The sequence below is a fragment of the Mirounga leonina genome, unplaced genomic scaffold (assembly GCF_011800145.1).
Source record: "Mirounga leonina isolate KUSES-001 unplaced genomic scaffold, KU_Mleo_1.0 Mir_53, whole genome shotgun sequence".
Taxonomy (NCBI): Eukaryota; Metazoa; Chordata; class Mammalia; order Carnivora; family Phocidae; genus Mirounga; species Mirounga leonina.
In genome coordinates, this window is record NW_023270807.1 from 41147785 (window position 1) to 41417972 (window position 270188).

Here is a 270188-nt window from a genome sequence, read left to right on the forward strand (position 1 = left end):
CTTCTTTAACTTCTCTTCCTGTTAGTTCATTATTACTGTATAGAAATGCAACAGATTTCTGTATATTAATTTAGTATCCTGCAACTTTTGAATTCATTTATTCTAATAGTTACTTGGTGGAGTCTTTAGGGTTTTCTATATAAAGTATCATGTTGTCTGCAAATAGTGACAGTTTTACATTAGCAATTTGGATGCCTTCTATTTCTTGTCTTAATGCTGTGGCTGGGAATTCTAGTACTATCTTGAATAAAAGTGGTGAGAGTGAACATTCTAGTCTTGTTCCTGATCCTAGAGGAAAAGCTTTTAGCTTTTCACTGTTGAATGTAATATTAGCTGTGGGTTTGTCATATATGGACTTTTTATGTTGAGGTATGTTCCCTCTAAACCCACTTTGTTGAAAATTTTTATCAGAAATGGATGTTGATTTTTGTCAAATGCTTATTCTGCATCCATTGTGATGATCGTATAATTTTTATCCTTCATTTTGTTAATGTGTGTCTCATGTTGATTTACAAATATTGAACCATCCTTGCATCCCTGGAATAAATCCCACTTGATCGTGGGGAATGATCTTTCTGATGTATTGTTGAATTTGGTTTGCTAATATTTTGTCAAAGATTTTTACATCAGTTATCATTAGGAACAAGATTTAGAATAAAAATATTCCCCCTCCTACCTAGACTCAGAAGGCAAAACAACTGATTAACAGATACAAATTATTAATATAAATAATTATCAGGACAAATTTTGATGAGGTATTGAGGACCAAAGAGAAACACAAGCTCTATAAAACTTGAAATAATGGACTGACTCAATTATATAGGGAGAGAAGAATAACTTTCATTATACTTACTTCCATGTTTTAATGTGAAGTGAATCTACCAAAATTGTTCCAATAAAACCTTAATTTGAGATCCATATACTCTGATGGAAATATGGAGTCACAAATTTCCTTCACTTATTTATTAAGCCCTGGGTGCCAGGGATGCTCTTGTAGGAGGGAAAACAGCAGTATGGAAGACTATATATAGCTGCTTACCTCAGAAAATTTTCCTCTGATGGTGAGGATGAATTATTCAACAAATAATTACTATAAGTAGAGGAAAACATTAGAAGAAATGTTATTTTGTGTGCTTTGAGGCATTGCTTACTTTTGATTTATTTTGCCTATTTAAAAAAATGATTATTTTTGCTATGTACTTACCACATTTTATTAAATTTTTTAAACAGTTTTGTTATTTTAATTAAAATTTATCTGAATTCAAGAGCTAAATTTGCTAATTTTCCCTGAAGGTCTGCTTCATTTCCCCTTTGCTTCCACCAAGGTTTTTACATCATTGCAAGAGGACAAATTTCCTTTACTGAAGAGCCATAAGTATGAATTCCTTCAGATCAGCCCTCTTTGTTATATTCCCATCCATGCAGATGCAATAATTCCTCATGCAAAAACTTATTTAATTGATCAGAAACTACTATAAGAATGCTAGATTTTAAATATGAAAGAATAAATAGAAACAAGCGCTATGGTACAAATTTTCTGAATAAAACTGATGTTGACATCAATGTCCCAGTAAGGGGATGCTCTAGACTTTAAAAAAGGTAAAAGAGGGGCACCTGGGTGGCTCAGTTGGTTAAGCATCTGCCTTCAGCTCAGGTCATGATCTCAGGGTCCTGGGATCAAGCCCCGCATCAGGCTCCCTGCTCCGTGGGAAGCCTGCTTCTCCTTCTCCCACTCCCCCTGCTTGTGTTCCCTCTCTCACTGTGTCTCTCTCTGTCAAATAAATAAATAAAATCTTTAAAAAAAAAAAGGTAAAAGAATGAAAAAAACCAATAATAATAATACCAATAACAAAAACAACAATAATGATGATAGCACAGATGTAGATGCTTTTGAAGAATGTTTGTGACCAAGATCTCTGATCCACTCATGGATCACTCTCTTCATTTAATGTCAGCTGAGTCACTCATCTTTCTGTGTATCAGATTCATTGTACTGGTTCAATATTTACTGACTGCTTATGGCATACAAAGCACAGTCCCTAAAGGTGAGCTAACACAGCTGCTCCACAGTTTCTCTTTCTACCTTTGCAAACTTACACCACAACCTCCAAGAGGGTAAAAGGTGTTGCCAGTCAGCCCAGTATTCGTGTGAGAATAACCTTGATCTTGACCACTCCTTGGATGAGATGAACTCTGAAGTGAGTTATGTGGAAAAGAAAATGTTGACTACAAATAAGAAAGGATCCCTGTCCTCCTGGAAGAGATTTAGGATAGAAGTCAGAAGATTAGTCAAGCAGGTTTAGTGTTAAAGAGGAGAAGGTAGTCAGCTTTAAGAGAGAGCTCAAGACTTTCCCCCTTCTTTGCTATTATGTTACATTATCCAGTAGGTTCCAGGGTCAGTCATCAACAGGGCCCCTTGGCAGAGGGTGGAATACTTGATGTGATCAGGGGGCCATATGTGGCCCTACACTGTGCCCTCTGAAGTTCTCTTCTCCTTTTGATGCTTCCACTCTTGAGATTGACAATTTCTTTTTATTCTTTTTCTCTTCAGAGGTCCCTACTCTGAGCAGGCCTGGGGTGAGTTGCTTAGATTCAATTCTAGCTCCCAGAGAGAGAAATGTCCTTCCCTTCTTTTTGCAGGTGCTTTCTTCTTTGGATCCTTCTCTCTGTACTGCCCCATGTCGTGAAACCAGGGACCTACAGAGCAGACATAGAAAAAAGGGGACCAGAAGTATGCTGGGCTTACTCTTAAGGAAAACCATAGACCAGTCTGGAACCTTCAGAAAAGAAGGACTTGTTGCCCTAGTTGCTGAGGATGTTAAGATGATCTTCAATCATCAACCCTCTTTGAAAAGGGATTGCCTTAACTAAGAAACCTGCCTGGCTCAAAGTCATACCTCCTTCCAGGGACAGCTTACATTCACAACCTATCCCTACTTAAGATAACTCTGAAAAGCCATCCCAACTCCAGAGCTACACTTGAGGTCAGCAAAGGCCTTCATGGGGACTGCATTATTGCTCAATTTCTCCCTCTGCCCAATCTTGCTTCCTGTTCATCCCTTTGACAGCCCAATAGCAACCTAATCAATGTCCTGCTTATTAAAAAAATAGTAGAAACCATTCATATCTTACAAGCTATACAAAAACAAGTGATATTTGGCCCATAGGCTATAGTTTGCCAATTCTTGCTCTATAACCACTTTCCTAAATTAAGTCAGCTTTGGGAGTCTTAGTATAAGCATATGTCAAATGATGCCCATTTCCAAAGTTAAAATGTTTAAGCTAGAAATGCTTACATTTAAGTCATTGGTGGGCAAATCAATAATGCCAACAACTCAGAAATATTAAGCAAAACCATTCACATGAACAAAAACATTCCCACTCTCCATGCTGTATTTTTTCATGAAATAAAAAGACTTTGTTTTTTGGGTTTGAGGGCCAAACATTCTTGAAGTGGAATATGAAAGTCACTTGGAAAAGAAAAACATTATCAACAATTAGATATAAAATTTTGGAGCTGTGATAAAGAGTGGTTTTCTATATTTTCTTACTTTGAATTTCATGGAATCTGGCAACAGTCTTCAGAAAGGCACAGTATCACCCTCACGTGTAATTTACATTGAAAAGAAGCTACACAGAAATGACTCACAGAACCTATTCATCAAAAGACCTAGTATCTGCTCAGCAGCTATTGTGACCTCAGGCCAGCTAAGCCACTGCCCTATTCTTCAGCCACTCTAGCAATGAAAATGCACATGACATCCCTGAAACCCTCAACCTTCCATCTCAGAGTTCTAGAAGAACCAGCAACAGGGATTGTCACCTTAAGGGCTGAGTACTCAAAAATATTCATGTGATAAATTATTGTGAGTAAATAATTAAATGAAGAGCTCAAAAAAATACTCAAGTGGGATTATCCTCACTTTGATTTTGTTGTTCACTTCTGCTCAGGCTTCTTTGCAAACTATGGACGGAAAAAAATTTCAATGGTCTATTTGACGTTAATACCTAGTCAAGGTCAACCTTGTAAGAAAATAGACTCCATTTTCAGTTTTGAAATTCCAATTAACTTCGTATCAGGTAACTGAATTTTTTTCATAAAATGCAAGAGTCAGAATATTGCATTCTAGATTAGAATTAAAATTTCCCAGAAGAGAGTGTCTAAAATAGAAATCTGATATGATTCATGCTTCCCTTTTTCCCTCTTCTCTGTTGTAGGTGTAATCTTTTTAGAGGAATTTACGGTTAATCCTATAATGATATCTGAAGGAAAATCAGTGAGGATAGAGTAGGCCTGATTTTTCTAACCATAAACACTATCAATTAGAGCTAGAAATAACTTTGGGAAACCATGGCCACAAAGACTATGGTTAAACTAAAAATAACATGATACAATTTGAAGGGGGTGGATGACGATGGTTCAGACAAGAATCTTGCCTTTATTGCAGGTTTTCAGGCAGAGGTCACTATGAAGTCCACCATTGTGGTTTCCAACATAGATCCTCAGTGTAATTCTCTTCCCTTATTGGACTTCCCATCCCCCTAAAGCTCCCTCAGACTTGCTTTTTTTTTTTTTTTTTTTTCTGGGAAACGTGATCAGGCACCTTCCTCATTTGACACTGAAAGATAGGACATCAGGGCAGAAAGAGGAACCAGGAAGGAGTAAGAGTTGAGTGTTAGATAGGACTTTTTCTTAATAATGCACCTAAACTTTTTTTTTTTTCCCCACCATGGCCCATGACCTCCCACATCTACCTAAGAATACCTGTTTCCCAGGATCCCCCTCTCTGTCCATGTCTTTGTCTTTGCTCTTTGCCTCTGATTCCTCCAGTGAGTCCTGGCACCATGGTATTTAGCTATGGCTCAAGTTCCTAAAAATGATTCCCTTCACAATGTTAAATAACAGACTTCTCTCCTGTCTGATCTTCTCATGCCAGAAATGAGTTCACAGGTTTTTTGCCATTGTTCTTTGGAAAACCAAAGGAAGTTCAGGGCAAGCTTTGTAAAGAAGAGGGCACTGGACCAGGGCCAGGTAGGATGTCAGGGATTTCACTGACTGAGGTCATGGAAGGAAAGTCATTTCAAGCAAAATGAGCCCTTTGAGCAAAAGCATGGAGAGGATCAACTTCAGTTTGGCAGGAGCAGAGAGTATGTGAAGGCTATATTTATTTTTTTTAATATTTTTTCTCTTTTTAATAAGGTAACATTTTATTTATTTTGAAAGATTTTTCCTGTCAAGGGGAAAATCTATTTTTGTATGATATCAAAAGCTCAGTGTCACTCAGAAGCAAAATTAAATACAAAAATAGGCAATATCAGCCACTACTAGCTTTGATGGAATTACATTTCCCTATTTTCTCTCTTTCTTGGTTGCGAAGGAATACCAAAAAGTCTCCCTGCACTGAGCTGTGATACATATGTGTAGATTTTACTCTATTGGTGCTAAGAATATTTACATATTAAGTTCATGAACAGTCTTGAACATGAGGTGAATACACATTTAACACCTAGTTGTTCTTTTTTATTTTGGCCAGTCATAATAAGTGGACATGATTAATTTGTTTTATGATTTTATATCAATTGAGCTCTGTACAGCTTGTATTTTTACCATTCTATGATTCAACATATCCCAGAAGTAGGTCTTTGATGTGAGATTTTTTTTTTTTAAGATTTTATTTATTTATGTGAGAGAGGGAACACAAGCAAGGGGGAGTGGGAGAGGGAGAAGCGGGCTTCCTGCTGAGCAGGGAACCCGATGCGGGGCTTGATCCCAGGACCCTGGGATCATGACCTGAGCCGAAGGCAGACGCTCAACGACTGAGCCACCCAGGCACCCCTGATGTGAGATTTTTAGAACGGTATAGTATCTTAAGAATAGCATAAAGTGCTTTTCAGGTGATCATACATTACTTCAACACCATTAGCTAATAAGAAATAGTGACAGTTGAAATTCAGCCTTTGATAATTATTTTAAAGATGCTAATTAGAAGTTCCCTTATCAGCTGTGCTACTGTGTTAAAAAAAAAAAAAATCTTAAGGCCTCTATCACATGCCATTACGTTTTTGCAAAGTTACGGCAAACAACCTCAGAGGCCCTACGAATACTGAATGTAGTTGCTTGGGGTTTGGCACAACTTTTTTTTTTTTTAAGATTTATTTATTTATTTGAGAGAGAGTGCACACGAGGGGTGGGAGAAGCAGAGAGAGAGAGACGAGCAGATTCCCCACTGAGCTCGGAGCCTGACGTGGGGCTCAGTTCCAGGACCCTCAGATCATGACCTGAGCCGAAAGCAAGAGTCAGACACACCACTGACTGAGCCACCCAGGTGTCCCTGGCCCAACTTTTTTAAAACATTTTTTTTAAAACTCTAGGTTAGTGCTTCTTTTCATCTATCATCCACTTCCTCTAATAATGACCTCTCTACATGTGCTGACAATCAATTGTCATCCCAGAATATGCCTTAACATGCTTCCACATGACTCTTTTTCAATATGATTTACTATTCAAAAGAAAAAGTGGAAATACACACTGAAAGATCAAGAAGGCATATCTTTATTTATGATGCCTGTTTCCAAGGAATGTATTGAGATTCCCAGCTAACTACCTAGGGACTAATCTTAAAACATCTGCACATCTTCAGGCCTATCACTCTGAAGTGAGTTGCAATCAGATGAGCTGCTGCATCGCTGCACGTTTTAAGATCCTTTATTATGACAAATATTTAGTGTGCTTGTTTTGCATTGTCACAGATAAAATTTTATGTTAGATAAATGTAGCTGTATTTACTTTTTTAAAATTATTTATGCCTTAAATATTTACCAAATTATTTTGGAGGTAGCATACAGTGAAAAATGGAGATGCAATAAAACCACAAACAACATTGAGTTTTAAAAAGTGCTGAATAGGGCGCCTGGGTGGCTCAGTTGGTTAAGCGACTGCCTTCGGCTCAGGTCATGATCCTGGAGTCCCAGGATCAAGTCCCGCATCGGGCTCCCTGCTCCGCGGGGAGTCTGCTCCTCCCTCTGACCCTCCCCCCTCTCCTCTCATGAGCTCTCTCTCTCTCAAATAAATAAATAAAATCTTAAAAAATAAAATAAAATAAAAAATAAATTTAAAAAGTGCTGAATAATGAATCTGTAGGAGATACTGATACCAGATAAGCAAACCAGCAGTTGAATGCATAACTGACCTCTGAACTTGAGGGCAGCAAGAGCATAAAACAAAAACAAAGATGTGACGTGTTACATTGTGCTCACTTAAATAAATGGAAGCAAATGGTTTGCCAGCAGTCGTTTGAAAGCATTTATTAAATATCAGTCGCATAGTAGATTATTCTTAAGCTGTGTGCAGAAGCCTGGGAGTTTTGTTCAGTGCAGATGGGCCCTGGGCTCTACTGGAGATACTAAATGGACACCAAAAGTTGAGAACCAAACTATGTGATGGGCACTTTTTGGTGAAAAAAGATATTTGTAATTGCAGTGTAGTTGACATACAACATTATATTAGCTTGTTGTGTCATGTTTGTTGATTTGACAATTATATACATTATGAAATGGTCACCACGATAAGTGTAGTCACCATCTGTCGCCATACAACGTTATTACATATTATTTGACTATGTTCCCTATGCTGTACTTTTCATCCCTGTGACTTATAATTTCTTAAGTGGAAGTTTGTTCCTCTTCATTTGTCTCATCTGTTTCACCCATCCCCTACCAACCTCCCCCTCCCCAAAAGCAACCACCAGCTTATGCTCTGTATCTATGAGTCTGTTTTGCTTTTTGTTTGTTGTTATTTTAGATTCCACCTATAAGTGAAATCATATGGTTATTGGTCTTTCTTTGACTTATTTCACTTAGCATAATGCCCTCTAGGTCCATCCATGTTGTTGTAAAAGGCAAGATTTCATCCTTTTTAAAGGCTGAGTAATATTTCCATTGTTTGTGTGTATATGTGTGTGGGTGCACACCACATCTTCTTCATCCATTCATCTATCGATGGACACTTAAGTTGCTTCCATATCTTGGCTACTGTGAATAATGCTGCATTAAACACAGGGGCGCATATATCTTTTCAAATTAGTGTTTTTGCTTTTGGGGGGGTAAATACCCAGACGTGGGATTACTAGATCATATGGTATTTCTATTTTTAATTTTTTGAGGAAACTCCAAACTGTTTTTTCCATACTGTTTTTGTTTTTTGTTTTTTTTTTTGTTTGTTTTTTGGGTTTTTTTTTAAAGATTTTATTTATTTGACAGAGAGAGAGATAGAGAGAGAGGGAACACAAGCAGGGGGAGTGGAAGAGGGAGAAGTAGGCCTCCCGTGGAGCAGGGAGCCCGATGCAGGGCTCGATCCCAGGACCCTGGGATCATGACCTGAGCTGAAGGCAGACGCTTAACGACTGAGCCACCCAGGTGCCCCTTCCATACTGTTTTAAATAGTGGCTGCACCAGTTTGCATTCCCACCCAGGATTCCCTTTTCTCTACATCCTTGCCAATATGTGTTCAGGGTCTTTTGTGTTTCCGTACGAATTTTAGGATTGCTTGTTCTAGTTCTGTGAAAAATGCCATTGGGATTTTGACAGGGATTACATTGAAGCTGTAGATTTCTTTGGGTAGTATGGACATTTTAATAATATGAATTCTCTTGATCCATGTGCATTATATATCTTTCCATTTATTTGTGTTGTCTTCAATTTCTTTCATCAGTGTCTTATAGTTTTCAGAGTATAGATCTTTTACCAAATTGTTTAAATTTATTCCTAGGTATTTTATTCTTTTTTATGCAATTGTAAATGTGAATTTTTTCTTAATTTCTCTTTCTAATAGTTCATTATTGCTATATAGAAATGCAACAGATTTTGTATATTTAGTATCCTGCAACCTTACTGAGTTCATTTATTCTAATAGTTATTTGGTGGAGTTTTTAGGATTTTCCATATATAGTAGCATGTTGTCCATAAACAGTGACAGCTTTACTTCCTTACCAATTCAGATGTCTTTTATTTCTTTTTCTTGTCTGATTGTTGCAGCTAGGACTTCTGGTACTGCGTTAAAAAAAAAAAAAAAAAGTGGTGAGAGTGGACATCCTTGTCTTGTTCCTGATCTTAGAGAAAAAGCTTTCAGCTCTTCCCCATTGAGTATGATGTTATCTGTGGGTTTGTCATATATGGGCTTTATTATGTTTAAGTATGTTCTTTCTAAACCCACTTTATTCAGAGTTTTTATCATGAACTGATGTTAAATTTTGTTAAATACTTTTTCTGCATCTACTGAAATGATCATATATTCTTATTCATTTGGTTAATGTGGTGTCTCATGTTAATTGATCTGTGGATATTAAAACATTCTTGCATCCCTGGAATAAATCCCTCTATATCCTTGTGAATGATCCATTTAATACATGTTAATATGTGTTAAATGCTGTTAAATTCAGTTTGCTAATATTTTGTTGAGGATTTTTGCATCTATGTTCATCAGGGATATTGATCTGCAATTTTTTTTTTTTTTTTTGGTTGGTTGTGTCTTTGTATGGTTTTGGTATCAGGGTAATGCTGGCCTCATAGAATGAATTTGGAAGCATCCTCCTTTCATTTTTTTGGAATATTTTGAGAAGGATAGATATTAACTCTTCTTTAAATGTCTGTTAGTATTCACTGAGTCCACCTGGTCCTGGACTTCTGTTTGTTGGTAATTTTTTGATTACTGATTTAATTTTGTCACTAGTAATTGGTCTGTTTAGATTATCTGTTATCAGTTCAGACTTGGAAGAGTGTATGTTTCTAGGAATTTACCCATATGTTCTATGTTGTCCAGTTTGTTGGCACATAATTTTTTGTAGTAGTCTCTTATAATCCTTTGTATTTCTATGGGGTCAGCTGTAATTTCTTTTTCATCTCTGATTTTATTGATTTAAGTCCTCTTTTTTTCTTGATAAATCTAGCTATAGGTTTTGTTTGTTTAAAGATTTTATTTATTTGAGAGAGAGTGAGAGAGAGGGCACGAGCGTGTGGGAGGGGCAGAGGCAGAGGGAGAAGCAGACTACCCGCTGAGCAGGGAACCTGACACAGGACTCGATCCCAGGACCCTGGGACCATGACCTGAGCCAAAGGTCGACACTTAATCAACTGAGCAACCTAGGCACCCATAGCTATAGGTAGAAGGAAAAGATAAATTTTTAAATTTCCTTTATCTTTTCAGAGAACCAGCTCTAAGTTGCATTGATCTTTTCTACTGGTTGTTTGTTCATTTGTTTTTATTATGTTCAGTTAACCAACATATAGTACATCATTAGTTTTTGATGCAGTGTTCAATGATTCTTTAGTTGCATATAACACCCAGTGCTCATCACAACACGTGCCCTCCTTAATACCCATCACCTGGTTACCCCATCCCCCTAGCCCCCTCCCTTCTGTAATCCTCAGTTTTTTTCCCAGAGTCCAGAGTCTCCCTTGGTTTGTCTCCCTCTCTGAGTTCTTCCCATTCAGTTTTCCCTCCCTTCCCCTGTGGTCCTCCGTGCTATTCCTTATGTTCCACATATGAGTGAAACCATATGATAATTGTCTTTCTCTGTCTGACTTATTTCACTAAGCACAATCCCCTCTAGTTCCATATATGTCGATGCAAATGGTAGGTATTCATCCTTTCTGATGGCTGAGTAATATGCATTGTATATATGAACCACATCTTTATCCGTTCATCTGTTGAAGTACATCTTGGCTTCTTCCACAGTTTGGCTATTGTGGATATTGTTGCTATGAACATTGGGGTGCATGTGCCCCTTCTTTTCACTACATCTTTGGGGTAAATACCTAGTAGTGCAATTGCCGGGTTGTAGGGTATGTTTTTTCAGCCTCTGTTTCATTTATTTCCATGATTTTTATTATTTCCTTCTTTCTACTAACTTTGGGCTTTATTTTTCCTCTAGATTGTTTATTTGGATTTTTCTTGTTTCTTGAAATAGCCTTGTACCACTATAAACTTCCCTCTTAAATCCGCTTTTGCTACATCCCATAGAGTTTAAACTATTGTGATTTCATTTTCATTTGTGTCCATGTATTTTTTTATTTCCTCTTTGATTTCTTCATTGACCCATTGATTGTTTAGTAGCATGCTGTTTAGACTCCACCTGTTTGTTTGTTTAATTTTTTTTTTCTTGTAGTTGATTTCTAGCTTCATACCATTGTGGTCAGAAAAGATGCTTGATATGATTTCAGTCTTCTTAAATTTATTGAGATTTGTTTTGTGGCCTAACATGTGATCTATCCTGGGGAATGTTCCATGTGCACTTGAAAAAAAGAAAAGAATGTATGTTCTGTTTTGGGATGGAATGTTTACATATACGTAATACACACACACACACACACATATATATGGTCCATCTGGTCTGGTGTTTTATTTAAAATCACTGTTCCTCTGTCAATTTTCTGTCTGGATGACCTATCTATTGATTTAAGTGGGCTGTTAAAGTTTCCCATTATTATTATACTACTGTCGATTTCTCCTCTTTTTTCTACCTCCATTTGCATAGAATAACTTTTTCCTATGTGATGGGCATTTTTATCTTACTAAATCTTATTAAGTCCTCTCTACAACCCCCCCCCCAGGAGCAGATATTATTAATATTCCCATTTTACAAACAGGGAAACTAAGATGTTGAGAAAGTCAATTGTGTGGCCAGTGACAGAAAAGCTAGTAAGTGATGGAGTTGAAAATTAATCTCAGAACTTTTTGATGCTATAACTCATGTTCTTTTGACCATGAGATTTCCAAAAGTAACAGTAACCCTTTTCTTAAACAAAATCATTGAAAGAGGCACAATCAACAGAATATAATGGAACAGAGCTGCTTTGACTGCACTGAAGGGGGGGTCTACACTCCTATTCAGCTAGTTTCTTCGCCAAAGCCCCTCTTCATGAGTGGCAGTTTTTCAGAGACTCCTGCTAGAAGGACCCAAGGGGGCTTGAAGCACATTTGGCAGCCGTGGTATTAAATGAAATCTCTCTCCAAACCCAGGCTCTCCTGCTTTGCATCATCTTGGCTCTTGGAGTCCGATCTTCACAGAAGAAAGGACTATGAATAATGTGATGGGTTACTCTTCAGAACTAGTTTAAGCAACAGTGCAGATTCCTTCTTCTTCACATGGCTGTTCTTCACTGAGACTCATAAAAGCCAAGGGCATAATACTAAATTATAGATGTCTGAAAGCATTTATTTGGAGAGCTAAAGTCGTATAATAATTTTCACGTAATCTGACTCAATATGGGATAAAGCTAAGTGCATAATTAGCATGTTTTAGAATCTATACCAATTTTCTCTGTTAAGTATGGATTTTTTCAAAATATACAGAGTAAAAATTCCAAATTAGAATCACTAGGAGGAGGATGCAGACAAGGGGATTCTGTAGTTGATTAGTTCTGAGCCACAGAACATCGAAAGGATGAACTGGACATGGACGTTTTGAGGCTAGGAGCTAACAGTTATGCTCCTCACCCATGAAAGTCTCTGGGAGTACATTTCATTTTTAACTGGATTTGTGCATTCCCAGATAAATGAGATTATAGTCAGTCTCTGGTTCATAGATGATTCCATGAACTAGCATTTATCCTCATAGAAGAGAGAAGTCAGGTTTCTTATTTCAAAATCTTTTTAGGGATTTACGTAGCCCAGGGCAGAGGTTAGTTTAAATGACCTACCCCAAGAAGGCATTCTTTTTAATCCCATTCTGATAGAAGAAGACTGCTATTAGTCAGATTGGTCCAGGAGTTCAGCTGCACAAACCAAAATAAAAAATCACAAGTACTTGAGTATTCTTAAATTCAAGTGTGTGGCACTGTCCAGAAGGGCAGCCTCTGGGAAAACCCCTGAGCTGTTTGGGTTCTTGGAAGAACAGCCAGTTACGTGGTGATTGTGTTTATCCAAAGACTATAGGCTTTAGTTTGGAAATCTCATGTTTTAGCTTATGGATTCTCTGAATTACCAAGACTGGTCATTTTTGATGTGGGGCCTCTCAGGTCTTTTTGGACATTAGGTATCTCTGTGAGACAAAACGGCCTGGTATAATGGTGTATATAGAGGACCATTTGCGTATGAGATCTAAGACAGACTACTAGGGAGCTATTATAGTAGTTCAAAGGAAAATAATAAGGAATTGAATTATGGACATAAAAAAAAGTGAGAGAGAAAATAGAGATATTAGTGGATTTGGCATTAGAAAGGATCTTAGAGAGGAATCAGAAGAATTCACAGGATTCCTGATATTTATGCCAGTTAAAGTAAATTAGTCATAATAATTAAACAGAATAAAAGGCTTTATGAACACATATATTTGCACTATTATCTATACACAGAAAACTTTAACCAAAATGTTTGGTCAAAGTGAAATACGTAAGAAAAATATGATGAAAATGAAGAGGATCATTGAATGATCTGACTACATACCTTGACTTAGGAAAACAAAAATTCTACACAGAACCTGAAGTCCACTCCCATCATGAGTTCACATGATTGTCTTTACCTTTTTATCCTGGAAACCAAGGTTGCTAGACCTGGCAGGGTTTACAGAAATCTGGGAAGGACAGAAGGGTGAGGGCATGATTTGCCTATGGCTAGAGAGTTCAGGCCAAGAGTGATCTGAAAAGCTTGTCTAGTAGAGCATCCAGCCCAATACATCACTCCAGGGCAGCCAGGCACAGAGAGAGAGAGAGAGAGAGAGAGGTGGGGCTTCGGGATGTCAGATCAACTGAGTTCAGAGGGAGAGTAGGAGGTAGACCTCGAAGAGAGTCCCTCAAGAGTTTTTGTAGAAGGTCTCCTCATTCATGCGTGAGGAGGACAGAGTTAAAGACTCGGAACTGGTATGAACAATCACAGTTTCTCAACCTAGATAATGAGATAGGGAACTCACTTACATGCTTTCCCCATATTTCTCCTGTATAGTCCATTCTAGTGGGCACAAATATACCAGCAGAGTTATGGGAGAGGCATTCTGCTGAAGACAGCATAGTTTTATCTCAACATTGTACCAACACCAAAGACTCTACTTTTCATGACATTGAAGGAAATACATTAGCAAGGACCCAGATAAACTGGAGTCCCTTACGTGATCAAACTTTTTTTATACTCCATCCCGGACAATAAGCATGTACAATGAATACATTTAGCAACAAAATGAGGACTTCTAGGATGGTGCTGTGCATGCCAAGAGTGCTGTGGTATAATTTCTATGTGGGTATTGTAACTTTGCTCTTTAAAACTCTTAAGGGACCCACATTTGCCTGCTACAGAAAGGAGGATGTGGTTAGTTATGCAGTCGTTCACTGTAATATAAGAGGCCCTTTGGTGTACAGGAAAGAGTTTTGGATTTGAAGACAGAAGATCAGTGCAACTTTACTAGCTATATGATCTGAAGCAAGTCATAACCTGAGCCTCAGTTTCCCCTTCTATAAAATGAGATGAATGGTTCCTTTCTCATCTTTCAAAATTGTGACAACTCTGAATATTAAAAATAAAAAACTTTATAAAAATACCTATATCTATAGAGCACCACATAAAATAATAATCCAATAATGTACTGAAATGCATTGCTACCTGTTATAGAGACTCCTGAGCACCACAGGTAGGTCCTAGAGTCAATATGGCATTTAAATAGTGATGATCCTCAAACCTATAAATCCAGCCAATCTCCTCTAGTCGCTTACCCATGCTATTGCAAACGACATCTTTCTGAAGGTTAAGTTCCATTATAACAGTCTTCTAGGATTTTTCATTGTCATGGTTCTCAGTATAGACCCAAGCCTTTAGCAAAGCTCACTAGGCCCTTCACGATTGGCCCCACCTCATCCCCAGAGTCCTGTTCACATCTCTCTCCTTCTGCTCCAGAATCCAGACCACTGACATGCAGTTCCCTGAATGTGTAGCCACCTTTCCATTTCTGTGTACTGTTAGTGCTATTTCTGGAATAATTTTCCTACTTAGCTTACCTTGTACAGTTTTTCAAGGCTCAATTTAAATACCATTTCTTGGGGCGCCTGGGTGGCTCAGTCAGTTAAGCGTCCAATTCTTGATTTCGGCTCATGTCATGATCTCAGGGTTGTGAGATCGAGCCCCACGTCAGGTTCCACACTCAGCAGGGAGTCTGCTCAAGATTCTCCCTCTCCCTCTGTCCCTCCTCCCACACATGTGCACATGCTCTCTCTCTCAAATCTTAAAACAAATAAATACCACTTCTTCCAGCAAACCTTTAGTAATCTCTGCCTTTCACCACTCTTAACACACACACACACACACACACACACACACGCCCCACCCCCCAGCCTTTCATCTCCATAGCCAACATTTTCCATAACACTTCTCATGCTATAATTGTTTTTTCTCTCTTTTCTCTACTGGATGAGCTCCTTGAGGGCAAGTCCTGAGACTTTCAGTGTTTTCTCTCCAAAAACTTGTTCCATGCCTGGCACACTCCTGATTCTGGCCAAGTGTGAAGAGTTGAGTAGATTTACCCAGAAGGAATCTTCTTTCAAATCCCTGCCCAGACAGGAGAAGCTTCTCTTTAATTAGACATGACCTTGAGGTCCAGCAGATGGGGGGAAAAAAAAAAGTCCAATTGTTTAATCATAGGTCATGTCTTCTACCAAAGACATTTTAAAGGAAGATTTACAACCATCTCGTTATTCTTCAGAGCAGCCACAGCAAACAGGAGAAGGCTCCTTTTGTTAGGCTAGAGGCCAGAGGAGTCAGTGGGGAGTGTAGAGCACAGCTGGCACATCAGATAGGAATGAAGAGCCCACGGGAGTCACAGGGCCAAAGAGCGTCGCTCCCATGTGCGCACACCCCTTAATCCCTCAGCTTATCGTAAAGAGAGAACTTCCCCCCAGCAGCATGAGCTTCTGGACCCACCCCTGGGGGAGAGACAGAGGAAGAGAAGAGAAGCTTTGAACGCTTACCTAGAAATCTCCTTACTTTACAAATTATAGAAACCTAGTTGACCACTGCTCCTTCCTCAAAAACAACTGCACTCCTCATTGTCATAGTGATTAGGTTAGCGCTGCTATCTTGACATGGTTAGGCACCACAGAGCAAGCCCAGAAAATGTGCTCCCTCCACATTAGATCTTGGACGTCTAAGGAGCCATCTTTGCCATGTAAGTGGCTCCCTGCCCCCACCCCTTCATTTGTGCTCTCACACAAGTACCCACACATCCACTCCCACATCTACACCCACAGTCAATCAGTCCACCACTCATAAGTATCCTGGTATCCGAAACAGCATAAAAATCCCTTGGAAAGTCAATGACCATCCTCCCATTTTCCCTTAGCAGAGTGGATAGATTATCTGCTTAGATCAACCAAAATATAGGAAGTGAGGGAAATTTGCTTAACAGTTTGATCTGCAGTGTGTGTTTCATTTTCTGTTCTCTATCATATTTCAGGCAGATAGAAGGATGGAGGTGCACACCAGCACGCACGTGCCCCTCCTCAAGCAAGTGCTTCTCTTGCCATTCTCCCGCCTGCCAAAGATGAGAGCAATGGCATCAATCACTGGGTCTCATTACCAATATTTTAGCAGATTCTTAGCCTGAAAATCTGTACTTTTGGTGATATTTCTGGCTTTCTTTACTCTGGGCTTCATCCATATTCATTTTCCTTAAAAAGAGGACTCCAGAAAAAGAAGGAAAAACCAAAGGAGGTTAAAGATGATGACGTTATTTATTGAAAATACATCAGTCTTAAACCATTTTAATTTACAATTAGATGGGTTAAATGGGAAACACCAAAATTAGTTCCAATGATATTAAGAGATTAGGGAAAGAATCAAGGGTGATGAGAATGTGCAAATCCTAGTAATTTATGTTTCATTCTTTTTGCATTTATGCAGTGAGCATGCATGTAGGGTTGCCAGATTTAGCAAATAAAAATAGAGGCTTTCTGGTTAAATTTGAATTTCAGATAAACAATGAGTGAATTTCTTTTCTAGTGTAAATATGTCCCAAAGAGTGCATAGGACGTACTTACACCAAAAAAACGTATCATTGTTTGTTTAACTGGACACCTTCTATTTTATCTAGCAACCCTACATGTATTACTGTGGTAATAAATAGTTAAAAATAGGGCGCCTGGGTGGCTCAGATGGTTAAGCATCTGCCTTCAGCTCAGGTCATGATCTCAGGGTCCTGGGATCGAGTCCCACATCGGGTTTCCTGCTCCTTGGGAGCCTGCTTCTCCCTCTGCCTCTCTCTCTCTGTCTCTGTCTCTCATGAATAAATAAATAAAATCTTTAAAAAAAAATAAAATAAAATAAAAAATAAATAGTTAAAAATAATATATGGGACACACCAAATGTTAGCAGCAATTCTCTCCAAATGATGGAATTTCTGCTCACTTTTGAAAATTTTCATTAAACTTCTCTGAAATTTCCATATTTTTAACATAATTTTTATAATCAGATGTAAAAAAATATAATAACAAAAACCTCTGGGTCAAATGAGGCTAATATTTAGATAGTTGGTATCCAAATAAAACAGTTATTCAGGAAACAGAATCTGTGTTCCTCTCCCAGATAGGGGGCAGAAGAACAAGCTAGGTATGAGGACCCAGGATCATCACCCATGGACTAGCTAAAGAGCTAATATTTGATTTAAACCAAGGAAGTCAAAGCGTGAAAGAATTTTTCTCTCAATAAGAAAAGAAAAAAGTATATATAGTCCATTATAAAGCATTCCTGCAGTTGAACGTCATGGAGTGGGGTGCAAAATAGGGGCCATCATTCAAAAGTGAAAAAGAGAATGGCAAGGGTTTTCTTCAATTATCAAAGCGTACACATTAGAAAAAGTGTGAATTCAAATTTCCTAATGTATGATCCAACAATTCTTGTGTTTGGGCTTGCGCTTACCCTACCTCTTATTAATTCGTCGCTGTCCTACTGTGTACGCGACGGCAACAAATAAATCAAAATTTGTGCCCACCAACAGTGCTCTTGTAACTTCAGTCTCACAGACCGTAGATCCCCTGAAGCTTTGCAATCCTTTCAGAATCATGAAAATTCGCTTTAAAAGCAAATAAAGTTACTTTGTTGTTAGTAATAAAAACCTGAAGTTGTTTTTTCCCATGACATAACAAATAGCATCAAAGAACTTGCATTAACATTTCACATAAGTCCCAATCAGACACCAAATTTGTTCTCATTTTCATTCATTTCTAAATTCTCTTCACTTCAAGGATGATTGTTGAGATTTGATAGTCTCTGTGGTTTTATAAATCACCCTAGGAAATGGTTCCTCACGAATTTGCTAGGATCTTTAATAAGTTTACATGATTAATGACTATTACAAGTTATTAAGAGCTTAACGTAATAAATATTAAATATCCATTGTGGTAATTACCGGTTCTTATTCAGAGCTGCTTTTGCAACGCGAGATGCTGTGAAAGGTCTCGAGGGAAACAGAGATGTCAAAGACAAACCTGCTGCTTAGTAGAAGCCTTGAGCTTCAACTTCTGAGTTTCACTGGACGATTTTCCCACCCTAGCCCCACCAGTAGGAGGGTATGCATGGGATAGAGCTTTCAGAGAATCCAGAAAGCCTCTCAGGGTTTCTTGACTTTTGGGGTTGGGTTTGGGTTTTATTTTCCCTATGTTGTAGGTTCATTATTCCTCTTCAGCCAGGTTTGCTAGGGTTGATGGAGTCAATTTAAGGAAACTGATGATCACATCTCTTTCATTCAGAAAAGAATGTATAACTGAGATCCAACCAGGAAGAATTAAAGACCAAAGTTTCAATAAGCAGATATTTTCAAAATCTTTGTCCCTAAGACCACAGTAGACATGTGTTCTAATAATATCCTGAAAAGAATGTAAAGAGCAAGGGCAGATGTCTGAGGAGGAAGTAATTTCCCCGGAACCTGGGATCTGGGTGCCCAGCCACCATAGGCGGTCACCCCCTGACTCGCTTGCTCCCTTCCTTCCCCTGGAATATTCAAAACAGGAATCAAATCCAAGGGCAGAATGTTCTGAGTTTTTTTCAGAATGAGGAGTCCAGCTCCTATGTCACTTTCTGGGAAGATGTTTTCAGGAAAACTTTTTCTCTTCTCAGCATACTCACTTCCAAGAGCCTGAGATTTGACTGTGATTTATACTAATCATGAAACCGAGCTACCTCAGAATCATGACACAGAAAAATCATAAGCTCCTTGGGATAAATTTGAGAAACAGGCAGTTCCAAACCGGTTAGGGAATCCGAGTTCATATCTGAGACATCCTTGGGAACTCAGATCACATTTTCCAGTAGAGCTATGTGAGAACACCCCACTACAGCTGGTGGTACTCATCACAGAGTGGAGACAGTGTGACCCCAACAACATTCTAGAACCTAATCATCACTGCTTCTGAGAAAACACAAGTTTCAAACAGCGTTACCAGAATCACGGCCCTCTCCCTCTCCTCAGTTCCTCATCTTTCAATTCCCATCCTGCTGAGCCACAGTGGGGCTCCTCCCAATGTGCAGCAAGCCAGGCCCAATAAAGCTGGGAGTGGGGGTGGGGAGAACTCAGCTCCTGCAAGGCACACGGTATCTACAGGGTGGGCCTCGGCTGAGGAGAAGCATCCAGGAGAGAAGCAGGAATTACGTGAGGATCTCCAGATGCGAGAATTATAGGGCTAAGTCCCCCAGTGAGAGCTTCCAGTGGAATTCTACAGGAACAGCCCCACTGGGTCTGGTGGAGGCAGGGGGAAGGCTCCGGCAGGGAGTGTGGAAAGAACCAGATGGGGCCAGAAAGCAGTGCCAACTAGTGGAACAGAGGTTTAAGGGCAGTCATTTTCTTGGGTAATGGTTTCAGCAGGGGCTCCTGTGGAAACCGAGAAGAATAGCAGCAATTGAGATTTTCTGTTGTCTGCCGGTGGAGGCCCCTTGAAATGAACCTACTTAACTGCAGTTCAGCCCCACAACCCCCCGGGCCCCAGGTATGGCCTCAGACCCTGCTCTGATAACCATAGCCTTGATCTTCTCCACCTTGACCAGGACTTCCTGTCCCTACACAATGTCAGCATTTATCCTTTTGGTTCAAGCACCAGAGGGATGGGTCAGAGATGCTCCTGATTTTGGAGCTGACTAGATCAGAGTAATCACAGTTCCCTTCCACTTTGGATGCTTTGCCAACTACTTTAAACAGATTCACCCAGATGCCCGTTCACACTGTCTCCGAGCCATGTGGTATTCCTTCTCGCCTTCATCCTACAGATGATCTTGTTTTAGAGACTCTCCCTCCATGTCATAGGCCACCTGGTTCGAAAGTGAAAGACAAGAGCCAAAGTCTGTTGGACTGAGCCCTGACGACTCCATCCCCCGAGTTGGGCAGTGGATTTTAACCTATTTGTGGCTTAACTTTCTCATCTTTAAAATGGGGGGGTTGCCAACCTCACAGATTCATCATAAGGGCTGAGCTAAACATGGAAAATGGGGCACACAGCCTGGCAAAAGGCGGCCACTGAAAAATGGAAATTGCTCGTTCTCTTTGCCCCTCCTCCCTAGAGGCTGCCCTGGGAAAAGAAAGAAGACGGCTGCTTCCCCTGTCATTCTTAGAAGCTCTGTACCTCACAGCCCTGCAGTTTCACCCTCTTTGGACCCCTGGGAAATGTGTGTTTGCACATTTGCAATGACAGATCAGGACTTGGTCCACATTGTCCAGCCCCTGATACCACCAGGAGGTATTACCAGATGGTTTCTCCCTTTGCCAAAGAGTCTCTAGGATTTCCACCATCTAGACACCCTTCACTGGCTCAGGTGACCACCCTCAGGGAGGTGCTTGCTGGTGGTGCCATGCCCACTGGCCAGGCCTGGGGAACAGTTTCCTTTCTGTTTCCCACAGGCTGAGCCGGTGCCCTGCTGCCCCACTTATGGAGTGCAGCCAGGGCCGGGCCGGGCAGGCTCGTTCGGGGACTCAGTGGGATGCTACCTCTGATGTCCCTGCCGGGAGCCTCTCCTCTGCCACGTCTAAATTCACGTGGCTGTGGGACGAAGCTGCGGGATGCGAAGATCCCGGTTGGTGGAGTGTCTCCCCCTGCCTGGATTATTCTCTTTCCTTTCCCCACTTTCAGCCGGGCAGTCGGCTCCAATCTTGTCGTCTAGGGGTGGCCAGTGGTGGCTCTTAGTGTCCGAAGGACAGAGGAGGGGGGTTGCCGCAGCCTGCACATCTCCGGATTTCACTTTCTCAACGTCTGAACTTTAAGAAAACATGCATAGGGTTTGAAAGAGATGAAAGAAAGAGGTTATAAAGACAGTGTCTTGAAGAAAGAAGGGCTGCACAGGCTTCCCTCTAGCTTTCTGACTTTCCTTCCAAACTGGAAACAGACACCCCCAGGGGAAGAAGAGGACCATGAGCAAGGCCTTGGGTGACTGCATGCACTTTCTATTTCTGCATAATAAATTACCACCAACCCAGCAGCTTCAAACACCATTCATTAGCTCACAGTTCCTCGGGGACCGCAGGGGCCGTGGTCCTACAGCTCGTGGATGTGTAGGTCCAGTGCAGCGTGTGCTCAGAATATCACAGGCTGAAATCGAGGTGTCAGCGAGGCAGAGTCTTGTCTGGAGACTCTGGGAGAAATCACTTCCAGGCTCAGTCAGGTTGGCAGAACTCCGTTTCTTGTGGTCTTAGGGCGCAGGCCCATGTTTCCCGCTGGCTGGCAGTCAGGGCTGCTCTCCATTTTACTCTCAGGCCCGAGATGGTATGTTGAATCCTTCTCATGCTTTGAGTCTTGGATTCCCTCTTCTGCAACCAGCAGGAAAAACACTGTGCTCTTATGGACATAGGTCATTATGTCAGGCCCACCTGAATAGTCTCCCTAATTTAAGGTCAACTGATTTGGGACTTGAGCTACATCTGCAAAATCTTTTCACACCAATACCTAGATTATGGTTTTCTGAATAACTAGGAAGAGGTATGTGTACCCCTGGGAGCAGGAATCCTGGAGGCCAGCATAGAATTCTGCCTCCTGTAGCCCCAGAGCAAAGAATTGAATCCTGCTTCTTGGCCATGAAGGGGATGGCTGGATGAGGTGGCCAAGAACACAGGATCATAGGAAGCCCTGCAAATGTTCTCACCTTCGCTCTGTCTAGGCTTGCCCATGAAACTAGTATGACAACGTCAACTCCCCAGTCCTGAAGCCACCATGTGGACCTGGGCAAGTGGACACCTGAGAAGTGACCAGTAGTAATCATACTCTCAAAACTAGGTACTGTGTCAAAGCTCAGACGTGTGGTCAGAAATTAAGTGGAGTTATGTAAGTCAAGGACAGTGATATTTCTTGCACACCCACAAGATAGAAGTTGGACACCTTGGTGTCTCCAACACTAACAGCATAGTACCTGATGTATTTTCCTCACTGTTTAATGAATGAATGAACAAAGGAATGGAGCTACTAATGAATAGTTTGCAAAAGTTCACAAGGGCCACCAGCTTCTTGAATCAATCTCTTTCAAATAACAGAAAAAATTCATCAGGGCAGCTCTTTTAAAAAGTGTGTTTGGAGAAAGGTTAAGTATTATATAAAAAAATAATTCTTTAATCAAGATAATTGGGAAAATGCTAGATCACAGTGGTAAACTGGCTTCTTTCCTGAAGGATTTTTTTTTTTTAACATCCTTTAAAATGCCAGTGTGTATTATTTTGAGTGGGATAGCATATGCAGCATTTTCAAAATCTCCTCGACACAAAAAAATCCCACTGGCAATGCATCAGGAAGCCTGGGCTCAGATGCTGCAGTAACAAAATCTCAGTGGTTTGCCCGGTGGTGCTTTGTTTCTCGTTCACTTTCCACGACAGCTGCTAGGTGGCTATAGCTCTTCTCAACATGCTCTGCACTCTTGGATCAAGGCTGAAAGGGCAGCTCCAATCTGGGCCATTGCCAGCCTCACGGCGGAGATCAAACGCAGCGGGTGGAACCTTGCGAAGGGCTTGAGGCTTTCGCTGTTGGCGGCACGTGGCACTCGGGGGCTGCTTCGTTGGCTGCAGCAGATCACGTGGCCAAGCCTGATGTGAACCGGGAGATCAACCCCCCAGAGGGAACATTTAGTGATACTGATTCTGTGTGTGGAACCCACTTTGAAAACCCCACCTTAGGAACCCAGCACTTGAAAATCACTCTGGGCTTGGGGCACCCTGGATTGCCTACGACCGAGGAAGAAAGCAGAACCACAGAGCAGTGCAAAATTCACGGGCAAATCTTGGATTTTATTCCAAATCAGTTGTTCTTGTAGTTTATGCTTTTCTTTCCATTTGAGAAAAAACTGGGAACAAAATAAAATGGAATAATGATCCAAAATTTCACTCCTTTAGTTTAATATGTCTAAATATTTTCAAAAGAAGAAAAACATTTAAGTCTTCCATTATCTTCTGCCTAACAGTTCTGATTTTTGGATATGACCAAGAAAAAATCTCTGGGAAGAGAAGAGCATTGGTTTGGTTTTCTTCTTTAAGTTCTTAGTGGGACAGTGCTCTGGGCATCGTGCGGTAACGCCGACCAGCCGTCCTGCTCGCTTCAGAGCCCTGGGCCCCTCTTTTCCCACAGGGCCGTGTTCGCCTCGCGGTCAGCCCTGCCCGCGTGGGTCAGTGCAGATCTGTCCCCATGAGGGGATGAAAAGCAAACAGTTTTGTACAAATAACGACCTGACTCTGGGCTAGATCTGCACCAATAACAAAGCTGGTGAAAGACTTCAGACTCCCAGTGATAGAGTGCGGCATTCTCTCACTGAGAAAAAGAAGGTTCAAGAGAAAAAGCACAAAACCAAAGTGAAGGATTGAGACTTTATTTTCTTCTTCTACTTCCCGCCTGTCTATCCTTTACTTCAGAGCTGGGCAGGGGACAGAGACAACTTGTCCCAATTAAGAAAAATTAAAAACAATAGCGATGCTACTTAAAGATTTGCCTGATTGGCTAACTGCTGATCCAAGACTTTATTCTGGCTGCCGTCGAACAGCACATCGAATTTTTTACTGATCACCCCAATAACAGTTCCATCCCAACAAATCTATAGCTGAAATTTCAGGAAGAAGGATGACTCTGTGAACTCCACTTGTTTGAGAAACACCTTTATACTCAGGCTGCTGATCCATTCAGTGCAATAGGAGAACTACCCAGAATTAGCTTTAAAAATGCAATCACAGCTATTGGACCTCACCTGTCACACCCACTACCATTCACTAAAGTCCCTTCATCAGAAGCACTCCTAATACATACACACACACACACCCAACATATGCACTTATATATCTAAGTTAAAACTCATATATTAACTCATTTCTATAGTTTGAAATTCAAATAGTTATACATTGATAGCTAGAGAGACCATGATCGAAATCTAACAAAATACCTGTATGGTAGTTTTAACTGATGCCCTTTCACCAAGCCTAGAACTGGCCTAATGACTGTGTTTTGTGAACTGTGTGGGTTTATTCTCTCCTGGGCCATATGTTTTGAACAGCTTAACTACTAAGGCTTATATTTTCAACTCTGCCCCCAAAGGTCTTTGATTCATAGGCAGTGAGACTGACCTGGATTTGACTCTGCCTGAATGAAACTCGTGCTTGTTCTCAGCCATGAGTCATCAGAATTTGAAATCTGCAGGTGGATGTGATGGGTGCACTGGCTCTTCAGAAATACAAAGAGAGTCTCTAGAGAGACTCCATACAAAAGATGTTGGATTTCAAGTCCCCTAAGTGGCTTTATGCAAATTAAGTCATTTACACTGCCTAAAATAGGACAAGCCTAACAGGGTGTTCACAAAACAATAACCCACACTCTTTCCTCCTCCACATGGTCTTTATAATAGTCTAATTAGCTTAAATTATTTTGTTAGCTAAAACTTATAATTAAGATGTAATAGGAACCTCTCACTTATAACTAGAAGTCATAGCTAATCATCTTGAAACATCAGTTTCTCAACTTGATCTTATTATAAAACTGTCCAGAGAAATGGAATATATTTTCTTCTTCATCTAGGCTCTTAAGAATATACATTTTACTTATATTTTTGGACAAGTGTTATAAATTACATTCCCAAATTTTCACAATACCAGAGAACTAGAGGAAATTTAAAGAAAAAAGAAAAGGCTAGGACTGTGTCAACAAAGACCACAGATGTGAGCTAACTTGACTTTGGCAAATAAGTACTCCATGTTGGAGAGGAAATAATATATATGTCATTGGCTTGTAAATATTTTAAGTGGAAAGTTTTAAATTTCCTTTTTATAAAAACCAGCTTTAAGAGTATCTGAATCTAGTTGCCCAAACCTTAAACTGATAGTAAAAGAAACGCCTCTCCATCATCCCCTCCAATCCCATTTATACACAGCAAGCTTTCAAGACAATTATAAAGCATCCCTTTAATTTGATAGATAAGAAATTCACTATGAAGAGTTTTGCAACTTCAGGAACGTAAAAGGTCATTTTCCAAGAGCCTAACAAAATTTTTGCCTGCTGAGAAGTAAAGACTACATATTAGGCGACACTGTTTCCCTATGTTCTGACAGATGATGTCATTCATACTCAACCCAGAAAATCCAACAGGGGCTTCTCCATCTTCTGAGCACAAATCCACACATCTGCTTTTATCCATACTCATGTCCTGTGCACCCCTCTTTGACAAGGAAAGAAGTGTTGCCGCTCCTATGAAGCATCTCCCCTTGCTCCTGGCACCCAGCGCCTTCCCCTTTATAAGGAATCGCTTCTGCCATTCTTTCTTCTTTCCTGCAGCCTCTTTTCTTCTTCTCCTCTGGGTCCTTCCATCGGCACATGGACAAGCTCGTGTTTCACATTCTCAAACAACAAATGACAATAGCAGCTAAGATGAACTGTCCTAATCCCACAGCACCTTCTGTTTCTGACTCCATGCTCTGCTCCTCTTCACAGCAAAACCCCGTGAAACATGAACCCATTCACTATCTTCACGCCCTCACCCCCTTTCCCTCTGGGGGTGTCGCTCTACCCTCCACTGACTCATCCTGCTGGGGCCACTGACAAGCTGCGTGATACCGTTTCCAAGGGTCACGTATCTGCCCTCATGTTACCCAGATTGCTAGGAGCTCTCAAAGAGGTGACCACTCCCTCATCCATCAAGCACTTTTCTTTTTCTTTTCTCAGTGACCCCACACTTTCCTCATTCTCTTTCAACCTTCTACCAGTTTCTTCTCTGTCTTTTATGTTCCTTTTCTTGGCCCAATCTCTAAGGTTAGAATGCCCCAAGATTCGATCTTTCCTCTGTACATTTTCTCCCTGGACTTACATACTAGTTATGTGCTAATGACTCAGGGGTCATCAGTTCGGATTCATACCACAAATAACCAAAAATCAAACTTTGTCCTAAAAGTAATAAAGGTGGGGGGGAGGGCCTCATTGGATCACATGAATGAAAAGTCCTGAGGCAAGGTAGTCTTCAGGGCTTAATGATATCATCAGGGAACCAGTTTCTTTCCAATTCTCTGTTCTGCCTTCCATGTTATTAGCATTATCCTCATGTTGACAAAATGGCTGCAGTGTTTCCAGACTTTACATCCATAAATCATGCCTTCCAAAATGAGAAACAGGATTTATAGTAGCTTTCTCAGTGGTCTCAGAAAGACAGGAAACATTTTTCTTAAAAGATCCCCCAAAATGAACCCTACATGTGCCGCTTGCCCAAATTTTTCACAGACCTACTTCTGATCTGATTCCTTTGGATATGGTAATGCCATATACAGGGTGCCTTAAATCTAAGTTTCCTGAATCAATAAATGTGGGAGAGGTATGCAAAAGAATTCTATAGGCTAATTAGTCCATTTCCTCCTCATCTATGTTGAACTTAGGCCAATTGCATTGAGATATATGTCCCTTATTCTTAATCCTTTACATAGCCCTGCAACTTTCCTGTACAAAATTTTTGTATTCTACATTTTAAACTATCCTGAAGGGACTGCTGATTCTCTATTATTGTGCCTTGATTTTTATAACAATATGTCAATGGAGAGGTTTGGAAAGAAATATGATTAATTCTATTGGTTATGTTTTGCTTGAGATACAAGGGTAAGATTGGCCCAGATGGCCTTTGGATATAGGTCTGATCTTAACTTTACCAGTTTTTGTTACTAGCTATAGTAAATGATGTGAATGACTGGGTTTAGGTGAGTTTGTACTTCTATCATATAGAACTTCCTGTTTCTTTGTGTCCTAAAAAGAATTTTAGGCTGAATAAGTTTTATAACTAAAAGCAGAATCTTTTTGTGTATAAACCTTAATAGTGACTCAAAGAGATAACTGCCTATAAAGTGATGAATAGATTTTTAATATAATTTTCTGTCAAAAAGTACACATCAAAGATTACAGTTAAGTTTAGCATTAAATAAATACAGAACAAGTGTCTTCAAATTATCTTGAACTCAGAAAAAATGGAAGTGTGAATTTATTAATTGAATGAATAAAGAGCAAGAGTTGAAGCCTGGGCATCTACACAGAAGCTAGGTTAATTTTGTAAAGCTGCCTTATTTTTTTTAACACTTCACATATTTGCCTTTTTAAAAATATATATATTTTTTAGGAATCCTTTGAAAGCTCGTGGATTGCTCAGAAATGGAGTAGTTTACAGTCATATTATTTAAAAATTCTTGATTGCTAATCTACTTGGTGAAAAGTTAATAGCACAACTGACTAGAAATCATTTTGGCTTCATTTACCTGAGGTAGGGTCATCTTAGAAAACAGTCTTCATGTTCATTAGAATTGAAATTACAATTAAATAGATGAAATGTGTTGAGTTCTTATCAAGAGAATTTTTAAAATTATAGATACGTCGAAATAAAAAAAAATCTTAACAAAATTTTACTATAGTCAAGAAGGGAAAAAGTATGGCTCTGACCCTTTGTGTGATATCCCCAAAGATGGGAGAGTTAGTCAATCTTGTCTTTCTGGCAGAACTATCCCCAGATAGATAACCATAGAAGTACCATAGGATTTGTGCATGGAGGGTCTCCTTATTCAAGGCTCAAAAGGGCTCAAGAAGGAAGAATTTGCGCCAAGTGGAGACAGGAGTGGAGAGAGGAAAAGAGGGAAAGAGAAACTCCTCTAGAAGCTCATAAAATACAGACATGAAAATTTAAACCCTATCATAATAGATTGGAAAAAAACTTACACCCAGCCCAAAGTTACACAATATCATTTTGTCTTCTTTCTCCCTGTCAAGGAGAGATCTCACATACATAAGACAGGACCCTGGTGACTGAACAAGGGTGTGGAATTGGAAAAGAAGAGGGTATAAGACATCGTGATGCACTGGGAGCCCCAAGGCCTCATAATCCCACACTTTGATGTTAGTTTCCTATTTTTGTTTTAAAAGAAGAGAAAAAATGTGATTATGCCATTAAAACACTCATGGAGTTAACCTTCTATTTTGTGTAGTCAAGTAGTACAAAGAAAGGAATGCCTTTGGGATACATTTTGGAAGTAGATTAACAGTTGGGGTAATAGCAAAAAACACAAGAATTTCCCTGAGGTTTTTCTTTTGCGTGGATGATGGATGCCATTGACTTCAACAGAAAAATGGTTAAGAAATAGGGTTGGGGATGAGGATTGTAAATTAAGAGTTCTAATTTGGCCATGTTAACTCTACAGTGTCTTCAGTGGTCCAAGAGAATTGAAAACCTCAAGAGGTTTTGTTGCTGCACTTTGACCAACATTCCTCATTCACCCTGTCTCCCATGGGCAAAGCCTGAATGTCATCCTAGACCAGGCCTTCCCCTTCCCCTCCAGCCATCAGCTCAAGCTGTCTACATTTCACCATCTTATTTAATCTGACTTTCATACCCAATGCCACCTCTATGATCCAATTCTTGCTACTCTGTGCCTCCTCCAGTCATTAGAACCAAAAGAGTATTGTGTGAAACTATTGCTGGATGGTACCCCTCACAAGACACAACCCCAAATGATGATAAAGATTTGATGATCTGGAGTATGGTACATTTTATAAGTTTCTTTTAAGTCTTTTCTTTTTGTATCCCTCCCACACACCCTAGTGCCAGCACTATTTTCTGGATAGCCCCACAGCAGTCTGGTTGACCAGAGCTCCAGTTAAGATACCCAGACTAGTTCCAAAGTCTGAAAAATCTCAGCCTCACCCTAGTCAGTCTTCCAGCCTACGTTTGTCCATCTTAAGAACTCCAGCTTTACCTAGCATTTCCTCGTCTCTTTCAAGCTATGAAGCAATAGATGGAGGAGAGGGAAAGAGGAAGAGAGGAGGAGAAGAAAGATCTATGTGTATGTCATCTCATATCCACCCTCTCAAACATTATCATCATTCTAATACAGTATGCTATTTGGGTCATTTTCCTGTTCCAAGGACCATCAGAATCTCCAGTGAATGCAGAGTCTGCTGTATATATAATCAGTGTTACTTATAGAATCAAAAGAGAAGAGGTGATCATAAGTGATTAAAAGCTGTTTAAATTTCTTCAGACAAAGTTCCTGGGATAAGAGGGTTTCCGTCGGTATTGACAGGGGAAACAGAGATTCCCCCACAGAAAGGAAGACAGAAATTATTCTAATTAGGGAAAGTCAGGGAAAACCAGTCCACTTAGAGGCAGTTCATGAGGAGGTATGCATCAAGAGACGGGGACACATACACGAGCCTGGTGTTGTCATGTGATGGATGTTAGCAGAGTCCACAGGCAGGAATTTGAATTTCTGAGGTAACTGAGAAATCCTCAGAGCAAATTTGACCAATTACCTGCAACCCCATTGGAACAGCCACGGTGAGAACCACACTTCCCTTCTGTTCTCCAGACCCACCTCCATAAGAAGTTAATTTGTATTGCACAACCCAGTCTTCTGGCTTAGACAGAAACATTTCGTTTTTTTAGAAATTACCAAAAATATTTATAGCTTGACTAAGCTAATTTAAAACACATAGCAAAAGCATGCCGTGCCTTGGGCTCTCTGGGCTGCAGCTGTGGGAGTGGCTGCACGCCCCTGGGGGGGGGCGGTGGGAGGATGGGGGGGCTGGGTGGGTGAGGACACCGTGTCAGCAGCAGCACTCTCCATTCATCACAACCTTGCTTAGATTACACAGGACCTCTTTGCTCACTAGGTAACTGTCTGGCATAGATGCAACCATTTCCTGGCACGTTTTCTTCAGAACCTAAACTTTCGAGGCATTTGAGCGTCAAGCAAGACCCTGAGCTCGTCTCAGGGTGAAGTATTTTGTGTCCTGACCCAGCAAAATATTTTACAGTCTGTTCCCTAATCCTGGAAAAGCTGAGTCTTACCCTTGTATAAACTGAAAATTTGCCCTAAAAAATGAAAGCAATTAAATAAAACAATAGGGAAAAGATTTCCTTTGTTCTGCAGAGAAAATTCAACATTTGCCCCCGGGCCACAGCCAGCTATCAGGAATCTCAGCTGAGTGAGGTTGGCCAAGCCTGCCCCAAGCACCTGAACCAGACACCAGACATTCTGCACCTTCTCCCTGGTGCTTCGGTGGAAGCAGTGATTTTTATTAGCTTCTGTAATATTAAGAGACACAACATGCCAGAAGATTCTTGAATCTCCATAGAACATAAAGTTCATCAATTATAGGTATACTGGACAGACTCTTATTTTTCTGATTAAACTAGTAATGCTTCCTCTGGAAAAACTGCTTTGTCATCAATTAGGGCATGGAAGGAGAAATTTTTTTTTTTTTTTTTTGCTCCAAAATGTACAAGGAGAAAAGGAAAATGGAAGAGGAGGAGGGAAGGAGGCCACTAGGAAGTGGAAATGACCACCAGCCACTTTTATTCTGAAAACACAGGGATGTTGATTGCAACAGTACGTTTGATACATATATGCCTCCTGATAAAAGCAAAGGCAACAAATTACAAAAGCCAATATGATCATCGCTGAAAAGCAATATGCAAATTATGGTCTTAAAATAAGACTGGGAGAAGCATGGGCTTCACCCACATGAAGGCAACTTCTTTGCTAGGCTGCTCTTATTGTTTACACTCATCTCCGCTAAAGCGAGCGTGGGGTTTCTATGAAGTGCAGTGTTGTGATTCATGACATTTAACAGATGAGGAAGGGCCCTCTCCAGAAATGAGCCTCTCGGCTGAAGCTGAGCAGAAAATAGCCTGAAATGAGTCACACAACGTAAGAGACGGTGCAAAAGATGATTCACAGGGTCCCAAGGAAAAGAAATAGGAGTGAATGGCTAGTGTACCCAGGGAAACGCAGTCTCAGTGGGCAGAATTTACTGGTCTGCCTCCCGCTGAGCCCGGTCACTGAAGCTGGTGGGACGAGGTGCTGGTGCTGAAAATGTGATGGGGGGGGGGAGCTCCTTGTGAGGTGGCAGCGCTGTGGTGGCTGCTCGCTTCGGTTAGGGATCTTCATGGCTGAGCGATACATCTGCACTAAGGGCTGTGAAGTATATGATGTGAAATGATTTATCCAGAAGGCTGCACGGCTGGCATCAGATAAAACATTTGGAATCATTTTAAATGTACATTACCTAGAGGCAGCCTTCCCTCCCCAATGCTAAATTTAAACCATTCCTGTCATTTCAGACTCTCTGATGAAATCTGTTTCTCATAGGATGTCTGCCTTGGAAATAACATGCAACCCCCACCCCTATAAAATGGAAGGGAATTTGAAACTTCTAAATCAGCCGTTCTTCCACCTTCCTCTCCCCGTGCGCAGGCCCACGTGCGCGGACACAGCCGCCCTCACGCACAGCCCTACTTCTCTCTCTCAAGAATTTCAGAACAGAAGAAGGAATGCATGGAAGTGATAAAGATGAGCTTCCCAGGATGGCAGAAGAAGAAGGAGAGGGTGCTGGTGCCTGCCAATAACTCACAAACAGTGGCACTGAATGACTCATGCAAAGGCTCCAGCAGGATCATCGGTTCCCTCAGTCGCTCTTTAGAAGAGAGACCAAAAACGTGGTATTATAAATGTTCCCACAGAATCGCAGCTTTACTGGATCCAAGGCAACCACAAGTTTACCCTGCTGCTCTCTATGCTGTAGTGTAAATAAGCTGATGGGCCCTACACACCTAGAAACCCAACAGAAAACATGCAGCACACACGCGTGATTCAATATCCAATGGGAAAGCTTACATTGTCTGATTGAGTCCATCCTATCCCATGCTTGAATATTGAAGCAAGTTTTTGAACCGTTCAATATTTCTTGATGCAATTTAAAGGCAAAATCAACATATGAATGTGACTATCCTGATCTCAACTGTAGATTCCAAAACTATTTCAAGAAATTAAAAACCCACTTTAAGCAGAACTCAGGAAGAGTTCCAGTTTGAAGCCCAAACACAAATGTTCTTTGCTGTTCGTGGAGACTTGCTCACATCACTGATGATCGTAACACACGGTCACAAGAACACCACATCTTTAACTTTTCCCATATGTCTTGGTTTTGCATGATGATGATGCTACTGCTTACCATACTTCTTCCCCTCATCTGGAATGAGTTAGCCGAGGAACTGGATGCTCTTGCAAGGGGGCCAGTAAAGATGCCTAGGATCCTGCCCAATGCGTAGCAGTGCTCACAAATGTCTGTAAGTGTAAAAAAAGGGTTGGTAAGCCTTGTTTTGTCTCAGTAACCTTCTCCCTCCCCTCAGGGTGGCTCAGAAAGAGCAGGTTTCTAAATGGCCCTCTCTCAAGCTGAGCAGACAGGCAGGATACCAGCAGCCCTAAACCAACAATGGTTCACGAAGAACTAGGAAAAGTCTTTGACTGTAGAATGCCCAAGGCGGTAAATCCTCTGAGTGCTTCCTTAGAGAGTCCAAACTACCTGGGTTGCTGTCTCTTGTTTCCAGGGTTTTCTATCAAGGCATTTGACCAAAAATCTTGCGGCCACCATGCGTTGTGACATTGCATTGCTCAAATAGTTAATGTGGCTGAAAGCTTCCACTTGACATTTCAAGGAATGTGCATAAAGGCACTGGGGAAAAAGTGGTTCTTCATAGGAAGTCCTTAACTTAAGCCTGATGTCATACATTACTTCAAGTGTGAGAATGTCCTTAAGCCATATCATCAGTGCTTCTAGCCTTAATTAACTCAAGGAAAACCACCTGCAGTACTCACTACCACAGCTAAGAGCTTTAGCCTTCCTGGGGTTCTACCATGTTTTTCATCCATATCAAGTATTGCTGAAACACCCGGTCCCCTAACACATTTCTTGATGTGGGGCTTGCCATCAGGAGTATAAGAAGTCAGTCCATTATTGACATCCTAGTGGATGTCAGTACTTGTTGAATGCAAGTTACTGTTTTGTATCACCATATTACTTTGTGATGAAAGATCTGTGAACTCACAAAATCAATTGCAGTCATCTTAGAATGTAACCACCTCTATGGTGGCAAGATGATATTGCTATATTATCAAGCCAAAACGTCCTAAACTGGCTCTGTCCTACAAACTGGACTGCTAATTATAAATGCCTTCTGGGTGGAGTCAGCCCAAAGGAAAAGTTACCTCAATGAAGGTATGTTAATGAAGGCCAGTTCACTCCTGCTTCTTACTTAAATCTTTACTCAGTGCTCAGAACAAAGTTTGATCAATCCCCTATTGACTTTCAGAATGTACACAGAATCCATACTTCCTCTTTGATTAAAACATGCAGTGATAAGCAGAGCTTGGCAATACATATTCAGTCACTTAAATCTTTTTTTGAAAGTATCACAAGATGCTTTACAGGCAAGAGTCATGAAACTAAGGCTCAGAGTCAAATATAAAACTAGGTACAACTTAGGCATATTCCTTTTCTACTAAAAAATATTTGCAGATCTCTCTATTGACATAGGAAATAGTTTTGGTTCTTACAGCAGTTTATAGTACTGGCTGTTCCTTCAGGGTTTCCAGTGTTCGTGGTCAAGGCTGGGCTGTGCTTACTACAGAGTAATCAGGGTAACCTCATGGCCACTGACAATGTGTAAGGGGGACTGTGAGCCATTCCCTAGTGCCTGGGCCCAGAATTCCATGTTCTGCTTCCCTAAGAATAGTCTATTTTAGAACAGAAAATGAAAGGTAATTCCCATTTGTGTTAGAGAAGCTCAAAGAGCTTCGTGTTTTTTAAAAAATTAACTTTGATGGCAACCCATTGAGATAAGGAACAGGTGTTAACCAGATTCTTACTAGGAGATTACAGTCGTAAGCAGGGAAGGCCATGGTATGCCAGCAAGCGGGCTGTAGTACCGTCAGGCACTGGGGTCAAACATCTTTGCACTTGGCTTCCTGCTGAAGTATCACTTCATGCTTTCATGCAGCACATTTATTCAATATGTGAAACGAAATTCAGAATCCTCTTCTCGTTAGTGTATGAAACTTCTGGTAACTGAAATCCCGGCCATTAGAGCCACTACTGTCTTCGTTAAAATATAGCAATGGGGATGTTTGGTACCACGTGGAATTATAGTCTGATAGAAAAATCTGCATGAAGTAAATGCCAAATTTAAGTCATAAGGGCAATTAAGTGATTTTATCACCAAAACTGTTATTCACAATTGCTTCAGGGTTTTTCTCCATATGTTCTGTTTAATGGAGAGCATGCATTTCAGTAGTCTCCTGCACTAATCCAAGATTTTGAGGCACTCTATTCAGTAACCAGTATAGAATAATTGACTATCAAATTGACTTTTTAAAATGTACTCTTTGTAAATCCCAGGCATTCTGAATATCTTTAGAAGTCAAATTAGGTCCTAAGAAAGCACTTGAAGTGTGTGCCCAGTACTCAACATTTCTAACATTCAGCTAGGGGATTGAGTTACAGCTGTCTATGGGCATAAAGAGATGGAGTTAGTTCTTCTTCTCAAGGAAGGGGTGGAAAGGCAGAGAGACTCCGATTAAGACAGTCACCATTTACTCACATGACCATTCACAATGGGAACAAGAACTCAACCTATTAATCTACTCCCGTTATACTGGGTGCAGGGATAGAAAAAAAGAGAAAGTAACTTGCCTTTTTTGTCTATCTTGCAAAGTGAACAAGAGAGCTATTTGGTCAGGGAAAATTTTAAGCCCAAATAATTAAATGTATTGATGGCTTTTGCGGGGGGGGGATTACACTGAGATTATTTTAAAAGGTCTTCCTTCTGTTCAAAGAAAAAAGCAAGGACAGTGTCCAGAAAGCACATTGCCATTCAGAACTACCACCACCACCCCCCGCAAAGAAATAGAATGACTTCCGTCACCATAGGTGGTTTGGTTCCGTCTAAGTATAACCTTAACAATCCTTGTTAATCAGTATTTTAGTTCTATAAAAAGAAGTATAGTACTTTGCAGTCATTTCCTAATTAAAAACATGTGCAAGAAATGCAATGGTAAAGGAAAGGAGGTAAAACTTAGAGGAGTCCTTAGAAAAGGAAAGTGCCTATTTTCTCTTTATGCTCTGACCTTTGCTTGATTTCCACTGTCCACATTCTCTAGCTCCTCGCTATGATGTCCCATGGGAGCTTGGGGCTGTCCCAGTTCCAGAAGTCTTTCAACGGTCTGTGCACTTTACCTGCCTCTGAACCCAGCACTGTAGGATTTGGTGAGAGTCACACCGCCAGCACAGGACCCACAGACTCAGATGCCCCCTGTTGCCAAAACTCTGCAAGTCTGCCTAATCCCCAGGTTGCCCAGTGCTTTCTCCAATTTGGCCTCATTTTCAGAATTGGGTCTCTGCCTAGGTTTCTCTTTAATTTTTGCCTGTTAGTTGCCCTGTCTGGTAGACTCTTTACCCTCAAAGTCAGGCGCTACATCCTGAACCTGAAGGAATGGAGATTGAGCCCTGATGGTTCTCACCAACCCACGGCTCCTGCCTCCTGTCCTTTCAACCAAATAGGGACAGATCATCCAAAATCATGATTTTTGTTTGCTGGCTCCTAGAGCCCAAGTTCTCAGTTTCTCACTATTTACTCACTCACCTGGAGGACTGTGTAACTTGTCTCCACAATGGTGGCAACAATCCCTCCCATCCCACAGGCACTTTTTTTTTTTTTTACTTGCATTTTGAAATAATGATAGACTTACAGGAAGTTGCAAAAATGGTACAAAGAGTCCCAGGTAGCCTTCAACCAACTTCACAAAATGCTGGTATCAAAAGTATAGCTATGGTATGATATCATGATTATTGGACAATATATTGTACACTATCAAAACCAGGAGATTGACATTAGTATATTATTGCTAACAAAAGATCTTTACATCATCTTCAATTGATTCATTTGTGTGCTTATATAGTTCTATGCAATTTTATGCCATGTATAGATTTGTGTGACAACCACCACAATCAAGATACAGAACTATTTCATCACCACAAGAGAACTCCTTCACGCTGTCTCCTTGTATCCTTGCCCACCCTCTCCCAACTACACCCTCCTCACCTCTAGTCTCTGTCCCTTGCCAACCACTAATTTGTTCTCCATCTATATATTTTTCTCATTTTGAGAATGTTCCATAAGTGAAATCTTATAGTATGTAATCTTTCAAGATTGATTTTTTTCACTAACCCTAAGACCCTTGAAGTCTATCCAGGCTGTTGCTTGTATCGACAGTTCATTCCTTTTTATGATAGTATTGCATTGTACAAGTTTGTTCAGGTGAATGCAGGGTAAGTAGGGATTGTTGCTGCCATCTTGGAGACAAGTTACACAGTTCTGCAGGTAACTGAGTAAAATGCTGGCACAAAGACTGAGAACTCTTCCCCCACAATGTAGGAGATTTGGGTTGAAGATTTAAGTTGATTCCAGTATTTTGCTGTTATAATTAAAGTTACTATGAATATTTGTATACAGGTTTTGTGTGAACATAAATTTTCACTTCTCTAGGATAAATGCCCAAGAGTGCAACTGCTGGGTCATATGCTAAGTGCAGGTTTAGTTTTACAAGAAATTGCCAAACTATCTTTCCAGAGTGGCTGTACTCTTTTACATGTCCACCAGCTAATGAGACCCAGTTTCTCCACATCCCCCTCACTAGCAATTGGCATTATCACTAGTTTTCATTTTAGCTATTGTAGTAGGTGTATGATGATTCCTCACTGTGGCTTTAATTGGCATTTTTCTAATGGCTGATATTGAATGTGGTTTCATGTGCTTATTTGCCATCTGTATCTTCTCTGTGGTGAAAAATCTGTTTATATCTTTTGCATATTTTATAATTCATTTTTCAGATGTCGTTTCTTATTCTAGATATAGTCTGTAGCTTGTCTTTCATCCTCTTAACAGGGTCTTTCACAGCACAAAAGTTTTAAAATATGTTGATTTATTTGATTAATCATGCTTTTGACATCCTATCTGAGAACTCTATTCTTGGATAAACTAAGAATATATATTTGTATGTGCTTGATTCTACATGAAGGAACTGGAAAAACACCAAATCTTATGAAAGTGTGGGGCATCTTAAAGTGGGAACTGGGGGATGTAGGCAGGGATAGGAGATGTGACTTTTCATCTTTTAATATTCAAGTTTTTAACTACATGAGGATGTTAATTTTAAAAATGGAGGATGGGCTTCGGAATCAGATTAGTTTCAAAACAGGTTCCACAGATTAGCTGTTAGAGCTTGGAAAGTTATTACTTTAGTTTTCTCATTTGTAAAATTAAATGTAAAAATAGACATAGTATCAGTCATTTTTATGAAAATTAAATAAAATTATGTGAAAATAGTTTAAGAGTAAACCAGTATGAGATTGAATTATGAATCACCAAAGTAAAATGTATATTTAATATAAAATAGTTCAATTTTTTCCTATTGTTTAATAGTTATCTTTGGTGACATACTGCTCAGTTTTTCTAGGCTTTGTATATTCTGCTGAGGAATTACAGTAGCTGCATTTGTGGACTCTGCTTCAATTAATGTTGTTTTGATAAGTAAGCATTTTTTATTTGTGCTTATAATTATGTTCTTTACATGAACTACCAATCTCTAATACTCTCATTAAGTAGAAATTTTTATTCTTAATGAATAGGTGAGAACTCAGGGCTCAGAGAGGTAAAGTGACTTGATAGTTTGTCTAATTCCAGAGCTTTATAACAAACTTTGGGGTGCCTGGGTTGGGCTCAGTCGGTTAAGCATCCCGACTCTTGATCTTAGCTCCAGTCTTGAATTTAAGCCCCACACTGGACTCCACACTGGGCATGGAGCCTACTTAAAAAGAAAAACAAAACAGCTTATATCTAACTTGGATGCCAGTATAATCCAGAATATTTTCCATGGAACTCCAAACCCTTAGGGATATTGCTAAAAAAAAAAAAAAAAAAGAGTCATTGGTTAAATGAATTTAGTGTAAATTTAAAAATAAAGCATGTTGAAAAAGTCCCTCCTTGAGAGTCTGCATTGCATAATCACAGATTAAAGGTTCCGAGGCATCCTATAGTCTTCAACCCAGCATTTCCCAAATTAACTTTACCATAGGTCTTTTAAGAAATATATAGCATTATTCAAACCACTCAGAATTAATATTCCATAGAAACATTTTAGGGAGCCCACACTGAACATACATTCTGCCCTATTTTAAAATGCTTGATATTTCTGTAAACTAATTCTAATATAACTTCACAAAAACTCCACAGATTGTTTATTGATATGGCATTATAGCATCTTACCAATGAAAATAATAATCCTGTGGCAAACTTAATGAAATATATATGCTTTGGATTTATGAAGAAAACCCCAGAGGAGTAGCAAGTTTGCACCAACAACTCTGAAGGCAAATGGTATTAGGAGATCATAAATCTCCTTCCTGATGAGCCTGTGACTTTTCGCCTTGAATGGTGTACTAGTCTGAAAACTTCAAGATAAGGTCATGTTGGGGGCTCTATCTAACCAATGCAAAATAATTGTTTAAAATACAGACAACCAAAGAATAAATTTATTTTCTTTAATCTCAGTCACTACCTTTAATTCTGGTACTTTTTAACCTATCTCTCCTTACAGGCTCTTAGAAACATACGATATTACATTATCAGCCCAAATGTCAGTCCCTAGATAGAAGGGATTATACTTGCTATTCCCTGTCCTTGAATTCTTCTACCTTCTGTACAGTAGGTAGCTATTTAAACAAATGCTTGGTAATGAGTACGACATTGATGGTGATGGGTTTAGATACATGGTTATAGACATGCGTCTAACATAAAATCATACTAAATGCCTCTTTTTCATAAAAGTTTTCCATGTCTATAGACAGCAAAGTGAGTCAAATACACTATTTTATTACTTATTAGACTGGTCACTGCTATGTTATTCTTGAGAGGTAATAGAAAATTCATCTTTTCATTTCAGCCTACTGTTATTTCCATTTCACTTTTTATTGATAAGTGCAATTAGTAATTTGTTTCAGAAACTTTACAATTTTTTTAGAAACTTTAGAAACCTTAAATAACTGAAACCAGTGACATAGGTAACAAATAGAACTTTGGAGATAAAATAGTTATAAATTCATTTTCTCTAAAAATTAATTTAAAATGACAATGTTTTATATCCTCTATTATGCAAGAAGTGAAGAATTGTTACAATAACACAATACTTTATTTTTAATAGAATCATCTGTAATTTCTACCAAGAGAATACTTCAAAAGTCTAAACTAAGACATTTAAGTGTCAGGTATAAGTTATTATGAACTGAACTTAATTATGATGCTTTTATTTTCTATCTTATTAAATAAGACATTACTACTTCCTCTTTGTCCTAAAATATACAAAATATACTTTTGTAATATTCCAGAACATGTTGTTCCACAGAATTTTAAGACTCTCTCATTAAAGTAAGCTATACACTATAGTGGAGCAAAATTTAGCTTGATTTGATGTTTATGACTTGATTTTTTTTAATTTTTATTTTACTTTCTGTCTTTTTTTTTTTAAAGATTTTATTTACTGAGAGAGAGACAGTGAGAGAGGGAACACAAGCAGAGGGAGTGGGAGAGGGAGAAGCAGGCTTCCCACAGAGCAGGGAGCCCGATGCAGGGCCCGATCCATGGACCCTGGGATCATGACCTGGGCCGAAGGCAGATGCTTAACAACTGAGCCACCCAGGCGCCCCTTACCTTCTGTCTTTTAAGCTTGCTTATTTGGCTCACAATAAAATGAAAACAGAAAAATAAATTGAGGAAGGTACTTTGTGTAATTCTATTTAAACATTTATCAATCTTTAAACATTATCCATGTAGCAACTGTAGGTATGTTCATACAAAATACAAAAAACTCTCACACTTCCAATTCTTAAGCTTATGATTTTGATGCAATTCACAACTAAAAATTCTTAACTAATATGCCATCTGTTTCTATGAATCTGAAAGACAGAGCCTCATTTGGAGACTTTTATTACACTAAACATAAAAATTGGGAATTTTGAACTTATGGTTACCTGTAAAACTCTAATTTCTAATTTAGGAACACTTTTAAGATTCACAAGTTTTTAAAACATAAACCTCAAAATGATGATTCCAAAGAAGAATCTAAGGCTGAAATGGAACACAAAATTAAAACCAATTTTATAAATGCTTAGCTTTAATAAAAAACCAGCCCCAAGTATTGATAAACTTTAACTGACTTTGCTAACTTTCAGCTTTAGAGTTACTTTCTTTACTGACTCATAGTCCATATAGGAAGACCCAGTAATTAATGTTTATTAGAAAAGGGTTTATTCAAATATGCTTATCTACTGCTCTATCTCTATGGTATATTTTGGTAATTTATCAGAATACACAATTTACTTGTCTCTTTGTATCATTTATACATCACAATAGGATTCAAAAGTCTTTTGCTTTAACAAGTCTAAAAAAATACTCTGAAACAAGATTTAATATATGTAAATAATCTAAATGCTTCCACTGTAAATTTTGCCTTAAAATATTTGATAGCTATAGCAAATGAAGATAGATGCTTTACAGTGTACATTTTCTGAGATTGGGGCTTATTTTATGAAGGAAACTTGGCTGAATAATCAGAGCTTTCATGTTAACCAAGTTCAGAGTACTTGCTTTACAGTCTCAAATTTTAAGATTAAACACAAGATAAATCAATATACTGAGCAAGAATTATGTCTGGTTTTTTTATATAAAGCCATCTATCTAATAGATTTTTCAGTTTATAGTTAATTTCACAATTTTTAAATTATTATATACTTGCAGAGCTAAGAAGTCAAGCCCTGCTAAAAAAGACTTGTGCCAAAATAGTTGCTCCCTGACCCAGCTCAAATGCAATCCCTGTCAGCTCTTTCACCTGTTTCTTCTTTATTTCAATCTACTTCTTAAACCACTTAACTGAGGTATGACTGACAGGTAAAAAGCTGTCCATATTTAATGTATACAACTTGATGAGTTTGGTAATAAGTGTATACCCGTGAAGCCATCACCACCTTCACCACCATCAAGGTCATAGACATATCCATCACCTCCCAAAGTTTCCTCCTTCCCCCTCTATTAGTAGTAGTAATGTGTGTGTGTGCGCACATGTGATAACAAGACAGGATCACTCTTGGCAGATTTTAAGTAAAAAATCAGCAGTGTTAGTTATAGGTGGTGTGCAGTGTGGTAGATCTCCAGAACTCATTTATACACAGTGTCCTGGCCCTTTTGGGCCAACTAGGCTTTGAAGGAGCACAACCACACAAAATCACCACAGGGAAAGTGAGGCCATGCTTTGTGGGCTGTGACATGGAGGTGACTAGTAGAACTGATGAGCTGATGAGATGCTGGTGTGAGGTCAGCCTGCTGATATTGAATTGGCTTGGGCTGTCAGAGCAAAGCACCATGCTGAAGTCTACTAAAAGCTGAAGTCCTCAGTTAATCCACAATTCCTGATACTCCCATCAAAGTGGATAATCAAATCTACTCTGAGAACTGAGAAAATTCTGAGCAACTCAGAATAGATGTATTGGACCCAAAAGAGGTCAAACCAGAACCAGCTAAAGGGGAAAATCTGCAAAGAACCAGAGCTTTTCTGTAGTCATAGTCAATTAATAAAATTGGAGGCCATTCTTCTGCTTGAAGTCTGATGGCATCTGTACACATTTTGTCATCTTTTTTTTTTTAAAGATTTTATTTATTTATTTGACAGAGAGAGACACAGCGAGAGAGGAGATACAAGCAGGGGGAGTGGGAGAGGGAGAAGCAGGCTTCCCGCGGAGCAGGGAGCCCGATGCGGGGCTCGATCCCAGGACCCTGGGACCATGACCTGAGCCGAAGGCAGACGCTTAACGACTAAGCCACCCAGGCGCCCCACATTTTGTCATCTTATACTGAGATTCAGTCTTCAGGATAACTCCTGATTTGGTCAAAGATGCAGTTTGTGTTTGCTTTTTGTTTTTCTTGTTATTTAAAGGTGATTTTCAATAGGCTGAAGATGTCTTTTCTCTGTCATCTTAAAACTGGAAGTCCTGGGTGCCTGGGTGGCTCAGTCACTAAGCGTCTGCCTTCAGCTCAGGTCATGATCCCAGGATCCTGAGATCAAGCCCCACATTCCTCAGCAGGAAGCCTTCTCCCTCTCCCACTCCCCCTGCTTGTGTTCCCTCTCTCACTGTGTCTCTCTCTGTCAAATAAATAAATAAAATCTTAAAAAATAATAATAGTATAATAGTATAGTGTAATAATAGGAGTAATAGTATAGTATATAATAGTATATATAATACAGTATAGTATAATAGTATATATAATATATAATAGTATATAGTATAAGTGTAATATAATTAGCATAATAGTATGATACATATATAATATATAATTAATATATATTATACAAATTATATAAAATATATATTTTAAGATTTCACATATATCTTTTAAGATTTCATATATACGTGAGATCATATGGTATTTGCCTTTCCTTATTTCACTAGCATAATGTCCTCCAGATCCACCCATGCTGTAGTAAAGGCAAGATCTCACTTCTTTCCATGTGGGTGTATATATATGTGTGTATCACAATTTTTAGCCATTCATACATCAGTGGTTACTTAGGTTGTTCCCATAGCTTGGCTACTATAAAATAATGCTGCAACAAACAGGGGGTGCATATCTTCAGTGTGGTTTTTTTAGAAAAGTACCCTGATGTGTAACTGCTGGATCATATGGTAGTTCTAATTTTTTGAGGAACCTCCATACTGTTTTCCATAGTGGCTATACCAGTTTATGTTCCCACCAAGTGCACAGGGGTTCCCTTTACTCCACAGCCTTGCCAATACTTGTTATTTCTTTGTTGTTGTTGCTTTTAAATATTTATTTGTGTAAGAGAGCACAAGCAGGGGGAGCAACAGGCAGAGGGAGAAGCAGGAGCTCCCCCTGAGCAGGGAGCCCAATGCAGGACTCGGTCCCAGGACCCAGGGACCATGACCTGAGCCAAAGGCAAACACTTAACCAACTGAGCCACCCAGGCGTCTCTCTTTTTTGTTGTTGTTAACAGCCATTTTAACGGGTGTGAGTGATATCTCCTTGTAGCTTTGATTGCCTTTCCCTGATGACCAGTGATGTTAAGCACCTCTCATATGTCTGTTGGCCATCTGTGTATCTTTGGAAAAATGTCTATTCAGCTCTTCTGCTCATTTTTAAATTTGTTTTTTTGCTATTGTATAGGTTTTTTAAATTTTTATTTTTTTAATTCTAGTATAAGTAACCTACAGTGTTATATTGATTTTGGGTGTACAATATAATTCAATTCTATACATTACTTGGTGCTCATCACGGTAAGTGTACTCTTAATCCCCTTCACCTGTTTTACCTATCCTCCAACCCACCTCCCCCCCACCGGCAGCCACCAGTTCTCTATATTTAAGAGGGATTTTTTGTTCATCTTTTTTTGTTTTGTTTCTTAAATTCCACATGAGTGAAATCATATAGTATTTTTCTCTGTAATTTTTTTCACTTAGCATTATGCCCTCTAGATCCATCCATGTTGTTGCAAATGGCAAGATCTCATTCTTTTTTATGGCTGTGTAATATTCCATTTTATGTATATATGTGTGTGCGTGTGTGTATACTACCTCTTCTTTATCCATCTATTGATGGACACTTGGATTGCTTCCATATCTTGGCTATTGTAAATAATGTTGCAATAAACATAGGGGTGCATATGTCTTTTTGAATGAGTGTTTTCGTTTTTGGGTAAATACCCCATAGTGGAATTACTGGATATGGTAATATGGTAATTCTATTTTTCATTTTTTGAAGAATATCCTTACTATTTTCCACAGTAGCTGTGCCAGCTTGCATTCCCACCAACAGTGTGCAAGATTTCCTTTTTCTCCACATCCTCGCCAACCATATTTCTTGTATTTTTTATTTTAGCCATTCTGACAGGTATGATGTGATGTTTCATTGTGATTTTGATTTGCATTTCCCTGATGATTAGTGATGTTGGACATCTTTTCATATGTTTCTTGAGTTTTAGGAGTTCTTTATATATTTTGAATATTAGCCCCTCATTTGCAAATATTTTCTCCCATTTGGTAGGTTACCTTTTCATTTTATTGGTGACTTCCTTTGCTGTGCAGAAGTTTTTAGTTTGATGTAGTCCCATTTGTTTGTTTTGTTGCCTTTGCTTTTGTTGTCAAATTCGAAAAATCCTTGCCAAGACTGATGTCAAAGAATTTACCACCTATTTTTTTCTTTTAATAGTTTTATGGTTTCAGGTATTATTCAAGTCTTTAATCCATTTTGAATTAAATTTTATACACGGTGTATGATAGTTTTTCCAACACCATTTGTTGAAGAGACTCTCCTTTCCCCATTGTATATTCTTGATTACTGTAAGGTTATAAATTAACTGACCATATATGTATGGGTTTATTTCTGGGCTCTCTATTCTGTCCCATTGATCTATGTGTCTTTTTTTATGGCAATACCATGCTGTATTGATTATTATAAGCTTTGTAATAGCATTTGAAATCAAGAAATGTGATGCCTGCAGCTTTTTTGTTTTCCCCTCAAAACTGCTTTTGCTATTCAGAGTCATACACATTTGAGGACTGTTCTGTGAAAAATGCCATTGGAATTTTGATAGGGATTCCTTTGGGTAGTATGGTCATTTTAACAACTTTAATTCTTCCAGTCCATGAGTACAGAACATCTATTTATTTATGTCTTCTTCAGCTTCTTTCATCAATATTTTATAGTTCTCAGTGTACAGATCTTTCACCTCCTTGGTTGAATTTATTCCTAGGTATTTTATTCTTTTTGCTGCAACTGTATATGGGATCATTTTAATTTCTCGTGATAGTTCATTATTAGTGTATAAAAACAAAACAGATTTTTGTGTGTTTATTTTGTATCCTGAAACTTTACTGAACTCATTTAGTAGTTCTAACAGTTTTTGGGTGAAGTCTTCAGGGTTTTCTATGTATAGTGTGATGTTATCTGCAAGTAGTGACAGTTTTACTTCCTTCTTACCAGTCTGGATGCCTTTTATTTCTTTTCCTGCCAAAATGCTCTGGCTAGGACTTCCAATATTATGTTAAATAAAAGTGGCAAGATTGAGCACCCTTGTCTTGTTTCTTATCTTTCAGCTTTTCCCTGCTGAGTACAATGTTAGCTGTGGGCTTGTTGTATATGGCCTTTATTACATTGAAGTACATCTCCTCTATATCCACTTTGTTGAGTTTTTATCATAAATTGGTGCTGCATGTTGTCAAATGCTTTTTCTGCATCTATTAGAGATGGTCCTTCATTTTGTTAATGTGGCGTTTCACATTTACAGATATTGAACCATCGCTGAAATAAATGCCACTTGATCATAGTGTATGATCCTTTTAATGTATTTTGAATGTGATTTGCTAATATTTTGTTGAAGATTTTGCGTCAGTGTTCATTGGGGATATAGGCCTGTAATTTTAGTTTTTTGTGGTGTCCTTTTCTGGCTTTGGTATTAGGGTGATGCTGGTCTTGTAAAATGAGTTTGGAAGTGTTCCCTCTTCTATTTTTTGGAAGACTTGGTTAAGGATTGGTGTTAATTCTCCTTTAAATATTTGGTAGAATTCATCAGTAAAGCTGCCTGGTCCTGCACTCGTTTGCTCGGAGGTTTTTGATTGCCAGTTTAATCTCCTGAATAGGAATTAGTCTGTTCGGGTTTTCTCTTTATGATTCAGTCTTGGTAGGTTGTGTGTTTCTAGGAATTTATCCATTTCTTATAGGTTTTCAAATTTGTTGATATATAATTGTTCATAGTAACTTATGGATCCTTTTTATTTCTGTACTCTTAGTTGTAACATCTCTTTCATTCTAATTTTGTGCCCTCTTTTTTTTTTCCCCTTGGAGGGTCTTGCTAAAGGTTTGTCAATTTTATTTACCTTTTCAAAAATCAGCTCTTAGTTTCATTGATACACGTAAGTGTCTTTTTCATTTCTATTTCATTTATTTCCATTCTGATCTTTGTTATTTCCTGCCTACTACTAATTTTGGACTTCATTTGTTCTTCCTTCTCTAGTTTGTTGAGGTATAAAGTTAGGTTGAGATTTTTTTGTTTCTTGATGTACACGTTTATTGCTATGAATTGCCCTCTTAGAAACACCTTTGCTGCATCCTCTAAGTTTTACTATGTTGTATTTCTATTATCATTTTTCCCAAGGTATTTTTTTCTCTTTTGATTTGTCCTTTGACCCACTGGTTGTTCAGTAGCATGTCGTTTAATCACCAGATTATTTCTGAATTTTCCAGTTTTCTTCCTGTGATTGATTCTAGTTTATACCATTGTGGTCAGAAACAATGCTTGATATGATTTCAATCATCTTAAATTTATTAAGACTTGTTTAGTGCCTAACTTATGATCTATCCTGGAGAATGTTCCATGTGCACTTGAAAAGAATGTGTATTCTGTTGTTTTTGGATGGAATGTTCAGTATGTAACTATTAAGTCCACCTGGTTTAACATGTCATTTAAGTACATTATTTCCTTATTGATTTCCTCTCTGGATGATCTTTGGAAAAACTATTATTTTCTTTATATCAAGTTATAATTAGGACTAGTGGATTTTAGGGCACCCAAGGAAATTCAAAATCTTAAAACCGTACTAAATATTTGAGATTTAAAAGGGAATTGTAAGCAATTTATAAATATTCCCCTTTTGCTATCAATTAATAAAAAGCCCTTCCATTTGGTGATAAACAAAATTTAAGCTTTTAAATTTATATAGCAAGTATGTTTTCCACTCTCTTCCAGTTACTGGCCTTCTCTCTGCTATGAAAAGTAGATTATCAAGCCAAGCATATCTTCCCTTTTTTTTCACCTCAAAATGTCCTCTGTACTGTGGTTTTTTAAAAACTTTAGCATGCATCAGAATCCCCTGGAGAGCCTGTTAAAACAGAGATTGCAGGGTTCCACTCCAAGTTTCAGATTCAGTAGAACTGGAGTAGAGCTCAATAATTTGCATTTCTCGCATGTTCCCAGTAATTTTGATGTTCTTAATCTGGAGACCAAACTGAGAACCACTGAAATATGATTATACTCAATTACTCCCCTTCAGTTTAAGAGAAATAAATAGCACTTCTCTCCAACAAATTTTACTTTACTCTTGATTCCATTTTCATTATTATCTGCAATTATTCCCTCTATTCCCAGCTCTCCAATCTCTGTATGTACTGACTTCTTCCTTTCTGCCTTCTTGATGAGTAGACTTCCATTTTTAGAAAACACAAAAAACAGGTGTGCCATCTACCATTTTTGTCTCTCGTGTATTTACCTGTTCGCTGCCAAATTTCTAGATATAATATCCTTGAACCAAAACCTCTACATTCTCTTACTTTTCTTCATTACTTGGATCATCTCTGAATCAATTAAGAGTCCCAGCAGGCAACAGGTAGCACTCTCAACTTGGGTAAATTATTAATTAACTATAAAAATATGGGCAGGACATAGGGGAAACTACAACAGATACTGCAGTAACCTGAGTTAGAAACAATGAGAAGATCCTTTTTCATTCCTAGATCTGAATGAGTGAGAGGAAGCAACACTTAACAGAATCTGGAGAGAATGTTCCATGGGAGCTATGACCTTCTGGTGAGGAGTGTAACCCATAACAACACTATGGAGGTAGGAGACGGGGAAAAAAAAAGTTCAGTCTCTTTACTCCTGTCAATACTATTGTAGTTGCTCCAAACTGGCTAAAGCAACCAGAAGCCAGAAGGAAAATGAGCTAGTTGATAAAGTTCTAGAGTTCAGCCTCACAAGACAGGATAGTGGAGAGAAGAATACAGAATGGATCTGAGGTGCAAATAGATGATATCCAGCACAATCCATACCTTTTGATCTTCAGCCTCTATTCTTGTCCTTTATTTAGGTAACAGTTTCTGCTCTCAACACAGAAAACAAAATTCTATAAGCTGCCATTTCATAAGATGATGTCAATTCAGTCATATTCTTCTTATGAACACATGGAATAATCTCTAAGATTCTACATATGTAAGATGATAAAATACATCTTGATAAATTTAAAAGGATTGAAACAATACAAAATAGGTTCTCCGAATTTAACAAAATTAAAACAGAAACAACAAAAGGATACTTAGAGAAATTCCCAAATATTTTGAAATTAAACAATATACCTTTAAATAATCCACGGTTCAAAAAAGTAATCAAAAGGAAATTTAAAAATATTTTGAACTGAATGAAAATGAAAACATGACATATAAAAATTTATGGAATGCAGGTAAAGCAGTGCTAAATGGTAAATTTATAGCTTTAAATGCCTATATTTGGAAAAACTCTTAAATCAATAATCTAGGTTTAAACATCTAGAAAAAGAACAGTAAAAGCTAAAGCAAGCAGAAAAAAGGAAATAATGAAGATAAGGGTTAAAACCAATTGGAAAAAAATAGGGGGGAAAAATCAATGAACCCCAAAGTTGATTCTTTGAATAGATCAACAAAATTAACATGATCAGGGAAAAAAAAAAAAGAGAAAACACAGAACCAAAATCCAGAATGAAAGTGGAGACCTCACCACCAATCTTACAGAGATTAAAAGGATTAGAAATACTGTGAAGAACCTTATGCCAACAAACTAGACAATTTAGATAAAGTTCTAGAAACATACTGAAACTGACTCAAGAAGATATTAAAAAACATCTCAGTAAGCCTGCAACCTGAACAGAAATAGAAAGACACTGAATATTTTCACACAAAGAAAAGCCCACATCCAGTGGCTTCAGTTGTTAATGCTAGCAAACATTTAAATAAGAAATACCAATTATTTATAAACAGTTCCAGAAAAGAGGAGGAATACTCAACCCATTCTATGAGGCCATTATTACACTGATTCTAAAGCCAAAAAAAAGAGAACAAAGAAAACCACAGACCAATATCTCTCATGAATTACAGAAGCAAAAATCCTCAATTATAAGCAAATAAAATCCAGTATCTCTTTTGAGGTGCTGTTAATGGTCCATTTCTTGGCTTACTGGTAAATCACTGAGCTGAATATTTTTGTCTTTTGCACTTACCTGTGTTATGGTTCAAGATTTTAAATAAAACACAAAAAAGAAAGTAAGGAATGCTTAGTCTGTGCCTTCAAAGTATAAGTAATTTAGTGAAAGATAAAGATTAATAGGAAAACAGAAGTAATGGCAGAATATGACAAGTACCCTGTAAGGCATAAAGTGTTAAAAGGAAATGGGAACACAGTCGATCCGTGTATACTACTGTTTTTTTCTTTTGAGAAGCTATGAGGAGAAAAAAAAAAAAACAACAGGAAAAAGTTGATGAAGTAAATAGAATTGGGTTGCCTTAACCATGGATAAAGAGAATTTCAGTAGGTGAAGAGAAAGAAATATTTATGCAGAGAATCTGCATGAACAAAGCAAAATCTATTTGGGAGAAGTATCAGGCTAAGTTTGGCTCTACCACCACAGGTAGAGATGGGGGAAAAAATCACTTAAAGGCCAAACCGAGGAAATATGAACTTACTCAAAGTGTAGAGGGAGTTACTGAAGTTTTAAATTTTCAAAGCACAGACAAGACCTATGTATGCTTTTGGGCTATTAGTTTGGGAATTAACAAGTTTAATGGATTGGACCAGGCAGATGGAAAAAGGGATAGCAGCTAAGGGATTAAAGAAGTGGTTCTTTACCATGTTCTCAACCTTTCAGGAGTTAGTGAGATCAAAACCATTTTCATAACTTGTCATTTGCCATTTTCTATCTCAGTCTCTCAAGTTCCCAGATACTATATGACAAGGTGACACTGCAACAGATTGAATGCAGAAGCAGCTAGGATAGGGCGCCTGGGTGGCTCAGTTGGTTAAGCGACTGCCTTCGGCTTGGGTCATGATCCTGGAGTCCCTGGATCGAGTCCCTGGATCGAGTCCCGCATCGGGCTCCCAGCTCGGCGGGGAGCCTGCTTCTGCCTCTGACCCTCCCCCCTCTCATGTGCTCTCTCTCTCTCATTCTGTCTCAAATAAGTAAAAATTAAAAAAAAAAAAAAAAAAAGAAGCAGCTATAGGATAATCTAGGAGTCCTCTATTAACCCAGACAGCAAAGACCTAAACCTGCAATACCGAGTTATATGTTTTTATATATAAAAATATAAAATGATCCCAATCTTAATTTTGTTTTATAAAATAGTTACATTTTTATTAAAAATGTTATTTAACATATGATGGTTTATGAATTTTAAAGGAACTGAATTTTTTTTTTTTTAAAGATTTTATTTATTTGACAGAGACAGAGACAGCGAGAGCAGGAACACAAGCAGGGGGAGGGGGAGAGGGAGAAGCAGGCTTCCTGCTGAGCTGGGAGCCCGATGTGGGACTCGATCCCGGGACCCCGGGATCATGACCTGAGCCGAAGGCAGTCACATAACCAACCGAGCCACCCAGGCGCCCCTAAAGGAACTGAATTTTTACAGTTCTAATTTTGAATACATTAAATAAAAATAGATGTAACACATATAAACAAAAGCTCTTTGGAGTTCTCAATAATTTTTTATCAGTATAAACCTTTGGTCCTGAGACCAAAAGGTCTGAGAATTTTTAGAAAGAAAAAAGGACATAAAACACAGTAGTAGTAATGAGAATGAAATGGAAAAGGTTAAACGAAAGGCGCTGGACAACCAATAAATGTGGGGGCAAACGGGGAAAGAGATAAAGTAGAATCCAAAAGTTCAGCCCAAATGACTTAGAAGAATGACAACATAAGAGATAAGGAAATAAAAAAGATCAGGAAGTTTGGGGGTATCAAGAATTCAGTTTTGACACAAATGAAATGCCAGCCAAGCAGCCAAGTAGAGAGACATAAACAAAAAATACGTAAAGACTAAGATACAGTTTGATGGTTATGTGTGTAGGGAAGACCAGGTTGTTCTGGTATATCTTACATAATTGAGTATCACTTCAACCAAAAAAGATACACATAAGCAGTACCATAAGTCTTGGATCACTTGTCCCCAATTCTTTGGTGGAAGGTTGTTTAAGTTTCTTCTGAAAAGCTCTCTTAAATGGACAATTCTGGAAGCTTCTGGTTACATTTATCTTTTCTAAGTGCTTTTTTATATGTCCTCAGTCTTGGTTAAATTGCTATAGACAATTAGCAATTTCTAAAAGGCACGGCTCTAGGGGAATCAGAAAAGACACTTCATTCTCCTTAGACACTTTCTCTGGAGTTCACTTTCTTTCTTTTTTTTTTTTTTTAATGAAGACAATATGCAAGGTTAATCTATTGGGCTTCTTCAGATCTAAAATTTTATGAAACAGCTATTAACACCCTTATCATGAGCAAACATGATATGATGTTTGTTCTATGATTGTTTTGGTCAATCTTAAAAACCTTTTCACTCCCCTGATCCTTTAAATTGACAATTTCTAGATTTTCTTCAATTCTATTAAGTCTTGAAGTCAAGGGATTAAAGATGAACTAATTATTACAGGCAGAATAATATTGTTAGGGGAAAAAAAAAAACCATCACTTTCCTGGGCTTTTTGGCGGTAAAGTATTTGGTTACTATCTTCATGGAATTGTTTATGAAAAGTTATAGTGTATAGCATGCTTATCTTTCCTTTTACTAGCAAAAGAATTTTTTTTCCCAATGAAATTTTATTGGGAACACCTAACTATATAAAATGGACCATAAAGGGCAACGCTCTAATGGAGGTTTGTAAAGGCCTAAAGCCCCACAGACTCAGTCAGCCCTTGTCCCTCCTTCACATCCCATCCAACAAAGGCTCTTTAGGGTGCTTCCCAGGCAACATGGAGTGCACTGTGAAAACCATCACTTTGTAGCATCTTTAAATGTTAAAGATTCCAATATGCATTAAGAATCAAAGCTTCATATGAAATAAAGCAATTCAGAAGGCCTCTTTACTGCAACTTCATTAGAACATTATAAAATCATTTCTTCTCAATTTAAACACAATATAAAACTTATCACAGACACATCTTAGGAAAACTGCCTTTTTTAAGTGGTGAAGGAATGAACACACAGCATCAACGCAAACAATACCGGCTATAATATAGTAGATCAGGAGGAATAATTAGTAATTCCTCCTATGCTGGTTGTCAATATAAGATATCAAATACACATTAACAGTAAAATGGATCAAGATTATTTATTATTGCACATTTGCTTACAAATTTAGGTAGAGCTAAGCCTCAAGTATTAAGTTAGTTTCAGCCATATTTCAATCACCTGAATTACAGCAGTGAATTGCCTATATGTTCCCCTAGGATTATGTTTCAGAAACTAGAACATTAACCTTCCCAATTTGTCTAGTTTACTGGAGCACAGATTTAACATTTGTTTTTAAAAAATTTAACCACTCAAAACCAAATAGCATACTGTAAAGAGAACAATGTTTATGCCTATTCATATAACTCAGGCTCACAGAACTTCTGATTACATAATATTGTAAAGGGTCTTCAAAACTATTCAATTCTTGTATGTATAATTAAGCATTTATTTTGGAAAATTTTAATATTTTGATAAATTGATTCTCTCATAATCAGGCTTTTATAAGATCTTCCCTCCCCACCAAAAAACCAACACACAATGACTCCAAATTTAATAAAGGAACCATTATCTTGGACAAAAGCTTCAGAATAGTATTCACATTCTCTTTTCACTGTACTCTGTAGTTTAAAGCAAAATATGCGTACAAATTGAAATAATACAGCATTTGAGCGGTCCATGCTTTAAATAGATCTGGAACATTGATGGCCTGATCAAAAAAGACGCAAGAATGAAAACAACTATATTGCAAACATAAAATTTTGGCCATTAATGGATCAGAAGTAATGGCTGATGCTCCTACTTTAAGCTCATCAATATCATTAAAAAAAAAAAAGTGACAACAGATATTTGGCAATATCTTCTAAATTATTTATCCCAAATTCTCAAATGGAAAGTTATTTTCAATGCCTCACACTTAAACTTTATACTTCAGTCACTCATGTTTTCCTTTTCAGACTGTTCAGGAGAAATAATTCTACTTAAATTTTTAACCTAGTAAGTTTTTCCTCTCACAGTTTTACATAAAAAGTTACTGAAATCACAATTCTGTGGCATTTGTTTTTAATCATACAAACATTATATACCTAAACTGCACTAAAGAAATTAGATCCTTTCTTATTCTATCTAGAACGATGTTACCAAATTTGTAAGAACTCTTTTCCATAACTCTGCTTTTTAACAATCATGATTTATGAAAAATGCATTTCAACTCCACAGCAAATTAGCATCCATGCTTATTCCACATAGGTACTGCTAGTGGTCCCTGTGGTGTCCTTTCAACAATGACAAACTCATCAGGGTTGCCAAATGCCTCATAGAAAACCAATAAATCTTGTATCGCATGCTCTTCAATCTGAAAAAAGGGTGAAAAAAAAACTTGCTTTAATCTTTTAGCAGGATTATATTAGCTTTCCAGTTTCCTTTTGCAGAAGTCCCACTTTCTATGAATACAATGCAGCAGAATTAAATTAGGTATCCTGCTATCCCCATGGCAAGTAGAAGGCTTAAAGCCTGAAGAATAATCAGATACCCGCCCTCTCTTAAATTTTAATCTTGTGCAGAAAGAAAAAAACCCTGAAAATAGTTGTTGGAATCCATTCATTCCAATAACTTCAGTGAGATACTTTCTGCTCTACAAGTCTTCTAACTCTTCAGGGCAACTATGGGTCTCATCTGTTTCCAAGCCTGGGTCCCTGGTCCTTCAACTAAATCTGTGGAATTTTAATATCCCTCTAATAATTTCTCTTTTCCGTAAGTTAGCCAAAGTTGGTATCTGTGGCTTACAACCTAAGAACACTTACTGATACAGAAGCACTAGATAATGCCGAGTTCATTATTGATCACTTTTATTCTTTTTAATATTTATTTATTTATTTATTTATTTATTTATTTATTTATTTTAGAGAGCACGCACAAGTATGGTGGGAGGGGGAGAGGGAGAGAGAGAATCTTAAACAAGCTCCACTGCCCAGTGTGGAGCCAGAAAGGGGGCTCAATCTCATGACCCTGAGATCATGACCTGAGCCAAAATCAAGTCACATGCTTAACGGACTGAGCCACCCAGGTGCCCCACTGATCACTTTTAAAAACTAAAAGAGTCCAAAGCATCACCAGTGCTAAAAAAAAAAAAATTACCCTGGTGACAGTTTAGTCTAAATTAATTATCCTGAATTCCTTCAATTAATACTATTGAGTGCTTCAGTTTAGTTTTATATAACATTTTAATGTAATAAATATATGCACCTCTGTGATCAAAATAAACATAATTTTCTTAGGATGAAATGTAGTATAGTTCTTCTCTAAATTAAGTCCATAAAGGCACATTACTTACCTGAATCAAAGCCAAGGGTTTTTCTCGACTTCTGATAAGAGCTGCTTCCTGCTGTAGTTCTTCTTCTACAATAGATGCAAAAGTGACTGGGGCTACCATGGAAGGAGCAGTCAATGAAGAAGACAGCCAGGGACTGAAAGAATAGTAACATGAGTTCTCATTCATCTTTCTAAATTTTTGCATATAAATTCTCCTCTGAAATATTCTTCAACAGTGTTACATTTTTTTTTTCCCCAGTGACCTACAATATAAAGGGACTTGGAAGCTTTTGCATTCTCTTTACAGAATGGTGAGGTGAAAAACAGAGGAAAGGAGAGCTAATATTTTATTTGGATCAGTGTTGTAGAGAAAACTTTAGAAAACACCAAAAGGATGGATGGAGCAGAAATGATATAACCAAACAGAAAAGTAACTCAAACTGTGGAGCAGACAGTAGTCAGAAAGCTCATTCTATTCAATATTCTACTCCCAATTTTTAATATTATCTTTCACTGCTAAACAATAGCCTAGCTTTGGAGGCTCCAAAGCTAATCAATTAGCCTTACTTGTGACTGTCTACAAGTGGTAAATCTGAAATATGGTTGCCTTCTGGTCCTGGGGTACCATGAGTCGAGCATCTGCAAAACAAATGCCAAAATTGGAGATTAAAACTTCTACTAATATTAGTAAAAGTGTTTATTAACAGAAATACAGAGGAAGAATTACAAGTCCTGACTCAGGATACAAGTTAATGTGTGCAGTCAGACTCACCTTTAAAATTGTAAGTAAAAAAAAAAAATCTGTGCCTAGGTGGTTCAGTCAGTTAAGCGTCTGCCTTCAGATCTAAGAGTCTGGGATCTAAGGGTCCTGGGATCGAGCCCCGCATCCGGGCTCCCTGCTCAGTGGGGGGAGTCTGCTTCTCCCTCTCCCTCTGCCCCTACCTGTTTGTGTGTGTACACGGGCTCTCTCAAATAAATAAATAAAAATCTTTTTTTAAAAATCCTGTGTATAAAATACCATAGAGGAAGATCTTGCAAGAAATGGTCTGTTTCTTCTAATAATATTCATATAACCATTTACTATTATCAAGCATACATTAGGAAATACAGAAAGCTTTGTATATAAAGTTTTACATTAGTAAGTTTATGAATAAAAGTGAAAAATTAGCACTAAGTTTCAAAATACATACAAACTGGATAATTAGCAGCCAAATTTTATGAGCAACTAATATAGTAAATATTTTGCTAAGCCAGAAATTATAGGATGGTAATATAAGATATAATTTCTATGTTCTAAGAACTCACAAAATGAGGAAACAATATATAATTTGAAGTATAGCAGAAAATAATTTAAGACACTATCTAACAAGGACTATAAAAATCAAAAAAGATTTGGTCATTTGAGAGGGCCTCATGGAGAAGACAATAAAAGAGGTGTAGGATGAGGGGTTAGGAAGTATTCCTGTAAGGGAAAAAATTAACAAAGGTACTACAGAGACTGGCCTAATTGTGGAATTTTACAGCTAGAAAAGTACCTAGAAATTATCTGGATTAATCAAATGCCCTCTTTCAGGAATGAGCAAACTAGGCTTAGTCAGGTTTAACAGAAAGTCAAAGAATGAACAAACCGGGTCTAAAATATTGACTTCCTGATTCATTTATGGATCATTTGTGGAGTTACTAGGTATGTGTAGCACTATGGTGCTGAAAATCAGGCTGATTAAAACTCAGTCCCTTCAGGAGGGAAAACTGAAAGGGGAGAAATCAGAGAGGGAGATGAACCCTGAGAGACTATAGACTCCAGTAAACAAACTGAGGGTTTCAGAGGGGAGGGGCAGCGGGGGGATGGGGTAGCAGGGTGATGGGTATTGAGGAGGGCACGTGTTGTGATAAGCACTGGGTGTTATACGCAAGTATTGAATCAATGAACACTACATCAAAAACTAATGATATACTATACACTGGCTAACTGAACATAAAAACAAAAACAAAATTCAGTCCCTTCCCCTCTAAAAACTCTGAGGAGAGAGATTTAAAAATCTATTTATAAAGAATGATAAAACAATGGGAGATAAAACAATTGATACTTATACCAATTTGCATAAAGTAGTATGGATTCACAGGAGAAATTGACATGAGGGCATATGCTGTTGGCTTCACTGAAGAAATGGCATTAAAGCTGAGGAGAGTGGCACTGAAGTAGGGTTTTTGGTTGTACATATACATGAAATGGTAAAAGACTTTGGTGGCTTAAGTAAAGACAGGCTGTTCTTTTCAATAAATAGAATGATTTGGAAGAGATTAAAAGAGAAATAAAATTAAAATGAGCCAGTAGGGCCAGAGTACAAAGTGCACTGAAAGCTAAAACGTTTAGACTTGATGTATGGACAAATAAATTTATTGAGAGTATTTTCATATATATTACCTCATTTAATCTTTGCAATACTCTATAAAGCATGTATTATTTACATTAGTGATTAGGGAATTTAGACTCAAAGAATATTATATATATATATATATAACTGCCTGACTCACAGGTTGGGAAGTAGCAGAAACAGAACTCAAAGCAGATCTTTTTCACTCAGAAGACAGTATGTTTTCCATTATCACAAACCTGCCTTTATTTCTATTATTTCCCTTAGTTTAGAATACATTCCACTACAAATGTTTTCTTATTCTTTAAGGACTGGTTCAAATATCACCTTCTCTCTGCTCCTACAGCACTTCAACTACTATTACAGAGCTTCCCACACCGTGTTGTTATTGTTTGCACATCTGTCTTAACTGCTAGACTAGTCTCTCAAGGTACAGCACTGTACCTCATTCATGTGTCCAACAGAACACCTGGAACACAGTTGTTTGTAAAAACAGATTTAAAGAATAAATAACAGAATCAGAAAGCCAAAGGATTTTAAATATGAGATAAAAGCAGGTTTTTTTTTTTTTAAGTTCCTCATTCCTCTGAATTACTGGTAACTTTTTTCTTCTAGATGTTAGGTACTGAATGAAGTGAAAATAGTATAGTTATATGTTCTTAGTTTTAAGTTCTAGGACTTGAAATCTCCTGGATGCTTGACCTATGACATCCAAAATAAGAGAAGTCTCCAGGATGAAGTAGAAGACTTGTAGCCAAGAGAAAAATGAAGCTAAGGAGATGAACTAGAAAGTTACTGGAATAAATGTTACAAGATGAAGAGAATCTAGACTAGAATAACTATAAAATAAATGGAAAAAAATTCTACATTCTGACGGAAGAGAGAGCTACCTTAGAGACTAAATGCAAATTCCCATGGTTAAGTTCCTTGAAAAGTCCTAGGAAGGAAGGAAGGAAGGAAGGAAAAGGAAGGGGAAGAAGGGGAAAGGAAGGCGAAGGGCAAGAAAGAGAAAAGAAAGAAAAGAGAAAAGAAAAGATGAAAAAAAAAAAGGTCTTAAAGTCAGTCCGAGGCTAGAGATTAGAGGCCTTCTAGGGCACTAAAGCATAATATGCTAGCCTCTATTAGGTGTATACATAAAAGTGTTAAATACAGGCCTAGTCCCTTAAATGTGTTTGAAATATCTAGTTGGTAAGTCTAAATGAGCACACATAAAAGTTAAATGAGCTTTTGAGTGGTGCTCAAAAATCCCTCCCTGGTATCTGGGATTGGCTAAAAATTTTGACACTGTCAAAGAAATGGAAAAATATTGTAGAATCAATCGTTAATAAGTAAGAAGCAGCAGCTACAAGCTGTCTGTGAAAATGGTATGGTACTGGCTAAAACAAACTGAATATCAGAACTAAAGTATCTTATATAGGCCTTGTTAAATCACAGTTGAGCAATCAGAGCTTAAGTATAACAACTTACCTGTATAACATTTTATAATTTATAAAGTACTTCCATATACGCTGTCAGATATAAGCCTTATGATAGACATTATTGTTCTTATTTCAGATGTGATGAATCTGGTTCAGAAAGGTTCACAGAGGGCTACTGTGTTAGACTGAAACTCAAATCTGTTTTATAAGATTGTAATCTCAAGTCTTTCCATTAATGATTTTTCAGTGGATAATCTCATTAGTTATAAATTTATCCAAACAACTGAAAGTCCATGCAAATTTCATCTTAGAATGAAGTAAAACTATTACATAGAGCTATGATTAAACAAATACCAAAAACATACTAAGCTTTCAGATAATAAATACAGGTATTTGCAACACAGAAACAGACATCTCAATAAACAATCTGTATAAAAATTGGCCTTCTGAAAATAAAAGCAACATTAAAAGGCTGGCAAAAATAAAATCCTCTTTCAGTGATTTTTGTTCAAAATGAACAACATTAATCTTACCAAATTTAGGCTTTGAGAATAACTAAATTACTTCTTACTCGTACCATCGACTTTTAACTTTTTTAAGGAATTCAGTATTAGCTTAATTACAAAGATTTTTATGTAAGTTTAGAGCTGATATAATTTTTGTCTCACAAGTAGTTTTCCTTAACAGTAAGAAACACAAGATCAGTTTCTGTCCAGAATTACATAAAGGGGTGCTTAAGTGGAAGGAAAATGAAAGAAAACACATGAAAATGAAAAAGAACACATAAGTAACAATAAACACATAAATTCCACAAATCCCTCTTTTCTGCATTTTAACATCCCCAAATAACATTGCCATTCCTGGATTTCCCTAGCCTTGAGAGAAAAAAAAATCACATTTTCTACAATTAAAACAAGAATATAAGATTTGAGGAATTTCCTAAGATGAACTCCATTACACTTGCCACACAAATTCTCTAAAGGACCACAGCATTTGTCTTCTAGCTATAATTCTATTACTTCTATTTACACTGCCTCTATTATACTTCTCCTCTCTTAAAAATCTCATCCTATGTTCAAAAGCTTGTGGCAATAGATCAGTATTTTTCTAATACTATTTATATGACCATACATATAATGACCAAATATTTGGCACTGAATAAGAAAAGTGTTTATGAACTATTACTCAGGCCCTTCTTCAATTGAGTTTTTCCTGACAATTCCAATCCAGTCATTTTTTCCCCTCTCTGAACCACTCAGCTGGCATTTAAATCATATACTGCTTGTGACTTAATACTGTTACACTGTATTGCAATTTCACTCTTGACTTTTCATTTAACTTTCATGTGTGCTCATTTAGACTTACCAACTAGATATTTCAAACACATTTAAGGGACTAGGCCTGTATTTAACACTTTTATGTATACATCTAATAGAGGCTAGCAGAATGTTGTGCATATGTAATTTGGTGAATTACTATTTTACTTTGTTTTATTATTTCCTTTTTAAAACTCATTTATGATTTCACATTTTCTGTAATAAAATTAAAAATGAAAGTCAAGCTGTTTCCATTCTCAGTCATCATATATTACACAGTGATCAGTGATAATATACAGCTATTTAAAACATTTACTTCCACTTACCAAATAGCCAAGCTATGGATGGCATGACACTATTATACACTCCTTTATAATACTCCTGTATTATAGTGTATACCATTATAATACTCCTGTATAATACTGTATACTATTATACACTCCTTTACAATTTCCAAACCAGTATAATAGCAGAAGCCACTTTTCACAATTAAGAGCCTTGATGTTATAGCACACTCTAGTGATCAACTATGAAACCACAGATCTTCAATATGGTAAGACAGACTTATCCAAAGAAAATAAAATTTCAATCTATAGTGTTAGTATTTAAAATGTAAAAATATTACAGAAATGAACTTAATATTCATGCCTTACAATTTACACACCTAAGGCATACACTATAACTTACTCATTAGAAACAAATGTTACCTGAAACAGCTACAATTTTACCTCATTTATTCATCTTGTTCTCAATGAAAATATTCTAAGCATTGGTAATTCAGTGAGGAGCAGAGATCAATCTCTCACTGAGATGACTCTCTTCTCCTATGCTTTCACTGAACATATGTTAGATACACAGATATTAAAATACTTGTAGTTGAAAACATCAAACAAAGAATCACACTAATCTGTGAAAAGTGTGAGGAGTGAGAATTGCTATGGGAACATATCATAGAAAACTGACCCACTAAGGGAAGTCTGACTTCTCCAAAGAATATGACTGAATAGAGACTGAAAGAAGAATCAGTCAACTAGTCAAAGGGGAGGTAAGTGGAAAGAAGTAAATGGCATTTAAAAGCCCAGATAAGAATTCTATCTTTTACCCTAAGAACAGTAAGATCTGCCATTTCAAAAAAGAACATAACTGGCTCAGTATATTGGAGGAGAGGAAGATAGGTTATGCCAAGACCAGTTAGGAGGCTACTCAGGTGGCCCAGGTGAAAGATCACAGTAATCTGAATGAGGGTAAAAACAGTGGAGATAAAATTTAATATATGATTTGAGGAATATTTAAGAGCTAAAACTGGCATGTCCTGATGATAGACTGAATATTGGTCGGGAAAATGGAATATTAAAGACTTGCAAATGCCATTTAACAAGGAAGGAAACTCAGAAAGAATGGGTTTTAAAGAGAACTTTATTCTTTAAACTAAGCATCATGATATACTTTTTTGTTTCCAACTACCCATAGAATATTCCATTCTTCTCATGAAGAACTGGATTTCATATATGCATTTTTTAATTGAAGTAGAATTGACATACAATGTCGTATTTGTTTTAGGTGTACAAGAGTGATTAACAATTCTATACATTATGCTATGGTAACCACAAGTGTAATCACCATCTATCACCATACAACGTTATTACATATTGTTGACTATATTCCCTATGCTGTACTTTTCATCCGCATGACTTATTTATTTTATAACTGGAAGTTTGTAGCTCTTAATCCCCTTCATCTATTTTGCCCATCCTTCCAACCCCTTCCCCTCTGGCAACCACCTACCCATTCTCTGTATTTATAGACATAAATGTTTTGCTTGTTTCTTCTGTTTCTGTTTTGTTAGACTCCACTTAAAAGTGAAATTATATGGTATTTGTCTTTCTCTGACTTACTTCACTTAGCATAGTACCCTCTAGGTCCATCCATGTTCTCACAAATGGCAAGATCTAATTCTTTATGACTAAGTAATATTCCATCTCACACACACACACACACACACACACTGTCTCTCTCTCTCTCTATCTTCTTTATCCATTAATCTATTGACAGACACTTATGTTGCTTCCATATCTTGGCTATTGTAAAAAATAATAATGCAATAAACATAGGGGTGCATATATTTTTTGAATTCATATTTTTGTTTACTTTGGGTAAATCAGGAAGAAAAAATCCAGGAAGAATGGGCTGTTTTGTATTTTTGTTCGATTTTATGAAAGGGGTTTGAGGAAAACATTGTTTGGTTTTAGACAAAGTTAAAGTACTTCTGAACATCCAAGTAGGAAGGAGTTATGAAGAAGACACCTGAGTATGTCTGAAGCTCAGATGATAGTTGTGGGCAGGCAATATAATTTTTGAGGCTTTAGTGTATAGCTGATAACTGAAAATAGAAGCTCATGAAATGGTGTAGAAAGAATACAAAGTGAAGTGAGAAGATGACCTGTAATTGAACTTCAAGTAGAATGAGTCACATAAAAAGTTCGTGGTTTTGGCAATATGGAGATCACTGCTGAACTTAGCTTGAACTATTTCAGTTTAGTAATGGGACTAGAAGCCAGACTGGATTAAGAAGTGACTGGGAGCCGACAGCTCTTTTAAGAAATCTGGCTGTGAAGGGAGTAGGGGATTGGTAATGATAGGACAACTGTTAGAAGGAAGTGTGGGAGATGACTGAGGGATTCATTACCTCACCCAGATCACATGAGAGAGATCTAACACATATACAAAACCAGATGGGAGGTATCCACCTAAAAGGACAAGGCTGAATATCCACAAGAAAAGAGAGGGATAATTAATAGCTTAAGGCATTTAAAGTGGAAAGGAATGAAGATACCAGCACAGGTATAAATATTAACCATAGATAGGAAAAATAACTCTTCCAGTGCAAAACAAGAAAGGGAAAAAATGAATAAAAATAGATGCAGATTTGTTTCACAGTAAGAAAATAAGGAAGTTACATGTTTTCTATTTAAAAGCCTGGTCTATATCACTTATCACACAACTTACAAAAACCAGTGGTATTCTTATGTTTCTCTTATATCAATAAAAAGACTATATTCAATTTTTAAAAATATTGTGATAGATGCAGGATCATTAGAGTATAACAATTTTTTTTTAAATTTCTAAAAAAAAATTTGGAATCAAAAAACATAATGAGATGTACAGACTTTAAAAAATTTTTTAGAATTATGTACATAATAGACACATTCATAAAAGAAATAGATAAACATAAATGCATGTGTATGTGTACAGTGGCACTCAAATGCAGTTGAAAATAAACATTTTTACTGTGAGAATTTAACAACACTTAAAAACCTACCTGTCACTTAGGAATGGAATAAAATGCCCTTCCCTCAACATCTTTAAGAATACAACTTACAAAACACTGAATAGTTTTACATTGTTTAGGTTCAGTCATTTTCATTGTATCATAAAATGTTCACCAAACTTTGTTAGTACTTTTTTTCCGAAATGCATTTTGAAACTAATAAAAAAAAATGCATTTAAATACGTTTAATACATCGATGATCACTGGCATGTTAACTTCTGTTGCCAGGTTAATTCATTTCTATATCAATTCAAGAAGAAAATTTCTTCTGCCATCTCTGTTTAAATGAAGTATGCTCTGAGAGAATCTTAAATCGTAACTATTTCAGTCAGAATTTTCTTAATATTAGACAATTAAATGCTGAAATAAATGTTGAGGCTGATTTTTATATACTTAATTACTTGTGTAAGGTTTCTCTTCTCTTTTGGACTGTGTTCTCTACGGGCAGGGGCTATGTTAATTTTAAGACTACAAATGTCTTGCATCACATCCAGTTCTGTAATTATGATCCTAACAAACCAGCCTTAATATTCTCACTTTTTCATAAGTAAGCATATAACAAGTTTATCTATTTGATATGTTAGAGTTACATTTAAGACTTTTATAGTGTTCTACTTATAAAAGTTTTCACAAAGATAGGGAGATAGACCAAATGATTTCTTCAGATTCTTTCTGATCTCCGATTTTCCATACTGTAAGTAAATGGCTCAAGATCTTTGGTCCCAAATGTATGTTATAATAAGGCAGCCAGTCACAATATCAATGACGAAAATGTTTAAAGAATTCATCTAAACCAATAATTTCCAATGTTGTTGTTAGAAGACTGACAGTTCCTCCGGAGTTGCTTACAGGGCAGATATGATGAGGTTAAACTATAGTATGGTTCCCAGAACCCTCTTCTTGGTACAATCACAGAAATTTATACTAACCTGTTTGATAATACTGGAATTAGACATAAGATTTCACATTAAAAACGGTTTGGGGGAAAAGGTTTAACAAATAGTGTTAAAAAAGCTTTATCATTATGTAAAACAATATTAATCTGGTCACAGCTGACATTTTTAATTACATTTTTGTTTTGTCTAAAATACTTTAGGGTTTAATATCTTTGGGAGATGTCATATTAGCAGAAATAAGAAAAAAAAATCCATTTAGCCAACCAACTTGAAACACAGTTCTTTCTTCCAACACTGGACTATCTAATGCTCCAAGAATGATCCTTTTTGTACATTGATTAAGAGAATTTACATAACATGGCAGAAAAGCTATTTTTATTAGAAAATTGCTTTTAAATTATGTTTAGATTTTCATGTTCCATGTAGGCATTTAAAATATGAAACATCTTTTAAAATACATTGAACTTTAAAAACTAGTATCAGAAACAGCTAGAGAAAAAACTGGAAACACCTAAAGGTCCATCAACAGATTCAGATATATGGGTTGCTTTATAACAATGAAATACTACTCAGCAATAAAGTGGAATGAACTAATGATACACATAGCAACTTGGATGAATCAAAAACTATACTGAGTAAAACAGAATTTTTAAAAGTACAGACTAAATGATCCTATAGGTGTAAAACTAGAATATACAACATAGTCTCTACTGACATGAGGATTAGTATCTGCATAGAGAGTAAATGGGGAAGGGAGGAAGAGATTACCAAGGGACATGAGGAAACTTCTGAGAATGATTGTTATAGTCATTGTCTTGAATGTAGGTGGTAATGGGTTCACAGGTGCATATATATGCCAAAACATCAAATTGTACACTTCAGATTTATACAGTTTACTATAAGACAATTATACCACAATAAAGCTACAAAAAAACAGACATGTTAATTTTGAATGTAAAAGAATGTGTAAAACTCTGCCTGATAAATTTTTAAAGATTTTTTCAGAAGTAAAACCAATACAGAACTTTTTAAAGTAAAAAAATGTTTAACTTATTACCTTTCAACTTTTGGAGCCGGGGAATTTTCTATTCCTTTAAAACAAACTTTTTTGACATGATCTCCAGTAATAGATTTTTTTTCTTCTAAGAAATCCCGGAATGACTTGGATGAAACTGAATGCAGAGAAGATGCCCTGCAAAAGACAACAGAGATCATGTTAAAACATCCATTTTTTAAAAGGTCACTGCTAGAAATCACAAGGAGAAAAGGGAGAGAATGTATACAAAAATTTTACAGTGATGATATATAGTTTTTAATGTGATGTTGGATTCTTGCTGTTAGTTGTGAATCAAAATGATGTGATTAAAAAACAATGGAGACCAACACTGAAGATAACCCAGATGTTGAAATTAGCAATGATATTAAAAACAAGTGTTAAAACGATGTCTCAGGCAACAATAAAAAAATGCTCAGAATAAACTGAAAAATAAGCTCAGGGAAAAGAAACTATGAAAAAGAACAAAATAGAAATTCAAGAACTTTTAATACAATATTTAAAAAACAAAATTCACTGGATTGATTTAACAGCCAGAAGAGAATCAGTAAAACTGAAGATAAATCAACAGAACTTTTAAAACTGAACAGAAGGAAGAAAAGATTGAAAAAAAAATCTGCCACGGGGACTTATCAGATAATATCAAAAGGTCTACCGTAAGTGTAACTGGGAGGACCAGAAGGAGAGGTTAGAAATATGGCAGACAAAAATATTTAAAGAAACAATAGCCAAGCATTCCCCAAATCTGGTGGAAGATATAAAGATTTCAGCAAACTCCAAAGAAGATTGATCTAAAGAAAACCATACTTAGGTATATAATGAGCAAGCTGCTAAAAACCAAAGATCAAAAGAAAATCTTGAAAGCATCTTGAAAGAAATACAACACAGTATGAAAACACCTAGCTTATTAGAAACAAGGAAAGTCAAAAGACAGTGGAACATCTTTAATCTGATGAAAGGTAGGAAAAAAAGCTATTGATCCAGTATTCTATGTGGGTGAACTTGGACAAGGATCCTCTCCAAGTCAGGATCAGAAACGATTACAGTCCTGGCTGAACCTTGATTACAGCAGTGTGGGAGACTTGAGCCAGGAGCACCCATAAGCAATAATTCAGTGAAGCCTGACCTAAAGGAACTATAAGACAACAAACACTGATTGTTTTAAGCCATTGTTTAGTGTTACAAAGCAACAGATAACTAATATAAGATACCATTGGAATTAAAAAGATAATAAAAATTATAAGTAACTTTATGTAAATAAATTTGACAACTTAGATAAAATGGACAAATATCTTGAAAAAACAATTTATTAGGGGCGCCTGGGCGGCTCAGTTGGTTAAGCGTATGATTTTGGTTCAGGGTATGATCTCTGGGGTTATGGTATCAAGCCCTGTGCTCAGTGGGGATTCTGCTTCCCCTCTCCCTCTGCCCCTCCCCCCCCCCCTCAGGCACACACTCTCTCTGAAATAAATCTTTAAAAAAATATTTATAAAAGAAAACAAAAATATAAAATAATATATATAGACCTATCTCTATTTGAAAAATTGAATTAATACCACTAGTTTTAATTGTAGAAATTGACAAATTGATTCTAAAATTTTATGGGAATACAAAAAACCTAAGCCAAAGTATTCTTTTTTTTTTTAATTAACATAAAATGTATTATTTGTTTCAGGGGTACAGGTCTGTGATTCATCAGTCTTACACAATTCACAGTGCTCATCATAGCACATACCTTCCCAATGTCCATCACCCAGCCACCCCATCCCTCCCACCCCCTCCACTCCGGAAACCCTCAGTTTGTTTCCTGAGATTAATAGTCTCTTATGGTTTGTCTCCCTCTCTGGTTTCATCTTGTTTCATTTTTCCCTCCCTTCCCCTACGATCCTCTGCTTTATTTCTCAAATTCCTCATATCAGTGAGAGCATATGATACTTGTCTTTCTCATGATTGACTTATTTCGCTTTGCATAATACCCTCTAGTTCCATCCACATCATTGCAAATGGCAAGATTTCATTTTTGATGGCTGTGTAATATTCCACTGTGTATATATACACCACATCTTCTTTATCCATTCATCTGTTAATAGACATCTAGGCTCTTTCCATAGTTTGGCTATTGTGGACATTGCTGCTATAAAATTGGGGTGCACATGCCCCTTCAGATCACTACATTTGTATCTTTGGGATAAATACCCAGTAGTGCCATTGCTGGATCATATGGTAGCTCTATTTTCAACTTTTTGAGGAACCTCCATACTGTTTTCCAGAGTGGCTGCACCAGCTTGCATTCCCACCAACAGTGTAGGAGGGTTCCCCTTTCTCTGCATCCTCGCCAACATCTGTCGTTTCCTGACTTGTTAATTTTAGCCATGCTGACTGGTGTGAGGTGGTATCTCATTGTGGCTTTCATTTGTATTTCCCTGATGCCGAGTGATGTTGAGCATTTTTTCACGTGTCTATTGGCCATTTGGATGTCTTCTTTGCAGAAATGTCTGTTCATGTCTTCTGCCCATTTCTTGACTGGATTATTTGTTCTCTGGGTATTAAGTTTGAAAAGTTCTTTATAGATTTTGGTTACTAGCCCTTTATCTGATATGTCATTTGCAAATATCTTCTCCCATTCTGTCGGTTGTCTTTGGTTTTGTTGACTGTTTCCTTTGCTGTGCAGAAGCTTTTTATCTTGATGAAGTCCCAATAGTTCATTTTTGCCCTTGCTTCCCTTGCTTTTGATGATGTGTCTAGGAAGAAGTTGCTGCTAGCCAAAGTATTCTTAAAGAAATACAAAGTTGGAAGAAGATAAAACAAGTCAGAGTAATCAAGATAGAGTGGTACTGACATAAGGATTAACGAACAGGTCAGTGGAAAAGAACAGAGAGCTCAAATATAGATCTTCACATCTATAGTCATTTTAATTTAAATAACTAAATTCCCAAAACAATTCAGTGTAAAAGTATTTCATATAATAAACAAATGTTTATAGAAGAAAAATACCTTTACCTTTATCTCACACCATATCCCAAAATTAATTCAAGGTGGATCACAAACCTAATGTAAAAGCTAAATATCCTAGAAGAAAACAAAACTCTATCTTCATAACTTGGTGGTAGGCAAAGGTTTCTAGGACTTATACAGGAATAAATATCAAATAAAGAAATGGTGAATTAGACTTAACCAAAATTAAAACTTCTGATCAGAAGACACTGTTAAGAAAACAGAAAATATCTGCAAAACATGTATTTGACAAATGACTTGTATCCAGACTGTAAAAAGAACTCCTAGAGGGGTGCCTGGGTGGCTCAGTCAGCTAAGCATCTGCCTTCAGCTCAGGTCATGGTCCCAGGGTCCTGGGATTGAGCCCTGCGTGGGGCTCCCAGCTCAGTGAGGAGCCTGCTTATCCCTCTCCCCACTGCTTATTCTCTCTCTCTCAAATAAATAAAATCTTTTTTTTTTTAAAAGAACTCCTAGAACTCAAAACTAAAAAACACAGTAATAAAAGGCAATTTCAAAGAGCAAGCAAAAATGATTTCAATAGATACTTCACAAAGAAAGATATGCTAATGATCAATAAGCACATAAAATAGTGCTCATTATTCATCAGGGAAACACAAAACCACAATGAGAGGTTGCTATACACCCACCAGAATGGGTAAAATTAATTGACAATATCACATATTGGCAAGAATATAAAATAACCAATGCTCTCATACATTGTTGGTGGGAGGATAAAATGGTACTAATACTATGTTAATAGGTCTGGCAGTTTCTTAATAAGTAAACATATATTATATCTGTATAATCCAACAATTGTCCCTAGTATTTATCCAAGAGAAATTAAAATATGTCTCTAAAAAGGCTCAAACAAGAATGTTAACAGCAGCTTTATTCATAATTGCCAAAAACTACTCAATAGGAATAAACACAAATTGTATATTCATACCTTGGAATACTACTGAGTAATAAAAAGGAATAAATCATTGGTAAACACAATCCAGATAAATTTGAAAGACATGCTGAATGAAAGAAGCCAGAGAGAAGAAACTACATTATGTTTCATTCTCATTATACAAAGTTCTAGAAGAGGCAAAACTAATCTGTGGTCAAAAAAGAAAAATCAAAACAGTGGTTGACATTGGTATGGAGGAGGGGGCCAGGATAAAAGAGAACTTTCTAAAGAAAACTTTGGGATAATGGTAATGCTCAGCAATTTATTAAAAAGATAATAAACAATGACCAAGTAAAGTTTTTTCCAGGAACGCAAGGTTGGCCTAACAATAAAAAAAAAAAAAATCAATATAAAACATACATTAACAGGATAAAGTAGAAAAATCTTATGGAAAAGGCCTATGATCCAAAATATGACCAGTAAAAGGCAAAGATCTGAACATGCATCCCAAAGATATAAAAATGGCCAATAGGCCCTTAAGAAATGTAAAATAAACCACACCTACTAGTAGCTAAAATGAAAAAGATTAAGTGTGCCAAGTATTGGAAAGGATATGTAACAACAGGAACTCTCACACACTGCTGGCAAAAATATAAAACATGACCATTCTGGAACACTGTCTGGTGCTTTTCTTATAAAGTCTAACATTCACTTAACATATGATCCAGCAATTCCACTCCTAATTATTTACCCAAGAGAAATAAAAACATGTCTATTATGACTTTAATAACTTTTTTCATAAAAATATAATGGAAACCCAGTATTTCTCAACAAAAAAGGAAGAAATTATGGGATAAATGCAACAACATGGATGAAGCTCCAAAACTTTAAATTGAATGACAGAAAGTCAGACATAAAATAGAACATTACTGTACTTATATGTCATTTATACAAAATTTGAGAGCAGGCAAGAACTAAGTTATAGTGACAGAAATTTCATCAATGGTGGCATAGGTGGAGACTGAGAAAAGGTACTGGGATGACAGAAATATTTCTTTTTATTTTCATTGGGGTGGTGAATACACAGATGTATACATTTGTCAAAACTCCTATACATAAAATTAGTGCATTTACCATATGTAAATTATACCTTGATAAAGTTACTTAAAAAAAAAAAAACAGTATAGAAAAGGAAATCTGAACTCCTTCCCAAATGACTAAATTAAAGTTGAAAAATGCCAAGTTTTGGTAAAGAGGTGGAGAAAGCACAACTCATATACCACTGATGAGAATGTTTTGTGATAGCCACCAAAAATGAATATATGTATATCCTATAACCCAGTTATTCCTAGTTATATACCCAATAGAAATACAAATGTACTTCACCAAAGACATGAACTAGAACATCTATAGCAACACTATCTTAATAGTAAAACAACGAAGATATTCAAATGCTAACAAAAACTGAATGAATAGATTAGTTGCAGTATATTTACACAGTAGAAATTAGTACTCATCAAAATATGACTGAGTTTCATAAATATGTTGAACAAAGGAAGCCAGACACAATTCTATTTATATACATTAAAAGAAAATCTATGGAAAGAGAAGTCAGGATAGTGGATGATAAAAAAGATAGTGGGTTGGTGCAGGGGGAGGGGACATAGAAGGGTGGCAGGAGGGGACTCAAGATGCTGGTAATGTTACTTCTTGATTTGAGGGCTGGTTGCACAGGATGTGTTCAGTTTGTGAAAATTCAACCTATACAGTTATGATAACTGTACTTTTTAAATTTTTTTTTTTAAAGATTTTATTTATTTATTTGACAGAGACACAGCAAGAGAGGGAACACAAGCAGAGGGAGGGGGAGAGGGAGAAGCAGGCTTCCCGCTGAGCAGGGAGCCCGATGTGGGGCTCGATCCCAGGACCCTGGGATCATGACCTGAGCCAAAGGCAGATGCTTAACGACTGAGCCACCCAGGCACCCCTGATAACTGTACTTCTAAGTGTATATTGTTTTAATAAAAAGTTACTTAAAATGTAAACCTAATTTTACATTGATAAAACAGAGGAAATAAAAATTAGGTTGATCTAAATACACAAAATTAATCACACCCAACATAGGTTTAGTTAAAAGTAGAATGTATTTTAGACTAATACGAAAAAACAGGCAAACAATTAAAAATCATCTATTCAGACTAATTTAGCTTTCAAAGATTTCATATTCAGATTTTATGATATCAATCTCTTAATTCAACAATGTTTTATTTTACAATCAATGCAAAAACAATTTGTAGGATAATAGGGTTAGGCACATAAGCTCTGTTGCTAGACTGACTGGGTTCAAATTTTAGTTGACCGTGAGAAGTTAACCTTTGTGTTTCAGTTTCCTCATCAATAACAGGATACTAATACCATCTGCATCATCATGGTTGTTATGAGGATCAAATGTTAATTTATGAAAGAATACTTAAAATAGTACCCAATACAGAGAAATGCTATGTTAAGTCTTACTATCCATGATTTTCATAGCATTTAACAAAACTTATTGTGATTTAAGAGAAAAAAAGACAATGAGAACAAAAGTTCTGACATGAAGACATATAATCAGTTATAAAAGGCTTAGTATCTCTTTCCTTCTAAAGTCTTAAAATATTTAAAAAAAATAAAATTAATTTTTCTATTTATCAGAGAGAAAGAGAGCACAAGCAGGAGGAGCAGCAGAGGGAGAGAGAGAAGCAGGCTCCTCGCTGAGTAGGGAGCCCGATGCGGGACTCGATCCCAGGACCCTGGGATCATGACCTGAGCCGAAAGCAGATGCTCAACCAACTGAGCCACCCAGGCGTCCCCAGAAAAAGTAATTTTAAAAGATAACCTTTAGTTATTAGTTATTTAATACACTAGATCTGCACCATATCCTTAGCATCATTTTCAGAATCCTTAACATTAGAGAATCAGAATTATAAGCAATAATAATATGTAAATAATTTCCATGCCTTTTTTTTTTTCTATTTTTCTTTACTCAGAGAACAAAGTGGTCATGTTACTAAGTGAACACAAATGCTAACAGGATAATTCCCCAAAAAGTTACATTCATACTGGCAAGAAATCATGAAGTCCATACCTAAATTACATTCATAAATTACTTGAGATATCCCATAAAAGAGCAAGGCTTTCTAAAATCCTGGATTTTGTCTGAATAGCTCATTTGTACCTAACGCTGACCTAATTACCAAACCATATCTGCAAAACACTTTAACAGGCATCACGTCATTTAATTCTTACAGTAACAATCCTAAAAGATAAGTATTTTTATCATCTCCTTTGTTTAAAAGAAGAGTAAAACCAAAGTTCAGGGATCACCAGAGAGAAGGCAGAACTGGGATCCAAATCCAGTTCTTAATGATCATAGAACTCATCCTTTATCTAGTATACCACTGCCTTCAGTAAGAAATCACGACACTTCTTATGAAGTGCTAAAGATAACACAAATAGGAAGAAGACACTGATGATTCACAGTATGTCTTGTTATGAGCTAAGCAAAACAAAACAAAAAATTCATAACAAAACAAAAAAATTTTACCAAATTTCTACTCGCTCAGTAAAGATTAGATCAATCAATACAAAACATCTCACATAAGATTTTTCTAAGAAAAAAGAAAAGTTCACCAAAAATTTAATACATGTTAAGGAAATCAGTTAATCATGTGGCCGTATTACAAATCAAGTTACAATTTATTAAAATATAAATGCCTATCATTATATATTTGATTAGACAATGTTGAAGGTGCTGTGCTAAATGTTTCATGCTTTAACTCCGTTTCAGCTTCATAATACCTCTGTGAAATAGGTACTGTTTTTAGCTCTATTTATGGATAAGGAAAGTAAGAGAAAGATTAAATAACTGATCTAAGTTTATATTGCTACCAAGTAACAGATCCATGATTTAAACTCAAACAAGGCTCACTCCAGAACCCTGGGTTAATCACAGTATATACTGCTGTCCACATAAAGTCATTTGCTCTAAGTAAAACCTTATATCAGAGCAATTTTCCTTATAGATTTCTATCAGAAATATGACCTACCTAGGTATTCATGCTAAAAATATTTCTTCAAAAGGAACTTACCTAGGACTCGACCACAAAATTTTTCCCAAAACACATACATACATAAAAAGTTAAACACATATACAGAAGAATCATTCCCCATTTCCTTAACAACTCCTTCCTCTTCCCAAAAGCACACATGCCTAAAGGTTTCTATTAGCAAACAAGGTAACTATGGTGTACAGTATAACATTAGCAATTTGAGAACACTGCTGGCAAATGTTCTTGCCTGAGAATCCATTCAATGTCTCTGTAAGTATTCATGTTTCTAAATACAGAAATTTCACAATGATCTGTAAAGCACAAGCTGTCAGATTGATCCTAGTAATAATTTAGGGACACTGAGATATAGTAAATGATACTTCTAGATGTGGTAAAACTCAAAACTTTTTTAAAAAGCTACTGATAATCTTCTTAGGAATAAATAAAATACCTTAAACTCACATGTTCATTAATCATGCACAGTGGTTACCTATAAAATGACTTACCAGATTTCTTTAAATGAGTTCTATTCTTTCTACTGATCATGCCATAATTTGAAAGTGTCTGATTTCCCATGATTTTGCTTTCTAAACTCAGGCTCTGGCATCTTAGCATCTTAGAAACCACAGTAGCTTTATGAAGAAGCATTTGTAGACATTTGTAACCACATAAAAAATTAATTGAGATTTTGTTTCTCAGCTAAAGCAGCCCTGGAATTTTAGCTTTAATAAATAAAATGTCCAGCTCTAAAAAGTTAAATAATTGAATTAGTATATAATTTATAGGTTACCTCTACATGGAATTTGGAAGAATTTATATTCATACATCAAGCCAGGCCACAAAGATTGTGCATTCTTCCACTCAAGATGACTGGTGAGAAATGTATTATTTCTCCAATTAAAACAGGTGATAATGAATAGTGACCAAATCCCATATACACTCGGTGTTTCACATTAGATTTAAGTTCAGCTGATCAGAACTTCATTCTAATGCAAGAACCAATTCTCTTTAATACACACTGCCACATTTAACTGTAGACAGCAGGAGTACAACTATGTATTATGAGTCATATAAACTAGGTGAGTGAATCTGCAAACAAACTAGTGAAAATCCTTCCCACAATCGGAAGGAGACTTATAGAGCTAATTTGTGATTTCCTAATGAGCTGTATCTTAACCTTAATATTAAGATAAACATAGCATAAAAACATCTTCTACGGAAATAAAATTGTGTTAGAGGATTCTTCAGAATGATGAAGATGCACCTTTGGGAAATAGCTTTAAAAACTTAAATCACTACAGTATTGAATATACTCTATACATACAATTTGTAAATCAGATTAAAATGCTAATTTAATCTTAATTTTCTAATTTATTCATAGAATAGTAAAGTTTAAATTCTACCAACTTTCTTTAGACCAACATTTACATGGGATATTTTCAGGAAAATAAATCTATTCCATTTTTTAATTTCTTCAAGCATATACTGCATGTATTTATACCCTATGTGTAAAAAGTATTCAAGAATCAAATGATTATTTCCATTTACACTAAATATGGGTCAAAATTCATGAATTCCAAACATCAACCATTTTATATAAACATGTTTTAAAGATTTCTAACAAATACCTTGATTTGTGCCATTAACATAAAATTTCCATAACCAAAGTATAGTAAATATTTTATATCCTTATTTTATATATATATATAATTATTTTTATATACACACTGGCACTACATATATTTTACTAAGTTACCTCAGCCCACTGTTTCATGAGTACAAATAGAAGTATATATAGCAGGAGAATTTAGCAGAAATGCACTTTTAAAGATCCTTCAGATACCAAAAATACTACCAAGAAATCATAAGGACATAAATAATTTTACAACTCACTTTGATAATTCAGAATAAAATTATAATTAAATTTACTTGGTGTCCTAAGATACATAAAACCACTATTGATTAGTTTGTATTTTTTAATTTTACTAAAGTATAGCTGCCATACATTATATTAGTTTCAGGTATGCAACATAGTGACTCAACATTTATATACATTGTGAATTGATCACCCACCATAAATCTAGCTACCGTCTGTCACCAAAGCTGTTACACATTATTAACTATATTCTCTATGCTACACGTTATATCTATGTGTCTTATTTATTTTATGACCAGAAGGGTGTTCTTCTGACTTTTTAATCCCCTTCCCCTTCTCCCCTCTGGTAACTACCAGACTGTTCTTTGTATGTATGAGTCTGTTTCTGTTTTGTTCATTTGTTTTTCAGATTCTACATATAAGGAAAATCCTACAGTATTTGTCTTTCTCTTCCTTATTTCACCTAGCATAATACCGTCTAGGTTCATCGATCTTACTGCAAATGGCAAGATTTCATTCTTTTACTTTTTTTTTTTTAATATTTCATTCTTTTTAATGGCTCCTATTCCACTGTATGTATATATACCACATCTTTATCCTTTCATCCATCAATGGTACTTAGTTGCATCTATATCGTGGCTATTATAAATAAGGCTGCAATGAACATATTCTATATTTATCTTTTCAAATTAGTGTTTCATTTTCTCCATATAAATACCAGAAGTAGAATTGCAGGATCATATGGTAGCTCTATTTCTAATTTTGTGAGAAACCTCCATACCGTTTTTCATAATGGCTGCATCATTTGGCATTCCACCAAGTGCATGAGAGTTCCCTTTTCTCTATATCCTCACCAACACGTTATTATTGTCTTTTTGACAACAGCCACTCTGACAGGTGTGTGGTGATAGCTCATTGTGGTTTTAATTCGCATTTCTCAGATGATTAGTGATGCTGAACATCTTTTCATGTGTCTGTTGGCTATCTCTATGTCTTCTTTGGAAAAATGTATATTCGGGTCCCCAGACCATTTTTTAAATTGGGTTGGGGTTTTTTGTTTGACATTGAGTTGTATGAGTTCTTTATATAATTTGGATATTAAATCCTTATCAATCACATCATTTGCAAATATCTGTTCCCAGTTGGTAGGTTGCCTTTTTGTTCTGTTGGTTTTCTTTACTCTGCAAAGGCTTATTAGTTTAACGTAGTCTCATTTGTTTATTTTTGCTTTTGATGCCCTTGTCAGAGGAGACATTTCAAAAAAATATGTTGCTCAGGGGTCCCTGGGTGGCTCAGTTGGTTGAGTGTCTGACTCTTGGTTTCAGCTCAGGTCATGATCTCAAGGTCGTAAGATTAAGCCCTGTGTTCGGCTCTGTGCTCAGAGCAGCAGAGTCTGCTTGAGATTCTCTCCCTCTCCCTTTGCCCCTCCCCTGACTTGTGTGCGTGCACACACTCTCTCTCAAATAAATCTTAAAAAAAAAAAAAAAAAAAAAAGTTGCTCAGGCCAATATCCAAGAGCTTACCACCTATGTTTTCTTCTAGTAGTTTTATGATTTCTGGTCTTAAATTTAAATTTTTAACCCATTTTGAGGGCTTTTTTTGTATGTGGTATAATGACCCAGTTTTCCCAATACCATTTATTGAAGAAACATGTTCTTTCCCCATTATATGCTCTTGCCTCCTTTGTCAAAGATTGACCATATAAACATAGATTTATGGAATCTATTCTGTTACATTCATCTATGTGTCTGTTTTTGTGCCAGTACCATACTGTTTTGATTATTATAGCTTTGTAATAGTTTGAAATCAGGGAGTGTGATACCTCTATCTTTGTTCTTTCTCAAGATTGCTTTGGCTCTTCAGGGTATTTTGTGGTTTCATATAAACTTTTAGGAGTATTTGCTCTAGTCCTGTGAAAAATGCCCTTATTATTTTGATAGGGATAGCACTGAATCTGTACATTATTCTTAGTAATATGGACATTTAAAAAATACTAATTCGGGCGCCTGGGTGGCTCAGTTGTTAAGCGTCTGCCTTCGGCTCAGGTCATGATCCCAGGGTCCCGGGATCGAGCCCCCCATCGGGCTCCCTGCTCCGCGGGAAGCCTGCTTCTCCCTCTTACACTCCCCCTGCTTGTGTTCCCTCTCTTGCTGTGTCTGTCAAATAAATAAAATCTTTAAAAATAAATAAATAAAAATACTAATTCTTCCAATCCATAAGCACGGTGTACCTTTCTGTTTGTGTTATCTTCAATTTACTTCATCAGTTATAGTTTTCAGTTCTTTCACCTACTTGGTTAAATTTATTTCTAGGTGTTTTATTCTTTTCAATGCAATTGTAGAGAGTATCATGTTCTTAAATTTTCTGACAGTTCATTATTAGTGTATAGAAAGGTGACAAATTTCTGTATATTAATTTTGTATGTAACTTATTTATTCTAATAGTTTTTGGTGGAGTCTTTAGGGTTTTCTATATATAGTATCATGTCCTCAAATAGTGACAGTTTTACTTTTCCAATTTGGATGCCTTTTATTTCTTTTTCTTATCTGATTGCTGTAGCCAGGACTTCCAGTACTATATTGAATGAAAATGGTGAGAGTGGACACCTTTGTCTTGTTCCTTATCTTAGGGGAAAAGCTCTCAGTTTTTCATCATTGAGTATGATGTTAGCTGTGGGTTTTTCATATGTGGACTTCATTAAGTTGAGGTATGTTCCCTCTAAATCTACTTTGTTGAGGGTTTTTATTATGAATGGTAGTTGTACTTTGTCAAATGCTTGTTCTGTATCTACTGAAATGATCATATGGGTTTTTTTTTTCCTTTCTCTTGTTAATGTAATGTATCACATTGATTGATTTGTGAATACTGAACCACCCTTGCATCCCAGGAATAAATCCCACTTGATCTTGGTGAATGATATTCTTACTGTATTGTTGGGATTCAGTTTGCCAATATTTTGTTGAGGATTTTTGAATCTCTGTTCATCAGAGATACTGGCCTGAAGTTTTTTGGGGTTTTTTTTGGAGGGGGGGGGTTCTGTCTTTATCTGATTTTGGTATCAGGGTAATGCTGGCCTCATAGAATGAATTTGGAGATTTCTTCCTCCTCTATTTTTTTGGAAAAGTTTGAAAAGAATAGATATTAACTCTTCTTTAAATATTTGGTAGAATTCACATGTGAAGCCATCTGGTTCTGGACTTTTTCATTGGGAGTTTTTGATTACTGATTCAATTTCATTGCTAGTAGTCGATCAGTTCATATATTCTATTTCTTCCTGATTCAGTTTTGATAGGTTATACGTTTCTAGGAATTTATCCATTTCTTTTAGGTTGTCTAATTTGTTGGCATATAATCTTTCATAATATTCTCTTACAATTCTTTGTATTTCTGTGGTGTCAGTTGTTATTCCTCCTCTTTCATTTGATTTTGTTTGAGTCCTCTCTCTCTTTTGGGGGGGATGGGGAGGATCAGTCTGGCTACAAATTTATTAATTTTTTTGATCTTTACAAAGAACCAGCTCCTGGTTTCATTGACCTGTTCTATTGTTTTTTAGTTTATCATTTATTTCTGCTCTAATCTCTATTATTTCCTGCCTTCTACAGTAGGTTTGGGGTTTTGTTTGTTCTTCTCTTTCTAGCTCCTTCAGGTGTGAGGTTAGGTAGTTTGAGACATTTCTTGCTTCATAACGTAGGCCTGTATTGCTATAAACTTCTCTTAGAACTGCTTCTGCTGCAGCCCAAAGATTTTGGACCATTATGTTTTCATTTTTATTTGTCCCCATGTGTTTTTTGATGCCTTCTTTGATTTCTTGAGTTAACCCATTCATTGTTTACTAGCATATTATTTAACCTCCATGTATTTGTCCTCTTTCCAGATTTTTTTTTTCTTTAAAGATTTGAGAGAGAACACAAGCAGGGGAGAGGGGCAGAGGGAGAAGAGTCTTAAGCAGACTCCGCCCTCAGCGAGATGGGGCTCGATCTCACAACCCTGAGATCATAACCTGAACCGAAACCAAGAGTCAGATACTTATCTGACTGCGCCACCCAGGCACCCTCCAGATTTTTTTATTGTGGTTGATTCCTAGTTTCATAGCATTGTGGTCAGAAAAAATGCATAGTATGACTTCAATCTTTCTGAGTTTGTTGAGACTTGTTTTGTGGTCTAATATGTGATCTATTTTGGAAAATGTCCCATGTGCATTTGAAAAGAATGTGTATTTTAGAATGGAATGTTCTGAATATATGTATTAAATCCATCTGGTCCAACGTGTCATTCAAAGCCACTGTTTCCTGGTTGATTTTGTTTAGATGATCTGATTGATGTAAGTGGGGTGTTAAAGTTCCCTATTATTGTATTACTATCGAGTAGTTCCTTTATGTTTGCTATTAACTGTTTAATGTATTTCAGTGTCCCAATGTTGGGTGCATAGATATTTACAATTGTTATATCCTCTTGTTGGATCATCCCCTTTATGACTCTAGAGCATCTTTCTTTGTCTGTTGTTACAACCTTTGTTTTAAAGTCTATTTTGTCCAGTATTAAGTATTCCTACCCCGGCTTTCTATTCACATTCATTTGTATGTGTCTCCATCCCCTCACTTTCAGTCTGCGGGTGTCTTTAGGTCTGAAATGGAGTCTCTTAAAGGCATATGGATGGGTCTTGTTTTTTTAATCCATTCTTTCACACTATGTCTTTTGATTGGAGCATTTAGTACATTTACATTCAAAGTGATTTTCGATAGGTATGTATTTATTGCCTTTTTGTTACTTCTTTTGTGGTTGTTTTTATAGTTTTCTGTTTCTTTCTTCCATTGCTCTCTTCTTTCACCATAAGTTGGCTTTCTTCTGTGATATATTTGGATTCCTTTCTCTTTGTTTTTTTGCATATCTATTACTGTTTTTTATTTTTTTATTTTATGTTAATCACCATACATCATTAGTTCTTGATGCAGTGTTCCACGATTCATTTTTTGCATATAACACCTAGTGCTCCATTCAGTATGTGCCCTCTTTAATACCCATCACCAGGCTAGCCGATCCCCCCATCCCCCTCCCCTCTAAAACTCTCAGTTTGTTTCTGAGTCCATAGTCTCTCATGGTTCGTCTCCCCCTCTGATCTCCCCCCCGCTTCATTTTTCCGTTTCTGCTAGCTTCTTTTTTTTTTTTAACATATAATGTCTATTACTGGTTTTTAATTTGTGGTTACCATTAGGTTTGTATATATCTTCTGCATATACCAGTCTATATGAACTTGATGGTCACTTAAGTTGAACCCATTTAACTCCTCTTCCCATCACAATTTAGGTGTATGGTGTCCTACTTTACATACTTTTATTTTGTGAGTCCCTTCACTGTTTGTTTTTTGTTGTTGTTTTTTTTTACAGGTACACTTATTTTTACTGCTTTTGTGCTTCTTACTTTTCTTACTTAGGGTCTTTCCACTCAAAGAGTCCCCTTTAACATTTCTTGTAGGGCTGGTTTAGTAGTCATGAACTTCTTTAACTTGTGTTTGGGAAACTTTTTCTCTCTCCTATTCTGAATGAAAGCCTTATTGGATAGAGTATTCCTGGCTACAGTTCTTTTCCTTTCAGCACTTTGAATGTATCATGCCAATCCCTTCTGGCCTGTAAAGTTTCTGCTAAAAAATCCACTGATAGCCTTATAGGGTTTCCCTTGTATGTAACTGTCTTCTTTTTTCTTGCTGCTTTTAAAGTTCTTTATCACTGCTTTTTGCCATTTTTATTACTATGTGTCTTGGTATGGACTTCCTTGAGTTGATTTTGTTGGGGGCTCTCTGTACCTACTGGATCTGAATTTGTTTCCTTCCCCAGATTTGGGAAGTTTTCAGATGTTATTTCTTCACATAAATTTTCTGCCTGTTTTCCCTCTATTCTTCAGGGATCCCTATAATGTGAATGTTATTACGCTTGATGGAGTCATGGAGTTACCTAAGTTTGTTCTCATTTTGCGTAATTTTCTTTCTCTTACCTGCTCAGCTTTATTACTTTATGTAACTTTGTCCTCCAGGTCACTGATTCGTTCCGCTTCCTTTAATCTGCTCTTTATTCCATCTAGTGTATTTTTAATTTCATTTATTGTGTTCTTCATCTCTGACTGGTTCTTCTTTTTAATCTCTTTGTTAAGGGTCTCACTGATGTCCTCCACTCTTTCAAGTACAATGATTATGATGATTACTTTAAATTCTCTATCAGGCATATTATTTATCTCTTTTGCTTAGGTCTCTTACTATGGTTTTGTCTTGGTTCTTTCATATGGAACATATTCCTTTTTCTCATTTTATCTAGCTTTCTGTGTTTCTATGCCTCAGGAAAAGTTGGCTACATCTACTCTTGAAAGAAGTAACCTTATGAAGAAGATGCCATGTAGTGCCCGGCAGTGTCACCTGTTTACCAGAATGTGGCGCTTCAGGGGTGTCTTCTATGTGTGTTGCATGTGCCCTGCTATTGTGGCCCAACTACTTTTTGCTTCAGTCCAGTTGTCTGCAGTGCCTCACTTTGCCTACTGTGAGCAATGTTTGATCCCTGTGGTGCTACTGGACCAGTCTGGGGCCATGTTGGGCTTGAATTGAGTCAAACCAGGCTTTTGCCCGAGATGCAGTAGCACCAAACTACACTTTCCCTGTGTTGTCCCCTGAGATGCTTTTGTTGGTGGGAGGGGCCTGCTATCAGACCAGCTGTCTGCCCCTAGCCCACTGTTGGGGCTATAGTTTAATTGGTTTGTGTGGTTATCTTTTCCTCTCCCTAGGGTAGAAGTCACTTTGGAGTGGTGTTGGCCCCTGTCAGGGCTGCTTGCACAATGCCAAGTTTGTGGCCCTGGTCTGAATGGGCTCCGGCCAAAAGTGTATTGGTGGGGGTGGATCTACAACATGATCAGGGGTGGGGCATGCAGTAGGTCCTCTGGGAGAAGGGATGAGCCTCTGCAAGGACCATGGCCATCTGGGCTGATCAACAAAATACGTGGGCTGGGTGCAGTTTTAACAAATGCATACCAGTCCTCTGCTAGAGGGGATGGGCTGTCGCTGACCAAAGTTGGCCAGGGCCAATCTGCAAGTGTGAGTGAACAGGGCACACAGTGCCTACAAGTTTTGCATGCCAGTCCCCTGCTAGGGGGATGTGCCTCCAACACAAGGAAGGCCAGCTGGGCCTGTCTGCAATGCATGAAGGGGTGGGATGCACAGTTTTAACAAGGTGCCTGCTGGTCTTCTGCAAGAAAGGCCCTGCAAAGTGCACTGTCAGGAGATGTGGTATTGGCAAGGCTTTGCTGGTCTTTTGGGGGGTGGAAACCTGCAGTGCCGGACTAAGGCAAGCGTGGCTGGAGGGGGCAGATCCCCGAGGCACAGAAGTGGGCTGGGGAAATGGCACCTGCCAGCTCCTCTGTTCCTGGAGGAGTCTCCCAATGATCTCTGTCCCTCTGGAATATGCTCTGAGATTAGTAAATTATTCTCCCTTCCATATGCCCCAGGGGTTTTTCAAACTGTTGCTTCTATGCTGTAGGTCAGTGGGCTGTTTGTTGTGCTGTCTCTTTAAGTACACATACTCTTTTTCCTATAGCCCTAAAGGCTCTCCCAGACCAAGCCCACTGATTTTTAAAACTCCATGTTTTAAGTCTTGGTGGTTGTAAGAACTTACAAAATTCCATCCCTCTAGTTTTCAAAGCCAAATGTTATGGGGATTCGTTTTCCCCATGCAGGCTCCTTGGTGTGACAGTCTGTCTCCCCTCTCTGCACCCTCAAGTCCCTCCCTCCAGTGAAGTCCATTTAAGCTCCCCATTATCTCTGGCTTTCTTACACTCTTTGATGTGGCCTCTTCTCTAAATTTAGTTGTAGAGTTTGTTCTGCCAGTCTCTGGATAATTTTCTGGGTTATTTACAATGATGTGTGTGTTGCATCATGGGACAAAGTGAGCTTAGAGTCCTCCTAATCCACCTTCTTCCCTGGGATCCTCCTCTACTTTTTGTTTTTAAATAATGAAACTGATTAATGGCATGGCTAAAACTATACTACTAAGCCCAAAGCTTCCTCATAGGCTTGTTAATTCTCTGAAATTGCAGTATATTTAGCATCTTGAGAGCTGATCCAAGAACTTTTTTGTGTCTCCTCCATACTTTTCTTTAGGGAAAACACAATTTAATGTTGAAACAGCTATCTCACAAACCCTACAGAGGCAATGACCAAATCAGTCTACCAAACACTATCTCATATATACAAGGTATGCAACAAATACTGATGAATTAAAACATTCTACTAAACTAATTCTCTCAAATTTTATCTTTTTTATCTGGGTTTTCCCACCTCTACTTTGTTTTCTGTGACAAGTAGCTCTGACAGACATTAATTTAGTCCCCTCAGCACTCAAAATGAGTTGCCACTAGCTTCAAAATAATTTACATTTTAATTGGGAAAACTATTCTCTTACAAGTAGGAAATGTGGCATTAGAAGCAATAAGGGGGGGGGCACCTGGGTGGCTCACTGGGGTAAGCATCCAACTTTTGATTTCAGCTTAGGTCATGATCTCAGGGTTATGAGATTGAGTCCTGTGTCTGGAGCTTAAGATTCTCTTTCTCCCGGGCGCCTGGTGGCTCAGTTGGTTAAGCGACTGCCTTCGGCTCAGGTCATGATCCTGGAGTCCCTGGATCGAGTCCCGCATGAGTCTGCTTCTCCCTCTGACCCTCCCTCCTCTCATGTGCTCTCTCTCTCTCTCAAATAAATATAATCCTTAAAAAAAAAAAAAAAAAATTTCTTTCTCCCTCTCCTTCTGCCCCTCCCCACCCTCAAAAAAAAAGAAAAATAATAATAATAAAAGAAGCAATGAAAGGATTCCCTCCAACAAAGGGTAGCCTCCAAGACCCTCTTCAGTCCTTCTGAGAAAATGGAGTTCAATGAATCTCTTTCTTGCCCTTCACACTATCCATATACTTTTCCTCTAGAATTGCTTTTTAGTTATTATGATATAAACTACAAAGAAAAGGGAGGCTAGAAGGGAAGCAGGAAGTACAACCTATTTTATATACCTCAAATTGCTAGGTGACCTTTTTAGAGATTGTTCCTATTAATGTTGCCATTTTAGGTAAAATCTAATGGAGAAAACTTACAGCAAGTAAATACCCCTGCTTAAAAGTGACAATGAAAGCCATGATTATAACAACATATTAATGATGTATCCAAAAGGACAAAGTAAGGTGGTAAAAAAAAAAAAAAAAAAAAAAAAGACTGTTTGCTTAAATTACTTTAGCAATACACACTAATTAGAATCCAAGAAGTGGGGCGCCTTGGTGGCTCAGTTGGTTAAGCATCTGCCTTCGGCTCAGGTATGATCAAGCCCCACATGAGGCTCCCTGTTCAGTGAAGTCTGCTTCTCCCTCTGCCCCTCCCCTGGCTTGTGCTCTCTCACTCTTTCCCAAATAAAAATCTTTAAAAGAAGAAAAAAAAGGAAAGACTACCAAGAAGAAATTGTATCTATGTACAAAAAATTTTGGAAACCATGATGTAAATGTCAAAATAAAAAAAAAATTACTTCACAAGGTCTAGTTTTTAACTTAAAAGCGAAGAGAGGAATGAAATATTTGAAAAGATGGGAGGGGGACCCAGAAGCCAAGAACTACCTTAAAAGCTAATGCACAGATCTCTGTTTATTTTAATAAAATTTAAAGCATACCATGCATTCGCTGGTTTTGGAGTTTTTGAAGGAGCAGTTAAAGCTGTTTCCATGCTATTCGTTCCTGAATTGTTTTCTTTGGTAGTCATTGCAATCATTTTTCGTTGCTTCTGAGAAAGTTTAACGCCATGAGAAATCATTTTGCTAGAAATTAAATGAATTAGCATTAATTTCTAATGAAGGTTACAGGTAATTATATTGCTGTTTATTTGATATGATTTTACTACTTTGGATCAAAATGGCCACAAGATTCAACAGTGACAATAACAGTTTACACTATCAATGATCAAATAATAGCTACAAATGAGCCTAATATATTTACATGACACTTGCATCAGAAATAGTCCACAATGATCATTTTAGAGGCCAATTTCTGACAACACCATATTCCACAAGAGCTGGACTACCAACCCAACTCAATCTTTAGCATATATTTAAGAAATGTTAGGAAGGCTAGAGTACCAAGGAAAGAGCTTATAATTTGAATTTAATATCAAATGTAGAAAAACAAAGTCCAGTAGGCCTTTCCAATTCTTTAGAACAGAACTATAAAACAACACCATCTTTCCTTTTTTATGATTTTTTAACCGACCCCAAATTTGTCTTTGGTGTAGCTCCACATTTTTGTCTGCTTTCTTCAATTTGCATGATGGTTCTGAGATCCATGACCGGAGGGCTGACAGGACTAAAATACATATAAAAGGTACTTTACAACACAGTTATTGATCCATAAAGTCCAACCCCCAAACTTCACTGAAACTGTAAACTATATATAAGATTGATAATGAGAGGCTAATTTAAGGTTTGTCAGCTATGGCCAAATTCAAAAAGGATACTCTGAATGAAGGCTACTTTTATATATACATAAAACAACTAAAATGCATCCAAAGTCATAACTGAAGCTCTCAAAAAAAAAGCCAAGCAATAAAATGATTCTTTTCTAACTCAGGCAGAAGTAATCAAAGTTCTGCTTAAATTTTTATCCTTTAAGATGAATAGAACTTGCAAATTATATTCTATTTTTAACAAAATTCTTACTACTGTCTAATGTTAACAACAAAAATTTAACAGTAAAGCTTGGGAGTGCTCGATAATATTAGAAACCTACCTGGGGGGTTACACAATAATGAGAAAAAAAATTCTACAATCTTTAGAAATAGCCAATCTATTTTGCTGACTTTACACCAAGCGAATTATTCTTAAAACATTTAATAAAATAATCTAGTGATTAGAAGATGCTTCTCAGTATTCCCACAAACATGTTGACTTAAAAAGGCAAAAAATTTGAGACGGATTTCTAAACTACTTTTAGAATATGAAGCAACATAAACTGGCACATCATAATCTGGTCTCCCAACTTTGCAAAATACAGCACATTTCAAAATAAATAATTACATAAATATAATTGGTAAGTCAGCAGTTTTAGCCTATGATAAACCATAGTAGGTATATAAAGATGAAACACAAGCTCAATAAACACTCTAAAAGTACTGCATTCTGATTATATCTACTCCTTCCACTTAAAAATGGACTTTTCTAAACAAAAGAAAAATATGGATTTAATACAGGCAAATCAAAGCACAGTGTAACATTAAATGAATGTCCTCTGAAAAATAACTGAATAACAATACATTTTGTGAAATCTTAAATACCCTTTAATGTGCTAAAAACAAAAAGTAAGCTTACAACTGACAAAACAGTCTTCCTGAATGGGAGTTTTAATTAATATATACTATCAAAAAAATAGCTATTAAGTCAATACATATCTAGATATAGGTATGTGTGTGTTATATAGTATTTACCAATTTTCACAAATGACAGTACAAAGGGAACTAAATTCTGTCTGGGGAAAAAAAGTGCTTATTTTAGCTGGCTACTAATCTGTATGCATTTAGGTAATTTTCTATGTATTAGAAATTTACATTAATACTTTTTAAATGTGCTTCATTAAAAATTTCCATTGGACTGAAAATGAATAATATTTCTCGAATAGGTACAGAACAAAATGAAAATCCTACCTGAAAGAGCCAGCAACCCAAGTGGAAGAGCTTGTAGTATCAATTCTGTTACTGGGAATGGTCTGTGGAACAGATATGTTAAGTACTGGTGATTTTTCCCATGGTTTTAAATCTTCCCTAGAATATGTAGGAGGTGTACCATTAACATATGGTTTAATTTTCCCCTGGAGATTAAAAAAAAAAAAGAAAAAATTAAAAAATGAGTAATAGGCACCTGGCATAGTAGCTGACGTATAGTTGGTACTTAACATTGGTTAACATTGGTTAAATATATTAAAGCATAAAATCTTATAACAATAATCATCCAGCATTTTTCTAGTTTAGTGCCTTAACCAATTCTCAGAACTTATAACCCAATTATCATGAACTTCGGGAATAATTTTTAGGGGAATAAGTTTGCATATTAAATCCCTATTAACATGAGTATTAAAAATGTTAATAAAGTTGTTCAAATGAGATATGAATCAATAACTTTAAAATTAATGTCCATGACTTTTGTTTATGCCAGACTTTTTGTTTTAATGTCATATAATTCACTCTGAATAAAATTAAAGTTAAATAATATTGACAGTTCCAAAGGAACCCTAAAACAATTGCCATTACAATAGATCAAAGAAGTTATTAAAATGGCTATTTCCATAGCCAGGATAGATTCTTATTGCCAGACATTCACAGCATGCCCTTAATCTTCCTTTTTAACCTCAGTTGTCTTCTACACCCACCTGAGGCTAATATGAATTGCCCCCAAATTTCTATCCTACATAAAAAAAATAATAAAAATAAATTTTATAGAACCACATTAAAAAAAATCCTTGAGGCCTAGAAGACCAAGAAGAATGGGTAAATTTTCCATTGTCTCATGAATTTCTCAAAGTTCTAATAGTTCTGTGGAGGACTAGGAGTTAGAGAAAAATGACAGTATCTAATAAGTTAGACACTTTCCTTTCCTATAGATTAACAATTATGGAATAAAATGTTAAGACATGTCTAAAAAATGGCCTCCCCAGAGTTTAACCAGACTAGAAATTCTGTAGCTTAATGTCAATTGTGCTAGAATAGGAGAACTCCATTCTAGATTGTATTGCTCCTAGTAACATGATAGAGGAAAGAGACTATGCAGAATTTGAAGTTAGGCTTACTTTCAAAATCAGTTTCCTTTGACAGTTTTTAGCTGGTGTTAACTGACATTTTGCAAAATAAATTTCAAGTAATTTAGCTATAAATATATTTCTCCATATGTCTATACAGTGTTGCTATATTTTACATCACCATTATATTTCAATTGCAGAAAGAGGATTAGAAATATGTCATAAAAGGCTCAAACTGCCATTAAAATCTTTAAAACTAGAAACATAATGCAAATTTGAGAAAACTAATACTACACATATTATTATATTTTTTTTATAAACCAGCCAGGAGAGTATTTTAAAGTTAGAGCAAAAAAAAAATAAAAAACTAAAGATAAATTGTCTATAGATCTAAAATTTGAAGAAAACAGTTCATTAATAAATAAAAACAAACCTCAAGTTTATCTGACTGAAATCCTGCTGTGAAATCAGGGGACTGTAAATCTCTAGGACTACCCACTCCTGCATAGCTTCCTTCAGAGTCTGATGTCAACAGTTCTGGAAGAGATTCCACAGAATTGGTCTTACCAGACTTTAACAGTCCTGAAAGGTAAAATTTTTAAAAATATTTAAACACATATACATTAAACATGTGTATTACATTCAGTGAACTAAATAGAGCTAAAAACTTCCATTTATCCAGAGACTTAAAAACATTTATATTATACTGACTGTATCAAATCTTGACAATTCAAGTTAACTGATGAAAAAATCAAAGTAAAAAAATGAAATGGAGGAGACTTTAAAACAACAGTTTTAGCCATTTCGATTACACAGCAATTATGCAATGAACCTAAGGAAGACACTTCTTTGGATCTGCTTTAAGAAGTGATTCAGAACTTCCTCTCCATAAAAAAGAAAAAATTAAAAAACTTCAGACCCTCCCCTTTCTCATCTCTCTGTACCAAGTTCTCTGCACCCATGCACAGGGGGACTGGCCCCATTCTGTGTGGGATTAACATTATAGCCTTTCTACTCCAGTCAACAGACTGGCCCAGTAGCAGAGGCTATGCTAAAGCCAACTGTGGCCTGTGTGAGGGTTTATACTTCTGCAAAAAAAAAAAAATCTGTGGATTGAAAGCTATTTTAATTAGCTTACCACCTAAAGCAAAAGGGTTGTTAGAAATGTACATACCATTTCTTCTCCTAGGCAACCTAAATACCTGTCTCCCTGCCATACCTGGTATCCATATTCATTAGTACATCAGAATCATTTCAAATATAGAGAAAACAATAAACTTTTAAGTTCATGTGTTTATTTTCACATATTTCAATTTTAGTAGAATCTAAATGAGGTAGCAAAAAACCCCCACATATATGAGCTGTAACTAAAAGTTTTACAAATGACTTAAAAATAAAAAAAAATACCATCTCTCATATAAAGAAGTGTGTTTTCTTTAAAGTAAATCACTTTGACAAGATATATGCCTCTTTTGTTGCTGTCACTGCTAATAGTTTGGGAACAACATTCAGCACCCCCGCAATCTTTTAAATATTTTTAAGAGCAGCAAATTTTTTTTTTGAAGATTTATTTATTCATTTTAGAAAGAGTGAGAACATGAGCGGGAGGAGCACAGGGAGAGAATCCCAAGCAGACTCCACACTGAGCATGGAGCAGGACGCAGGGCTGGATCTCATGATCCCAAGATCACAACCTGAGCGGAAACTAAGAATCAGATGCTTAACGGACTCTGCCACCCAGGCACCCAGCAAATTTTTATCTAAGTATATTTAATGCCAGAATGCTCCCAAAAGTCAATTAGAAATAAATCTAATGAATAAAGACAATCTTTAAAGTGGCCAACAATTATTTTTAGTATAAATCATTTTCACAGAATGTCTTTTGTCTAATGTTAAGGATCAACAAAAATAAATTTACTTCCAAAACAGGTCTTTTTGGTCCCCAGTTTAAATTTGACCTTTAAATCATTATCTGCTTTGGCCACAAAAAGAGTGGTACAGCACAAAGAACACAGAACTGGAATTGAAAAAATAAATTCTATTTCTGTCTGGCACTACCTCAAATCACTGAAGTTTTCTGAGCTTGTTTCCTCAGGTTTAAAAGAAGAGACATAAACTAGCTCATTATTGTCTCTTCCAGCTATGAAATGCTAAGATTCTAACACATGTGCTAATAATACCACTACTTAAAGCAAACCAAATAGGGGTGCCTGGGTGGCTCAGTTGGTCAAGCCGTAAGACTCTCAGTTTCAGCTCAGGTCATGATCTCAGGGTCCTCATATCCAGCCCCACGTCAGGCTCCGTGCTCAGCATAGAGTCTGTTTGTTCTTCTCCCTCTGTTTCACGCTCCCCCCCCATCCCCACTCATGGTCTCTCAAATAAATAAATAAAACCAAATATTTGCTTTTTCCCTAAGTCTTTTAGGCGACTGGGAAATCACTAGTTTCATGACTGTCTATCCGTTTATTCATCTTTCCATGTGTCCTTCTAAGGACTAGAGGTAACTCATGTAACACAGAGAACACAAAATCACAGAATTTTAAATTTTGAAAGATCCTAAAACAGGAATCAAGAGGTGTAGTAAATGTGAAAGACCTATCTTTAGTGCTTCATCAATCAATTTAGGTATATTATCTTTTATATATCTTTGTATTATCTAAAGTAACTATTCTTGACATGATTTATCCTTTGAGCATTACCAAACACATCAAGTACCTAATTTGTAGATTGTGTTAAACATAAAAAGACATTCTTTACCCTGAATGACAACTCCCCCCTCCAACAGGGACACAAACAGTGTGCACTTGTATGAAAATACTGCTGACAGAAATTGCACCTGTTTGTCTTACTGCTATAGACACACATAAAATTTCTTAAAGCCATACTGTAGTCTCATTATTTTATGGTCACATTTCCATATTTTCACTGCAAGAAACTATTAAAATTTAGATAGTTTAATCTGGATCTAATCAGATAAATGTGGAACAGTCTATACCACTGGCCTGAACTTTTGGAAACAAAACAAAAAGGTGTGAAAGGTGCTACTCTAGTTAAAAGAGACTAAGGAGACATTAATAAACAAAGGTAATGTCTATCTTCATAGGATACTAGGTCTTTTTTAAGGTTAAAACACAAAAGCCTATAAAAACATTCTTGGACAATCAGGGAAATATGGATAGAGACTATAATACTAGATAATATTAGTGAATTAATGTCTTAGATGTGATGATATTGTAGATGTGATAACGATACTGTGGTTATGTAGAAGAATATCCTTATTCTTAGGAGATTCATATTAATATTAATTCACATTAAAATGTCATGCCTACAACTTCCAAGTGGATCTATAAAAAATATATAGAATGTTTGGAGGATGAGGGAAGAGAGCATGCAACAGAAAGTCTGTATGAAAAAGTAAATGTGGTAAGAGGTTAACAGTAAATCTGAAAGAAGGGAATACAGATTTTCATTTTTCTTCATCTTTTCAGTAAAAGATTTTCAAATTAAACAAAAAATTTTAGAAAAACTACATAACCTTTACTTTCTTTTTCTTTTTTTTTAAAGATTTTATTTATTTATTTGACAGAGAGAAAGACAGGGAGAAAGGGAATACAAGCAGCGGGAGTGGGAGAGGGAGAAGCAGGCTTCCTGCTGAGCAGAGAGCCTGATAGGGGCTTGACCCCGGGACCCTGGAATCGTGACCTGAACCGAGGCAGATGCTTAACGACTGAGCCACCCAGGCGCCCCTAACCTTTACTTTCAAACAGCTCACATAATGCAGAGAGATGAAATGTATTGTAGTATTTTACTGGATTATAACGTCCTAATGCACATGAATGGCATGTGCATTGGATTACTGATATAAATGAAACGAATCCATGTGATAACAGTATCTCTGTCATATTTTGTATATCTCTAATCCTCTATGCCACTAGACAGAGTGGTCTTTCTAAAAACATAAATTTTATCCACTCACATCATACGCCTTAAATATCCATCAACTAGGGTGCATGGGTGGCTCAGCTGGTGGAGTGTCTGACTCTTGATTTCAGCTCAGGTCATGATCTCAGGGTGAGATCAAACCCCGTTGTCAATCTTCATGCTGGCCGTGGAGTCGGCTTGGGATTCTCTCTCTCCCTCTCCCTCTGCCCCTCCCCCATCTCTCCCTCAAAAAAATTATATATCCATCAACTACCATAGCCTTCAGAATAAAATTCAAATTCCTTAGTTTGTCATAAAATGCCTCCAAAATCTGACCAGTTTTCAACTACCACCTATCTGCACATACCCTATATGGCTGAGTCATGCAGAACCATAGGCATAAAAAATGTGCAGTTCTTTCTAGTGCCTCTAGTCTTGGGAGCATACTGGCCAACTCCTCCCTCATTCTTCAAGATGCAACTCATGTATTATTTTCCTCTAAAAGTCTTCCCTGATCTTCTCAGACTAATATGGGCTCTTCTTTTGTGCTCCCAAAGCAAATTTCAATTAGAATATTTATTACAATATACTATCATTTGCTGTAGCCTCCTAAGACAAAGACTATTTTCTATTACAGTAGGCCTCGCAAGTGGCATACAATAGTATTTAATACATGTTGAATCAATTAGAGAACAGAGACATGAAAGATTAGATCAGGAAATATATCCTAAGACACTTTCACTAACCTGTAGATGGTGGACTCTGAATAACATCTGAAAGGTTATAACCTCCAGAACTATCTGAACGCTTACGTGACTTCTTTTTTGCTTTTGTTTTTGCCTTCTTGAACATACTTTCCCTAGGAAAAAGCAAATATAAAATTGATTTTTTAGAAATAAGTTACAGATTAACAACAGAACTATGTATTTTGAGCAAAAGAATATATATAGCATTTTAGTCAGAGAACACAAAAAATACGCATGCTCTAGTTGCATTTATCTATGTGGCCCAGAGCAAATTACTCCGTTTCACTGAAATTCAACTTGTTCTAACTCTACTATTTCTGTGAAAGTTAGAAATAAGATAATATATAGGAAAATACTTTGAAAAGTAAAATAATCAGATATCAGAAACTTCAAGTAACCTAAATGCTAACACTCTAGAAAAGGCGTTAAAAAAACCTCTGGAACCCAAGACCAGTTTCTCAGTGAGCTACACAGTTAGTATACATAGTATATATGTGTATATGTGTATGTATGTATGTATGTATGTATGTATGTATGTATGTGTGTGTGTGTGTATATATATATATATATATATATATATATATAGTAAATTACTTGAATGCCCAAAGATTTTAACAAGTCATTTATCAAGTAGAAGGAAAGTAATTCTGTAACCAGTTGATAAGTGAGCCTAAGACACAGACTGGAAATTCTAAACAGGGCTTGCTAAATGGTTGGCCACACAAAGGGAGATAATGGAGAACTTGGGATATTTTGTTGCGGGATTCTCCAATGTCAGTCACTATAGGTCCTATCTCTTGAACCAGTCAGGTTCTCTACAGAAAAAAATCCACAGTGGCGATGCACTCCTCTTAAGTTCAAACTCTCCAGAGGGCAAATCTTTCTGTCAAGATGGATGGGAGGGGCAATCATCTGGGTGAATGTGGTTCAGAAAGAGGTCAGTGCTCTTTGAAAGAATATTTAAAAATGCTCTTTTCCAAATCTAACCACTCACTCTGAAACTTGCTATCTCTAATTCTTAAGGCTTTCTGGAATTCTGTTTTAGTTTTTTTCTAAGTCATTACTCTCCGTAACCGCTTTCCAACTTCCAAAACTGTACCTCTCCGAACTGCTGTTTTCTCCTTTCCTGTTCTCTCTACTGCAATATGCCTTTCTTATTTATTATAATTTCAGCAGGGTTTGGGAAGGTAGCTAAGATAAATTCAACCACACATGTTAATTTAAAGGTTGTGTTCCTTTTATATTTACAGTTAATTTTGTTACATCTGCAAATAATTATGCACTTACCCTCTTATAATAAGGCTAAGAATAAACATAAGTACATACTTCTTATGTCAGGATTCTCCAATTTTTCTCTTTCAGCATAAAACTGTTAATAGTGTAAAAGATTGGGGAGGGGGACAGAAGGGGAGGAGGGAAGGAAAGAAAAAAAAAGAGGGGCCCCTGGGTGGCTCAGATGGTTAAGCATCTGCCCTCAGCTCAGGTCATGATCCCAGGGCCCTGGGATCGAGCCCCACGTCGGGCTCGCTGCTCAGCAGGAAGCCTGCTTCTCCCTCTCCCACTCCCCCTGCTTGTGTTCCCTCTCTTGCTGTCTCTCTCTGTCAAATAAATAAATAAAATTTAAAAAAAAGAGAAACAATGCTTACGAATAATTTTGTTCCAAATTTATTTCTTCTTTCAAAAAGATATCTCCATCTTCTACTTCCAAATAGCTAATATCTGGTCCATCTTGATATGGTGTAATGACTCTTCTATCCATTGCTGGAATCTATTAAAAAAAAAAAAAAGGTGTCCCTTGTTAAATACAAAATGTGTAAAGACTTTTAAAAAAAATAGGTATATCCCACTTGTTTATATTGGTATGTGGTGACGTTAACAAGGAAAAGTCTAGAATGCCTAATGACTTCCTAAGTTTACACCAATGGGAAAAACTAATTAGATTCATTCATTTATTCTAAAAAACTGTCAAAAAAAAACTTTTCAAAAAAGCTCTACTTTATTATCAAATACAAATTAATCCATTTCTTAGGGATCATATGAATCCATGTTTTTGTACTGTCCTGACCTTTGGTAATGAAAGACTCAAAAAGCTTTCAATAACTTTCATTTATAAAGGAATTAGATAATTTTATCATTAAATATTTTCAATTTTGATTATCATACTAATCTGGGATCTGTAAAAAAATTTACATCCTCATTTTTAAAAGATCCTAATATATTAGAATTCAATAGGAAATTATTCCATTGAGAAGTCTGACCTAACAGTACTACTTTAGTTTGATCATATTATTAAAAAAAACATAAACCTTACCATTTTTCTATAAAACACAGAAAGATCCTTCAAAACACCATCACTTAAAACATCAAGAGACCTAAAAATCAAGATACAAAATTCCATCTTAAGACTTAAGTAACTTAATACTCATCAAGATTTTCAAATATGTAGAGACATTTTACATTGCTGAATAAGTAACAGTTATTTTTTAAATCATTAATATGCCGGCTGCTACAAATTCTTTTTGGAAGTATGTATAGTTGTATATTTCAAATAAACAGCAATATATATAGACAAACATCTTCAATAAAACTCAACTCTTAAAAAAGATTTTTCTATCACTTATTTATATTGTAGCAAAATAGCAACTAAAGTTCTTCCTTGACATCCCAATAAATCCATCAAAAGTTAAAAATCTCTTAAGTCAAAAATATATTTAAATATACCCACTTACTGAACATCACAGCTTAGCCTAAACTACCTTAAACATGCTCAGAACACATACATTAGCCTACAGTTGGGAAAAATCATCTAATACAAAGCCTATTTTATAATAAAGTGTTGAATATCTTATGTAATTTATTAATTACTGTATTGAAAGTAAAAAACAAGTGTGTCAGTTGTGTTCCTGTATGTCACTGGGAACTGTGGCTTACTGCCACTGCCCAGGATCATCAGAGAGTATCGTACTATTTATCACTAGCATGGGGAAAAGATCAAAATTCAAAATTCGATGTACAGTTTGTACTAAATGTGTATCACTTTCACACCACTATAAAGTTGAAAAATCCTAAGTCAAACCATGGTAAATCAGGGACCATGTATTCATTTTCCAACTTTCCAATCTTTAGCTACAGAAGGAGCACTATACTGATAGAACAATGGCCTATCACAATACCTTAATTCTATCTAGAACTATCAATGCTACCAGTTACCTGCATGACTTTGAGCAACTCACTTTACCTCTCTGGACTTTAATATGTTCATGACGCATAAAATAATGGTTTGGACTAGATCAGATGTATTCAAAGTAAATTTCAAGGAACTCTCAAGTTCCAAAGAGATACTTTTAAGGCATCAGTGAAAACTTAAATCAAAGCTTACATTCTAAAATATATTTTAAACTATTTTTACAAATGCAAAACAACTTGCCTATTCAAATCTGTACCATACCAGTTTTTAACATTTTGATGATAATTAACCTGTGATGTTATATCAGTTTTGGTGCAGCTCTCCTTTTTTAACATCTCTGTACATATTTATTTACACTCCTAGGAAACATATTTGATAAGGAATGGTTAAATTTGTACAAATCTTTGTTTTAATGCAAGTTACGCATACCTACTCATGTAAAATTATACAAGTAGACATCACCACAGCACGTGCCATTTTTAATGATTCACATGATACACTTGTCACAACATAACAACTGAACAATGGTACTAAGACACATCATTTTCCAATATCATATTTTAGATTTGGTGCTTGTTTTGCATTTTGGTTGATTCTTATCTGACAAACTGAATGAGCTTAATTTGGCAAAGCAAAGTAAAAAACAAAAACAAAAACAAAAACAAAACTGCTTTGATTACAATTATTAATGTAACATCAGCAAAGAAATTTATTCTGAAACCCTAGCCAGGTTCTGATACTAAAATATCAGAGGCATTTTAAATCACATTGTCTAAGGGTGCCTGGGTGGCTCAGTTGGTTAAGCCTCTGCCTCTGGCTCAGGTCATGATCTCAGGGTCCTGGGATTGAGACCCATGTCAGGCTCCCTGATCAGCGGGGAGTCTGCTTCTCCCTCTGCTCCTCCCCCCACTTGTGTGCGTGCGCGCTCTCTCTCTCTCAAATAAATAAATAAGATCTTTTTGAAAAGAAATAAAATAAAATCACATCGTCTAATATCCCATATTAATTTGCATTTGAAAAGCATTTTCACAAAATAACAAAACATTATATTGCCAAAAGAATTTCCTCTGAATTGAACCCTATGTAGCAATTATTAATAATCTGTTAGTGATTCACCTCTAAAAATCAGAACACTTTTATTTCAATCATATTTTAGAATTAGTTTCATTAAAGATTATCCTGACTTTGAAAGGTGAGACAGCAAAAATCTGTTACCATTTATAATAAATTATATGGATCAAGATTTTGATTCTTTGCAAAAAAAGGGTTCCTGGGTTTTCTCATCTGTAATATGAGGATATAAAAAGAATCTACTTCATCAGAAGGTTTCCATGAAAATCAACTGAGATCTGCATAACACTTTTAGAATGCTCCCTGGCACATAGTATTAGTTATCATTATTATGACTAAAACAAAATACAGAAATAAATAATACTGAAGCTTCAAAAATGCCAAGTGACATGAAGAACTCTCATCTAAAACTTGTGTTCACCAAAACACTCATTTTTCTCACCACTGACTTTATAGTAATAAAAATTTGACCTTATATTAAAAAATAAGTCTGTAAATTTATTTCATTAAACGATTCCACTAAGACAGTTGAAAACACTCCCTCGGGCGCCTGGGTGGCTCAGTTGGTTAAGCGACTGCCTTCGGCTCAGGTCATGATCCTGGAGTCCCTGAATCGAGTCCCACATCGGGCTCCCTGCTCAGCGGGGAGTCTGCTTCTCCCTCTGACCCTCCCCCCTCTCATGTGCTCTCTCTCATTCTCTCTCTCTGAAATAAATAAAATCTTTAAAAAAAAAAAAACACTCCCTCTAATTCTAAAATACCTACGATTCCTAAGTTATTACCATTTATCAAATTTTTTCAATCCAAGTAAACATCAACAGTATGAAATACTAGCTTATAAAATAGGGTGTATATGTTTAGCCAATTGTTTTATATAAAGTGTCATTTTTCTAAGAATCATTACTCATTGATTTCAACATAGTAAGACTTGAATATTCACACCAGCTTGCAACAAACTAAACCAACTAAATTTTTCAGGCCATCAGCTGCAGCCTAAGTTTGACTAAAGCAGCAATATGTCATATAAGAAATATTCAAAGAGAAAAATACAAAGAGAAAAGGAAATCAACTAGTAACAAATTTTTCACATGCTTACATGTGAAATAATTATGTGCTATCTTAATTAGTATTATAGTTTCCAAAAGCCTAGGTAACAATTATAATTGTAAATCAGCCTAAACAAGCAAAGAGATATGCATACATATAAAGAAAATACTTGTAATAACATTTTCCCACAAATTTCCAAGAATGGAAGCTCTCCACTAAGGTCAAGGATTTTGTCTGTTTTGTTCACTGTTGTATCTTAGCAGTGGCTGACATATATTAGGCACTCAAATACTGATAGAATGACTGAATCCCCTTACATTTTTATTTTCTACAAAGCTGTAATTTATCATTATGCCTTTTTAAATTACTAACAGATCTGCTATTATACATAAGTAATTGCTTTTGCAACAGTCATATAATGTATGCACCCAACCTACCTTGCTTCAAGTAAAGAGGCCATATTCAGTCCTATAAACTGTAAACAAGACAGTTTCAATTGTTCAGCATTATACATTGCTGCAAATTCCAGTACCATAGCAGCATTCTTAAGGGTAACTACAAAGAAAAGATACTCAAAATGAGATGAAAGTCATGTTACTACAGCAAATACAATATACTTATTTTTAAAGTTGTCGGCTTTGAACATTAAGAACAAGGAAAACTGAGGGGGGCGCCTGGGTGGCTCAGTCGTTAAGCGTCTGCCTTCGGCTCAGGTCATGATCCCAGAGTCCTGGGATCGAGTCCCACATCGGGCTCCCTGCTCAGCGGGAGGCCTGCTTCTCCCTCTCCCACTCCCCCTGCTTGTGTTCCTGCTCTCGCTATCTCTGTCAAATAAATAAATAAAATCTTTAAAAAAAAAAAAGAACAAGGAAAACTGAAAGTAGTTTCTTGCCAAAATAACTTATACTAAGGCAAATTTAGAATGCTATTTTCCTCCCACGGTGCCAAAGTAATTTTAAATGATTGGTTATGAGGAGAAATAAGCACACCAAAAGAAAATACAGATGATGTGTTATAGTGTCATCTAAAAGCAAATATGTAAGAATTGACAATCTTCCACCTAACATTTTTAGAATAGTTTTAACTTCCATCGATAAACAACTTTCCTTTTCAGTTATATAGCACAGAATAGTTATTCTCTCTTCTACAAAACTAAAAAGATCTTAAGACTAAGAGAAACTAGGGGCACCTGGCTGGCTCAGTCAGTAGTGCCTGCAATTCTTGATCTTGGGGTGGCACTGAGCCTCATGTTGGGAATAGAGATAACTTAAAAAAATTAAAAAATAAAATATGCTTAAAAATAAATTTTAAAAAGTCAAGGGTAATGTTAAGGGTAATTTTAAAAAAAGACTAAGAGAAACTGATGAAATCAGTCTATAAAATATATTTGAGTATATTTACATTGAGTAATCCATCAGAATTTATGTGAGTATATTTAAATAAACAAATACACACACTATATATTTGGAACATAATTACATTTAAATATGACTATTATTATTCATGCCGGTGCAGAATCTGGCATACTGTATAAAAGATTCTGGATTTTATTACAATCCTAGTAGCTTTATATATGAAGTGTCCTATTTTGCTAGAGACCATCTCAGAATATTCTACCTACCTAGCTTATAACTTTGGCTTCCCAAACCCCTCCATTCTTGATTTACTGTGAGTTCTAACCAAGAGAGGGACACAACTGTTTTCTATACCTGGCTTACTCCACATTTGTTTTTCTTTCTTCCTTGTAACTCTGTCAAAAGGTATAACTGCAGTCAAGAGTGGTCTTTGTCCCACTCCTAACCAAACCTAAAGTTTCAACTAATTATGAAACCAGTCTCCCATTTCACAAAAATGGATCATACAAAAATTTTAAGAGTTGTTCAGCTGAGAACAAGGACTGCCCAATACTGAGAGACCAGACTTCTGTTGAACCCTTCTCTTGCTAGGTTCTAGGATGATCAAGATATTCATTTATAGGACAGTTGTGCAGCATGGGCCAAAAAAGAATATACAAGCAGTGCCAGGAAAAGTCAGTTGAGCAGCTGAAAATATCTCCAATATGTATACTTTACTCCTGTTATATTAAAATAAAGGATGCAACAAACATTTCCATTTTCTAGCTTAAAAGATTAGAACTGTTGTTCTTTTTGATAACCAAAAAGATATCCCATAAAGCTCAAGAAAAGTAAGTAAATAAGACACTATAGCTAAGACAAACTATCAGCAAGTACAAATTAGAAAATTCTGACAGGAAATCCCTTCATACTTCCTAAAGTGGAAATGTGACAATGAAGATGAACAAAGATAAAATAAGAATCTTTTATATCAGGCTAAGAAAACTTAATCTTTACCCTAGAGTAAGCAATTAAAAATACCTCAAGAGAGGAAGACATAATTACTTCCAACAGAAAGATTAAAAAAAGAGAAGTAGAGAGAAAGAGGACTTAAGATTACTGTGACACTACACAGAAGGGACAGATATCAGTGACCTCAACTAGCATAGTGACAATAAAAAGGAGGGGGAAATGTAGTTAAGATGCATCAGTTCTGGCAACTGAAAGAATGTGGATGTAAAGAACAAAACAACATAAAAGATAGCTTTGGGTTTCAAAAGTTGAATGTTCAAAAAGAAAGCAATGCAATTAACTGAAATAATGAAGTATTCAGGGATGCTTGGGTGCCTCAGTCGGTTAAGTATCTGCCTTCAGCTCAGGTCATGATCCTAGGGTCCTGGGATCAAGTCCCACATTGGGCTCTCTGCTCAGTGGGGAGCCTGCTGCTCCCCCTGCTTGTGCTCTCTCTCGCTCTCTGACAAATAAATAAATAAAATCTTAAAAAAAAATAATGAAGTATTCATTAAATGAAACAATGAACAGAGAAAGAAGAGTTTAAGAGAAAAGAGATGTGTTTTGATCAAATACATAAATGAGACAATTATATAAAAATTCCAGCAGTAACAGGTAGCTAAACACAGACTTCTAGCCAAGACCAGGGCAAAAGGAAAAAAATTTCTTTCAAACACTCATCTTTGAAATTTCAAAATAAATTTCCTATCATCTTCATTATTCGTTTTACATTTCAAAAACTTAACATATTTCGATTATAAGATGTACATATTTTCACATATTAACACATGTGACATAAGAAATGTGCTTACAATGACACAAAATAGCTTAAATGTTTTAACATTTTTCATGATTCAGAAAAACAATGGTGCATTTTACCACAAATGGAATAATAAAATCAATGAATAATCCTGTACCAACCTGAAAACACTGTAATATTCAAATTCAAAAATACTCACGTTTCTCAGTTAATGCTACTTCACAAATCCCTTTCAATCGAGTTATAAGAAGCTGATCAGCCACCACAAGAACACTACACACAAAATCCACATTTTGAGATTCTAAAAAAAAGAAAACAAGCAAAACTATTACTTTGTAAACATTATACCTATGAAAAAAGTTCTAAGTAATTAAGAAACAAAGATAATTATGACTATTTTCTAAATGCTGCAATGGCAACTATGATAAATAGTAATAACGTGAGAATTTTCTACCTTTATTTTAAGTAGAAAGCTGGAAAGAAACACATCAAAATGTCCTGGTTCACACTAGGACATAAAATTGTCAAAATCAACTTTTTCAAAATTCGAGAAAATAGCCAAAGGCTTGCAATAATTTGAGGAATGTTGACTCAAGAAAAATGGCTGAATCTTACTAGGAACAGTGAGTAACGGGACACTGTAGCTTTTTCTATTTAAATCCTCCTCTTCCCTCCTCCACAGTAGTCTTAAAAACCAATAACCCTGCCGTCACAGTGGAAACGAACAACTACAGCCATTGAAGGAGGCAGAGAGTTATGAAGCAACATTATCAAAGAACTGTCATTATTTGACCTGCCTAGCAGTTCCCTGGAAATCCCACGAGCAGGGCTTGTCTTTATTTTGACCTGACTCAAAGCTTTACTGGTCTGAATAGCCTCTTCTCTCAGGGCATTTATTAAAAACAATCAATAGCAACTGTTTAACATTGAAGCTGACTAAGACAATAATAACAGATGGAGCAAACAAGCAGATCAAAACAGTTTTTAAAAAAAAAAAAGGTAGGGGGCACCTGTGTGGCTCAGTCGGTTAAGCATCTCATTCAGCTCAGGTCATGATCCTGGGGTCCTGAGATCAAGCCCCATATCAGGCTCCCTGCTCAGTGGGGTGCCTGCTTTTCTCTCTCCCTCTGCCTGCCACTCCCCCTGCTTGTGCCCTCTCTCTCTCAAATAAATACAATCTCTTAAAAATAAATAAATAAAAATTTCAAAAAGGTAGGAAAAGAGATGTTATGACTGGATGTTTGTGTTCCCTGAAAATTCACATGTTGAAGCCCTAATTTCCAGTGTGGCTGTATTTGGAGATAGGGCCTCTCAGGAAGTAATTAAGGATAAATGAAGTTATAGAAGGGTAGAGCCCTGGTCCAATACGATTAGGGTCCTTCTAAGAAAAGAGGTATCAAAAAGGTATCTGTCTATTTCCCTCCCTCCTCCCCGCTCCCTAAACACACACACACACATGCACACACGCATAGAGGAAAGGTCATGTGAGGACATAACAAGAAGGCATGCATGTATAAGCCAAAAAGAAAGTCCTCACCAGAAACCAACCTTGTCAAACCCTAATCTGAGACTTCTAACCTCCAGAACTATGAAAAAATGAATTTCTGTTCTTTAAGCCACCTAATCTACAGTATTTTGTTATGGCAGTTCCAGCTGACTAATATGGATGTCCATAGGGGGTTCTGAAAAGTTCCAACACACTGTTGTGAATCTAGAAGGCCACGTGCATATAGACAACTATATACATGCCAAGGAAAAACTTAAGGTCCTAAATTTTTACCTTTGGCTGGACATGAGGCTGTACTAAAGCAGACAGTAAGAGCTAAAGCAGAGTCATAAATTGCCTGCTTGAGAAATGAAGGCATGCCCCAACATACACAAAGAACTCTATGGCAAAGGCTGGGAATCTATTGATTTTAGGCATTTAAGGAAATTTCTAATTATTAGCTGACCACTAAGCTAACCCAGCAGAAACTTTAGTGGTCACACAAGACAAAGAATAGAGATTTTACAGAATTAATTAGTTCAGAAAAGTCAATAAACAAATAGCACAAACAATAAACCCTGGGGAGGGAGGAGAATCTGATTTCAAGAGTTACCACATTATATTATTTAAAATATATGAAAAATTATGAAAGATGAAAAAAACATGTAAGTATGGCCCATATATAGGAAAAAAGCAACTAAGAGAAACTGTCCCTGAGGAAGCCAAGATGTTGAACTATTAGAGTTTAAATCAGCTATTTTAAATATGTCCAAAGAATTAAAGGAAATCATGTCTTAAATTTAAAAGAAAGTATGAGGATAATGTCTCTTGAAATCAAGAACATCAATGAAGACACAGAAATTATAGGTCAATTGAAACTATCCAACCTAAAGAACAGAAAGAAAAAACAATGAATACAAATTAACAGGGCATAAGAGACCGATGGATCACCATCTAGCGTATCAAGATACATATGGGAGTTGCAGGAGAAAAGAAAAAAAGGGCATAAAGAACATTTTAAGAAATAATGGCAGAGTGGGGAGAAGTAAAATGTAGAGGTTTTGTATGCAATGGAAATTAAGTCGTGATTAGTTTAAAACAGACTGTTATATCGGGGCGCCTGGGTGGCTCAGTTGGTTAAGCGACTGCCTTCGGCTCAGGTCGTGATCCTGGAGTCCCGGGATCCAGTCCCGCATCGGGCTCCCTGCTCGGCAGGGAGTCTGCTTCTCCCTCTGACCCTCCCCCCTCTCATGTGCTTGCTCTCTCTCATTCTCTCTCTCTCAAATAAATAAATAAAATCTTTAAAAAAAAAATAAATAAAACAGACTGTTATATGCACACTGTTACATATGTTATATGTAAGCCTCATGGTAACCACAAAGGAAAAACCTGCAGTAAATACACAAAAGATACAGAGAAAGGAATCAAAGCATATCACTACCAAAACATCATTCAATCACAAAGGAAGACAATAAGAGAGAAAGAAGGTACTATAAAAGTCAGAAAACGACGGACAAAATGGCATTAAGTCCTTACCTATCAATAATTAAATGGATTAAATTCTCTAATCGGAAGACAAAGTGGCTGAATGGATAAAGAAACAAGATTCAATTATATACTGCCTACAAGAGACTCATTTTACCTTTAAAAAAACACATAGGCTGAAAGTGAAAGGACGGAAAAAAATATTCCATGCAAATGGTAACTGAAGGAGAGGTGGAGTGGCTATACTTCTATCAGACAAAATAGGCTTCAGTAAGAAATAGAAGAGACAAAGAGGTCATTATAATAAAGGGGTCAATACATCAATAGGACATAACAGTTGTACATATACATACAACAAGCATACAACACTGAAGCACCTAAATACATAAAATATATAAACTGAAGGCAGAAATAGTCATCAGTACAGTAATAAGAGAACTTGAATATGGATATTCATGTTCAAATATGGACAGACCATGGAGACAGAAAATCAACCAGGAAACATCAGACTTGACCAACACTACAAACCAAATGAACCTAACATATATACTGAACATTCCATTCACAACAGCAAAATATATATTCTTCTCAGCGCACATAAAACATTCCTCAGGATAGATATATATGAGGCCACAAAACAAGCCTTAACAACTTAAGACTGAATGATACCAAGTATCTTCTCCAACTACAGTGGCATAAAACTAGAATAACAGGACGAAAATAGGAAAAAGTGTAAATATGTGGAAATTAATACAGTAAGTCAAAGAAGAAATCAAAGAGAAAGCAAAAAATATCTTGAGACAAATGAAAATGGAAATACAATATACCAAAACCTATGGGATGCAGCAAAAGAACTTCTAACAAGAAGTAAATACTGATAAATGCCTTAACAAAAAAGAAAGACCTTGAAAGAACAACTGAGGGTTTTTACACAACAAGGAACTACAAAAAGAAGAAACAGGGCGCCTGGGTGGCTCAGTTGTTAAGCGTCTGCCTTCGGCTCAGGTCATGATCCCAGGGTCCTGGGATCGAGTCCCACATCGGGCTCCCTGCTCGGCAAGAAGCCTGCTTCTCCCTCTCCCATTCCCCCTGCTTGTGTTCCTGCTCTCACTATCTCTCTCTCTGTCAAATAAATAAATAAAATCTTTAAAAAAAAAAAAAAGAAGAAGAAGAAACAAAGCCCAAAGTCAGCAGAAGGAAGAAAATAATAAAGATTGAGCAGAGGGGGGAGCCTGGGTGGCTCAGCTGGTTAAGCATCTGACTTCAGCTCAGGTCATGATCCAAAGTCCTGGGACTGAAGCCTGCATTGGGCTCTGCACTCAGCAGGGAGTCTGCTTGTCCCTCTCCCTCTGCCCCTGCCCCCCCCCACTCATGCTCTCTTTCTCTCTCAAATAAATAAAATCTTTAAAAAAAAAAAAAAAAGACTGAGCAGAAACATATGACCTAGAGACACTAGAAAAAGCAAAAAAGGTCTACAAAACTAGGAGTTGGTTGTTTGAAAAGATAAAATTAACAAACCCCTAAATAGAATAAGAAAAAAGATCCCCCCAAAATAAAATTCTAAATGAAAGAGGAGACATTGCAAGTGATATCAGAGAAATGCAAATTATAAGAGACTACTATCAATAACTGTAAGCTGACAAATTGGATAAACTAAAAGAAAGAGATGAATTCCTAAAAACATGATCTACCAAGACTAAATCATGAGGAAACAAAGTCTGAATAGACCAATAAGAGTAAGGAGACTGAATCCATAATCAAAAATCTCCCAAAAAAGAAAAGCCCTAGACCAGATGGCTTCATGGATGAATTCTACCAAACATTTAAAGAAGAATTAACATCAATCCTCCTCAAACTTGTCCAAAAAAAAACTGAAGAAGAGGGAACACTTCCAAACTTATTTTATGAGGCCATGATTATCCTGATATCAAAAGGAGTCAAGGACACTATCAGAAAAGAAAATTACAGTACAATATCCCTGATGAACATACCTGCAAAAATCCTTAATAAAATACTAATAAACTAAATTCAATAGCATGTTAAGAAGATCATACACCATGATCAAGTGGGATTTATGCCTGGATGCAAGGTCAATACATGCAAATCAACGAATGTGATACTATCTTAACAGAATAAAGAACAAAAATCATATGATTATTTTGGTACATGCAGAAAATGCGTAAGACAAAATTCAACATCCATTCATGATAAAAACTTTCAACAAATTAGGTAGAGAAGGAATGTACCTCAACATAATAAAGGCCATCTATGACAAGTCCAAAACTAACACCATATTCAACAGTAAAAACCTGAAAGTTATTTGTTTAAGATCAGAAACGAGACAAGGATGCCCACTCATGCCACTCCTACTCAACATAGTACTGGAAGTCCTAGCAAGAGTAATGAGGCAAAAAAAAAAAAAAAAAGAAAGAAAGAAAGAAAAGTCATCCAAATAGAAAAGGAAGAAGTAAAACGGTCTCTGCAGATGACAAGATCTTATTCTAGGAAACCCTAAATGCACCATCAAAAATCTATTAGAAGTAATATACAAATTCAGTAAAGTTGCAGGATACAAAATCAACACAAAAATCAGTTGCTTTTCTAGGCACAAGCAATGAGCTATCCAAAAAGTAATTAAGAAAACAATCTCTTTCACAATTATATCAAAAAGAATAAAACACTCAGGAATAAATTTAACCAAGGAGATAAAAGATCTGTACTCTAAAAACTATAAAACACTGATGAAAGAAATTGAAGACAAAAATAAATGGAAAGATATCTCATGTTCATGGATTAAAGGAATACTGTTAAAATGTCCACTCTACCCAAAACAATCTACAGATTCAATAAAATCCCATCTAAATTCCAATGGCATTTTACACAGAAATAGAAAGAGCAATCCTAAAATTTATATGGAACCAAAAAAACCCTAAATAGCCACAGTAATCTTGAGAAAGAAGAACAAGGCTATAAACATCACACTTCCTGACTTCAAATTATGTTACAAAGCTACAGTAATCAAACATTAACGTATTGCCATTAAAAGCAGACATATATACCAATGGAACTGAATAGAAAGCCCAGACATAAACCCTCATTTTACAGTCAATTAATCTTCAACAAGGGTATAAAGAATACAAAATAGGGAAAGGATGGCCTCTTCAATAAAGAGTGTTAGGAAAACTGAACATCCTCATGCAAGAAAATGAAACTGGATCTACACTATATACTAAAGTCAACTCAAAATGGATTAAAGATGTCAACAAAAGACCTGAAACTGTACAACTCCTAGAAGAAAACAGGGTAAAGATTCTAGCCTTGCCAATGATTTTTTGAATGACATCAAAACCACATGCAACAAAAAGCAAAATAAGCAAGTGGGATTACATGAAACTACAAAGTTTCTGCAAAGCAAAGGGAAACAACAAAACGAAAAGGCAAACTTTGGAATGGGAGAAAATATTTACAAACCACATTAGATAAGAGATTAATATCCAAAATATATAAGGAATTCCTATAAATCAATAGCAAAGAAAACAAATAACTCAACTAAAAAGTGGGCAAAAGAGCTAAATAGATATTTCTCCAGAAAAGACATACAAATGGCCAACAGGTACATGAAAAGGTGCTCAATGTAATTAATTACCAGGAAAATGCAAATCAATACCACAATGAGATGTCACCTTACACCTGTAAGAAGAGCTATTATTAATAATACAAAAGGTAAGTGTTAGCAAGGATGTGCAGAAAAGGGAACATTTGTGTGCACTGTTGGTGGGAGTGTAAAATGCTATAGCCACTATGGAAAACAGTATGGAGGTTCCTCCAAAAATTAAAATAGAACTACCATATGATATAGCAATCCCACTTCTGGATATTTAGCCAAAGGAACTGAAATCAGGATCTTGAAGACATACCTGTACTCCCATGTTCACTGAAGCATAATTAACAACAGTGAGGATATAGAACAGCCTAAATGTCCACTGATGGATGAATGGATAAAAAGAATGTAGTATACACATACAATTAAACACAGTAGCCCACCAGGCCTGACTGAAGACAATTTGTAACTAAAACATTGGTGTATTACTTGAAAAAGTATATAAATGCAATCTCTCCATAAATTTTGATCCAATTCTTAGTCTTTCTTTTACTTCAGAGATACTATCACAAGGGGGAAAACAAACAAGAAAAAGACTTTTGTAAAGTATTTGTCAAAACTATTCCCTATTGTCAGTTCCTCATCTCAATCACAGAAATAGCTGGGTATGAAACTGTTAAATCTAATCTCAACCATGATATATAATCCTTACAGAGTTCATTTTCACATAGGTATTGAAGATTTTTTTTCCACTCCTTTAATATTAGTAAACATCCCTATTGCTGATTCTAAATTAAGCCTCTGTTGATGGCTTATTTCAATTAGAGTAGATATTATGATTCATGTTGATTTTGCCATTACTCAATTATATCTTAAATATCTAAAACGTCCTCTTATTAATACCTTTTATCACCACAGCTTCATCACTATAGAGGTAGTCCAAAATAACTTTCAGTATGTCAGAATGTATTGGCATTTCCAGAGCTGTACAAGTGGAAGCCTAAATAAAATAAAGTAAAATAATTAATTTTAAACTACAAAAAACTACTGCATTCTGACTGGAATAGAAAACTCTGAATAGGAATCACATCAAATGCAAAAGAACATTTATTAAACACAAATCTAAAATGACATACATTTAATTTTAAAATGCCTTATAACATGGAGAATCAAGAAAAATTGAAACAAAAACCAATCACACTGGTATTCCAAACACATATCCCAATAATAAAAGGGAAATTCTGACCTAAGAAGCTTTTCTGTAACAATTTTCTAAATGTTGCTATTTTCCAGAAGGCTAGAGCATAAATAAAGTTTAAAACAAAAATAAAACGGAGTTAAAATATCAGGTTCCCATTCTGATTTCTTTAGTATGTAATTTCCCAAAAATAAAAAAAGTGTGATTACCAGCCATGTGGCTTCAACTTAAATCTTACCTCAATCCATGAGCTACTCAGCATACTATGAAAATACTCTGGAAGAAGAAAAAGTACAATTCATTAGAACAGTGAAACAATACTAAAACAAATAAATCAGCAACTAATAAAAAGTATACCTACCAAGTCTAGCACAAAGAACACACTTATGACAAGGAAATTCCTTTCCGTCCACTGATTTCATGGTCACATCACATAGAAATGAACTGAAAAAAAAATTTTTTTTTTAATTGAAGTGAGAGTGATTTCTTTACATATTTAGCAAATAGAAAATTTATTATAGGATTTGGCTTAAGTTGATTTTCTCTTAAAGAGAGCAGAGAACAAACAACTTGAGAGTAAACATACAAATAAAATACTTCATCTCCTTCCACTTGAGGAAAGATAGTAAGGGCCTTACAATAAAGATAATATTTAAAAGGAATTGAATACAGATAAATATTCAAAAAAAGTCTTTCTTCTAATTTTCCTTTTGCATTACAGACCAGGTGTTAATAATATAATACTAAGTGACATCATAGTCAAAGGTCTTTAATTTACTTCTTTTTACAACCTATTCTTTGCTAAAGCACAAGTCTAGATATCTCCAGTTTCTTTCTCCAAAACTTTTCCCCACCTAAAACCAAAAATTTTTAATGACATATTTAGAATAGTATATTTATTACTGAAAAAGCTTATATTAAAGGAAATCATCATAATGATGAAGAGGCATAATTAGTTTGGTTTTGGGTTAACATCATTTCCTACATATTGAAAAATACAAAATTTGGGCAAGGAAAAATAAAAATTAAAAATTTTTTCATTAGGGGCGCCTGGGTGGCTCAGTCGTTGGGCATCTGCCTTCAGCTCACGTCATGATCCCAGGGTCCTGCGATCGAGTCCAATATCGGGCTCCCTGCTCAGCAGGAAGCCTGCCTCTTCCTCTCCCACTCCCCCTGCTTGTGTTCCTTCTCTAGCTATCTCTCTCTCTGTAAAATAAATAAAATCTTAAAAAAAAAAATTTATTTCATTAGAAAATAATTTATTTTTTTATTCTTATGTTAATCCCCATACATTATATCATTAGTTTTAGATGTAGTGTTCCATGATTCATTGTTTGTGCATAACACCCAGTGCTCCATGCAGAACGTACCCTCTTTAATACCCATCACCAGGCTAACCCATCCTCCCACCCCCCTCCCCTCTAGAACCCTCAGTTTGTTTTTCAGAGTCCATCGTCTCTCATGGTTCGTCTACCCCTCCGATTTCCCCCGCTTCATTCTTCCCCTCCTGCTACCTTCTTCTTCTTTTTTTTTTTCTTAACATATATTGCATTATTTGTTTCAGAGGTACAGATCTGAGATTCAACAGTCTTGCACAATTCACAGCACTTACCAGAGCACATACCCTCCCCAGTGTCTATCACCCAGTCATCCCATCCCTCCCACCCCACCCCCCACTCCAGCAACCCTCAGTTTCTTTCCTGCGATTAAGAATTCCTCGTATCAGTGAGATCATATGATACATGTCTTTCTCTGTTTGACTTATTTCGCTCAACATAATACCCTCCAGATCTATCCACGTCGTTGCAAATGGCAAGATCTTGTTCCTTTTGATGGCTGTATAATATTCCATTGTATATATATACCACCTCTTCTTTATCCATTCATCTGTCGATGGACATCTTGGCTCTTTCCACAGTTTGGCTATTGTGCACATTGCTGCTATAAACATCAGGGTGCACGTACCCTTTTGGATCCCTACTTTTGTATCTTTGGGGTAAATACCCAGTAGTGCCATTGCTGGATCATATGGTAGCTCTATTTTCAACTTTTTGAGGAACCTCCATACTGTTTTCCAGAGTGGCTGCACCAGCTTGCAATCCCACCAACAGTATAGGAGGGTTCCCCTTTCTCCGCATCCCCGCCAACACCTGTCATTTCCTGACTTGTTAATTTTAGCCATTCTGACTGGTGTGAGGTGGTATGTCATTGAGGTTTTGATTTGGATTTCCCTGATGCCGAGCAATACTGAGCACTTTTTCAAGTGTCTGTTGGCCATTTGGATGTCTTTGGAAAAATGTCTGTTCATGTCTTCTGCCCATTTCTTGATTGGATTCTTTGTTCTTTGGGTGTTGAGTTTGATGAGTTCTTTATAGATTTTGGATACTAGCCCTTTATGTGATACGTCATTTGCAAATATCTTCTCCCATTCTGTCGGTTGTCTTTTGGTTTTGTTGACTGTTTCCTTTGCTTTGCAAAAGTTTTTATCTTGATGAAGTCCCAATAGTTCATTTTTGTCCTTGCTTCCCTTGCCTTTGGCCATGTTTCTAGGAAGAAGTTGCTTTGGCTGAGGTCGAAGAGGTTGCTGCCTGTGTTCTCCTTTAGGATTTTGATGCACTCCTGTCTCACATTGAGGTCTTTCAACCATTTGGAGTCTATTTTTGTGTGTGGTGTAAGGAAATGGTCCAGTTTCATTCTTCTGAATGTGGCTATCCAATTTTCCCAACACCATTTGTTGAAGAGACTGTCTTTGTTCAATTGGTCATTCTTTCCTGCTTTGTCAAAGATGAGTTGACCATAGAGTTGAGGGTCCGTTTCTGGGCTCTCTATTGTGTTCCATTGATCTATGTGTCTGTTTTTGTGCCGGTACCATACTGTCTTGATGATGACAGCTTTGTAATAGAGCTGGAAGTCCGGAACTGTGATGCCGCCACCTTAGCTTTTCTTTTTCAACATTCTTCTGGCTATGCAGGGTCTTTTCTGGTTCCATACAAATTTTAGGATGATTTGTTCCATTTCTTTGAAAACAGTGGGTGGTATTTTGATGGGGATTGCATTGAATGTGTAGACTGCTCTAGGTAGCATTGACATCTTCACAATATTTGTTCTTCCAATCCATGAGCATGGAACGTTTTTCCATTTCTTTGTGTCTTCCTCAATTTCTTTCATGAGTATTTTATAGTTTTCTGAGTACAGATCCTTTGTCTCTTTGGTTAGATTTAGTCCTAGGTATGTTATGGTTTTGGGTGCAATTGTAAATGGGATCGACTTCTTAATTTCTCTTTCTTCTGTCCTGTTGTTGGTGTATAGGAATGCCACTGATTTCTGTACATTGATTTTATATCCTGCCACTTTACTGAATTCCTGTATGAGTTCTAGCAGTTATGGAGTGGCGTCTTTGGGGTTTTCACATAAAGTATCATATCATCTGCAAAGAGTGAGAGTTTGACTTCTTCTCTGCCGATTTGGATGCCTTCTCTTTCTTTTTGTTGTCTGATTGCTGTGGCTAGAACTTCCAATACTATGTTGAATAGCAGTGGTGATAGTGGACATCCCTACCGCATTCCTGACCTTAGGGGGAAAGCTCTCAGTTTTTCCCCATTGAGAATGATATTCGCTGTAGGTTTTTCATAGATGGCTTTTATGATATTGAGGTATGTACGCTCTATGCCTATACTCTGAAGAGTTTTGATCAAGAAAGGATGCTGTACTTTGTCAAAAGCTTTTTCTGCATGTATTGAGAGGATCATATGGTTCTTGTTCTTTCTTTTGTTAATGTATTGTATCACATTGATTGATTTGCGGATGTTGAACCAACCTTGCAGCCCAGGGATAAATCCCACTTGGTTGTGGTGAATAATCCTTTTAATGTACTGTTGGATCCTATTGGTGAGTATTTTGGTGAGAATTTTTGCATCCATGTTCATCGGGGATATTGGTCTGTAATTCTCCTTTTGGATGGGGTCTTTGTCTGGTTTTGGGATCAAGGTAACGGTGGCCTCATAAAATGAGTTTGGAAGTTTTCCTTCCATTTCTATTTTTTGGAACAGTTTCAGAAGAATAGGTATTAATTCTTCTTGAAATGTTTGGTAGAATTCCCCTGGGAAGCCATCTGGCCCTGGGCTTTTGTTTGTTGGGAGATTTTTGATGACTGCTTCAATTTCCTTAGTGGTTATAGGTCTGTTCAGGTTTTCTATTTCTTCCTGGTTCAGTTTTGGTAGTTGATACATCTCTAGGAATACATCCATCTCTTCCAGGTTATCTAATTTGCTGGCATAGAGTTGCTCATAATATGTTCTTATAATTGTTTGTATTTCTTTGGTGTTGGTTGTGATCTCTCCTCTTTCATTCATGATTTTGTTGATTTGGGTCATTTCTCTTTTCTTTTTGATAAGTCTGGCCAGGGGTTTATCAATCTTGTTAATTCTTTCAAAGAACCAGCTCCTAGTTTCGTTGATCTGTTCTACTGTTCTTTCGGTTTCTATTTCACTGATTTCTGCTCTGATCTTTATGGTTTCTCTTCTCCTGCTGGGTTTAGGCTTTATTTGCTGTTCTTTCTCCAGCTCCTTTAGGTGGAGGGTTAGGTTGTGTACTTGAGACCTTTCTTGTTTCTTGAGGAAGGCTTGTATTGCTATATACTTTCCTCTTAGGACTGCCTTTGCTGCATCCCAAAGATTTTGAATAGTTGTGTTTTCATTTTCATTGGTTTCCATGTATTTTTTTAATTCTTCTTTAATTTCCTGGTTGACCCATTCATTCTTCAGTAGGATGCTCTTTAGCCTCCATGTTTTTGAGTTCTTTCCGACTTTCCTCTTGTGACTGAGTTCTAGTTTCAAAGCATTGTGGTCTGAAAATAGGCAGGGAATGATCCCAATCTTTTGGTACCGGTTGAGACCTGATTTATGACCTAGGATGTGATCGATTCTGGAAAATGTTCCATGGGCACTAAAGAAGAATGTGTATTCCGTTGCTTTGGGATGGAATGTTCTGAATATGTCTGTGAAGTCCATTTGGTCCAGTGTGTCATTTAAAGTCTTTCTTTCTTTGTTGATCTTTTGCTTAGACGATCTGTCCATTTCAGTGAGGGGGGTGTTAAAGTCCCCCACTAGTATTGTATTGTTGTTGATGTGTTTCTTTGCTTTTGTTATTAATTGGCTTATATAATTGGCAGCTCCCATGTTAGGGGCATAGATATTTACAATTGTTAGATCTTCTTGTTGGATAGACCCTTTAAGTAGGATATAGTGTCCTTCCTCATCTCTTATTACAGTCTTTGGTTTAAAATCTAATTTGTCTGATATAAGGACTGCCGGCCCAGCTTTCTTTTGGTGTCCATTAGCATGGTCAATGGTTTTCCACCCCCTCACTTTCAATCTGGGGGTGTCTTTGGGTCTAAAATGAGTCTCTTGCAGACAGCATATCGATGGGTCTTGTTTTTTAATCCAGTCTGATAGCCTGTGTCTTTTGATTGGGGCATTGAGTCCATTTACATTCAGGGTAACTATTGAAAGATAGGAATTTAGTGCCATTGTATTGGCTGTTAGGTGACTGTTACCGTATATTGTCTGTGTTCCTTTCTGGTCTATGTTGCTTTTAGGGTCTCTCTTTGCTTAGAGGACCCCTTTCAAGATTTCTTGTACGGCTGGTTTTGTGTTCGCAAATTCCTTTAGTTTTTGTTTGTCCTGGAAGCTTTTTATCTCTCCTTCAATTTTCAATGACAGCCTAGCTGCATGTAGTATTCTTGGTTGCATATTTTTCTCATTTAGTGCTCTGAATATATCCTGCCAGTCCTTTCTGGCCTGCCAGGTCTCTGTGGATAGGTCTGTTGCCAATCTAATGTTTCTACCATTGTAGGTTACAGATCTCTTCTCCCGAGCTGCTTTCAGGATTTTCTCTTTATCTCTGAGACTCGTAAATTTTACTATTAGATGTCGGGGTGTTGACTTATTTTTATTGATTTTGAGAGGGGTTCTCTGTGCTTCCTGGATTTTGATGTCTGTTTCCTTCCCCAAATTAGGGAAGTTCTCTGCTATAATTTGCTCCATTATACCTTCTGCCCCTCTCTCTCTTTCTTCTTCTTCTGGGATCCCAATTATTCTAATGTTGTTTCGTCTTATGGTATCGTTTATCTCTCGAATTCTCCCCTCCTGATCCAGTAGTTGTTTCTCTCTCTTTTTCTCAGCTTCTTTATTTTCCATCATTTGGTCTTCTATATCACTGATTCTCTCTTCTGCCTCATTTATCCTAGCAGTTAGCGCCCCCATTTTTGATTGCACCTCATTAATAGCCTTTTTGATTTCTACTTGGTTAGATTTTAGTTCTTTTACTTCTCCAGAAAAGGTTTCTCTAATAACTTCCATATTTTTTTCAAGCCCAGCTAGTATCTTTAAAATGATCATTCTGAACTCTAGATCTGACATCGTACTAATGTCCGTATTGAGTAGGTCCCTGGCAGTCGGTACTACCTCTTGGTTCTTTTTGTTGAGGTGATTTTTTCCATCTTGTCATTTTGTGCAGAGGAGAATAGATTAATGAGAGAACAAAATGCTAGCAGAGTAACGTCCCCAGAAAATATACTCTAAACAAATCAGAAAAGACCTGAAGCGGTGGAAAAAGAAACGGAAAGAGAAAAAAGAAACAGAAAAAAAAGAAAAAGAAAAAGATAAAGATAAAAACAAACAAAACAAAACAACAACAACAACAAAAAACCAGAATGTGATCAAATATGATCAGGCTGGTATATAGATCAGTGCCACACACTAGATTTGGGGTGTATTTTGGTCTTTTAGAAGAAAGTGCCTCCCAAAATTTTAAAGAAGGAAAAACTTATATATGTACAAAAATAAGGGTTGATATGATGAAGGGATGGAATATGATTGTAAAGATGGAAATTATAAAAAAAATTTTATAAAAGGAATTGATAAGAAGTTGTTTGAAAAAAGAAAGAAGAGGATTTAAAAAAAGAAAAAAGAAAAAAAAAAGGGAGAGAATGTGATCAGGCAGGGGAGTAGAAAAAACCATATACTAGAGATTTAGGGTATATTTTAATCTGTTAGAAGAAACTATCTCAAAATTTTAAAGAGAGAACAACTTATATATATATGCCAAAAATACGGGTAACTACTATGAAGGGATAGAATATGACTCTAAAAATGAAAAATAAAAATGTTTTTTAAAAAAAGGGACTGATAAGATGTTGGTTGAAAAAGAGAAAAATAAATTCAAAAGAAAAAAAGACAGTTAAAAAAAATTAACTTTGAAAGACTAAAGAATCATGGTAAAAAAAGCCACAAACTCTATGTGCAGTACTCCCCCAGCGCTGGAGTTCTGCCGTTCTCATTGATCGGTAAACTTGGTCTTGGCTGGCTGTTCTCGCTGATCTTCTGGGGGAGGGGCCTGTTGCAGTGGTTTCCAAATGTCTTTGCCGGAGGCGGAATTGCCCCGCCCTTGCCCCCTCCCAGCTAAGTAATCTGCTCAGGTTTGCTCTCCGGAGCTTTTGTTCCCTGCGAGCTTTCCGTACAGCTTTGGAGGCGGAGAGTGAAAATGGCAGCCTCCCAATCTCTGCCCCGGAGGAGCCGAGAACTCGGGCCCTGCTCCTCAGTGAGCCCCCAGAGAAAAGCCGTCAGTCACTCCCATCTCTCCGGTCTCTGGCCGCACTCCGTGCTCACCTGGCCTGTGACCACGCGTTTCTATCTCTGGCACCCGACCCCGGGTGGAGTCTCCAAACCCAGCAGATCCCTGCAGTGCACTCCCGCGCGGCTCCTCCTGGGGGAGGAAGGTGAGTCTCCCCGGATCTGCCGCTTGTTGGGTCCCTGCTGGAGGAGCAGGGGCCCGACTGTGCCGCGGATCACGGTTTATGGCAACCCCGAGCTGAGAGCCCGCGCCTGGGCTCCGCCTCTGCAGCCGGCTTCCCTGCTCCGTTACCTGGGAGCTCTGCCACACTCAGGCAACCCCGGTCTTTCTGTGACCCTGAGGGTCCTGAGACCACACTGTCCCGGAGGTTTCCACCCCCTGCTTAGCCACCAGAGTGACGTCCCTCAGCAGAGCAGACTTTTAGAAGTTCCGATTTTGTGCTCCATGGCTCTATCATTTGCCAGAAGCGGCCGACGGAGGCCCCTCCCCTGCCGTCTATCCTCCCGAATATCGCCTCGGATTCACTTCTCCGCACGTCCTACCTTCCAGAAAGTGGTCGCTTTTCTGATGAGAGAGTTGTTGCTATTCTTTTCTTCGATCTCCTGTTGAGTTTGTAGGTGTTCAGAATGGTTTGATCCCTATCCAGCTAAATTCCTGAGAGGAGACGAGATTCAGGTCTCCTACTCCTCTGCCATCTTGCTCCGCCCCCTCATTAGAAAATAATTTAAAAACGAACTGTTTCAATGTCTCATTGAGCAGTTAATATTTCATCCATTTACCTCAACATCTCTCCAACATTTCTAGAAATGATGACTAGTAAAGATAAAAGGGTATCAATTCATATATTTTGCTTCATATGTCAGTAAGAAGAGCTCTGTTTTCACACTTAGGTCTCAAAATCTAGAGATGAGAAGTTTAGCTTCATTTCTAACTTACCATTTTTTCTGATTTAGTTTTGATTTAGTACCAGGTTTCTTCTCAATAACATTAATTTTTCCATTTTCAAATTTGACTCCATCTAACCTACAAAGAATAGATAAAAATTAGCAGTTGATGGACCAAAACAAACAACAGAAATCCAACAAATTACCTTACATCTGAACATAATTATATAATTTATATCGCCTAGGAAAGTATCTCAACAAACTCTACTCTGTGTTAAAGGAGTACCATATATTCTCCTTCAATTTTACTTCAAAGTACAGTTGATCCTTGAACAGTGCAGGAGTTAGAGACACCACTACGCCCTGGCCACCCCCCCAGAGTTGAAATCTGCATATAATTTTGACTCCCCCAAAACTTAACTAATACCCCACTGTTGACTGGAAGCCTTCCCAATAACATAAAATAGTAGATCTGTATGCTTACACTTTGTATGTTATATGCATTATATATTGTGTTTTTACAATAAAAGAAACTAAAGAAAATGTTATTAAAATCATAAAGAAAAGAAAATACTTTTACAGTACTGTACTGAATTTATCACAAAACAATCTTAATACAAGTGAATCTGCACAGTTCAAATCCATGTTTTTCAAGGGTCAACTGCACATTAAATATAATTACTGACAAAAAACATATCAAAGCCATAGCACAAAGCCCCTCAGTGTTTTTAATAGGAAACCTGATACATGCTCCTCCTCTGCTCCTAACCCACATATTAGGTTATACCGCCACAAGCAACATACATACCTTAAAAAAAGAGAGAATTCCAAAGATTCTGGTTTATATGACAAATCTGTCTTAGGCACTTTACACATGCTATATGGCAGAACTACACCAACAATCTGAGATCACTATTATCCCTCCCTTTTATATACTGAGAAACTGAAGCTCAAAGAAACTTAAGAAATCTGCCCCAGCTAGTCATTGTAGAGCTAAGAGGCATAGGTCTAACTTCAAAGACAGTACTCTTTCCAGTATACCACACTGCCTACCACTCCAGATCCCTGTTACACAAACACCATGGAGAGTTCAAACCCACTAACAGCCTCCAGTTTTAATCCAGGGAGTCCTACAGAGATAGTTTTAGCAGAAATTGGAGAAAAAACATATCCAAAAAGGAAGGAGTTGAGGGAGGGGAGAAGAGGATTAGCAAAGAAAAAGAGAAAAATTTTTAAAAGGACATAATGAGGTTCAAGAATAGATATTAAGGAGGAGCCATACCTACTACTCAAATTACTGAAACCAAATTTCTTTGCAACATTTTGCAACATTCTTACAGGATCATCTTCCCCAATACTTTTCCTTTTATTGGAAGATTTTGGTTTGCTTTTCTGCTTTTCATTAACTGTTTGAGCTTGATTACTTCTGTAAACTTCCAATGCTGACTTCTGATTATCTTCATGGCAATTCATTTTATTTGAATGAGAATTCACAGTGCCCTGATATTCTTCTGGCTTTTTGTTAAAGTTTATTCTTGGTGTGAAGCCATGAATTAAAAAATCACAAGTATCTGTGTATATAAATTGTAAAAGGTACTCAAACAAGTCAGGATGAACCTTCTCTACCACAAAGAGATGGCATCCTGCAGAATCTTCATCTTTCCGGTAAACATCTGTAAAGTCTAAAGAGGTCCCATCTGAAAGAAACAATTTCTGAAAAAAGTCAGAATGCACTGCCAAAATATATTTATGTGCAGGGAAAATTCTATTGCCAACTTGAAATGTCACATCATGTATATTGTCCGTTTCATCTGTTTCCCTTAAGAGTTTGCCAAACTCTTCAAAAAAGGATGATGACGATACAGCTGGAATTTCATAAAGGCTAGAAATGAAACAAAAATCATTTTTACTTTCATGAAAAAAAAAGCATCCCTAGTCAATTCTCCTTTTAAAGTACAATTTCTTTTTTAGTTATTAAACTTATTAGATTTTAAAACCTGGCGTTTCCTAAAATATAAGAATATTGCAAAGTCTTAGATACGGTATCATACTTCAAAATGTTTTTATTCCTTTTTATATTTTTCTCCTAAACTAAAATGACAAGATTTAAGTTTTCCTTTGAAAGCAGTGTTTTTTATTTCTACAAGGAAACACTAGAATATAAATTCAAATGACCATTTCATAGAAATTTTTTAAATGACTAAACAGAAATGACTATAAAACTAAAAACATCCAAAAAAAGAGTACAGTTCTCAACCTTTTTGTATCCTTTTATTTTATCCTTTATCCTTTTACTTTAAGTGAAGAAAACCAAATATACAAAGAACTTCCAAACCAAATATACTTCAGGTCAAATACCAGAATAGGTTAGAAACTCAGGAAGTAAAGATAAAGATAAATACAAATACAGACATACAATCAGTCCGTAACACTGGTTCTTTCAGTACTCTTAGATGGTTATCACACCTTCCCAATCCACATTTCACCCTTCCAGGTACCGAAAACAATCCTCCTAGTTTGCCCTGGATTGAGAGCCTTCCCAGCAGATGAGAGTTTGGGTGCTAAATATGGGACAGACCTAGGCAAACCAGTAGGGATGGTCAGCCTACTTCTGGGACTTCTTTCTAATAGAACCCATGATATTTATCTTAACCTGTCATCTCTCTACTAATGTGACTTAGAGAAGATTGGCACTGAGATTCACACTACCCTACAGATCACTCTATACTATCTCTTCTTTTGTTAATTTCAAGTGTTAGAAGTTTTTGCAAACTATTTAATATTTATATTTCTCAGAATCTGAGAACCTAGAGTACATCATAAAGTACTAAGATATAAATTTTGTGCATATATATCTTCAATGTTTTCAATAAATATCAGTTTACAAACTAAGAGAAACACTTATTATTCCCACTATAACAAATTCCACCTTTGAGTTATCCAGGTAACATTATTTTATGTCTAAAGCCTCTACAAGTCTTGGCAAAAGCATTTCAATTAAATTTGCTCCAGAAGCTACTGAAAACAAAAGAAAGCCCAGTGATTATTCCTTCCAAAAATGAAATTTAATATACACAAGTGTACCTTGTTTTAGGATCTGACTGCAGGATTGCAAAGTTGCATCCACTTGGATCTGTGCTGACACTAACAGCTCTATGGGCAAAAGTAAGTTTCTCAAGTCGAATTCTTTCATATACACTATTTATATCAGAGACACAAGACACATCTGATGAGGAATTATGAAGATTTGATAAAATCTCTGCTAAAAAGAAAAATAAACTTCCATTAATGGAGGCTTTACTGAAACTCTTAAAATGGTTTAGTAGTAAAGAAAATAGAAAAACAATTAAAACACGGAAATATCTTTCATATATAAGTCCTTTTGAAGAACTATATCCTCTCTCTCTTCAACATATTTTGCACCCTATGTACAGGTATTTATTATACAGGAAATTTTGGTTAGTCAATTCTCAATTATCCATGATTTTATCCCTTTCAACAAACCATCTTCCACACTGCAACCAAAGTTCTTTCTAAAAAGCAAATCAGTGTTATACTGGCTTCTAAAATTCCTCAGCTTGCATTAAAAATATGTAAATTTGGGCATTTTCATAATTTGCATGTTCATTTGTTTCCAAATATCTGAGTGACCACACTGTCCTACTGTGATACAGTGATCATCAGTCTGTCCCTAATGATACAGTAGTGAACAAGACAGGCATGTCCCTACCATCTCGGAGTACACAATCTAGCAGAGAAGACAGACATTTAAACAAATGATTATATCATTACAAGTTGGATTAAGGCTATGAAACAAAAGTATGAAATTTGCATGCAAAGAAATGATTGTGGCTGCAACAGGAAGAATGTTGAAAGTAATTAAAAATAAAGACAAAGAGCTCATTTAGGAAACTTTAATAAGAGTCCAAAAAAAGAATAAATAATATACACTGAAGTTGTAGCAATAAAAGTGGAGAAAAGTGGAAAGATTTCAGAAATATCGGGAGATAGAAGTGACAAAACTTGGTGACTGATCAGCTGTAGGGGTGGGGGGATGTGAGGTGTCAAAGGTAACCATTTACTTAGATAGGAAACATTAAAAAGCAAATGTGGGAGCATGAGATCATGAATTCAGTTTTAGACCACTAAATATGATTAAGATACTATTCCAAAACTTCCAACATTTACAAGTCAAACCTGCATTTTGTTTACTCTCTAAAATTCACTGTATTTCAGTCTTATGGGGCTTCACTAATCTTCCCCCAAACACTCAGTTATTGCAATTTCTACACTCTCAAAAAACCTAACATATGCATATTAGTATTTGTAAACTGTAAATAGTTATGTATATGTCTATTGTCCCTACAAACTTACGAATGTCTGAAAACGGGCCTATCTTACATATATGTTGCTATCAATAAAGCGTAGCCCTATTATCTGACACCTAGTAAATCTACTTTAAATGTTTACACAACTTGCATAATCTAGAAGAAAGAAAAAATACAACAAATCATTAATCACTTCACTGTGGCTTTATGATTTTGAAGAATATGTTTATAATTTTCTGAATAATTATAAATGTTCCTTATATATGTCTTAGCATACAATAACTGATTTATTCATTTAACAGATGACTTAATGAGGGACTACTATGTGTCAGGAAATATACTGAATGCTAAGGATACAGTGAAACAGTCAAGGTCCTTGCCATCTTAGAGTCCGATAGGAGATAAGCATTAGAAAAATTAATCACAAAGATAAATCCATAAAAACAAGCAAAAATGACTTGCATCATGAAAATACAAAGGGAATATGAAAAGTGAAACAGGGTACTTCAATTTAGATTGAGGGATCTGTGAAAATATCTCTGATGAAGTATAAATAAAGCTCAGATGTGAAAAATTAGGAAAAGCCCTGGGACTACTAAACAAAATTGAAAACCTGAAGGTCAATGTGACTGGAGAGTGGTAAATGAAAGGGAGTTCAGAGACACAGACAAGGGTCAGAGCAGGAGCTTTCAGGACAATGTTCAGGAAGTGAGGAAACCATTAAAGAGTTTTAAACACAGGAATATTAGAATCTGATCTGAAAAGATCATTCTGATAATCCATTAAGAACAGATAAGAAGAAGTAAGAGTACAAATAAGGAAAACCTATTTTTTGCGGTAGTCCATGTGAGTAGGGCTAGGGTGGGACCAATGAACTATGAATAGGTAAATGAATTCTAGTTTTTCCAGAAGAAAAATCAACAGATAATAATTATGGATGAAAGAAAAAAGTTGGTAACCTAAGTTAAAAAACAATTCAAGTAATTCAAAAATGTATAAATTTATAATCAGATAAAATTAAGAATGAACTATATAATGAATAACTTCTATTTTCAATGGTGGCACCTTAATTAAAGCTATCCTTTATATTCATCAAGTAATGAAATAAAACATCTCTATTTAGCAACCGCTTAATTCAACTACTTTTATTTTTTAAAATTCTCATTAATATAAAAACTTCATTCTTCCCGTAATTTCCCTTTAAGCCATGAAATGTACCTTTTAAAACTTTAATTTTAAACATACAAGTGGCGGGAAAATATATATATATAGTATAAGCCACTCAATTCTCAATTTAGGGAAGAAGAGAAAAAATAGAGCTTGGAAGATGGTTTAAAAGCATCTGGGAAGTTTTTCTTTAAACTTTATACTTCCCTGGCCCTAGAGCCAAGTAGTCATCTACTATTACTGATAGGAATGCACCATGACCTCAGGATATACTGAGACAGATAAATGTTTGAAAACCAAACTTAAGTGAATTGAAATCACTGTTTACCCGCGCACACACGCAAACCAAAATCAAAATAGGAGACTTAAGGGTAAAAACCTACCAACACTTGTCAAACCTAATGAGAAACACTTGTGAAATTAAAGGTTAACTGAAAAGTACTTTATGCACTATTCACATATATGAACTCACCTTTCTTTTCAGAATTCTTTTTTTTTTCTTCAAACCATTTCCCTCTAAATCCTTCCCCATCTTGTGTGACAAATAAAATGTCTTTTCTATTTAAAGCAATGTCAGAAATGAAGACCTGGCGTGGATAGGCCCATCGACACTGCTTCACAGAACTGCTGACTGATCTCCAACAAAATACCTAAAATAAGCCCAAATTACATTAGAATATATATTCCCATACATCATCTGAACAACCAAAAAGGGAAATTGCAAGATAATATCTCTAAAACAAAAGCTCTGATTAATGTTTCCATGTTCATTCTTTCACAGGAAAAGATACTATAAAAATCAATTTATTTTTAAAGAACTGTATCTTTCATTAAAAGTACATCAAGCAAATATGAAGCATTAAATATATTTCAAAGACATTCCTCTTAAGAAGTAATATTCAATATTACTTGTTTTTCTCAAATCTATCTGCTACAATGCTAAAGGAAAACAAAAATATGAAAGCTAAAACTTAGATATCAGACTTGTAATACCATCTGTTTGCAAGAAGAATGAAAAATCACCCTATTGAAAATCCAAACTTTAACTCTCAAGAAAAAAAAAAGAGATGTATGAATAACCCAATTATATAACTAAAACAAAATCTTACAGACAGAAAAATCTTAATAGAGTTCAATGGCTTCCAAGTGCTTCTGCAAACCTTAGAATTCCTGAGAAATGACTTAGAACCTGCTGCTCAGGGATGGAGAGAATGAGAGGTATGGTGTTGAGTTTCCCAATCCAGTTTTATCCAGAACAGTAACTCTTGTCTGCTTCATATATTTGCATTCCAAGAAAGATTTCATTTGAAAAATTAACACTGATGATTTTTAAAAGTTCAATTCCCCTCATATTTAAGAAAACTAAAACACAAAATGGTATCTGCCAAGATCACTCAAAAGTTACATAAAAAAAAAAAAAAAGACTATACTGATTGATTCCTTCAGAGACTGGTTTTCATAGTAAGATTCTAATTTTCCAGAAAGTAATGATCCAGAGGTATACACTAGATCCATATTAATATAAATGAAACACATCCTAGAGTCAAATGTTTTTTATACTATTTTATGTAATCCCATGCCACTGCTTCCTTCCATTAGTACAAAATTAGAGTTCTAATTCTAATATAGTTCCCCATATTAAAATGATTGACTACAGATTTATACCTGTTAAGTACCAGTAGGTGGAGCTTTATGATTAATTCTTCAATTTCCAAAATGTCAAATTTTATAGCACTTTATAAACCTCAGAAAACAATCTCGTTGTATGTTCCTATTTGACAAGCAAAAAGCAGAAGGCAATCTGTGTTTTTCTAGCTACAGTGTAAAACTCTTTGTGTTACTAAGTTATATTTTTAATTTAACAATTTCATTAGAGAAATGTACTGATATATTTGCATAGGGAACAAAATTGAACTCTACTTAAATGGAAAGAGATTAGAGATTTTTCCTACAGTGATCTAGGAATGCAGCTATAGTCTCTAAAAATACACATTATGTCTACATTTGTTTAAAACTAAATCTGGGAAAAATTTTCTAATTACGCAACAAATTTTTAATATCGCCTGTTTAGCTTTTTATTTTTTTAAGTAGCAGTTATATAAAATATCTCCTATCTATGCAATTCGATATCTTCATCAGTACTCAGTATACATATCAAATAATATATCAAAATCCCTTATTTCCATTTTAAGCACAGTAAATGAAATTTTAAGCTACAGTTTAACAAAGCTGTACTGTGCAACATTAGTTAAATGTCATCAAACTTTCTTTGAAATACCAGCTCCATACTAATTAGTACTGGATGTCAAAAATAAGTAGAGAAACAAAGTCAATAGGAATCATTATCATAGTAATACATGTTCACATTATCAGGTCCCTTATAGCTATCAACTCACAACAAAATTACTTTAATATACTTCTACATAAATATACACTCACCCTTCCAGCTCCATCCATTGCAAGAATGCAAATTTTTTGACCTCCATTTTCTTTCAAATTTTCAGGATCAACCTTGTATTCCATACGCCCCCCAGAAACAAGAACTTTTTTCAAGTTTAGTTGTCTAGGTCAAAAAGAAAATTCTTCATTAATATGTTTTCTAAAATACACATGCTCAATTTTAAAGAAATTACTAATCAAACAATAATCTAGGGTGATATATGTGAAAGGTGAAGTAAGACGATTTGGCCTTTGATAACCTTAGTCCCTCCTTTCTGTAAGTTTCCCTTATATAATGGCTGTTTCTTTTTATAGCAAGTCCTTCCCTCCCAAATGCCACTACCCATACATATACACACTTGCGACACCTAAAGCCCCACTTAAGAATGCACACGTTTACTCTACTTTTGACTTTCCCTTTCAGTTTTAAATTTTCTCTGCCCAGTTTTCTCCATCTGACACTCCAGAGCATAGCATAAAGCTGATACTCAGTTTTGCTGGAAGAATTGAATTATTATTAAGGTTGTATTTCTTTACAAAAATACACATACTTAGAAGCCATCTTCTTGCACTGATAGTCTGCAAGTAAGTAAATATCTCCCCTTGTGGTAACACAGACTGTGGCCCCATCACTTGCAGCAACCAAAGACAAAGTGATATCCTTATGATGAAGGGCAGAGACTTGACGAGGAGCAGTTACATACTTTTCTCCATTGGGATCTGGCAAATAACCTAAAAAAATTACACAAATAAATCACAAAATATCCATCTTAAAAATTCAATTTATTTTTCAGATATTGTCATCAAGATTTCTTACCCAGTTGTCCACCATTTAGCCCCATAGTGTAAACAGCTTCTCTAGTCCACAGCACCGTATGAAACCTGCCTGCTGCTACTCCAATGATTGTCCTTCCTTTCAGATATTTTGCCTGCATCTATTCAAAAAGACAAGCAAGACAGTTTATTATATTATTAAGAACTTGTACAATTTTTAAAAGATCCAGTAGACCAGAGTAGCAAATATATCACATACTAACTACCAGTAAGGGCAGAATTCACTAATAGATCTTAGCACTAACACTGAGAATCCAACTCTTCTCAGAACACAAGATACTTTGATGTAGCCACTTTAAATCAGCAGATTTAACATATAAAAAATTGACCTGATAGAAAAACCAAATCATCCAACCTGTCAACAAGCAATATGTAAAGCCCGGCATTCTCATTCTATCAGAAAATACAGTACTTTTAAATTTGACATATTCAGGGTCTCTCAACAGTGGCACTATTGACATTTTCAGCCAGATGACTCCTATTGATATAACATATCACACTGATTCTTGTAGTAATATTGAACCACCCTTGCACCCCAGGAATAGCCAAAGCAATCTCAAAAAAGAAAACCAAAACTGGAGTTATCATAATTCCAGATATCCTCATATTATAAAACAGTAATAATGAGAACAGTATGGTATTAGCACAAAAACAGATACATAGATCAATGGAACAGAACAGAAAATCCAGAAATAAACCCACAATTACATGGTTAATTAATCTTCAACAAAGGAGGAATGAATGTTTACAATGGGAAAAAGACAGTCTCTTCAATGAATGGTACTGGGAAAACTGGACAGCAACATACAAAAGAAAGAAACTGGACCACTTTCTCTCACCATACACAAAATAAATTCAAAATGGATTAAAGACCTAAATGTGAGACCTGAAACCACAAAGATCCTTGAAGAGAACACAGGCAGTAAAGTATCTGACACTGGCTGTAGCAACTTTTTTCTCGATATGTTTCCTGAGGCAAGGGAAACAAAAGCAGAAATAAACCACATCAAAACAAAAAGTTTCTACACAGCGAAGGAAACAATTAACAAAACTAAAGGGCAACCTATGGAATGGAAGAAGATATTTGCAAATGACATATCCAATAAAGGTGTAGTATCCAAAATATATAAAGACCTCATACAACTTAATACCCAAAAAACAAATAATCCAATTAAAAAATGGGCAGAAGACATGAACAGACATATCTCCAAAGAAGACATACAGATGGCCAAGAGACACATAAAAAGATGTTCATCATCAGGGAAATACAAATCAAAACTATAATAAGATACCACCTCACACCTGACAGAATGGCTAAAATAAAAAACACAACAAGTGCGGGCAAAGATGTGGAGAAAGGGGAACCCTCCTGCACTGCTGGCAGGAATGCAAACTATTGTAGCTACTGTGGAAAACAGTGTTGAGGTTCCTCAAAAAATTAAAAATAGAACTAGCCTATGAGCTAGGAATTATACTACTGGGTATTTACCCAGAAAACACAAAAACACTAATTTAAAGGTATACATGCACCCCTATGTTTATTGTAGCATTATTTACAATAACCAAACTATGGAAACAGCCAAGTGCCAATCAATAAATGAATGGATAAAGATGTGTGTACACACAAACACACACACACACACACACACACACACCCCAATGGAATATTATTCAGCCATAAAAAAGAATGAAATCTTGTCATTTGCAACAACATGGATGGAGCTAGAGAGTACAATGCCGAGGGAAAAAAAAAAAAGTCAGAGAAAGACAAATACCATATGATCTCACTCATATGTGGAATTTAATAAAAAAAAAGAGCAAAGGAAAAAAAGAGAGCGACAAAAACAAATCAAGAAAGAGACCCTTAACTGTAGAGAACAAACTAATGGTCACCACAGGGGAGGTAGGTTGGGGAATGAATGAAACAAGTGATGGGGATTAAAAAAATAAAAGAAAATGAAAAAAAAAGAAAGAAAAGAAAAAATACTGGACATATTCAGGGTCTCCCAACAGTGGCACTACTGACATTTTCAGCCAGATGAATCCTTGTTGTAGGGGACTACCCTGTAAACTGTAGTTTTAGCAGCATCCCTGGACTCTACCTACTAGATGTCAGTAGCACGATTTCCGCTCCCACCCCCAGTTGTGACAACTAAAAATGTCTCTGCACATTGCCAAATGGCTCCTGGGGATGCAAAAGTAACTGAGAATACTGAATATGTCCATATCAACCTAAAGCTCCAAGATAGCCACACAATAAGAATAAATACAGGAATAAAATCTATCATTTGTAAAGAAATCTATGATTAAATATCCACGAAGTCCACGTCTGTAGAAAATGGATCTTCCAACCAAAAAGTACCACAGATTGGAGATTACCTCTAACAACTTCTCAGTAATTCCTATTGATTCATTAGTCATCCAGAATGGAAAAGCATTAGATTTAAAAGTTTATTAATAAAAAATGTATATCTAGTAATAATCTTAAATCCAGGAGATTAAACCAGTAAAGAAACTTCACCTCTGAAATACAAAATTTTATGAGCTGAAAACTCATTTGTTATTGAGTGATGATTCTAGCAACATATTAATTTAGAGCACCAGTCCTAGTTCTTTGAACTAGGTCTGTGAAGTACCCTTGAGTAAAGAGTACCTTCTGGTAGTGGCTGTGCAAATGGGAGGGGGAAATTAGAATAAACAGTGGCTTTTGGGCCCATGTCCCCTGACATAAACTTGCCATGTATATTTTCGGTGCAGAGGAAGATTTTCCATGAGGCCAGCAAGCTTAGTGTTCTGGGTAACTCACTTCCATGGCCATTTTGCATTTATAACTTCATATTTTTTCTTAAGGAGGGACTCAAAATTATTTGTTTCAAACCGCAAAAATGTGGATCCCCCTCTGCTTATAAATACTTAAAAAGCTGAAACTAAAGCACTTTGGGGCCTAATTTCCTAAGTGCCTTCTCTTTTACTCCAAACAAATGCTAATTTGTACAATGCTTAATGTCTCCTGTGAAAAATAAAGTATATACCATCAAATATAAGTAAAATAAATTGCATATCAATACCTTCCATCTTTTTGTCCATACAGGTTTTATAGCAAATAGTCACCTTGTTTTAAAAAGGAAGCTTACCTGTCTGGGTACATTACAACTGGAAGGTGGAGGAATAATTCCTAATTGATGAAAAATATTCAGACCAAAAGTATAAACACATCCATCTTCAGTCAGTACAACAGTATGATCCTTAGCAGCTGCCACTTGGGAACAATTATGACCACTCAGTCCTTCCACAAGCCTAGGGATCTACAAAATAAAATTAACTTTAATATATTTTTTCTTTTTTTTTTTTCTTCTTAAAGAAAGGCAGACTACCACGTGCAGTGCCTCATCTGGATGTGTCTGGAGTCTTGGAAACTTGACTACCCTGCATTCTCCTACAAATGGACTTGAGAGCTTGTTTGGAGGTTCTCGCAGGGGAGCGCAGCTATTCGTATACCCCTGACCCAAGAATGGTCCTCCTCTATCAGGGACGGCCGTCCTCTTCAACGGAGCGCGCAGCTTCGGGAGGGACGCACATGGAGAGGTGAGGGAGGAAGGGGACACCTGCCTAGCCAGCCAGATCAGCTGAATCAACCCTGGCGATCAATGGAGTGACAGATGTCGCAACCAGATCACCCTCACATCCTATAATATATTAACCATTTATATAAAAATACAAATAGAGTCTGGTGATACTATATCCAAATGACATGACTAATAAATGGCTGATCTATCATGGGTAAACTCTACAATTTAGCAAGGGATAAGTGAGTTTAACAGGATATGGACATTAGTTTATGAGTAAAATACAAAACCCCAGTATGGACATTTCAGTAAAATAATTCAATCCAACAAGTGATTTTTGAGCCCTTATCATACACCAAGTGCAAATTTGGTTGGTATAAATAAAGGGAGCTCTTCAGCCAAAGTATTCACTGATGTATTGAAAAAAATAAATAAAAATACAGGAAAATACAGGTGTGAGGAGTAAATGAGTTGGTAAGTATAAAAAACAACAGTCTGACACTGCATAAAATGAAAATAATGTCTATAATCTCAAAGGGTTGCTGTGAGGCTTAAGTCAAGGTAATGATACTGCTTGAAAAGCATCACTGATGCCTAGAACATAATGAACCCATGAGAAATGGGTGTTGTCATAGCTGTCCCTTCTTTTTAAAGCACCCTTTAATAGATAAATATACCAGTAATCCTGTCAAAAAAAATTTACCTTAAAAAAAACCTACTGAGGCAACTTTACTGAATGCAATAATTATTAGGTTTCTTCCAATTAGCACTAAGTTTCAGTACCATAAGACTCAATTTTGTGATTATACAATGAAAATACGGGCTCAACTTTTTAAATTTTTTTTTAAGATTTATTTATTTAGAGAGAGCACACACACGCAAGAAGGGGGAGGGGCAGAGGGAAAGAATCTTCAAGCAGACTCCCCACTGAGTGCAGAGCCCTACACAGGGCTAAATCTCACAATCCGTGAGATCATGACCTGAGCTGAAACCAAGATTCAGAGGCTTAACTGACTGAGTCACTCAGGCGTCCCCTGGCTCAACTTTTAGACCACAAATACTTTGATGAGAAGTTAAAAAAAAAAAACAAAAAAACACCAGGGTTTTGCAATTAGTCTGACTTATGGGGCACCTGGGTGACTCAGTTAAGTGGCTGCCTTCAGCTCAGGTCATAATCTTGGGATCCTGGGATCAAGCCATGTTGAGCTCCCTGCATGGGGAGTCTGCTTCTCCCTCTCCCTCTGCCACTCCCCTTACTTGTGCTCACATGCGTTCTCTCTCTCCATCAAATAAATAAATCTTAAAAAAAAAAAAAACAATAGTCTGACTTTTAAAATTTCAACTATGGAAATATTTTAAGGCTTATTTATATGCTCTCCTGTCCCAGTATTTGCCAAATACAAAATATAATTTTCCTTTGATGCTTTAGAATTCGGTATATCTAAATCCTTTAATTTGAACATGATATACCAAGAAACTGATTTTTTTAAAAAGATTTATTTATTTATTTCAGAGAGAGGGAAAAAGAGAGTGTACAGGGAGTCTGCTTCCCCTCACCTACTGCCCCTGCTGAGCAGTGAGCCCATAACATGGCTCTATTCCCTGACCCGGAGAGCAGGACCTGAGCTGAAACCAAGAGTCAGAGGCTTAACTGACTAAGCCACCCAAGTGACCCAACTAATTTATTTAACTCTACTATCAATTGTTATATTACTCTCCGCTTACAGTAGATTAAAAATAATATTTTTTTAATTAACTGAAGTTTCCGTGTTATGGAAATTTTACTGAAGTTACCTAAAATGTGTAATGACATTTCAATTACCAAGCATGTCTGTTCATCTCCATGGCCTAAACGTCCTCCGGGACCATGACCACAGGTATAAACCTGCCCTTTCTGAGACAGAAACACTGAATGAAATTTACAAAGCACCACCTAAGAAAAAACAAAAGAATATTATTAAATTTCTCTGAATAAAATATCCTTTATTTTATAAAAAAAATAAATTACTGCTAACTATTTAAGCTGGATGATGGGTAAGTGGGGATTTATTTTATGTTCTAATTTGAACATGTTCTATAATAAAAATTAAAAATATATACGCTTTATTTTAAAACCATGTCTACAAACATTGACAAATGGGAATAAGAACAAAAAAGAAATTAGGAATATGTTACCCACAAAAGAGACTAAACAAAGGAAATGAAAATCTCAAATGTTCAACTACAAAAAGCAGTAGCCAGCTGTTTTCCAACTTTATAGAATCCCAAACAACAAGAACTGGGCAGTGCAACACGAAGCACAAATATTAACAAATACTGATATATGTTATTTAAGAAAATAATGGAAATGGCTTAAGTGTATTTTAAAAAAAAACAACATCCCCTATACAGGGATTGATGGCTAGATAATATGTCCTTTTAATATCTCTGATTTTGTCTAATATATCTCTAATATCATTACATGACTTTAAATAATTCTCTGTTTTCAAGTTTTACTCTCCTCCCATTTCCTTTTCTACCTGCCATCTTTCCAACACCCTCCATGCCCTCTTGACACAGAATTACATGTTCACAGACTCTTACCAAAAGATAAGGGTACTTAAATGACTGAACTTCATCAAAAAGAAGTAACAGAAAATCAACAGCAGTTTTAAATACAGGCATAGCTCAGAGATAATGTGGGTTTGGTTCTAGATCACTAAAATAGGGGAAATTTCCCAGTAAAGTGAGTCAAATAAATTTTTGGTTTCCAAGAGCATATAAAAGTTATGTTTAAATTATACTGTAGTCTGTTAAGTATGCAATAGCACTGTGTCTTTTAAAAAAAAATGATTTACATATCTTAATTTTTAAAATATTTTATTGCTAGAAAGTGCCAACCATCATCTGATCTTTCAGCAAGTCACAATCTTTTTGCTGGTTAATGGTCTTGCTTCAGTGTTGATGGCTGCTGACTGATCAGGGTGATGCTTGCAGAAAGTGAGGATGGCTATGGCAATTTCTTAGAACAAGTCAACAGTGAAGTTTGCCAAATCAACTGACTCGTCCTTTCATGAATGATTTCTCTGTAGCATGCAATGCTATTTGATAGCATTTTACCCACAGCAGAACCTCTTCAAAAACTGCAATCAATCCTCTCAAACCCTGCCACTGCTTTATCAACTAAGTTTATAAACTATTCTAAATCCTCTGTTGTCATTTGAACAGACTTCACAGCATGTTCACCAGGAGTAGATTCCATCTCAAGACACCATTCTCTTTGCTCATCCATGAAAAACAACTCCTCAGCCCATCAAGTTTGATCATGAGATGGTAGCAATTCAGGCCCACTTCAGGCTCCACTTCTAATTCTAGTTGCCCTGCTATTTCCACCACATCTGCACTCACTTTCCCCAATGAAGTCTTGAACCCCTCAAAATCATCCATGAAGGTTGGAATCCACTTTTTTAATTGTTTAAATTTTATTATGTTAATAACCATACATTGCATCATTAGTTTTTGATGGTACTGTTCCATGATTCATTGTTTGCATATAACACCCAGTGCTCCATTCAGTACGTGCCTCCTTAATACCCATCACTAGGCTAACCCATCCCCGCACACCCCTCCCCTCTACAACCCTAAGTTTGTTTCTCAGAGCCCATAGTCTCTCATGGTTCATCTCCCCCTCCGATTTCCCCCCCTTCATTTTTCCCTTCCTGCTATATTTATATATTTTTTTAACATATAATGTATTACTTGTTTCAGAGCTACAGGTCTGTGATTCAACAGTCTTACACAATTCACAGTGCTCACCATAGCACATAACATCCCCAATGTCTATCACCCAACCACCCCATCCCTACAACCCCCACCACTCCAGCAACCCTCAGTTTGTTTCCTGAGATTAAGAATTCCTCGTATCAGTGAGATCATGATACATATCTTTCTCTGATTGACCTATTTTGCTCAGCATAATACCCTTTAGTTCCACCCACATTGTTGCAAATGGCAAGATTTCATTCCTTTTGATGGCTGTATAATATTCCATTGTATATACACACATCTTCTTTATCCATTCATCTATTGAAGGACATCTTGGCTCCTTCCATAGTTTGACTATTGTGGACATTGCTGCTATAAACATCGGGGTGCACGTACCCTTTCGGATCCCTACTTTTGTATCTTTGGGGTAAATACCCAGTAGTGCCATTGCTGGATCATATGGTAGCTCTATTTTCAACTTTTTGAGGAACCTCCATACTGTTTTCCAGAGTGGCTGCACCAGCTCCCACCAACAGTGTAGGAGGGTTCCCCTTTCTCCGCATCCCCGCCAACACCTGTGGTTTCCTGACTTGTTAATTTTAGCCATTCTGACTGGTGTGAGGTGGTATCTCACTGAGGTTTTGATTTGGATTTCCCTGATGCCGAGCAATGTTGAGCACTTTTTCATGTGTCTGTTGGCCATTTGGATGTCTTCTTTGCAGAAATGTCTGTTCATGTCTTCTGCCCATTTCTTGATAGGATTCTTTGTTTCTCTGGGTGTTGAGTTTGATGAGTTCTTTATAGATTTTGGATACTAGCCCTTTATCTGATATGTCATTTGCAAATATCTTCTCCTATTCTGTCAGTTGTCTTTTGGTTTTGTTGACTATTTCTTTTGCTGTGCAAAAGCTTTTTATCTTGATGAAGTCCCAATAGTTCATTTTTGCCCTTGCTCCCCTTGCCTTTGGTGATCTTTCTAGGAAGAAGTTCCTTCGGCTGAGGTCGAAGAGGTTGCTGCCTGTGTTCTCCTTTAGGATTTTGATGGACTCCTGTCTCACGTTGAGGTCTTTCAACCATTTGGAGTCTATTTTTGTGTGTGGTGTAAGGAGTTTCATTCTTCTGCATGTGGCTGTCCAATTTTCCCAACACCATTTGTTGAAGAGACTGTCTTTCTTCCACTGGACATTCTTTCCTGCTTTGTCAAAGATGAGTAGACCATAGAGTTGAGGGTCCATTTCTGGGCTCTCTATTCTGTTCCATTGATCTATGTGTCTGTTTTTGTGCCAGTTCCATACTCTCTTGATGATGACCGCTTCGTAATAGAGCTTGAAGTCCGGAATTGTGATGCCACCAGCTTTGCTTTTTTTTTTTTTTCCCAACATTCCTCTGGCTATTCAGGGTCTCTTCTGGTTCCATACAAATTTTAGGATTATTTGTTCCATTACTTTGAAAAAAGTGGATGGTATTTCGATCAGGATTGCATTAAATGTGTAGATCGCTCTACATAGCGTTGACATCTTCACAGTATTTGTTCTTCCAATCCATGAGCATAGAAAGTTGTTCCATTTCTTTGTGTCTTCCTCAATTTCTTTCATGAGTATTTTATAGTTTTCTGAGTACAGATCCTTTGCCTCTTTGGCAAAGGTTAGATTTATTCCTAGGTATCTTGTGGTTTTGGGTGCAATTGTAAATGGGATCGACTCCTTAATTTCTCTTTCTTCTGTCTTGTTGTTGGTATATAGGAATGCCACTGATTTCTGTACATTGATTTTATATCCTGCCACTTTACTGAATTCCTGTATGAGTTCTAGCAGTTATGGAGTGGAGCCTTTTGGGTTTTCCACATAAAGTATCATGTCATCTGCAAAGAGTGAGAGTTTGACTTCTTCTTTGCCGATTTGGATGCCTTCTCTTTCTTTCTGTTGTCTGATTGCTGTGGCTAGCACTTCTAATACTATGTTGAATAGCAGTGATGATAGTGGACATCCCTGCCGTGTTCCTGACCTTAGGGGAAAAGCTCTCAGTTTTTCCCCATTGAGAATGATATTTGCTGTGGGTTTTTCATAGATGGCTTTTATGATATTGAGGTATGTACCCTCTATCCCTATACTCTGAAGAGTTTTGATCAAGAAAGGATGCTGTACTTTGTCAAATGCTTTTTCTGCATCTATTGAGAGGATCATATGGTTCTTGTTCTTTCTTTTATTAATGTATTGTATCAGATTGATTTATTAGCAGATGTTGAACCAAACTTGCAGCCCAGGGATAAATCCCACTTGGTTGTGGTGAATAATCCTTTTAATGTACTGTTGGATCCTACTGGCGAGTATTTTGGTGAGAATATTTGCATCCATGTTCATCAAGGATATTGGTCTGTAATTCTCCTTTTTGATGGGGTCTTTGTCTGGTTTGGGGATCAAGGTAACGGTGGCCTCATAAAATGAGTTTGGAAGTTTTCGTTCCATTTCTATTTTTTGGAGCAGTTTCAGAAGAATAGGTATTAATTCTTCTTGAAATGTTTGGTAGAATTCCCCTGGGAAGCCATCTGGCCCTGGGCTTTTGTTTGTTGGGAGATTTTTGATGACTGCTTCAATTTCCTTAGTGGTTATAGGTCTGTTCAGGTTTTCTATTTCTTCCTGGTTCAGTTTTGGTAGTTGATACATCTCTAGGAATGCATCCATTTCTTCCAGATTATCTAATTTGCTGGCATAGAGTTGCTCATAATACGTTCTAATTGTTTGTATTTCTTTGATGTTGGTTGTGATCTCTCCTCTTTCATTCATGATTTTATTTATTTGGGTCCTTTCTCTTTTCTTTTTGATAAGTGTGGCCAGGGGTTTATCAATCTTGTTGATTCTTTCAAAGAACCAGCTCCTAGTTTCATTGATCTGTTCTACTGTTCTTTCGGTTTCTATTTCATTGATTTCTGCTCTGATCTTTATGATTTCTCTTCTCCTGCTGGGTTTAGGCTTTATTTGCTGTTCTTTCTCCAGCTCCTTTAGGTGTAGGGTTAGGTTGTGTATTTGAGACCTTTCTCGATCTTAAGAAAGGCTTGTATTGCTATATACTTTCCTCTTAGGACTGCCTTTGCTGCATCCCAAAGATTTTGAATAGTTGTGTTTTCATTTTCATTGGTTTCCTTAGATTTTTTTTAATTCTTCTTTAATTTCCAGGTTGACTCATTCATTCTTCAGTAGGATGCTCTTTAGCCTCCATGTTTTTGAGTTCTTTCCGACTTTCCTCTTGTGACTGAGTTCTAGTTTTAAAGCACTGTGGTCTGAAAACAGGCAGGGAATGATCCCAATCTTTTGGTACCGGTTAAGACCTGATTTGTGACCTAGGATGTGATCTATTCTAGAGAATGTTCCATGGGCACTAGAGAAGAATGTGTATTCCATTGCTTTGGGGTGGAAATGTTCTGAATATGTCTGTGAAGTCCATTTGGTCCAGTGTGTCATTTAAAGTCTTTATTTCCTTGTTGATCTTTTGCTTAGATGATCTGTCCATTTCAGTGAGGGGGGTGTTAAAGTCCCCCACTATTATTATATTCTTGTCAATGTGTTTCTTTGCTTTTGTTATTAATTGCCTTATATAACTGGCTGCTCCCATGTTAGGGGCGTAGATATTTACAATTGTTAGATCTTCTTGTTGGATAGACCCTTTAAGTAGGATATAGTGTCCTTCCTCATCTCTTATTACAGTCTTTGGTTTAAAATCTAATTTGTCTGATATAAGGATTGCCGGCCCAGCTTTCTTTTGGTGTCCATTAGCATGGTCAATGGTTTTCCACCCCCTCACTTTCAATCTGGGGGTGTCTTTGGGTCTAAAATGAGTCTCTTGCAGACAGCATATTGATGGGTCTTGTTTTTTTATCTGGCATATCTGATAGCCTGTGTCTTTGAATGGGGCATTTAGTCCATTTACATTCAGGGTAACTATTGAAAGATATGAATTTAGCGCCATTGTATTGCCTGTTAGGTGACTATTAGTGTATACTGTCTGTGTTCCTTTCTGGTTCATGTTACTCTTAGGCTCTCTCTTTGCTTAGAGGACCCCTTTCAGTATTTCTTGTAGGGCTGGTTTCGTGTTTGCAAATTCCTTTAGTTTTTGTTTGTCCTGGTAGTTTTTTATCTCTCCTTCTATTTTCAATGACAGCCTAGCTGGTTATAGTATTCTTGGTTGCATATTTTTCTCATTTAGTGCTCTGAATATATCCTGCCAGTCCTTTCTGGCCTGCCAGGTCTCTGTGGATAGGTCTGTTGCCAATCTAATGTTTCTACTATTGTAGGTTACATATCTCTTCTCCCGAGCTGCTTTCAGGATTTTCTCTTTGTCTCTGAAGACTCGTAAGTTTTACTACTAGATGTCGGGTTGGTGACCTACTTTTATTGATTTTGAGGGGGGTGATCTGTGCCTCCTGGATTTTGATGCCTGTTTCCTTCCCCAAATTAGGGAAGTTCTCTGCTATAATTTGCTCCAATATACCTTCTGCCCTTCTCTTTCTTCTTCTTCTGGAATCCCAATTATTCTAATGTTGTTTCGTCTGATGATATCACTCATCTCTCGAATTCTGCCTTCATGGTCCAGTAGTTGTTTATCTCTCTTTTTCTCAGCTTCTTTATTTTCCATCATTTGGTCTTCCATATCACTAATTCTCTCTTCTGCCTCATTTATCCTAGCAGTTGGAGCCTCCATTTTTTATTGCACCTCCTTAGTAGCCTTTTTGATTTCAGCTTGGTTAGATTAGTTCTTTTATTTCTCCAGCAAAGGTTTCTCTAATATCTTCCATGCTTTTTTCAAGCCCATCTAGTATCTTTAAAATTGTCATTCTGAACTCTAGTTCCGACATCTTACTAATGTCCATATTGATTAGGTCCCTGGCAGTCGGTACTGCCTCATTCTTTTTTTTGAGGTGATTTTTCCCATCTTGTCATTTTGTCCAGAGGAGAATAGATGAATGAAAGAACATAATATTAGCACGGTAACAACGGCCCCCGAAAAATATACACTAAACAAATCAGAAGAGACCTGAATCCAGGGGGGAGGAAAGAAAGAAAAAAGAAAAAGAAAAAGTTAAAAAAAAAAACAAACAAAAGAATATGATCAAATATGATCAGGCTGGTGCATAGATCAGTGCCACACACTAGATTTTGGGCATATTTTGGTCTGTTAGAAGAAAGTGCCTCCCAAAATTTTAAAGAAAGAAAACTTATATATGTACAAAAATAAGGGTAAATATGATGAAGGGATGGAATATGACTGTAAAGATGAAAATTATAAAAGACTTTACAAAAGGAATAGATAAGTTGGTTGAAAAAATAAAGAAGTGGATTTAAGAAAAAAAAGGAAGGGAATGTGATCAGGCAGGAGACTAGAACAAAGCCATACACTAGAGATTTAGGGTATATTTTGGTCTGTTGGAAGAAACTGTATCCCAAAATTTTAAAGAGAGAATAACTTATATATATATATATACCAAAAATAAAGTTAACTACTATGAAGGGATAAAATATGACTCTAGAAATGGAAAATAAAAAAGATTTTTTAAAAAAGGGATAAGATGTTGGCTGAAAAAGGGTAAAAGAAAAATTCAAAAAAAAAAAAGAAAAAGAAAATTTTAAAAATTATCTTTGAAGGACTAAAGGATCATGGGAAAAAGCCATGAATTCTATGTGCAGTATTCCCCTAGTGCTGGAGTTCTGCAGTTCTCATTGATCGGTAAACTTGGTCTTGGCTGGCTATTCCTGCTGATCTTCTGGGGGAGAGGCCTGTTGCACTGGTTCTCAAATGTCTTTGCCGGAGGCAGAATTGCCCCACCCTTGTCGGGGCGGGCTAAGTAATCTGCTCGGGTTTGCTCTCGGGAGCTTTTGTTCCCTACAAGCTTTCCGTACAGCTTTGGAAGACGAGAGTGAAAATGGCGGCCTCCCAATCTCCACCCTGGAGGAGCCAAGAACTCGGGGCCCTACTCCTCAGTGCGCCCCCCAGAGAAAAGCAATCACTCCCGTCTCCCCAGTCTCCGGCCGCACTCCATGCTCACCAGGTCTGTGACCGAGCATTTCTATCTCTGGCTCACGACCCTGTATGGTCTCCAAACGCAGCAGATTCCTGTGGTGCGCTCCCACGCCCCTCCTCCTGGGGCAGGAAGGGGAGTCTCCCCTGATCTGCCGCTTGTTGGGTCCCTGCTTCCAGAAAGTGGTCGCTTTTCTGTTCAGAGAGTTGCCGCTATTCTTTTCTTCGATCTCCTGTTGAGTTCATAGGTGTTTAGCATGGTTTGATCCCTATCTAGCTGAATTCCTGGGACCAGATGAAATTTAGGTCTCCTACTCCTCTGCCATCTTGCTCCTCTGGAATCGACTTCTTCTAAACTCCTGTTAATGTTGCTATTTTGACCTCTTTCCATGAATCATGAATGTTCATGGCATCTGGAATGGTGAATCCCTTCCAGAAGATTTTCAATTTATTTTGCCCAGATCCATAAGAGGAATCACTACCTATGACAACTATAGCCATATGAAATGTATTTCTTAAATAATAAGACTTGAAAGTTAAAATGACTCCTTGATCCATGGCCCACAAAATAAATGTGTTAGCAGGCATGAAAATAACATGAATTTCATTGTACCTGTCTATCAAAGCTCTTGGGTGACCAGGTGCATTATCAATGAGCAGTAACATTTTGAAAGAATCAATTTTTCTGAGCACTAGGTCTCAACAGTGGGCTTAAAACATATATTCAGTAAACCATGCAGTAAACAGATGTGCTGTCATCCAGGTGTTGTTCTAGTTTTAGAGCACAGGCAGAGGAGATTTAGCATTATTCTTAAGAACCCTAGGATTTTTAGTTTGGTTAAGTGAATGAACACTGGCTTCAGCTTCAAGTTACCAACTGCATTAAGCCCTAACAAGACAGTCAGCCTGTCCTTTGAAGCTGTGAAGCCACTCACTGACTTCTCCCAATAGAAAGCTGTTTGTCTACATTGAAAATCTTGTTTAGTGTAGCTGCCTACATTAATGATCTTAGCTAGATCTTTGGGATAACTTGCTGCAGCTTCCACATCAGCACCTGTTGCTTCACCTTCACGTTGATGTTCCAGAGACCGCTTCTTCCCTTAAACTCCATGAGCCAACCAACCTCTGCTAGCGTCAAACTTTTCTTCTGTAACTTCCTCACCTCTCTCAGCCTTCATGGAATCGAAGAGAGTTAGGGCCTGGCTCTGGATTACGTTTTGGCTGAAGGGAATGTTGTGGCTGGTTGGATCTTCTATCCAGACCGCTAAGACTTTCTCTATACCAGTAATAAGGCTGTTTCACCTTCTTACCATTTGTGTGTTCATTGGAGTAGCACTTTCATTTCCTTCAAGAACTTTTCCTTTGAATTTACAACTTAGCTAACTCTTTGGTTCAAAAGACCTAGTGTTTGGCCTATCTCTGCCTTTCTCACTAGGCTTAATCATTTTTAGCTTTTAATTTAAAATGAGGAGGCATTCAACTCTTCCTTTCACTTAAACACTTAGAGGCCATTTCAGAGTTCTTAACAGGCCTAATTTCAATAATTTGTGTCTCAAGGAATTAAGGAGGCCCAAGAAGAGGTAGAGAGATAGGGGAACAATGGCCAGTGGAGCAGTGAGAACACACACATTTATCAGTTAAGTTCATATTGGATGTAGTTTGTGGTACCCAAAAACAATTACAATAGTAATATCAAAGATCACTGATCACAGATCACCAGAAGAAATACAGTTAACTCCTGAAAAACACGTGTTTGAACTTTAGTGCGCATCCACTTATATGCAGATTTTTTCCAGTAAATACAGTATAATACTTTAAATGTATTCTCTTTTCTCTATAACTTTCTTAATAACATTTTCTTTTCTCTGGTTTACCTTATTCTAAGAATACAGTGTATAATGCACATAAGTATGTGCTAATTGACTATGTTCTCAGTAAGACTTCCAGTCAACAGTAGTTAATTTTTTGGAGAGTCAGAAGTTATGCAAGGATTTTTGACTGCATGGAGGGGTCAAGTGCCCCAAACCCCATTTTCTTCAAGGGTCAACTATATAATACTAATGAAAAAGTTTGAAATATTGAGAGAATTACAGAGTTACAAAGTAAGGAAATCCTATTGGAAAAATGGCAATGAAATACCTACTCAGTGCAGGACTGACATAAACCTTCAATTTGTAATAAATACAGTGTCTATGAAGTCCAATAAAGGGAAGTGCAATAAATCAAAGTATGCCTGTTTGCATGTACGTACATACTTAACCTCTACACCACACTGCTATTTTTCAAAGCATCTAATATTCAGTATATTAATTTTATCTTAATACTATTTAAAAATCCTCTTTTCTTACTTTTAAAAAAAGGTACATTTACATTTCTTATGTCATCTATAAATATTTCTAACTTTGAATATAAAAAATGATTACAAAATAAAGAAATCTCAGAATTATTTTCCAGAAAGACAAGTTCTTATGGAAAACAAAATTAGAAGCTGAATTACAAGCTCTACTTACACATATCCTTTAACTACTTGGTAAGTTCTGTGACTACATATACTTATCATAAGTAATATAAAAAGTCATTATCTCACTTAACTATACCACAAATACCTAAAAATAAAACCCAAAATTGTATTCATATTTGTAATACAAACTTAGAATCTGTAAAGGAAAAATCATTTTTTGAAGCCAGAAATAATACATTTTGTTCAATTTTATATTCAATATTAGAATGCCATTCTATAATTTGACTTATATTCAACAACCAATAGCAGAGTTTAAGTGTTACAACCTTAAAACCTCAATTTTTTAAGGAGATAAGTGATTATGCCTTTTCATCTTAATTCTCTGGAATATATTATGCTGAGATTAATAATTTCTGCTGCATAGCAGTATAGAATCAGCCCATTTCAGTGACTAATGGGGCTCTCTATATAACTGGTGCTCAGTAAATATTCCCATAAAACTTGCCTTCTCTTTTCCAAATGTTATTTACAGTTTTCTTTCCTAACCTATCCACAGTGCTTGCTTCAACCCTCACTCTGTGGTAAATAAAATTCCTTATACCCTTAATCTGTTCACAAAATATTCTCACTTCCTTGCCTTAAGTGTAGCTTTCTCCATAAGTGTACTATTTCATCCTAACCAAGGATGAAAATGCTCATTTCCTCTACCGCACATATATCTGAGGACCAGAAGGTATAATACGTCTCTTGTTTACCAATGCTACCATTTATTCTTTCACTTTTGTTTAAAAATCCTTGCTCCTGAAAAAGCTCAGCTCATGAAAGTTGACTAGATCATGGATTAACTCAGAGAAGGAAAACAGGAATCTTTTCTAAGTAAGTGCCCCAACTGTGATCAATCGTTAGTGGCTGCTAATGGGTGGAAGAGCATTTTAAGGACTCTAAGGACCTAGTTAAGCTCAGATGAACACACACACACACACGCACACACACTGCATTATGGAAAAAGATGAGTATGTCAACAGTAGCAAAATCTATGGAAGTGGAAGACATCATCCAACATAATGAACTAAGACCAAAGACCAAAACTTTTCAATTGTACCAACTAGAATTTTATAATTACTTATATTTAAGAACTCAGGTTCGCTCACCTAAAACTAGTAACACTGAGTTTCAACAACAAATTCACTTGAGAAACAATATGAAGAACTCTAATTTTTGTGAAATGAAAACAAATGCTAGAAAATGTATACGAGCTCTACCTTTAAAAGTAGTATCTCTATAGGGCTTTCTAATTTCTAACACTGCTTGCACAAACATCTCATAGTTTTATGGTATTTAACACAATGTAAATATGATTAAAGCTAACACAAAATCTAATACAGAATTCGTGAAGTTCTGTTGATTTCTAAGTGTTATTATCCCTTCAACAAAGTTAACATAATCCACATGAAAAGATAAACTATCAAACACAAAAGTTCTTTTTAATCTCTAAAAGTACTCAGACTGTACTTCAAAATACCTGCTTGATATAAATCCCACTCCGGGAGAACAGATCCACCAACTCTGGATGATGTTTGCTATTCTGGCTTCCATGACCCAGGGTGAAATTCGTATTATCTCCCCAAGTGTAGACATCTGTAGGATCTAAAATGTAAATTAATTTTTATACTTTTATATTTTAAAACAAATATCAGTTGAATTCAATTATATATATACTAATCAGTTTACCTCAAACACAGACTCTTTACAGGAACTAATTTAACCAGCATATTTAGAAAGATGATATCAACATTATCTTTTACATTATGAAACTATTAACATATTATCTAATTCTAGGAACAGAAACCAGAAAATCCAAATCAGCACAGGGCTATCTCAATGTTAGGAATCTAACACTTGTTTCTTGTTTCGTTAGCAGCTAGTTTAACTGCCAAATGAGTAAAATACCACCTGCCATATCCACTTAGTTTCCATGAAAACAATAATTATAGTTATTTAAATACAGAATGTTACTAAGAGATACATAATATATGTAGTAATATTATTTATATATTATATACATACATATAAGGGTTCTAGATGAAACAAATGTGATATTAGTTACTGTTCCTACAGAAACATTAACTTCAACAGTTTGCTCCTGATAGACGCAAAAATCACACTCGTGATCAGGGTAATAACTATTTTAAAGTGGGATAAAACTTAATCACAGCTAAGTTATGATCTAAGTCTTCATTTTTATTTTGGAAGGCATATAAATTCCCTGAATGGAATTATAACTATAACTTGCAATACAGTATCCAAAGTAGAAATAAAAATGAAAAATGTGTCCTTACTTAGCTTGCTCACTACTTAAATGCAAATTATAGAGTGGCCCCATTTAAAACTCTTCTCCTTTTCCACCAATTTCCATTTTCCAAGTTCAAAGGCAAACAAATTAGAGAAATAAGTAAGATCAGAAGGATGTGAGGGTAGAAGAATCACTTCCTTTCCCCCTCTACCTCAAGTATTGATGTTAATTTCTGGACACACATTAATTACTTTATAGTAGTTACAGTTCTGTCTTCCCACTTAGGGTGTGTTTTTACTCTTACATAGTATAGATTGAAAATGAAAATGCAAAATAAACCAGTGTTCTGAATAAAAACCCAAAATTATCAGGTAACACACACCAAGGTAAAAGTTCTTTGCAGATATCCACACACAAATCAATTTTCTCAGGTATTTTAATAAGAACAAAGTTTCATTAAAATTTTCTAAGCTGTACTTTAATGGAATATATTTATGGAATTTTCTTACCAGTAGTTTTGAATACTACATGAGTTGGTCTATCCTTCATTACAAGATCCAAAGCTGACAAGCCTTCTTTGTCTTGAATATACAGACTAACACCATGCTAAAAAAAAAAAAAAAAAAAAAATACGAAAAAAGTCTTTAAGTTACCTCCTATGCCCACCACATTTTTTTCCACACACACAAGAGAATTAAGAAAAATCAAATATCTAATTCTTAAAATAAGAACCAGAAAACCTGAGGAAATAAAGTAAGTAACATTTAAAATCAAAATGAACTAGATGTGAAAATTTTCTATGGTAAGGCAAGTCTGGCTGCCTAGAAGGACCTAGCTCTGGGTCTGTCTGTGCCTGTGCATGCACTACACTTTACATATTTAAAAAGCCATGCTCCATGTCTAGTTCAGTTAAGGGCTATAAGAACTTCAAGGTAATGGCACAGCAGTACTTATATTAGAATTTAGTATTTATAAATATAATGTGATCACGTAGGGCCCATCTCTTCTTGCCTTGAACTTTGTTATATCCAGTATTTACATTAAAGACAATTATAGTTCTTTATTTCTATTTGTGTGATATAAGTTTTCATCTTTGTACTTAAATTTTTTATAGCACTGTTTAGTTATGGCTTCTTATAAATCATATATAAATAATAGTATCCTTAAAAAACCTGAGAATGTGTGTGTATGTGTTTTAGGGATGAATTTAAAGTAATCTATCTTCACAGTTCAAAATCAAACATGAAACAGAATATTTTCTGTCCCACTTATTTAAGGCAGTTAGACACCCTATCCCTATCACCATACTTTTCTATCTTTTAAAATATAATGGAAGGGGGGCAGGAGGGACAGAGAGCAATGTTCAATTCATATTGTTATTACTTAACTACAGTTTTTAAATATAAAACGTTCTCCTTTTCAAGAATAACTTTTGGTACCTCACACCAGTCAGAATGGCTAAAATTAACAAGTCAGGAAACAACAGATGTTGGCAGGATGCGGAGAAAGGGGAACCCTCCTACACTGTTGGTGAGAATGCAAGCTGGTGCAGCCACTCTGGAAAACAGTATGGCGGTTCCTCAAAAAGTTGAAAATAGAACTACCCTACGACCCAGCAATTGCACTACTGGGTATTTACCCCAAAGATACAAATGTAGTGATCCAAAGGGGTACATGCACCCCAACGTTTATAGCAGAAGTGTCCACTATAGCCAAAGTATGGAAAGAGCCAAGATGTCCATCAACAGATGAATGGATAAAGAAGATGTGGTATAATATATACGATGGAATATTATGCAGCCATCAAAAAAAGTGAAATCTTGCCATTTGCAACGGGTGGATGGAACTAGAGGGTATTATGCTAAGTGAAATAAGTCAATCAGAGAAAGAAATGTATCATATGATCTCACTAATATGAGGAATTCTTAATCTCAGGAGACAAACTGAGGGTTGCCGGAATGGTGGGGGGGTGGGAGGGATGGGGTGGCTGAGTGACAGTGAGGAGGGTATGTGCTATGATGAGCACTATGAATTGTGTAAGACTGATGAATCACAGACTTGTACCTCTGAAACAAATAATACATTATATGCTTTAAAAAAAAAAAAATGAAGATAGTAGGAAGGGAAAAATGAAGGAGGGAAATCGGATGGGGAGACGAACCATGAGAGACTATGGACTCTAAGAAACAAACTGAGGGTTCTAGAGGGGAGGGGGGTGGGGGAATGGGTTAGCCTGGTGATGGTATTAAAGAGGGCATGTTCTGCATGGAGCACTGGGTGTTATATGCAAACAATGAATCATGGAACACTACATCAAAAACTAATGATGTAATGTATGGTGATTAACATAACATAATAAAATTAAATTAAAAAAAAGAATAACTTCTTGTATTTGCTGATAGTTTAATATGACATTCAATAATTAGACTTACCTCTATTTTAATCTGTGCAAGTCATCACTGCCTGTCTGTACACAGTTCACTTGGGTAGTTACAGGCAGAGAACTATGAAGTTATTAAACTGTGTGACATGTTGGAATCTTCTGTTTTAGGTTACTTAGGAAAGAAGAATCTCCTCTTACCTTGTAACAATGGATTCCTAACAAACTAAAACCAATTCTAAGTTCATTATGTTCCAGATGGTTATAATACTTGATTTCACAAGAATTGTCAATGAGCAAAAAATACTCAAACGAGCTAACCAGTAAAAAAAAAAAAAAAAAAAAAAAAAGTGATCTAAGATTTTGATAAATTTAAAATCATATGTTACCTAATACTTTAAAAAAATTAGATATAATAAATCCATGTGAGAAGCCAGGAGTTTAACCTTTTAAGAGAAATGAAGGCAGATTCCAGGACAAAGTGCTCCAAGCTATGAAGGTGACAAATGGGATCCCAGAAACCGAGATCCCTAGAGAGTTTATTTTGCCAGTTTTATAAATTTTTTATAATTTTTTTATTTTTTATAAATTATAAATTTTCCTAAACTTTACCAACTGGACCCTATTAAGTAAGACCACATACATTTGCATCATCCTAAGTAGCCCCAACTGCGTAAGACTACATTTGTTTGGCCATTAGAGCTCCCTAGATATATGGTAGACTCTGACATTTTCTAATATACTCATCTTAAAGTCTAAGGTTGCAGGACCAGTGTGTAGTCTATCCTATTTATTTAAAGATCAACTCTTTACATATCCCCAAAATAGTAAAGTCATTACCTTGTTAAATAGCATCTAAGTATTACCAGGCTTATAAACCTGAGCATTTCATGAAAATGCTCCACAACAAGGAGCAGATGCACTTTAGACACAGCTATTCCACTACAAACCACTAATAACACTACTGGATAGGTCTGTCTGCAAATACAGAGAACTGTTTTTGTTTGCTTTGACTATCTTCCTCCAAAGCAAAGCGTAAGATAAAGACTGGCATGCAGGTAATTTCCTTGGGAAGAGATCCTAGAAAGTGAGGACCAGAAGAGTAAATAAAAGGAGGAAAAACCAATACAAGGATGTGTTATCAAGTAGGCCATTGCTAAGGCTTGTGCACGATCCTGCCAGGAAATTCTGGGAACCTTATACAATATATCACAGAGTAATTCTCCAGTTGAGGAATAAAAAGGGTAAAGGTTTACCCCCAGTTCCCATTCTTCATTAGCAAAGAGTTGCTCTAAAAGGGATTTAACTCTCCTGTACTTTTGGCTGGTCATGCATGAATGCCAAGCTTTGGGACATAAAAGAGGCAAGCAGTAGATGCTAGAAACAAGCTGCAGATTTATACCTATACAAAGCTGCTAGAAGCCTGTACACAACTGGCTAGAATAAGAGATGAGGCCAAAATTATATGAAGTGGTTCAAGAGAAGTATCTGATACACTAATTTTTCCAAACTGGTTATGAGCTAAATTGAATGAGTTTAATATGGCTCTCTCACTATTGCTGCCCGTATACTGCCAAAAAAGTCAGAATCAAAAGACTATCTTGATTCTCAGAGTCCACAGTCTCTTGTGGTTCATCAAACTGAGGGTTCTAGAGGGGTGGGCGGTGGGGGGATGGGTTAGCCTGGTGATGGGTATTAAAGAGGGCACGTACTGAATGGAGCACTGGGTGTTATACGCAAACAATGAATCATGAACACTACATCAAAAACTAATGATGTAATGTATGGTGATTAACATCATAAAAAAATTTTTTAAAAAAGACTATCTTGAGACAATAATTTCTAGTGGGGTAAGACGGGATGTATTCTACTCTCCTTCTTTCAAGCCTATTCTTCAAAGCTTTGATAATACTGTTGGATACACTGGCTAGATGCCCTCATAACTAGAGAAAACAAAAAAATAAGCATTCTCTTATATTCAAATGACATGGTTTTAACATTATAAACTAGGAATAGTTTTAATAAACTGGTCCGGCTATCTAATTATCCTGGGGCAGGGAGGTGGGAGATACTTCAGATCAGTTCTACTTAGTTTATAACTCTTCTATTTTAGTTTGAGGAGATTTATCTTATTCATGATTTGACAATTAATTGTATTACTCTTATTCATGACTCGTTCTATTCTGTGAGGTATCTGATATCCCTCTAATAAAATAGCTTTTGCTTGGGGAACCTTAGTTAGCTTCTGTTTCTATGAAATAAGAAGTCTAATACACCAACATTTATTGTCCTATTTGTTTATTTAATTATTTGGTTTCAGTCTATCTCCTTCTACTAAAATAAAAACTCAAACAAAAAAAGAGGATTCTGTCTGTCGTGTCCATTACATATCCCTAGGACCTAGATTAGTGCTTGGCACACATCAGGCACTCAAAAAAAAAAAAAATTGTTCCAAATACTTTACAAATAGGTTAGCATTTAATCCATGCAATCTTATGATTAAGTTAGTTCTATTTATAAATGAAGAAAATTAAAGCAAGTTTTTCCAGAATAGTAAGTAAACCACCAGTATGAAAAAACAACGGCATAGCAATAACAAACAGCAGGACACTACAAGCATAAACAGTCTTTGCCAGCCACTCATCTTGTCATGGAACCAAGGAGCCAAAGAAGATATGCATAAGATAGGCTGTCTCTCCTCCAGCTTTTGGTAGACAAGTAGTTTCTGCTGAGGTTTTGTGTTTTTGTTTTTTTGTTTTTTGTTTTTTTTTATCTTTGGCAATCAGGAACTGACAGTGCGGGTGTATATTTATTGTACAATTTGTTTTGGCAATTAAAAAGTCTTATAGCTATAAAGTTGTTATCAAATGCAATTTATTTAAAATGTGTATTTGTGGGGCGCCTGGGTGGCTCAGTCATTAAGCGTCTGCCTTCAGCTCGGGTCATGATGCCAGGGTCCTGGGATCAAGCCCCACATCAGGCTCCCCGCTCTGTGGGAAGCCTGCTTCCCCCTCTCCCAGTCCCCGTGCTTGTGTTCCCTCTCTCGCTGTCTCTCTCTATCAAATAAATAAATAAAATCTTTAAAAAATAAAAATAAAATGTATATTTGTGTATGGTCTCTCTCTGCCAACCATAATACCTTAAGGGCTATAGTTGTCATAATACCTTATATGCTACAGTTGTCCAGAAGTGGAACTGACATGCACACTCCAATCACTGCAGCTCTTCCAATTAAATGATGTTGAAAGGTCAAAAGAAAAAAGGATATACCATGTTGAGACATGAATACTAAATGGATAGGAAAAGGTTTTTGTGGGAAAATTTTATCAGTGCAATGCATCCACTGTTAGATATCTATCATTGATCAATAGGGCTCCGATGATAATAAAAGACAGTCAAGTCAAGCGCAAGGTGGCTGAAGGCACAAATTTCCTGGCTTCTCTTATCCAAGGAGGAAAGAATGAGGATTTCTAAAGAGAAATGAAACCCCAAAGGGAGGGAAGGTCCAAAATTCAGATCAGATCCTATTTCAAACTGAAGCCCCAAATCCTGACACCTGAATGTCAACTCCTATGACAACAGAAAATCCAAGGATGCTCTCCAGCTTTATAGGACTGGAGTCATCCAAATTTCTAGCAGAAACTGGAAAAAAGCTGAGGTTTTAGATGTGGGAAAGGGTAAGAGTAGAGCTGATAAGATGCTTTAACTCTTACCAACCTAACTTTCTGTATAAAATAGATTACAGTAAAGAATTAAACCATCTAAATCAAATGTTTTAGATGTAAGAGGAATTAACAGTACTATTAGTAAACTTTTTTAAACTCAAAAATAGATGAAGACACTGAAGATAAGCTCCCTAATGTGACCATAAGTTCCTTGAGGACAGGAAGTGTTTTGTTCTTTTCTGTGTCCTCTACAAACATGATAAAATGCCTGTACAAAAAAAAAAAAAAAAAATTCAATTTAAAACTCATGACTTCTGATTCTGAGTTTTTAATGTGCATTCATTAGTGAAATGACATTGGGGTATATCTCAAAACATTTCATTATTTGACTATACAGTACAACAAACCTAGATTGAATCTACTTGATGGGAAATTTCAAATAAATTAAACTGATTCTAATTACTATTTTTACAACTATAAACACTTTATCCTAGCCAAACAAGAAATAAGCATACTATCCAAAACAGTCCTTAAATGTTGTATTTCAATAACTAGTGCCCTTTTAAAGTAGCTAATAAAAGTTAAAGAAAAGTAAACCATTTTTCTTAAGAATACTAAAAGGTTATACGGATTAAATGATAAAATGTGTGGGATTTACTTCAAAATAGTGTGAGATAAACAAAGGCAGTGAGGATATATATAACACATAATTAGCCAACAGTCCATTATGTATTGTAAACTTTGGTATATGTTTAAAATTCTACATCATAACAAGTCTAAATTAAAATATATATGGATTTGAATTCTAAAGACGAGTCAGTTACAATAGTAAAAGATATCAAACAACTGATTAAGAACAAACTCAAATCTTTGGAAAATAAATGGGGTGTCTGAAAAAGACTAAGAAAAGCATATGCCAGAACAAATAGTTTTAAATAAACAAATGACACTTACCTTCAATAGAGACCAAACACAATCAATATGTCCATAAAAAATGCTTCTGTGCAAAGCTGTCCATCCTGATTCCTTGTCTTTCACCAGTAGATCCACTCCTTTCTCAATAAGCCAATCTAACACTCCTTTCTTTCCACAGGAGGAAACAAGGTGGAGGGCATTTCTGCCAAAAGGATCTTTGATAGTTGCAGCATTGTAACAATAACTGGAGAGAAAGGCCTTAATCTGGTTTTCATTCCCCTTTGTTACCACAGAAAGGACATCCAAAGCATGCTTCAGGGATCGACACTTTGATGTGCAGTCAGGGATGGAAGAATTCATCCTAATTGTTTTTATACTGCTTAGTTTAGTTCTTCAGAGTAGTCAGTTAAGATTAATTTTTAAAAATAAAAAAGCCAGGACAAAAGGTGCTATTCATAAAGATTTATAGAGAATAAATGACCTGTTTAGGATTATAATTTAAATCCTCAATGGCAAGAGTATAAAACTATATATCTTTGTACAATTTATTTTGGCACATAAATCAAAAAATTATAAATAGTTCTATAAAGTTTATATCAAATGCAAGTTCTCTATTAAAAAAAAAAACAAAAAACTTTCCACAGTTTATAAATTATTCCTGGAGTCAAGCACCAAGGGGGAGTGAGGAGGGGAACTCCCCCTCCACACTGTCTGATCCTTTTAAATATCCATAATTGCAAGGGTGACCTATAAAAAAAAGGGAAAGAAAGAGAAAGTAAAAAATACAAAATCTACCTCTTGTTCTCCTCAAGTGCTTTACAACTACCTCTATATTTAAGTGCCCCTAAAAATAAATAAAGTTCTCCTAATTCCTATTTCAAAAAGATAAATAAAAGTATGTCAACTTTTCACCTTCACATCCACAGTATCCTAGAACTATACTAATCATCTTCACCTCCTTTTTTCCATTCTGCTTAAAGTTAACCTCTGTATCTGTACTCTGGAGTCCACCTCTTTCTTTCCAAAAGCTTCATTCCTTCTCTCTTGTATTTTTACACTCTACTAGCTATGTCCCCACAAGATATAAGCACACTTAAGTCTACCATCTTTATAGCAATCCCATCTCAAACCTTTACCCCCTAAAATCATTTCATCACCACCACCACAAAAACCAACCCTCTCATCATTCAGTTTTTACTAAGAGCCAGGCACTGTGATAATGTTCTCTGTGCCTGGAAAGTCCTTCACCATAGGACCATAGGAGGAGATGATAATTAAATACCAAGTATCAAAACAACTAGGTATCAACCTGAAAAAAAAAAAAATAGTACTTTACTTACTTTATACCTTACACCAATATAAATTCCAGATGGGTCAATGACAAACATAAAAATAATACCATAAAAGCACTAGAAGAGAGCATGGGAGACTCTTTTTTATAATTTCAAAGTACAAAAGGCCTCTCTAAGTATGATCTGAAATTCAAGAGTTGTAAAATATTAATAAATTTAATCAGTTTAAAATCTACATTAAAAAAATTTTAAGACAAAAAAGGAGAAAAAGCTTCCTTAACATATAGTCTCTACAAATAAGAGACCAACAGAATAAAACTCAAAGAATTTGGTATTTCTCAAAAAAAAAGGAAATTTAAACAGATTTTTAAAAAGAGACACACCTCACTCAAAAGAAATGTAAATTAAAATTATAATGAGATACCATGCAACAACATGAATGGAGGTAGAGAATATAATGCTGAAGCCAGTCACAGAAAGACGAATACCGTATGATTTCACTCATGTGTGGAATTTAAGAAAAAAACAAATGAGCAAAGGGAAAAAAGAGAGAGACAAATCAAGAAACAGACTCCTAATTATAGAGAACAAACAGAGGGGAGGTGGCAGAGGGGATGGGTTAAATAAGTGATGGGGATTAAGGAGTGCACTTGTCTGTGATGAGCAAAGGGTGATTCGTGGAATTGTTGAATCACTACATTGTACACGTGAAACTTAAATAAAACTGTATGTTAACTAACTGGAATTAAAATAAAAACTTTAAAAAAACTATAATGAGATACCATTTTTTTATCTATCAAAATAGCAGAGATCAAAAAGGTTGACGTTACTATGTATTGACAAGATTGTAAGAAAATACATACTCTACTCCATTGCTGGTGCATATAAACTCATACAATCTCTTTGGAGAGCAATTTAGTATAGTTGTGAAAATGTAAAATACACCTTTTTTTTCTGACCCAAGCAATTTTACTTCTAGGGATTTATCTTGGAAAACCATATCCAGTGTGAAATGGCATAAGTACAAGAATATCCAATGAGTCATTGTTTTAAATAGTAAAGCGTGGAAAAAAACTAAATAGTTAGAAGTAATTATGTCCATGCAACAGAATATTATTCATGTATCAAAAAGAATGAAGCAGCTATATATTTTTCTGATATGAAATAATCTGCAAGATACATTGTACAATGTCCTTTAAAATGAGATGTATATATAATACCATTTATGGAAAAATTGTATATGTATTTACACATTTGTGCTTGAATATGCATGAAAGATATCTAAAAGAATACATAAGAAAATGGTTAAGAGTGGTTCCTCTGGAGAAGAGCACCAATAAGTGGAGACAGAAATGGAAGGCATACTTACTTATATTTTACTACAAACCACTTTTGAATGCTTCACCATGAGCATGAATACCTATTCAAAAATAAATATCTAAAAAATATAAATAAATGCTAATATATTGATTAGAGAGTCTGTCGGAAAATATAGAAAACTCAGCCACCATATAAGAGCCTCTAACTTCCTTTTTTCCAATATGCTACCCTGTCTGCTTTGCCCTGTTCAGATCTGGAGAAATGAAATACAATTTGTCAACTATTTGATAAACTACTATTCTTCAGGTTTTTTACTTCCTGTTAGAGAACTAACCACCTATATATTAGAAATTTTATATCTAGAGTGGTCTAGATGGACTATTTCTCCATCATCTTTTTATTTATCATCTCCTAATTATTTTTCTTTCAATATTTTTGTACTCTGGATTTTATTCTATTTTATTTTAGTCCTCTGGATTTTAAATAACTAGTCAATCCATTTCATAATGGTTAGATTTTAAAGCTTTTATAATAGAAATTCTATGTAAATTCTCTTCTCCAAGGTATTGATCATAAATACTTTATAGAACAAACAATCCTAAAACCACAAAAGACCCCAAATAGCCAAAGCAATCTTGAGAAAGTAGAACAAAGGTGGAAGCATCACACCCCCTGATTTCAAACTACATTACAAAACTGTAGTAAATAAAACAGTATGATACTGGCATACAAAGAAACACCTAGATCAATGGAACAGAATAGAGAGCCCAGAAATAAACCCATGCATATATGATTTATAACAAAGGAACCAAGAATATACAATGGCAAGGGGACAATCTCTTCAAAAAATGGTGTTGGGAAAATTGGACAGCCACATGCAAAAGCATGAAACTGGACCCTTATCTTAAACCATACCCCAAAATTAACTCAAATGGTTTAAAGACTTAAATATAAGACCTGAAACCATAAAACTCCTAGAAGAAAACACAGGCAGTAAGCTCCCTGATATAGGTCTTGGAGATGATTTTTTTAATCTGACAACAACATCAAAAGCAACAAAAGCAAAAATAGACAAGTAGTACCACATCAAATTAAAAAGCTTCTGGACAGCAAAGGAAACCATCAACAAAATGAAAAAGCAACCTACAGAATGGGAGAAAAATTTTTGCAAATCATACATCTAATAAAGGGCTAACCTATATAAAACATCCAAAGAATTCATACAATTCAAGAGCAAAAAAATAAACCATCTGATTAAAAAAAATGGGCCAAAGATCTACATAGATTTTCCAAAGAAGACATACAGATGCCCAACAGGTACATAAAAAATGTTCAACATCACTAATCATCAGGGAAATGCAAATCAAAACCACAATGATATATCGCCTTTCTCCTTTAGAATGGCTATTATCAAAAAAATAAGAAATAATTACTGTTGGCAAGGATGTGGAGAAAAAGGAACCCCTGTACATTACTGGTGGGAATGTAAATTGATATAACCACTATGGAAAGTAGTATGGAGGTTCCCCAAAAAATTAAAAATAGAACTACCATATGATCCAGCAAGTCCACTTCCAGGTATTTATCCAAATAAAACAAAACACTAACTCGAAAAGATATATGCACCCCCATATTCACAGCAGCATTATTTATAACAGCCAAGTTATGGAAACAACCTAAGTGTCCATCAATGGACACACGGATAAAAAAGTTATATATACATATATTATACACACATACACACACACACACACACACACACAATGGAATATTATTCAGCCATTAAAAAGGATGAACTCTTGCCATTTGCAACAACATAGATGAACCTCAAGGACATTATGCCAAGTGAAGTAAGTCAGAGGAAAGCCAACAGCATATGACTCTCTTATATCAGACTGGGGGTGGGAGGGAAGAAATGGATGAACTGGTTTGTTTGTTTTAAATAAATTGAATAAATTTTAAAAAATAAAACTTAAATTTCCTAAAATACTTTTTTCATTTCTAGTTTTAAATATATACTTTGAATGACAAAGAAAAAGTTATGAGGCGGCTACTTAGAGGGACATATATGAGTTCACTATATGTGTAGGGGAAACTTCTGTGCACCATAGATAGATATGAAACATTGCAAATCTGCACTTTCAACTCCCATTTCAAACCACACTGAGTCAGAAGTCCTAAATCTAACTAGTTCTTCACTATTATGACTTCCCCATCTAGAGGTGACAGCACAGAATTAGAGGATTCCCAATCCTTTCTAGCTCCAGTTGTATCTACTAGTCTGTATGTTTTATAATTTGATATAACCCTTATAACATTCATCCCCACCTTAAACTGTTGATTGGTATAAAAAACAAAGTGTTTCTTAGTTAGCTGACATAAAGAAAAAGGTATCAAAGCCTCAAGTAATTTAAAATGTGAAAACTGGAAAACAAGATACATGGCAAAATAGTCAACTGTAGTTAATTTCATTCTTTTGAGGTTCTAAAATTTTTCCACTTTTGTATTTTCAGTGTATTCATAATACCTGAAAAGAACTACTTACTGGCAAATAACTCAAACACTACATGAAAGAATTAAGGTATAACCAAAGAAAATTCCCTAATTGTTACTATACATGAACAATTAAAATGGAGGGGCGCCTGGGTGGCTCAGTTGGTTAAGCGACTGCCTTCGGCTCAGGTCATGATCCTGGAGTCCTGGGATCGAGTCCCACATAGGGCTCCCTGCTCGGCAGGGAGTCTGCTTCTCCCTCTGACCCTCCCCCCTCTCATGTGCTCTCTCTCGCTCGCTCTTTAATAAATAAATAAATAAAATCTTTAAAAAAAAAAAAAACAATTAAAATGGAAAAAAGGGGTAATATGAATGTAAAAATGGTAGCATACTATAATATATGAGAAACATACAGAATACTATGAACATAAATACGGAAGTGACTAAGAGCTGGTGTTTCTTAGAGTCTTACATATTTGGATTCAAATATAGCAATGCCAGCTGTTACTAGTTACATAACTTTAAAAATTACATAATCTCTCTTTTCTTCATCTGAAAACGGATACAATGTCACCAACTTCACAGGGTTACTGTAATGATAAATGAAATTGCTTAGCCTGGTACCTGGCACAAAATAGGCATTCAACAAACAGTAGCTTTTATTACTATTATTTCTTCAGTAACAAAAGGGTAACAAATTTAATCTCAAAATTCATGTTTGAGTTTCATTGTCTCTGCTACCTGGTTTCCATGCATATTTCTCCAATTAAACCATACATACTAAGGTTACCAAAATGACCTCCAAACCTACAAATACTTTTAGATACTTCCAGTTCTTACTTAACTTCCCTGCTTTTAGTCATTAACACCGCATTCTCCTACGGTATCTATGAAGGGATACTGAAAGCATAGGGAACTACTGAAGCATTTAAGCATGGGCTCTCTCTCACCCCTTCTTCCAAAGCCATTATCTCTTCCCCTTACCTTCAAATTTTGGGGTTCTCTCAATGTTCCATCTTCAGTCTTCTCTTCCTCTCCACTTCATATTCTCCCTGGATAATTTCAATCTCTTTCTAGCTTTTAACTGTAACCTACATGCTCATAATCCCCAAATACGTCTTCTACCCTCACATCTTTCCTAAATTCCAGGCCCATATTTCCAATTACCAGTGTAAATGTTATTTATGCATTCAACAAATGCTCACCGAAAGCAAAGAAAGCAAAGGAAATATTTATTAAGCACCTAACACATACTGGAAATTTTACATCACAGAGAGGTTAAGTAATCATAGCACCAATAAAAGAGGAGTTAGAATTCAAGCACAGATCTGTTTAATAGCAAAGTCCAAGCTATTTCTACTATACTACACCGCTTCTCCAGTGCATCCACAGTAGGTCACAAGGTACTGGGAATACAAAATAAATATGGTATAAATATTTTAGATAACATGATAAAAATACAGATTCATGGATAATAATGAAGTGAAACTATAGCTCTTTTAATATCTGTATTCAATGAACAATATTTATTATCTATTATGGTCTCTACCATCAAAGGGTCACAGTTTGATAGAGGAGACTGATTTTATTTAAGCAAGTAATAAAAACGTGATTATAAACCTATGGTAAAGATAAAACAAGTGACTCATAGGAAGAGGGAGTTGACAAGAGAGAGATACGGAAGATTTCCCACATTACGATGAGGACATGTTTGCCTGATAAATTCAGGGTGGGTGGGCATTCAAGGCAGAGCGAACAATAAATATAAATAAAAGCATTAGAATCATTTTAGTCTATTCTGAAAATTCCAAGTAATTCAGAAGAAAGAAAACAGCGAGGCCTAATATATACACAAGGATGGGCCAGATGATGAACAGCTTTCTGTGCCTTTCTTTAGGGATAAAGAAAGTGAGCAATTCAGAGACACATTTAGATATTTAAGCTCTTGAATTGACAAAAGATGTGGTGCTAACTCTCAAATTTCTAGCCTGATTACAGGTAGAGTAGGGGGTAAATACTTGGGAAATTAGAAAAACAAAACAAACTTTTAAAAAAGCAACAAATAAAAATTAAAGGTGAAAAGTTGTTTTATATGTGATGAATATGAAATGCTGATGGGCAACTGACTGGTAGCAGTATAGGCAATTGTTCAACCTTGGGCACTGGCCCACCACAAAGGCATTAGCCAGTAGAGGTTGAGCCCTCAACATCGACTCATAATTGTTCCACTTACCCTTGGTAGGAGTTTAGGTATCTTCCTAAAACACAAATCTGATTGTGCCATTCTCTGACAAATCCAAGCCTAACATCTACATTTCATGTGTTAAGGTTAGCCTGTGACTTCAGGAAGAGGATATCAATTAAGCCTGGAGACCATGTGGCATGTAAAATTCAGACTCTTAAATTCAGAACACCGGAGGTAGGAACCGAGGCACACCACTAACTAAATGATCCTAGGCACATCACAATTTCCTAAGCTTCAATTCTCTCACTTAGAAAAAGTGGAAACAACTATTTATATCCTGAGTTGTTCTGAAAATAAATGAGACAGTTCATTCGTATGCAAGCACCCAACAAATGTTTAAAAAAAGAGAGAGAGAGAGAAAGGAGTATATTAGTACACAGGTCAGAAAAAGGCATAACTTTATTAGAGTCCTTTCTGTTTAGAATGCTTTTCACCCAAACCCTTACAAGACTGCCAATGTGTCCATGAGTTAGTTATAGAGTATCTATCATCTTTTAAATTTTGATATGAAAATTCTTTAAAAGAAAAAAAAAGGGCGCCTGGGTGGCTCAGTCGGTTAAGCATCTGCCTTTGGCTCAGGTCATGATCCCAGGGTCCTGGGATGGAGTCCCACAGAGCAGGGAGTCTGCTTCTCCCTCTGACCCTCTCCCCTCTCATGCTCTCTCTCTCCCTGTAATAAATAAATAAAATCTTTAAAAAAAATTATTTAAGTTTTGATATGGACAACCAACAAATTTCAGCCTCATATTGCCCCTTTATATATGAGTACCTTCATTTTACAATGAGGAAATTTACTTGAAAGTTTAAGCAGCCTATCCAAAATTACAAATACAGAAAAGTGTACTCTAGATTCTATCTATTCTATTCTACCCAAATTGCTCTCTCAAAATGAGAAGTAGAATAGTGTAGTACAAAAAAATTACCCTTATTTGTAGTCATAAGAATTGGGTTCCTACTACCTAAAACCTTGGCCAAGTATCTCCCTAATCCTATTTCACCATCTGCAAAGTTGATGATAATAACTTGCCCCATTAGTATGTACCCTGCCTACACAAAGATTTTAAGTTCTCGGGGCGGGGGGGAACAGGGATGTATATTTCTTCATATTTCTCACAAAATAATATATATTCCATAAGCAGATTTATTTGTATAAGCAATAATACCAAAATACCTTCCTTTTAAACTTGTATCTATATTAACTGTCACAAAGCTACAAATTATAACTCATAATTGAGTTTAAAAAATTTTTAATTCCTTCTGTAAACCCTGAAAATAGTTCACATAACAATTTTAAAACACACGCACTTACTTCTTTAGGAAATTAGTAATTTTGCTTTATCAATATTGTATTTTAGTCAAACATTATCTCAAATACTCTCTTGGTACAAAAGATAGAAACTTCAATACTTTATCGGTGCAATACCCAGTTTCACAATAGAAAAATTCCGCAAATTTTAGGGGGCAAGCACATTTCTACATGTAGCAAAAAATTACTGACCTATTAATAATGGTAAACTGACTTTGATATCATTTATAATAATAAACCAAGTAATACTGAGCTCCTTTATGTGATAGGTAAGTTCATTTATGGTCTACTGAACTTTATATTGTTGTCCTAAAGCATAATGAAAGTAAAAGAATGTAATAAGTTCCTTCACAGAATTTAGCATCCTAAGAACCCTCTATACAAGTGTTTTTTTTTTTTTAATTTAAATAATGGAACAGCCATTTTTTTAAATTTCTTGAGGTAAACTCTGCTTTGACTAAAGTTTCTGCAAATATCTGTAACAAATTCTTTTTGGAAAGCAGACCTTTCTGCCCTCATCTAATCTGTTTCTAAAACCAGTAAAAATCAAGGAATTCAAAAAAGAAAAAAAGAGAAGATCAAGAAGTAGCTATGCAAGGATGTGAATTGGTACATTATGGGTGGAGAAACACTACCACTCATAAAAGTCACATTCTTTCAGTAATTCTAATACATTTCCAATTTCAAACGCCCTACTTCGAAGCATGGGGGGAAGGGGGGCGAGGGGAGTGCTACATCAATTTCTGCTTCCTGATATCTTGGAAGTTTTATTAACTATGTTGGAGAACAGGAGTCAAGGATGTGCGGGCTTAGCTATTTCGCTGTTGAACTAAAACTTTTTTTTTTTTTTTTTTAAGATTTTATTTATTTATTTGACAGAGAGACACAGTGAGAGAGGGAACACAAGCAGGGGGAGTGGGAGAGAGAGAAGCAGGCTTCCCGCCGAGCAGGGAGCCCGATGCGGGGCTCGATCCCAGGACCCTGGGATCATGACCTGAGCCGAAGGCAGACGCTTAACGACTGAGCCACCCAGGTGCCCCGAACTAAAACTTTTTAAAACCAGACAACGTGATACAATACTAAAAAGCCTCTATCCTGTTCCCCCCACCCCCAAAAAGAACCGGTCCCTTTTCACACACTGGTCAATTCACACAGAATTTCAGAGTTAGTATCCCCATAGTGGAGTAAAACTATGTGACCCCAACGAAGGGATAACGAACAGCTTCAAATTCAAAGCTCGAAGTGAAGTGACACCTACAACTACTGAAACTAGCAAGGCAACAACGCTGGAGGGCGTGTCGGGCAGGACAGCAACGTAGCGCGTCGCCGAACAGACCATTCATAAGCTGAGCGAGGCAGCAGGACGGCGGACGCCGGGACCCCGGCCAGTCGGCCCGCTACGCGCCGTCTCGCTCCAAGCGCGCCAGCCTCGGAGCCACTGGGTTCCCTCCCCGCGGTCCATCCGCGCCACTGGCGTCCCGGTCACCCGCACCCTCCAGAAACTGAATAGTCTCATCGTCCCCCTCCCCCGGCTGAAGAGACACCGTCGCCTCAGCCCACTCCGCACGTTGAGGCCGCGCAAAGCACTCCCTCACCAGTCGCTAGATGAAAGTGCGCCGGTGTACTCCGCGAGACGAGCACACAGCTGCGCAGGGACTCATCCTCAGTGAAGACAACTGGAGAAACCGAACGGTGCCAGGGAGAGGCCGGTCCCCAGGCCCGGGTCAGCTGTGGAGGCGGCTGCAGATTCAGCCGCGACTACAGGCACGGGGAAGGGGGGCAGGGAGAAAAGGCCGGTGCGGGCGGAACCCAGGAATAAGACAGGCGTTGATTGGCTGGGGCTCGTGTATGCCTCACGAGGATTGGCTGGTGTCTGCCCAGGAGGCCTCGCGTGGCAACACCTAAGCTGTGGCCTTTCCCGGGAGCCTTGAGGGAACTTGACCCTGCCGGCCTTCTGACCACGGGCGCAAGCCGGGGGCGGGGAAACGCAGCCGCTGAAGTCTCTCAGCCAACAGCGGTGGTGGAGATGTCCCTTTCAGGGTCAGCCGTGGCCTAGGTAGAAACGTCAGCTGCAGACTTGGAATTCCGGATAAATCCGGGTGGAGAGAGAGAGCGCTGGAGACCTGGCCGAGTGCCTTGGGTCACCATACAGCAGAAGCCAAATGCGTAGGCAACTTGCACAGAAAAGTTCTCCCGTTGGCAGCATCGCCCTTCCCTTCCCGCTCGTACACCGGGTTGTCTGAGAGTCACTCCCTTGGTCCTAAGGCGTCACTGCCTTCCTAGATTGCTACGGGGACCTGCTGCCCACCAGGGTCACGTCAGTCAGCGTCTGACGCCGGGCTTGCACTACGATTTTCCCCGTTTAACTCCGCATGCAAGGCCGGTTTTAAAAGTGCTGGAGTGAAGAAAAAAGGGCGGGGACGGGGGAGAGGACTTATTAGTATTAAGAGGAGGAGGAAATCGATACTAGTGTACCAAATGGGTATCACTGCAACCAAATGCCTCATACAGTAGGCATTCAGCAATTGTTCAAGGAGGGGTAGTTTGACTCAGAACAACGCTAGCCGTTAGGATTTGGCTGTACACTCGGCCACGTTGTCAATTATACAAGCCACTTAGCCTCTCTCATCAATAAAACGAAAGCGTTGGACTACGTGTCTTTTTTTTTTTCCCAATTAGAAAGAGTTTTTATTTTTTTATTATTATTATGTTACGTTAATCACCATACCTGTCTTCTTAAGGGCCGCCAGTTCAGCTTTACTGTCTTTGTAGCCTTCTTTATAAAAGCGCAAAGCCATACAGCTGGTTAGGGAAAGGGAAAGGGAGAATAGCTCCCCTGCTGCCCTTCCCAATACAGTGGTCTGTTTCTTTGCCCCTTTTCAAGGTGCCCTGTTGCCTACTTTGATGTAACAAAAACCAATTTGTAATGTAAAAATTAAGTGATTTGGAAAATAAGCTATATATGATGACTTTTATATTACTGAACAAAGAAACCAGTAATGGCAAGTAAGGATAATAATGTATATAAGTGCATAGGCCTGAGTTCAAATCTTTTATTGATCTCTTTTATTTGGCAAGTAATTAGCTTTCCTGAAGATGTACTTTCCTCGTTTGTAAAATAGAAGCAATAAAGTATTTTAGAAGCAAAAATGCATAAGTTGATTTTTTAAATCAACATTTAATTATCGCAAAGAAAAATAAATTATAAAACTCAGAGATCAAAATTAAGAATCACCCCTAATTCCACCGCACCAAGATAATCATTAGTATATTACTCTCTCTTCTTTCTTCTATGGTCACAGATGCATTTGCATTTGTGAAAAATTATATACAGGTATACAGCACATGGAGTGCCTAGCACTTCATGAATAAAAAATCTTACTTTTATAAGTCAAAAGGTATTTCCAGGAGCACCTGGCTGGCTGAGTCAGAAAAGTGTAGAGATTACTTACTGCTGGGTGTAGAGATTACTTACAAATAAAATCTTAAAAGAAAAAAAAAAGTATTTCCATAGTAGCGGAATTATTCCAAGCGGTCATTCATTCATTTTAACAAGAATGGCAAGCCCAGATAATCCCAAACATAAGAATAGATTGCTACCTATACAAGTACTACAAAGAATATTATCAATTTAATCCGACTTCCCAAAGAAGTGACACAAACTATGATCCTAGGAATGAGTAGGCAATAACTAGATGAAACAGGGAAGAAAGAACATTCCAGTCCAAAAGATGTGGAATTGCTCCTAATTTCCCTAAAAAACTGAATGCCTTCAAATATATTGGTTATTTGCAAGAATTATTGAAATGATTAGGAATTAATGCAAATGAAATACAATTAAATGAAAAATGTATTGCAGATGATATTAGGGGAGGAAGAGATCATAATTAGCCATTTTGGGAGGCTTTTAAACATGTATGTGTTTACCATAGAAGAAAGAAGAGAGAGTAATATACTAATGATTATCTTGGTGTGGTGGAATTAGGGGTGATTCTTAATTTCGATCTCTGAGTTTTATAATTTATTTTTCTTTGCGATAATTAAATGTTGATTTAAAAAAATCAAAATTTACCACAAAAGAAAAATTGACTAGAATTTCTGAAGTAGACTTAAAGTAAGAAATACATCCAGAGATGGCTTTAGAAGACTGCAATGATGTAAATGGAGAGAAGTAGGAGAATGGTCCAGGCATCAGGAAGGAAGTTTGAGATAAAGCCAGAATAGAGCACTGCAGAAATGTTTTTAAGCAACACAGCTTAAAATACTCCCAAATGCCATTTTTCCAAAATAAATTAACAGTGCTATTCTTCATAATCAAGATATATTGTGCTGTCATTCAAGTTGTATATAGGCAGTGCTGCCCCTACTTTAGCTGGTAATATAAGAATGTTAGAACTTGTATGGTTGGATCAAAACCCAAACCCAATGAGGTTCTGCAAGAATAGTTATTACTGTAGGAAGGTCAGTGCGGCTGGCCTAGAGATGACTGGAACCTTATGGTTTGGCCCTGTTTTCTGCTCCAGACCATTTTCCATGTGAAAACACTTGGCTCGCTGCAGCTTTCTGACACACACCTCAGCTTTTCCATTAGGAACACAGTGCTGTGCCCTCTGCCTTAAGCACAAAAATTCCAGAGCCCCTGATGGGTTCATATTGACTCAGATTAGGCACAGAGTCAAGGTTATAAAGCTTGACAGCCTCTATGAGAGTCATGTTTGAAGCAGAGTAATGAGTAGCTCCCCCAAAGAATGCAGGGTACAGGGCAGGCAAAATAACAGACAAATAAGGTGTTTCTCTACTATTAGATCCAGGGGATATGGTCCCAGCTACATTCTTCCTGTGCAATGATTATCCTTCAAATCCTCACGTAGAGGAGGCTACCTCCTTAAAAATCTGTGTAGACTTCCCTGATGCCCCTTCCTAACAGTTATCCCCTCATCTTTAACTTTGATAACTTATTAATATTATTGTGTCACACTGTATTATTCTTAAATTTATTATTTTACGTGTGGATGCAGTAAAAGCAGGGACTCCAGAGGCATACCGCCTGAATATAAAATTTTACTCCTCTTCATATGTGAGACCTTAGGCAAGTTACATAACCTGTGTAGGCCTCAGTTTCCTCATCTCTACCATGTAACTAATAATAGTTGATGCATAAAGTTTTTATGAAGTTTAAATGAGATATCTGTCAAGCTCTCAGGAGACCTCTTAGCACTTAACAAAAGTTGACATACCTCCACCCTTCTGGTTGTACTTGTGTGAGGGAGCATTTGAGGGTGGGATGGGGAGACAAAAGGAATGACCCACAAGATGGTAGTGTTTGAATATAACTTTAGAACTGTATAAGCTTGAAAGAATCCACCAATGAATCTATAACTTTAAGGCAATTCAAGACAAATTCAAAACCTACATGAAACAAGGAAACCTGTGAGAAAGCAAACCTATGAATTTGGCAAGCTTAGCATCATTTCATAACCAGGACAATGTGAACTCCCTAAACTCTCTCTCCTGTTTACAATGACTAAGAATTTGTAGTGTTCCTTTCTTGGAATTGCTTGTGTTCATCCTTTACCTAACTATAAAATTAAATCAAGCTGTTGACACCACAGCTTCCTTTTTTAAAAAGGAGAAGAAAAGCAAGTTTGATTTAAAATGGCAGAGTGGGCACATAATACAACCTTCTCTTCATGCCACAAACCCCTAGACCTGGCAGAAAACACATATTTTTAAAAATTGAATTCATAAATTCATTGGAAAACAAGAAGGTTAGCTGTCGATGGAATTTATGAAAATTCCCTGAAAAATGGATAGGAAGCTGGATTGGACAGAAGGACTAACAGCCCCAAACAACAAGACAGAACTGCTACAAAAGGTAATAGCAGCACCAAAAGTGTTCCACATCTAGAGGTGACCATCAGGAGCAGGAAGGAGTCCAGACAAAACCACAAAGTAATTAGAGTCTCACAGCAGGAGCAGGTGAGCCAATGAAGTTCCCCATCCCCCAACCCATGATGGCAACAGGGGTATCTATCCATAGGAAGAATATACAGGACCTTCAGTTTGATAGGCCAGCATCCATGTGGCTGTTGAAACCTGGAACAATCAGGAAGCTCTTAAACCCAGAACACCAGCTCTTAGCTCTTCCTGTTCAGCAGCATGCCCCACCCCTTCCTCATACATCTAAAGAAAAGGCAGGCGGTGGCCACATGTGTTAATCCTCCCCACCAGAGATAGTGTGCAACAAGCCACCGCACAAAAATAAACAAAACAAAAAAAGAATCTCAAGTACACAGATGAGCACAAAAGCAAGAGTTACCAAATATTTGAGGAAAGCCAACATCCTAAGAGACATAAATTTACAAATCCAAGAAGCTCCGCAAACCCCAGGCAGAATAAATACAAAAATAACTATGCCTAGAAACATCATAATCAAATTGTTGAAAACCAAAGATAAAGAGAAATCTGAAAGCATTTAGAGAAAAATGGAATACTACGTAAAGGAAGAATGATTTAAAACACTATGAAGTTCACACAGGAACTGTGAAGATGACCATAGCTCAATACCTTTAAAGAATAAAAGAAAGAAACTGTCAACCCAGAAAATCTTCCACAATATAGAAGGCAAATGAAGATATTCTCAGAGAAAGAAAAATTAAGAGTAATAGTAGCCATCAGAACTGCCCCCACCAGAACTTCTAAAGAAAGTTCTTCAGTCTGAGGGGAATGCTGCAGATAGAAACTCAAAATTTCATGGCAGAAGGAAGAATATGAGAAATGGAAAGTACTTGATGAAATAAAGTCAACCTCCATTACATGCACACCTCAGAGATGTTGCAATTCTAGACTACTGCAGTAAAGTAAATATCACAATAAAGTGAGTCAAATAAATTTTTTGGTTTCCAAGACCATATAGAAATTGCTTTTACACTATACAGCAGTCTTTTAAGAATGAAATTATGTCTGAAAAAAACAAACTATATACATACCTTAATTTAAAAAATACTTTATTGGGGTGCCTGGCTGGCTCAGGTGGTAACACATGCAACTCTTGATCTCATGGTCATAAGTTCAAGCCCCATGTTGGGCACAGAACTTCCTTTAAAAAATAAAAAAAAATTAAAAATGCATTATTGCTAAAATATGCTAACCATCATCTGATCTTTCAGCAAGTCACAATCTTTTTGCTGGTTAATGGTCTTGCTTCAGTGTTGATGGCTGCTGACTGATCAGGGTGGTGCTTGCTGAAAGTGAGAATGACTATGGCAATTTCTTAAAACAAGTCAACAGTGAAGTTTGCCAAATCAACTGACTCGTCCTTTCATGAATGATTTCTCTGTAGCATGCAATGCTATTTGATAGCATTTTACCCACAGTAGAACCTCTTCAAAAATTGAAGTCAATCCTCTCAAACTCTGCCACTGCTTTATCAACTAAGTTTATAAACTATTCTAAATCCTCTGTTGTCATTTGAACAGACTTCACAGCATCTTCACCAGGAGTAGATTCCATCTCAAGACACCACTCTCTTTGCTCATCCATAAAAAGCAACTCCTCAGCCCATCAAGTTTGATCATGAGATGGTAGCAATTCAGGCCCATCTTCAGGATCCACTTCTAATTCTAGTTGCCTTGCTATTTCCACCACATCTGAGTTCACTTTCCCCAATGAAGTCTTGAACCCCTCAAAATCATCCATGAAGGTTGGAATCGACTTCTTCTAAACTCCTGTTAATGTTGTTATTTTGACCTCTTTCCATGAATCATGAATGTTCATGGCATCTGGAATGGTGAATCCCTTCCAGAAGATTTTCAATTTATTTTACCCAGATCCATAAGAGGAATCACTACCTATGACAACTATAGCCATATGAAATGTATTTCTTAAATAATAAGACTTGAAAGTCAAAATGACTCCTTGATCCATGGCCCACAACATAAATGTTGTGTTAGCAGGCATGAAAATGACATGAATCTCATTGTACATGTCCATCAAAGCTCTTGGATGACCAGGTGCATTATCAATGAGCATTTTAATGATTTAATAATGAGTAACATTTTGAAAGAATCAATTTTTCTGAGCACTAGGTCTCAACAGTGGGCTTAAAACGTACATTCAGTAAACCATGCAGTAAACAGATGTGCTGTCATCCAGGCGTCATTCCAGTTTTAGAGCACAGGCAGAGGAGATTTAGCATTATTCTTAAGAACCCTAGGATTTTTAGTTTGGTTAAGTGAATGAACACTGGCTTCAGCTTCAAGTTACCAACTGCATTAAGCCCTAACAAGACAGTCAGCCTGTCCTTTGAAGCTGTGAAGCCACTCACTGACTTCTCCCATTAGAAAGCTGTTTGTCTACATTGAAAATCTTGTTTAGTGTAGCTGCCTACATTAATGATCTTAGCTAGATCTTTGGGATAACTTGCTGCAGCTTCCACATCAGCACCTGTTGCTTCACCTTCACGTTGATGTTCCAGAGACCGCTTCTTCCCTTAAACTTCATGAGCCAACCAACCTCTGCTAGCATCAAACTTTTCTTCTGTAACTTCCTCACCTCTCTCAGCCTTCATGGAATCGAAGAGAGTTAGGACCTTGCTCTGGATTACGTTTTGGCTGAAGGGAATGTTGTGGCTGGTTGGATCTTCTATCCAGACCGCTAAGACTTTCTCTATACCAGTAATAAGGCTGTTTCACCTTCTTACCATTTGTGTGTTCACTGGAGTAGCACTTTTCATTTCCTTCAAGAACTTTTCCTTTGAATTTACAACTTAGCTAACTCTTTGGTTCAAAAGACCTAGTGTTTGGCCTATCTCTGCCTTTCTCACTAAGCTTAATCATTTTTAGCCTTTGTTTTAAAATGAGAAGGCATTCAACTCTTCTTTTCACTTAAACACTTAGAGGCCATTTCAGAGTTCTTAACAGGCTTAATTTCAATAATTTGTGTCTCTAGGAATAGGGAGGCCCAAGAAGTAGAGGGTTACAGGGAATAACCAGATGGAGCAGTCAGAACACACAACATTTACCAATTAACTTCACCATTTTTTATGGGTATAGTTCATGGTGTCCAAAAACAACTATTAGAATAACATTAAAGATCACTACATATCACCATAACAAGCATATTAATAATAATAAAGTCTGAAATATTGCAAGAATTACCAAAATGTGACACTGAGACACAAAGTGAACAAATTCTGTTGGGGAAAAAAATGATGCCGATAGACCTGCATGGTTGCCACAAACCTTCAGTTTGTAAAAGACACAATGTCTGCGAAGTGCAGTAAAAGAAAGTACAATAAAATAACATATGCCTATATTCACAGATTCCATATTTGTGATTTGCCCCCTTGCTAAAATTTATTTGTAACTCCAAAGTCAGTACTCACAATGCTTTCAGTCATTCAGGGACATAAACAGAACAATGAAAAACTTGAGTCGCCTACAGCACACACTTCCAGCATGTTCCCAGCTGAGTTCATACAAGACAATGCTCTGCCTCCTTGTTTCAGCTGTCATGCAAACAGGTATCTATCTTTTCTTGGTCTATTTAGTGCCATGTTTTTTGCATTTGTGTGCTTATCTTGATGATTTCACTCTTTGAAATGGCCCTCAAATATAGTCTAGTGTTCCTATGCCCAAGGCTGTAATATCCTTTTTGGAAACAATGCATGTGTTAAATAAACTTTGTTCAAGTATGAGTTGTGTTATTGGCCACCAGTTCAATGTTGATGAATCAACAATATACATTAAAGAGTCTTCAAATAGAAACATACATAAAACAAGGTTTGTATTGATCACCACTCACTCTCCTGGGTCTCCATCTTGCCAATTGCAGATGTTGGGAATTATCATCCTCAGTAATCATGCGGGCCAATTTCTTATAATAAATAAGTATGTATATACAATTATATATATATATTTCTGTTCTATTGGCTCTGTTTCTCTAGAGAACACTGACAAATACCTCACTGATGTTTATAGGTCCCTACATCCAATGACTGGAGAATACATCTTCTTTTCAAGTGTACATGGTCCATTCAACAAGATAGACCATATAGTAAATCTTAAAATAAGTCCTGATAAAATTTAAAGGATTAGAATCACAAAGGAGGTTAGGTATTTCATGCTGAATGAAAATAAAAATATAACATATCAACATCTTTATGATGAAGCTAAAGCAGTGCTTATATACAGAAATTTATGGCTTTAAATACTTATATTAGTAAATAAGGAGAGATTAAAAAAAAAAATCAATGACCTAAGCTTCCACACTAAGAAGCTAGAAAAAGAGCAAAGTAAATTCAAAGTGGGCAGAAGGAGGAAAAAATAAAGAGCAAAAATCAATTAAATTGAATATTAAAAAAATAGAGAAAATCAGCTAGTTGTTCTTTGGAAAGAAAGCTGAAGTTGTTCTTTGGAATGATCAACAAAGCTGAAAGTTGTTCTTTGGAAAGAAAGCTGAAGTTGTTCTTTGGAAAGATCAACAAAGCTGAAAGTTGTTCTTTGGAAAGATAAACAAAATTCATAAACTCCTCGCTAGAGTTAGTTGTCAAGAAAAAAATGAAAATTGGGGCCTGTCAAGAATTTTGAAGGTTTGAGATTGTACCCTATTTGCAAAGCTAACAAGTTAGCCTGCCAGTTTCATGGATGCTGGTCAACCAACAGAGATTCCTGGGTCAGAGATAGGACTTTATTACTCATGGTGCAGCAAGCAGCATGAGCTTTATGTTTGCATCACTTCCTTTTGGCCCCAAAGGCCCTCAAGAATGATACACACTTCTTTGACACTGGCTGTAGCAACTTCTTTTATTTTTTATTTTTTTATTTTATTTTTTTAAAGATTTTATTTATTTATTTGACAGAGAGAGAGATAGCGAGAGCAGGAACACAAGCAGGGGGAGTGGGAGAGGGAGAAGCAGGCTTCCCGCCGAGCAGGGAGCCCGATGTTGGACTCGATCCCAGGACCCTGGGATCATGACCTGAGCCGAAGGCAGACGCTTAACGACTGAGCCACCCAGGCACCCAGTAGCAACTTCTTTTAGATATGTCCCCTGAGGCAAGGGAAATAAAAGCAAAAATATACTATTGGGACTACATCAAAATAACAAGCTTCTTCATAGTGAAGGAAACAATCAACAACTAAAGGCAACCTACTGACTGGGAAAAGATATCTGCAAATGACATATCTGATAAAGGGTTGGCATCCAAAATATATAAAGAACTGATATAACTCAAGACCCACAAAACAAATAACCCAATAAAAAAATAGGCAGAAGATATAAACAGATATTTCTCCAAAGAAGACATACAAATGGCTAACAGACACATGAAAAGATACTCATCATCACTTATCACCAGGGGAATTCAAATCAAAACTCTAAGGAGGGGCGCCTGGGTGGCTCAGTTGGTTAAGTGACTGCCTTCAGCTCAGGTCATGATCCCAGGGTCCTGGGATCGAGTCCCGCATCGGGCTCCCTGCTCTGTGGGGAGCCTGCTTCTCCCTCTCCCACTCCCCCTGCTTGTGTTCCCTCTCTCGCTGTGTCTCTCTCTGTCAAATAAATAAATAAAATCTTAAAAAAAAAAAAAAAAACTCTAAGGAGATATCACCTCACACCTGTCAGGATATCTAAAATCAACAACACAAGAAACAACAGGTGTTGGTGAGATGTGGAGAAAGGGGGACCCTCTTGCTCTATTGGTGGGAACACAAACTGGTACAGCCATTGTGGAAAACAGTATGGAGGTTTCTCATAAAGTTAAAAATAGGACTACCTTATGATCCAGCAATTGCACTACTAGATATCTACCCCAAGAACATAAGAACCTTAATTCAAAGGGATGCATGCACCCCTAGCAGCATTATTTATAATAGCCAAGATACGGAAGCAGGCCAAGTGTCTGATGAATGGATAAAGAAGAAGTGGTAAATGTATATGGTGGAATATTATTCAGTCATAAAAAATGGCATGAAATCTTGCCATTTGCAATGACATGGATAGAACTAGAGAGTATAATGCTAAGTGAAATACATCAGTCAGAGAAAGACAAATACCGTATGATTTCACTCATATGTGGAGTTTAAGAAACTAAACAAACAAGCAAAGGAAAAAGAGAGAGAGAGAGATCAAGAAAGAGACTCTACTATAGAGAACAAACTGATGGTTACCAGAGGGAAGAGGGGTGAGGGGATGGGTGAGATAGGTGATGGGGACTAAGGAGTGCAGTTGTTGTGATGAGCACTGGGTGATGTATGGAAGTGTGGAATTACTCTATTGTACACCTGAAACTGATATAACATTGTACGTTAACTAACTGGAATTAAAATAAAAACTTAAAATAAAAAAATGTTTTAAGTAGTCATAGCTATAGATCCTACCGACATTAGAAGGAAAAATAAGAGAACATTGTAAACAACATTAGGTTAAAAAATTCAGAGCAGTGGGTTGCCTTTGAAGAGTTGGGGATGGGAATTGACTGGGAAAGAATATGAGTGGACTTTCTGAGGTGGTAGAAATATTCTGTACCTTGAGAGGGGTGTGGGTTACACAGGTGTAAGCAGTATCAAAATTCCGCAAATGTACACTTAAAATTTGTGCATTTGTAAAATTTATCTCAAAAAAAAACCCAATAAACAATATGAACTCAAGCAATAATTTTTATGCTGAAGGGTTTAAATGTCAATTGATACCTACAATTTACTACAAAATACATCAAGTAATATTATTTGGGAAAAATGGTGAATGGATGGTAGATAAGTGATAAAGGAAGTATAATAAAAATGTGGATGCTGTAATCTTGATGGATATATAGTTGTTCACAGTTGGAGGAAAGAGACTTAAAAACATAAATCAATTACACTCTTTGGACTTTATTTGGATCATAATTTGGACACATAAACTATAAAATATTACGAGACCCTGGGGGAAATGTGGACACTGACTGCCACTTGTTCATTGCTTTTAGGCCTGTGTAGGATATGCTGTCAGTTCCTAGGCCCCATAGTCCCTCACCCTTACCCTTGGGTGCATGCTACACAGAATTCAGCTAGCAGCACCTGCATGCCTTTGCCTGCTAAAACCTCTGCCTGCTCATGTGGGTGCCTGCAAGTGCTGAGGAGTTCATGCTTTCCAGAGCAGCCTTCTGCCCACATCTAACTTACAACCTTCCCTTTTCTTTCTCACTTCCCTATTAATGTCTCCCCTCTGAAATAGACTCTTTGCCTTCCAGCCTTTGTTTCAGTATCGGCTTTTGGAAGAACCCACAGTAAGACATTGGGATACTGGCATTTTCTTTATCTTTTTTTTTTAAAGAGTTCTTAATTTTTGGAGGTACATATTAAAATATTCACAGATAAAATGACATTATCTGGGATTTGTTTCAAAATAATCAAGTGTTGGTAGGAAGAGTAGGCAGAGGTAGGGATGGAAATAATGGCAGACGGCTGATAACCGTTGAAGCTCAGTGATGGACATGGGTGTTCATTATATACTACTGTCTACTTTGTAAATTTTAGAAATTGTCCTGAAAATGACCTGTAGGGGCTAATGATGATAAAAGGAGATCTATTGAGAAGCTGGAGCACAAACTCTGGCCTGGGCTTATCAAGTCAACTCACCTGAGGAAGACATTGTTTTAAAAGTTGACCAGAGAATCTACACTAGAATATTCATAGCAACCTTATTTACGGTAGCCCCAAACTAGAAGCAATGAGAATGTCTTTCAATAGATGAACAGTTGAACAAGCTATGGTTTATCTGTACCTTGGGGGAATGCTATTTGACAATGAAACGGAACTAACTATCGATGACACATAATAACCTGAAAGGATCTGAAGGGAATATAGTGAGTGAAAAATGCCAATCTCAGAAGATCATATATGATTCCATTTATATAACATTCTTGAAATGACTCAAGTTTAGAGACGGAGATAAATTAATGATTGCCAGGGGTCAGGGACAGGAGGAAGTAGGTATAACTATAAAAGGGTAGCAGAAAGGAGATCTTGGTGACAATGGACCAGTTTCATATCTGGATGGTGGTGGTGGTTACATGAATCCATATATTTGCATAGCCCTCTACACACAGACATACACGTACATATACACGATTAAGTTCATGTAAAACTGGAAAAATCTAGATAAGTTCTATGGACTGTACCAATATCAACTTCCTTGATTTGAATTTGTGCTACAGTTATGTAAAATGTACTATTAAGGGAAACTAAGTAAAAGGTACAAGGGCCTTTCTGAGGAATCTCTATCACAAATTATAAAGTTTTTCTAAAAAGTAAAGAAATGGAAATAAAGTTTTTTAAAAAGGCATGTAGATTTTTTTTAAGGAATCTCTACACCCAGTGTGAGGCTCAAACTCACAACCCCCAGGTTAAGGGTCAGATGCTCTTACCGACTGAGCCAGCCAAGCACCCCTTGCATCCAGGTTTCAAAGATAGCTAGGATGAAGGCACTAGCAGTTGAGTCCCATATCCAGTGTTGACAATGAAAAAAGTCCAAGATTCCTTCCTTCATCCAGAAAGCAAGAGGCGTAGAGCCTTCGCTAGAAAGCCCAGTAGCCTAATTTTTGCAGACCATGTAGCCTGTAAGCCTGATGATAAGGCCCTCTTCCAGACTGGTAAGGTATCCAACATCTTAATACATTCCTTTTCTGCTTAAACTAGTCAATATAGGCTCTGTTGTTTACAGCTTTGAACACTGTTTGATTTTTATTCTAATGACTCTAACTGCATCTGAATTTTCTGAGGCATTTTAAGGAGTGATAAATAAAGCTAAAATGTATCTCTACACACTGAGCCCACTGAGAAATCACTATCAGGCTACACATTAATAAATGGATATATGATTCTCCTCAAGAATTTCTTTGTTATGAGCCTGATTATAGATGCTTGGTTACCCCTAGAAGTAGAGAGAACTGGAGCTTTGCAATTATTAATGACCCTGTCTTTCTGATTTTTTTTTGTTGTTCTGGAATCCCTAAGAAACCAGAGCTCTGTGTGTTCTTCTGTGTCCAGAACACAGATTTTTCTTCTATAGCTCACTGATGATATGCAGCACTGGCCCTTTAAACCCCCCGAGTGGCGCATACTGGTTCTTAGATGGAAGGAATTCTGCCTGGAAAACCCTCCTGCTTTAAGCACACCTTAAGTGAGGGCTCTGCAAAGGGGATGTTGAGGGCTTTACGATTAACCTATACTGTAAGCAGGTCAGGAATGGACAAGAGGACAGGCAAAGGACCAGAGGAGAGAGCAAGAGAAAACAATGAGAAATGGAGTTCTGAAAAAAAAGGAGTAAGACTGACAGAAATGATCCTGGCCTAAGTAAAAGGAGAAGGAGGAAGACAGCCAGGGCAGGATCTTTAAGGACCTCATGGTCACAATTTCCCCTTTTTATTGCTTTGTATCAAATGTGTATATAGGTTTGGATCTTTGCTGGTGTTGGGACTTTGTACCTCATTTACTTAGGATATAATCTGTAGAAGTTAATTTATAAAGCTTACAAGAGCAGAACCATTTGAATGGAATTTTTATCTGGTCTCAAACAGAAACAGCCAGTTTTATTTTACATCTCCATTTTACATTTGTGGGTAAAATGTAGCCAAATAAGCACTTTCTAAAATCTAATGTAATTGCCCAATGGGGCTCCCCCAAATGGAGATGATGGGATCATCAGAGGTACACATGCTATGATGTGTATAACAATTTCTTCTTCATAGCTTTGTCACTGTTCCTTTTACATCTTCTAAAATTACTACCATTCATTATTTAAATTTTTAACAAAAAACAAGACAAATCAAAAAACCAAAGAACTGGGAAGTTGGTAGCTCTGAGTCTGCCAAGGGCCACCATTCCACCATTAATCATTATTATTGCCTACTTGTCTTTGGTGTCTTCCAGTTTAGAAGGTATTTTGATATCCTTTGTTTCCCATTATGACTTTGCTTCTCTACAACAATCCCGAGAAAGAAGGAGGGTTTATTGATAGGTTTAAAATGAAAAAGATGATGCTCAAAGGGGTTAAGTGACTTTCTCAAGGTCACAGAGCTAGTAAAAAGATCCCTCATTGCTCATATCAGAAACAGCCTGCTGCCCTTTCTAACGCTAAGGGATTAAATTAAATGAGAAGAGAGAGCCCTGGGGAATTGCCTCTAATCACCCCACATTAGCTGAAAAGCACAGATTGCCTTCTACTTCCTCTCAAATCCCATTGCACTTGCCATCTGTAAAATTCACTTGAGCTCTTCTTCATATTTTGCCTTGTCTTGCTTCTAAGAGTTGAATAAATGTATGGGTGAATAGTGTGTGTGTCTTATATAGTACATTGTATTTAGTACAAATGTTGTATTTGTACTAAATTATATAGTACAAATATTAGATAATAGGCAAGATCAGATATATAGACAAATAATAGAAACAAGAACCTAGATTTTTGTATTCTCACAAAATTGAGCACAATGCAATGCTTATAAATAACTTTTTATTTGAGTTTAATTAGAGAATAGTATGGAAAATACAGACTTTGCCCTAGGAAAGTAAGATAGAGAAAAGGACAATTTTAGTGGAGGTCAACCAGGTACATTTGTGGCTATGGAGTCAATCACTGAATGATCAGTCTAATCATTCTTTTGCCAAGACATTTAATTGTCTTGACCTAGTTGCACATCTCACCTCAGTCATAACCCTGGATCAGCTTTCTTCACTCTTCACTTTGGTGAGGCTAGAGACAAGGTTACAAGGAACAGAAAGATTAACTTATACTTGTTTAAGTAATAAAGGTTATTTGGATGGAAAAGTCCAAGGTAAAATGGCCTTCAAATGAGGCTTGATCTTGCAGCTCAAATGATGTGAGCAAGACTGACTTTCTTTTTGTCTTTTCACTCTGCCTTCCTCAGAGTTGTCTTCATGCTCAGGCCAGGCATTGCTCCATTGCCTTGTGGTTTTCAGTAGAGCTATTGAGAATTCTGATGTCATTCTTGTTCCCAGTTCTTGGTATGTGACCTATTTTTTTTCCCATTGGAAGACTTAGGGTTGTAAAATTTCAAGATAATCCTTCTTCATTCATATCTAGCAAGGAAAAGCAAATATGTGTCCCAATATTCACAATAAAGTGCTAGGTTAGGTACCACCAATGAAACAATCACTCTAGCCAGGTAAATTGAAGGGACTGAAAAGTTTAAACTCAGTTCTGTGTTCCATATTAGAGCTAGAAATGGAATCAATTTTCTTGGGATCATATGGGTTCCCAGTGGGAATTGGTAGCTACTGGAAAGAGGAAAATAGATACTATAGAACTAACATGTTCTGCATTTTCCTTTATCTTGGCTGATAGGTGTTAATAGAAGAAACCAAAAACACACATGGAATGCATACATGAAAACTGTGCTCACCAACATCTGCAGGATTATTACATTAATCCCTCCCTCACATTACTCTATTAAGTGCTTTTTCTCAGTTTAACTTGATCAAGTATCTCTCTTCACCAAAAAAGAATAAAACTCACTCAAACCAATGAGATTTAACTACTACCTTGATTATCTCCCCTCACAACCAAGTATATGAAGTCTACACACAATGTAAAACTTAATAAAGTGAGACAAAAACAAGGCCACTGAAACCCACAAAATATCAAACACCTCCTCTCCCAGCTAATGTGACTGCTTTTTTTTTTTTTTTTTTTTTTTTTTTACCAATCCTCCCTCTAGCCTGCCCTCCCTATAGGTAAGATTTATTGATATACCTCGACATAGAATTGCCCTTTTTGATAGTGAGTAAATCCCCATTTTCTTAGGCTCTCCCCAAAATTACCCAACTAAAGCTCAAATCTGATAAATAGGGTTCTAACACTCTCTTACTGAAACACCTCTCAGTTTCTCATGGTGAGTGTTCTCCACCTTTGCACTGAGTAATAAAATCAAGATGGTCAACTAAAGGTGTGTTTCTGGTGGTCTTTGGCTGGAAGGTGTTGGCAGTCCTTACTGCAGCCACTGGAGTCCACTGAAACATCCTTCATTTCTCTTCTGAGTTACTTCAACATCCTCAAAATGGTTTTCCCTGTCCCCCCATCTTATTTCCTCTAATCAACATTCTAGCATCCTTTCCAGGGTGATCTTTCTGAAACTCAAATAGGATCATGTCACTTCCAATTCCCTATATTCCTAAGAATAAAGTCTAAATATTTTAGCCTGGCCTATGACACCCTTCTTACAATCTCACCTCCTGTCCAATTAGTCACCACCTCCCCAGCTCCAGTGCCAAGCAATATTCTTGGTAAATTTGTTTGCAGTTTTCCTAAAGCATTTTTCTGAACGTTGGCATGGTCTTTGGACCTCTTCTGATGCCTAGAAGCCTTCTTCATCTAGTTAATTTTTACTTGTTCTTAAAGCCTTGGCTCAAGAATTTTCTTCTCTGAGAAACCTTCTTGAATATCCCTGAGTGTCATTATTGTGTATTTCTTTCTCTCATAACATGTACCACACTGTACTGTATGTGCTTACTTGTTTTTCCCACAAGGCAACCAACTTCTTGAGGTCCATAATCTTATTTTATTCATCCTGATATCCTCTGGTAGTGGGTCATACCCAGGGTTCTTCTCCTGTGATGTTTGGAAATGGAAGGAGGGTGTAGGGTTAGGTTGCTCAGGATTGAGACCTGCTTTGTGGATATGACCCAGAGATAATAAATGTTTTGCAATATATTAGATAATCCTGTACAAAGAATTATCTCAAAGGACTATTTCGCCCCAAATGTCTGTATCATCTCCATTAAGAAACACCACGGATTCTCAGTAGGTGTTTGTTTATTGAAGGAATTAATAAACATGAATGATGTAAAAATAAAAGAATAAATTAATGAACAAATAAAGAGGGAGCAGCCTGAGCACTGTAAGTATACCCTAAGGGAGGTATTGACTGAGAAATTCATACTTTGACAACTTAAAAATTTTCTCCTGGTCATAATTACTATACCCTTCCTCTGGGGTTGTGAGTACAAGGTACAACCTGAGTTGAAAGAACTAATTAAAGTGAGCAGATTCATATGAAGATATGTGAGGTGGGAGATAAAACCCGACTATCTAGATGTGAGAGGGAAGGCATTTCTGTAAGGCTTCTTAGATCATTTGGCCTATGACATTTACCTCACCTTTTCAAGACAAGATCTCTTAATTCTGATTTGAACTTTACATTTAACCATTTAACCCAAGGCCCATTACTTGCAGTTTATTGTTGCTGCAAATTAAAATCCACAGGGAGCAGACACGCACTGTGGTTTTATTTGCCAATGTAAGTACTATGTGACTCACATCCTCCCTTCAGGGGAATCTTAGCTAGGTAAAACTTTTCCAGGGCTCAACTTTTCCTGGAATAACTTTGTCATTAAAGACATAGGCACTGAATCAAAAGCTAATTGAATCAAAACTGTGGATAATTTAATCTGGAACTCGAGACACATTTAGTGCATAAATAATTGGTACCAAGTGTCTTTTATGCAAGGAGGCCAACTGTTTCTGGGTCCCAATGCAATCATTTCTAGTTTTGAAGGCAGTATTTTAGAATCCCTCAATCTGTTCACATATCCAATGTCATAAAAAAGATTTCAATGTAATACCAACCTATAAATATTAGCTGATGATCATGAGCTAACCTGTACTTCAAAAAATAAGAGGCATCCTTAGAAATGTTTTTAAAATTGTTCATTCACACTTTTCATGGAAATATTGTTTCTAAACTTTTAATTTCTCTGGAGAAAAGAATAGCAAGTTCTCATAAGGATGACTGTGAAGGACTTTTGTTCATCTTCAGTCATTGCAAATCCAGTGTATCCCCAACCACAGGTGTTCTATTTATTCACTTACTGTTTAAAAGAAAGGGGGGGAAACCCCCTTCCTTTTGTTTACCATTCTTTTGAGACCTATCAGATTAACAAACTATTCTATGCTGATCTATTAGTGGGAGCTAATGGCTAGTGGGGTTTTCAGTACTGAGATAGCCTTTTTGAGATGATGTCTTAATTCACCAAATTCACTAATAAATCCAGTGATGGGAGTGTTTGTAGGCACTCCTAGTAGTTTGTGAGAAAGATTTGGGAATAGACTGGATCTAAAGCAAGCATGGCCTGGAGTTATTCAATTTATATTAATGCTGTGGAAGATGATTCCATATAAAGCTCAGCTCCTAAGATCTCACTTTGCAGGAAGCTGCCATTTTTACCTATAAGAGAGCCAATCAGGACTAGCTAAATGGATATAAGAATTACATTAAATTCAATGAAACATATCTATTGAGCACATGACACATTTTAGGCACTCTGATAGCTAGGGCAGGGGATTTTTAAAAAGCAACTTAAAACCCCCTATGGGAAATTAGATAGATACATATTATCACTAGTAGCAAAGTGAAATACCACCATGAAAGAGACAAGGGCATAGTGAAGCTACAAAGGAGAGATCACAATCAGTTGAGAGGATCAGAAAAAAACTCCTACAGTTATCTATGAAGAAATTTAGGGATGGATAGGATTTTGTGCAGCATCTGAAAGCAATCTCTTGTTTTCATGATTGCCAATGCAGGGAAAAATTATGGAAGACTTTGAAATGGACCAAAAAAGATTACGGGATGACTTCACTGGAGAACTAGGTGAATCAGCTGATTCTATAGGGTCACTGGGCCTTTCATTGTCCTTGAGCTATTTTACCATCCTATAATTTGCAGATAATCAAAGGCAATGCAGATGACTCGGTTCGTAGATATGCAAATCTGTCTTCTAGCAGGTAGTCCCTCCCCATTACCTGTGTTCAGCCCAGACACCTCATGTAGAATCCTGGTGCCAAAGCCCTAGCACCCAGATTGTCAGCAACACTTCCACGGCCTTTCCCACTGGTCTCTCCTTGCAAAACACAGCATCCAAGCAGGTTCTGATCTCTTTCCCAGTGAAGCCCATAATATCTACCCTTCCAAGTTCCTGCCCATGTACCTTCCTCTCACTTCTCACCTTAACACACAGGAATCACCCTATCCCTTTTTTTTTAAAAACATACAGTTATATTGCCTTTCTCAACAATGTAACTATAGACCATGGATTCTAGATTGCGAAGAGACAAATATCTGTTTATGTTCATCCCCATGTCATTTTCTCTTTAGTACCTGAAGCATTAAAAACCCCCCTAAAAATAAGGAGAACTGTAATATAAGGGATTATGGGCACCTTAGAGTTCTCTGAACCTTAGAATTCTGTCTCATTAGGTGAAATGTTCTTTTGCCTCTTAACTATGTCCATAAAAATCCATGAAATTTTAATGGAAATCTATACAGTCTGGAAATACTGTTTGGACACTACAGATATGCTTTTATTTTTATTTTTTTATTTTGAAACGGAGTAAGGGCACAAAGCCTACCACCCAGCATCTGTGCCTGTTGCAGTTGCGTGTCATTAACAAGAGCAGAACAGAGATGAGCAGACACATTCTGAGGAGGGTCTTCTCATGTCTGGCTGTTATTCTATCCTACTATTGGGTTTCATTATTCTACTTTTAAGGGCAGCACAAAATAGTGTTGCATTGGTAATTAGAAAGTCCAAGAACTAAGAGAAATCAGAATAACATAGAAGGAAGGCTTTTCTTACTATATCACCTCAAAAAGAGAGAAGGAGATGCCAACACAGATTATGTATTACTTTAAATGAATCTCTGTATATGATTTGATTAATTTTTTTTTTGCCACATTTAAGGTTGTAAGATAGTACATTCATCACGACCTTGAATCACATCATGTTCTGGTTATGTAATTATAAAATAATTAAACTGCCTTCATGAAATTACATGGAAATTAAATGATTACATTTTAGAAGTGGGTTGCTAGATCCTGTTCAGTTTCTAACCTATAATAAACTTGGCACCACTAGAGAGGTTGGAAGTGAGACATAAAGTGAGCATTGCTTGGCATTCTTCCACTAAAATTCCTGCTGTGGAAGATTGGCCCTTTCAAATAACACCAGATACTAAACTGGTATTTAATTTAAAAATCTTTAATCAACAAAGATCTCAACAACCATTTAAATTTCACTGCATATCAATTCTAAGTACCAATTATAAAATCACCGCTAATGCCATCACGAAAGCAGAAGCCTTTGAATTGAGGGCTTCGGCGATACTGAAACCATAGAGATCAAGAGGTCACTGTCCTGTTTCTGAAAGGAAAATTCTATGGTAGTTTAGCTGAAATTAAGAACAGAGGTTTGGAGTCTTTTGGAATTGAAACTGCTTTAGACAGATGTGCCCCATTCAATTACTCGCCTTGTAATTAGCATGGTAAAAGTATACCATGCTTAAATCTGCCATCCTGAAAAATTATGTTCATTTTCCCAGTTATGAGTATCTTAATGAAGAAGAAATTAAGGCCAAAGAAACCCTTTCATAAGTGTCAGGGAACCATGAGAGGAAGAGCAAATGTATTTATGGAGAGATTTCCAGATGATGGGTCGTATTGGGAAATTACAGATTTAGCCCCTTGACTCAGCAGATACAACAATATCTCAGCCAACATCATATGATGTCTGAGCGTCATCCATTTAACTACCTCCTACTATTCAAGGCATTTTAGATTTGCTCAGCATGTTTTATATTTCAATTCAAATTCACAACTATTAGTTTATCCACACGCTCATGACAGAATGAAAGAATGCACAACAGGAAGAGGTCCCGGGAAACTCAAAGTCTCTGAGGTCAGCATGCTAAGAATCCACCTCTGTCACCACTTGGGAAGAAGGTGATGATTGCTACAGGCAGGTTTGAGGAGAGCCCTGCTAAGCAAGGGGGAAGTGCTTTGGAAACAGCAGCTGGTAAGTGTGGGGCAGGAGAGAGACTTGGTCCTGGAAATATATCACAGTCAGAGGAACTACAAGTTAGAGATAGGTCTTTGAAAGGACGAGCTGATTCTGGGAAACACAGATTAATTAGACAGTATTTTCTGATTGGGCTATTGTTTTTCTAAATTTTGTTTTCCTTCTTCATGTGGAGGGGGAGGGTTGTTTATTGATTTTGAACCTGGCTAACGGTGGGCCAACTTTGAAAACTCTGTTAATTGTCCTTATAGATGTGCATCTCTTTAAGAAATGTAATTGAAGAGAACTTTGCTTCTTCATATTCATAATATTTAAAATTTTAGAGCTACAGATTTAAGACAGAAGAGGGGAGCAGAGTTCTGTTTTAAGTAGCGTGATCATTGCAGTTTTCTTAGATTGTTAACATTTCCTATTCTTAGCAGAATCAGTGTTTTGTTTTAGCAAGACAGGCAGAGGTGGGATGGCAAGGAAAACCTTAGTTAAAATACTAAGGCAGGGGCGCCTGGGTGGCTCAGTTGGTTAAGCGACTGCCTTTGGCTCAGGTCATGATCCTGGAGTCCCTGGACCGAGTCCCACATCGGGCTCCCTGCTCGGCAAGGAGTCTGCTTCGCCCTCTGACCCTATCCCCTCTCATGTGTTCTCTCTCATTATCTCTCTCTCAAATAAATAAATAAAATCTTTAAAAAAAAAAATACTAAGGCAGTAATTGCTCTGGATTTTCAGATTTTTCATCTTTTTTGGCTCTCTACAAACCAGATTAAAACTTAAAACTCTCAGTGACACCAAAAAGAGCCCCAGAATTGCATTTTCCTCAGGGAGGTAAAACAAAACTAGAATTAAACCTGGGACCAGACCCTAACAGTAGCAAATGTTTTCTGGGTTCCTTTAAACAATTCCGAGAGGAAACAGAGCATTTTTTTTCTTCCTTTTTTTTTTGGATGTATCTGCCACTAGATGGCACTATATAAACACCTTTATTTTCATTTTTCCCTTCTTCCCAAAGTAGTCAGGAAGGAGGCAAAACATTAGGTAATTCGTTCAGTCTTTTAAAAATTGCTACAGTTTATTAATTTTAACCAAATCTTTAAATTATAAGCCTGAATGCCTTGTAACTGATTTGCCATACCTTAGTTCCCTATCGGCATGTATAGCTCAATTGCTGGGAGATTGGTTCACAGTCAGCTTTAGATGTATTGTTTCCTATTTCAGAGAGGAAACTGAATAAAAAGAAGGCAAGAAAACTGATACTATGTGAGAGGGCAGACAGGAAAAAGAAATACACTTACAAGAAAATGTATAATCTTGAATTTTGTTCGGTTTCCATGAAAATTGCCTGTGCCTCAGAAGATTGTCAGTTTAATGTTCTATCAGTAGGACCATAATTTATTCTTTTGTTACACCACCAGGATTGGAGGCGAAGAAGAGTCCCAGGCTAGCAGGAGGCACAGGAAGAGATTACATATGCAAATAATTTTGTAGCTCTTGTACCAGGAGACAGTTTGTCTTGTAATATTTCTTTTAAGTCACATAGAGAAATCCTTGGTTGGTTGCCAAAAAGCAAAATTGTGAGGTTAAAAAAAAAAGAGAGAGAAAGGAAAAGGATATTCGAAAGGGGTATGCAGAGCTATGATGAAAAGTCAGGAGACACGTGACAACTGCAGCGTCTGTGATATTTTTAAGAGCTAAGAATGGAGGGGAGAATGGAGGGGGTGGGTAAGGAATATAAAGCAGTTTGGAGAAGGAAGTTTAAGTGTATTTAGGCCTGGGGAATTGAGGACACTGGGTCATATCCAGAGAAGTGTAATCTGTGTGACTGGCAGTGGGCAGGAGTAACCCAGGTCACTTGCCCTCCTAAAGCAGGTCGGCTGCTTCTTCACTCCCCTTCCCAGGAACAGTCGGTGATGTTTCACAGAGCTGAGGTGCCAGATGCTTCTTCCTCCCTGCAAGAGACAAGCAGACACTGAGGCAGAATTTTAGACATCAAAGAGCCTGAGCAGACGACCGTGTCTGCAGCTAGCAGGTCTACTAGGCCAGTAAGGTCAGGGAGGAATGGAAAGATGGAGTTGGCACACTTGGATGCCTCCGGTAGGAATAGGGCTGGAGGGGGGGCTGCTTGGAATGAGCTTTCTTCCTCCAGCACACCCTCAGTCATTCAGCAAACTATTTTTCCCTTCCTTTGTATCTTAGCTTACAAGCATTGGCTCCTCTCTGAAAAGGTCACCCTCCTATTCAGACAGAATTTGTGACTCTCAGTAGCTGGGAATACCTTGGAACCAAAGAGAACCTATTAGGAGAGGAAAAAAAAAAAAAAAAAAAAAAGCCAGAGTCATTGCTAAGCCAAAACATGGGGAAAAGATTAACCTCTAAATTTTTTTTTTAATGATAACAAGAACACACATTTCTCTTTGATTCATAACCTTAATAAATTCTACTTATCGTTTTCAATAATTCTAAGGTGTTCTAAAGACAATTTTGTATTACAAAAGGATTTCATATTAGTTTGAATTACTTCAGAAAAAAAATGCCCTATTCCACTACTAACAGTTGTGGAAAAATCTATAGGGGGACATTTTTTACTCTCACTAATGAAGAAAGAACCTAATAAAGATTGTTGAATTTTGGAGATCAGGGAGTTGTGGTTATACCCACAATAAAATGTTGGCCTATTACATCAGGAAAGCCTTGGTTCATTTACTTTAACACAAGTATTTGAAATAATTTAGTTTCCTTGGTAAATGGTCTGTAGACTCTTCAAGGTGTTGTTAGCTAAAATATTAATGTGAATTCACTCCACACATCTCCTAATTTTGCTGAGAAATGAGACATGAACACTATGTTTTGTGGTAGCAAGAGTTGGAGGAGGGGAGCCAAGAGAGAAGCAACAGTGAATGGTATGGTTGAATTGACGGGAGTTCAGAGCACTAGCAACTGGGAAAAAGAAATCGGGAAACTTGGATTTTGCTACCAATTATCATTCAGAATCAGCTTGAAAGATAAACTGGTTAATAGACACACTGGGGATAATTACTAAAGTGTCCACAGCCTGTTCAACTAAATCCCTGTTCGCACTGTCAAGAAAGCTCTCAGGTAACAAAAACCCTAGTATATTGACACTACTTACAAAAAAAAAAAGTATAACCATAGTCCAGCTAACTCCAAATAAGCACAGTTTCAGAGTTCCTGGGGAATCTTTTGCAGGAGTGAGAGTTTGAGGGAGACAAAATTAAGCTTCTAGGAGAGTGTAGACAGAGTTTCTCCGTCCCACACTTCAGTTGTTGTCCTGGGGCCCAAGGTGTCAGGTGACTTTTTTGCTTGTTTCTGTGGAGGAGCTCTTGCTTTTCCACCTGAGAGCCTTCTTTCCCATCCTCTCTGCTATTTCTTTGCTCTCCCACACTCATTCCAGGCAGTCATCCCTGGGCCTTCCAAAGGGACTCCTTCTCTGAAATCCAGATAAGGTTTCAGGTTGTTCTCTACCTTACGGCATCATGACTTTTATATACAGCTTTATCCTTTATTGAACTGTAAGCTTTTTGTTGGCAATGACTTTGTCAGAATTATCTTTTCAGATAACAGGTGCTCAGAAGTATTTAAATCACCTAATCTTCATACAGCTCTAGGAACTGTGGGCACCAGGATTCAATGTAATGTAGTTCCCATGTGTTAAATCAACTCACTTCACAAATGGTTTCAATGTCCTCGTCCATCTGGTATTTTATTACATTTATGCTGGACATCAATTCTAATATGACTATACTCCCATGCCCCTACCCTAGGCTGCATGAAGGGAGCCCACTCTGGCCTTGAATTAGGGAAACCAACTATCCCAGTTAGTACGGGACTGAGGGGTTTCCCTTTCATTGATAAAATGGGGACAGTAGAAGGTGAACTGGAATAGTTGGTCACCCTAACACTGCTCCCCCACCCAGTCCCCCCGAGTGTATTTCTCTTAGAGCTCTCATCAGTGTACTATAATCTTTGACTTTCTTGTTTGTCTCTTTTACTAGACTGAGTTTCTTATCTCTTTCTATCCGTAGCATCTATCACAGAGTCTGGTACTTAACTGATACTCTATAACTGTTTGGTGAGTAAAGAAAAGAATGGAGAAACACGCATGAATGAGGGAACAACGATTTTATTTCTCCATGAGGAGGAGAAACATCCTTTCTGTGTTTCAGTCCTATCACAGGGGGGTTTCCGTCCATCTGAAGAAAGCGGGGTTTCACCTGCAGCCCAGAGGTTCATGGACACCTTTGGCACCCTCTTCATAAGGAAGAGGCCCAAGAAGTACACCATGAGATGCCTGCACTCTCCCCTTCTGTGCAACTCAAATGTTTTCTCTTAAAAAGTCTTCCTTCACCCTCCTCCCACTCTGAACAGATTCACTTGTTCCCCATTCTGGGCTTCTGGAGCATTTGTCTTCTGCTACTCTAAGGACATCTTGAGTTATCTGTATCTTATTCATTTTTGGATCACCAGAAGTTAGCATTATATCCAGTCCATAATAGATGCTCTGAAAAGGACCAAAAGAAAATGCTGAAAGTACAGGGGAATTTATTTACAAGTGTGAGGGGCAAAGGAGATACTCATAATAGCAACACAGATTGCCTAAGCACTCTGTATTCATTATTTTATTTCATCCTCACAACAAAGCTCAAGAAATTTGAATTATCCCCATTTTGCGAAGGAGAAAATTAAAAGTCAAATAGATAAGTTATTGCCCAGTCACATAGTTCATGAATGGTGCAGTCCAACCTGGCTTCAATTCAGTTCATTTTATTGGCTTTTATCTAGGGATAAAGGGTTTTTTAAAAAAGATTTTATTTATTTATATGAGAGAGAGAGAGAGAGGGCATGAGCTGGGGGAGGGGCAGAGGGAGAAGCAGACGTAGGGCTTGATCCCAGGACCCTGAGATCAGGACCTGAGCAGAGGGTAGATGCTTAACCACTGAGCCATTCAGGTGCCCCAAGGGATAGAGGCTTTTGACATGGATGGTAATAGTTCCACATGTGAAAAAAGTAGGAGTTTGGGGACCTGGCTACCAGTATATATTAGGGATGAAGAAATACTGAGAAAAGTTTACATTATTATTAAAACAGTTTGTGAAACCAACTACCCGCAAAAGTTCTCTTTAGAATGTGATATGTACACATGACCTCCTCAAAGCTCTCACTTCCTCAGAGACTCTAGATTTGGGGATTTGGAGGGAGGACAAGCCTGGGCCCAATTCTGTTTTTATATTTATTAGTGAAATGTGAGTGAATATAATTAAGTGACTGTGAGGGACTCAGAAGAAACAAATCCAATGCCAGATCACGTTTCAGGTGTGACCCCAAACCCTGGAGGGATTTCACTTACAAAAACCCTTAAAAGAAAGGCTAGTTTGAAAAGGGTCCTAGGATGGAAAGCCTTATGAATTTTAAGAGATACTATGTGTGTATATCTTTTTGTGTGTGTGTATGTGTGTGGGGGGGGTTCAAGGTTAAATTATAGTTATTTTATTAGATATGCAAAGAAGGATAACTCCTTTACTTCCTATGACTGGGGTGGGAAGTAGGTAAAAGAACAATAGACACCTTTAAAAAATTTAACTTTTGGGCACCTGGGTGTCTCAGTCAGTTAAGTGTCTGCCTTTGGCTCAGGTCATGATCTCATGATCCCAGGGTCCTGGGATCGAGCCCCTGCATCAGGCTTCCTGCTCAGAGGGGAGTCTGCTTCTCCCTGTGACCCTCCCCGCCCTCTCGTGCTCTCTCTCTCTCTTTCAAATAAATAAAATCTTTAAAAAAAAATAAAGAAATAAAAAATTTAACTTTTAATTTTTAAAAATTGTGGTAAAACACATGTAACTATGTTTTTTAAAGATTTTATTTATTTGACAGAGAGAGACACAGCGAGAGAGAGAACACAAGCAGGGGGAGTGGGAGAGGGAGAAGCAGGCTTCCCACTGAGCAGGGAGTCCGATGTGGGGCTCGATCCCAGGACCCTGGGATCATGACCCGAGCCGAAGGTAGACGCTTAATGACTGAGCCACCCAGGCACCCCCACATATAACCATTTTTAACTGTACAGAGAGAGAGACAGAACAAGAGACACTTTAACTTGCCAATTAAAAGAACTTCCAGATGAAATGGTTGTGTTCAGGTAAATATGAACCTGAACACAACAATTTTGGGTTTTGATTCAACAAATGAATCAAAGATCAGCTCCTTACTAGGGACGTTCCTTGAGTAGAAAAACTCAAGATAATGTCCATAGGGGAAAATACTTTAGCAATGTGGCTGTTTGGCATTTATTAATTATTTTCTGTTGGTCTTCACCCCCTGATGGCTAGTCTGAAGTGGTCTCTGACTCACATGTAGTGAAGTGTAACTGTGTCCATTGTGCTGCTCTCGCTATTCCTACCTGCATCTTCCCTCAAAGCTCAACTGCAGTTGATCGTCCAACCTCTAACTATCTTCCTCTGGAAGGGGAGAGACTTTTTTTCTTTTTCTTCCACCCTGTAAGAGACCTCTACATCATATTCTTCTTTTCCCCCATAGCACTGAACCCAGTGTCACAGCCTGAAATTGCAGATGAATTGTTCTCTCTACCTCTTGAAAGAAACACTTGATTTGAGTCTGCCAAGTACAGATAGCTCTTAATGTGGGAGCCTTGTCATAACTTGGAAACAGGAATTACTGAGGGCCAAAGAGCACCACAATATTATTCTTTTTACATATATAAATAAGTTTAAAATTGACAACTTTGGATCAATGACTGTATGACATCTTTTTTCAATCCCATCAAAATTCAAACAGAAAAAATAGTAGAAAACCATTTTTTTCTTTTGAAAAACAAATGGAAAGAAAACAATTCACTTATTTAAATATTTAATGTGTCCCTTGGATGTGCTTGCCATGCATCTGGCTGGCTATATAAACAAGGATTAGATTTAGAAAAGGGGGGGCACCAAAAGTGAGTTATGATTCCACACATGCATGCATGCATGCATGCAAACATACACACAGGATTTGGTTTGAAATAACATGCAATTCTCCTACTTTTGAGTTTATTTTAGTTAGAGAAACAATAGAAGACTATAAATGAGTCTATAGGTTTTGAGTAAAACCATAAAATACGTGCTCTTTATTTCTATAAGAGAAACTTTTGAAAGATGAAGGAAATATCTTGCTAGTCTCTCGAATAATTTTGGAAGTTTTTTCATTTCAGAAACAATATTCAATTATATTTTGAGTCTTTGCTTTTAAAAATTTCCATGAAAGTTTTCTCTGACAATGAAATCATTATGTTCCAAGGTTTTAAAAAATTATTAACCTTCCATGTTTGATAATTACATGCTGATAAATACTGTATTAAGTATATTAGGAATAAAAGCTTTCTTAATATTTAATATCCACTTTAAACATTTTAGTCTTTTCCGGGATAAAATAATGTGAACTAAAGACAGCTATCAATTTAATTAAAACTGCAACATGGTTGACTTTTTTTTTATATTGAGATCAGTTGGACATTGATATCTCAGGCATAGTTAATTTGCATTAATATTGGAACAAGAAGAATCTTTATAAACAACATTTATACTTCTGATTTTCCAGAGGTCTTTTATTATGGAAAGGGAAAGAGATCAAAAGGTAATGAAAAGAACATGAGTTCTAACAGAAAGAATTCATCTGAAAAGGACTGTAAGAATAGAGATATGGCTAACCCCAGTTGCACCAAACCACACTGCATGGCAAAAATATTAACGCTTACTTTTGCTTAGATTTATACAATTTTCCTTAAATTTACTATGATTTTACTTGCTCTGACTTGTTCTGCTGCTAGTATAGTTCATATAATCATATTTTGGGTGTTTTTTAGTATAGTTGACACACGATGTTACATTAGTTTTAGGTATACAACATAGTTGTTGAATATACTGCTTTTAATGTAAGCTTGTTCTAGCCTTATTCAAGCAGTAGTATCAGTCAGGTAAGGAATTGGGCAGTGCAGCTTTCTAAAAACCAGGGACATTTTTGTGGTAGCTGCCTGTCAATTTCAAATTAAGCTGTCCTACAAAACTTTAGTTTTCCTCTACCCCCTCACATTCTCCATCTGACCTTAGTCACTTCACAATAGACTACAAAAAAGTGTGTGGGGGGGAAGTCTCTGATCTTTCTCAAACCTATTTCAGTTTCATCGATCAATATGTACTGAATACCAACTTGGAGAAACTACAGAGACCTTTACCTTCTTTTATATTTCCCCAATATTGATCTTTCTTTATTTCCTATATTCAGAGAAAGTGTGGGATGCATAGAAGGGCACAAGCAAAGTGGTTTTATGAGGTTAAGATAAAATAAAAAAATAAACCCCTGGCACTGGGACACCAATGGAGAGTGCACAGTAGGCATGAATAGTGTTGGTATCTAGAATTGAGGGAATTGCTATGATATGAAGATCTTTAGGAAGCTATAACTGTATTGGATGTGCCCTAGTAAAATCATAAGAAAGGTAAATTAGGCAATAATAACAGCTAAGATTTTTTTTTTTTAGTACTTTCTATGTATCAGGACTTTTCTAACAAGTTTTATTTATTTAATCTTCACAATCCCATTCTGCAGGAGGTATTATCATTATTCCTGTTTTACAAATAAAGAAAGTGAGGCACAGAAAGGTAAATTATCTAACATCACATAGTTAACAAATGCTGGGTATTTACACTCATGCAGACTGATACAAGAAGCTGTGCATTTTATCTATATATAAAGAGTTACCTAATTGTGGTATATTTGAGTTCATTCAGAAATAAACTGGAGTACAGAAATAAACCCTCACATATATGGTCAAATGATCTTCGACAAAGATATCAAGGACACTTAATGGGAAACAGTCTCTTCAACAAATGGTGATGAGAAAACTGGATATCCATATGAAAAAGAATGAAACTGGACCTTTATCTTACACCATATACAAAAATTCTCAAAATGGATTAAAGATCTAAATGTAAGACCTAAGACCATAAAACTCTTAGAAGAAAATATAAGAGAAAAGCTTCATGACAATGAATTTGGCAATAATTTCTTGGATATCCCAAAAGCACAGGCACCAAAAGCAAAAACAGGCAAATGGGACTTTAAATCTGTGCATTAAAGGACACAAACAGCAGAGAGAAAAGGCAAGCTACAGAATGGGAGAAAATCTTTGCAAATCAGATATCTGATAAGAGAATAACGTCTAGAATACATAGAGAACTCCTACAACTACAAAGAACAACAATAACAAACAACAAATAACCTCAATTTAAAAAACAGACAAAAGAGTTGAATGGGCCTTTCTACAAAGATAATATAAAAATGGTGAACAAGCATAAGAAAAGATGTTCAACATCACTAATCATTTGAGAAATGCAAATCAAAACCACAATGAAGTATCACCTCAGACCTATTCAGAGGCCAACTATTGAAAAAACAGAAAATAATCAGTGTTGGTGAGGATAAGGAGAGATTGGAACATTGTGCACTGTTGGTGATAATTTAAGATGGTGTAGCTGCCAGCATACACCAGAAACACTTCCTGAAGTGCGAGGCCCTGGACAGCGTATGACCCCTTCTTACTACAGTATTACTCTCAGGAGCAGGAAATATAACAAGCTTTCATAACACGCAAAAGACAGAAATCTAGATATAATGATAAGACAGAGGAATTCTCTCCAAAAGAAAGATCAAAGAGAGATCACAGCCAGGGATTTCTTCAAAAGATATATAAGCAATGTATCTGAACCAGAATTTACAACAACAGTCATGAGAACACTAACTGGGCTTGAATGAAGCATAGAAGACATCAGAGAAACCGTTGCTGCAGAGATAAAAGACCTAAAAACTAGTCAGGCCGAAATAAAAAATGCTATAACAAATGCAAAACTGACTGGATGTAATCACAATGAGGATGGAAGAAGCAGAGGAAAAAATAGATGATAAAGAAGATAAAATTATGGAAAACAATGAAGCTGGAAGGAAGGGAAGAAAACTACTAGATCACAAATATAGACTTAGGGAACCCAGTTATTCCACAAATTAAAATAATGTCGGTATCATAGGAGTCCCAGAAGAAAAGTGGGAAAAAGGAGTAGAAGGTTTATTTGAACAAGTTATAGCTGAGAACTTCCCCAATCTGGGGAAGGAAACAGGCATTCAAAACTAAGAGGCACAGGGAACTCCCCTCAAAATCAACAAAAACAGGTTGACACCAAGACATATCATAGTGAAATATGCAAAATACAAAGAGAAAATTCAGAAAGCGGCTAGGGACAAAAGGTCCTTAATCTACAAGGGTAGGCACATAAGGTTAGCTGCAGACCTGTCCACAGAAACTTGGCAAGCCAGAAATAAGTGGCATGATATATTCAATTGTGCTAAATGGGAAAAATATGCAACCAAGAATACTAAATCCAGCAAGGCTGTCATTCAGAATAGAAGGAGAGACAAAGAGTTTACAAGACAAGCAAAAACTAAAGGAGTTCATGAACACTAAACCAGCTCTGCAAGAAATATTCCCCTTTGAGTGGGAAAGAGAGACCAAAAGCAACAAAGACTAGAAAGGAACAGAGACAACCTACAGGAAAATGACTTTACAGGTAATACAATGGCACTAAATTTATATCTTTCTTTTTTTTTTAATTTTATTTATTTGAGAGACACAGAGAGAGATAGCGAGAGAGAGCCCAAGAAGGGGGCAAGGAGAGGGAGAAGCAGGCTCCCCGCTGAGCAGGGAGCCTGATGCGGGGCTTGATCCCAGGACCCCAGGATCATGACCTAGCCAAAGGCAGATGCTTAACCAACTGAGCCACCCAGGTGCCCCTAAATTCATATCTTTCAATAATTACTCTGAATGTAAATGGACTCAATGCTCTGATCAAAAGACATGGAGTATCAGAATGGATAAAAAAACAAGACCCATCAATATGTTGCTTACAAAAGACTCATTTTAGACCCAAAAACACATCCAGATTGAAAGTGAGGGGGTGAAGAACCATCTACCATGCTAATGGACATCAAAAGAAAGCTGGAGTAGCCATACTCATATCAGACAAACTAAATTTTAAACCAAAGACTGTAATAAAAGATGAAGAAGGGCACTATATCTTAATAAAGGGGTCTATCCAACAAGTTGATCTAACAACTATAAATATTTATGCCCTCAACTTGGGAGCAGACAAATATATAAATCAATTAATAATAAACTTAAAGAAAGAAACTCATTGATAATAATACAATAATAGTAGGGGACTTTAACACCCCACTCACAGCACTGGACAGATCATCTAAGTAGAAGATCAACAAGGAAACAATGGCTTTGAATGACACACTGGACCAAATGGACTTAACGGATACATTCAGAGCATGTCATCCTAAAGCAGCAAAATACACATTCTTTTCGAGTGCACATGGAATATTCTCCAAAATAGATCACACACTGAGTCACAAATCAGGCTCAACCAGTACAAAAAATTGATATATCATGAATATTTTCAGACCACAATGCTATGAAACTTGAAGTGAACCACAAGAAAACATTTGGAAAGTCCACAAATACATGGAGGTTAAAGAACATCTGACTAAAAAATGAATGGGTTACCCAGGAAATTAAGGAAGAAGGGTGCCTGGGTGGCTCAGTTTGTTAAGCATTTGCTTTCGGCTCAGGTCATGATCCCAGGGTCCTGGGATCGAGCCCCACATCAGGCTGCCTGCTCGGCAGGGAGGTTGCATCTCTCTCTCCCTCTGCTGCTCCCTCTACTTGTACTCTCTCTCTCTCCGTCAAATACCTAAGTAAAAAATTTTTTTTAAAGGAAATTAAAGAAGAAATTAAAAAAATACATGGAAGCAAATTAAAATTAAAACATGATAGTCCAAAACCTTTGGGAAGCAGCAAAGGCGGTCGTAAGAGGGAAGTATATAGCAATACAGGCCTTCCTCAAGAAGCAAGAAAAATCTCAAGTATACGACCTAACCTTATACCAAAAGGAGCTGGAAAGGGAACAGCAAATAAAACCCAAAACCAGCAGAAGAAGGGAAATAGTTTGGATTAGAGCAGAAATAAATGATATAGAAAAAAAAAAAAAACCCAGAACAGATCAACGAAACTAGGAGTGTGTTCTTTGAAAGAATTAGCAAAACTGATAAACCCCTGGCAAGACTTATCAAAAAGAAAAGAGAGAGGACCCAAATAAAATCATGAATGAAAGAGGAGAGATCACAACCAACACCGAAGAAATACAAACAATTTTAAGAGAATATTATGAGCAATTATGTGCCAACAAATTGACCAAATTCCTAAAACATATAAATGACCAAAACTGAAACAAGAAGAAATAGAAAATGTGAACATACCCATAACCAGCAAAGAAACTGAATCAGTAATCAAAAATCTCCCAACAAACATGAGTCCAGGGCTGGATGGCTTCCCAGGGGAATTCTACCAGACTTTTAAAGAAGAATTAATACCTATTCTTCTGAAGCTGTTCCACAAAAAAGAAATGGAAGGAAAACTTTTAAACTCATTCTATGAGGCCAGCTTACCTTGATTCTAAAATCAAACAAAGACCCCACTAAAAAGGAAAATTACAGACCAATATCCCTGATGAACATGGATGCAAAAATTATCAAAAAGATGCTAGCTAATCGAATCCAACAGTACATTAAAAGGATTATTCACCATGATTAAGTGGGACTTATTCCTGGGCTGCAGGAGTGGTTCAATAGCTCCAAATCAATCAATGTGATACACCACATTAATAAAAGAAAGGATAAGAACCATATGATCTCTCAATAGATGCAGAAAAAAACATTTGACAAAATACAGCATCCTTTCTTGATAAAAACCCTCAAGAAAGTAGGGATAGAGGAAACATACCTCAATATCATAAAGGTCATATACAAGAGACCCAGAGTTAATATCATCCTTAATGGAGAAAAACTAAGAGCTTTTCCCCTAAGGTCAGGAACACGACAGGGATGTCCACTCACTACTGTTGTTCAACATAGTACTGGAAGCCTAGCCTCAGCAATCAGACAACAAAAGGCATCCAAATCGACAACAAAGAAGTGAAACTTTCACTCTTCACAGATGACATGATACTCAGCAACCTCTTGGACCTTGGCCATAACAGCTTCTTACTAGACATGTCTCCAGAGGCAAGGGAAACAAAATCAAAAGTGAACTATTGGGACTTCATCAAGATAAAAAGTTCTGCACAGTGAAGGAAATAATCATCAAAACTAAGAGGCAGCCTATGGAATGGGAGAAGATATTTGCAAATGACATATTGGATTAAGGGGTCAGTATCCAAAATCTATAAAAACTTATCAAATTCACCCCCAAAATAAATAATCCAGTTAAGAAATGGTCAGAAGACATGAACAGACATTTCTCCAAAGAAGACATACAAATGGCCAACAGACACATGAAAAGATACTCAACGTCACTCATCATCAGGGAAATACAAATCAAAACCACAATGAGGGCGCCTGGGTGGCTCAGTTGGTTAAGCGACTGCCTTTGGCTCAGGTCATGATCCTGGAGTCCCAGGATCGAGTCCCGCATCGGGCTCCCTGCTCAGTGGGGAGTCTGCTTCTCCCTCTGACCCTCCCCCCTCTCATGTGCTCTCTCTCTCTCTCAAAAAAAAATAAATAAAAAATCTTAAAAAAAAAAAAACACAATGAGATACTACCTCATATCTGTCAGAACGGCTAAAATTAACAACTCATGAAACAACAGATGTTGGTGAGGATGTGGAGAAAGGGGAACCCTCTTACACTGTTGGTGGAAATGAAACTGGTGCAGCCACTCGGGAAAACAGTATGGAGGTTCCCAAAAGTTAAAAATAGTACTTCCTATGGCCAAGCAATTGCACTACTAGGTATTTACCCAAAGGACACAAAAATACCAATTCGAAGGGGCACATGAACCCCAATGTTTATAGCAGTATTATCAGCAATAGCCAAGTTATGGAAAGAGCCCAAATGTCCATCAACTGATGAATGGATAAAGAAGATGTGGTTTATATATAAATGGAATATTACTCAGCCATTAAAAAAAGAAATTTTGCCATTTGCAATGATGTAGATGGAAATAGAGTGTTTTATGCTAAGCAAAATAAGTCAGTCAGAGAAAAACAAATACCATATGATTTCACTAATATGTGGAATTTAAGAAACAAACCGATGAACATAGGGGAAGGGAAAGAAAAACAAGATAAAAACAGAGAGAGAGGCAAACCATAAGAGACTCTTAACTATAGAGAACAAAGTGAGGGTTGCTGGAGGGGAGGTGGATGGGGGATGGGCTAGATGGGTGTTGGGTATTAAGGAGGGCACATGTTGTGATAAGCACTGGGTGTTTTCTGTAAGTGATGAACCACTAAATTCTACTGCTGAAACCAATACTATATTGTATGTTAACTAACTTGAATTTAAATAAAATCTTGGAAGAAAAAAATAAAATGGTGTAGCTGCTATTGTAAAACAGTAGGGTGATTCCTCAAAACATAGAACTACCGTGTGATCTAGCAATCTCACAGAACTACCATATGACCCAGCAATATATCCAAAAAAAATTCCAAAAGAATTAAAAGCAGGGTCACAAAAAGATATTTGTACAACCATGCCCATTTGGAGCACTATTCACAATAGTCAAGAAGTAAAAGCAAACCAAAAGTCCATCAATGTATATGCATACAATAGAATATTATTTAGCCTTAAAAAGGAAAGAAATCTTGTCACATGCTACAGAATGGATGAATCTTGAGGACATTGTGCTAAGTGAAATAAGCCAGTCACAAAATGACAAATACTATATGATTCCACTTATATGAAGTATCTAGAATAGTCAAATTCATAGAAACAGAAAGTAGAATGGTGGTCACCAGGGACTTGGGAAAAGGGGAAATAAGGAGTGTTTAATGGGTAGAGAGTTTCAGTTTTGCAAGATGAAAAAGTTCTGAAAATCTGTTGCAGAACAATGTGACTATAGTTAACACTACTGAACTGTACAGTTAGAAATGGTTAAGATGGTAAATTTTATCTTACATGTTTTTACCACTATTAAAAATGAAAAATAAGCAAATAAACTTGAGACATTAGCTATCTGAAAAACCCAATATGAACACTTTTCTTCTATGATTTCTAAGGTCTATTTCTGTTCAGCTGTCCTTTTGCAGTATTCTACATTGGGTACAACAGTTCCTATCTCTTTGCAGAACCTTTCTCTAAAGCCACCAGTATCCATGACCTCCAGAGCATTTTATGATCTACCTATCCTATGTGTTGTTATATTCAGTGTCTCAAATCTTCTGAGCCCAACATCTAACAACTTTCCAAATAAGAAGTAGTCTTGGATTTATCAAATAAACCATTTCTATTAACATACTGTCTCACTGAAATAATATCTGATTCTTTAATTCATATATATTATGCGGACACAAACACACACACACATATACACATACACACACATGCATATCTGTAGGGATAACGTCAAACAAGAAAACTAAGTCTGATGAAGGAAATGTCCTATTGAAGGACATTTCTTTAATAAAATCATTGAGAGCCTTCTCAGTCAACAAAGGGAATATCAGGTTAGTGAAGCAAAGCAGCAATGAAAAGACAAAGAAAAAAACCCCCAATACTTGAGGATTTAAGGAAGACAGCAAACAAAGACAGTAATCTTTCCAGGAGAGCTGAGAATAGAGTTTGGTTGTTGGTCAATTCATTTAAGGCTCATTAATATTCAAGAACATTGGCTGATTGTATTACTTCCTTTCTTTACTAATGTCAAGTCATTATTATTGGAGCTGGTTCTTCCTCTCCCATTTTGTGCATACCCCAGTATATCTCCCAAAATGAGACTGTTGTGAAGGGATATATTGTAAGGAAGCATTGGAAGAATGAGAAAGGCAATAAGGCCATTAGAAGACCCAGTGCAGAGAGGACATTACTCTGTCCAAGATAAGAAAGTTATCATAGAAACAAGATGGTGATCATTAGCAAAGGGTCCAAGCTCCCCTCCCTTTAGCAACAGCAAAGAGAGTTCTCATATCTCTCCAGGTTCTGCAGGCAACTGTTTCTCTTGTTCAGTGGCTTCCCAGAAGGTGTTAAGTGAATAGATAACAGCCAGAAAAATGGAGTGAGGGCTTCTGGAGAGGAGAGATGATGATTCCACAGGCCAAGAGCTAAGAGAAAATTCTCGGTCACTTTCAAGATTCATTGCATGAAGAGTTCCAGAAAGCCCTGGGAAGTGGAATATAAAAGTAATTGCAAACCAACGTCTTGCCACAGCTTCTCTGGATGACAAACAATGCGTCAGAGATTGTCATTGAGGCAAATGGGCTCTACAAGCAGAGGAATCCATGGGATCTCTATAGAGAATAATCCCCTTGTAGTTGATAGATATGCTATGCAGAATTTCCTGTTAATTACATCTTTTAATATAATTCTGTGGCAAGAGTTCTTGTACTGAATTTCAAGTATTTCTGGGCTTGGGGGAAGGGAAAGAACAGGGAGGAAATTACAGTACTGGATAGTATTATATGAAATTAATTACCCACAGGGAATTTATAAAAGATTGATTACAAAGATGATTGTCGTCATCCATGATTTTCCTATTCTTTACTAATTGTGTTTCTAGCTATTGAATCAACGTGGATATTTCAGCAAAGGCTCTGATAGTCTTTAAAGTTCTTGCTTTTGTGTTAAATGAAGATCAACCATCTGTCTCTCTTCTGGTATTTTTTAGCATAATGCAAAGTCATATCAGTCGATGACTAACAGATTTTTTTCTCGTAAACTTTTTTCTTTCATCTCTTTGGAGGAATAGTAAGGTTATGTATTATTAGCATAATAAATGTATATACATGCACACATATGGAAACCATTTTGCAAGTACAAACATGAGTTGGGTTTCAAAAGTTCACTTTTAGGTCAGATGTTCAGAACTTGGAATGATTATTAGATGTACAAAAATATTGTTAGAATTTAATGCTTTTAAAATTATGCTAAAATTGGACACTGGTATCCCACAAGGAACTTTTACAGAAAAATACAAGAGACTAGTGGTCTTTCCCCAATTTTCAGGGTGATGAAATTATTAGGTTTTCTTGGTTTAAAGGGTTTTCCCCATATATTTTCTCTCAATAATAAAAGAACATCTGAGGGTGCCTGGGTGGCTCAGTCGTTAAGCGTCTGCCTTCAGCTCAGGTCATGATCCCAGGGTCCCGGGATCGAGTCTGACATCAGGCTCCCTGCTTGGCAGGAAGCCTGCTTCTCCCTCTCCCACTCCCCCTGCTTGTGTTCCTGCTCTCGCTGTCTCTCCTCTGTCAAATAAATAAATAAAATCTTTAAAATAATAAAAAAAAGAACATCCGAGAGCTTACTGTTTTACATACATCAACTTATTTAATCTTCACAAGGATCCTATTATATAGAGAAAAAAACACAAATGACTAATTTTCCCTTACACTGCTCAAATACTAGGTGGTAGAGCTAATGTGGTAGATTTAAACATGTCCACAAAGTCTTTTACATTTCTCCCATTCAGAGTCTATGTCCCCTTCCCTTGAAACTAGGCCAGCCTTAGTGACTCACTTATAACCAACAGAATCCAGGAGAGATATTGTGTGATTTCTGAGGCTAGGTCAGAAAAGGTCATGCAGCTTCCACCTGGCTCTGTTGTGATGCTTGTTCTGGGAGAAGCTAACTGGCAGGTAAGAAATCTCTCCCTGCTAGAGAAGCCATAGATAGACACTCTGATCATCAGTTCTGCATCAACTGTAAGTCATTAAGTAAGCCATTTAAATTTCTAGCAGAGCCAAGCTTTCAGATGCCTACAGCCCCAAATTTGACTGCAAATGCATGACAGATTCCAAGTGAGAACTACTAGGTTGCTATGTTAGTGTTGGGGTAATTCATTATGAAGTAATAACAACAAGAACAGCCAGTAGCAGAACCTAGGTTTGTTGGCCTCTAATGCTCATCTTAAGCTATACATCTTACTGCTTTCCTTAAACCTTTGATACTGTTGCTACTTTTCCACAATAAAATCAAGTATGAAACTCAATTTAATATAAAATTATCTATTTAGCTATTTAATTAAGTTTAGGATATCCATAGTACTTTGAGTTCTGCAAAAAATTACCCTGAATTCTATTCTGTCTCTTAACAAACCAGAGAACCACTACTTTACAAATAATGGCCAAGTTCTCACTCATCCAACCAACATTTATTGAGTACCTACTATATGTCAGGCAGTGTAAAAACTGCTGTAGATACAAGAATGAATTAACATGAGCTTCATCATCTTGTCAATGATGGGGGCTGGGAGAAAATGGGGAAGGATGCACGTTAAACAAATAGGACAAAAATAAGAAAAGTTCTGTGATTCAAGAATGCACAAAAGAGATGCTGGTTGAGCAGAGTCTAGAAGTTAATGTTTCTGGTGGTTGGAGGAAGCAGGGGAACAGGATGGAGAGGGGAAAGGACTCCCTGGGTTAGCTCATCTGTAGCACTAACTTCAAGCTCTTTCTTAGTCCAAGACCCCTTGACACTGACCAGTCAGAAGGGAGAGGCTGGAGAGAATAATTCAAAGGGTGAAAGCTAAGATGGTCTTCCTAAAACACAGCTCTGGGGGGATGCTGAGCTTGAGAGAATCCAGAGGTAGGCACCCCGATCCTATTATGTCAGGAGAGTTTCCAAATTAACAGTTGCCTGTATTCAGTCTACCAGGCATTGACTTTGGATGAAGACATTTTCTCTTCCTTTCCCCCACCCCATAAAATAATTATAATAGCTCTTACTCCTAAACTGGTTTTTATTTTCAGAGTAATGAGGTGAGTTAATGTCTATAGAGATCCCTTATTTTCTTGCTAGGAAAAAAAGATGTTTTGGGGATGGGAATTATCATTACTCCGGTAGTATAGGTTTACATTACAAGAATGAGGAAAACATCTCTTTTTGTTCAAGCAGTGTACTCTCTTCAAGGGAGCTATTTTTTGTATCTCTTGCTCAATAGGTGGCAAGCAATGTGTTCTCACATGCTTGGGTTGCTCACATCTTTCATTCAGCCACCCACAGCTAAAGACCACCCTGTTTATTTAGTAAGTTAGTAATTTTTGTATCCATATTTATTTTCTTACCTTTCTTTGTCTGCTCAGACTCCAGTTTGGAGAACTGTTTCTTTTACAAACAGAGCTATGAAACGCATGGCCTCACCTATCCTACTAGGAATGAACCTGTGACTCAGGCTGGCCAACAAGAGTATTGTACTCCTCCTCAAACACAGTGATTGGTCTAAGGATGGACAAGTGATTCAAGGGAACACAGAATGTTTTTCTAGGATTGATATGGATGATCAAGGAGAGAGGGTTATTTACTCATTTGAGGTCATGAACTAGAAGGACTGTATAAATCTGGTGCTGTCAGGACTCATCTTCTCCATTGTGTAGACACAACCAGCCTACAAATTAAAACTAATACCCAAAAAAGCAGAATTAGTAAATTAATAATGTAGAGAATGATACCTTCATTTTAGGTACCTGGTTCTATTCTGGAAGTTATCATCCCTTGGACTTTTAGGTTAAATAAGCCAATTTTTTTTTTCCTGGCTTAAGCTTTTTTTTTAAATTTTGTTATTATGTTATGTTAGTCACCATACATTACATCATCAGTTTTTGATGTAGTGTTCCATGATTCATTGTTTGCATATAACACCCAGTGCTCCATGCAGTACATGCCCTCCTTAATACCCATCACTGAGCTAACCCAACCCCCCACCTCCCTCCCCTCTAAAATCCTCAGTTTGTTTCTCAGAGTCCATAGTCTCTCATGGTTCTTCTCCCCTCCGATTCCCCCCCCTTCATTTTTCCCTTCCTTCTCCTAATGTCCTCCATGCTATTCCTTATGTTCCAATTATAAGTGAAACCATATAATTGACTTTGTCTGCTTGACTTATTTCATTTAGCATAATCTCCTCCAGTCCCATCCATGTTGATGCAAAAGTTGGTATTCATCCTTTCTGATGGCTGAGTAATATTCCATTGTATATATGGACCACATCTTCTTTATCCATTCATCTGTTGAAGGGCATCTCGGCTCTTTCCACAGTTTGGCTATTGTGGACATTGCTGGCTTACACTGGTTTGAATCGGGTTTCTGTTACATCCAACCAAGAGTACTGGCTAATTAAATTTATTCTTATATAATTTTGGGGTTCCTGGACCCAATTCCAACATGTGTATTAGGTGGGAGAGCTGAACTTCCCACACAACACTAAGAAATTCTTGGACATCAGCAGAGTATCTGACAATTCAACTCAATTTGATGGCTATCTACCAAAAGATACCATCAGATTCCACAGGTTAAGGATTCAGTCCTACAAGACTCTCCCCTAATCCTCCACTCACATCTGATGCTAGTCACAAGTCCAGATTGTAACTTGTACTTCTGACTGATTGGCTATATGATCAGAGGATCCCAAGACCTCCTCCTCAGGTATGACTAATTTGTTAGAGCAGTTCACAGAACTCAGAGAAATGTTTTATTTACTAGGTTATCAGCTTACTATAAAAGGATATAACTCAGAAACAGAAAGAAGAGATGGATAAGTTGAGGTATGAGGAAAGGGCTTGGAGCTTCCATGCTCTCTCTGGGCAGGCATTCTCCCAGCACCTCCAAATGTTCACCAAAATGGAAGGTCTCTGAACCCTCACCTTTTGGGGGTTATGTAGGTTATATTACATAGGCATGATTGATTGCACTGTTAACCATTGGGGATTGATCCAACCTCCAACCCCACTCCTGTCCCCAGAAGTCAGGGGGTGGGACTGAAAGTTCCAACCCTCTAATCACATGGTTGGTTTTCCTGGTAACCATCCTTAGATGCTTTCCAAAAGTCACCTCATTAAAATAACAAAAGACATCTTTATCACTTTCAGTACTTAGAGGAAATTACAGGGGTTTAGGAAGCTGTGAGCCATGACAGTCTCTCTTTGACACCATAGTACACCCCAGGTACCTGCAGGTCAGAGCCATATCTGCATGCTCCCAAGAGTTGAGGTAGTCACTGACCCATCTAAGGAGTTCAGTTGAAACTGTCTTCCAGAAATTCTTCCACCACTCCCTTGGCAATTGCAAACACAACCAGATGAAGGAGGGCCAGGCAGGCAACCAAGTTGGCTGGAAGCACCTAGGGGTTTATATTGCAGCATCCATTCTTTGTGAAGAAACAGACATCCTTCATATTAATATTCAGCCCTGAGGAAAGAATCAATCCTGTATCCATTCTCTTATCTATTTTAGTAATTTGCTTTTGTCTCACTGATTTCAGAGTAATGTAAACTCTTCTCATGGTTGGTTGAGATCTTGAATTTAGAAGCAATAAAAAAGAATTTAGAGTTCAAAAGTGTACATCCTCAATTGTGTTGGCTTCTCCAGGTGCTTAGCTTGACTTCTGGATTGGTTGTTGCAGCTTAATTTTATGCTTCAAAAATTGCTTTTCGGGACGCCTGCGTGACTCAGTCAGCTAAGCGGCTGCCTTCGGCTCAGGTCATGATCCCAGGGTCCTGGGATCGAGCCCCGCATCGGGCTCCCTGCTCAGCAGGAAGCCTGCTTCTCCCTCTCCCTCTGCCTGCCACTCTGCCTACTTGTGCTGTCTCTCTATCTCTCTGTCAAATAAATAAATAAAATCTTTTAAAAAAATTGCTTTTCTATTTCTTACAACACAGATTGTTTCAAGCTAACTTGTGGCAGAAAGGACATAGGAATCTTGGTGATAAGACAAGGTGAACACTGAATACTTCCCTTGCCCTTGTTCTGCCTGTAACTCAGAGCTTTTCCCAAAAGTAGGGAAGGTGGGGTGGCCTAACCTATCTCCCAACAATCTTCCAGTGTATTGGGAGGGAAAATTTCTGTGTGAATTAAAACTTAACTGAATTTGCTTCTGCCTTTTATTTATTTATTATTTCAAATTTTAATTTAAATTCTATTTAGTTAACATATATGGTAAAATTGATTTCAGGTATAGAATTTAGTGATTCATCACTTACATATAACACCAGTGCTCATCACAAGTGCCCTCCTTAATGCCCATCACCCAATTAGCCCATCCCCCCCCACCACCCCCTCCAGCAACCCCTCAGTTTGTTCTCTATAGTTAAGAGTTTCTTATGGTTTGCTTCCCTCTCTCCCTCTCTCTTTTTTAGGAAGTGGCCAGCAGTGGTTGAGCCATCCTTAATCTTCCTCAGTTTCTGCTTTCAAAGTGAGGCCCAAATAAATACATTATCTGTTCTGGTTATTCTCCATCACCCAAACCCACCCCATTTGTTCTGGACCATGGACAGGGAATCTGGCAAATGACCTCAGCAAGGCTCCCCTGCCATCTGGCTTCTAGTTGGGTTCAGCCCATGAGAAGCATCTGGGAGAGCAAGAGGAATGGGAGATCAGGGTATTTCCTTCCCCACTCCCTCCCTGCTTTGGTGCCTATAACCCCTATGATAACAGCTCCTCCTGGCTCTTCCATGGCTCCAGCTGTCACCAGGCTCAGAGACACTATTTCCTTCCCTTGCTCCTTCAGGCCAAGGGGTGTAATGGCTTCCCACTGGCGCTGTCCCTGGGTGCCTCAGTGTTTGTTTTTGGTTTCTCTAACCTGCCCACACTTCTGGAGACACGTCCTTAATTAAAGTCTCTTTACTTAAACCCCATTAAACAGAATTTTGCTTTCTGCCAGGACTTTGCTGCATGATTAAGTTAAAAATAGTTTGCTTGCTATGCAAGTATAATTTCAAGATAAGTTTTCTTAATTCCCTTTCCATTAGACAATCCCTACAAAGCCCATTCTACATAGAAATTCTGGAACTGCCATAGGAATATCATAATTCAATCCTGGGGTAGATGGTTCTGTTAAGGAAAAGATCATAATAAGATGATTATCTTGGTTAAGAAAGCCCCCCCTTGTCATTGCCTGGGGTGAGGTGGGGAGTAAGAATATATTCATATTTCTGGGAGAAACCTTGAAGATAAGAGTGAGTAGATGAGTAAAGGGCCTGGAAAATAGGGAGAAAGGAAAGCAAAAGTGGTTATGGAAGACAGGAACCTCAAGATATGGCAGGAAACAGGCAGTGAGAAATTGTCAGTGGTGGGAAATGGTCATAAATGCTAGGACTAGTGATGTCTGAAATTGTTGAAGGTTATTTTGTGTTCTTTGTCAAAATTACTGTTATCCTGTTCCTTTCACCCCATCTTCTTCCACCATGCCATTCCTCCCTCAAAAGATCAGTAAAAGTCGGCTTCAAGTAACAGCTTTGTAAAATTAGTGCTCCAGGGGGCATGAAAGAAGACAGATGAAGGTCCCAGGTGGAGCCCTTCAGAGAGAATGGGGCTTGTTCACACTGCGAGGTATGTTAGGAGGAGGTACATGTGGAGAAGCAGACAGCTAGGAACCTTACGGAAAATTGTGAGTCCCTTAAAAATCCTCAGAGATGTTGGGTTGTGTTTACATATTATTATTTAATTATTACTGAGGACCATGGTGATGGACCTCCACTGTTAACTCCAGAAGGCAGGAATATGTTCACATAAAACCTATATGACTCAATCAGAACAAATAAGAACAATAACATTAACTATACATGCAAGTGTGTTCTGAGTTTGAAATTTTTAGAAACAATTTCTAAAGAAGTGAGCAAATACATGGGTGTTTACGCTGGCAAATGGGAAATTTTCTCTAAGTGTTGAGAATGGTACCTGGCATAAAGTAATTGCTATATGTGTGTTTGGTGGTTTATTCTTTAAAACAAGAAACATCCATAAACAAATAACTTCAGAGATAAGGCCATACAATTACAGTAGGATAGGTATATAGATGGATGGGTAGATAGGTAAAAGGGTGAATAGATAGATTTAAAATATTAAACAAATAATAGTTATTATTTCATTGTTGTTGTGACCTGGGCTTCAGTGTCCAAAGAGTGCCCTTCCTTTTTTCCTGTACTCAAATTGCACCTTCCGATGTTCATAAGGGTCATGCAGCTACATATTCCAAGAAATTCAGATTTAAGTCAAGAATACAAATGTAAGTGTGTGTTCATGGCCTATGGAAAGCATCATTGATGGAAGAAATAACTCAGGATACTCACGGAAAGCAACCACAATAAATGTTATTCTTCTGTACTATGTGCAAGACCCCATTTAGATACATTGATACTCAGAGCCACCTTATTATTATCTCATTTAACAGAGGAGAAAATTGAGGGACAGAGAATTAACTTGCTGGAGATTTCAAAGCTAGTAAGCAGCAGAGTCAGGATTCAAACCTAGACAGCTCAACTCCAGAGCTGCAGCTCTCAGTGACTAAATTACCTCATCTTAAAGCCAGAAATAAGCAGACTGGTAAACATTCCACTTTGGTCCAACTCCCTAAATATTTTGTTGACATATTTAGGGGGGACATAATTCCAAAACTGCATAAAATATACTAATTATCACTGAATGTGGGACGGCAGTAATCTAATAAGAATTTATTCATTCTTTCTTTTTTTTTTTTAAATATGTGGGTTTTTTGTTTTTTGGTTTTTTTATTTATTATTTATTTGAGACAGAGAGAATGAGAGACAGAGAGCATGAGAGGGAGGAGGGTCAGAGGGAGAAGCAGACTCCCTGCCAAGCAGGGAGCCCGATGCGGGACTCGATCCTGTGACTCCAGGATCATGACCTGAGCCGAAGGCAGTCGTTTAACCAACTGAGCCACCCAGGCGCCCCCATTCTTTCAACAAGTATTTAGTGAGCACCTACTCAGTGCCAGAAACTCTCTAGGCATGGGGGCAATAGTTATGAACAGTGTGGACAGAAATCCATACCTTCATGGAGCACAGATTCCAGTGAAGTGGATACAGGCAATAAACAAAATAAGGCATAAATATTATGCAAAAATAAAACAAAGTGGAGAAGAAGGAATAGCCAAGGAAAGCCTCCACAAGAAAGTTGTTCATTTGTTTAGGAAGCCTTGGAAGAGGGTAATGAAATACTGTGCTTACCTTTTCCCCTTTATTTCTATTCTCCTCTTCACTAGATGAAGCATGAATGTGAGCTAAAGAACCACAGGAACCTGCTTATCATAATTTTAGAAATTCATTCTTCCACTAATGCAAAACCAAAAGTATGGCTATTATGTTGTCATTACTCCTCGAAATCCTTTTAAGGTTGCAGGGACTTCCTTTCTTGTGCTGGGGTGCACCCACATGTCTGTGGTTCTTGAAAGAGCCTTCTAAGCCAGAGCAGCTCCTCCACCTGATCATCTCTCTGTTAAAGTCAAGGGCAGATTTATTTGAACTTCAAATGCCTTGGGCAGTTCAGTGTCCTTTCACATGGGACATCTGACTTGTCAAGAGATGAGTTGGCATGATCTTGAATGAAGTTAAGACACTGGATGGGATTTTTCCCTTATTTTCCTATTTTGTATATATGTATGTCTGTGCTAAAAAGGCAATATTGTCACAGAACCTACATGGACAATCACTTTAGAAGTATATATCATGGTATGAAATCATGCTGATGAAACCTGTGTTTTTTCATGGATCCCCATAAATGATCTAGCTTAAACACTCCAGAATAGGGGCACCTGGGTGGCTCAGTTGGTTAAGCATCTGACTTTTGATCTCAGCTCAAGTCTTGATCTCAGGGTTGTAAGCTCAAGCTTCACATTAGGCTCCATGCCTAGCTTGGAACCTACTTAAAAAAACAAATCAAACAAACAAAAAACAGAAAAAAAAAAAAAATTCCAGAATAACAGATGGTCCCCCAAAGAGGATAAATAAAATTTGAACAAAATCCCCAAGCATGAAAAGACTATATTTTAATTCACCAAAGGGTTTATTTCCACTCTTTAAAAAATCTTCAGAAATCCTAAATGGTTATCATTTATTTCAGTTTTCTCTCTGTTCCTTGAGGAAGGTCATTTTCTCTTTCATAAAACATAACCATGACCTCCTTGGTTTCGAATATCATGGAACACAAAGGCTAGACACCCATTGTATTAGTTGATGCTATGGCTGTGGGGCATTTCTACACAACCAGTTCTCATAGATAGTGCTTGATTTCAGTCTGTTAAAACATGAAACCAGTGTGAGCAACAAAGAAATGCATTCTCCAAGGCCACCTCTGACACCCAGATCACTCCCTCTTTTCCTCTACACCTGTTTCTTCCTCATCCATATTTAGGTAGCAATTATCACTATTCCTGTCACCCTTCCCTCCCTTCTCCTGTTCATTCCTGGATTCTCAGTTGTTCTCAAACTTTACAGGAAATACAGATCAGCCCAGAGTTCATTAGACACACATAGTCTCAAATCCCTCCTCCCATACTGTGATTTTTTTTTTTTAGGAACATGATTTTATTTTTAAAATGTTTCCACTAGTTTTACTGAGACATAATTGACATATAACATTACGTAAGTTTAAGGTGTACAACGTGATGATTTGATATGTGTATGTATTGTAAAATGCCGCAGTAAGGTTAGTTAACACATCTATCATCACACAGCATTACCATTTTGTGTGTGTATGCTCAGAACTTTTAGGATCCACTTTCATAGGAAGTTCAGGTATACAATACAGTATTGTTAACTATAGTCACCCTGCTGGATGTTAGATCCCATCCTAAAATTTTCTATTTAGTAGGCTTGGATCAGGATCCAAGAGTCTGTATTTTATTTTTATTTATTTCTTTTATTGTTTTATTTTATTTATTTTTTCATGATAAGTGTACTCTTTAATCCTCATCACCTATTTCACCCACCTCCCCTGGTAACCATCAGTTTGTCCTCTACAGTTAAGAGTCTGTTTCTTGGTTTCTCTCTCTCTCTCTTTTTTGTTTATTTGTTTAGTTTCTTAAATTCCACATATGAGTGAGATCATAGGGTATTTGTATTTCTCTGACTGACTTATTTCACTAAGCATTATACTCTCTAGCTCCATCCATGTTGTTGCAATGGCAAGATTTCATTCCTTTTTATGGCTGAATAATATTCCATTGTATATATACATCACTTCTTCTTTACCCATTTACAATTGGTGGACACTTAGGCTGCCGCCATATCTTGGCTTTTGTAAATAACGCTGCTATAAAAATAGTGTTTTTGTATTTTGTGGGTAGCTACCCAGTTGTGTGATTACTGGATTGCAGGATAGTTCTATTTTTAACTCTTTGAGGAAGCTCCATACTGTTTTCCACAGTGGCTGTACCAGTTTGCATTCTCACCAACAGTGCAAGAAGGTTCCCCTTTCTCCACGTCTTCACCCACACTTGTTGTTTCTATGTTTTTTATTTTAGCCATTCTGACAGGTGTGAGGTGGTATTTCGTTGTAGTTTTGGCTTGCATTTCCCTGATGATGAGTGATGCAGAATATCTTTTCATGCATCTGTTGGCCATCTGTATGTCTTCTTTGGAGAAATGTCTGTTTATGTCTTCTGCTCATTTTTTAATTGGATTATTTGTTTTTTAGGTATTGAGTTTTATAAGTTCTTTATATATTTTGGATACTAACCCTTTATTGGATGTCATTTGCAAATATCTTCTCCCTTCAGTAGGTTGCCTTTTAGTTTTGTTGATTATATCCTTCACTGTGCAGAAGCTTTTTATTTTGATGTAGTCTCAATAGCTTATTTCTGCTTTTATTTCCTGTGCCTCAGAAGACATATCTAGAAAAACTTTGCTATGGCCAGTGTCAGAGAGATTACTATCTGCGCTCTCTTCAAGGATTTTTATGGTTTCAGATCTCACATTTAAGTCTTTAACTCAGTTTGAGCTTATTTTTGTGTATGGTAAGAGAAAATAGTCCAGTTTCATTCTTTTGCATGTTGCTGTCCAGTTTCCCCAACACCATTTGTTGAAGAAACTGTTTCCCATTTTATATTAATTCCTCTTTTGTCAAAGATCAATTGACCATATAATTGTGGGTTTATTTCTCGGTTTTCTGTGTGTCTATTTTTATGCCAGTACCATGCTGTTTTGATGACTACTGCTTTGTAATAGAACTTGAAATCTGAAATTGTGATACCTCCAGTTTTGTTTTTATTTTTCAAGATTGCTTTGGCTATCCCTGGGATGCAAGTTTGGCTCAATATTTGCAAAACAACCAATGTGATATGTTACATCAATAAGAGAAAGGATAAAAACCACATGATCATTTCAATATATTCAGAAGAAAACATTCTAGAAAGTACAACATCCATTCATGATAAAAACCCTATGCAAAGTAAGTCTAGAGGGAACACACCTCAACATAAAAGGCCTTATATGTAAAACCCACAGCCAACATCATATTCAATGGTGAGAAACTGAGAGCTTTTCCCCTAAGGTCAGGAATAAGACAAGGATGTCCACTCTCACCAGTTATTCAACATAGTACTGGAAGTCCTAGTCAGAGCAATTAGACAACAGAAAGAAAGAAAAGGCATCCATGGGGCGCCTGGGTGGCTCAGTCATTAAGCGTCTGCCTTTGGCTCAGGTCATGGTCCCAGGGTCCTAGGATTGAGCTCCACATCGGGCTCCCTGCTAGGCGGGAAGCCTGCTTCTCCCTCTCCCACTCCCATGCTTGTGTTCCCTCTCTCGCTGTGTCTCTCTGTGTCAAATAAATAAATAAAATCTTAAAAAAATAGAAAGAAAAGGTATCCCAATTAGTAAGGAAGAAGTAAAACTCTCACTATTTGCAGATGACATGATACTATATATATAGAAAACCCTACAGACTCCACCAAAAGCTACTAGAACTGAAAAATGAATTCAGTAAAGTCACAGGATACAAAATCAATGTACAGAAATCTGTTGCATTCCTATCCATTAATAATGAAGCAGCAGAAAGTGAAATTAAGAAAACAATCCCCTTTATAATTGCATCAAAAGCAATAAAATATCTAGGAATAAAATGAACCAAAGAGGTGAAAAACCTGTACTCTGAAAACTATAAAACACTGAAGAACAAAATTTAAGATAACACGAAGAAATGGAAAGACATTTCATGGTCATGGGTTTGAAAATCAAATATTGTTAAAATATTTATACTACTCAAAGCAATGTACAGATTTAATGCAATCCCTATGAAAATACAAACAGCATTTTTCAAAGAAGTAGAAAAACAATCCTAAAATTTGTATGGAACAACAAAAGAGTCTGCATTTTAAATAGGCATTCCTGGTGATTCTGTTATATGGAAGCTTGAGGACCACCATTTGAAAAACAGTGTTAGTGACAGCAAAATAATTTCTTAAGAGAGGATCTACTAAAATTATAGATTTCAGATATGTTCAGTGTAGAATGAGGATTAAATTTAAGAATTATAAAAATGTAGCATTATGGAATCTTCTGGCTGGGAATAAAGATCATTCTAGGCTAGTGCCTTCATTTCACAGATGCGGTAATACAGGTTCTGAGTAGTTAGGTGATATGCCCAAGGGTTATAATAAGTTTGTGGCAGAACCAGGGCTGGAAATAAGGTCTCAATGCCCCATTCAGGTTTTCTTCCCCCCATCTTACATTCTAAAATGAAGTAAAACTAAGAGGATTAATTAGAAAAGTTCTCTTTGTGTTTTTAACCTTTTGTAGGGCTCTAGAGTTTCTAATTGTCTCTCAAAATACAGCTCTATTCTATTTAAACATTTTGGAAGGGTAACAAAGGAGTTGATTGCCACAAAAGCAGAAAAGAATGTGGAAAAATACAGCTGGTAGAGAAAAGCTTTTCTGTGTGAAGAGATTCTAAACCATGATTTTATGTTTTAAATACTTGTAATTAGACCCCTCTATATAAACACTCTAGTCTCCTTTTGGCTTTTCAACATACATTCTTTTTTTTTTTTTCTGCACAGCAAGGTCAAATTGTGTCTTGTTGATGCATGCACGATGAGCAGGGTGCCTATCATATTATTTTCAAGAACCAGGTATTAAGGGCCCACTACACCAACATGGAAAACCAATCCTTTGACACTTGCATGTCAAACTCTTCTCCATTATTATAGGATTAAAATCAATTTCAAAGTTGTACTGTTAGCAGTTTTGCAGGAAATTTATAGCTTTTAATATGGCCAGTGATTTCCAGATAGAAAAATGACAAATATGAGCAATGTATAAAATTACTGTATAAAACTACTGGTCTGATTGCTTGGAATGTCCACCACCCCAGACATTCTCTTCTTCAAAGGGAAGTATGCATCAGAAAGTAAACTGCACATTTGAAACTTGAAATCTGACATTCTTTAAAAAAGAAAACTTTCCACTCTTTCCACCAAAGAGACAGTGAACATACTAGAATAGAAAGAGCACTAGAGTTGGAACCAGGTGACAGAGACCTGGCTTTACTGCTATAACAAGTTTTAACTTCAGTTTTCTCATGTGCAAAATGAGGATATCTCAACCTATCTGACAGACTGTCATAAGGCTTCTATGAGCTTATGACTGTGAAGTGATCAAATAAATAAGATATTGTTATTTAGTAATTGATATGTTTATTTGCAGCAAAAATAGTGCTAAGAATATTTTATCATGTGGTATTAGGAGGAAATGGTGAGAATATTTATTATTAGATAATACCTATTTCTGGTAAAAGAGCAATAGTCTTTTGCAAGCATAGCATTACATAAAGCATTTCAGTAATGTCATTCAGGCTCCCTAGGGTCTTGGAGCTAGCTTGTAGGTGCTGACTTGCTCCAACCCCCAAATTCCATTCTAGGCAGGAATTAAGCCAAGTAGAAGAGAGAGACATCTGCAGGGAAGGGGAACATGAGTAGGGATAAATGACAGTTATATTTGCCCTCCTAGTTCATCAATTCCTTGTACACAAGTCCAAATTTAAAATTGTTCCTAAGTGGACCACCTCCAGTAAGTTAGTTGTCTCTGTAACTTGTCACATCTAATTCACTAAATTAGAAAAATCAACAGCAGTGTTCTGAGTGCCACTTCGTCATAATCACAGAGCTTGGAGCTGGAAAGGATACATTTTTAGGAAGCTTCTTAGGTGATTCTGATACTTAATCAAGTTCGGGAATCAAAGCTGTAGATCATCTAATTCAGTAGTTCTCGGTCTCTGTTAGAATCAACAAGAGAATTTTTTTATTACCCAGATATTTTATTGAGCTGGACATCAGAATATTTACAAAGTCCTCCTGACATTTCTAACATGCAGCTGGGGTTAAGAACAATTGATCTAGCTTAGTTCCTTATTCGATGAGCACACTGAGCTCCTCTCCTCTTGAAGGGAGTAGATTATTAAATTACTACAAGCATCTACAAATATGGATACTCAATTCAACTCAAAAAATCTTTATTGAGCACCTTTATGGTATAAATCCTGGTCCAGGTGGCCTTATCAACTCATAAGAGTGTTGAAAATAACTCAGAATTATACCAGGCAAAATAAGGTAAATGCTATAGGGCAGGAAAAAAAAGGTGTTTGGGTAGTTCAAAGGGTTGAGAAATAACTGAAGGTCTTTATCAGGAATATGGCAGAAAATTCCTAAAAATCAGAGGATGTTGACTTCTAAAAGCTAGTGAGTTCTGAACCTGAACCTGTGGAGCTGTAGATAATAATGTGACATAGGTACTACAATTTCATCTCATGCTTTGAAAGTTACCCTGTGTTCCAAAGAACTGTAAAGACTTTTGCTCATCATGGACAGTACAACTATAAAAATGTCCTGAAAGGAAGATTGCTATAAATAAGGTTTATAGCAATCAATATCTATGCTATAAATGATTTCTTTTAACTTAAGTGTTTAAGTTATAGGATTGTACTCACTATTTCTAATGTCCTGAAAAATTACTTGAGAAGGACTATGAATGATGCCTATGGAAGATGTAGTCATTCCTGGATATCTTTTTAAATACTTTTAACTTCCAAAATATATTCCAATATGTCACTATTCTAATTTCAGGGATAACCATCTAGTTCAGGGTCTCAGCATGTATCAGCTTAATCATCTCAAAGTCTCCTTTCTGGTTTTCTTTCCTCTAATCTCTTACTTCATTCAACTGATTCTACATATTGTTGTGGAATTAATAAATCTAAAATACTAATTGCTTTAAATGTACAATGAAACTTCATTTTGCTATACAGAACCTTATAATATCCATTTATATGTTTTCTCCTTTCAAAGTTTATTATTTATCAAAGTAATACATGTAAATAATTTAAGAATCAGAAAATACTAAAAGACTTACAGTAGAACATAGCTCTCTCCTGCTTTATCCCTTCACACTCCCAATTTCTGCTCCCCAGATTTTTCAATATTGAACGTTGTCTACTGATTTTCTACTCTAAAGGATCTAAAGAGTTTTCTACTTCAATTATACACTCCCTGCCCTCTGTCTTCCTGCAAATAATAGGGAATATTATAGTAAATAAGACAAAGTCCCCATATTTATGAACTTACATTTGGGTATAAAATGGTAAATAATAGACAAGTAGCCAAATAATCTAATAATTCCAGAAGTGACCCATGATATGAAAGAAAAAAATAAAGAAGGACAAGAGAAAAGGAAACATGCTCCCTTTCTCTATCCACCCAATATAGTTACACCAACATTTTTGATGTTTTCATTGGTATAACTAGACAAATATTACTCAACACTGAGGCATAACTTGTACTATGATTACCTTTCATTTATTGTACAACCTCTTGTTTTCTCTGAATCTGAAATTGCCTCGTTTTTGCATTTGTTTAGTTTTGCATTTGCTGAGAACAAATTCATTCCTAAACATGCCAGACTCTACAACTTCTCTCAATATGGTCAAACACTACATTTAATCTCCCAGGTTTTCTTCCTCCTCTCCTCTTTTTCCTCTTTCATCGTTCCTTCCAGAGACCTCTGCCTTCTTGCTCCAGTCTTGTCTGGTAGCTTTCTGGGCCTGTGACACAGCTGATACCCTAGCATCCCTTTATCTTCCAGGATTTCCCTCTGACCCTCTCCTTGATGGAGGTCCTTCTGCGGATACCCCACCTTCCTTTATTGATTTAGTCCTCCAGTAGCTTCTTGAGGAGAGGGCACAGGATGTGAATTCTTGCAACCTCACATGATTGAGAATGTTTTTATTCCACTCTCACTCTTGATGGAGAGCCTGGGTATAGAATTCTAGATTGAAAAGGATTTTTCCTCAGAAATTTGGAAGAATTGCTCCATTGCCTTCTAGCTTTCAGTAGCACTACTGAGAATTTTGATGCCATTCTTGTTGCCAGGCCTTGGTATGTGACCTATTTTTTTTTCCCCCACTGGAAGCCTTAGGGTTCAAAAATTTCAAAAATTTGGCTTTCATAAGATCTAATTTTTTCTGGAAAGGCAGATAGTGTAGTGATTCTGGTGTCAGGCTGCTGGGTCTCTTATTTAACTAGCTCCATAACTTTGGGCAGTTTATGCAACTTCTTTGTGCTTCTTTTGGCTGTAAAATGAGGATAATACTAGTGCCCATATCATTGGATCTTGGGGAGGGTAGTAATAACACTTCAAAATGTTCGGAACAGTGCTGGGTGCATAACAAGACTTATGTAAACATTGGCTATTACTATTATTACTATTATGTATTTTTTGTGCTGGACATTTAGTTGACTCAATTTAGAAACTCAGATTTTCACAGCTAGTGCATCTGCTTCTGTTATTTCGTTGATAATTTCTTCTTCATTATTTCTATAGTTTATTTCTGGAATCTTTGTTATTAATCCAATTCCCTCAGTGTTATATTTCAATCCATCTGTTATCATATTTTAAATATCCAAAATTTTTGTCTTATTTTTTGAATGTGTATATGCATGTGTGTATATTTATGTATTTATATATGTGCATATAAACTTTTTTAAATGGATGCAACATTTCTTTTTCCTTTTTAAGATTTTATTTATTTATTTGACAGAGAGAAAGAGAGAATGGGAATGAGTACAAGCAGGGGGAGAGCAAGAGAGAGAGGGAGAAGCAGGCTCCCCGGTGAGCAGGGAGCCCGACATGGGGCATGATCCTAGGACCCTGGGATCATGACCTGAGCTGAAGGCAGATGCTTAACCGGCTAAGCCACCCAGGCACCTCTCTTTTTCCTTTATGATTATATTTATTTTAAGGTTTGTTCTTGTTGTTCAGGCCTTCCTCTCCTCTGGTGATTCTTGGCTATTTATACTTAAAAGTGAGGCTCTTAAACTTCAGAATTTGCCAACTGGTGAGCTTTGCTGAAGAGAGATTGGGTTGGAGTAGGGATCCCCTGAATAGACAGATGGGCTCCTATAAATGTCAGTTTCTGTAGACTTTTTATTTTGAGCTTGTCATTTTTTTCTTTTTTTTTTTAAGATTTTATTTATTTATTTATTTGAGAGAGAGAGAGCACATGAGAGGGGGGAGGGTCAGAGGGAGAAGCAGACTCCCTGCTGAGCAGGGAGCCCGATGCCAGACTTGATCCCAGAACTCCAGGATCATGACCTGAGCCAAAGGCAGTCACTTAACCAACTGAGCCACCCAGGAGCCCCTGGTCATTTTTTTTCTTATCTCTTGCCTGGGAGTATAAACCTGGCCACCAGAGCTTTGGGAGCTGAGCTGTAGAAGGGGTGAAAGAACTGTTTTTCCCACGGACTCACATAATCCCCTTATTTTTAGTATGGTGTCTCCTGGCCCAACCTCTCCACTCTGTCTAACATAGATCTAGGTTTGGTGGCACCTAAAGCTTATACAATTTCGGGGACCCTCTTCCAGACAAAAAAAATATATAAAATTATACAGCAAACTTCAATATGGGGCCTTGGAAGGGACCTGTGCAAATGGGGAGCCTAAGGCCTTGCCTCCATTAGCTTCATGGTAAATCTGGCTCTTCATCCTGCCCTCTACCAGGGTCTAAAATGGTGTACCTGACTTTATTGGCTGAAGAGGGCATCTGGAAGGTCTAACTGTTGTTTATAGTCTTTTGGTTAATTCTCTTCTTTTTCATCCTACTCTATAGCCTGGCTCTTCAGGAATAACCAGTATCATCAAATCCTGGGCCTTTCTGGCATTGAGAGTTCAATGGGTACAATTGTTGTTGGGATATCTCTCATCACAGGTAGTTAGGCTTCACTTGCTCTGCTGAGCAGTCTTTTAACACTCATTCATGTACTCCCCGTTTTCTAAAATCTTGAAGATATCTCTTAGTTACTGTTATTACCCACCCGTTCTCTTTGTTATAATGGCTTTACTCCTTTTAACAGTGGCTTTGCTGCCATTTATGTGGGGCTTTAGGAGAGTGTAAAAATAAGCAACCAGGTTCAATTGCCATGTTTAATTGGAAGACTCATTCCATCATTATTTTTATGTCTGCCATTAACTCTAATATTTTATTGCCATTTAAATAATTTCACTATAAACCAAAACATTTGTACTCCATATTTGAAAAATAAATACTTCAATGTTCTTATAGTCTGGTATTTTTTTTGAGCCAATAAATCAACACTTGTTGGCCCAGCAAGCTGGTGTGCTCTCCTATTAATCAAGCTGTGAATATTCTGTGAAGGAGAATATGCCAGAAAATGTCTACAATTTTTTAAAACAAAATTACAAAATAATGCATGTTAATAGAGGGGTTTATTAAAAAAAATCCCTTTGTTTATATGCTTATGGAAAAAATGCTTTGTCTAGTTTATTCTCCTAGATGGTGCTCAATACATGTTTATTAAATAAAAGCTCCAATAACTAGTCCTGTCTCATCCACTCAGCTGACTTCATTTCTATGAAAACATTTTCTTTCCCAAACTACTCTCCAAACTCTTGGCCAATGAGGTATAAAAGCATTTATAGTAATGTTTCTCAAACTGTGCTCCTTGGAACCTCAGCTCTGTAAGAATACTTTAATAAGTAAAATCTAAGAAAATGATCTGTAGTCAAGTACATTTTATAAATTCTGAGTTCAACAAAGTTAAATTTCTTTATATCAAGGACTTCTTAGAGCCTTCACTACAATAATATGCATTGTGAATCTTTAAGGGAATAATTATTAGTATTTCTCAAATTTATTTACTACCAATCCTGTTTTAGGTAGCATACTATTTATTCCTGACAAATATGGTTTGGAACATTTTTTGTCAACAGTAGATTTCCTAATTCTGTACCTGTAAGAGATGTCATTTTCATCCCAAGGAGTTTCCATTCTAGATCTTGATCCAATTCCATCCTAGATTTTGATCTCTCAGGATTGTTCTATCTTGAAACTCTCTAGAAGACTGTTCCCATGGGATCTAAATGATGCAGGGTGAAATAAAAACCTACGCCAGGGAACTTTTTATATTTGAGTTACTGGGGAAAAGCAGAAATGAATAAAAGATAACAGCAGGATGCTATGGCACAAGATAGGCCATCCAAGTAGTCCTGAACTGAGTATCATGCTTCTGCTTTAGGATCAGGGTCAATTTTAAGCAGAGTCAAGTAGAGAAAGAGATAACACCAAGTGTTCTCTTCTCTCTGCTCTTTAGTGTTTTCCAAACTTTCTTTCTGCATGTATTAAATACACACATTTTATGTCCAGAGCCTCAAACTGACTGACCTGACTCTCCAGGGGAGACACCTAGAAATCTGCATGCAAGAAAAGATGATTCTTAGGACTGGAGGGTTTAGGAAGTACTGCACTCTGCACCACAACTGTGGGGCTTATCTGGCCACTCCTGACCATGACATCCACATTCCTCTCACATTGAGGATAATCGTGTTGGAGACTCTGAACTCACTTTCTACCATAAAGCATCTGCTTTGCTTCAGATTCTGATTGTGTAATTTCTGAGCTCAGTCTCTCATCCTGGTTCTGATTTATCTGTCTCCGTCTACTGAATATTTTGGACAGGCATTAAATGGAGTGAATTCTCTCTAGGATTAATCTTACCAGAGCAGCTCAAAAAATCTGAATACCTTCTTCTACTCTTTGAAGAAATTAAATGTTAAATAGAATCAAGGTAACTGAAGAATAGTTGTGGAAGAGGATTAAAAAAAATAATTAACAGAATTCAAAAAGTACAAAAAAGCAATAATTAAAAAGTATGATTTTTCTTTTTTTTTTAAAGATTTTATTTATTTATTTGAGACAGAGAGAATGAGAGACAGAGAGCATGAGAGGGAGGAGGGTCAGAGGGAGAAGCAGACTCCCTGCCGAGCAGGGAGCCGGATGCGGGACTCGATCCCGGGACTCCAGGATCATGACCCGAGCCGAAGGCAGTCGCTTAACCAACTGAGCCACCCAGGCGCCCAAAAAGTATGATTTTTCTATACTACTTCTACCAGCTATGTAGTTGTTTGAAAGCCACTAGTATTTTATGAATGCTTTTAGAGATATGCTAATGCATGTATAAACATTTATGTAATACGTATGTGCATATTTCTTTTACACGGAGATATCATGCTATATACCCTCTTCCGCTCCTTGCTTTTTTCACCTAATTTACCTTGCAGATTGTTACAGATTGAATTGTGTCCCTCACCAAAATATGTTGTAGTCTTAACCCTCAGTATCTCAGAAGGTAGCATTATTTAAAACTAAGGTCATTGTAGATGTAATTAGTTAAAATGAGATCATACTGGAATAGGGTGGACCCTTCATCCAATGGGACTGGTGTCCTTATAAGAAGACACAGAGCCGTACAGCGAGACTGCCTTGTGACAGCAAACAGAGGCAGCGATTGGCATGATGCAGCTGCAAGCCACAGAATGCCAAGGCTTGCTAGCAGATCACCAGAATCTAGTAAGAAGCAGGAAAGGAATGTCCCCTACAAGTTTCAGAGGGAAACTGACTATGCCAACACCTTGATTTTGGACTGTTAGTCTCCACAACTGTGACACAATACATTTTTGTTGGTTTACATCATACAGTTTATGGCACCTTTTGGGGCAATTCTAGGAAACTGATACAGAGATCTTTCCATATTAATAGAGAGCTGCTTCATTCTATTTGACAGCTGCATAATATTCTATTGTACGGCTGAAGCATAACTTATTTACTTGGCCCTTTACTGATGGACACTTAAGTTGTTTTCAAACATTTCCCATTAAAAACAATGTAAAATGAATAGCCTCCTATGTCATTTCATATCTGTGTCAGATCATCTTGGGCTAAATATACAGGAGTGGTGAATACTTAAATTGCAATAAGATGTTTTATACATGAACAGTGAGAAATTATTATAACTTGAGTAAACTTAAATTTCCATGAACAGAAGAAACAGTAAAATTATGTTCAAGCCAATAATGATGCCAAATGGCAGGACCTTATCTTGACTCCTTTTTTATCCCTCCTCCTAACTGTCCACCTGCTGCATGACCTTTTAAACAAACCTTTCTTCTTTTCTCTGGATCTCTGCTATACTTGAGTTTTTAGTGTCTTAATACTTAAGTTCTCAGCAATGGTTATGAGGATCAAACGAAGAGAAAATCGTGAAAGTAATTGCCCTATGTAAGGACAGGGATTGCTGTTATCTTTGCCTTAAAGCAATGTTTGATAACTTTATTATGCTCTTCATCCACATTCTACACACACACACACACACACACACACACACACACGGTTGCTCTGGTTTATATATCTGTCTCTCACATTTGTTTTCATAAATTTAGTAGTTTCTTACTGTCTCCTTTATATTTGCCCACAACAGTTAATATTCTGTCTTTTCTACAAATGTTACTACCTGACTAATAAATATATATTCAGTGCTTTTGCATGCTAAATTTTTCATCAATGAAAATTCTTTACTTCCTGAGGGTAGCTTGAGGCTCTCCTTTTTCTAGAATACAGTTTCTACAAACTACATTTTTTCCCTTTCTTCCTTTCTCAGATTAGGAAAACTGTTAGGGATGTATTTTGTAACCAATGGAGTAAAAACAATCAGTACAAGATACATTTTATTGTTACAGCTAATCCATACACAAAGGAAGGAGGTAATTTCACCTGTCTTCCTAAATCATGAAGACTTTTCTTTCTAGGGAGGGTTTAGGATTGAGACCCTGGTCACATGGTTATTATTCTTAGTATCCTCAGCCTTGTAGCCTGCCAAGAATAGAGCTAAAAGCAGGCTGTTGTTTATATGATATAATTGGTGAAGTGCTAGGAAGAGCCCTAAGTCTTCACACATCTCCCTAGAGCATTCCAAAGTACTTAAAATTCCTACCTTCAGAGTTAATGCTTTCTTTTGCTCAAATGTAAATAGCTCGAAGGGATATCATAATAAACCATTATCAGTCATCAGCAACTCAGCGTGAATTGGTCTATTAGATTCTTTTCCTGCTAACAATAGATGGCCAAGAAGAAAGTGAGAATTCAACAGAGAAGCTTTCACTGAAGTGAGTTGTTTGCTGCTGCTGCTGCCTCCATGAGAGAAAAATCTGGAGAGGTACTTATCCCCCATCACTCTTTTCACTGACCAGGAGACCAGAGCCCCTTTGGAGGGAGGATGTACTGGGATTGGAGCCATCTAGAGAACTGAGCTAAAAGGACCTTCTTCACTTGCCTGCAGGGTCAACTCTAGGCAAAATTGTGAAGAAGTAGCTGTTAGGTCTTTCTAAACTTTAAGTATGACAAGTATGATTCTGGAAAAGCTCAAAATGGTATCTGGCAGTCAAAATGGTTTATCACACTTCTTTAACACATAATGTTTAACACTTATTTTTTTAATCAAACTACTTACTAAGATGGAAATACTCTGTATTCCTCTCCATATTCCCTTTTTCTCATTTCTGTGACTATTGTGGGGCCACTGATCTCCATCCATTTTGGAAAAGGCTTTTTGACTTCTTTGTGGAATATTTATGGCTAACAAAGTCTAGTCAATATTCTTCATGTGTCCTACACACTGAAGCTAATCCCTCCACCATGAGATCCCCTTGGGAGATTGAATGCCTGGTTAGTTGAGGCACTTCCTTCTCTCTCGCTTGCTCTCTTGGTCGCACACTCTCCAGCATTTTCCATTCTCACCTGACTAGAAAAACTACTGGAAAGAGGTGATAGCTCATCTCGATAAAGCTGTCTAGACTTTTAGCCACATCTTTTAAGAATTCGCATTCATGGGATGCCTGGGTGGCTCAGTCATTAAGCGTCTGCCTTCGGCTCAGGTCATGATCGCAGGGTCCTGGGATCGAGCCCCGCATCGGGCTCCCTGCTCCGCGGGAAGCCTGCTTCTCCCTCTCCCACTCCCCCTGCTTGTGTTCCCTCTCTCGCTGTGTCTCTGTCAAATAAATAAATAAAATCTTAAAAAAAAAAAAGAATTCTCATTCATTTCAGAAGCAGTAAAGGATTATAAATTGAAAGAGCTCCATAGAGGAAACACTTTTTTGCTTGAGAACAGCCAACAAGTTATAGGTGGTTTCATAAATTAGGTTCATCCACAAATGTTTCAATTCAAATATTGTTCTCAGTTATTGATTTATTGAACTTGTCATATTATCTCTTTATGAAATTTATCAGTTATGAGAAAATTTTCTCTAAATAAATACCTCCCCACTTCATATAGTATATTTATTCTATCTACTTTTATCCTCTGCCTAAAAACATGCTCAAGCTTTTCTCCATCCTAGAATTGTACAAATCCCTTCTTGGACTCAGTTTACTACTCAAGTGAATGCTTCATGTCTCTCCTCTTTCTTGCAGACTTCTTGAGAAGTCTCCATGTCCTAACCTCCCATCTGCTCATTAATTGATTATGATATCATTATTTATTTTATTTTCAGTTTCATCCTACTCAATCTCCCCACAGCAGTGGCCAGTGTTGGACCTTTAGACCTTTCTCCATCCTTTGTTTCCACCACATTACATTCTGTCAGTGCTTCCACATTTCTGACTATTTTTTGACTTTGCTGATTTATTCTTCCCTTGTTCTTTTTAAAATACTGGGCTAATCTGGATTTTCTTCTTCCTTTTTTTTTAAATTAATTTTATTATGTTATGTTAGTCACCATACATCATTAGTTTTTGATGTAGTGATCCACGATTCATTGCTTTCTTCTTCCTTTAAATATCTTCACTGGGTGAACTCAATGACTCCTATGTCCTCAACAATCATCTCAATTCAAATTCCAGTGTTTCTTTCTCCTAGGCTTCAGTTTCATCTCTACTTATAGGTACCACAAACTAGAAATATCTAAATCAAACACATTATCTTTCCTCCAAAGCCTATTCATCCTTCCACAGTCCCTCCCTCACTCTAAAACATGGTTTATATAAACATACAAGCCTGAGTATGGGTAAAATATGCATTTTTTTACATCTCTTTTTCTTTTATTCCTGTATTTAATTGGTCACTATATCCTGTGTATTCTCATTTTTAAATTTAAAAATTTGTCCATTCATCTCCATTATCATTTCTGCTGCTTTAACCCAAACCCTCATCCTATCTCATTTCTTTTGAGATTAAGTGTTGTGTATTATGCTTTAATTAGAGTTCTAATTAGAGTTCCCTACCCCAATTTTGTATACCAAAATAGACCATCAGACATTTGCTAAGTGAATAAATGAATACCTAACATTTATATTTCATGAAGATTACTCTACTGTCTAATACTAACACAGCAGTTGTTATTCACCAGGCATTACTCTAAATGTGTTAGCTATATTACCTTATTTAATATTTATAAATTTCTTTTGAATTAGGTACAATTATTCCTATTCTATAGATGGGGAGATAGACATAGAGAAGTGAACTGACTTGTCCAAGTTTATGCAGCTAATAAATGGCAGAGCCAGAATTACATCACTGTTTGGCCTTAAATCCATGCTTTCAATCACTGCACTTCCTTACATTTCCTGTTGCTCTGCTTCTATGTATTACATTAAGACCCTAATTATTTTTCCATTATAGCTATGAGAATACAATGGTTACTCAGTTTACAAACTTACAGATACAGATCTGGAAGTAAATTCATATTTTCAGCTTCCTCCAACCCTTCAACTAATCCTAGAGCAATTCAGAACCAAGTTAGTTCAGAGTTTAAAGGGAAACTGGAGATTAAAGCAGGGTCCATTGGCCCAATAACAAATAGAGATGCAAACAACCAGCATGGTTCCTATAACCCAAAGCAAAATTAGACCTCAGGAGCTGTATCTGGATCTCTTGGTGAATATTAGCCCTGTCATGTTGGACAATGGGTAGCACCGAGTTGAGAAGATAAGGCTCTAAGGCAGGACAAAACATAATATGGAGCTGCCATTTAGGACAAAGTGAGTAGATGCTCTAGAGTAAAAGTAAAAGACAAGTCCACATAGAGGAATGGATTAATGTCAATAAATGTAAAGGAGTCAAGAATATGAAGAAACCGAGAGCCAAGATGGGTCATGGATGAGAGAGGGGCAGAGAGCAGACAGCAGAAGAGAATGTGTGCCAGAGGCAAGAATGCCTTCAAAATGAAGGTAAAGTCACTTCAGATGTCTTACACTCTGTGGTAGATTTTTGAACCGAACATCAGAAGACTGCTTATAATTTGATTCTATGAGCAATCACATGTGCAATCCTGGAAAAGCTACTTAAACAATCTGGAACTCACCTTTCTCATCTGTAAAATCAATTTTTTATTTTTTATTTATTTTATTTTTTTCAAGATTTTATTTATTTATTTTGACAGAGAGAGACACAGCAAGAGAGGAACACAAGCAGGGGGAGAGGGAGAGGGAGAAGCAGGTTTCCCACAGAGCAGGGAGCCCGATGTGGGGCTCGATCCCAGGCCCCTGGGATCATGACCTGAGCCGAAGGCAGATGCTTAACCAACTGAGCCACCCAGGTGCTCTGTAAAATCAATTTTTTAAAGATTTATTTTATTTATTTGAGAGAGAGAGAGGGCATGTGAGTGAGGGGAGGGACAGAGGGAAAGGATCTCAAGCAGACTCTGCTGAACGCAGAGCTGGATGAAGGGCTTAATCTCATGACCCTGAGATCACGACCTGAGCCAAAATCAAGAGTGGGACACTTAACCAACTGAGCCACCTAGGCACCCCTGTAAAACCAAATTTCAACATGGGTAATCTCTGATAATTACATAGTTACCAAGTCTAGTATCATTTACACAATGGTTTTAATGATTTTTGATCATGGACGACTCTTAATAGCAAAGAAATCTTAGCAAGTACCCCCATTTAGGAACATGCTAAATGGACAAATTTGTAAATTATTTATAAATGTGTTATTTTGTACAAACATCACTTTACTAATACATTAAGTATGTTATGAAACACAGAAATAGAAACATAAAGATTAAGCAATACAGCTAAATGCCTTATCAACTGTGATGTATCATATAATCATTACTATCTCAAGGCACAATATACAAGTAGGGTGAGGTTTATCATTATAATGGATGTAAATGCCTATTTAAAATAGTCCTAGACAATTTTGATTTTTTTTTTAAGATTTTTTTTTTTTATTTGAGAGAGAGAGAATGAGAGACAGAGAGCATGAGAGGGAGGAGGGTCAGAGGGAGAAGCAGACTCCCTGCTGAGCAGGGAGCCCGATGCGGGACTCGATCCCGGGACTCCAGGATCATGACCTGAGCCGAAGGCAGTCGCTTAACCAACTGAGCCACCCAGGCGCCTGGCAATTTTGATTTTTTGCCCAATTCTTGTTAGATCTGATTAGATTTTCATTACTTTTGTATTGCAGTTTGGCTGACGATGAGCTTTTTCTTGGATTTAGAGAAGTATTAGCAATGTTAGTTTCTTGTTCACCCACTCTTATATATCAGTATTATCTTACGAAGTTTCTTGGAAAAAATCTTTTAAAAAATATTTCCATTATGTAAGCCTTCATTCCATTAACTAATTAACAGTATACAAGTATATCACAGTATATCTCATCTGACTTTTTGGATTCCCTCACTAGCAGCTCCGGAGAGAAGGACCAAATGCAGGTCATTTTCTTGGGAGGTGATCTTTGGAAGCACAGGAGCACGTTGCCGCCGGGGGCTCAATCACAATAGTGACCTCTCAGAAGCCACGTTGGACATACCTCAGAATCATCCTTTCCTTGATGACTGAGGCAGCTGGCACATTTATCCACCAACTTTCATTTCCCATTGGTTGATGGTTGTTGCCAGTGGCTTTAATTCCCCTCCACTTCTGGGTTACACCTGTCTCTGGCAGAGCGAACTCCAAACTCCCATGGTGCTGGAGAATCAGGCAGAGAAGAGAGATGCTGGTGCTAGAGGTGGAAGGCTAAATTTTAGCGTGCTGCAAACTGTTTACTGCACCTCAGGTGAATTCAGCTGTGCTCAGCAAGAATGGCGAGTGGTATCTACAGTGTCTGCTACACTTGGTGATGGTGAGGATTAGGAGTAAGGTTAAGATTAGTAAACTGTGATAAATTGAAGCAAACAAAGAAAGGACAGTACTGGTATCTACCTCTCCCCTTCTTTCCTCAGGATGTACTCAGTTCCATATTTTGGCAATCTGTGTATTAAACATTAATAATAAATTATAATTTTGGGGGATGCCTGGGTGGCTCAGTAGGTTAAGCGTCTGCCTTCGACTCAGGTCATGATCCCAGGGTCCTAGGATCGAGTCCTGCATCAGGCTCCCTACTCAGCCAGGAGCCTGCTTCTCCCTCAGCCTGCTGCTCCACCCCTGCTTGTGCTCACTCTCTCTTTCTCTGTCAAATAAATAAATAAAATCTTTTTTAAAAAGTATAATTTTTTAATATTTTTAGACAAAATATGTAAGTGGAGGCTCTAATATTTTCTTTCCGCATTTTGAAGGTCATCTTCTATACCTCTTAGGGGCATGCATCTCTGACTTATGATCAGCTCTAGAGTTGGGTGACCTAAATGCCAGGTTCCTTAAGCTACTGAGATGTACCTTCTGGAAAAAGCTGCTTCAGACCCAGGAAGACATACCAGGTGTTGCAGGTTCTGGCAACCTTTACATCTCTAATGCAAAATTGTGGGCTTCTGCTAACAGCACACCTGCATATCCTCCAAGGACAAGTGCGGGAATACCCTGGAGGCCTCTGGAGGGTGCTAAAACATCAGAGCCCTCTTAACAGGCAATACTGCAGTGAGCGGCTACCTATTCAAGAAAACGAACTAGAGGGAGGAAGAAAATGACATCTATCTGCATATAAGCTATTCTATAGAGCAAGTTTAATTATTGTATCATTGATGTTTATAATCATGGTGGAGCTAACATTTTCTCTTTGGCATTATCACAATTCTATACATGAGGTTAAAAAAATTAATTGAATAATTTTGACATTTGAATGCCATCGATTAGGTAACTCCTGTATGCTAAATCCCCGTAAAAAGTGGTGTGAGTTATAAAAAAGATCAGTAAAACTCAGTCTCTTACTTTTCATATCGTGGGGGGGAATGAACATTGCATATAAGCAACCATAAAGCAAGGTGGAAAGAGATAAGATCTGTAAGAAAAATACGAAGGGCTGTGAATATTCTAAGATAGAAAAATTATTTCTGCACCAAGCAATTTATTATTTCTTGTGATAATAGCTAAGCCTAACCCAAATTCCATGCCTTGGAAATTTCTTTAAACATGGTCCACCAGTTGAAGTTTAGTAGTAAGCAGCCTTGGGCTTAGAAAAGACGAGAAGTCTGAGATGGGCCTTTAACTCAGTAATAACTACACTGGACTCTAAAAACGCCTTCAAGAGACAAAGCAGAATACATTCTCTAACTCTCAATCATAAAGAAAAATCTAATGTTTTGTGGTATGTTTTTAAGCCACAAGCTTTTAAGAATACAAAAGCAAACAATGGAAAAAAATTGTACACTATTTGTACTGACAATATATTGTTGCAGCTTTCTTGAGCATGAAAATATTTTCTCAATAAAGGTTTTATCATAAAATGGAAACTGATATGTTAGGTGTCTTTTTTTTTAGTCAGAAATCAATTTATAATGAGATTATACACATGAAAGAATTTGTAACAGATATTTTAATAGAAAATCAAGCTGAGTAGAGCTATTCAGAATTATAATAAATAAAAAAAGAATTATAATAAATAACATTTCATGCTCAAATAAGTAGGAATTCTATACTTTTCATATTAGGTATTAGGTACAACTTGAGATAAGTACATTTTCCATTCTGTCCAAAGACTTAAAAAATGTTATAATGAATTGCTTAAAATAAAATGTATTTGTCACATTAGCTATATACAATATATATTTGACAACTTTTTATTTATTTATTATTAGTATTTAAACTTACCGAAACATAGTTGACACACAATGTTATATTAGTTTAAGGTATACAACATAGTGATTTGACTATTCTATACATTTTTCAGTGCTCACCAGGGTAAGTGTCATCACCATAAAATGTTATTACAGTGTTACTGACTATATTCCCTATGCTGTACTTTTGATCTTGTGATTTATTTATTTTATAACTAGAAGTTTGTACCTCTTAATTTCCTTCCCCTATTTCACCCATCCCCCAGCCTTCTGGCAACCTCCAGTTTGTTCTCTGTATTTATTATTCTGTCTCTGTTTTTGTTTGTTCCTTTTTTCTGCTTTTTTTTTAGATTCTATGTAAGTGAAATCATATGGTATTTGTCTTTCTGTGTCTGATTTATTTCACCTAGCATAATACTCTCTAGATCCATCCATGTTGTTGCAAATGGCAAGATCTCATTTTTCTTTATGACTGAGTAATACACCTTATATGTACTCACACCACATCTTCTTTTCCATTCACCTATTCATGCTCACTTGGGATGCTTCCCAATTTTGGCTATTGTAAATAATGCTGCAATAAACACAGGGGTGAATATCTTTTTGAATTTGTGTTTTTGTTTTCTTTGAGTAAATACCCAGTAGTGGAATCACTGAATCATATGGTATGTCTATTTTTAATTTTTTGAGGACCCTCCATACTATTTTCCACAGTGGTTACACTCATTTACAGTCCCACTAACACTGTATGAAGTTTCCCTTTTCTCCACATCCTCACCAACACTTGTTATTTCTTTTCTTTTTGACATTAGCCATTCTGACTGGTGTGAGGTTGATATCTCATTTTAGTTTTGGTTTGCATTTCCCTGATGATTCGTGATGTTGAGCATCTTTTCATGTGTCTGTTGGCTATCCCTATGTATTCTTTGGAAAAATGTCTACTCAAGTCCTCTGCCCATTTTTTAATCAGATGTGTGTGTATTGAGTTGTATCAGTTCTTTACATATTTTAGATATAAACCCTTTATTGGATATATCATTTACAAATATCTTCTTCAGTAAGTTGCCTTTTTGTTTTGTTGATGGCTTCTTTTGCTGTGCAAAATCTTTTTATTTTGGTGTAGTCCCAATAGTTTAATTTTGCTTCCCTTGCCTGAGGAGACAGAGCCATAGATACGTTGCAATGGCCTATGTACAAGAGATTACTGCCTGTTTCCTTTTGGGAGTTTTATGGTTTTAGGTCTACATTTAAAGAAACATTTTGAGTTTATTTTTGTGTATGGTGTAAGAAAGTGGTCCAGTTGCATTCTTTTCCATGTAGCAGTCCAGTTTTTGCGACACCATTTATTGGAGAGACTGTCTTGTATATTATCGCCTCCTTTGTCGTAGATTAATTGACCATATAGGCATGGGTTTATTTCCATCCTGTGTCACTGATCTATGTATCTATTTTTGTGCTGGTACTATACTGTTTTGATTACTATAGCTTTGTGGTATATCTTGAAATCTGGCATTGTGATACTTCTAGCTCTGTTCTTTCTCAAGATCGTCTTGGCTATTTAGATAACTCTTTAAAAACACTTCAATCACTACCTCCAAATTAGTATTTACATATATTTTCTTTATGTGAGCTCTGGTAAGCTTTGTTGAAATTTCAAAACTTCTCATAACACCAAGCTCCTGAAGTACCTACTTAAATTCTGTTGTTTGATGCAATGAATACCCCACTATTGAATCTACATCATGAAAAGTGTACTATTTTTTTATCTTTTTTTTTTTTTTTCCAGACAGGGTGACTCATTTTTTTTCTTTAGGAAGGAGAGAACCAGTGCTTCCAGTTCCTCCTTTTTCTAATTCATCCTCCATACTGTTACTGAAGAGATTTTTTTTAAGGCAAAATTCTGAGCATATCACTCTTTCCTCAAAGCCTTCATAATACCTCATCACCTCCAGAATAAGGTCCATACCCTTTAGTGTAACATTCACAGCCCCTTACACCCCTTGCCTCAAACTACTCCTTGTATCCCATTCTCCCACAATACCAATAAGTTTGTGGTTCCCTAAACATGTCATATTTTTTCTTTCTTTGTTTTTGAACATTCAACACTACTCAGAGGACTTTCCACACAGACACTTTCTTTACCTGCCTGGTAAAGTCATATTCATTCTCTAATACTCACCTTAACATCACCTTCTTCTTGAAATGTTTTGACCTCACACAGTATGGATTGCTCCATTCTATGCACTATCCATGCAAATTATGATACCTCATGTATGGCAATTAGTTGTTTACATGGTTGACTTCTACATCAGACTATAGTCCTTTCTTGTGTTCTCACTGCCAAGGAAAACACCTATTGAAGGACTACATGGATGGATGGATGGATGGATGGATGGATGGATGGATGGATGGATGACAAACTAGAGTCTCAATCAGCTACTTTAATCCTAGTGCAATTTGAAATACTTAAATAATCAATCTGATACCTTCTTAGCTAATAGGTTTTTAGAATGATTTTTAACTTCCAGAAAAAAAGTTTAGAACTTATATTACAGCACTTTTAATGGGAACTGAACTTTCTTTTACCCTCTTTCCTAAAGAAAAAAGATGAGTCACCCTGTCTGAAAAAAGAAGATAAAAAATAATACACTTTTCATGATGTAGATTCAATAGTGGGATATTCACTGCATCAAACACAATTTTATTTAAATTGTAGTTAGTTAACAGACAGTGCAATACTGGTTTCAGGAGTAGAATTCAGTGATTCATCACTTACATACAACACCCAGTGCTCATCACAAGTGCCCTGTTTAATACCCATCACCCATCTGGCCCACCCCCCACCCCCCTCTCTCCCTTAACCTTCAGTTTGTTCTCTATCATTAGGAGTATCCATGGTTTGTTTCCCTCTTTCCTTCTTTCCCCCTTTCCCATATGTCCCTCTGTTTTGTTTCTTAAATTCCACATATGAGTGAAATCATATATTTGCTTTTCTCTGATTGACTTATTTCACTTAGCATAATACATTCTAGCTCCATTAACATCATTGCAAATGGCAACATTTCATTCTTTTTGATGGCTGAGTAATATTCTACTATATATGCACCATATCTTCTTTGTCCAGTCATCAGTCAATGGACATTTGGGATCTCTCCATCATTTGGCTATTGTTGATAATGCTGTTATAAACATTGGGGTGCACATACCCCTTCAAATCTGTATTTTTGTATCCTTTGAGTAAACACCCAATAGTGCAATTACTGGATCATAGGGTAGTTCTATTTCTAGTTTTTTGAGGAACCTCCATACTGTTCTCCAGAGTGGCTGCACCAGTTTCATTCCCACCAACAGTGCAAGAGTGTTCCCCCTTCTCCACATCCTTGTCAACAGAAAAGTCAATTCAGGTCCTCTGTCCATTTAAAAAATTGGTTTGTTTTTTATTACTGAGTTGTAAGAATTCTTTGTATATTCTAGATATAAATCTGTTATCAGATATATGCTTTATAAATGTTTTATCCCATTCTGTGGTTATCTTTCATTTTCTTGATGGTGTCCTTTGAAGCATAAAAGTTTTTAGTTTTTTAATATATTTGTTGTTACTGTTTGTGTTCTTATTATATCTAAAAAGGCTTTCCTTAACCTAAGGTCATGAAGATTTATTCATTTTTTTCTAAAAGTTTTATAGTTTTAGTTCTTACATGTAGGTCTATGATCCATTTAGAGTTCATTTTTTTAGAAGGAAGGAGCCTAAGTTCATTTTTTTGCATGTGGATATCCCATTGTCTCAGCACCATTTGTTGAAAGCAATTTTTCTTTATTAAATGGTCTTGGCACTTTTCTCAAAAACTGAGTGAACACAAAGGTGAGAGTTTATATCTAAACCATCATTTTTATTCCATTGATCTATTAGACTATCTTTATGCCCCCACAACATTCTCTTGATTACTGCAGCTATGTAATATGTTTTGAAGTGATCAAGTGTGAATCCTCCAAATTTGTTCTTCTTTTTCAAGATGATTTTGGCTACTCTGGGTCCTGTGCATTTCTTTATAAATTATATCATCAATTTATCAATTTCTGTAAAAATCTCAACTGAGAATTTAATATGGATTGTATTGGCTGTGTAGACCAATTTGTGAATACTGCCATCTTAAGTCTTGTAATACACAAACAAGAGATGTCTATCCATGTATTTATGCCTTCTTAACATCTTTCAGCAAAGTTTTATAGTTCCCCCCTGCTTTATTGAGGTATAACTGCAAAATAAAATGATATATATTTGAAGTGTGTGATGTGATGAATCCATCGCCTCACATAGTTACTATTTTTTACTTTTGTGGTGAGAATGTGTAAGATCTACTCACATAGCAAATTTCAAGTAGACAATACAATATTATGAACTATAGTCACCATACTGTACATTAGATCCTCATAATTTATTCATCTTGTAATAGAAAGTTTGTACCCTATAACCAACATCTCCCCATTTCCCCCACCCTCTGCCCCTGGCAACCACCATTCTTTTTTTTTTTTATTCCATATATAAGTGATAACATACATGGTCTTCCTCTGTCTGGCTTATTTCACTTAACATAATACCCTCCAAGTTCATTCATGTTGTCACAAATGGCAAGATTTCCTTCTTTTCTATGGCTGAAAATATTCCTGTACATGTAACACATTTTCGTTATCAGAATAGATAGTAGATATTAGGTAAAATAGATATTTTCTTTCTCTATCCATCAGTGGACAGTTAGGCTATATCCATATGTTGGCTACTGTGTATAATGTTGCAATGAACATGGGATTGTTTCTTTTGAATATATACCCAGAATCACTGTGGTTTTGATTTGCATGCCCCTGATGATTAATGATGCTGAGAACCCTTCCATGGATCTGTTGGTCATTTGTATTTCTCCTCCCACCCCCTCTCCTCCTCCTCCTTTACAGAAATATCTATTCAGGTCCCTTGTCAATTGTTTAATCACTTCTTTTTGCTATTGAGTTTTATGAGTTCCTTATATATTTTGGATATCAGCCCCATTTCTCATATATGGCTTGCCAACATCTTCTCCCATTCCATAGGTTGCCTTTCCATTTTGTTGATGGTTTCCTTTGTTGTGCAAAAACTTTTAATTTGATGTTGTCCCATTTGTCTATTTTTGCTTTTATTACCTACACTTTTGGTGTCATATCCAAAAAAATCATTGCCAAGACTAATGTCAAGGAGCTTTTTCCCTTTTTCTTCTAAAAACTTTATAGTTTAAGGTCTTATATTTAAGTCTTTAATCTTCTTCAAGTAATTTTTGTGAGGGGTATAATCTAGGGATCCAGGATCATTTCCGTGTGGATATCTAGTTTTCTCAGCATCATTTGTTGAAGAGACTATCTTTTCCTTTATTGAGTTTTCTTGATATCATTGTCAAGATTTCTTTGGCCATATAGTTGAAGGTTTATTTTTGGTCTTCAGTTGAGTTTTGAATGAACTCAAGTCTACCATGATTAGATGACTCTTTACCTAGCAATTAAATGCATAGCTTCTTGTATCAGTCTGCAGGAGTGTAAGTACTCCACCATTTACTGTGATGTTAGACAATATACCTTTCTGCAACCTATTTTCCTTATCTATAAAACAATAATAATGATAGTGCCTTCCTCAGGATGGGATTATGAAGAATAAATAAAAGAAAACTTGTTAAAAATGCTCACTACCTAGAACTCAAAAAAATCTTAGCTATTATTATTGCCTATTTTTCACAATTTTATTAGGGCACATCCAACACAATTATAGCTCCCTAAGGATCTTCAGATGGTTTCCTATGAATTTTAGGATTGTTTATTCTATTTTTGTGAAAAATGCCAATGGAATTTTAATAGAGATTGCATTGAAGCTGTAGATCATTTTAGGTAGTATGGACATTTTAACAGTATTAGTTCTTCCAATCCATTTATTTATGTCTTCCTCGATTTTTTTCTGTAATGTTTATAGTTTCTATTGTTCAGGTTTTTCACCTCCTTGGTTATATTTGTTAATACTTGGTTAAATTTGTTAATACTTGGTTAAGTTTTTTGGTTTTTTTTTTTCTTTTTTTTTTTTGATGCTATTGTAAATGGGATTGTTTTCTTAACATCTTTTTTGGATAGCTCATTGTTAGTATACAGAAACACAACTGATTTTCATATGTTGATTTTGTATCCTGAAACATTACTAAATTTAGCAGCTCTAACATTTTTTTGGTGGAGTCTTTAAGGGTTTCTATATTTAAGATCATGTCATCTACATAGGGACATTTTTACTTCTTCCTTCCTGATTTGGATGCCTTTCTTTTCCTGCCTAGTTGCTCTGGCAAGGACTTCCAGTAATATAGTGAATAGAATATGGCGAATAAAGAAAAGCACCCCTGTCTTGTTACTGATCTTAGAGGAAGTCTTTGGACTTTCACTGTTATGTTAACTGTGGACTTGTCATATTTGGTTTTTATTATGTGGAGGTATGTTCTTTCTCTACCTAATATTTTGAGAGTTTTTATCATGAAAGGATGTTGAATTTTATCAAATGCTTTTTCGGCATCTATTGAGAGGATCACACAATTTTCATCCTTCACTTTGTTAATCTACTGATTTGTGTATATTGAACCATCCTTGCATCCCAGGGATAACTCTAACTTGATCATGATGTATGATCCTTTTAATGTCCTGTTAAATTCAGTTTGTTAGTATTTTTTCATCTATGTTCATCATGGATATTAACCCGGAATTCTCTTTCCTTGTAGTGTCTTTCTCTGGCTTTGGTATCAGTGCTATGCTATCTCATAAAATGATTTGGAATGTTCTCCCCTCTTCAGTTTTTAAGGAGTTTGAGGAGGATTAGCATTAATCTTTTTTTAAGTGTTTGGTAGAATTCACCAGTGAAGACATCTATTCCTTTCTTGGGACATTTTTGACTATTGATTCAATCTCCTTACTATAGATCTAATCAGACTTTGTATTTCTTCATGATTCAGTCTTGGTAGATTGTATGTTTGTAGGAATTTGTCCACTTCTAGGTTGCCCAATTTGTTGGCATATATAATATTTTAGGAGCACTCTCTTACAATCCTTTGTATATCTGTGGTGTCAGTTGTTACTTCTCTTTTGTTTCTGATTTTATTTATTTGGGTCCTTTTTCTTTTTTTTTCCTTGACGAGTCTGGCTAAGGCTTTATCAATTTGATTTATCTTTTCAAAGAAACAGCTCTTGGTTTCAATGATTTTTTTTTTTTTTAGTCTTTATGTCATTTCATTCTGCTCTGATCTTTATTATTTCCTTATATCTACTCACATTGAATTTTATTTGTTTTTTGTAGCTCCTTTAGGTCTAAGTTTAGTTTTTTCACTTGAGCTTTTTTTGTTTCTTGAGGTAGGCCTGTATCACTATATATTTCCCTCTTAGAACTGCTTTTGCTGTATCTGAAAGATTTGGGGCCATTATGTTTTCATTTTCATGTGTCTCCATATATTTTTTAATATCTTCTTTGATTGCTTCATTGACCCATTGTTGTTTAGTATCATGTTGTTTAGCTTCCATTTGTTTGTGTTTTTTCCAATTTTTTTCTTGTGATTGATTTCTAAATTTATACTGTTGTGGTCAGAAAATATGTATGGCATAATTTCAATCTTGTTAAATTTACTGAAGCTTATTTTGTAGCCTAACATGTGATCTATTCCAAAGACTGTTCCATGTACAGTTGAAAAGAATGTGTTTTTGAATGGAATGTCCTGTATACATCTGATAGGTCCATCTGGTCTAATGTGTCACTCAAAGACATTGTTTCCTTATTGATTTTGTCTGGATTATCTATTCACTGATGTAAGTGGGGTATTAAAGTCCCCTACTATTATTGTATTTCCATCAATTTCTCTCTTTATTTTCACTAATGTTTGCTTTATGTATTTAGGTGCTCCAATGTTGGGTACACAGATATTTGCAATTGTTACATCTCTTGTTGGATGTCTCCTCTTTCATTTTTTATTTTTTTGTTTGTTTTTTCTTTTTTTCTTAGTCTAGCTAAAGGCTTGTCAATTTTGTTTATGTTTTGAATAAACAACTCTTCATTTCATTGATCTTTTCTATTGGTTTTCAGTTTCTAATTCACTTATTTTTGCTCTCATCTTTGTTATTTCCTTCTTTTTGCTACTTTGGGCTTAGTTCTTTTTTTTTAGTTCCTTGAGGTATAAATTTAGGTTGTCGATTTGAAATACTCCTTTTTTCTTAATTAGGCATTTAGTGCCTGCTTAGAATTGCCCTCTTAGAACTGCTTTTGACCTCCATCAAAAGAACCAGCTGCCTGGTAGCACCTGCTGTTGTACCTCCTTATCCTCCCACATCACTGCTGCTGCTTTGGCTGGATGACCCCTTATTGGGGATAAGTCTCCCAACTTTGAGGCCAATACTATCATTGGCCACATCCATTTTCATGACTCCCTGAGAGTCACATGGGGCATTCTTTTTTCCCAGGCTGGAGACTTAACCCCAGTGTGTACTACAAAGCTTGGCAGAGCAGCAAATCTGGCACCAGAATTTACCAAGAGGAATGTTAAAGATGATTACTCTTTTAATAGATGATGTTGAAGACCACCCTGCCTGGAGCAAGGGTATCAATGCTTACAATGGTGAGAAGTCCACAGAAATGTTACCTTTTCCAATCACTGATGATAAGAATCAGGAGTTTACTATCCTGTTGAGCATGCTTGGACCCAGCAGAGAAGAATGAACAGGGCATGCCTGTGACAGCTTGTGCAATGTTTATTTTTGATCCTGATAAGAAATTGAAGCTGTCATTCTCTATCTAGCTACCACTGGGAGGAACTTTGATGAGATTCTCAAAGTAGTTATTTCTTTCAAGCTGACATTGGAAAAGAGAGTTGACACCCTGGTTAATTGGAGGAATGAAGACGGTGTGATGGTCCTTCCAACTATCCCTGAAGAGGTAACCAAAAAAATTTTCCCTAAAGGAGTCTTTACCAAGGTGCGTGCTCCTATCTGGCAAAAAAGACCTCCGCTATACTCCTCAGCTGTAAGGTTCTCTGAGAAGTTGGTGCTGGAATTGCTTGCTTAGCACAGTGAGCCAAAGGATGCTAGCTGCTAATCATGTTTTCCTGCAGCAATTTTGTAAAAACATCCTGGTATCATCCTAAAAAAAGGGGGGGGGAATTGCTTATCTGCAGTTTGGTATGTTGTGTTTCCATTTTCATATGTTTGAATATATTTTTTGTTTTTCCTTTTGATTTCTTCTTTGATCCATTTGTTGTTCGGAGGTGCATTGTTTAATTTCCACATATATTTGTAAAATTTCCAGCTTTCTTCCTGTTACTGATTTCTCATTTCATACCATTGTGTTTGGAAAAAATACCTGGTATGATTTCAGTCTTAAATTTGTTAACACTTGTTTTGTGGCCTAACATACAAGCTAGTCCAGAGAATGTTCCATGTGTGCTTGAAAAGAAAATGTATTTTGTTGCTGCTGGGTGGAGTATTTTGTATATGTCTGTTAGGTCCATTTGGTCAAAAGTGTAGTCCAAGTCTAATGTTTCTTTATTATATTTTCTGTCTGGATGATCTATATATATTGTTGAAAGTGGGGTATTGAAGTCCACAGCCATTATTGCAATGTCTATTTCTGCCTTCAAATCTGTTAAAATTTGTTTAATCTAGTTAGGTGCTCCAATGAGGGTGCATATATGTTATATCCTGTTGATGAATCGACCTCTTTATTATTATATAATGACCTTCTTTGTCTCTTGTTAGAGTTCTTTACTTAAAGTCTAATTTTTTTCTGATAGAAGTTAGCTTTTTTCATTTTCATTTTCATTTGCATGGAATGTCTTTTTTCACCTTTCAGCTTCAGCCTATGTGTGTTTATAAAGCTGAAATAAGTCTCTTGTAGGCATCACATAGTTGGATCTCATTTTTATTTTATCCAGTGACTCTGTCCTTTGGGAAGTTTAATTCATTTACAGTTAATTGTTGACAGCTAGGGACTTACTATTGCCATCTTGTTAATGTTTTGGGTGGGGGGTGTTTTGTAGTTCCTTTGTTCTTTTCTTCCTCTCTATCTTTCTTGTGATTTGGTGATTTTCTGCAGTGGTATACTTTGATTCCTTTATCTTTTCTGAATCTACTATAGGCTTTTGCTTTGGCTACTATGAGGCTTACATAAAACATCTTAAACTTGTAACAGTTTACTTTAAGCTGATAACAACATAACTTTGATCACGTACAAAAACTCTACCCTTTTATTCTTTCTCCCATTTTATGTTTTTGATGCCATAATTTGTATCTTTTCATATTGTATATTGTATATCCATTAAAAATTATTGCACCTACAGTTATTTTTAATACCTTTGTCTTCTTTTATACTGGAGGTAAGCAATTTACACACCACCAATACAGTATTAGAGTATTCCAGAATTTGACTATATATTTACTCTTACTAATGAGTTTTATATTTTCATATGTTTTTATGTTACTAATTAGTGTCCTTTTATTTCAGCTTAAGAAATCCCTTTAGCATTTCTTATAAGGCAGAGCTCATGGTGATGAACTCTCTCAGCTTTAGCTTGTCTGGGAAAGTCTTTAATCTTCATTTCTGGGGGCACCTGGGTAGCTCAGTTGATTAGTTGACCTGCCTTCAGCTCAGGTCATGATCCCAGGGTCCTGGGAGAGAGCCCCATGTTGGGCTCCCTGCTCAGTGGGGAGTCTGCTTCCCCCTCCTCCCCCTCCTTGTGCTCTCTCTCTCTCAAATAATAAATAAATAAAATCTTTAAAAAAAATTCCTCATTTCTGAAGGACAGCTTTGCAAAGTATTCAAAGTATTCATGTTGGCACTTTGCATATATCATCCTACTCTCCCCCAGCCTGCAAGATTTCTTTCTTTCTTTTTTTTTTTTTTAAGCTTAACCAACTGAGCCACCCAAGTGCCCCTGCAAGGTTTCTGTTGAGAAATCCTATCATAGTCTGCTGGGTGTTCCCTTGTATGAGTGGAGTTTCTTTTCTTTTGTTGCTTTCAAAATTCTCTTTGTCTTTGATTTTTGACAGTTTTATTATCATGTGTTTCAGTGAATTCCTCTTTGGGTTTCATCTGTATGGGGACCTATGAACTTCAGATACCTGGATGTCTTATCTCTGCCCAGATTTGGGAAGTTTTTAGCCCTTATTTCTTTAAATTAGCTTTTTTGTCCCCTTTTCTCTCTCTTCTGCTTCTGGGACTCCTGGATTCTGAATATTGTTTCTTCTGGTGGTGTCCCATAATTCATGTAGGTGTTCACTAATTTTTTTCATTCTTTTTTTCTTTTTTCTCAGCTGACTGGATAATCTTAAATGCCTTGTCTTTGATTCACAGATCTTTCTTTTGTTTAATCAAGTCTCTTGTTGATGCTTACCATTGCATTTTCATTTCATTCATTACATTCTTCATCTCCAGAATTTCTGCTTGGTTCTTTTTTTTATGATTTCAATATTTCTGTTGGCTCTCTTATTTTGTTCATGTATTTTTTTCCTGATTTCATTAAGTTGTCTGTTTTTTCTTATAGTTTGGTGAGCTTCCTTAAAACAATTATTTTGAAAATTCTTTTTTTGGTCAGAGAATTCATAGATTTCCATTTCTTTGTGGTCAGTTACAGGAAAATAATTATGTTCCTTTGGTAATGTAATGTTTCCTTGCTTTTTTGTGATTCTTGAAGTCTTGCATTGCTGTCTTCTCATTTGAAGAAGCAGTTACCTCCTCTAGTTTTTACTGACTGGCTTCAGGAAGTAGATATCTATATTGGTCACAGTCCAGCTAGGAACTCTGAACGTATTTTCTCAGATGTCTTCTATGAATGTGCCCACTCCATACATGTTCCCTCTTGGGGGAATTTTTAAGATTCTTTGTCCTCTCTTGATCCTGCAAAACTGTATTGGGTGCTGAGAGTCTCCTATTTGTTTTCCTTAGAGTGGCAGCCTGAAATGCTCAAGTTTGTGAGCATTCTCCCAATCTCAGAGTCAGGCTGGCTTTCTGCACTTAGTAGTTTTCAAAGGCTGTTTTTTGCTGTCTGAGGAAGCATGTGCTGGGAGCTGGTCCTGGGGGATGGGATGGTGAGAGGTATGGGTGAGATGGGGTTATCTATGGGTCAGCTGTGGGGGTCTACAGGCAAGATGTTCCCAGTGGCTTGGGGGTAGGATTCCTGATGGAGTTCACAAGTCAGTTAATAGGAAAAAGTGGTTAATGACATCCCTTTAATGAGTTTGGAGCCCTGGCTGCTGTGTTCCCAGCCTCTGCCAACCCTTGGTCTTGCTGATCACTTCAGTAGTTTAAGTGAGAAGAGAAAAAAGTGTGCCTCTTGAGCAACATCCTGCATGGCTAGGGAAGCTGGGCATTCACTCACATGTTCCCACTTTCCCCCAGGAGAAATTATGGTTGGTAATAATGTCTGCACTCATTCTTGATTTTAGTAATTTGAGTCTTTCTTTTGGTCTAACTAAAGCTTTATTGATTTGTTTAGCTTTTTGAAGAACCAACTGTAGATTTTGTTGATTTTCTTTATTATTTTTTATTTATTTCATTAATTTTGGTCCTAATGATTTTCTCCCTTGTGCTTGTTTTGGATTTAATTTATTCTTCTTTTTCCAGTATCTTAAGTAGAATGTTAGATCACTGTTTGAGCTATTTCTTTTTTTTTTTTTAACACAGGCATTTACAGCTATAAATTTCTAAGAATTGCTGTAGCTGCACTTGTTAACTGTCAGTAGGTTGTATCTTTATTTTTATTCATCCTAAAGTAATTTCTAATTTTTTCTTTTGACTTCTTCATTGGCCCATCGGTTTTTTAGTTATGTTGTGTCTAACTTCTTCATTATTTGTGAATATCCCAAATTTCTTTTGTTATTAATCTCTAATTTCTGTCCATTGTGATCAGAGAAATACTTTCTACATTTTCAAACCTTTTAAATTTATTGAGGCTTGTTTTATAGCCTAGCATGTGGTTTATCCTGGAGAATATTCCATATACTCAGACAAATGTGTATTCTGCTGTTGTTGCATAGAGTATTCTATATATGTCTGTTAGGTCTATTTTGCATATACTATTCAAGTTTTCTATTTCTTTTGTTGATATTTTACTCAGATGTTCCATTCATTATTGAAAGGGGGTATTGAATTCTTCAATTATTATTGTCAGGTTTTCTATTTTTCCTTTCAATTTGTTTTTGCTTCATGTATTTTAGGGCTCCACTGTCAGGTGCATATATGCTTATAATTATAATGTCCTGGTAGATTGACCCTTTCATCATTACAGAACATCCTTTTTATATCTTGTAACATTTCTCATTTTAGTCTACTGTGTTTAATATTATTATATATTATATTATATTATATTATATTATATTATATTATATTAGCCTGTGGTTGCTGTTTATATGATATACCTTTTTCCATTCTTTTACTTTCAATCTATTTGTATCTTTGAATATAAAGTGCTTCTTCTGTGGACACCATATAGCTGGATCATGTTTTCTTATCCAGTATGACAATTCTGCCTTTTGACCAAATTATTTAACCCATTCATATTTAATGTTATAATTGATATAATTGCATTTGTGCCTGCTATTTTAGTTTTTAAATTTTTACTTTCTATTGTTTCATGCCTTTTTTGTTTCTATTCCCCCTACTGCCCTCTTCTGCATTAAATAAATTTTTTTGAGTTATACTTTAATTACTGTAATTATTTTTTCATGATTTTAAAAGTACTTTTGTCAATTATTTTGTCAATAATTGCTCTAGGGATTACTATATACATCTCATCAGAATCTACTTTAGGTTTATACAAACTTAATTACAGTGCAATACAGAAACATTATTTCTGTTCAACTCTATTCTCTCTTTTGGACTATTATTGTTATGCATTTATTATATATATATTTTATATATATATATATATATAACTAATCCACCAATATATTGTTATAATTATTACTTTGTATAATTTTATGTCTATTAAGCTGAGTAAAGAGAAGAAAACAAGTTTTATTTACAGAGTTTGTTATATTAACCTTATTATTTACTCTTTTTGGTTCTCTACATATGTTCCATGGATTCAAGTTACCAAAAAGTGTCATTTCCTTAGTCCAACAAGACTTTGCTAACACCAAACTTCTTTGTACTATTGTTGGCAAATATGTTATATTTCTATATGTTCTGGTCCAATCATACAATTATATATATAGTATTTTATACAATTGTGTTTTAAATCAGTTAAGAGAAGAAATAAGAGGCATACATTTATAGTACCTTTTATAATTAAAATGAATTATTTTCTTTACTTAATAAAGTTTTAAATTAACTAAATGTTATGGGGGCTTGCGTTCCTCCACCCCCATCAAAGTCACATGTTGAAGCCCTAACACTCAATGTGATAGTATTAGGAGTTAAGCCATTTGAGAGGTAATTAGTTTAGATGAGGCCATGAGGGTGGATCTCCCATGATGATATTAGTGTCCTTAAAAGAAGAAGGGCTTCCTCTCTGCCTGTACACAAAGAGGCCATGTGGACATACAGAGATGGTTGTTACCTACAAGCCAATATAAGAGGCCTCAGCGTGTAACCCACACTGGCAATACCTTGATCTTAGACTTCCCAGTCTGTGAGAAATAAATTTATATTTTTTAAGTCACCTAATCTGTGATATTTTGTTATGGCAGTCTGAGCTGACTAAGACATTAAATTAACAAATTCAAGCAGGGGTAGTTTTTGAGGTCAGTCTCTGAAATGTGTTTTGACCTTAGAAGGTTTCTTAGCTCTCTCTTTCACTGACTCTCTTTAATGAACTAGCTGGTCTATGATTCTGTTTGTTGTTCTTTTATTTATTTATTTTTTTTTAAGATTTTTTATTTATTTATTTGAGACAGAGAGAATGAGAGACAGAGAGCATGAGAGGGAGGAGGGTCAGAGGGAGAAGCAGACTCCCTGCCGAGCAGGGAGCCCGATGCGGGACTCGATCCCGGGACTCCAGGATCATGACCTGAGCCGAAGGCAGTCACTTAACCAACTGAGCCACCCAGGCGCCCTGTTTGTTGTTCTTAATTAAGAGGAATTATTGTTTTTGAGTGCCCTTAATTTAAAAAATTAAGTGCTAATTTCTTCAATACATACAAATCAATTAGAAAAAGAAAAAAATCCACTGGAACAAAATGGGCAAAAGATATGAACATATGGATTTAAAAAGAAAGTATTTGTGGGTTTTAAACATATAAAGAAATTGTCAACCTCACTTATAATTAAACAAAAAGACAAATTAGAGCTATACAAAGATTACATTTTCATATGCGAGGTTGGCAAGGATGAAAAATTGGTAACACAGTCCCAACACTGTTGGTGAGAATATAAATTGTTACAATAATCTCTGAACAGTGCTTTGACAATACCTATCAAAATCACAAAAGCCCATATCCTTAAACCACTTCCAAGGATTTACCCTAGAGATATACTGGTAAATGTAAAAGATGACGTATATACTCATTAGTCATTGCTGCACTGTTTGTAATAGCAAAGAGCAGAAAACCTTCTAATATCGGGTTGTTTAAATAAATTAAGTCACATCAGTTTGTGGTAGATTGCACAATAGCCCCATTTCATTAGATTTTCCTCTATATACGCCCTTTACTGTGTCATTTTGTAGTGCTCTTCCACTGTGGATGGGGTGTAATTCCCTGCTCTGGGCCCTTAGCACATGATTTGTTTTGGCTGATAGCATATTGACAGATGTGATGCCAACAATATTTTGAAAAGGACTTACCTGGATTAGGCTTGCCTTCTCTTGTGCTTCTACAGTTGTCAAGAGAAGAACATGCTAAGGCTGTTCCACTCATCTTGGGACACCAGTCAATCTCTAGAAGCACAAGCAAGCCCAGATTAGTAGAGTTTACCAACCAGGTCCAACTCAGATTATCCGATCCTGCAGGTGCATACGCTATACATGTAAAGAATTGTTTCAAGCCACTGAGTTTTGAGATGGTTTATTACACAGCAATAAATAGATAATACACTGTGCAATGGATACCATCTAACCATAAAAGAGTTCTTTATTATAGTAATAGGAATAGTCTCTGACATTTATAGTTCAGTTAAATTAAGTGCAGAACAATGTGAAGTATTCAATCATTTGTGAAAGTAAATTTGCACACATGTGCATAAGATATGACTAGAAGGATACACAAGAAAAGCTGATAAAAGTTTGTTGCCTGTGGATAGGTTATCCAGATAGCTGAGGGACAGGAGGAGTGGAAAGAGACTTTCTCTTGTATACCTTTTTGTTACTTTTTTTCAACTGTTTAAATGAATTATGTATGTTAAAAATAAATAAATTTTTTTTAAAAAAAATCAGGATTTTCCTGGTGCTCCAAATTCTTCTAACAACTAATAGAGCAGAAAAAAATTCTGAAATCATTAGATTTTTCTTCCTTTAAAAATGCCATTTTTTTACTTAAGTGATTGTGGGATTCTTTACTTTTCCCTTAAATTGGGAGTTTCAGCAGTATTTGTCTAGCTGCACAGCTCTAGTTTATTATTCTTTCTTGATAGCTAGAATATATATGTAAAGAACTCTTAATTAAAACTCAATCCCATAGGGCTCCTGGGTGGCTCAGTCAGTTAAGCGTTGGACTCTTGATTTCGGCTCAGGTCATGATCTCAGTGTCATGGGATGAAGCACTGCATCCAGCTCCATGCTGAGTGTGAAGTCTGCTTGAGATTCTCTCTCCCTCTCTCTCTGTGCCTCCGAACACACACTCACTCACTCTGTTTCTGTCTCTCTCTCTTTCTCAAATAAATAAATAAATCTTAAAAAAAAAATCTCATGAAAACAAACAGCCAAATTTAGAAAATGGGCAAATGAACTGATCAGACACTTCATGAAAGAAGATACAGAGGTGGCAAACAAGAACATTAAAAGGTGCTTAAGATCACTGACCGATGAAAAGCAAAATGAGATACTACTACACACCTTTTAGAATATCTAAAATTAAGAAGTCTAACCATGTCAAGTGTTAGAAAGATGTGGACTAACTGGAAATCTTCACTGCTGGTGGTAATGTAAAATAGTATAACCACTTTGGAAACCAGTTTGGCAATTCCTGAAAAAGTTAAAAATGAATCTACAGTATGACTTAACCATTCCACCTCCAGTAATTTACCCAAGAGAAACAAAAGCATGTGTCCACACAAAGACTTGAACATGATTTTTTTATCAGAGCTTTATATGTGATAGCCCCAAACTGGAAACAGACCAAATATTCATCAACAGGTAAAGGAATAAACAAAATATCCTATATCCATAGTATGAAATACTACTCAGTTAAAAAAAGGGGGGGAATGAATTATTGATACTCATAATAACATGGATGAATCTCAAATTTAGTATGCAAGTGAAAGAAGCCAGATAAAAGAGAGCATATACTCTATGATTCCATTTATATAAAATTCCAGAAAATTCAAACTAATCTATAGTGACAGAAATGAAATCAATGGTTGCATGAGGATGGGTTTGGGTGGAGGTAATGTGAGATGGACGGATTAGTAAAGGTCATGAGGAAACTTTTGAGGGTGATAAATATGTTCATTTTCCTTATTCAAGGGTGTATACATAAGTCAAAACTTACCAAGTTATGCACTTTAATTATATGCAAAAGAAAATTGAAAAAGAAACCAAATGTTAGGATTTATAAAGCTGAGCAGTAACTATACATGTTTTTGTTACACTATGTGTTTTCTATATTTAATAACAAAATATTTACATTCAATTAAAAAAGAAAACTAGATTTCCCATACTTCTGATAATTGATTTAATAAACTAGTGGAAATAGTAAGTTTTCATGAAAACAGGGCCCTTGCCTGTTTTATTCACCATTGCATTCTCAGTTCTCAGTAGAGTGCATAGAAACACTCATCATATACTTCAAAATTATCTAATAAATTATGACTAAATTCAGCTTATTCATAACTACTGGTTATTTTCTTATTTTAAAGAAGTTTTCAGTTCCGTATGGTAAAGCTTGGAAATCATGGAACAATTTTAGAGTGATTGCCCATACTGTGGTGTGTAGTTGATGAGATTATAAGAAAACTCTATCATCTATCTATCATCTATCTCCTATATATGTTTGCATTCAGGCAGCTTGTACCAACAAAGTCCTATTGGTTGCTTACAGGTGCCACCCCGTCTGATTATTGAACACTTATTAGTCCATGTTTTCATGCACGATACTGATTGTAAACTATTTTGGATATCATCCCTTCACGAATGTCATCACATAAATTTTCTTGGGTTCAAGTACTTCTTGATGCTAAACAACCCTCCAAAAAGTTTTTGCTCAAGTTCAGTACAGGCATCCTTTGGCATGTACTCTGCACCCAAATCCTTTTTTCTACCATCATCTACACTGCTCAGACCATATGATTTGACACTGGTTTGATTTTGTCTCCCTAGTTAAACTCTTAACTTCCTTTTTTTTTTTTTTTTCCACTGCCAAGGTGATGTGATAAATCTCTATTCCAAAATACACAATATATTTAGTCCTCTCTTCTTGGGCTTTTATATGGGGATCTAAACTAAATCTGATACGTATTCACTTACTGGCTTCAAATATTTCAAGCAGTTCTAGAAGGCAACTTATTAACCTATGTACTTTAGCTCACTGAATAAGACTTATAAAATACATTAGAGAAGCGTGGATCATGTATCCAAGCTTTGGCCCAAGTCTGTCTGCTGAACCTCTGCCATGGACATGCAATAGATTGTCTGTCAATCTGCCAGAATTTGAAATTTTTTAAAGGAGAATTTCTGGCTTTGGAGGTGGCTCTGTTTGGAAGACAAAGTAAGTACCACAAAAAAGGCACATTAATAAACATTTATTGAACTGTATTAAATTTAATTGAAATTAATTGAATTCGGATGATGGCTACAATTGCAACTGCTCCCATTTCTTGACTGAATTCCAGTTTTGGTTTAGAACCCAGTTTGGGCAAGGACTAGAGAAATGGAAAAACTTCAGTGTCACCTTCAAAGTTGAATTACTGTACATTAGAAAAAGAGTATTAGGTAATATCGCTGATTTAAATATCATAATTTCCTTTGAAAAAAATAATTTCAACCAAATAAGGTAGATTTTTCTTTAAACAAAGTTCACTATTTTATCCTTTACTCTAGGTATTTTTCAGCTTCTTACAGCCAAATTTGACTCTTCATTCTAGAATTATTAGAATTTCTCCTGGACATCACTGAAAATATAGAAATTTAACGTTATAATATTTAGAATGATAAATGTCTGTATTCTCACCTCCATACTGAATAAGTCACCACAACTTATAGTGTCTAGCTCTTAAATATTTGTATATGATGTTTTGAACCCTTTTAAAACCGTTTCCTTTTTAAAACAAATATTTTATGAAGCCCCCTTTACATAAAATTTACCTTCACACATACATTTTAAGTATATACTATATTAACTATAATATAAAAGAGAAATAAAAGGAGAATAATTAAACATTAAATAATATTAATGACCTATAAATGTTTGGGCATAACTATATTAGAAGACCTAATGCGGTGGTAATATACTTCCACCTATTTATAGTCTAGTATTTAAGAGAAAGTAGACCAATATTCAAATAAACAGTGAAAATAATTTTTCTTTCTATTAGACATTTTGAAGTAAGATTCACTGTGGATGCAATAACTACAAATGCAAACTGATACAGTTGGGTTGTATTGGTGACTCAAATAGCATGAGTGGCCGAGCTGTCAGAAATAATTTTGTGAAGTTCCAAACAAAGCAATATATATTCTTCCTTCAATGAACATGGCAGCTGCATTCCTGGAAAATTCAGTGTATATTAAAATCATACTATAAGTATTTGCAGTTTCAATGTAAAATGGAGTTGTTTCTAGGCTGAGATGATTGTAATCTGGTTTTTCATCTACAAGAATGTCTAGATGGGTATTTGAATGTCATGTGGGAAGCAGAAAAACTTTTCATTGCATATTACTATCCCTCTAATTACAGGATGTCTAATATCCCTGGCCTCTACACACTAAATGTCAATCACAGGGACAGCCAGAAAATGCCTCCACAGATATCCAAAATGTTCACCAGAGATAGTGTCACCCTGTTGAGAACCACTGGTCTATGTAATCTGTTCCTGCCTTGCCAATCTTTTACCACTACTTAGTCGGGTTTTGCAACAACTAGCACTTGGATCTCCCAAATTCTCTCCCTGTCCTCAGTCTTCTCTGCCCATATTTCATCCTTCAAACAGAAAGCAAAAGTGATCTTCCTAAAATGCACATCTGGTCCTGTCATTTCCCAGCTGAATATGGTCAGAGGCTCCCCGGCACTATAGAATGAAGTCAAACTTTTTAGAATGGAGGGAAGAAATCTGATCCCACTATATTTCAAATCTGACCTTGTACTACTCCCTCCAATGTGCTGTACTCTTCCCCTTGTATTCTCTAGAACTGAACAAGGTCTCGGAGTCTTTCCACCAATTCACCCATAGCTGGTCTGATGAGTTCTTACTAAGAATTCAAAACGTTATTCAAGCATGGCTTCCCCAGTGAAGCCTTCTCCAGACAATCTCCTCACTGTGCCCCTGACCCTGGTGCTTGCCATGTTTTGTAACTGTTAGATAGTCTGCCTCCACCACTAGACCGTGAGTTTAATCTGACAGTAGGGATTTTTATGCTATCTATCTTTGTACCCCCAAAACATCAACTGGGTGGAGGCCATATGGTAAGCTTTGAAAAAGTGAAACACTTTTAAAGTTGAATGATCCTATAATGTTAGCTCTTTGGAGTTCTACAGATTACCATGTAATTTATTTCTCTTTCAATATTTTCCCTTGAAGAATCACATATTTCCAACCAGTTTAAACTCTCCATCTATTACAGCCTTTTATCTTGTTCTTTCTTTAGTATTTATTTAAACTCCAATAAATTTGGAAACATCTTTGTTATATTTTCCTTTTACTAGCTCAAACCCCACTGTACTGACTCACGAAAAAAAATGTCCCCTTTTGACCCAATCCTAGTTGATATTTTACTTGATTTATTTAGCTTTACTTAATTAATTTAGCTTTACTTATTTACTTAATTTACCTTCTTTATATATCTTAGACAAGAAGCCCACTTCTTTCTAAGGTGATTTGAAATCAGCTCATGAAAAGAGTTTTATTTTCATTAACAATTAAAAAATTTTTTTTTGTCTTTGAGTGGATATATATAACCTCATGTTGACTGTTTGGTTTTAAGTGTTGGTTCATGGTTTGATGATATATGTGCTTGATGTTATTCACCAATACTTGATTTTGCTTTAGGTATTTTTCAGATTTGAGAGGATTTACCTTTATCAATTATTTTGCTAATTTAAGGCAGAGACCAAAATGAAGTAGTCTTAAATAATGTTTGTCCATGCTGGACTACTTGGCTTCCCTCTGCCTCATGAAGGTGGCCATAATCAGTCGTCTTTTTTTTTTTTTTTTTTTTAACTACATGTTATTCCTTGCCTTCCTAGGACTTAACAGCAATATTTCAACAACTTACTAATGACTTTCGTTTGGGTCATGAGAAGAAAAGTGGATCCTGTAGAAACAATCTAAATAAATGATAGTACCGAAACATTTTCGTGGAGGCTACGAAGTGACCTATTGAAATACACTAAATTGGTTCTTCTCCATTAGGACATTCAGATCCTCCTTTTATTTCATTTTGGAATGAAAGAATAAATGGGGACCAAATGTGCTCTGAAATCCTCTGTCCTGCTCTAGAGCATGGAAATAGCAACTCACACAAAAATTTTTCAAGCTGTCAGGAGTAAGGCAAGTTTTGGCTAAGATCAAGTGTAAGATCATTAAATGCTTAAAACAATCAAAATAGAATGGATTCTAGTAAGCTTTTCTCACTCAAAGGAAACTTCTTTAAAAAGTAGTTACTGGGGCGCCTGGGTGGCTCAGTTGGTTAAGGACTGCCTTCGGCTCAGGTCATGATCCTGGAGTCCCAGGATCGAGTCCCAGGATCGAGTCCCAGGATCGAGTCCCACATCGAGTCCCACATCGGGCTCCCTGCTCAGCGGGGGGTCTGCTTCTCCCTTTGAGACCCTCTTCCCTCTCGTGCTCTCTGTCTCTCATTCTCTCTCTCAAATAAATAAATAAAATCTTTAAAAAAATTTTTAAAATAATAAATAAATAAATAAATAAATAAAAAGTAGTTACTGATCTAAATGTCTTTCAATGAGGCAATTAAAAAAATGTGGTAAAATAATTCAAAGCATGGAATATTTTGTGGTCTTTAAAAAAGAAGACAGCAAACCTATAGTTATGGACATAGAATGATATGTGGTTGTCCTAAAATAAGAAAAATTATGAATAATGCATATACTATGATCCCATTCATATAAAAATAGCAGAAACAGAAGTAAAATATGTACGAGAGAGAAGATTGGAAAGATACACACATGTCAAATTGCAGTCAATGCTGTACATTGAAAGCTTTAGTTTCTGTGTCTATTTCTTCCACCAGGTTATGAGTTCCTTGGTTGCCAGATCAAATAAGGGGATGCCCAGTTAAATTAGAATTTCAAGTAAACAATGGATTTTTTCTTTTTAGTATGAGTACACCCCAAATATTACACAGGACATACATATACTAAAAAATTTTTCATTATTTATCTGAAATTCAAATTTAACTGGATGCTCTGTATTTTTTTTATTTGCGAATTCTGGCAATTCTACTTTAAGGAGACTATAAACTCTTCATCTTTGTACTCCTATCATTAGCATACTTAAAGATATACAGTGGTTGCATAATAAATCCTGAGAGGGAGAGTAGTTCAGGAGAGCACAATAATAACAGGCAATTTTGCTAAGTGTGTTACATATATTATCTCAATTCCAATGGAAATGCCTTAAAGTTTTATTAGGTGGCCCTATTTTACAGAATAAGAAAGAGAGGTATATAGAAGTCACACAGTAAATGAGGGAGCTAGAAATGACCCCAAGTTTTTGGGTCCTGATTCAGCAGCCATAACCAGCTGCCAGTTGCCAAGAGGAAAGGGGGAAAGAGAACCAGGGGTGAGGCTTTGGTTTTGCACAAGTGCAGTTGAGCGGGACTGCACAAACTCCTGAACCTTGCTAGAGGTGGAACGTGGGCTATGTCGGAGGCACAGACAAATCTGGGCCTGGTCCCCATATCCACCACTCATTCAAACAAGTTACATAATTTCTTTTGACCTCAATTTTCTTGTCTGTACAACTGGATTCAGAGGACCTACCTGAATACTGGCACAATGAGTACAGGAGGTAATTTCTGTAAAGCGATCAGCACGGGGCTTAGCCGGCGAAAGAACACTCAGTCAATGCTAGTTATTATTGGCCCACAACTCCAGTTTTTTCATTTGTAAAACAGAATAACATCAATAACAAGACAGTAGTGCTAATGATAGGGATATTGCCAAGTTGATTTGAGGATCAGATGAGAAATACATATTATCTTTATAAATTCTAAAGTGCTTCTTATTCTCCTTGAGTACTTGTTCTTTAGATCAGAACCAGAATTAATACCATGCCAAAGCATTACTACAATTTTTCCCCTGAGTAATTAATTTTGTTTTAAAAACTATCATACAGTAAAATCAACTCTTTGGTGTATAAAGTTTCATGAGTTTTAACCCATATAGATTTATGTAACCACTACCCCAGTACAGATACAGAACATGACTATAGCTTTTGAGATTTTTTCCAAAGTGTTTCATATTCTTGTTGCAAAACACTTTTAAAAATTAAAAAAAAAAAAACTTAGAAGATAACCATGAAGATACAAATTAACAAAACTGGCTTTTTGTGCAAATCTCGGCAGTCTCCAGTCCCTCTAGGTCTTGTCTGGGCCATTTTTGCTGTTGACTGTGGAGATTATCTCTTTCCACAAAAGTCATCAGGCATCGGCTTGAGAGTTGGGGCATTCTTTCAAGCTAAAGGCCCATGTCACAGGCACAAACTTCAGCATTCCTCATTTGGTCCTTTTTTATATTACCTTCCAGAATTTAATTTCCCCAACTATTTCCTCTATTTGCCATTTTCTCTCACAAATGAAGAGAATTTTCAAATGAAGACCTGGAATACCAGCACCTTTTCACCCTTTCAGGAAAATTATTGGGGATACAGAGTTATTGAGAGAGCAACGGTGGAGCTTTCAGGACCCAAAACCTCTGATATAACAGCTCCTCCAGGTAAGTAATCTATCCCTTTCCCCACTCCATCCTCTCCACCTACCCAACCTACCCGGCACCCCCTGGGAGGATAGACTTCTGGACCAAACTTCCGTCCTCCAAGAGCTGCCACCTCCCATCCGCCACCCGACCTCGTAGGCTTTCCCAGTTTAAGTAACTTGCGCTGACACACCGTTGTCACATCCGCTTTTCTGGGTGACTCAAGTCATTGCTATTTGCCTTTTCTTTCTAGATGCTTTGGCTGCTGTGTTCTTTCTTCCCTCTGCTTTATTTTTATTTTTATTTTTTTATTCTTCCCTCTGCTTTTAATTTGGGGAGGAGAAAAGCTAATGAATCAAGAATGAATCTCCTCTCCAGTAATCCTTTTATCCCTCCTTAAAGTTGGCTCTCTCGGTTCTCAAGTTCCGTAACTATCCAAGAAGTGCGGGGGCGGGACAGGTGGGGACGCATAATTACACCGAGACCTCAAGTTGGCATGTAAGGAATCACTTTGGTGGGAAGACTTTCCGGAGCTCCCCTGCAGCTTGCTGAGCGTTTCTGCCGCTGCCGCTCTACATTTTCTGCTCATTTCTTGATGCTGGTGCTTCGCGTTGCTCTGTCACTCCTAAATCTATTTTGTTACGGCCCTAGGTGCCCAAATCAGGGTAAATTCCACGAGATTCACCAGCGGTTTTCCTGTCCAAGGTAAACACAGTAGGCAAAATGAGGACCCACCAAAGGATACAGGGGAGGGGGGGGGAGAGAAAGGAATTCCCTCACCTTTTCCGGCACACTCCTTGTTAATTTCCACCAGGAGGAGGCGCGCGGCCCAGATCTCCTCTGCCTTCTTTTTTAAATCCCCCTACCGAGGGCTGCCAAGGTTGGCGGCGCGGCGGGAGACATCTCTCGGGCAGACCTGGCTCTCCCCCGCCCCCCGGGTTGGTTTTTCCCAGCGGCGGAGGCTGGGCCAGCGGCTGGGGTGCGAGGAGAGTCGGCGCCCGCAGCGCGGAGCCGAGAAGTCGCCGAGACTCTGGTGGGACTCGGTTGTCTCCGGAGGTGACGGGTGCGGAGGTGAGCGGTGGGGAGCAAGCGGCGAGGGCGAAAACCCGGAGGCAGCGCCGGCCCCTTCCCATCCTCTGGAGGGAGAGTGGCGTAGGTCCAGGTCCCACAGCCGCTTTGTTCGCGGCCTCTCCCCTCCTCTTTGGAGATGACTCGAACCCCCTCTGGAATCGGAGGGGCTCGCGGGGGCGCGGGCCGGGGGCCGGGGGAGCGGGCGGCGGCGACAGCTGTAAGTTCCTCCACTTCCTGCTAATCCGGGAAGGTACCAAAGGAGATCAAAAGACTCCTGTAACCTGAAACTTCCCTCTCATCCAAACCTGGACCGGGAGAGGTCCGGGCGGGGGCGGAGACCCCGGAAGGCAGGTCGCCAGCGGAGGCGGTGGGGGAAAGGAGCTGCGAGAGTGAGAAGTTTGGTCGGGAAGGCGCGGGGGATTAAGCGAGAAGTTAGACTCGGGGTACGAATCTGATCGGGAAAGGAGGAGGGCGGGAGGCTGGAAGGGTATATATAGTGTGGGCCTGGCAGAAGGCAGACTTTATGCTGGGTGTCTCGGGCCGCGCGCCCCTCTCCCGGGTAAGGATGTGCGTGGGACTGGGGGAGGCGAAACCTGGACGGACTTTTGGAGGGAGGTCTTGGGAACCAAGTGGGGACGACTTGGCTTGGAGAGTCCGGCTCCCGCACTCGGGGAGCTGCGGCCGCCGCCGTTCCTCACGCTTCTCTCCCGCCTGTCCCAGGTCCCGGAGCGGATCAAGCGCGAGGCGCCAACAAAAGAGGCAAGGAGGTGCCACCCGGGGGCCGCGGCAGGAAGAGGAGCGGGAGGAGGAGCGCGGAGCTGAGTCCCGACCCGGCGTGCGTACTTTCTGGAGGGAAGGGGCGGGGGAATCAACCCCGGGAGGGGAACGCCCGGTGGCGAGGGGTTTAGCCAAGTTCCGGCTGCGGCGGCCCTCCTCCGCTCCCACGAGAGGAAAGTTTTCTCCAGACGCTTCCGGCCGACCCGCGCCCTCCGGACCCAGTTCCCGAGCCTTCGGAGCGGGCGCCGTCCCAGCCCAGCTCCGGGGAAAGCCGCGCGCGATGCCTGGGGGGTGCTCCCGGGGCCCCGCCGCCGGGGACGGGCGGCTGCGGCTGGCGCGGCTGGCGCTGGTCCTCCTGGGCTGGGTCTCCTCGTCCTCTCTCACCTCCTCGGCGCCCTCCACCTCCTCCGCGTCGTTCCTGGCCTCCGCGGTGTCCGCCCAGCCCCCGTTGCCGGGCCAGTGCCCCCAGCCCTGCGAGTGCTCCGAGGCTGCGCGCACTGTCAAATGCGTTAACCGCAACCTGACCGAGGTGCCCGCGGACCTGCCCTCCTACGTGCGCAACCTCTTCCTTACCGGCAATCAGCTGGCCGTGCTCCCCGCCGGCGCCTTCGCCCGCCGGCCGCCGCTGGCCGAGCTGGCCGCCCTCAACCTCAGCGGCAGCAGCCTGGAGGAGGTGTGCGCTGGCGCCTTCGAGCATCTGCCCAGCCTGCGCCAGCTCGACCTCAGCCACAACCCGCTGGTCAATCTCAGCGCCTTCGCCTTCTCCGGTAGCAACGCCAGCTTCTCGGCCCCCAGCCCCCTGGTGGAACTGATGCTGAACCACATCGTGCCCCCTGACGACGAGCGGCAGAACCGGAGCTTCGAGGGTATGGTGGCGGCTGCCCTACGAGCCGGCCAAGCGCTTCGCGGGCTCCGGCGCCTAGAACTGGCCAGCAACCACTTCCTGTACTTGCCTCGGGACGTACTAACCCAACTACCCGGCCTCCGGCACCTGGATCTGCGCAACAACTCTCTGGTGAGCCTAACCTACGTGTCCTTCCGCAACCTGACACACCTAGAAAGCCTCCACCTGGAGGACAATGCCCTCAAGGTCCTTCACAATGGCACCCTGGCAGAGTTGCAAAGCCTGCCCCACGTCAGGGTCTTCCTGGACAACAATCCCTGGGTCTGCGACTGTCACATGGCAGACATGGTGGCCTGGCTCAAGGAGACAGAGGTAGTGCAGGGCAAAGCCAAGCTCACCTGTGCATTCCCGGAAAAAATGAGGAATCGGGCCCTCTTGGAACTCAACAGCTCCCACCTGGAATGTGACCCTATCCTCCCTCCATCCCTGCAGACTTCTTACGTCTTCCTAGGTATTGTTTTAGCCCTGATAGGCGCCATTTTCCTACTGGTTTTGTATTTGAACCGCAAGGGGATAAAAAAGTGGATGCATAACATCAGAGATGCCTGCAGGGATCACATGGAAGGGTATCACTACAGATATGAAATCAACGCGGACCCCAGGTTAACCAACCTCAGTTCTAATTCGGATGTCTGAGAAACATTCGAGGACAGAACAAGGACAGCTGTGCATGAGATGTAGACTTAAGCTTTATTCTGTCCTAGGCTTGCTCCACTTCCACCCTCCACTATGGACACCACTGACCTTGACCGAAAGCAGTGAAGTGAATTTGCTCCCTTGTTATGTGAAGTTTCTTGGTGTGTCTTGTTAATGTAAGACGATGAAAAACTGTGCATAGTGTTTTATCCTTTTCTTGGAACTCAACTCGTATGGAGAGATTTTTCAAGTTTCAGCATGAACTCCGTGGACTCCTGGCTGTTTCTCTTAGTACAAATTCGAGGTGTAGCCAGTGTGCCCACACAGATAGCATTCAACAGAAGCTGCCTCAACTTTTTTGAAAAAAATACTTTATTCATAAATATCGGTTTTATTCTCATGTACTTAAATTGTGGAGAAAATAAATGCATTCCATAAACTGCCTGCAGATCTTAGCAAGCTCTTCAAAGTAACTCCATAGTACACAGGAGCACCTGCATCCGAGAGCATGCTTACATTTTACTGCCTACCTATTACAAAAAAATAACTTGCAACTTCAGATAACTTCTTTGACAAAGTAAATTACTTTTTTGGTTGCAGTTTATATGAAACTATACTGAAGTTTTTTTATAAACTGCATTGAGATCCAACAGACTGAATTGTTAAGAAAAATTTCAATAAAGATTCTTAAAAGAATTAACAGTTGTGTTCAAGTTTGCTATTTGAAAAAAATAATTGGGGCAATGATGTCTTGGTTCTGATGGTAATTGAGGTATTAGTTGTAGCTGAAAATGAAAGTGAAGTAATGTCTTAAATAGACTTTGGAAATAGTTTTGAGATGGTGGATCCTTTCAGGACTTAAATAGAGAATCTGAATATTCACGTAATAGACTTCTCAGGGTCCCAAAGTTAATGCTATTCATGAAACAATTTTGTAAGAGCATGGTAAAGTTGGTGAGAGGGGAGAGTTCTGTATGATAAACAGCTCACAGTTTGGAGCTTTTTTGAGGCTAAGTTGTTAGAATGGAATAAAATTATTTACTTCATTAAACTTTCTATATGACATTGTTTTATGGGTTTTTAGAGCAGAGTATGAATCAAATACAATGCAAATGTTTTAAAATGAAATGTCTTAAGGACACAATATCCTAAAATAAAAGATTTAAAAATGTAAATTAAAAGAACATTTCCTAAGATCATGATGTAAATTGGAACTTAGATTTTCTTGAGAATATTTAAAAAAAATTTTTTAAATGGAACATACGTGGTCAGTAGTTTATCAGAGATCCTACTTGTATGTTTAAAAAACTGTTATGACAGGATATGAATTTGAGGAAATAACCAGAGATAAATGTCTACATCCATAAACAAGTGTCTCAATGAATCATAGGTTGTGTTCAGTTCATATTTAAGAATTGGGGAATATTTCAATTTTACCTAGGCTCTATATTAGTATATACACCTGTGTGAAGAATAAATCACATGTAGGTGTAAATAACAGCAATTGCTTAATCAATTGATAACTATCAATAATGGACAAGATTTTTTTTTCAGTTTATTTGCCAATGAAGCCTAAAAGTAAATTCCATTACTCTCCAAGCTATTATATAAAGTGACATTAGCCATTATTGCTTAACATACAGTGTAGGTAAACTTGCATCAATAAGTCTTAGGGCCTTCTTTCTCTTTAAATTGATTATGTTCTACAGTGTTTTATATTTGAAATAAAATTTACATTGCCGTATTTTTATAAATGAAATAGGACTGCAGTCCTTTAGGTTCTAGAGATCTTTACCTATTCCTTCTTTGAGTTAAATTGAGAAGTTTTCAAAATAGGGCTAAAAATTTATGAATCTGTTCCTTCTTTAGACTCTGTAGTCATAATACGAAGTTTTAACTAGATTAAGTTGGAAAAATTATAGTATTTATTACTTATAGGAGATATTTCAGATCCTATAATTAATTACCCAAGGAAAGGTTAAATATATGGTACTTAATATTCCATTAAACATTTTAAGTGTTCACCAGGAATTCATAAACTGGCTGGCTGCCATTATTTCCTAGGAATGATGAAGGTATTAGCCTGCCAAAAATAGTGAAAACATCTAATAAATAAGGGCACATATACCATCTCAGAAATAAACTGCTAGACTTTGACTGGTAAGTCTGCTGATTCTGTGGAAAACAAATTGTAATACTTATAGTCTATTTAGAAGAAGTATTTCTTCTTCATCCCATGATAATCTTAACAGTTAAAAACCGAGCTCTAGCTAAGATCCAGGAGAGCAGTAGATTTCATTAGTCTAGTTTTTCTCATTCACTCACTGAAGCAGGATCCGGAATAAAGTGAAGGTGTTTTTGCCTGTTAGGTGGATGGCTTTTTTGAAGTAACGATTTCTTGCTTTATCATCCCCTTGCTTCTTCCTCTGTATGAACTTCCCAACTTGGTACTGCTCTCTTTTCTGTCACATTACTCCTTGCTATTCTCCAATACATGGCAATAGAACATTCTTCGGACAAAAAAATATTACTGTTTGGAAACGGCTGTTACTGTGCAGTCATAATACTCTAAGTCTAGAAACTCCTAAGACAGTCTGAGTTCCTTAGAAGATAGGTGCTACATAAATCCAATGAGTATAAGGGTATATAGGAAAAATGAAATAAAACTAAAAGTATCATAACTTTAAGTGTTTTAAACACTGATCTTTAGTACCATTATGCATTACTAATCCTAAAAACTTAAAGTAATCCATTTTAAAAATTTTATTTTATAAACTTGAAAATTTATTTAGAAAATTAAAGTAATGGTGATTAACATAACATAATAAAAAAAATTTTAAGTATATTACCTACCAAAATAAGTTTTTGAGAAAAAAATTTTGAGGAAAGTATATTTCCTCAGTTTGAAACAAAGCTGTTTCAGCAGAAACACCCTTCATTTATCCTTTACAAGTTTCATTTGAAGAAAGTTAGAAAAATACAAGCGCTTGATAAATCCCTCAATTTATTTTTATTTTTATTTTTTTTAAGATTTTTATTTATTTATTCATGAGAGACAGAGAGAGAGAGAGGCAGAGGGAGAAGCAGGCTCCCAAGGAGCAGAGAGCCCGATGCGGGACTCGATCCCAGGACCCTGGGATCATGACCTGAGCCGAAGGCAGACGCTTAACCATCTGAGCCACCCAGGCGCCCCTAAATCCCTCAATTTAAAAAGCTATTAAAATGTCCAATAAATTTCTATTTAAAGTGCAAGATTATAAGATAATACACTATTTGACCGTGAATTGTAACCATCCTCTCTGCATGGAACCATTCAGTTTGATACATGAATATATATATATATATATATTTCATCAATTTTGCTGCCCCCTGTGATTCAGTGGTGGCCTGTAGGGCACAGTCCTACCTTATGGCTGATGGATTTTTCTGACAAATAGGGAGAGTTTGAAGCAGAGTCAATAAAAATTTTTAAGGGAAAAGGAGCTATGGAGATTGATACTATCAATAATAGACAAGATTTCCTTTTTTTTCAGAAGTGGGGAAAGGATTGAAATAAATGAGTAAATCACAACTGGTAAATTCTTTTACATTATCTTGATTGGCAGCAAATGTGGATTATGCTCAGTATTTAATTAGAAATAACATATCTTTGTTTTCTGTCTTTTTAATTAAAGTAGATGTAAGAAAAAAAGGCTCCAATGAACTGTGATTATTTCCTTAGGGATTCTGTTTTACTCTGCCCTTTTGGCCTAATGTTCCAATACAGGGCTTACCTTCTTGAGGACATTACTGGCTTTGCAGCTCTAGGTTGGGAGTCTTTCATATCACTTCTGCTTTCCATTTAAATGTTTTCTCCAAAGACTACACTAAGAGAGACAACCATGAGGCTTTGCAAGGTTAAAAACAATTTGGCATGTGCTTTCTTCCTGCTCCAAAATCCATTCAGTCATCCAGCCTTCAGAGAGCAGCACCATAAAGTGAAGACTGACATTTATTAGATGAGAATCAGGTTTCACTTTTGTACTTGTGCGAGGATTTTTCATGGTAAAAGAGAGGGAAGGGAGGAAATTATATTTCTAGAAAATATATGAAAAATACCTTGACAATGTCTTTTTAAAATCTTTCAGTAATACTGCAGTGCTGCATTAGAAATAATTAAGAAAACATAATCTATATTGTCCAGGTGATCCTGTCTTCTTTGAGATGGAGAAAAACAGTCCTTTGAGGATGTTTTGTACAATTATTTTTCTGTTCTTGTCCTTATAAATGATTAAAAAATGCAAACTGGCTTCATTTGTGTTTTATCTTAAAACATTTTAGCAGCTCTAACTTGGTCATGGTTAAAAAAAATCTAGATTTTTAAAAATATTTAATATGTGATTTATATACTTTTGACAGGAGTAAGAACTCAGTATTTCAAAATTGGAAGGGCTCTTAGATGTGTCAAGCCCAATTTTCTAGGCTACAGATGAAGAAACTGATAATTGTGACATAACATTATGTTACATAATGACAAGCAGGACCAGATCTCAGGGTTCCCAACTCTCCTTTCTCATGCTGTTTTTGCCACATGATGGCATTACTAATTACCTACCTTCAGATCTTTCAGTTCCCATGTCTAATATAAAAGGCAATTGCTGTGAATATATTCGTTTTATCGTTTTTGCTTTGCACTCATTCAATATGTTTTGGTTTGATCTAAATTTCACTTCCATTGCATTAAAAATTACCACGATTCAGACCCCTCAATACGCCTTAAATATGTTTGAGATAATTTTTTTCATAGCAATCATATTACCATAAAGCTCCTCTGAGTCTGTGATAGGAACTATTTTGGAAATTTAATGGTGGTATTTCTTTTGAAAAGAAAAATAAAACTCTGGGAAGCTGTGCTAGCTTGTGTAATTCTATCTTTAAAAAAATGAGTTAGCTCAGCTGGTGAGAACATTAAACAAATGTGACCAAGTTCATGACCATGGAGACGGTCAATTTTGCATGCTCAGGTCTAGTCCCCCAGCCTGTGCCTGCTCCAGGTGCATGCTAGCACCCATTCTTTGAGGGCCTAGACCAAACGGAATCTAAATCAGTGCAAATCCCTATCACGCAGGAAAACCAGCGAGCTGATGGGCCAAATCCTGGCAGCCGTGCTGGTGATGTGTTAGTTTACTGTCTTGAACTACGCAGGACCAAACATGACAGTCCCTGTGTCCTCACTGTAGTATGTATACCACAGATCACAAAAGGTTTCTCACTTATGTGAATTTTAAGAAAAATCTATCATGAGTGCCTTTTAATGTATCACATGGGAAATTAATTAGGTTTGCTTTGCTATTTAAAATGAAAATATGGCTTAAGGTTCAGGATCGCGATTACTCTGTCACAAACTTGTATGTAAATGTTTATAAGAAACAAATGCAGTTTATGTTTAGCGGACATTTTATGATAATAGGATTTATTTGTGGTTCACAGTTTAATGTGGTTAATGTAAGTTTAATGTGGTTCACAATTTAATGTGGTTAATGTAAGAATACAGTTGTTTCTAAGGAAGTAGAGCCTTAAAATAGGACTCCCTGTAATACTTTTTGTGTAAAGTAAATATTTAATAATATGTTTTAAAGAAACTGAGGATGTTATCAAGATAGGCTTTTTTTAAAAATGGAATTTTATAAATTTCCCTACTTCTCTACCCCCATAGTCCTATTCTACTTCTGTGTCTTCTCCCAGGGAGAACCATGATACACATTTCAAGGTGACTATTTGCACAAAGGAAAACTGGACTGACTGAAACATTAGGTGGGTCAATTAGCAAATATACATTTCTTTGTATGAGATAGCTTCTGTATTAAAATACAGTTAGTGAACTGTTTTCAAAGAGGACTTTATCTTTCACTTAGACATTCTGCGGTTATTCTTACAGGTCATGGCAATCACATGGCTATTAAACATTTAAGGGACATTTTAAAATTAACTCATGCATGTTTCTTGTAGATTATTTAAAAAACACAGGGGAAAACACCATGAGTTATCCTATCACTACAGAAAAAAGGCTTCAATATTGAGATAAACTGCCATTTGTTTATATCACATTGTATCTTGCCTTTTTACTTCCAGTGTTGTCAACATTCCCCAGTATCATTAAAAACAATTGTATATCTGGTTTTAAAGTACACAGGCAATCACATATTTTACACATACAGGACATTTTTGAAATTTTAGCTAAGGTTCTAATGAACAGTGCTGTACCTCCCTGTGTTTCTACAGCTTTCCTTTTTCCCTTCAAGTAGATTCTTGAAGGAGAATTACTGCATCAGAAGGTATAATATCTTTTTTCTAACCCCTAAAAATATTTTTGGTGTCTATCTAAATTAGGAATATTAAACATAGACCAGCATAGTTCACTATGTATTTTAAATCTCACATCAAACTTTTTACAGAGTGTTGAATGGTCTGTGAACAGGATTTTGAACAGAAAGAAACCTTAAGTTGCCAATTAACTTGTCACTGTTTTTAATCCACAATGTCTTCTTTTTGTTAAAATAACAAAATTAGGGAACAGCTAAGCCCATAACCCAGTTGAAAGTATCTGTGTGTGTCTGTGCATGTGTGTGTGTATGTGCACACATGTATTGGTTACAGGGTTGGCAGAGGTGGTGTGGGGTGTGGAGGAATATTGGAAATTAACTTAGCTAGTTACAAGTTAGCAAGCGTTTTTCAAGACAAACCGATGTCTTTGCCTGAATTCTATTCTTTTTAGATGATTTGTATCTGCATATTTAGAATTGATTTAGATTGCATGCATGTGATTTAATTGTCCTAATCTTACTGTTAATTTACTTTAAAGTTTCAGTGAAGTCCTATGAACCATTTATTCAATAGATATTTATTAAATACTTCCTATATACCAGGCACTGTTGTTGCATTGGATTGAAAAATGAGTTTCTGACATAAAATTGTTTCTGATCCAGTAGAGGATAAGTATAACAGCTAGCATTTTATTGAGCGTTGAGTATGAATCAGACATAGGCAGAACCCTTCATATGTAAGATTTTATTTCTTCTCATTTGGGAAGGCCTTGAGGCTTAGCGAGGAGAGGTAACTTGCCCACTGGCAACTAGGTAGCAAGAATCAGATGTGAGATATTCATTCATTCATTCATGTCTGTTTCCAGGGCGCATGGTCTCAACCCTTGAGCTTTAGGAGCAATAAGATGTGAATGACTATGTTATAGGGTAGAATATGATAAAGCACTACCAGAGATTCAGACAGTGTGGTACAGGGTTCAAAGCAGGAAGAGAGTTTGTCTGGTTGAAAGACTCAGAAAAGGGTTTATGGAAGAGTTCACTTTTAAGATGACTTTGAAGAAGGGGCAAATAGAGATGGTGAGTGGAAGAGAAAACTCAGGACAGAGGGAACAGCATAAGCACAGAGAATGGAGGCAATTAAAGACCTAGTGTGTTCTGGCCACAATAACCTTTGAAGCATTATGTTTATAAGGAGTATGGTGGAAAGTGAGACTGGAAAGGTAAATCTGTAGCTATGATAAAGAGTTTCTATTTAATTCAGTGGACAGTGGGGGAGCTATCGGAGGTCTCTGAGCAGGAGGGTGAGACACACAACTGTGGTTGTCCTCAAGAGAGTAAGAAAATACCTCCTCCTCAAATTAGTTTTAATATCAAGACTGATGATCACACACATGCATCAAGAGGGTATGAAAAGGCTTATTACTCCCATAATGGGATTTTCTGGGAGCGCAGGGCATGGCTTTCTTTTCATAGTGATTAGGGGGTGGGGCCAGAGTGAGGGTTCTGGGTCTCTGTGGCTTTAACTACCCAGCAGATGCCAAGGGATGAAACTCAGGTATTTTTATGGGCTTGCCCAGATGTGGGGCAAAAAGTGGGAAGGGAGGGTATGGGGCTTGAACGTTGTCAGTATTCAGACATCACAAATGGAGTCAGATTCATCATAATTCACCACTGATGTTTGATGGATGGTTGAAATGTGCTATGTCTCATTTAATTGATTTTGAACTCATTTAAGTAAGCCATTATGACTCCCTATGAGGCCTAGAGCATGTGGCCATTAAGGTTTATTGGAGTTTCATTGGATATCTTATTCAGGAGTCTGTGGTATGTACTTTGAGGAGAGAAATACATGCCTTGGTGGAAGAACATCAATAATGTCTGGCACTCCGGAACGAATAAGATGAAGCCTTTTATTCTGGCTTTAATATGGACAGGCATGCACGACCTTGATTTTTATTTTGGGTATCTGAGGCAAGAAATTCCCACAGTTTTTTTAGCCCAAAAGAGGTAACCTTGGATAAGGAATTGTTATTGCCATTGGTCTGAGTGGCCAGATAATTGGTAATGTCCCAAGATTCTGTAAAAACAGGCACATTGGACCAATTTTTGGCCAAACATCGTCTATTGCTAAGATGACTGCATAAAGTTTGGCCAACTGTGCTGACCCTTGAGTCTTGTCCTTAACCAAGATTGTCCTGATTGGAGATAGCATTCACTACCTAGAGGGCTCCATCACATGTTATGGTGATCTTACCATAGGTGAAGTAAATGAACTCCCTTTTTTGATTACTCAGTTCATCCTGAGTTTCAATCAAATACACACATACTTTCTTCAGGTGGCCAGTGGGTCTGGGAGAGGAATGACTTTCTGTAGCACCATTACATCTGGCAAGAGACTAAGGTCCGGGGAAGCCAATTCCTCCTACAGAAGGCCAAGGTTTGGCTCTATCTTGTAAGTACCATTTCCATTTTATTTATTTATTCATTTTTTGTTATAGCACAACATATATTTCAAATGGACAAAAATTAGTATCCTTTAGAGTATCTTAAGATAAATTGCCTTTGAATGGGAGCTTCCTTTCCAGTACTTTGAGGTCTAGAAGACATATCTAGAAAATGTACTACTGTGGAAAATGACTGCTTAAATGGAGGGGGGGGGGGAGGGGGGGGCCTGTGGTTTCTCTTTTTGATTAATTGCTGTAACACTGTCCTTCAGGCAGCTGAGGGAGTTACATGTTTTCTTTAGACATCATTAGGCGCCAGAGCTCTTGCAGGACAGCTTTGATGCTATATGAATTCTGCCATTTTGCTAGCACTGATATGGCTCTTGGGTTCACCACTCCATTAGAACTATTAACTCCATTCATATTAATTTTTGTTACGAATCTTACAAAGGAGGGTGCTTCTGGGTATTTAGGTCCACATTCTATTTTACGGCTGTATATTTGGTTTTCATAAATTGTTCTTGGAGGCCCAATTATCATCCCTGTCCATCTTGTGTCATGTCTTCATCATCTTCTAGAACCCAGCTAACTGTGCCATCTCCTACTCCTCTCTGGCCTTCTTCCAGTTCTTCCAACAGTTGAAAATTGCGAGGAACTTTTACTCCCGAGCCTGTGGTAGCTGCCATCTTGCGTCGCTGTCACTTACCATTTCCATTTTAATAAGGAGACCTCTGTGACTGTGCCCAGTCTGCTGGGTGCTGCCTCAGTGATCCAAGGCATAGGGATCATGGACTGAGGGCCTTTGTTTCCAGAAAAGCCCAACATGCAGCCACCAGTTGATGTTCAAATGGTGTGTAGCCTGGAGGTAAGGAGAGCAGATTCTTATAGGAGAGGCTCATGAGCAACTTACTGTCATCATAAGTGGGCCAGAGACTCTAGGAGGCCTGAGAGGAGGTTGCTAATGCCTCTAAGTGAAGGAGTCCCTGGAAAACATTAATGGGAGTGCCTATTATAATGTACTTTGGACAGATTCTAGAGCCTTTTGTTGGAGGGGACCCTATTCAAGGCAGGCCAATTTGCAAGTAACAGCATAAATGAACTGAAGTAAAATTTGTAAAGACTCTTCCTCCCACAAGTGGCCATGTGATGGGCTTGTATACTGCATAGAGTATCAGTCTTCCCCTGAGCACTCTAGAGTGGGATCTATACAACCAATGGTCACAGGGTAAGAGCTGCCCCCCAGAGCCTAGTGTAGGTCATAGAATTGGGACACATGATTCAGTCCAAGACATACTGATTGATCTGGGCCAAGACACATGACCTAGGACCACTTTAAGGAGATCTGTGACACCACCCCAACCCCAATCCCATAATCCTGTACCTAAACTCTAATTATTGAAACTTCCAATTTAGGTTAAATCTGTAAACAGAAACTCTAGGACTTGGCAGAGGCAGCACTGCCACGCACAACTCAAAGCATAAGCTTGACAACAGGCAGCAGTGTGGTTCCAAGTGCATGCTCCCCAGCTCGCATCAGAGTCAGTGAGCAAGCCAAGAGCAAAGGAAGGAAGACTCCCTTCAAAGGTGGTCATGCGGTCATCAACTACACCACACTGCTTGCTGCTCCAGTTGTTTTTGGTTGCCCCACGGAGGCTGGGATCAACCTCCCCACCCTCAATTGGTTTGGGTTTTAAGATTCATGACACCACACACAAAGCCCAAGAGAGTATGAAAAGGTTTATTACTTACATAATGGGACTTCATGGAGAGAGCAGACATCCAAACTGGTCTAGAATGGCTTAGGCAGAGGGTATCTCTGATTTTTATTGTGGTTAGGGGGTGGGGCCAGGGTGGGGGTTCCCAAAGTTTGTTTGGACTCTCTCCCTGCACCCCCCCCACCAAGGGAAGGAATGCTGGGGTCTTCTTATTGGTTTACCCAGATGTGGGGCAAGAGAGGAAGAGTGAGAAGTGGGGCTTGAGAGTGTCAGAGGTCAAATATTAAAAAAAATGGAGTCAGACTCTACTACCTTTTTGCTCCAGGAAGAATAATCTCTGACAGTGATGAAGGGAGAGAGAGCAGACAAGTGACAATTTCAGTAGTTAGGTAAGAGGGTCCTTTATATTGGTTTTTCACTCAAATTTAAAAAAAAATTAAAAGCTTCCCTGGTCAAGTCTAAAGATGCTGCCACTACTTAGCAGGTCAGCTCTCAGGGCCAGTTGTTCCGATCTCTGAAGGAATGAATGGAGAGTGGCTATACGTAACAGTCAGAGCATTCCATACTCTACCCTTTTTTTTCTCTTCCATCCTTTGATAGATGTTCTAATGAGAATGAATTTACTGGAGAGATTGCTTGAACAAATCTGCAATCTTAGTAATTTAATGCTGGCTAATCAAATTAAACTTTGGGTGGTATTTGGGTGGTACTTTTTTTTTTTTTTTAAGATTTTATTTATTTGAGAGAGAGAGAAAGAGAGCACAAGTGGTGGAGGGAGGGGCAGAGGGAGAGGGAGAAGCAGAATCCCTGCTGAGCAGGGAGCCCAAAGTGGGGCTGGATCCCAGGACCTGAGCCAAAGGCAGACGCTTAACTGACTGAGCCACCCAGGCACCCTGTATGTTCTAATGGTTTTTAGAGTAAATTGGTCACATATAGGTAGGGTAGTTTTAAATTAGCTTTATATTATGTACCGCAGAGACATTTTGTATTACTTAAGGAAATGATTCTTATTTAATAAGAGACATATTTCATAATTCATTATGTCAAATTAATATGCCCCAGGCACCATTCTAAGTGCTATATTAATATTAAATCATTTTGTCTTTTTAATGGGACATAATGGGACAACGTGGTATAGATGAGGAAAGTGAGTCAACGTTGAAGGTTAACCAATCTGCTTAAGTTCACACAACTAGTAAGTGGTACAGCTAGGATTTGAACCCCAGGTCTTAAAGTTTAAATCTGGCTCCGGAGTCCACATCTTAACCACTGTTCTATATTGTTTCTCACAAGTACCACAATAACCACAATGCTTTATATTCTTAGAGAAATTAAGAATATAATACATTTCTCTCCTTAACAAGGATAGTATATGGGATTCTTGGGTAAGTGACCCAACTAAGTTAATTTCAATTTCCAAGTCTTTAGTTTATTATTATTATTTTTTAAGATTTTATTTATTTAGTAGACAGAGAAAAAGCAAGAGAGAGAGAACACAAGCAGGGGGAGTGGCAGGCAGAGGAAGAGAGAGAAGCAGGCTCCCTGCTGAGGAGGGAGCCCCATGTGGAGCTCGATCCCGGGAGCCTGAGATCATGACCCGAGCTGAAGGCAGACACTTAACCGACTGAGCCACCCAGGTGCCCCTAGTTTTTTATATTTTGATGTTCAACTCTAAACACAAAATCACTACATTTCAATGTATTTTAGATTTGCAAATCTAAAATTAAAAAAAATAAATCACAGTAGTTTATAAAAGAATCACTTTTGGAAAAAGAGTAGTGTCACTATTTTACTTTCAATATCTAAGTGGGTTCACAAATTTCCTTCGTGACTTTAAATGACCGGTTTTAAACTATTGGCTGCATCTACTTTTGGGAAATGCTTTCCACAAAGTGAACTTTAGTTTTGGACAATTCTGAACATCGGTATAATAAAACCAATGTAGATAAATCAGACATTTCAAGCCTTTTTTTTTTTAATGTTTTGACCTTAGTTATCTGATCTGAGGTCTGCATTTCCATTTGAATCAGATGGTTGTGAAATTCTCTCTGTTAGAGTTTAGAATAATTTGTCATGTCTTTTCAACTTAATCTTGGCTGGACAATTGCCCTCTGGGTGGAGAAGCTGAGAACAAGGATTCCTGCCCTTCTTGTGTGTCTGCCAGGGTGTTAATCCTAGTGTCTTTAGCAAGGCCTCGCTTTAGGGACTCCTCTGCTACCTTTGTAAACTGTCCTTGATGTGGACTGCAATAAGGATATTTTTCAAATAACTTGCATCTTTATGTATAAAACAGGCTTATTATTTTAGCTGACTTCACTTGTCATATCAGCAAAATCACTGCTCATATCAGCAAAATCACTGCTCAGTCCAAAGAAACAACTTTTTCAATGAACTTGACTCTTAGGATAAAATACAAAATGCATGTTTAGATTGACTTGACTTTTCTTTCCCTACATTTGACTGTTTTGCTTGTGTAGGCTGCCATAATGTTAGTCTGATGATCTTTGGTAAAAGATGTAGCAATATAAATAAGAGCAAAGAACCATTAAGTCAGATTTTTCCACGTATCTCATCTACCCCTTGGATGGAGGTCAGTTGCTCTGGCATTGGGAAGGCCCAACTTAATTCTTTCAGTTCAGAGGTAGAGAAAAATGGCATTTTACTAAACACAGTCAGCAATGTTGATGTTTAGGATCTTTGACAATTTGTTACTATCCTTCGTTTTGCTTGAGTAACTAGACACTCTGCCAGTATTTCATCAAGAGAAGTGAGTGCAGACAGTGTATGGTACTTGACTAGATGGAACTAGTTTTGGCCAATCTTCAAGCTGAGTTGAGTTCCAAGCTGGATTGAGGCTGGACTCAAGAGGACTTTCCTAATGGCAATGGCTTCTGGACTCCCTAACTACCTCCAAAGACTCTGGCAAGTTAAGATAATCTCCAGGAGAGAACGAATGCATTAATTGGGATTAGGTTCAGCTGTGAGTGGCAGAAAACTCAGTAGAGGTAAATTTGTTCCTCTTAAAAGTTTAAATATTTAAAGTTCACAAGTGCTATGTCAGCCTTTCTCTATGAAATCCTTAGCAACTCAGAATGCTTCTAGCTCGTTAGTCCTCCATCCCTAGTAGGCAGCCCTAAACCTTTTGGTCTGAGTTGGCTTGAATCTGGGACCATTAGGATGAGCCCTTGGGAGCCTAACTTCACCCAGTAGCAAGTGTACCAGTCTTCTTTAGAAGATAGCACATTTTCTGGGAACCTTTTCTTTTTTTCTCTTTCTTCCTTTCTTTTCTTTCTTTCTTTCTTCCTTTCTTTTCTTTCTTTCTTTCTTTCTTTCTTTCTTTCTTTCTTTCTTTCTTTCTTTCTTTCTTTCTTCTTTCTTTCTTCTTTCTTTCTTTCTTTCTTCTTTCTTTCTTTCTTTCTTTCTTTCTTTCTTTCTTTCTTTCTTTCTTCTTCTTTCTCTCTCTCTCTCTTCTTTCTTTCTTTCTTTCTTTCTTTCTTTCTTTCTTTCTTTCTTTCTT

The 270188-nt window shown here is 37.0% G+C and overlaps 2 protein-coding genes and 2 pseudogenes across 8 annotated transcripts; 2 read left to right on the top strand and 2 right to left on the bottom strand.

Annotated features, from left to right (window-relative positions):
* Window positions 1-32461: 32461 nt before the first annotated feature.
* Window positions 32462-161332, bottom strand: IBTK (inhibitor of Bruton tyrosine kinase). 6 transcript variants are annotated; one of them, XM_034990790.1, is made up of 30 exons: window positions 161152-161332; window positions 156990-157411; window positions 150940-151647; window positions 144450-144546; window positions 143170-143294; window positions 131256-131366; window positions 129002-129172; window positions 125851-125968; window positions 125585-125765; window positions 125034-125157; window positions 123067-123244; window positions 120184-120361; window positions 118382-118981; window positions 117152-117238; window positions 108945-109027; window positions 108822-108859; window positions 108289-108385; window positions 101013-101114; window positions 98146-98263; window positions 94715-94775; window positions 94050-94171; window positions 92404-92516; window positions 88170-88318; window positions 86649-86812; window positions 85223-85315; window positions 84631-84774; window positions 65109-65243; window positions 55286-55357; window positions 54741-54873; window positions 52495-53762 (listed from the first exon to the last, which is right to left on the bottom strand). In XM_034990790.1, exons 3-30 carry the CDS (start codon window positions 151258-151260, stop codon window positions 53631-53633), a joined length of 4047 nt encoding a protein of 1348 aa, XP_034846681.1. In that variant the 5' UTR covers window positions 151261-151647; window positions 156990-157411; window positions 161152-161332; the 3' UTR covers window positions 52495-53630. The 6 variants fall into 6 exon arrangements, with proteins under 6 accessions (XP_034846683.1, XP_034846681.1, XP_034846682.1 ...); XM_034990792.1 differs by lacking the exons at window positions 52495-53762; window positions 156990-157411 and adding an exon at window positions 32462-32555; XM_034990791.1 differs by lacking the exon at window positions 156990-157411 and having other exon boundaries at window positions 120184-120358.
* A 73601-nt stretch (window positions 161333-234933) lies between these two features.
* LOC118001041 lies at window positions 234934-237614 on the top strand (annotated as a pseudogene).
* Window positions 237615-253697: 16083 nt separating this feature from the next.
* On the top strand, window positions 253698-256942 carry TPBG (trophoblast glycoprotein). Of its 2 annotated transcripts, none has more exons than XR_004676634.1 (2): window positions 253698-253893; window positions 254614-254699. XR_004676634.1 is itself a non-coding variant. In XM_034991163.1 (2 exons), the coding sequence occupies exon 2, from the start codon at window positions 254951-254953 to the stop codon at window positions 256208-256210; it is 1260 nt and encodes a 419-aa protein (XP_034847054.1). In that variant the 5' UTR covers window positions 254292-254336; window positions 254614-254950; the 3' UTR covers window positions 256211-256942. The 2 variants fall into 2 exon arrangements, 1 of the variants encoding a protein (XP_034847054.1); XM_034991163.1 differs by lacking the exon at window positions 253698-253893 and adding an exon at window positions 254292-254336 and having other exon boundaries at window positions 254614-256942.
* An 8260-nt stretch (window positions 256943-265202) lies between these two features.
* LOC118001261 lies at window positions 265203-265642 on the bottom strand (annotated as a pseudogene).
* Between the last annotated feature and the right edge of the window lie 4546 nt (window positions 265643-270188).

Bases quoted from the DNA above. Each gene is read 5' to 3' on its own strand.
- IBTK (XM_034990788.1), bottom strand. From the start codon at position 151,260: ATGAATTCTTCCATCCCTGACTGCACATCAAAGTGTCGATCCCTGAAG. The intron at 131,367-143,169 runs GTATTTTGAAGT...GTTTTTTCTTAG, and splicing joins GTGGGATTTATATCAAGCAG to GTGGTGCTTTGTAAATTTCA. The intron at 101,115-108,288 runs GTATTAATAAGA...TCTTTTTTTTAG, and splicing joins TGAAGCTGTGGTGATAAAAG to AATCTCAAAATGTGGATTTT.
- TPBG (XM_034991163.1), top strand. From the start codon at position 254,951: ATGCCTGGGGGGTGCTCCCGGGGCCCCGCCGCCGGGGACGGGCGGCTG.